The 288,358-nt window shown below is 37.4% G+C and overlaps 1 protein-coding gene across 6 annotated transcripts; it reads right to left on the reverse strand.

The window, feature by feature from the left end:
- Positions 1-6,638: 6,638 nt before the first annotated feature.
- Positions 6,639-221,282, reverse strand: LOC149940789 (latrophilin Cirl-like). Of its 6 annotated transcripts, none has more exons than XM_090180120.1 (20): positions 220,690-221,279; positions 159,097-159,204; positions 90,095-90,190; positions 25,088-25,126; positions 23,708-23,900; positions 22,095-22,201; positions 21,293-21,784; positions 20,695-20,798; positions 19,218-19,409; positions 18,964-19,147; positions 18,734-18,889; positions 18,443-18,657; positions 17,142-17,191; positions 16,947-17,058; positions 16,744-16,856; positions 16,281-16,671; positions 13,562-13,834; positions 11,089-11,208; positions 10,465-10,531; positions 6,639-10,343 (listed from the first exon to the last, which is right to left on the reverse strand). In XM_090180120.1, the coding sequence occupies exons 2-20, from the start codon at positions 159,179-159,181 to the stop codon at positions 9,316-9,318; spliced, it is 4,017 nt and encodes a 1,338-aa protein (XP_090036246.1). In that variant the 5' UTR covers positions 159,182-159,204; positions 220,690-221,279; the 3' UTR covers positions 6,639-9,315. The 6 variants fall into 6 exon arrangements, with proteins under 6 accessions (XP_090036246.1, XP_090036245.1, XP_090036244.1 ...); XM_090180119.1 differs by having other exon boundaries at positions 16,744-16,844; positions 220,686-221,279; XM_090180118.1 differs by having other exon boundaries at positions 220,686-221,279.
- Positions 221,283-288,358: the final 67,076 nt, after the last annotated feature.

Below are 288,358 nucleotides of genomic sequence, written 5' to 3' on the forward strand. Positions count from 1 at the left end.
CGTCAAGAACGCGTAAAAGTAACTAAGAAATATGCACTCTATTATTGTACCTCACTGCCATCTAGGAGTAACAACCACCACGAGAACGCGGTGTTGTGTACAGATTTCATTGGACGAGCCTTTACGCTGAACGTTTTACGGGCGGGGGGAAGACAATTTCCGAATTTTCCCCTTCCGACGGCAGCAGGCGCTAAAGCGTCTAACCAATGAAAACTGTACGTAAGAAAATGCACGCCTTTTGACGGGTGGCGTTCTCCTTGTGTGGGGTGCTGTGTTTGTTGCTCCTAGCTGCCATGATCTTATACTTTTCAGAATGGAAACGCCCTAAAAATCTGTCTGTAGCGCCATCTGGAAATTGCTTAAGTGGGATATATTTTCCTCACTGATTGAAGATTCCAAAATGGGAAAATAATTTTTATAATTTTCTTTTGCTAAGTATTATAATTTATAATTATAATAATAAATAATACCAATAATAAGTAATAATACCAATAATAAGTAATAATACCAATAATAAGTAATAATACCAATAATAAGTAATAATACCAATAATAAGTAATAATACCAATAATAAGTAATAATACCAATAATAAGTAATAATACCAATGATAAGTAATAATACCAATAATAAGTAATAATACCAATAATAAGTAATAATACCAATAATAAGTAATAATACCAATAATAAGTAATAATAAATTATAATTTAAAGACTAGCGTAACTATATGAAATTGCAGTCTTAAGAGGGCGCTAATCAATTTCCTCGGGTTAAAAGTATAACTTCATGGTGCCAGCAGTTAAAAACGCAGGTTAATTTTATTTTCGTGGAGAAATAGCATTAACCAACGTGTAACTTTTCTAGTATCTCGATCCATTTTACGAACACTTCACCAAAAATCTAATAAACATCGATGAAACTCAACGACCACACCAATAAGATAAAGCGCTTAAGGAAGGGAGCTGGTGTACTTAACGTACCTAGTCTCCTAGTCAAAGTGGAACTTTTTGTTTATGAATTACTCCCACCAGTGGCGTACAGGTAGCTCGTGCCCCGCCCGAAAAGTTTCAATGGCTGTTCATTTTCTGACTCCTAAAAAATATTTTTTTTTTTTTTTTTAAAGTTCTATTACTTAATTTTGCAACAAAGTTGGATACTAACAATTTTTGCATAAGGGCTTTTGAATCGTTTAAAGGGAGTATAACCTTCCCCGCTAAGTGATATCAGAATACGATTTTCTTGGTGATTTCTGTTTTTACACGATTTCTAACAATTTTTTCTTTAAAGTGTACGTTATTTTTACGATAGTCGGACCCATCGGCTTAACTACTATACTAATACGCGTAGAAACAGTGTTTCCAAGTGGTAAATGACGGGTGTCAAATAATGCTGAGTACCGACATGACCAATAATATCTTTACTGGCTAATATGGCAAATAGTGGCATTTTTTTCTTTAAATTCCAAAGTATTGTCAAAAAATAAATTTCAGACTTGGGCTTTTTAAACATATAATAAGTATATATTCCTCAAGCTTTGAGTGATAACACTGATAAATCACGTAAACCTAATTTCCTAAGTGAGAATAAAGATGACTTGGTAAGATATTTTTAAGAAAAAACCTTTTAGTGAAAATTTCTTAGTTTAGCTTATTTATATCATTTTAATGCAATTATTTATTATTAGCGCCTTTTTTTCCATATTTGCCACTTTTTACACTTAACTATAAAAAATTTACATTTTGGTAACACTGCATCGAATATGTCCAGATTGATATTGTAAGCAGAGCTTTGAAACTTTGGCAGAGTGAAACGAAATCATGGATAAACCGGTTGTATATTCAGTTGCGTAAATTCTAATAGAGTCCGGGCTTTGAATAAACTTTGACGGAAAGTTTAATGAAGCGGCTATTTACTAAGACAGGGATAAGGCATTCTTCAAGTCAACATCGAAAGGCACTATGAACTCCGGTACAAGAACTTCTAGAACAGTCAAATCTATAAAGTCAAACGTCTTAATCTAAAGAAATAAAACGTTTAGTCAAAATAAGAAAACATACTTTGTGAATTAAGCCCCTGACAGTCCAGGTCACGTTGTCAATCGGAATAGTTTAGGGTTGCGAAGTATTCGGATCATCCTCTATATTCATAAACTTACACTTTTCCATCCACCCTGTCAAACATCTATAAATGCACATTGCAATGGAATAAATCGTTTATACGCGGTTTCAACCTGGATAAATAATGCCGCAAAAAATATTTGTAGAGAAATAACCACGTAGTATGGGAAACAAAAATTGATCCCTTCTAAATGTAGTTCCTCTGAGTCGATGATCGGGGACATTTTTCTAAGAGGGGAAAATCTTCATACATAGTCTTACCTTTGTATTAATACAGTCATAGCGCGTGAAAGGTGGGCATTTACCCCCTTTAGCACCTTAAGGGCGAACATTGCTAGTATACCATTCCACTAAAACAATAGAAACTGAAAAATGAAAACTCTAAGTCTCTCACAAGATTTGTCATTTTTGAAGGATGGAAAACAAACTTGATCAATTGATTCACACTCTACAACTCCGAAACTAAAAAGCACCATTAATATTTTAACACGATCCGAATTGGGGATTGGCGTGGATTAGTTTCACGTATAGTATACATTGCCGTTATATAGCGCAATATAGATTCCGTTATGGTTTAAATTGGTAAATGATACATCAATATATAGGAAATTCCATGGCCTCAATATCGCAATGTTAATTTCGGCGATCGAGAGCCCGCTACTTGCCCAGTGCCCTATTGTGCGTAGCTCACTAACCGATTGACATAGAAATGAGAATGATACATCAATGGGGCAGGTCACGATCATTATTACTAGGATGCCCTCAAAAGATTAAATTGTGATTGAACCGATAAACTCGGAAGAGATCTACCAAAACCCGCCCTCGGCTTATTTTCAAAAAGTAAAGTTCGTTAAGTAGGAATACATTTTTGCTAAAATTCTTTAGAATTAAGCTACGTTTGTTGTTATTTTTCAGAATTAACTAACACATTTTTATTATTTCAATGGTTCAAAGTTTTTGATAAATCAACATTTTTGGTTCAATAATATCTCCATCTTCGCCCATGCAAATCTGCAATAAATTATCTTACGAAAAGAGCTCTCTACCATATTAGGAGTTACAAGACGGAAAACTTCAATTATTATCTCGCGTAAAGCATCCTGGTCACGATGTTGATGTGTTGGCGCGCCGTCATGTTAAAACGAAAGGCGTCTGTAATCGACCAAACGAGTGTCGTCTCATCCACTACTTCGTTTTGAAGGAAGTTAAAGTAATTCTGCCCATCAACACGATTTGGAAGAAAAATAAATACACCAACAAGACGATCCCCGACCAGCCCAGCCCAACGCTTAATCTAAATTGTACTTGGTGGTGATCAGGGCCGTCTTAAGGCATGGGCTAAATGGGCTACAGTCCAGGGCCCCCGCCAGTTTTGGGGCCCAGGAAAGGCCAGCCATACAGCCTCTACTCTAGGGATAAGGGTTTAGTTCGTTAAATATTATTTATGCTTATTTAATATTTGGTATTTGTCTAAAGTAATTTGACTCATCGCCACTACGCGTATCAAACGGTACCTACAATTTCTAAAACCTAACAGCGAGTCACTGTCAGTAAAAATCTTATTTTCAGTAGGCCTATGTTACAGTAGGCCGACCGCTGTAGATCGCAAAGGTCTTAAGAAATAATTTAGCCCAGGGTCTTAAGACGGGCCTGGTGGTGATGAGGGAATCCAGTGTGGATTGGCGTCATCCTTCGAGAAGGAATAATCGTCTGAAGCAAAATAGGCGAGGACATTTTCTTCTGGTCCACTTTGTCTCGACGTTTCCAATATTTTTTAAGTAGCGAACGATTTGAAAAACGGTGGTGTAATGCAGTTCGTATAGCGCCTTGTAAGCATCTGAATAACTCTAGTTGCATTCAGATTACAATCACCCCAATATAGTTCTGGCATAAAAGCATAAGGCATAATTAATTACAATAGTTGCTAAGGAGTTCAGTGTGGCGTTAAAACCAAATGAATCACTGCCCTTCGAAAATGACGGATAATTTAATAACCTTAGAGGTTGTCTAATTTTTTAAGTTTAAAGTCTATTACATATCTATTATGTGAATGTTTTTAAGTTTTAAGTTAAATTATTTTATGTCGATTACATACCTATAATGTTAATGTTTTTAAGTTAAAAGTGTAATTCTTTTATGTCTTTTACATATCTATTATGTGAATATGCGAATTGCATTGCAGAAGTGAAATTAGGATTAAATGAAAACCTTTAACCATTGAATTAAAAAAATGTTTCAGTGTATGCTGAAAAATAAGCACAGACTTACATTTTAAACCTTTTCTCAGCGTCTCATAACTTTGTGGAAATTGAAAAATTCAATAAACTTGAAACTTGAAATAATAATAATAATAATAATAATCAGCTAGGCTAATACCCAAGGCAACACCTTAGGTCTAAGTCATCAAGCGACCTTTGAAGCCATTAATTCAGGTGGCCGGGTTACAATATGTAGTTGGGTGGTGGCCAGCCCTTCAAGCCAACAGCTCCCTACGCCAACTATTACCGCTAACCCCAACCACTTTTTATACAAGGGGAAACCGAAGAGCTCGGGGGAAAACTCCATTTAACAAGCATTGGATTTTCTCGGTTACCGAAATTTTGTTAAAATTTAACCAAAATTGATCAATTTTACCCAAAATAGGTCAAATTCATTTTATTGAGTAAGTGAAACCGAGAAAATCCCATGCTTTTTTAAATGGAGATTTTTTGGTTTTGAGAGATCAAAAACATTTTCGGTTGCCATGGGAAAACTAAAGCCCATTGCAACTTCTCCCTTTGGCCATTTTCGTACTACCATAAGGTCTAAGTAACCCCAGAGTTTTAACAAAATCGGTGATAACCACCTCGGGTGGTCTCCTTGTCAGTATGCCGTACAAATTCATCATTAAAACGGTTTGTTTAAATAAATTTTCCAAAACGGTGAAATATTTCTAAAATTCTCTGAAATTTCCGAAACAGTTCAGTTAAAGCTAAGACCATTTACACCTGGACTACAATGCCAACGTTATAACTCCGACTTCAGAGTGTCCGCTACAAAACACCACCCAGTGGAGAAAATCCGCCAAAGTAATCCACAAACATGCAGCAACCCCCCTATTTGATCCCCCTTCTTTAAGAGGCGAACGGTTCGCACTCTCTTCCGCTGTTTTTCTCGGTCTCGGGGCTCCTCTTCATTTCTAGCGGGTGGACGAGTATCTAACACCATGATAAAAATGATTAAAAACATTTCCTTAAAAAATTAGAAAATTCATAATTAAACATACCTTCAGCAAGTTCCCAAAACGTTTAAGGTGGAATTTCAATAAACTTTGCCATGTGGTTTCCACTTAAGCCTTAACGCCGTAAATAACGGGCGAAAATTGGTCACGACTCGCGGGGTGACCGAGTAAAATGTCGGGAGAGTAGGGTGACGCTATGAAGTGAACGCGTTTTTTCAGCCCGAATTCCGTTGTGGACGAAAGTTGCCTCTAAATAACGATGGTGGCGTTGGGGTAGCGGCGACACTAGCCTAACAACAACGCCTACCTTCATTGCAGTCCAGGTGTAAATGGTCTTAGGTTAAAGGCTACGGATGAATTCATAGGCTCCTTAGGGGGAGAGCGGATGGAAACAGTCGAAGGTAGCCTTTCGCATTAAAACAAGAAAGCCACGTTACGTTATTTTTAATTCTAACAACGGATTCGAAGCCTACGCGTCGGAATATCATATTTCCGACAACGAAGCCCGACGTTAACACTTGTTGGAAACTTGAATAATTAACTTTAAAATATTTTTAAATAAATTATACCACTTTCTCAGTAAAACATTATACGAAACTCGCACAGTTGCAACAATACCCATTGAAGTCAAATTTCTAGGAAATGCTCGAGTTGATGCCGGTAATTCCATTTACCCTCGATGCACTTCAAAGTCTGCCGTTCTGTTGACACTGAACTTTAACGTTATAAAATAGGATATTCAGCCTTTCATTATTAAGTTCTAAGTTATTGACTTTTTTGGTCATTGCATGGTTCGTAATAAACAAAATTAATAAGGGCCTAAATATAATGAACTCAACGTCAGTTATTCAGCCTTTCATTATTAAGTTCTAAGTTATTGACTTTTTTGGTCATTGCATGGTTCGTAATAAACAAAATTAATAAGGGCCTAAATATAATGAACTCAACGTCAGTTATTTACTGGTAATAATAATAATAATCAGCTAGGCTAATACCTTAGGCCTAAGTCATCGAGCGACCTTTAAAGCCATTAATTCAGGTGCATTAGATTCTAAAGTATTTAAGCCTAATGCATAAAATTCTATTGAAATTATACTGTATTACTTCATTTTCCCATTAATATGAACTCAATTATTATCTAATATATAATATCCTCTAATTCCATAATCTAACTCTAGGCTATTAACTAATTTAACTCAAAATATTATAACCAAAATGACTGAAAATTAAAAATCCGTAAGTGGAATACCTAATTCGAATAATGTTTTAAAGCTACACCTGTAACAGTGCAAAAACAATTGATTTCGATTAAGAAAAAACACCATTATTTATTTTAATTCATTTGGTCTGTCTGTACAAAAAGTGTTGTGATGTCGTCAATATTATTTTGAAGCACTGTTTATATTTTGTTTAAAGACGAAAATCAAAATGACACCTGCGCAGGCTTTGGCACGGCTAGTATCCAGATGTCATCGCGTTACAGAACGAAAAACACTTTCATTTCTTTATTATTTCTATATATAATATCGTAAATTACGCATTCAAAATGTTAAGAAAAATGATAGTAACACGTCGCCTTCGCAAAGGAATCGGATTGTATTGTAATTTTGTTTTTTTTTTCTTTCTGTTGTAAGGCCATTTTTTTATTTACGATTTTATTTTGAAAAATATACGAAACGGCGTCACCAGAAATAGTTTTCTTTTCGAAAGAAAAACAATAGCAAAAAAAAAGAAATTACGTTTAAAATTTCTATAAGGCTTGAATTTCCGCTTTTTTTCGTCATTTTATTGTTATTTTTGTAATAGAAGCGGAGAATAAAGTCAAGGAGTGGAAACCCTCCGAAAAAAGTGGACGAGTTCCTAAGACCTCGACCCGTTACGTTACATCAAACGGGGGGTACTACCATTCCTTAGCTTGACTACGATGGCGAAATTAAAAAAATTAGATCGCCTTTCCTAATTTGTTTCTTTAAAATCGCCATCTGTTGACAATTTCTATCAAAATATGGAAATAAAAATTTCTTTCAATATTCGCTGGCTGAGCGAATTTATTATTTTCATCTTTTACATACTTTTCGAGAAAGAAATAAAATCGAGCGGTTGGGGGGAAAAACGTCTAGTAACACCAACAGGACGGTTTTTATATATTTTTTTCTTGATACAAAAAACGAGTTTCTTGAATATATAGAATGGACTATTTTTTAAGTTACGAAATTTAATTAACTAGATTTATAGGCCTACAGTTTTTTAATTATTTTTTAGTTCGTGTTTATAATAATTTTGAGTTTACGTTCAGCGTGTGACCTCGAGCTTCGAGGCACTTTAATAATTATAATTATAGGACTGTTTTTTTTACGTACGCGACAACACTGAAAAATGTTCCGACGACGACAAACCGAAACTTTTTTTTTGCGAAGCGGAGTTTTTTTTATTTAAGATTAATTTATTTATAATTAGAATAACAAAGACTACGATGTTACCGCCGAGTAAAATGTCATATTTTTCTTTTCATATTTTATATATACTATATATATATTTTTTCTTAAATGACCGCAGGCACTGAAATCTACAAATATATTTAAGTAGTTAAGATTCTTTTTATCGTGTTTAATATAATAGTAGGAATGGTTCAACGTAAAATTACAAGATAACTTCTGGCAAAATTAAAGGAAATTTAGTTAATTTTTTTATACCGAATTTGCGGTATTTCATTTCGGATAGCTGCCACCAGGGGCGCGCGATCTTCGCCTAAAACTAATTAAATCCCAACTGTTGGGATTCATCTCGTATGAAAAATATCTGAAGTGCGGATCAAGCTGACGGTTGGGTTTTGAGAAATTAAAATTTTCGTTTAAATTAAAATAGTGTGGAAAAATTATCATATATAATTAAAACACTTCTGGAAGAGAAAAAAATAAATAACGTATTTACAGGAGTAGTCTATTAAAAAAGTAAGCTGTCGCGATGAAAGTGTGCCTCTTAAATTTCAAAGAATTGACTTTCATTTTTCTATTTAAAAAAAATGCGGTTCAACTTATAATTTACAAAAAAAAATAACCATTTTGCGGTGGTATATCGCGTTAAAAATCCCGTTAATTTTGAGAACGAAACATTCTTGGGAGGAACAATAAATGTCATATATGCGGGAGACTTATATCTACATCGAAAAAACTACACTTATACACATTAGGATTTTTTTCCGCATTCTCAACTTGACTATATAATATAAAAATGTCATCTGGTTTTTTTTTTCTCAACTCTTTTCAATTAATTAATTGGTCATTAATTTATCACACGAAGCGCGCCTTAGAATAAGTGTCCAGAGTCTTACGCAGCGTAGCTTACGGCGCCATCTTCAAGGAAGTAACAAAAACCAAATCGAAGAATATATCTACAAAACGAAGTAGTAGTTTCACTTGGCAATTTTTTTTCATCTTTCATACATGATTTCGTTTTAGTTCCGAAATCCGCGCGCGAAAGAATTGTTTTCAAAGAAATCCGGGGTTTCTTAGTTTTTTTTTTCCTTTTCGAAAAATAAAAGCCGGCTTCCCCTCCTTATCTCTCTTCGCGGGAGATAAGGACCCCCCGAGATTTCTTAGTGTTTTTTATTCTTTCAATAATTAATTAAGACTAGGAGTATATATATAATATATATTTTCTTATCGAAGTTTGAATTAGACTAGCCAAAAAGTAAAGGAGGGACTCTCTTTTATCGATTTTTTTTTCCTTTTTCGCGTGTTCAGAAAAATAGGCGAGCGCGGGCGGGAGCGGCAGTTGTTCTTCGCGGCGCCATCTTGTCAAAGCGAGAAAGATCGGAAAGGCTCGAACCACAATGGCGGCCGACGAGCGAGTGTTTTTTTTCCAACAGCGCACGCGCACTTCTTTATATTATTACATATCGCACCATTTTAATTTCAGACGAGAGTTTGAACTTCTCGACTAACGCGCCAGACTAGTTTCAGAAACTAGTGTCCCGAAGTCAACAGTAAGTACTTAGTTTGTAGTGAGGAGGGGTGGACTGAATATTGGCGGAGTTCGACGTCGGGGCGGGTTGCGGAAGTGACGTTTGATGCGGAGAGCGGGAAAGGGCGTTCCCCGTTTCCGGTCTGAGACGGCTCACGACGCGTTCACCGTCCAGGATGGCCATGACGACGGCGTTGTCGTTGGGGCATCGGAGCAAGTCCGGGAGGGTCGCTTCCTCCCACTGCTCCAAGTCGCCCTCGCGATCCGAGCTCAGGATGTCGCCGGAATTGTCCTCGAACATTTGTCTCTGTTTGGCGAGCAACGCGGCTCTGTGCGCCAACTGACTGGCTTCCTCGGCGACTCTGGCTTGCCTCTGACTGCCGTAGAGGAACCTCTCTGGTCGGTACTTGATCTCGGGACTCTCCGGCATGTAGTAGTTGGCGCGCTGCAGAGTTTCCAGGTCGTAAACGGGAGTGACCGTTCGGTTGGGTAAGGCGCCGTTGCCGGTGACCAACAACGGCCTTTGATCGTAACCGTAACTGGAGGAGGAATGCTGACTCATGTCGGAATGGTCGCCGTAGTAGTTCTCCATCGGAGGACCCCGAATGCCGTCCTCTCGATCGGCCCCCGACAAAGTGTTGCCTTGACTTTCTCCCGACGGCGACAAGGAGTCTTCGTCGATGCTCTCGTAAATGTGGTCGCTGAACGGCCCGTTGGCGCCTTCCGAATTGAGAGAGGAACGACTGCGCGTGGCGTTCTTGTTGCCGTGATTGTGGCGGTGTTCCTTCTGGCGTTTCGACTCCGGTTTCCCGCTGGCTCCGTTGATGGTTCGCCACGTACCGTTGACGTTGACGGTGCCGTTGGTTCCTTTCTGCAAGGTGCTCGAGAAAGAAGCCAGCGTGTTTTCGGCGCTCCTCCCGCTGGACCTCCACACCTGGTTCACCCTGGGGCCCTCGACCAGGATCCCTCCGGAAGTGGGAATGATTCTAGCGACGGGAACTTGATCAGCTTGACCTAGAGTTGGCGGTGCAGTAGATTGGGGACCTGAATACACGAAGAAAACCAGAACAAATTGATTGTAGTAAATATAACGTCTAAGGTGATGTCAAAACTCTAAAACGTGGGTAAAAGGGTTAGTGGACTACGGGAATATTTGGTGATTTACCTTGTGTTGTGAATGAAAGGGAGTTGAAGCTTTTCTCGGTGGGTAAGTTCCAAGATTGTTGTTGGAGCTAAAAGGACGAAAACTAATATTCGAGCAAAAACAATCTATTGCATTTTTAAAGTATGTTAAACGTATCGGGATTCCAAATGAAACAATCAAGAATGAAAAAAAAAATAGCGTGAACGTAATCAAACCGCGAAGAAGCAACGAACAAAAACCGCAAACTTTGAAGAACAACCAACGTGCGAGGAAAGATAAAAATTGAACTGGTAGAGAACCAAAAACCAAAACATGCTACTTGGGAAAGACGCCCGAAAATGAAGAATCGGTCAATGAGAATAAAGAAGAGCGTGCGAAGCCAATGACGGTCAAGCGGTTTTCCCTTTGCCCACCCAGATATCAGCCCAGCACCAAAATTTGATCGTTCGTTTTGTGTTAATAAAAGCCACTACTACGAAAGGTCATCAGGGCCGAATAGTTAATTTCAAACGCCGAAGAGAGAGGGGTGGAACTTCGTTAATATTAGTTATCGAGAGTGGTGGTGTGTGTGCCGGTGCCAATACCTGTGGACACAGAGCAAACCGGGGAAATATGTCTGCACGTGTGAGGAGTGGTTCTACCCACACTGAGTTGTCCAGGACTGGCAACCGTCGGGCCCGTCGTCGTCGGGGCGTCTTGCTGCGAGCGGGACTGCCTCAACCTCGACATCAGGCTGCTGACCAGGTTTTCGCAGCCTTCGGACAGCTGCGGACGGGACAAATTCGCATTGCGAGAATCAGCAAACAATTCACCATACATTTCGCATAATTATAACTTTTACTATAGGCCAACCGTAACGCGTCTAAAATAACCGTTTAAATTGTATTTATTTTCGCTACGGAAAGCGCTGCGCGATTGTTTCAGATACCAAAAATTAAAAATGCACTCAAATTCGCGAAAAATTGTTAACACTATACAACAAGTAACAAAATATTACTAACAAGGAGAGTACCCGATTTGTTTATTGCCGATTTAGTTCAAAGTCGGCCGTAATGTAGACCTATATGAGATATGAAATTTCCCAAAAGGAGACGTTGCACTACCCATTCGATTTGCCATGGAAATCGATAATGTTTTTGACCACTTACAACCAAAATAAGATTTTTTCCTTATTTTACCCAAAAGTTGTTACAAATTTCCCCTAAAAATGTTTCAATTTACCCAAACTTGATGAAATTTCCCTAAATGTGGTCGAAATTACACATTTCGTGATTTTCAAAATTTTTCAAAATTTTCGTAGAAACCGAGAAAATCCCATTCTTTTTTAAATGGAGATTTTATTGTTTTAAGTGATCAAAAACATTTTCGGTTGCCATAGCAAATCGAATGGTTATTGCAACGTCTCCTTTTGGGAAATTTCATATTTCATACAGGTCTACATTACGCCCGACTTTGAACAAAATCGGCAATAAACACCTCGGGTACTCTGCTTGTAAGTATGACACTTCATATTGTTTTAATTCTAATTTGTTGACTGAACCCCTTTTCGACATTGCCCTTCTCTCCCAACTACGGACTTGGACTCGCAACGTCCTTGGTAGTAGTATATACCACCTTGAACATATTTAGGCACTAGGGGGCTTTGTGCTGAACTAAACCTTGATCGCGTAATAACTGTGAAAATTAGTATGGTAATAGCTTTTACTAATTGACATAATTTATTGCTATTATATTAAATTAAGAGAATTAAGAGTTTGTTTACATAACAACAAACTGTAAATCTTAATAAGAGCATATTTAAATTTAATGTTTGAATCGTCCTTAATTCGTTATGGCTATTGACATTTTAAAACGTGACCTACGGTCAACCTTTCAACTTTGTAAAGAGAGCTAAGCGCAGCCCATTTACACCCAAATTTGCGCGCCTTTGTAAAAATAGCTTGACCTTACGCGTACTTGGCCATCAAAAGCTTAGCTGCTGGGCAAAATCGCGGGGCCAAGTATCATATCCGAGAAAAGAGGGCGCACTCAAAATATGAAATTTTAAACGACGGAGTAGCGAAACTATAAGAGGAACTCTCTACAAGTCAGGAAAGCGAGAACGCCAGGCGTAATTCCGGAGAATATACGACATAAAGTCTTCCCTTATTCAGTTTACGGAAGACGTATTTGCATTTTGAATAAACGCCAAGATATAAGATGTTAAGTGAAGCAAATAGGCCAAGCTATATTCTCTCTCGGAAAAGCGTCCGGTGGCGGCTATAAAATTCTCCGGGGCTCGTTATCCTAAGAGCTACATGAATCTTTAACGAGGGAAGCCTCTCCGCGAATTTGCAAACCCGATTTTCAAAGTTCATCCTCGTCCTCTCGACTAAGGACTAACTAGATCTCTCTCCGTTGGATACGCCGAAGGATGGAATGGAGCTAAGAAACGGAGCTTGCGCGTAGGAGAACTAGGATCGGAACGAGAATAATAAAAAAGGGTACAGTTTGTTTTAGGTATTTCTAAGCGGAGGAAGGGATTCGTACCTGAATATTTAACCGTTTGGTTTGCGCCCGCCTCTTTGATATAAACTCTAAGCCATTAATTATTTCCGAAGACACGGCGGAGGAAAAAACCTTAAGAAGATTGTAAATTTTCTAGGAAACGCGGGTAGCGTATACGCTTTTCAATTACAAATATTAAACGTTAACGTATACGCCGAAATTTACCGCGTTTCGCCTTCTGAAAATACGGCATCGCGAGGCTGGGAATAATGGATGGAGGAATTTTCAATTCCTACTAGAATACCAAAATAAATCTTCAAAGGAAAATGCTTAAAATAATAAAGATGGTGCTAAAAGAAAAGTCAATTAATAAGTAGTTAATTTCCCGATAGCGAACTTGGAAAGACCCCGGTAGTTTACTTCACCCTGAGCATTTGTGCGTGGCGTGTTAGACACTTTTGCAGGCGTTTCGGCTTGTTTAGAAATATCGCGTGCTTTGCTTTAGCGCCTTCTACCCCAACAGTACACTCGTAGCAACGAATAAAACGCACGATCGCAACGAGATATCTAATTTGCAACGCTTGAGGAGCGGTGATTTCCGAGAGTAAATGAAAATCGAATGGGTTTTTACCTTTCCGTTGCCGAAGACGCAGAAAGTGAGGAAGTAAAGTCCTTGCAGCGTGTTGAGGATGGTGAAGCAGTAGGCGACGAAGGGCGTTTCGTCCGTGATGTAGACCAGCCCCGTCGACCACGTCAGCGCGAACAGCACCAGGAGGAAGAATATCCACCTGACCGCCAGGCGCAGGGCGACCAGACGGGCCTCTTCCTTGCCCTTGATGGAAGTGACCAGCCCGTTGTGATGGCACAAGATGCAAGTGGCGATGCACAAGAACACGGCGGCTCCCTGAAAACGACCAATACGGGTTACGGTTAGTTTGTCTCGGATTTTAACAGTCAATATTTAAAGTACGATTAATTTTTAAGTCTGAAACATTCCGAAATTAAAATAATAGTCGCGAATATTTTAAATAACGTAAATATTAAGGTTGGGCGAATAGCATTTTTAGCCTATCCAGACGAATATCGAATACCCAATAAATTTCTAATCGAATACCGAGACGAATAGTAGTTTTTGAACCAAATACCGAATAGTTAGGCTTAGTACAAATATTACCTTATCGAATAATAGGCCCGAATATTCGTCGAATACTATACAGAATATTCGACGAATACTATACCGAATATTGACCCAAATATTTATCGAATAACAGATCTAATAGTCTAAATATTAAAAAAATATATATATATCTAAATGGTAGAATTGTATCAGTTTAAAGTACCATTGAGCATCCCAAAATAAAAAAATATATTTTATTTTAAAATATCACTAGAGTACAAACCTTTGGTACTACAATATTGAAGTATATATCGGTATTAAATAAGAAAATCACATTTTAACTTTTTAGGGCAATTTGTTTTCGCCGAATATCTTCCCGAATATTCGCCGAATATTTAACGAATAATAATTACCGAATAATACAAATGCTATTCGATATTCGATCAAATACCAAAAAAGGCGTGCAGCGAATATCGAGACGGTTATTCGTCTCGATATTCGATCGAATTATTCGGTTAATTCGGTTATTCGCCCAGCCTTAGTAAATATAGAAGTAGGTTAAAAAAAACGTCGGTTGCTTTTCGACATTACACCAAAAAGACCCCGTAATGTGTCGCCCCTATCGCGAAATATTTTAATTAACATAACTCTAGAAGTATATTAATTAAAAAAAAACCTGGGTTGCTTTTCCGCATTACACCAAAAAGACCCGGTAAAGTGTCGCCCCCTATCGGGGAATATTTAAATTTTATCATTTGGCGAGAAACTCCGACGATTTCACCTTTTAATATAATACTTAATATTTTTATGAACATTTACGATTAAAATTTGACGCTAAGCCTCGGAAACAAGACGATGAACTTGTAAAATTAGAGAGACTAGGAAATTGCGTGCCACGTTGCAAATATACGCCAGTTAATTTGACACGTTCGTAAGCTTTGGAAATCTTAACCCATCTGACCTAATCCACTAGGTTGGACGCGCTGCCGAAAATGACATCTAACGTACATTAAAGTTACCATTAATTAATACACGTTTCGAGAGCGTTAAATGTAATTTTAAATTTCAGACTTAGATTTTTGCTGCTTATGTTTTAGAGCTAGATTTAAATAAGCATTTCAGTGAACACAGAGCCACATAGCGGCTAACGCGAGAGGTTTTAGAAATTTCTGGATTGGCTGTTATAAAACACAAAACGCTATTTGACTATATTTACCGAAATTGTTTGGCATAGTTAAACGATTTCAGCCGTCTAAAGTTTCAAGGAATATATTTAGGCCTAAAATTCTGACACGTTTCTTTGTTAGTATATCGCGTTTACCGCGCCCAATTAAGCAACGGGAAAAAAATGGGGAAAAACGAAATGAAATACTCCGAATGGTTTCCGTTGGAATTCACGTCGAATCGACGAACAATTAGTTTCGGGTTCCTTCTTTTGAGGAAAAGGAATAAAACTTCTCCGTTTTCGAGGGAACAAATTAACGTAAACCCACTTTTAATAAGTTCGCCGTTTAGGGAAAAAAGATTTGTCAAGAAGAAATAGCTTAAAAAATGGTTCTCTGCAAATGACTCCGCAAAATTTAGGATCTGGGCAAGAGCGTAGCGGTCGGGGAAGGAAGGAAAGGGGCTGGAAACCCAATCGCGTCCCGGAGTTCATTAATGAGGCCCGCATTTCAAAGGGCCGCTTAATGAACGAGCAATTTCTGTAGAGCAGCGAGCCCAAGAAATCCGCTAGGCTAAAACGCTCTCTCCTCGGTAATTGATTGCAGAAACACAGTTTGGGAGAATTCCGCCCCTGGAATCACGCTGCCGCCGTTTCTTTAAACCTCGCGACTAGAAAGACAGCCCGATTTGGCCAGCAGCTGCAAATTAACGACGACTTTCCGCTTTTTGATATTTCCACCAATATATAGAGGCCGATTCCGTTCGTTCTCTCTCTCGTTCCTCCGATGGAATTGCGGAAAAGCCAGCCGGAAGTAACTAGGTATTTAGCATCCTACCTCGTTCGCGCTTCGCCGAGGACCCGAGAGGGTTCCCCGTAAACTGTCGTCTTCAAAGAGAGCGAAAGTACTTACTAATTGCGACCAGCGGGATAAATACGACATTCGCTCGATTAAAGAACCAATTATCGCGTACTCGAAACAACTTTTAGAGATACACTTTGAAGCCCCGAGTTTAAACCGCAATACGATTGGACAGTTTCTAGCGAAATGTATAAGGAAAATGTACTTACGAAGAGAATGCCAACCGCGGGTCCCACGAAACTGAAGATGAAGTAATTGTCCGCTTGCAACCAGCAGTAATGCTGAGTACCGTAGCTGGTGCGATCGACCAAAGCGGCGATAACTACGATGACGGCTGGGGTTCCGTAAGCTAGCCCGTAGTACCAGATACTCTTGGATTTGTCGCCGTCGAAGACTTCCACCAGTCGCACGTAAATGTGGAAACTCTCCAAGAAGACCCAGATGAACGCCACCAGGAAGAAGTAATGCAGCAATCCCGCGACGACGCCGCAGAGAACGGGCAAATGAGTCTGGTCCAGTCCGGCGGCGAACAAAATCTCGGCCACAGTCAAACAGAGCGCCAGGTTCTTGTGGATAGTGATGTGATCGCCCGCCAAGTGTCTGCCGAGATTGCCACGGTAAACCATTTATTAACAAACGGACGACGAACCGAAAACCAGCGTAGGTACGTACCTTTGAATCTGCAATACCAGGAAGGACAACAGGAAGCAGAAAGCGGAGATGTAGCAGCCGATGGAGGAAACCAGGCGGAGTACTTTCTGGGACGGGATGGCCTGCAAGAATGTCTGGTTTTAAGCGTAAGAAGACGATTTAGAGTCTATTCTAAGAAAGCTTCAGTGGACAAACGCAGCGGCGTGATAAGCGAATCGACTTACTGGAGTCGGTTGCACGTCCATCACGACCGCGAAATTGGTCAAGTGATTGCAAGAACAAACGGTGTGGCTGCGGTTGAAGGACAAAACCCAACAACCTTCCTCCGACCATTTCCTGTATCGTTAATGAGAAGTAAAACGATTAAGTCGGTGATACGCGACGTCAAATAGCTAATCGAGAGCCGTTAGCGGACATACCTTAGATTGAAATCCCAAAAGACGCACTTTGGGTTGGTCACATTGTCCTCCTAGACAAAAACAAAGTAATACTCGAATAAATGAACTATTCCCGGCCAAATGAACGGAAGAGAACCCAACCCCTCCTATCGGCTAGACGGATACTAATCTTATTCAAAAGTCGTTTCAACAGTAGACCAAAGGTCCGCCGAAACCATTAGGTTATTACCGCTAATGCAACAGCCATAGAGAGCGAGAGCCAGGGTTCATTTTGGACGAGAAAATTTAACTAATTTCCAAAGAAAGCATTAGAATGACGTTTCGTCGACTGATGAAAAATGGCTCTTTCCTTTCTGCAGGTTCCGACTTCCCCTCCGCAAAAATGATAGTCGTTATTTTCAACTTAATGAAGGGTTAAAAAAATGAAGCCGATGTCAAACGATTTGGTGAAAATGGAGGAGCATGGGGCGGCGAAATGGAACTTGGCTCTTCTATAGAACGCGGATTTTGAGTCGGAGGACCAAAGGGGGACGCGAAAATCGAAAAATCTCTAATGAAAATTCCGATCTCGTAGCGACGGCGCGATAATGGTTCGGGTTTTATCAGGCAGAGACGCGTCGTAACTAGGCCCGCTATTTGCCGAGTCTTCGTATTGTCCGGGTTGGGGTTTCGCCACAAGATTTATACTATTTCAACAAAGATCAGGATGGCAAGTTTCTTCCCCCACTTTTTTCACAGTGGAAGCGGCGATCATGTATCAAAAGGGGCAGTACCAAAAAAAAACACACACACACAAACGACAAAACGTGCGAGTAGCCCGATTACGAGACAAAAATAAACTGGACAAGGCCTAAAATACGCGCTAGCCAGGGTTGGTTGGGTCGCGGTTCTCGAGTCGAGCGCGTGTCTAATTTCCTTGATGATTTTTACGAGAGCGGACTTTGGAGAATATTAACTCGAGCGCGGCTCCACTAAAAACGCGTTACGAACGGGTATATTTGGCCTTTTGTGTTGGAAACAAACGATGGGAGGAGAAGTCGGAACCGTTCCTGGAGAACACGCGCGCTATCCCGGAACACGGTAATAAACATTTAAAATTTGACGCACGGACAAAAAAACGAACGGGAGTGGGGGGGGGGACTAGTATGGCCCGCGGTTTCGAGCGGTATCAACGAACTCGCGATTACGGAGTCTCCACCCCGAGGCGAATTCCCAAATAATGTGCCGCAGAAATGAAAAACAAAATATAACGACGTTGACTTTGATTTCAGTGAAATTTAAAAGCTTTCATCGCGAACGAAAAAGAGTCGAAATGAGCGTACCTGTAAGTGTTTCAGCGTCACTACGACCGGCTGCGAAAGTCCGGCGACTCGTTGTCGTCCGATGGAAGCGGACACGACTCGCGAGTTGACGATCTGAGAAATGTTGCGAGAGTCTTCTTCTCCCGGGGCGTGAAAACGGAACTGATTCTCTCCAGTTTCCGGTGCCAGCAATTGACTCATGCCGTTGTAGGCTACGAAAACGACTTTCGTCAAACCTAAAATGAAAAAATTATCCCGATTAATATTGAAGTCAGTCGTGAATTATCGTCAATCGCATTTGGTGGTACGTACCGTTTTTGGAATAGTCCACGAGGGCGTCCGCCGGTAAAACTAAAGAATCTTCCATTCGAACCCAGGCGGAATCGGAACCTTCGTTAGGTTGATCACTCTTCAAAGGAAATCTGACAATGTCCATGTTGCGCGCGTCGAAAACTTGCACCGAAAGCCCTGAACCGAGAATATTCTCGTTAAAACCTATTTCGGCCTAACCGTAAAGTTGATAGGAAGGCGAAGATACTCACAAACATTGTCTTTCATCAGTCTATAAGTTCCCTCTTGGATGGATGCCTCCGCCAAGAGCAGGGCGCTTTCATCCAGTCCGTCTAAGAGGGCGGACGCGATTTCCTTCCGTTCTAGCAGAGTTAAGTCCAACCAAGCGTCTTGTTGGGTCTTATCCAAGAGCTTGCTGACGGTTTCGACAATAGACTAAACGAAACGTCGAAAAGATCGTTGTAGACCGAATTGAGTAGCTATGTTTATCCCGTCCGGAACAAACCTGTAGCAATTCGCGGAGTACTTGGTATCGCCTCCACATATCTAGAAACTCTTCCATCCCGTTGACAGCGCGAGATAGCGTCTGCTCGATCAAATCGGTCACGTGGTACAGGTCTTTACTGAACAAGGACTTTGTCAACGTCATCAAAGACAGCTCGGAGGCGATGCTAATCACGGAGTCACCAGCGTGCATCTACGATATATAGGAACGGTAGCCCGATGAAAAAACTTGTTTTTTTCCGAAAGTCCCCCCTCTCGGATATATAAGTTAATTCCGCGAGAAAAACGATTTCCAAAGCTTGACAAGCAATGCCACCCAAATTCCGATCACTCGGGACGTTAATACGACATTGATTAACGCGTTATTTTCCACCGAGAGAGGATTAATACGAGAAACTTAAATCGCTTCTCGTTCCAGACACTCTCTTCGACAGTGATAGATACCGAGGATTTATCTTTAACGCGCGCAAAAAAATAGCCAGACCCGGATCAATATTCGCGTTATAATCGAATATTAGAGAATAATATCGGAATATATGAAAGAAAAATTAGTCGACAAGCGGGGCGAGTTACAGTTACCGCGTCATTTTTACCTCTCCGAGGGGACTTTGTACCCTAGGAGGGGTTATACAACCACCGTGTCTGTCTGTCTGTGGGTCTGTCTGTCAGGCCTGCGAACGCGTTCGCATTTTCGGGGCAAAGGGTAATCACTGCGTACGCAGTTTCTTAGAATTAGGGAAAAGGTTTTTCCAAAAGGGCCCGTTTTTTGTTGTCATTGGGTGTAGTATAAACATTTTTCAATTTGCGTTAGTACCGGGCGGGATTCGAACCCGAGCCCTCCTGCACGTCAGGTGAGCATTCTACCACATTGTACACTTCACTGAAAATTAGAAACTCTTCCGAGGAGAGGTATATTTTGGCTTGCCAACTTGTTTTCCTCTCGGTATAAGAGGAATCTAATAAATGACTATCGACGCGAAAAACAATTTGTCAAAAATCCACGTTGAGTGGAGAGACGTGCGAGTGAGAGACGTCACGCGTCTACGAGGACCAACGGGCGAAGGGTCAAACGGATATAAAAAAAATACATTCGTTGGAGATGGATATATTTGGCTAACGCTCTCGGGTATTAGAATCACGTTGGCCAATCATCGGGAAACTCGTCTCTCAGATCCGCGCTATCCGAAATAACGAGAGGATTAAGCGTCCCTTCAATACAAATTCGATCCCGCGGACGTCGAGAGGGTTGAAGAGGGAAAAATCAATGGTCCTAATTACCAAAGAGCAATCGAGCGTGAAGAAGGGGGCGTTTAGTAACGTATGAATAACCAATTTCTCGCTAGCGCCAATATCGACGGAATAGCGAAGAAGCGAAACGCGACAAAAACTCAATGGAGAAACGTAGAATGAAATTGGACGCGAAAGGAGGAGGGACAGTGGCGTCATTTCTATGGATGGTGTCAAATGAGGAAACTTACCCGATCTCGCAGGTTTTCCACCCACACCGATTTGCAGTCTCGTAAATCGGGGCTGGAAGGCGTCCACGAAACTGGATTATCGCCGCATTCCCAACGGGCCAAACCTGCAAACACAGTTGCCATTAGTCTCGGCGGACTTACGAACCAACTTGATGGGATAAAGAGAAGTTAAGCTGGCTTAAAGGACGCGTTTCAAAATGAAGCTGTAGAGCGGATAAAAACGGTGGTAGGCCAGTAATGGGAATAAACACACTCGGTAGGCGAATAGCTAGTTCGTTTAAGCTAGGAGCAACAAACACAGCATCCCACACAAGGAGAACGCAACCCGTCAGAAGTCGTGTATTTTCTCGCGCACATTTTTCATTGATTAGATTCTTTAGCACCTGCTGCCGGCGGAAGGGGGAAATTCGGAAATTGTCTTCCCCATTTCCGTAAAACGTTCAGCGTAAAGGCTCGTCCAATGAAATTTGTACGCAACACTGCGTTAGCCTGTTTAGAGGTTAGCTGTGTTCTCCTGGTGTTTGTTGCTCCTAGGTTTAACCGTCTAGCCTACATCGACAACTTTGGCGATTAAGAAACGAAGTATCAATCAACTTACCGGTAGAACCTCCGGGACACTTTTGTACGAACACCTCCCCGCTTCTGGTCCAATTCCAAACCAGTCCTCTGGCGATAATGGGCCGACAGAAGAAGTCTTCTATCGTCACCGACGTTTCTCGACTCGGATCCCCCGAATTGTCGTCGTTGGTGTTGACCAACGGGGCCACCGTGTTGGAGCCCATCTCGGGTTTGGCTTCCGGGTTGGAATCCGGGTTCAGATATTGTCCGGAAGGCTCGGTGGTCGGTGGGTTCAAGGCGCCTATCGAGGAGCGAGGGGTGTTGGCCGGTTTCTTGCGTCCGGGAGAGGCGGGGGAGGACGTGGCCACCACGGTGGACAAAGACACTCCGGACTCGTTTTTCGACACGGACACCACCGCCGACGATGGTTTGGGAGTCGATTCTTTGGTCGCGTTGCCGGACGCGGCGGCGGCGCCGGTCGAGTTTGTGGTTGCGTTGAGACGTTTCTTATTGGATCCAAACGAAGAATGATCTGCAAAGTCGGGGTTCATTTCGTTCTTAGTTTGTACAACAATTACAACATCTACTAATCAACTGGCTTCGCTAAAGGATGTACCCCCAAACACAAATCTATGTTCTTCTTCCATCCACATGGCAACGTTGGACCTAACCGGAAGAAGATTTCAAGCGATATCTTGATTGGTAACCATGGAGATGGTTTTTTTGGGTTCAGAAAACCACCTTTTCCGCTAGGTGGCGTTCGTAACACAAATCAAACAGTTTTTCGTGTTGAGGTACATCCTTAATCTACGATTTCCAACTATAATTTATAGCGATCTTACCGGAAACGCAATGGTACTGAACTTCTAAATACTTCAGCGTGCCGGGACACGGATCACCAAATATACTGCTGGAAACTACTACGCTGCAATTTTGCTTTTGACTACACCTATAACGAAAGAATAACCCTTATATTAAAACCACGATAAATTCTCGGGTTTTCAATTAAGGTAATAAACACGCGCGAAATAAATTACGTTTAAAATCAAAACGTCGATTTCTGGAGATATTTAATGATCAGAAAATCGTGTAGCTACCGTAAAAGCGACACTTATCCCGATTGTAAGAAACGTATAAAACGGGTAAAACGGGTAAAAAAGGCTTAGTAGAGGTCGAAGGGTTATTTCGGTTAAGGTATGGCTTCGGACGTTAAAAGTGTCCCCCAACCATTAATATTTTTTTTGTACTTTTAGTAAGTCACTCGCGTAAAAGAATAAAAACCAGGTCCTTCCTTATACTTTTAGTCAGTAAAAATCTAACCAGGTTTAATACTATAGCAACGCCGAAGATATAAAAAACCCACGGATGGAGTACCTAATTCAGTATACTGTCGAAGGTAAACTTTAGGGTCTTCCCTATTAAAAAGGACACCCCGCGGTTGCCTCTAAAAACATTTAGTCCTGGTTTATGAGGGTCGTAAAAGTAAAAGTTACCATCCCCCCACTTCGGTATCGAAGCTTTATTCAGCCGTTTTAAAAGGAACGCGATAGGGTCCCGTAATAAAGCCATACATCCCGCAACCGTACTTTCCCGCGTTCACTCCCCGAAGCAAGAATATTTCCCAAATTAAAAACGCCGTATATAGGTAACTAAATGTTTTAGTGTCTTTTGACAGAGCGAAATGTCCATTATATAAGTTAGAGAAATCTATAGGATTTAAATCCAATAAAAACGTTATAAAGGTCTACGCGAAAGTAAAGTGGCTTAGAAAGATTCCGATCGCTTTCGAGAAATAAAAAAAGCGTTCGTCCATCCAGCGGGGGGCGCCACTAAGAGGAAATTCCAATAAGAACGATCGCGACCGATCGCCGCGCCACCCAACAAAAAATAAACTGGTCGAAAAACAAAATCGAAAAAGAGGGGACTTTTCTAAAAAAAAAACCTATTTATCAAAGAGAGTAAAAGAAAAAAAAAAGAAAAGCCATAAATCAATTAGTTTTACAGACATCCGGTAGAGGGTGCTACGAGCCCGTGAGACGAGAAAACACGGCGAAGAGATAAGGCCTCCACCGTCAACCTACTCGCGAGGTGGTCGCCGTACGGAGGAAAAAACGACGGATGACCGAAAAAAGCGATGTTTTTCTTGCTCGATTTTAATTCGACCTTTGAGGGTAAAAAGAGCGGAACTAAATAGTGCAGAGACCATTAGAGTCTCGTTAGTAGCCATTAGTAGAGCTTGGCCGGCGCGGTGTTGTACCGATGACCGTTTCCCAAACCGCGCGAACAACGTAATGGGAAACACGTGGGGCTTCTTCGTGGGAAGGATCTTATCTGGCTCTTGTTAGTTACGGATCATAAACGCTCGTCTTGGACGCGCTCTCGAGGGGAAGGGGTGAAAGAGCGCGATGTCCATCCCGAAGGGATATGTAATAAGAAAAAGTTCCGCTACGCTTACTTGTCCTGCATGATGAGAAAGGAGCGATAGGACATGCAGTTGACGCTCCAGTCGAGGTTGCCGTGGTCGTTACAAAGACTGATGCTGAAACGCCCGTAGTTGGCCCGAATCAGCCGGATGACCCCGCCCGTGTCGCATGACACTTTCAGCTCGCGACCTTCGCACGCCGACTTCGTTTCGTAGTTTAAACGATCTGCAAAAAATCACAAATTTCGTCTTTGAGCCAAAATATTTTAGGGTTGATATTAATAACAGTTTCCACCACCAAACAACAAATTTATGAAAGATGTAAATTTGTTAGTCTCTTAATACGTATGCGAGTCAAAATACGCGACGGAATTTTGCAAGTTAACTAATTATTTTCAAATAAACACGAAAAATTGTTATTTCACAAATAACAACGGCGTTCATTTCATTTCAATATTAAATTTACTCTAAATTCGAACAAACTTATCGTAGTATACTCTGAAGTCCTTTAAACCAAAATGAAGAGTCCGAAAATATTAAATTGTATGCAAATAAGGTAGTTTGACGTATACCTCTAAATAAACTTTTAAAATTGTAATATAAAATTAATGTTTTCGATTAAAATCTACCAAACTAAAAATAAAAACAGCGGAATAAATTAGCTATACGGAAAACGCCATCTCGGCATTAGCGTGAAAATTTATTTCCCAACTAGCTCAAATCTTTCCGCCAGAAAAGATTTAAATCTGCGGCGTAAAGTTGTAAATCATTCCGGAGCAACGCGAAACTAAATGAACGAATTTTTAATTCGACCAAACTATATTGAGAATCCTTTGAAGAAAATTCTTTTATTATTGCCATAAATTAAAAATAGCCATACGTTATAAAAGAATATAATTTTTTTGGCTCTCTTATAATTTAGCGGCGCTAAACAAAGAAGCGCGTGTTAAGAAAGAAAATAATGAGTACGCTTAGGTTATATATTACAGGCCTGACCAGCGATAAATCATTACATTTCAAACAAACCAAGCAGCTGTCTCAAGAGTCCGGACCAAACTTATTTTTTCTAAGAAGTCCAGAAAAAAAAATCAGGTTTTTCAAGGTACACTTTCCAAATTACACCGGGAATTTAAAAAATAAAATGATAATAACAATGAGAAGTGGGGAACCTTTTTAAACGTCGGCCAATTTAGACGTTTGTTAAAAGGGTCCCAATCACCCTTAAGTAACTCCTTTGCCGCCACCTTGGCGGCCGTTGCAAACTCTCATTACCGCGGAAAATGAAGAATCATATTTAATATTACATTTCCTAAGGTTTAATCTTGTTAGACGTTGCTTGGTTTATTTTATTGTAAATCTTAAAATAAAAATAAAACGAAAATAATAAAAAAAAACGTTTGTTTTTGTGGTTACCTAGTAACGGGGGTCGCAGTGAGAAATTAGGAATTGGTGCTGAAAATAAAACGTGAAAAATAAGAAAACAAAACAAAACAAAATCATAAAAATAATAATAATAATAATAATAATATTAATAATAGGGCGATAAAAATAAACAAACAACCTATTTTGAAGAAAAAAGATTAATCTTTGGAGAAATGAAAATTGGGTTAAAGTCACACAAGGTCACCAAAAATGTTTCATTAATTTGAAACAGCTGATCGGATGGAAGTAAGAGTTTTAACCCAAAAAATAGTAACAATTAGTGAAATTGAAACTACCTTTTTTTTTAGATTTTCTATTTCAAAAACGCTTATACCCAAAAACACACCAATATAAAAAATTTCAAAACCACAAAAATAATAAAAATAAATATAGCTTTTTTGGTATATTTCCATAGCAACGGTAACTTATATTTATAAACACTAAAAATACATATTTTAGACACATTTAGTTAAGTTCAACTTAATTAAATAATTTGAATTTTATAATTTGACCAAATTTATAAATCGATCAAAAATGGGTGAAATTGACTACATAAAGATTTGCAATAAAAAACCCCACAAAGAAATACTATTCGATTTTTGTGTACGAAATAAACAATTGAAAATCGCGACTGCGGGAGTAAAAAAAGTAACTTGCGTCGTGTAGGAACATTTTGAACCCTATTGGGTCAAAAAGCAACAAAGTTAGGCGCGAAGGGTCACCTTAAGAAAACGACCACCATAAAACGAATAAACGCTATAAAACGTTCAGAAATTTGAGAGACACAGAGCACGATTCGACCATTATTTCCTTTATTTTCGGGGAAGTCTCGAGGATGGTTAAAACTTCCTTTCTCAGTTCGCTCTTTGTGTAGGAGTTCGTCTATATTCTTCGAACTATATCACCAATAATATCCGAGGTTTTTCCAACATCGCGTGATATATATCCATATTTAAGAAAATTTACAATCTTATAAAAAAATCGAGTCGGGAAACGCGAAGGGTAAAAAAGAAATACTAAAAATAATGCGTAAGCAAAGGGATGTATAAGGCGGGTTTTTTAGAGAAATAAAAAAGTCGGAAATACAGTCGAAGGCAGCACGAGGTTTGACAATTTATGAAAGGGACAACTCGGGCTCCCCCTAACGACGGAGAGTAGAAATAGCCGCCGATAAAAATGGAACGTGATTAGAAAACACTAGACTTCCCCGCTCGACGGAGGACTGTTAGGATAATACCCAGAGCGGCCTTTCGGCGCGTCCCAAAATGGGAATGTCTCTATAGTATTTTATAATACCCGGTAATAAATAATACCAATATTTACTCTCGCCCCCTGACGGCTTACTTCCAAGTTATAATTCCATAACTCCTTTCTTACAAGTATTTCAAGAGTCGAACAGGATGGAATTAAAGAAGTTATCGAGACATTTTTTTTTGTGAAATGACTATCTGCGTTTCAAACAAATCGAAAGTCGTTACTTTAATAAATATTATCATTTCTTAGATAATTATAAATTTCCTATATTGCTCATAATATTCGTTTTGAAACAAACTTGCGCAGGTTACCGCTAATTTTTCAAAACAAACCGTTACGGAAGAAAAATAGTGCGGCCCGAAATACATTATATTACTTTCAAAAACAATTACTATTAGTAATAGATACTTTTCCAGTAAGATATATATTTCACACTTCTGATAATAGCACAATAATGGTCAGTACTAGGGTTTAAAATACTGTATCGTTCACCAATTTGAACCAGTCAAGTACCCAATTGCTAAAATATTAATTTGGTTTAAATTTTAGCGTTTTTGAACATCGGTCTTTTAAATTTTTAAGATTTTGTACATCGGTCTTGTTAATTTGAGAATTTTCGTGCATGGGTCTTGTTAAATTTTCGAGTTTTTGTACACCGATGAGTTCTATTTTTTACCTCATTTTTACGTTAAGGGATACTTCTATCGCACCCCTCAAAACCTATTTCTTCCCTTCCATCTTAATATTTCCCGTTCTTTAAGCATAGAAAGAATCGACACTCTCTCTTCTACTCTACTGAGGGAGTAGAATAAAATAGCGTGAAACGGGAATTCGGATGATTAATATTAAACCATGTCCCGGGGAAAAAGGAGAGGAATAAGATATATAAATGTATATACGTTGTGTAATATCAAGTCCACTTCAGCCCCAATAAACGAGCGAGAAGAGGGGAAAGGAAAAAAAAAGAAATATCGGATTTAAAAGAAATGAAATTCGAGGAGTACATAGTCCAAAATGATCCGGGGATTTATCTCGGAACTCGCGTCAGGTCAAAAAGAAGAAAAGGCTAAAAAATAATACGCTTATTTCCGCCGCTGTTGGAAGAAAGAAGACTGAGCGGAAACGCATTTTCAATGGAATAAACTATAATTCAGGAATTTTTATATTTCTTATGGAAAAAACTCGGAGCAGAAACGTAAGTGATACGAAATTTATAAGTTGATCGTGTGAATCTTTAAATATTACAGCAGGCATACCTATGGAATACGCTAGCTTTACACGACTACGTAAGGTGGAAAAAAACAATCCTGATTTCATAGGATTTAGGTCTACAATGGCAATAAGCTAGTTTCAATAACAGCACCGCCATCTACTGGCTTTGAAAATAACTATGACGATGATATTTGTCACAATGGGAAGCCTAAGCTGACGTATGTTATTGAAATTTGCTTATTTATACTATTAAAGATTAATCTAATCATCTTTTTAAGGTTTATAGGCGTCAATATAATTAATATTAATTCCGGGTTCGAATAAAATTTCGGGATTGAGTTTCTCTCGACTTTTCTAGGTTGTTCCTGACCAATTTAACAAATTTTCCATGACCATTTTTGTAGAATAAATGAATGACGTAAAATCTTGCAATATTTCATACGTATTTTTAATACATCTTTCTAAATTTTATTTACATAATTTTTTAGGGGTCATTTTAAAATTTCCGGACATATCCCCGATATTTTGGAACCTTTTAAAAAGTCCCTGATTTTCCAGGTCTTGTACGAACCCTGTTAATAACTAATATTAACTAATCGAATTAATTAAAGACGTACTATTGAAATGACCCAAAAAGTGAACGCAATTTTAGCCAAAAACTGCCGCAAAGTAGAAAAGAAATACCTCTTTAAATTACGTAAAAAAAGTGCGTTTTAAACAAATTATGATTCAAATTACCAGGCGTTCTTTAACATATTAACGTTCCAAACAGAATGACTAAAATTAAGGTTAGAAGTTTAAAACCGGTTCGAATTACAATAATTACGCGATATTCTCTTTTAACTTTCTAATTAACAAAACACGACTAACCACGGGTAAAATAAAAACTAATGATAAACAAACAGAGACCATTATAGAGTTAAACCCAAAAAAAAACAACCAAATTACGGAACATCTGAAATAAATGAATCCAATTACGTCTGTAAAAAGTTAAAGGATAAATAATATCAAAGGTTTATTTATACCTATAAATTATTCCCATACACGTCTGCTTCCGTACCTTAACCGAAGGCATTTTGGTCGTCCAAGAAAGTAGGTAAGGATACGAGTTTAACAGCCGAGACATACCAAAATGCCTCTTTAGTTTCAAGTTCCAAATAAGAAGAAAACGATACGAGAATATTTACGTTTCAAGAGCCCAAACGAGGGGAAAAATAAAAGTTCAAAAAGAGTGGAAAAATAAAAACGCGATCGTGTTCTAGCGAAGAAAACCATTCTTTCCCATTCTAACCCGTTCTTTTATTTACAACGGATGACCTAAAAGTCAAGTTCGCTTGGCAATAGACCGAAAGGCGATCCGAAAAGGACACGGTCGCGACAAGAGTCCCTGGAACCTAAATTATGTAAAGGATTTTCCATTCCCAAGCAACAAGCTCTTACTTTAACGAGACACGTATACGCGAAAAAATAAACGACATGGGAATATATGGTTTTCCTTCGATATTATCCAGTCGACGACACTATATACCGCGCGACAACCGAAACCGAAACTACATCGGAATGAAATAGGGAAAAGAAGGAGGTATAATAGAAGAAGAGGCCTGACATTCGCAGATTTACGATCGCGGCCGGGACAAAGGAACGTCGTTAGTCCTCTTCGCCATTTGGATTGTCAGAGAAGCCATAGACAGTCATTATAGGGACTACCGCGCGCGTTTAGGAGCTTTGCGGGGAAAGTGGATGGACGGGGGGCGCTTCAACCCTCGGGGTGGGTATCCCCGCGTTAAATTTCCACTCTTTCTGGGGCTTATAAAACATTTCAGTCTGAACTTTAAAGTTCTATATCTTGTCCTGGTAGACGAAAAAGAAGGGCCCCGACGGGACCCCGTCGACTTTCGGGCCCGGACCTAAAAAACGCCACCATCCGAAGCTATCCCTGCGGTAATAAACACGCTCTTTTTACCACCACCAGGTGGATAAACTAGACGCGTTTTGGTAAAAGCCATCTACTTTTTTTTTACCCCCTACCATTCTTTTTCCCGGCGTCCATTTCGCGTTTGGTTCCCTTTTTACATAAAAGATGGCGCACTAAATCAAAGTCTTAAAAGGTTAAGGCGGTCGTTCTTTAAGTTTAAACAGGATTTGGTCAATTAATAAAGATTATCGTTGACGCTAGCGGCGATAGAAGGAATCCGCTTCAATGCCGAGTAGATCAAAATCAAGCAACGATTCTTCTAAGAGGATTACGCGAAGTCCCGACGGTTGTTGTAACCTTGTTGCTTTTGATCAAATTAATGTGGCCGAGATTGGCGTACAGGACTTTTAGAATGTTTTCAAACCGCGGTTTTTCTGGACAATTGGGAGGTTAAGTACGAGTCGTAAAACGATTTTTACGATGATTATATCGTTGTTTCACTTTCAATGAAAATTAATTAACGTTATTAGACATTTCACCATAAGTAACTTAATAGAAATAAGGATGACACCTATTGTTTTGACAGACACCCTCGGCCAGCTCCTACTTCAGGGTTCGTACAAAATTTCCGGAATAAAATTCCCTGACATTTCCAGGTTTTCCCTGACCATTTTTGTAGAATAAATGAATGGTTTGAGATAAAAATCTTGAAAAATATATTATTTTTAAAATTTATTTGCCTAATTTTTTTAAGGTCATTTTAAAATTCCCTGTCATTTTTTTAATAATTTTGAAATTATTTGACTTTTCCCTGACATTTTGGAATAATTTTCAAATTCCTTGACTTTTCCCTGACATTTTGGAATAATTGTCAAATTCCTTGACTTTTCCCTGACATTTTGGAATAATTTTCAAATGCCCTGACCTTTTCGAAAAAATTTAAAATTCCCTGATCTTTTGGAAACATTTTCCAAATCCCCGACTTTTCCAGGTAGTGTACGAACCCTGTACTTGGACTTGCAACCAAACCAAGTGGTATATTCCAGTCTTTGGTAGTACTATATATTTTGCTTTGGACCTATTTAGACACTAGGGGCCCCTGTTGCTAGGAACTAACCTTTATCGCGCAATAACGTCGAAAATAAGTTGCTAATTGTAATATCGTTACGTGAAATCATAAGTAACAAAGTTTCGAGAATTTTTTTCAAGTTTCATAGTCCGGTTGTCTAATAGAAAGACAATCTATTTAAAATATTCAATTTATATATTAGTAAATTGAGCTGTTTCGATATGCGTGGTTGATCACGCGACTAAGACGAAAAGGTTTTCGGAAACCTCCACAAAGAGAAGGGTGAAAGGAATACATCATCGATAGGGGAACTGTTTGTATAGAACAATTTTAACACCTTCATTACCGAGGGTTTGCGTATCTCCCCTCCTCCGGCTTAAAAAAAAACTTTCCCTTCTCAGGGGTGTTATCACCCTAAAAACAAATTACGAGTGACTAAGTTCTTAAAATTAAATCGCTGAGCTGGTGCGCAGGAATGAAAATTACCATATCATCCCTTACAGCTCGGTTCATATTACAATATATAGGTTTAAACAATTTATTTCCTCCCCGAACTAATATAATGGGCAAAAAGAAATAACTATACACCAACCCCTTTAAAAAAAAAGAGAACAGGAGGATGTGACGTCGTGTTGGTACCGGTATATTAGAAAAACTATATATAAACTAAGGGGCGGGGGGGGGGGTTTCCCCGTTTTTTAATCCTTATACAACATTTTTCATCCGAAAAGTTTCAGTTCGCACTGGCGACGCTAGATGGCGACTGCGTTCGTGGGAAGAATATTTTGACCAACTTTTAAATCGCTGATTTAGAGAATGTACGTAATTTTAATCGGGGATTTTACCGTTTTAAGTGTCATTATAGAAAATGCGGATTAATATTAAATAAGAGAGTTAAATTGGAAGCTTACGTTTCATTTTGAGATGATGAGTATCGACAATAATCCAATGCGAGAGAATAATCCAAAACGCGACCTTCAACATTTTATCTGGGTCTGTATTCCTTCGACGGGCTATAATAACAATACGCGTCGGCGAGGGGAAAAGATGGAATGGCGTTTCGAAACGGCCATCACGGAGCACACGCGTGGAGGAGCTAAGGTTCGCGAACCGTCTTCGGCAGTGTTCGGGGAGCGACTGTTCCGAAAACCGGCCAGAAAGAGACGCCAGCTACGTATAGCCCCCTAACCCTCCCTCCCCCGGCCACCGTTCTTCTCCACGAGTTTGAAAAAGTATTCGAGTAGAACTGGTAAATGCGAACAACTTGCAGCCGCTTCTTCAGAGCCGCGTAATTATTATGGCCGGGGCTTTAGACATTTTAAGAAAAAACCACGTAAAAGAACGCCTTATAATTAAAGCATTTTTTTGCGGGGTATATATCGACGGGAGGGTAACCAGTGGGCCAACGGGGGGGCATTTTTAATGGTAGGGGATTTTCTTCGATACTATAAAACCACGGACGCCCCTCAAAACTCTCTCTCTCTCTCAGCGGATTTCTAGCGGAGGGGTCGGGGCCAACGTGCGTCGCGTGACAAATTCGTTCCTTTTGCAGGTTTTCTCGGCCGTTCGTGAAAGCGAGCGGGAAAACAGCGGGGCCCCAGATCCCGTCCGCATCAACAATCCGCTTGAATATATTTCCAGCCCCAAATAATGGCGAGGCGACGACTCGAATATTTATAACTAAGAAAGCGTAATTAAGAGAAAGTTTCCCCCCGTCCTCGGAAGAAAGATTCATTCTAGTTGAGCGCCTTATTAGGAGACTAGCGCCGCGCGGCCCTTTGACTGATGGCCCGCTGGTAGGGTTATTCCCATTTAGGAACCACGTGACACCCCTCCGCGCGCCAAGAGAGAGAACGGTTCTTTTGGGAGGGGGTTATTAATGACTTATTCTCTTCTCTATTATTTAAAACGGTGTTAATTCCTCTCCCCTAACTGCCCCTGACGCGCCGCTTTTTGAGCAGTCGCCGGGGGTGCTCTATGGACCCACTAAGAAGAGCTATTCAGTCGCGTAGGATCATTACCGTATTTAACGGCTTCCCCGACTGTTTTATTACCATCGTCGCCTGATTGTATGTAATTTTCGATTTATAATTAAATTTTAGTTATAATTAGATTCCCTTAATTACCCGTCTTGTTTGTTTACACTTGTTGACGTTTAAAACGGGATTATGGTGAATATTTAAATTTACAAACATCTAAAATAGTTAGACCGCAACACAATGTATTGAGGTTAACGGATAATGTGAAGCCGCAACTATAGCCTCTGGATTTTGTAACATTTTCCTAGTCGAGGTACTAACGCGACCAGCGTAATCAATAACGTTGACATTAAGTTAACTTAAGGTCGTCTCTCCGACTTGGCCTACCCAGAAACCAATTTATTGTATCCAAAGATTCTATAAAACTAAACTATTATTATTACTTAATACTAAAAGTTTTAAAATAAAATGCAATTACGTAAGTAGGCCTTAATGAATCATGAAAATTCCCAAAAGGAAAAGTTTCAAGGGGCATTAGTTTTGCCATGGCAACCGAAAAGGTTTTTGACAACACAAAATGGAAAATTCCTTACCGAAAAAACCATGGGATTTAAAAATTTAAAATTAAAAAACTAGAAAAAATTATCAAAATTGACGAAAAAAAATTAAATTGATAAAATTTTCCAAAGGGGGCACCCTTAGAAGTTTTCAAAATCCCATGTTTTTTTCGGTAAGGAATTTTCCATTGTGTGTTGTCAAAAACCTTTTCGGTTGCCATGGCAAAACTAATGCCCGTTGAAACTTTTCCTTTTGGGAATTTTCATGATTCATTAAGGCCTACTTAGCCCCCGAGTTTGAACAAAATCGGTGTGTTACACCTCGGGTAGTCTCCTTGTAAGTTAATGAACACTAAATTATTAAACAGTAATTGCAACGAATTAAATATAACTGATTGGGTTGGTTGTGGGATTAATGATAACCTAAAATGTATAGTTATCCCAAATAGTTACGACTCTATTGGGGACCGAAATTAATATTTTTCCAGGGCCCGGGCCCGCTCTGGGCGGCCCAGGAAATCGAGAGACTAACACGAATACTTTCTAGATTGTACTAATATATAGATAACATAAATTATCTTCGTAAGCTTCAAGTGAAACATTCGCTCAAATGTTGGTTGAATTAAAATAGATATATCAAGATGTTCTTATCAACTTTTGGGCGCGTATATCTCGAGATTGTTTCCGAGTATCGGCCCTCGGGTCATTACGCGAAGGAATGCGGTAACAATGTAATTTCGTAAGTTACAAGGCGGGTTGCGAATGAGAAAATTTCATCATTAGGATATCATAACGGAACCATCAAATCCGGAGAAGCGGGGTCTCCGCGCTGGGATGCTAAGCAATATCGAAATTCCAGTCGTATCTTTTCGAAGATATTTCAACAAACCGCCGTCGACGTAGGGGGACATCCACGTATCCGCCAACCGCGATGCGAAACGGACGATTAATACAAATTACAACCAGTCGAGAACAGACTGCATCCGACATTACTCTTATTCCGTTCTCAACTTTTGGCTACCAAGAGCCTCTCCATTGATATCGCCCTAAATCTCCCCCGATGTCAAAAATATTTTCGTCCTTCATGCATTAAATTTCGTTTTTTTCAGCCCCTCTTTAAGTAAGAAAAAAAATTGAAAAGTTAAAAATCGATGCTCTAAGTGTCTTCGCCAGAGTTAAGACGGCAAAGACGGCCGAAGAATTTATTTATTTTTATATCAGATTAACTCTTTTTTTTACGGCAAAAAGCTGTTGCGCTAGGCCCCCCTTCTTTTAACGGGATTTTGGGGAGAAGATGGTAAGGATGCTCCTCGGAACCGTGTGCCGCTTAAAGGCTTAAAAATCTTTATCTAAAAGGCGGGTGGGGGGGGGGGGACTCTAAACGCCGCCATTATATCTCTCATCTTCATCTTCTCTTCTTATTTTAGATGGGGGAGCGGAAAAAGATGGGAATTGAGGGGGCCACCCTAATAGGTCTTTATTCCGCCGCCTACGAAAGACTTTAGATGAAGAATCCCGAGATAGAAAGCGTACAAAATATGAAGAGGTTCGAAGGTTAAAGGATTTTTATTCGGGCTTTTAAGGGACGTTAAAAAACAACTTTTATACTATAAAAATTTAGGCGGCGGAGATGTTAAGACGCCATTTTTCCACCTATGCTATTTAGTTTAAGAGAGTTATAACCTGAAAATATTCCCTTTCTATATAAGCCGATTAATTATTTCGACGAATTTTAATGGAAGTTTATTTCGAAAATAGTGAGCGGATTATACGGCGACAATTTTACTCCTTAAAAGGTTACTTCGTTCATATTTTAAAGCGATGGGGGCGAAAGGGCAATGACTCCTCATTTTTAGAATTTTTATGAATATTAAAATGCTTTTAAGTATTTTAAATATTTAATATTTTGTTTCGAATCTAAAATTTCGTCATTATGAATAACGTACATTTATGAAATAATATATTTATTATAATATTTTTCTTCTCAAAATTATTTAAGCTTAACGAGTAATAATAACTAATTGATAAAATAATATTTGATTTTAAAAATAAATAAGTAGTATTGCACAAAAAAAGTATAAGTTGTGTATTTACAAATAAATTTTGCGCAATTTTTGATGAAATATAAATATAAAAAAAATCCGATCTTTGCATATCAAAAATAAGACGACCTTCGACTCAGTCAACCACCTGATTATAATTTGCGCCCCGCCCAGCTCGTCCTGTACGCAAAATGCGGTGAATATCGTTAATTTTTTTGTCCGACTATTAATAAATAGTTTACATACAATAATACCGGTAGCCTATGCAGCTGTTAATTCGAAAAAATCCCCGTTAAATTCCGAGCACGTAAAACAGTTAAATTTCATTTCGTTTCAATTAATATAACGACAAAAAAAAACCTAGAAAAAGATCGAGACATCAGCCACCCGTTGAAAGCGAGAGCTAACAAAAACATTTTTAAAAAGTCAAAATTTACGTTAGTTAGCCGGTCCCGAAATAAAAACCCCGAGTTTAGGCGACGCAAAGGGAAGCAATTAACATAATTACAGCGTATACTGATATAATATACCTTTAAAGAATTCGTCGATGGGAGAATACAGAAAGACGACCTTGGAATGGCTCATGGGAAGGCCAGGTAGACAGTATTCCTACTCTTCGGCGTACGTCTATCAATCCGCGGATGGCTCTTTGGCGGGGGATATCGGAACCACCGAGAGAGAAGGTTTAAGAGAGAGGGGGGTTTTACACGGACCACCCATCGTGCATGGCCGCTAGTTATATACCCAAAAATGTATTATATAATACGGGGGGTAGAAATATTATAACAAAAACGCGTCTACCCTACTTCTGGACAAAAAAATGCCAGTTGAAAATAACCCGCGTGACGGGACCCGGCGATAGTTTCGCATCTGGTGGACTCGAGAATTCCAAAGCAGATTGCCATTTAGGGCATACGGACTTAATACGTTTATTTGGACTGCCGCGAGGGACGGTCAGAAGGGTCTGTTTTATAATATCCAGGGTTGCGGGGAATAAAGAAGAGCTTTGACTCGGGCCCGTCTCGGTTTCGCTGACAGGGGTGTCTCGCCGAAAACAGAAGTACCCATCCGTAAAAACTGAACGCCCGGAAAAGAGAATATATAGGTTACGTCTTCTATACTAATAATCAATTTATTCACCATTTCCGAGTGCGGTTTTTTTCGGTCCGACTAAACGAGATGCCTTTAGCATAAGGCCCACCGTTTGTTTTTGATTTGCTCGAGGTTTACTGGAAATTAAATTTAATCAAATCTACCAATAAATTTAGGGCGTAAGAAGTTTTGTTTGCCTTTGATTGAAAAGATATATTTAGAAAATTATATTCCATAAAGATTTTTTTGGAAATTTATATAAAAAAAACATCCAACGTGAGTTATTTACCGTATCATTTAAAAATCTTAATTTAATGTATTTATTAATCGTGTTTTTCATTTAACGAATTTATTAATCTTGGTTTTTTAGTATATCTATTTTGATTTATTAATTATATTTTCGGAAAAAGTAGCGCGTCTTAAAATATATAATTTTAACATCGCAAAAATGTAAATTAAATTAAATTAAATAATTTGAATAAATACTTTTCTGTTATAACGTATCCAGCGCAATTTGACACATTGTTATCAAGCGTAATATTTACTCAAAGGTACGAGACACGTACGAAAAAAAAACCTTTTATCTTTTCAGCGGTTGTGGAGGCGTCAAACGTTAATGACAGCGTATTAGCGACCAAATAAGTCTGTTTACGCTATAAAAACCGTCTGAATATGAAAAACAACGTTGTGTTTTTTCGATTTGGCCGTATATAACCGTCAAAAAAGCGAGGATAAAGGCGTTCAGACGAAGGCGAAGTACAAATAGTTTTTTTCGGAGGCGGCGGCAATGTGGCCTTCATCATTCCACGTCGACTGTTTACATAATACACACACAAAGAGAGAGACTTTTAGCGCCAGGGTTAGGATTGTTTATGGAGCGACGTTAAGAGGCGAAATTGGATAGGGTAATTTATTAAATTACATTGTAAGGAGACGCAATCGTACAAAGAGCCAAAAGCGAGTGGAAACGAAAACATCCGACAGGCTCGCTCCAAAAGTGAGAGAGAAATGTAAATTGTAGAGGATCTTCTAATGAATAGGGCCCGATGCGTTTTGAGAAACGGGTAAAAGGGTCGTGACCCCCCTGAATGGAGAAGAAAATAAAATGGCAGCCGAGATGAGAAGACCCCACGCATCTCGAGAAAGAGAGAGAGCATCATGGCTGGCAGGCGGCCGCCTCGCATCAGGATCTGGCGGGAAAATCTTGATGTAAGCGAAGGGATAATAGTCAAGACTCGAGACACCTATTTCGGCCGAAACACACGAAATCTTTCAAACATCGAAATTCGAAGAGAAAAAAAAATACAGTACGCTCCCCCCTCCCCCCGCGTTGGTTCTATTTCGTACAACATGGAACCCCGGATGTCTTAGAAATGTATCCTCCACCATCGGCGAGTGAAATCCCCGCGCGCGTCGGTATTTTAGCATCATCCCTCTCATGATGTTCCAACCTCTCCTCTTCTCAAAACTGTTCTGACAATCACGAATAGTCTCCCCCCCTCTCTCCCCGTGTTAGATTGAGTGAAATTTCTTATTTTGATATTTCGAGGGATAATATATTCTACGGAATTAGGTTTTATTCGCATTCTGAGACGAGTCGAAATACCAATTTTAAAGTTCATAATTTGATTTTCGCGTTAATTTCAAAATGCAATTGAAGTTTTAAAATCTGGGTTTACTGAAGGTCAAACTCAACTCTATTTAAAAAGACTGATTTTGGAAGGATTTGATTTGTAGACGAATTAATATCTAAGGCGATAAAATTTCGACGGCAGACAACTACGAAACTTAAATTGCCGAAATTTCTACCATTAATAACCTTCTTTACAGACTACAAATTTATAGCAACGATATACGAGAATATAAATTTCCCAACCATCTTAAAGAAAGGATTCGTATACTGGCGGAGTTTAAGCAATTATTTCCTAAAGAGGGGGGAGGGATAGGGGATTCTGTCCCCCTCCCCGTCATTCTCGGAATAAATTAAAAGGGTGCTATGTTAGCTGGAATCCCGACTATAATAACAAACGAGACTAGTCGAAGAGAGAAAAGAGTTCAGACAGGAGGAATCCTATTACGGGCGAACGTGCCTTCACTCTCCTAATCACGACGGCACACTTTGGCCGGCCGAAACCCGCCACTCTCTGGCGCGCGGGGGCCAAATATTAGGGGCTCCGTTCTCCTTCGAGACGGGGCAGTTTCCTTTAAAGACGTCCGCGCTTTACCGTCGTGAAAAAGGAGAAAAAACGAGAGGAAGTCCTATCAAGTTCTGGGATGCGAGGGAGCAATTTGGAGCAGGGTTGGCAAGTTTTAAACAAAATGTTTAAAATAAGGGTTTAAAACACGTTTAAAACAAATATTTTAAACAAACACCAATTTGTTTTAAACGTTTTAAACTATCTATTTCAAACATGTTTTTTATAAGGTAAATTTTCATTGTTTTTTTTGTAAGATTTTGGTTATTCAATAGAAAAAACCATTCCAAGGCTCCAAGAAAGGTAAATTGTATTGATAACGGGTAGTTTGATTTTAAGATTCTCTGAAAAGAGCGACTGAAAGGGCTTGATATGATTTCATAAATTTCCTACCAGTGCAAAAATCCTACGAACACATTGAATTTTGTCTTTTTGTTTCAATAGAATGTATATAGCTGCCAATATACATTTATTTGGGACCGTTCCTAAAAGTAGGGTTGCTGTTTAGTCGGGCTGTGCCGGTACAAGAAACACGGCCGGTCTGGACAGATCGGGTTAAAACCGACTAGACGGCACTCCTAGATAATAATTAAGGGATTTCGGTCGATTTTTTTGAAATTTTATTATGTGATGGAAGTTTTAAGATTATAGAGGTATCTAAGTTCTTATTTTTTATAACATTGTTTATTTGTGATGATTTATGACTGCAGACGTGCACATTTCAATAAACCAAAACTAAAAACAAAGTGTGGATAACTAGCTATTTTCCCTTTTCTTAGTACTATGCGACCGAAAATTCCAGGATGATAGCTATTAAAAACCCTACTATAGGTTAGGTAGTATTTGCATGGGGCACCAAAAACCCTAAGGCCGTCAATGGTTGGTCAACAACGCTTAGCGAAATTCGTGGCTCGTTTAAATAAGCGTGTACTCTTTGGTTCTTCTCCCTGTGTAGAAAATATAGATTATTTATAAGATTTAAGTGTATGATTTAAGATAAGTTAAAATTAAAATTTAGTATAAATAAAATTAAGTGTAACCAAAAAAATATATAAAAGGATAAAATGTAAACCAAATTTCGGACGGAATTCCCACTCTGTATTGTATATATTTCTTGTTATTTTTGTGTAAAAACCCCACTCCTCGAGATTCGAGGAAACTAATGGATGTATTGTGTAGAAGGGAAGCTTCGGAAAACACAGCGGGAGTAAAGAGTCGTGGTGCCACTTCGACGCTGCTGCCTTTCAAGGTACTTCGAAACGACGGTTGGGATTATGGGTCACCTGACCACTAATTCCCTCCCGTTCAAATTTTTGCGTATAAAGGCTAGATTTCTAGCGAAATAAATGAGATAGCTTGCAAAACTTGTAGAGGACACACAAAAAGTCCCAACCTTAAAATAGGGCTGAAAGAAACCAGCCATCGTATTTTTCTTGAAATAAAGTAATATCATTTTTTAATATAGAAAATCGTAATCATTTTAGTATAGTACGAAAGCGTAGCGTAATTATAGTATGGTGTGTGAGAGCTTTAGAGTTCCCAATAAACTTTAAAACTATATAGTCAGTCTATAGCGAGCTAGAAAGAAAAGCTCTCCGCGGTCTGGTAGGATCCCGCTAATTAAAATTCTACACCCTGTGAGTTTATTTATAATACCATAAGTGGCATAATTACCCTAAGTGTGCCAATATGAGCCTTTCCCACAGAAAATCTTCAATTACAGCTTGTTCTAAACAGACGAAAGAAACGTAGGACTCGCGAATTCCGTTCAATACCCTATATGGTATTTTTAATGCTCGCGCCGCAGACGCCGCTTCGCAAACACATTACGTAAATTTCGTCACTGGAAAAAATGACGTCATTTACGTCACTTTCGTTAAACAAGGTATCATTGAAAAATTCATCTTATTGACACACTTAGGTTAATTATGCCACTTATGATAATGATACGTAATATTTCTTTAAATGAGTTTACTCGTGAATCTGATTCATAAGTATAATGAAGAGTTTAAAACGTGTTTTAAACATAGTTTTTTATTGTTCATTATGTGTTTTTTATTGTTTGATTTAAAAACAGTTAAAAACAATGAATCTTGTTTAAAACAATAAAAAACATTGTTTTTGTTCTTTTTGAAAAAAACAAGGATTTTGCCAACCCTGATTTGGAGACTCCCCTACGTTCCATCCGTCAACGTTTTATAAAAGATAGCCACCCACGAACGGATAAGGCCGAGCCACTATATTATAGCCAGTGAAAAAAGGGAGAGAGAAGACCCCCCTCCAGTTCCTTTTACTTCCATTTTGGTAATTAATTTCCGACCGCAGCGCACCCTATACGCGACGAATGAAAAGAGACGGCTTTTCTTGCCTACGCTACCGCGCGCGTTTTTAAAATAAATCGCGTATCAAATGACTGTTCGTCCCTAACTATAACAGAGTGGTAAAGTCTGCGGGAAATTAATCGTACCCTTCACACCGTCAACCGACGCGCCATTGAAAAATATATATACAGGGTGTTTCAAAAGGTGAAGCGAAAATTTTAAGGAGTTGTAGGGGCTTCCCATTTTCCTACGATGAGTTTAAAAGAGCACCAGAGAGCTTCAAAGTGTGGCCTACTAGCCCCTGGAAGTAGGCTGCAACAAGCGCAAAACCAAGCAGCGGGGACTTAAACAGGGTTGCCACAATGTTTTCACAATCAAATTCCCTGACTTTTCCATGTTTGCCCTGACCATCTCCTGGGATTTCCCCTGACTTATTTTGGGCCAAGGTTTTGTATTTTTTTAACCTATATTTTAGTTTAAGTTTCCTATTTGAAACTGATTCCCTGACATTTCCCTGATTTTCAGACTAATTTTTAAAATTCCCCGACTTTTCCCTGATTTTCAGACTAATTTTTAAAATTCCCCGACTTTTCCCTGATTTTTATACCCATATTCAAATTCCCCGACTTTTCCAGGAATTCCAGGTTTAAATACCGTTTAAGTTTACCTTTTTACACTCGTTACCTCGATTTGTATACAAAGTCCTTTTTTACCTATCAAACGAACCCAAACCTTAATATTCGCATTTCCCGGCTGCTTGGTTTTGCGCTTGTTGCAGCCTACTTCCAGGGGCTAGTAGGCCACACTTTGAAACTCTCTGGCGCTCTTTTAACTCATCGTAGGAAAATGGAAAACAAAACCGGCATACTTTTCAACTCACCCCCTACAACTCCTTCAAATTTTTGCATAACCTTTTGAAACACCCTGTATATAGGTTTAAACAGACAGTATATACCGCGCAGTTTCTTTATTTTTAGAGCAATGTTTCGTTTAGATTTAGAGGCCTTGACAAAGGGTGAGCTAGTATAAAAATCGAGTCTAGAGGGGGGGGGGGGGTGTTTTTCGCTGGCTAGAAAAGATAATTAAAAAGTAGTCCCCCCCCCCTTTTAGTAAAGGCGGCTTGGGAGGTGCGAGTCCCACGCGTCAGGAGATTCGGAATAAATTAAAAAAAGGAAAACTTAGGCAGGGGTGAAATGGGGAAGCTCATCGGGAGGTTGTAGCTTTCGATTCATTCCATTTGCTCCCGAAACAAGGCTCTACAACATCGTCCCGGGAATAAACATTTATCTTTTCTCATTGAACCGTCCGGAATATAGATAAAAAAAACAATGTATGGATTTTTTTAGAATTCCTATCGAAAAATGAATAATGAACTCCGATATACAATATATCTATACAAGTGTGTAGAGCAGTGGGATTATTTTCTCTTTGACGCCATTCTTATGAAAATGAACTTACGATAAAAGAATGGAAATATTTTTCTTTCCCGTTTCAAAGAAGTAAATATTGCTTTTATCAAGTAGGAGCTGTAAAAAAATAAATAAAACAAACTTTTGAAGTTATGGGGGATATGAAATTTTAATATATAAAATATATTTTAGATGATGAATAAATATTTAAACGAACTGACAACTTTCGTATTTTCGATACGGTACGCGTGACTATCACACGAAAGGGCAATAAAATGTTTACAGGGACTGAATACTTCAGTATTTTTGATACGGTACGAGTGACTACTACACGAAAGGACAAAGAAATGTTTACAGGGACTGAATATTTCCGTATTTTTGATACGGTACGCGTGACCACTACACGAAAGGACAAAAATGTTTACAGGGACTGAATACTTCCGTATTTTTGATACGGTACGCGTGACCACTACACGAAAGGACAATGAAATGACAGGGTTCGTACAAAATTTCCGGAATTAAATACCATGACATTTCCAGGTTATCCCTGACCAAATTTCCAAATTTTCTCCGAACACTTTTGTAGAATAAATGAATGTTTTAAGGTAAAATCTTGAAAAATATTGAGTATGTATTTTTAGTACATCTTTAAAAAAATTAATTTGACTGATTTTTTTGGGGATCATTTTGAAATTTCCTTACTTTTTTGGACCATTTTAAAATTCCCTGACTATTCCCTGACCTTTTGGACAATGAAATGTTTACAGGGACTGACAACTTCAATATTTTCGATACGGTACGCCTAACTTTAAACCTAATCCAACAACAATAAAATATAATAAAGACATAAAACCATATGGCGTTTTCATGCCCAATATTAATCAAACTTAATTCAATAAAAAAATATATAAAAAGGGGTCTAACAAATAAAAATTTAATATAGTTATATAAAATAATCCGTCTATAAAATAAGAGTGAGTAATCGGGAAAAAGGCAATCGCGGGGGGACCAGAGAGAGCTATACGGGGATAAATCCTCAATTTGTTACGAAAATGCCCCGACAAAGTACCGTTTGCAGGGGGAGGGGGTTGGAAAATTTTATACCTAATCCCAAAGCGGGGTAATCCAGCCAAGGCCTAAACGAGGGAAAAAGGAAGCGAAGGGACTCGATTGACAGGAACTAAGTCAGTCGTATTATTACCGTTTCGACTAAAAAAAGGAACCAAGTCCTTCTATTTCATCCCTTATTTCTCAGGGCGCCGGAATCCATCCGCGCGCGCGACACCTAAACGGAACAAATGTTTTCCGCTGGAAATAATACAGAAGCGAAGGCCGCCAAAGTGGAATATTGGGCCTATTACATAGCCGCGTGCGGAACTTCCAGCGCGATACGGTCCAAACGGAATTGAGGATAATCCCCGGCGTGATGCACTTTTCTCTCTCTGTGCGGGTGTGTATCTCCGTTGCATCCCCCCTTTTCCGGCCAGTGAAAGGACTTAACAATTTATACGATAGATACAAACAACGAAACGCCGCCAGTTCCCGAAAAAAGGGATAGATGGCGCGGGTTAAAACGCGAGGATAGGCTTAGCTAAGATGGTTTTTTTATTTTTTTTTCCTTTAAAGCGAGAAAAAAACCGATATCTAAGTAAAGAAAAAGAAGGAAGAGGAAAAGTGGAATAGATACTCCGGTAAAGGAGATATCAAGGGCCCCTCTCTCTCTGGCCCTGATATAAAAATAGATGGCTAGGAAGAAAGTTCGGGCCCGAATCATTCCGAAATAAGAAACCCGCAACGGGTGAGTCGCGGACTCTACACTTTTGGGATGGAATGAAAAATGGTAATGCAAAACTACGTTCTTCTTTCTAGCGGGGCTCTCACTATCGCGGGGATTACGGGGAGTCACCATGGTGATAGGGGTGTTCGTCTAAGATGACAAATAGAGAGAGGAAGAGACCATTTACACGGCGGAGGAAGATATACCGCGGGGATAAAAGGCGTAAGCCTCCGCTAGAGGGCGTCCCCGCAACTTCGTTACAACCATCCGCGTCCGTCTCGCCTCCGCCAAGGAAGGAGACGAGCGAAAGGTGGGAAAGGAAAGATAGTTTGGATGTTGCCTTAGTTTCGGGCGTCGCTTATTGAAAGAGAGCCCCTCCGAGAGGAAACTGGATCCTGAAGGATGCCACGGATATCCTTCGGATTTTATTCGTCAATTCTCGGCTTCGTCATCAATAAAGCGCGACGGACGAGTGACAACGGCCAGAACGATATAGAAAGAAGTAAATTATCGGACCTATCTTTCGACGACACGCGGAGGGATACGGCGGAAAGCCGGAGCGCGCGCCCCCTCGTGGATATCGAGGAAATTAACATTGAAAGGTGACTGCTACTAGGTTCCTTCTCTTTCTAGCTCCAACGAGAGACGCTGTACGTCGAATATCAGGCGTCAAAAGCATCCCTTTCAGCGAGATTGCAATTTGCCTAACAGGCGTTCGGCCGGCCATACACGCCAAAAATAATATTACGGACGGAATTGAATTATTTGGTTATGACACCGAGAGGGACTACGCGGAATATTCCTGCCAATGACGGCCTGGCCTCATTTCCGGATATTAAGCTAAAATAACGGTACGGCGGAATAGACTTTTACCGCCTCAAAGGAACCGACCACTTCCGCAATTTCAATTACATCCGCCGCGAAAGAAATAATCCCGATAAAAACGTCATCGCGCCAACATTCAACGTCCGAAAGGAATTTCTCCCTTAGTCCTTACATCCAATAAAATTACTCTATACCCGCTTTCGGCGATTGACATTCAATTTGCGTTCCCACCCTACAAACAAAAGCCCGCGATATTAAGAACGAGCGCGCGAATCGTGCACGCCTACGCCTACGCCCGGAGTAAGTTTCCAAAAGCCACGATCTAAAATCGTCAATTACAATAGCAAATATACCAAACCATTTCGTACAATATAACGCGAATAAATTAATATTGAAATACCAAAGTAAATACCATATATAAATACGTACATTCCGCCTTAATAACGTCGAAGAAAGGAAAAAGATCGGATTCGTATCAAAACAGCGCGCAAATATGAGGATTATCCGATTCTATTCAATGATTCAATATCCCGGCTAATTTAAATTTTCAGCTATACGTACCCTCGTGCATAATTTATCTCGAACCCCGTTGACGGGGGGAAACATACACGCTGCATACGGAATATTTCCACAAGCGTTATAAGCTGACGTTTTGCATATTAAAACGAGCCAATCGAAATAGAGCAGCAACAATACCGTATTCGTACGGAAAAGGACACATTTTTAAAAAAAGCTAGCTATATACATACCGCGTAACGAATATCGCGCGGGGGTTTGGACAACCCCGAAAACGTCGAATGTTTATTTAGCGGGGATGAGATCGTATAGGCACGGCCGGACTAATGTGGCTGGTGAATTTATAATATAATTAGAATCTTTCGCGGCGGCTACAAATACGACGGAAAGCTCGGCAGTGAAGCCGGGGATCGGGAAACGCGCTAATGTTATTGAATCGAAGTTAGCCGTCTTTACTTTTCCTACGGCTAATTCAATTAAATCTCGGCTTCGGAACGAGAATGGCCTACAAGCCTATCGATTAATGGCCGCTATAATGTTAATGCACCGGAGATTCCTGCCTCCCACACGTATAAACTAGGCATTAAAGGCCTACGGTTTAATCTATTATGGAAAAGCAGATGTAGGGGCTAATGCGTTTATAGCCCCTACCGCCCCTACGACCCCCCCCCCCCCACGCGGCAATCCGCCTTATTCGTTGTCAATCCGGGCGTGAGTGGACTATGTACTTCGCAGGTGTAGTCCGCGTATCTTACCGTTCCGAACTAGGCGTATATGCAAATGCCTAGTGGGTGCTGTCGCGCGCGCGGGCGAGCGAGCCTTGACCCTTCAACCCTGAAATCGCCATTATTAAAACAAACACGACGGGGAAGCCGGCGTGTGCCGTATAAATATTGTTTCCCCGCCTTCCTCCGCGCGCCAGAGATGGATCCGCGGCCAGTTGGATTACGTCGAGTTCAAACCGTAAGGATTCTCTATTCCTCTCAACTTTATAATGCAAATCTTGCCGAAAGACTCGACGAAACCGTAGCTTCTCTCTATAGAAGATTAAGTGGGATTAAAGAGTTACGGAAATAAACGAAATTTTAAGCGGAACTTCCTCCTCTTAATACCCTTATAGTTAACACTTCGTTAAAATTTTAGTTATATTTTGAACTGCTATTTTCTTAAATATTGTTCGAAAAGTAACCTCTTTTTACCTCTCCAAGGGGACTTTGTACCCTAGGAGGGGTTATACAACCACCGTGTCTGTCTGTCTGTGGGTGGGTGGGTCTGTCTGTCTGTCAGGCCTGCGAACGCGTTCGCATTTTCGAGGCAAAGGGTAATCACTGCGTACGCAGTTTCTTAGAATCAGGGAAAAGGTTTTTACAAAAGCGCCCTCTTTTTGTCATTGGGTGTAGTATAATTTTTTAATCGGCCGGGATTCGAACCCGAGCCCTCTTGAACGACAGGTGAGCGTTCTACCGCAGAACCACGGATACAGTTACGCTTGTTAAATCTGATATTTCTCAGTCACTCGGGTATGGAAACTTGAAACAGAATTATTCCTTGGTTAAAAAAACTGATTTTTTTAAATATTAGATTTACTTGTCTAAATATTCTTTATCAATGTATTTCTACTTGAGACGAGTTTTAGCATTGTTCCCAATTTCTCTCATGCTAGAAAAGTAAGTTTTTAGAAAAATCAAATCAGCATTGATTGGTTCCCTAAAATTGACGTTTCCCACGCTATTTTTCATTCCCCTCTCTCTTGCCGTGTCCTCAACAAAGTCATACTTCCGCGCAAGTTTCCATACCAGAGTGACTGAGAAAAATCATACCACCTCGGGCAGGAATCGAACCTAAAACCTTTGGGTTACTACCATTGGATAGTTGACTTTGAATGTTCAATGTAACCCCGCCAAACAAACGAACCCAATCGACTCATTCATAAATTGTATGTCCGAGGTCTGTTCACTCGTGGCCTCGCTAGTCCAATGGTAGTGGCGTTAGACGGTAACGCTAAGGTTGTAGGTTCGATTCCTGCCCGAGGTGGTATTGAAACTTGCGCAGAATTATTCCTTGGTTAAAGAAACTTCTATAATTGTATTAATTCCTGCGCTATAAATATATACGTATATAATATATAATAATATCATTTGTATAAACAACTACAGTCTTGTTTAAATTAAATTACATAGGATACTGATAATAAAAAAAATAATAATTTACAACGAAATTATTAACTGGGGAAATTTTTCGTTGCTGTAGGTCCAACGGAAACCGCAGATTCTATTAGAAAAAAAAATATCCTCTATTAATTAATATATCCATAACCAATTTCGAGAAACTAAATCCCAAATACTTGTAATTAAGTACACGGTAATTAAAAATAATTGTTTATTAAGGGTGTTATATAATTATCAATAACATACCCCGAAGCGGAGTATAAGAACCCTTTTTTTCCACGCGAGAAAACAAAGACATAAATATGATCTCCAACACCAGGCGTGGATCCCACCAAGGGACATTTCACGGCGACCGTGGTATCGGAAACTTAAGAACTATTCCTTCAAAGGCGGGTTGAACGGGTAGGGGGGGGGGGGGGTAGGGAAGTACAAAACACGTTCTCTTTTAACACCGAGTATAGAGAGTCACTAATCGGGTGGTCCTCGGCTTCCACAACGCTCTTCGTCGACTTCGATGGTGGGCCAACGCGAAAATTGCGTCTCCCAAAAGCTATTACCAGAACATCTCAACGTCTAAGCTTAAGTCTAATTTATAATTTGCCAAATTTCTGTCCCCTTTTTTGCATCCCTAAGAGAAAGCGATCAGGGAAGGATGAGGGAGATACCAAAAAAAAAAAACTAGACTTAGCTGGACTGGGGTGCTGCCACGAGAAGCAGAAAGTCTGCAGACGGGTAATTCTTTTTTTTTGGCGAAAATGCCCCTCCGAGGTATATAAGGTTATCGTTTATGTTAATCGCGATGAAATTAATGATATACCTATATTACCGAGGGGATCAGGTGAGACTGGAAGAAAGTGGGGGATGGGGATGGGGGCAGAGGCCCCAAAACATTGCCGAAGACGCTGATAGATACTGAGCGGGTAATCGCTCAAAATCAGGGTGAAACAAGCTCGACAGGCAAGGCGGAGGAGCGGATCAAGCGTCGAGCACGCGCCCGGATTGCGGAGAGAGCACCTTTCCCTTTCTTTTAAGCTTTTTATTACCTAAAACGTTGGCGAGCTCGCGGCTGATGTGACATCTCACTGACAATAAGACGCCCACGTTATCAGCGCCCGTTGCGGGAAACTCGGTAAATTGGATGCCATCTTCGAAGAAGGGCCGTTCCCTAAAGGTTCACCGCCAGATTGCGCCCCCACCACTATACCAGGCGATAGCGATGAGCGATGGCCGCGCATTGGAATGAATCGACTCTCTTTATCTCCCCAGAGTGATATATCGTGCGTTATAACGTTCACTTTGATTAGACGCGCGCCGACCAGCGACCATCAGCCCAGATTTTCAATACGAGATTGTCTTTATTCCCTCTTAAATGATTGACACATTCGACGGTTTCGCGTTCGGAACGGATATTAATAGAGAATTATATCAACAACGCTGTCATAACAACCTTATCTAACGTTAGTTCTATCGTAAGAAACAAGTTCGATTGAATTCGTAAAAAAAAAACTCGCGACAATTAAGATTTCAATCGCCTCTGGGGCGTGCGCCTTTCAAATCAAAGAAAATAAATTGAAGAAAAAAACGGGTTATACAAATTTGACGTTTATACTTTAACCCCGTCTAAGTTTGAATTTGGCGTATACCACGAGGGAAGCGGAGACTTTAGGAACAGCCCTGTATATCGCAAACTAATTATTCTTGGCGGCAGAGGGGATGGTCCGCCAATGAAACCCGACCGACGGAACCTGCCTACGAATGACAGATTGCGAAGTCGAACCGTAACTGCACCCACTCGCTCTTAAAATGTATATTTATTTTCTCCCTTTGAACGTAATAGAATTACGCCAAGGAAAATAATATAGAAGCCAGAGTCTATAAGGAAAAGCCAGCACCCGTCCTACGCGATCTCGACGGGGATAAATCTTATTTTCCAAGTCGCTCAAAATCGATTTCGCGTAAAGAGTGAAACGTAATATAATAAGGAATGCGAATTATTTAGTTAAACACAGTCAGACACCAAGGACACTAAACCAGTAATTTCTCAATTTTGTCACACACGCGATGTTTAAATAAAACGTACCGCGTGCCAATCGATTTAAAAAAATGTTAAATAATATTTTATCGCTACATTCGAATATAAATAACTGAAATGGGCGTGCGCTTTCTACGGGTTGAATAACGTTCGCGGTCTTTTTAGTTTCATTGTCTGGCGGGAGAAGATTCCACCACCAGAATGATTAATGCGACTCCGAGGTTTTCGGTTTAAGATTCGCGGATTAATAAAAAAAATGAGCCTATTTTCGTTCTCTTTCCAGGCCTATTGTTTCCGAAAGAAGAAGAACGAAGAGATAAGGAGATTGGCTTTGTTTTACGTCACGTTCGCCACAAAAATAACAGCGGAAACATTCCAGCTATTTTTGGCCGTTTGCTTTTATTACATTTTTATGACTACATTAAAGAGCTTTGAAAAGCCTAGATGATATCGCGTTGCCACGAACCGTTCGAAATTCGAGTAGTGGGGCCAAGAGCGTATTCAGGCCACTGAGAACCGACAAACAAATTTACCTGAGCCAGACTATAGTCTCGATCTGGATTGAGATTATCAAAGTATTGTTTTAATTTTTTTTCTTGACTCAATGATTAATAATTTAGTAACTATTTTGATATATGATTAAATTTTTGGTTAAAATTGCACGTACTAAATTTCGAGTTAAATCAAATCTTTCCGTAACTACACGATCTCAGTTTTCTCGAAATGTAAAAGAAATCGTTGCTATTTGAGTGAGCAGGCCTGACAGGTAGACTCATTGGCAAAATCTAAATTTAAATCAATGATTTTTTCTAAAAAATCATTGATTCAAATTATACTATGTATTTTAAAGTAGGACTAAAAAAATTACTAAAAATAGTTTAAAAAATTCAAATACATAGAAAATCTGATCACACTAAAATATTAAATAGAAATTAATCAATGATTTTTTGGAAAACATCAATGATTTAAATTATACTACGTATTTTAAAGTAGGACTAAAAATAGTTTAAAAAATTCAAATACATAGAAAATCTGATCACACTAAAATATTAAATAGTAATTAAATCAGATTAAGATTTTATTTAATACAAGATTAGCTAACTCATAAAAGTAAAATATCCATTAATTACACAGGCCATTAATTGCATAAAAATCAAATTCAATAAAATCCGATTTAAATAAAAAAATCGATTGATTTGATATTTATAAAAAAAAATCAAAAACGTTTTAACTGAATATTAAATGGCGTTAAAACTGATTTTTAGATCACTAATCTTATAAGGCGCTACGCACTGACGAACTGTTGACGTTGTTTGGACGGCCATGGACAAGCATCGTCGTTATATATACATCTTGATAGAAGTCACTATAAGCAATGTTGACCTTTTCGACAAAGTTTAAGTTATTAAGAAGTTGTCTTTAGTAAACACGTCACGCTCGGTGTATCAACTTTAAATATGTGACCATCCAACGAGTCTATCTCTCTTTCGGCACACTGCTAGAGCACGTGTCCAAAAGAAATGCGAAGTGCTCCGTAAGGTTCTAAGCGCGTCAAAGGATTTCCCAACTGGGATCGAAAATAGCGAGGCAAAAAATGTTTGAAACCAACAAAGATGGAGCTGCTAGCGAGAGAGAGGATTCGGAGGAAGAGCGGAAAAAAGAGTCACGAGAAACATCATCCATCAGAGGGCGAAAGTAAAGAACTGGCGTCTCCCAGCTATAATATCATTCATAGCGCGGAGTCCGGGGCTCCGAACGAACGGAGGGAGTTGAAAACGAGCGGGCTTAGCGAGAACGGCGGAATATAAGCCGGGGAAAGAAGTTGATTGGAATGAGCGAGATTGGTCCGAATGATTAATTCGAGTCGTCCCCCTTCGCAGCCATCCCGGGTTGATGGACAATGAGAAAGGTTAGCCTTTACGTAATAAGGTCCGAAGACAAACGAGGGTTTCACGTTGGCAAGAAAACTGGCGCAATTAAGTGATTAGCCCGACCAAAGAGGACGTGGGAGGACCCGCGAAGGAGGTGGCGCCACCTTTTTTCCAACGCGGGCTTCGGGTAATAAGAAAGTGTAGCTCTCTTTCTCCGCCGACTTCTCGAGTCAAGGTATCTACAAAGAGAGCGCGATTCTCGGACGGAGAACCACACCCTACTCATCACGGCACGCACGCCGACGAATAAATCCTCCAGGGGTCACCACACCAAAAAAGATAGGACTTTGAGGGAACGCCATAGAGCCAGCGTTCGCTCTTCTCTTACGTAATATTCCTTCGGGAGATTTAAAAGGGGGTTGCAAAATAAGATCTTTAACTTTTCCACGTTCGAAATCGCCCGCTAGACCGAGCCACAAGGCGCGACCATCTTCCCTAAAAGTATCGACTTCTTCCGATACGAACGGCGTCTTAACAACGGCGTTTCAACCTAAGAGCGTACAATGGCGGAGACGGAGCCACTATCGAGTAGCGTTAAGAAAACGTCCGATTATCTTTATCGCGCCGAGCCAGAGTTTTCTCGAAAGGAAAAAAAGGGTGACAACGTATTCACGCACGAACGGATTCTTTTAGGGAAATTTCACTTTAAAGCCGACCGCCGTCTATCGGCTTTATCTAGAACTAATAAGCCTAACTTTTCGGGGGTTTTCGGTGATACGCCTAGCGGGGATATCTTTAAGTTCAACATCTTCATAAGGAGTAGTTTTTTCCCCGCTTTCTTCGTACGCGCGGTCCCCTTTATTATTCTATATCTATCCAAGGCGATTACGCACTCTCCTTAAATAGATAGATAAGGGGAGGGTTTCGGAACCAAGCGTCGAAAATTGAGAATTTGTTTTAGCTTCGTTTCTTCCGTCAGAAAGCGAGCGCCCCCCGGAGTACACGTCTTTACTCTCGCTTCGGACAAAAATGAATAAATTAATGAGGAAGATAAAGCGGAAAAGAATACAGAATAATCATAATATCAAAGGGAAAGAAATGGCCCTTTTTTCCCGTTTGAAGTTTAAAATGAAATTCAAAAATTGCAATTACGAAAAGAGATGTCGACGGAGACTATAAGCTGGCCTTAGAGCACCCGAATGCGAACCGAGATAAAAGATATGATGCTTAGAGAGAGAGATTGTAGCGCAAATTCATTTGATTTATGTGTCTCTGCGGAGTGTAGAATAATATTTTTGAACCGTACGTACTCTATCTAAACACGAAGAGTCGAAGGCTCAAAGAGCGAATAGGGTCCCCGCGTCATCCGATATCCAAACACGGACGGAGGAATAAAAAGTAGCCAAATAAACAAGGCTGATAAAAAAATAGCGAATATATACAAATGGCAGAAACTAAAAATATATCACTCAACTTCTAAATTCGCTTTTTTGGCCCCGCGCGAGAGCGGCCCGCCTTGACCTTAACTCGCGTTACAGTTGTCCACGCCATCATCAACGTGTCCTTGAAATCTCCAGATCCAAACATTCCCAGATTAGCGAAGCCTCCATTTTGACAAGTGCCGTACTGCCAGACTACTGACGTTCGACGCGAGTGTCATTTACGCTTAGTCTCAAATATACGTTCTAGACAGTGGAAATATTTGACGAAACTGGCGTAGGATAGACAACACGACGTTAGGATAGTTCCGAGCAACTCTCCCGATAGCGGCGTTACCTCGCGGAATAGTCTGGCACCATTTCGCTCGGGTAAAAAAACCGAAGCAAACATTAGCAACGCCAAAAGCGGGGAAGAGCGTGTTTGCCGAAAGGAGGAGCCACTGGGTAACCCGATTTTTGGCGGCGCGGCGTAGTAGCTAGCTAGTTGGCCGTCCGCGGCGCGTGTAACCGAATCTGGGTTCGCCTCATTTGGAGCTTTGATTTTTCAAACAAAAACACGCCGCTATCCGACCGAAATAATTCGAAGCCGGCTCTAACTAAATAGAAAGTACGCGCACCACCACGCCAACCCTATACGTAGCCGCTTCTAGATAAGGCTAGCTTTTTTAGCCTCTTCCTCTAGTACTGAGGAAAGAAGCTGTTATTTTCGCTCCTGATGTACGCGGTGGTGGTGAAGGTGAATAATGTAGTGGAAGCTATAGCTCCGTATAGGTCCCCGGGAATCGACGAATTATCTTCAACGGCACTCGATATAATTTTAATTCAGGCGCTATTTGATTGGTATTAGCTCTCTCTATCTACCTATGCCAGTGTTGAGATGTGGTTTTTAATCAAAGGGGGATATTTCGCCCCCCGATTGGAAATTACGGCGTATAGAGTAGTATAACCTCGTAGCTTTGGCCATGGCCGCCATTTTTGGCGCGTTTTTTTCTCTATAGGAAAAAGCAGGGGTGACGTTGCGTGATGTAGCACTGACACTACTCTATAGGTCCCCGGGAATCGACGAATTCTCTTCAACGGCACTCTATATAATTTTAATTTAGGCAACATTCGATTGGTATTAGTTACCTCTATCTACCTTTGCCACTGTTGAGCCGTGGTTTTTAATCAAAGGGGGATATCCCCCCCCCAATTGGAAATTACGGAAATCGACGAATTATCTTCAACGGCACTCGATATAAATTTAATTCAGGCATCATTCTATTGGTAAATTAGTTCTCTCTATCTACCTATGCCAGTTTTTGGCCGCGGTTTTTAATCAAGGGGTGAAACTCAAGAGTGGTAGGAGGAAGAGTCAACTATTGTGGCTGTGCCATCTTGTTTATATATATATAATAGGGAATTCCGATGGCGGATCGCTCCGTTTGGGCCGTGTTTACGCGGTTTCTCTCTCCGCTTATACTGCAGAGTCTCGCACGTTTTCTCTTTTTACGAAGGGGAAGTCGGTCGCGGAACTCCAACAATGGCCGGCCAAGGAAGGAAGCCGATTTTCGGAGCTCTTCTTTTACAAAAGCGGGCGCGGGTCAAATAAAGCGGTGTGTGTGACGATACGGGGCAAATAGGCTTATCTCGATAAATAAATCCTAACTGGCCTGGAATGATATTGTTAGCGGGTTTTTTGACGTCTCTTTCCGATCCCCTTTCCAGGCCCGCGCGTTCGACAGATACGCTGATCCCGGTTAAACTAAACCAAACAGCCCACTACCAACGCGTCAATTCCAGACACTGAAAATGGATGAAATAGACCCGTTGTACCAGATGTTTTCGAACCATAGTTTACACGATTCCCAAAACCAGAACTAACCACCAACTATTTTACTTTTTTTTACTTTTCGTAATACCATAAGTGTATAATATTCTTACATAAGTGTGAAACACATGCAAAAGTTTTACTGAGAGCTATTCGCAAGACTGCATTTCGGGCTTCGTCACACGTAGCCATTGACAGCGCCTCGCTAGGGGATATTTTCTTCTGGTGATGACGTCACTACGTTACTAGCTCTCAGTAAAAAATTCCCAAAAGTGACAAACTTATAGAACAATATTATAGACATATGGTAATACTAATAATCCGAAATTATTTATCTTGAGTAGAAATTTCAATTTGGTGTATTAGTACAGAAGTACTATTGGATATTAACTTAACTACACCTAAAGGTAAACCGTGCTGGTTAAGTGTATCAAAAAACCAAATGTCTTATTAATATTGTCTAAATATTCTTTCTTTCTTCGTCTATGCTAAAAAAACTAAAAACCAAAATAAATTTTCGATATTGTCCAATCAGTTACTCCGTTTCAGACCTCGTGTATCCCACTTCACCACACAAACTCAAGATATATTATTTTTTCATGATTTTCGTGGTTCCTTCTTTACCGAATATTTTCTATAATTGGAAAATTATAGACCGAAATGTGATTTATGAAATATTTGAGAGGGCAAAGCAACGGAAAAAGCAATGTAATAAAATCATTCGATAGAATAACCTTTCTAAACAGCAATTAGTTGGTCGTTTCTGGGTGATCCGATTCTCGGAAGCGATCGATGTATAGGGCTATCAGGCAGAGGTCGCGAATGAATGGCGAGTCAGTCAAGCCAAACTAATAAACAGATCGGAATGTAAAACGTAATCCCAATTAGAACGCGTAAACGACCGTTTCGAGTTAATGACCCTCGGCGACTGTCTCTTCAGTTTTTGAAGAAGGGGGATCCGCTCGTTCCTAATGGTAATGAAGAAAAATAACATAATCAAGATCAGCGAATTTCGATAATTGAATTCGAGGGAATCGAAGATAAAAACAGCCCCCATCCCATTAGCCCAAAGGTATCGCGACGCGTGAATTCCTTGACCTTCGGGTCAAAATGATACGCTTTCTTAGAGTGCGAGAGAGAGACACACGAACGTTTTCTATACATTATCCTGACAAATCCAGATTATATATTTTTTTCCTCCTTACTAGCAATCCGTGGTTTTCTCATTTATAAGCTATTAACCTCTAGCCATTCGCAAATCGAATCAGCCAAACTACCCCCGACGAGAAAAAAAACCCATTAACATTAATGCCGAAACTGACTACGAGAGGGCGGTAAAGGGGCCGCACGCTTTGCCACCGATCGCCGACAGAACTCCGCGCCACTCACGTAAAATGTATATAGTAATTCCGAATTATTTTCCTCGACCAAACTACGCCAAAAAAAAGCTATACTATACATAGCTCTCCCATACCTTGTTCACCCGTATTTTTTATTCCAGCGCGGATAAATAACACGCCAACATGGCCGCGGTTTTGGCGGTTAAGGCCACCTTGGCGCAACAGGGGGTTGTTCATTAAGCGACGCTCGGCTGCGACTAACGCGAAACAAAAGTGGACGACTCTTCCTTTAAATAATCGTTTTGAGATGAAATACGAGGAGTACACACAATAGAGAAATAGAGATCATTAGGAACTAAATATTTGCTAATGACTTTGGCATATTTCTTACACAATAGTAGCGTACCGCGAGTCCGCGATCAATATTTTAAAAACAGTCCTGGATCATTATTGCGGCGACGTCCTTGGATCGTAGTACTGGTTTCCGTAAATAACATCCTCGAAATAACCCTAAATTCGTAGAAGGCGGTTTTATCTACTACTTACAATAGAACGTTTGATACGATAATGGCGAATAGGAGGGATCCTGGGAGATATGGATGGTAGGCTACAAAATTAAGGGGACTCGACTCGCCGCTAGTGGAAATATGACTATTTAATTACGGCAATGGCGAAGGGAACAGGTAGGACGCCCCCTCTGGCGGGCCAAACACGCAACCCCCATTAGGCGCTTCACGCCCCGACGACCAACAAATTGCGGCAGTCGGAGAAGTAGCCGCTAGCCACGAGTTCCTCTAATAAACACGACACGCATTTTATTCTCCGACCGATAAAAAAATATTGTTTAAAAAATACAGATAAAGATAGAATTTAACAGATAGATTTCTCTCGAAAGAGAGAAAAACGCTGTACTATCTACGCGTCTATAATACAATTAACAATTTACGCAACCGTAAACGATTAGAAACCCACGTTAGCAAAAAAGTTCTTCCAGTAGTCATTCTCTTTAAGTATAAATACATTATTCCTTTTAACTTTGTTTTATAAATAGCGCAATAAGAATTTAATAACCTAATCATATATAAATTAATATATAATAAAATTATAGTATATAAAATGATTTGGGTATGTTTTATAGAAAATCCGGTGATCGAACAGCGTTTCAAATGATCGAAAATACCGTTTGGGGAAACTACTAAACCTGCAGTAGAACTAATGAAAATTATTTTTAATTGATTAGACAGTACTACGTGTAACTACACATTTCAAAATTATAATACAATTAAAACTTACAAAATAAAACCTAACCTATCCTTAATTTACCTAAAATAATAGGTGTCAAAAATATAATTTTAGTATAATCCAAACATTTCCTTTTAGCAGACTCTTCAGTTTAATTACACTTATTTCCTCCTAAAACAGTACTTTAACAACTATTCGATCAACTGAAAATTCTATCAAATGACACTACCGCTGAATGAACCTTCGATCAAAACTTTTTTTCGTTCAATCGTACCTAAGCCATATAAAATAGTGAATCAGTCTAATACAGAATCTTTATAATTATTAGTTCTTTTTTTCAATTCACATTGGTAACGATATAGAAATAGCGAAACAATTTTCCAAACATTTTAGATATCTATCCAAGCTATGTCAAGTCAACGGTATAAAATTAGCGTCACATTTCGAGTGGAATAATTTGGTCGAAAAGAGTAACAAGAGTACATACGTATAGAGCGGAATTTGTAACGCGACGATGTACAGAGGGGGGTTGTTCCCCGCTTGTATCGAGAGGTTGGTTTGATCTAGAAAAGGTCGATCTATACGAGGAAGAAGGGCTACGGCTGGAAAGCCGGCTCTCAGGGGTTCGTCCTCTTTCTTGTTCCTGCCGCTTTTACACGATTAACTCCGACGGATAAATTGTCATTAAGCGTCCCCCCGCTTTATCCGGAGGCACCGGGAGGATAAAACTATAAGAGGGAGGGAGGGCACGCGAATAAAGAGAGGTAGCCCACCCTAGAGGAGCCATAATCCAAAACAAAAGAATTCCGACGAGGAAATGCCGAGAACCAAAATTTACACACGCTCCTTTCGCGTGTCCGACGCGATCAAAAAGAAAAAGAAACTTAAATTCAAATAAAATCGATTTTTATTTTCTCTTTTATTTTTTTAAGAGAAAACATTCACGTGCTTATAATTAAGATTGTCAGATCTATAAAAGATCGTCATTCCGTATAGTTTGAATTAACAGGGGTTTTTTTTTCAAACAATTGGTAGGATTCTTAAAATATTAATTTAAATCTGGATTTCCCAAAACTTGGTTTTTTTAAGTATTGTTATTTAAAATACAGTTTTCAGTTAATTCTGATTGATTTAAATTATTTAGATTTGGATTATCCTAAACTAATTAGTTAATTAATAATAGTTAAAAAATCGACTGAAAAATGTATTTAAATCTAATAAAAATTGCATTATACAGAAATAAATATTAATTTTTTTATTATTATTGTCAATAACTGAAAAATGTATTTAAAATATGATTGATTTAAATCCAATTAAAGTTGGATTATAAAGAAATAATTAGTCGATATTTCAATTTACATTTCCGGAAATATTACGTCTAATTAAGTAATTAACTCGCAATTATGTCAATAATAAATGGACTTAAGCCTGGTTTATTGAAATATATATTAAACACAAAAGTTATATTTTCTAAGCTGTTACCACAACTAAATCCTGGCACCTAGGAGCCACAAACACAAGGAGAACGCAACTAGCCTTTAAAAACGCTAACGCAGTGTTGCGTACAAATTTCATTGGACGAGCCTTTTCTCTGAACGTTTTACGGAAAAGGGGAAGACAATTTCCGAATTTTCCCCTTCCGACGGCAACAGGCGCTAAAGCGTCTAACCAATGAAAACTGTACACAAGAAAATGCACGACTTTTGACGGGTTGCTTTCTCAAAGCTATAGTCTTATTCGGTGTAATTAAATCTGTTACCTCAAATAAATGTGGTCACAAGTCATATTTTAAAATATGGGAAAATTGGGACTAGCCATAACCTAACACTTAGATACTAACTGAATATACAATTTCTAAATGTAACGATTCTGTAACAAAACTTTTCTTATTAGCTAGAAAAACTTCACCCAAACCAAAACCCCATTCCTTTAATTAAAAAAATTCACACAAAAATTACGTTTAAAACACCCAACGCAACCTTTAGCCCAAAAAAACTAAGATGAAATAAAATGTCTTCGTAGGAAGGGGGGGGGGCTGCCAGAAATGAGAGGGGAGGAGGTAAAAAAAAGATAAAAAAAGGAAAAACTTAGTCGGAACAAAGCGCTTTGAAGCCGCATTTTGGCGTAAAGAAAATAGCACGGTGATTTTCTCGGAGGTTCTAATAGGGAGATTTGTCGACTTGATTGTGTCATTCGGCGCGAATTCAATTAAGGGACTCCAAAATATAACAGCGGATAGAGACAGAAATGAAACGCACCGCGGGTAAGAGTGAGCGGGTGGGGGCAGCCAAATTCCCTTTTAATTTCGCGTCCGAGCCAGATTTTCCCATCCCCGTTGTCAAGCCCCCTTTCTCGCGAGATTGCTATTCCGCTCTCGAACGACGAAGACATTTTCATCTTCATCCGCTAGGCGTCTCTCTCTTCCATTAGAATTCATTCAACTTTTTTCCCCGGCAACCAGCCCCTGAGATAAGAAGGACCGAGAGAGAAGCGAAAAATATTTAACCAAAGAGTGCCGAGAACGTTTTTTCGATTAATGGTAAAACGTATTTACCTTAGGACGATTGGAATTTGACATACGCGCGTCTATGCCGAGTTCTCTACTTCGCTTTCAGCGGAGAAAAAAACACGCTTCTATTCAAAGCCCCAATTTATCTTAAAAATAAATAAACGATACAACTGGTTTTTGTGTTTGCTTAATTTTCTGCATCATTTCGATAAAAATGGGAATTTGACGAAAATAGATATTATAATAAATATTTTTTTTGTATTGAAGGTATGATCTAGTACAGTTATACACATATTCCGTGTTTCAATATAAAAAAGATTCGTACAAAGAAACCGCACTGTGACGTCACAATACGCGAAATCCATGCTTTCCTATAGATAATAAATTACTATTTCTTATTAACTAATATGAATACACTTTGAAGTATAAAATTTTACCTATAGGTAAAAAATAGTCTTGTCTGAAAATTTTCCGCGGAAAATGACCGAGGCCTTTTTTCCGGAAAATATAATAAAAGGTTTTCTCCATGATTAGTCTATTATAATTTGCAAATTTTATATAAAGCGGCATTTTCGCCTCATTTTTTCGAATCTAAAAGTAAAACCAAACCTATAGACTAGTTTAAACTGATTAACAATGTAATACTATTAATGTTTTGTAGTATGTTTACAGTTATTAGACATTTTATATCGATAAAAACAGTTAAAAAGTTATTTGTTTCAATTTTTCCTTTTTCCGATTTGCGTAAAATTTGCCGCATTTCGGAAAATTTTCTGGAAATCTTTTCCGCATTTTATTTTTCCAGAGAATTAACAGCTCTGGTAAAAAATAGTTAAAGAACTAAAATGAATACAGTCACTTAGAATTATGAAATAGTATCACGAGACAGATTTTATAATGCTTTTATCGCGTGACTTTTGCACGTGCTCTTAAAACTCTCGACTTTGCTCGTAAAATTAGCTCGCGCTTGTAGACTTGTTGGGAAGTTAATCTATGACGTAGAGGACGACACGGATAAAGCTACTTCGACTTGGAAACAAATGCGAACGGAACCGAGAGACGAGAAAACGATAAAGAAATTGTCGTCGAATGATAGCGCGGCGAAGTAACCACTGTCTGGAAATAAAACTCTTTAAGGGTAGGTTATAAATGAGGACCCGTAAAGTGTGTCTCCTTGTTTTTGGGACGCTCTTATTCGGGGAAGACGGCGAAATGGTCAGCTGACAGTCGGAATTAACTCGACGAAAGTGTCCCCCGCCAACTTCCGCCGACGCCCGCAGAATCGCTATTTCTTTATTTCTTACCCGAAAAGTGGCCGGAGGAAAAATAAGTAAGGAAAACAAGTTCCCATCGCAACTACGAAACGTGGCGAATTAAACTGAAAAAGAGAAGTTAGGGAATCGCGATAAACGGCTTTTATATAAGCATAAGTAACATAATAACAATAAGTATGACAATTAACGAGATTTACAACCAAACTGATTTTCATAGTTAATGCACAAAGCCCTCTAGTGTCTAAAATACGCGACACTTCCGCTAAGCCGAAATATCTGGTGTCCGATAGATAGGCGGAATACTAGGCTAAAATTATAAAAATGTTTTTCTCGGCGCCACGAGCTCAGTACCGTGCAGAGGTATCCCGGGGTCAAACTTACTCGCGGGCCCCTTCGATTTGCACCCCCCCCCCCTTGAGCTTCTTCGATGGGCCCCCTCATGGGCCCTTTTCATCCGGGCCCCGGGGATTTTGCCCCCCCCTGCCCGCCCCCCTATGCACGAGCTCATGTGATTAGCACGCGGGCTTCAAAACAAAGCCAAAGCCCCTCGCGACTCCAGAACGTGCTCTCCGATATTAGGCTTAAATTTTTATCAAAACGTAGTCATCCAAAACGGTAAGTCGCGAGTCCAAGTCACAGCTTGAAGAGAGTATCAGTGCCGAAGAAAGGTTCTGTTAGAAAATTAGCATTAAAGCAATAGGAAGTGTCATACTTACTCTTAATATTTTACTTATGATATAAAAAAAATAAGACGGGGATAAGGAGTCCGCGGAATGGCCGAAGATAAATACAACAACGTTATAAACATCGGAGCTCGAAATCGTCGGAGCGAGACGGGAAAAGGCGAAGGGCAAACGAAGGTGGACGCCGTAATAAATGAACGGAGACTCCACCGCAAATATATATCTGGAAGACGAAATTACGCCCAATGATGTATATTCTCGAGACCACCATCCCTTTTTTGCCGTCATCCTTACTCTCGCCCGAGAAGAACGGTCCCCCGAAAGAAAAACGAGAATCTTCGCCGTCGCTAGATGGCAGCGATGACTGGCGAGAGAAAGATGGTGCGCGGAAAAGCGAGCGGAGAAGCGTCTTCCCAGCCGTGATTAATGGGGCCCCTTTATAGGCAATTAGCGACTAATATTGGAGACAATATTGCTTTTGCTAAAAACATCTCTTTTCCGGACCAGCACCCTCACCCAGCCCACCCACTCCAACAACCTTTTTCGGGCGACAAAACGAGGAGAAAATTAATAGACCAATACGGCGCGGCTTCCAGAAATGGGACGGTAATATTTCTGGATCCCAATTGCAGCGGGTCTGCAACGGACCACTTTTATTCTAGCGATGGTTTCGAGCTGGTTGCGGTCGAGTGGGACGTGATCGAATGACTCCTTTCGTCGTGTTTTTAGGTTTTCTTTTAGAACGCGATCTTCTCGTTGACATCGTGAACGGGTTGAAGGATACGCGACGGAAACGTTGTTTCGTTTATGACACGGATGGGTAAAATGTCGCACTGCGGATCTTTCGCTGGCCGCTCGTTAGACCCGACAGTTCCAACATCGAGATAATGAAGCCCCGGACTCATCTCTATAATTTCGCGGATTCGCGTCAAATTACGAAACCGGGAGGGATTCGTGTCACGTAAATGCGTAATTTTTGCCATCATTTCAAACACGACTAACGCGTTTGCGTATTACGAATAGACCACGTTCGTTGGAAGTTGTCTTCTTCGGCGCCACAACCGTCATCCTAGAGAGATGTTGACGTAATCTGTTAACTTCTTTGACAATTTGTACGGTACATCGGAGATAACGCGAATGACACGGGTGAAGAACGGTCATATCTTTGTATTGACATTTCAATCGCAAAATGTCCCGTCTATTCGCTTTCGAATTAGTTCGAATAAAGTTGTTGGTATAGTCGAAATTCTCGCGTTGGACAAGTTAAAATCAGACCAAGGGGCTGCATCACTATCAGTAATCGGTGTACAAGCCTGCAGCTTTGACTGTACTAAAATAATTACGTAATCGACTACAGATTTAGCAACCCAAAAGCCGTGATCGATGTAATCGGTGTACATAATTCAAAGTGGTTAGCCCCTCGAATCAGACAAAACCAGTCCATTTATATTCATATTTTAGAGTAAAACAAACTACAGAATAAGACAAATGGCCAATCTGAAGTTCTGGGAAAAACGTAGTTTTAATTCGTAATTGAAAACTACTTTTTCGTATATTACTTTCCAAACGAATCCAGCTAGAATATTACAAACGAGACAACGCTAATTGGATCTCAACCACAAAAAGGCTTTTGGACTTATTTCTTACAGAAAGCTATTTGTTTCAACTTTCTCCAATGTTGGTCTAGTTTGTTTGGTTTTTTTTTTCTTTCAAAAACTTTCTAAAAGATTTCTCGATGACGGAATTTTAAATGAGGATGAAAACAAGAAATGTTGGACAGCGCGGATGAAGAAGATCCAGGGGGGAAGAAGAGGGGGAGGAAGTTAATCCGTTTTCTTCCGGCAAATAGGCAAGAGGTGTAATTGGCGCATTAGCGAGTCGACTAATAAGGCTTACCTCCCCGGGACTGCTTAGAGATCTTCAGTCATTCCCCGCACGAAAATACAGGTACTTCCCCGCCTCGCGCACCGGCGCGTCAACTTAGAAATTTAAATGAACCCTCGCCGGCGCACTTGGACAGTCTGCCACTTCGAAGACCCCCACCTGGTACTTGGACGAAATCTAGCGACTGCTAGGGGTTTCGCCTTTTCGGAGTTTCGGGTGGTAGCGGCTAGAGAATTAGAAGTAAAAAAGCAGCGGGGAGAGGCTTAAGCGACTCCTCCGCTCCGTTTCAAGAACATCTTGTCCGCAAAGCCGGCCAAACGCCAGGCCAGAAGAGCGGCTTAAAGCTGCAAATGGAAAGAGCGCCAGTTTTCGGAAAAGAGCGAGGATGGTTTTAATGGGCGTCGCTTTAATGAATTTAAAGAGAGGGAAAGCTTAAGCCAGCGCGCGCCTTTGTTGGTACCAGGACCCGTCCTTTGTGATAGAGAGTGAAGAGGAGCCCGCAAAACTAAGAGAAGGTCAATATTTGTGACTACGCAGTGCGAATGGAAAGCGAGGATTTAGTTAGTTAGGAGACACTCGATTTTAAAAGAAAAGGTTGTTACTAATGGCGACGCTTAACTTAAAAATGGTTTCAACTATTTTTTTAAATAACATTCGAGACAAGAGGTTAAAGTGGCGTCGAAAGGACGGGTAGGCGAAATTTGTTTCTAGACGATGTATGGAGAGCACTTTGTAGATGATTATCTCGAAAGAGAATATCCCCCGGTAGAATTTGACCTAGAATAGCGACTATTTCCCGTAGCAAAGGTGGAGTACTCTGTCTATAGGCGAGTGGAAACTTCCGCGCGATAAGACGAATATTTGTTCGGAGAAAATTTTCCAAGAGAAGAAAATGTTGTTGGGCCCCTCTATCTTTTGGCTAACGTTATAAAAAGGACTAATTGGCGACGTGACAACTGGCGACGTATTTCAAAACAAACGAAACCTCGCTCGAACGCCGGAGATTGAAGTTATATCTTTCGAGAGGGCGACGCACCAAAACAAACAACGGGCGGAAGAAATAAAAACAGGCTGGCCTATCGTCGCGCCGAATCTCAATTACTAGTCTTATCATCGAGGGTCAAAATGCCACGAAAGCCTGACAAAACAACGAGCGATCCACCGACGAAAAAGACAGTCCAAAACACACACGAGCATCGACCGTGGCAACGACGGTGAACCTGGCTAGACACAAGTCGCGGGCCAGCTCGAAGCGAATTTTAGTCAGGGTATCACGTTCCGCGCTTTTTTCCCCGTTCGCGCCTACTAACGCCAAGACAAACAAAACCGAGCTCCCGGGGAGAAGAGAAAGGCCGCTCTTTGGCCAATAATCCCCGCCATTAAGGATGGACGTTTAACCCTTTAGGAGAGCACCCCCCCCCCCTTATCTCTCAGCGCCGGCGTCCGGGGCTATTTCTTAACGCGACCGACCTCCCTTCCTCCGGCCAAAGATTTTCCCTTCATGGCGCGTTGAAATGGAAGACGGATGAGGTAGGCTTCGTTCGGGAATGGATTTTTATACGCGCGCGGGTCCAGGAGGGTTTTCGATACAGTCGTCTAAGGTTACGGCGTACATAAATTGGACGCCGGCGCGAGACTATATTTAGCGCGGGAAAGGGAGGCGCTGCGGGGATCGAGAAAGAGTTGACAGAACGAGGTCGAGAGCTCCCGATGCTTGATTGCAATTTAATCCTCGGCCCGCGCCCGAACCCCCCGCCGGAATAATGGACCCCTCTCAGCCTCCCTCTCTCCGCAGCCCAGAAAGTCAAGACGAATCATTTCCGGCGGACGAGCTTCCCTGCAAATCTTTCTTACTGTCTTAGTCCCCGACCCTTTTTTGGGGGGTTCGCTTCTCGACTGCAGCTTCCGAGGAGGATAAAACCCCAGACTGCGCCTCTACCTGGAAGCTTTTAAAGCCAACGTCACTTCCGTTACCTCGCCTCGGGGCCACTCTTACAAAACCGAGCGATGTTGGCTCGCCGATATAGCTTTTTCTTGTTTACCTTTACTCTCTCTCTCAAGCTCACTCGTAGATCCCGCAGGAATCACGAACTCCTTGATCCCCGCGAGAAACGCGGACTAACAACAAAATATAACCGAGCGGCTATAGCTTCTAGATAGCGATGGTTAAGCTCCGATACTCTACCACTTTTAACATCCTATAGTAAAGCTACTAAAAGCATCGCAAATTTTTTATTAGGCCTTATGGAAGCTTCAAAAACCGTAATTCTTTTAGCCTATAGGGCACGAGGCTGATAAAGCCTACTTCCTTCCCTTAAAATTAAAGATTAAACTCTACGTTCTTGTACGAATTATTTTGTAGCTTTTACAAAATTGATTAATTTTAATCAAAGGTAACGAGGTAGAAAATCCAATTAGAAACATACCATTAGTCACTCGATTCATTTTTAAAAACAATTGGAAATCATTAGCAAAGAACAAATTAGACTTCGCCTAATAAAAACCAATTTATTTAAGTAACGCGGAATGCATAAAATGTACCTTAATTTTGCATTAAAATTTTGTTTTCTTTCTGAAGGTCACTTTACTTTCAGCATATTTTATTACTTCAAACTATATATATTTTATTTAATATTTATATATATTTTTAGTGTTGTTAATTTTCCGGTAAAATAATATGCGGAAAAATTGAGAAAATTTTACGCAAATCGGAAAAATAAAAAATCGAAACAAATTACTTTTCAAGGATTTTTAATTTTAAAACTTTTTATCGATATAAAATGTATAATAACAGTAAACATACTACAAAACATCAATAGTGATACATTGTTAATCAGTTTAAACTAGTCTAGAGCTTTAGTTTTACTTTTAGATTCGAAAAAATGAGGGGAAAACGCCGCTTTATTTAAATTTGGAAACAATATTAGACTAATCATGGAATGAAAACTTTATATTTTTCTGAAAACAAAAACGAAAATTTTCCGGAAAAAAAGCCCCCCGGTCATTTTCAGAGCGGTTTAAAACATTAAGAAGACCCCCCATATACCACAGCTTCACTTATCGTTTCTACGTTAATATAAATCAAATTTGATGAACTAATTCGGTGTCAACTAAATTGATGTTATTTATCACGTTAAAACATCTAAAATTACTTAGACAAGACATTTAAGTTTATCTAATCACGAGTTAAGCCGAGTAGGTTGGCCTCGATAATTTTATAGAGACTATACAGCTAGCAACTATCCCGCGGGAAGTGTTTAAGGCGCTCACGGTTTAGTCGGAAATCCCGAAAGAAATCAAAATGTATTTATGTGAAAGCCAAACTGTATAAAGATGGAGAGAGAGCACGCGGAAGATAGGCTCCGAAATTCACTCAAGAAAGATTCAATTTGGCGGGGTGGAGCGAGTTGGAGCAGCCCGACCAACACCTATAACACCCGTTCTCGATATGATAAAGGCGGGGGGGGGGATTCGGATCCCCCGCACGCGCGAAGTGGTGAGCGGAGCCAAATCGATTGCTGGGTCAACACACTAGTCCCTTCGGGTTGCTGACCATCATGAAATTAAATCAGATCTCTGGTCCATCGTTCCGATTTCGACGGGGGAAGAGAGCGAGGGTCAAGCGGCGCTACGTGGGGGAGGGAACGGATGCCCCCGCAAAAAAACTTACACAATATAAGCGAATTCACCCGCACTTTCGTGTCGAAGATTTTTACTCGTTGCGAAAAAAGGGCACCCGGAGAATAAGAGGCTGGCGAATAAAAGCCATTTTCTACAGCTTTTTCTCCGCAGCGGGTCCTTCTTGGGAGAGATTGGGGGGGAAGTTATCGATTCGACGAAGGTCGGTAAGCTCGTATTTAATACGGTAAAGTTAACCGGCGATACCATCGGCCAACGCCGACTGCACCCTCGCGTTTAGTTCGATACCCGCAGTGGGTTATCCATCGTAGCGACTATAGATCTTTCTCTTTGGATATTTTTCGAAAAAGCGGCAAGCCATAGCCCGAAGGAACGTAGTCACCCACCGGCTATAGAAGTGTATATAAAAAATAGAGCTCTCCGTTCGACCCCCAAATCTAGTCCAGAAGAGTGGAGGTAACAGGACGGGGGGCTGTTTTTCGAAATGAAGGGGGGGGGGGGTGACAGCCCGAGGGCAGCGTGGGGCGCGCGAGTTCTATTTGGATCTCCCTTTCCACTGGAGCTTTTGTTTTGGCCCTCTTTATTCTATCTCGCAGCATCTGTTGGTTTGCCTTCTTCAACAGAGAGTGGCGCGCTCGCGTATATATATACACCAGAGCATGTTCCGAGTGAGGGTGAGAAAAGTAAAGGAGAAATCCGACTGCAAATAGTTTGAGTAAAGAAGGGGCCAAAGAAATACGTTTACTTTAGAAGAAGAGAGAGGGCTTCTTTGGCAGCCTCTAAAACTCCTCTCTATACCTTCCAGAGACTGAAACTGATGGCGAGAGATGAGCGTGTTGAGAGAAGGATACGGATGGAGTAGATAAAAGGGAGCCTGTACGTCTTTAAAACTGCATTTCGTTCTCATTTAAAAAATACTTTCGACTCGATGGATTTATCGATATTAGCGTTTCGCGAGCAACGTGATGGAGAAAGCCCGAATTGAGTGCCGCGATAATGTTTTTACGCTCGAAATGATTATATAAAATCGTACTTTCGCTTAACCTAGATACAAGCGTGGATGTAGATACCGTTGCTTGGAAATTCGGGGGATTTTATCATCATTGGATAATGGTGGAAAATATTTTAAAGACGCTTTACAGAAAGATCAGACTGTAGAAATTCCTGTAATAGTAATAAATAATATTCCTTATTGGAATTTATTTAAAAAAATGTCCATCTTGTATTGTGTCATCATTATTTATGTGTTTGAAAATTATTTTTAAGAAAGTAATTTTTTTTTCGAAATGTTGTACTACTGATCTATATACCTGTATTAATAATTCGGAAGGTTCTAGCGTAGGTTATCAAAGCCAAATAAAAGATGTTTATTTGCGCGAATGGTGCTTTTATGTATTACCGATAGAAGGTCACCCTCCCGGGTAGGCATCCCCCCCATCGTCTCACGAGGGCATCGGAGTGAATATCGGGAAAAAAGGGCGCATAACGCGCAACATTGGAAATAGACGTTAACGCTGCAGGTATTCTTCCTCCATCAAAGACTCTTCTCTTCCTCTCCGAATCGAAGGCGAGAGTGAGAGCGCCCCCAGGCCGTGACCCCATCCATATTTAAAGGGGGTTTCTGACCCCCTCCGCGCCCCCGACGATCCGTATTATGCCCGATCCTCGCCCCCTCCTTTGCCAGCCGAACCTCGGTCGATATATTCCTTTTTACGCGTCATCGAAGATTTTTGCTCCTTCGTTACCGGGGGGCGTGCGTAAAGACAACGATGAGACGGTGTCAAAGGGTCTCTTCGCCCAAACCCCACCCTAACCCCTCTAATCGGCCGTCGAGGGTCAAACCCCGACAAATCGAGATTCTTCACCCCCCCCCTCACCCTCCCGGAAAAACTAATTCTTAAAATGGTGTCGCGGGGTTTGCCGTCGTAAATTCGCGAAGGGCCTTTCGCTGTTTCTAACAAACAAAACCCGGCGAATACGCGGATTAAACTGTCCCAGGGGTACGTGCCCCAGAATTGGATTTCGGGCTATAGCGGCAACTAGCCAAATAAAGTCGCTGTACTTGCATAATATATTCTAGCTTACCCTAGTTTGTATGTTATCCGTGATTAATGCCCTAAGAGTGCTGTGCGGATAAAAATACGACCCCTTTGGGTAGAGCAACCTCCACCTTTTCCCGCGACGAACTAGGGCTAAACAAAGGGGCTAACCACCGATTACGGTCGTAAGAAACCGATTACAACCTTTGGTCATGTTAAATCTCTAATCAGTTACGTAATCGATTTAGTACATGGTGTGATCACCTTTACATGCTGAACAAACTAGTTCCAAATTGAAGCGAATTCAAAGTCCAAAATAACCGTAAACATTTTACCAAAATTGCCTTCACACTTCCTACGTAAAAAAATCCGCGTTAATATCTTTCAAAACTTAACTAAATATGAATTTAAAATCGTATTTTGAAAGCTAATTGAAAGCAACCACAATAAAATCGTAAGCTCATTAGATAGATTAGCGGCCCTAAAATTGGACGGGTTTGTTAGCGTACCTAAAAACGTGCGTAAAACGGGCGCCAATCAATGGAACCACGCGCGCGGATCCGGCGAATAGACCACTTTGTCCAATCGATTTTTAGACGTAAACCTCCCATCCTGATCGTATTAACGCTCCTCGATTCCGGAATAGCGACGCTAACATTAGACACATCCGATTCGCGCGTAGTTACAGCGGCCAAACGATTCTAATTCGGCGGGTACATTTCCTTTTCTCATTTTTAAATAAAACCTCTATTACCATTCCCCGATAGTCTTCCCTAGGCGAGTCGATAGTCGAGTTAAATAAACCACGTAACCATCAAGGCAGGTATGTTGGTGATGTTTATCAATAATATTTGTACCGGCAAAGGAGGGAATGCGCGCCGGGAAACGGGATCGCCCTATTACCCGTATAGGCGAACAGAAACGAAAGGAGTTTTCCCCAGCCCGAGATATACCATATAACAATGAGACTTTCGGCAGCTTCCAGACAGATCTCGGCATCATCATTAGGAGCGGCCTACTGACAGAGATAAATGATCGAGGATGATAGATAAAATATTCCAGATTACGAGGCACGCGTTAAGTCGAAACTGGATACCCAAAAGAGCCCGTATCCGTTCGAACGGAAGTATCGATGTATCAGAAATGCCCGCTTTTTATACTTTTATATTCGGAAAACGGGAGAATTTTTCTTCGTGTTTTTTCTCCGTAATCGAATCGCGAATTTTTGGAATCCGAATCAAATATTCACAAGCATCCTTCGCCGTTATCTAAAGGGCGGACCGACCATTCCATCGCGCTCATAAATTTTATTCGAGTACGTATACTATATAAAAAAGGGGAAATGCCTATATTTTTTTCTTGGGAATATTTTTATTAGGCTGTATCATAGACCTAATGCATTTATGCATGATGTCTGTTTTCTATGGTAAAGAGGTGATAAATTAAGTCGAATGGCTCTAACGTACACTTTGTTATTAAATATTTGTTTTATTAATAGTAGACCAAAATAGACCTAAACGACGGTAAAAGTGGTCCAGTAGCTACGCATACGTGAGAGGCGCGTGAAACAACATTTAGGGGTTTATTTATAGGGTTTTTTTACGTTCGTTGACAGACCAATTTACGCATTTAGAATTTCGGTAAATTAAATAAGGATGCACGCGGTAATACACGTTATAAAGATTCAAGGTTGGCAATATTGTGTTTATTATTAAAAAAGGCAATCGATTTATATTTGATTTAAATCGGATTTTTGGATTTTATTGAATTTATTGATTTTTATATCATTTATGGCTATTTTACTGTATAATTAACGGATATTTAACTTTTATCAGTTAGCTAAACTTTAAATCTTAATGAAATTGAATAAGTATTTTAATTTAAGACTTTTTTATTCATCCATTGAAATACATTGTGCGATTTAAACCAATCATCACAAAAATCACTTGTTTCTCAGCTAAGCCTTTAAAGATCCAAAATTTACGATTTAATTATCTCTATTTTTGTCAGTCTGTTTTAAAAATAATCTCTTAACACTACATTAAAAAACAGCAAAAAATAAATTAAAACAAAATTACATTTAAATAAAAACACTTCGAGCTAATTTTATCAAAAAAAAACCCATTAACCGAAACAAATTCTATAATTCGTTACTTCTTTACGAACGGACCCCCAAACGTTAAAAAAAAAACGAAAAGTGGGGTAAAAGAACAAAAATGGGGAAAGAAAAGATAAAAAAATAGAAAGGGAAGAGACAGTGGTGTAGGAGACGGGGGAGCGGGAAGCGGAGGGGGCAAACACCGAGTTACGTGAAACTTGGGAGGGGTATAGGTATTACATAGAGGTGAAATAAAATTGTGAAACATATAATCAAGGGAAACGACTCAAACCCCGTGGAAGAATCGCAAAGAGAGAAAGAAGAAGGTTGAAATGTCTCGGATTCAATTCTCCGGAGAGCTTCCTCCCCCTCCTAAGAATCCCCCCCCTTCTGGAGCATTTATAAGAGAACGAACAAAAATAGAAGACGATCCGAACGAAGGCATACAGGCGAGGGAGGGGGCAGCCTTCAATCAGATCGCATTGAATTCCGTCGCGCCGGCATATGCAAGATATACCCATCTCACAAAACCTTCCACCCCCCTTTTCGCGAAGTCTCTTATAACAGAATCTTCCGCATTTCGACACATTTTATCGTAAGGCCACTGATATAGGGGCTAGTTTTAGAGTGGGGCTGGGAGTTGGTAAGGACGGAAAAGGAGGGGAGGACCTTAGCGCATCGCTCAGGGACGCGACAGGGACGAGACAGACAGGTTCAGGCCCGTTTTCAACCTTACACTCTCCCTTCTCAACCCCCCCCCCCCCCAGTTTCTTTTGAAATCGGAGAAATATGCGTCGATTCGAAAAAGGAGAACGGATGGAGCGGCTATAAGTTTAATCTTACCGGATACTTTACGAGCAAATGGGGAACCGGCGTGTTTAAACGAGCGTACCAATACGACCAGCTTCGTTTAAACTACAGTGTCAGATTACGTTTAGATTTTCCAATTCTTTTTTTTTGTTAACAAAAGGGGAAGGCGAGACGGATCGAGACGCATTAACAGTTGTATGGCAGTCGCTCGGCGTGGAATCGAACCGAGCTGACGAAAAAGAACGTCAAACGCGTACGATTGATATTAAAATGAAAGCGAGTCCGCGCGCGCGTGCTGTAATGAAAAATACTGCCGGGTGCGCGCGCCTGGCCGGAAGCGACGCCCGAGTTGGGATTTTCAATTATTTGGAAACGCGGAAAGTGTCACTATTTTTTTTCTCTCTCTCTCCTTTCGAAGTTAAATAAAAAATACGTTTCTGAATTTTTTATTTCCTTTCGTACAAAAATGACAGAGAAATGAAAGGTGGTGCCATATTAAAAAGCACCGACTTACGATATTTTCTTTCAAGGATGTATAGCGTGTATAGCCCAGAATATAAATGTTCCCTTCGATTTCCGGAAGATTTATTAGGTGTCGGACCCAAACGGATGACGTTTACTTAAAAACAATGGCCAGACGGAAAACGTCGCGTAAATCACCGAAATGTGTTTATAATGCAAAAAAATAAGATATTACTCGATTTTTTTTTAGCTTAGTCAGCGAAAATAAGTCGTAATGAAGTTCGTAAGAGATAATTGGTAAATCAGTTTGTAAGAAAAAAACAATTATGGTAATGCCCAACTTTTTTTGGGGGGGGGGGGGCAGCCTTTTCTATTACGGATGTACTACGAAATGTACAATTAAGAACCACTGGAATTTATGGAATTAAATTGTGTTCCAAACTTTCATACAATATAAAACGTGCAAAATTAAAACATTATATTAAATAACATTAAATAATTAATTTTTCATAATTCAAGAACTCGAATATTTTAAAGATGCTTATTATTAATCTATACAGCTGAGCTGATAAATAAACTGAACTTAAATAATTATTACTCATAAGTATAATATAGATAGGGGCTGCAAGGTTACTATATATTTAGCATTACCCCTTGGGATTTAAAAAAAAAAACTTCTTTACACTTTAGAATTTACATAAAAGCTTTTCCATTCTCACGTCGCCCGCATATTGGAAAGAGGGTGTCCCCAAAATTTCATCGATTTTAAAACTGTCTTTAAAAATCCGAATACACAAAAGCGGACGTGTTGACAAAAATCAAGAACTTAGTTTCAGAAACAGATGTCGAAGAGGAAAACGGCGAAGCTAATCCGCTCGTCAAAAGTCTCTTCCATTCGTATTATAAAAGCAAAATGCGGCGCGGTTCTGTAAAACGCAAACAAAATATCGCCGTAAAAGGCTCTTTCCCCCCGTTCATTTTGTAAAACCGCCATCGGCGCTTGAAACAACGGACGAAAAAGACTGCTCAAAAAGAGAACTTTAAATCCCGATAGATCAAGAAAGGCGGCCGCCAGAGTGACAGCTCCTCGATAATCTATCGCGCGAGAAAACAATAAGAATACTCTAAACGTGGAAGCGGCGAAAATACAAACAGCGCCATCTTTTAGGCGTAAACATAAACGCCAATGGAAAATACCATGATTGATTGGAGCGCGAAAGCTTGGAAGAAACTACGTGTATAGAGGCGCTATCGGGTCGGTCCCGTTGACTATAGTACAGTACGTATACTCAATCCTTGGTAATTCCTAAAGAGCGTTTCGCGAAAGCGTTAGAAAAGCAAGGAGTCGAGGGAAGCGGGACTAGCAAACTCGGTGGATCGATACAGGTATATATAGAGGCAGCGGCGGCGGTAGGAGAAGAGCGTGTTTGGAAATGATTGCGAATCGCTTTTGCGCGAGCGCCGATGTCGTGAACAGATGGAAGAAAAAGGCGAAAAACAGAGAGAAGTATCTTGAGTGCGGCTCGCGCGATCGAAGCGACCACTAGCGCTTCAAAAATTCGGATTCCGGAGACCTAAGCCTATTTTCTTAAAAATGTTTAAAAGCAAAGCCGCTCGCTTCCAGCCAAAAACGAGCCGAGCATATCGTATAAAAGTGTCAATATAGACCCTTTTCATACGTTCGAGATAGATAGGAAAATAGTTTCCTTTTTCAGGGGTGTTTCTTGATATAACGATGGCCAAACAAACAATGTTTTGGACGGCCCTCTGCTAATCGACTCTGTCATTAACAGATACAATCCACGAAAACAGATAATCTTATTGGAAAATGGAAATTGTATTTCGATAAAATTTGTTAATTAGTTTATTTTTTTAGGAATAAAATTAAAATTTAACCCGTCACTTTAAATACTTCGATACCGTGAACGGAAACCTTAACTAACAAGCTGTGCTTAGTAGGCGGACACGAAGAATTGTTATCTAACCCATAAATCTTAAATAAATTATTATTATTATTGCCCCTTTTGAAATATAAATCCTTTTTACATCACGGAGGAAGCCATTATCAGGAAATTATCACGAGCATCTTTTGTAGCCTGGAAGTATTTAACTACGAGAAACTTCGAACAAGACCGCTCAAAGTAAACCGAGGAGTACAACATAAAAGTACCCCACTAAAGAATAAAATGAAGCCATACTTCCCAAAAACTTGAACGTAAACAAACCTGTATCGTACGCCTGTTAAATAACGCGATATTTTTACTTTATACATAACGCCTTTACAGTTTGAAGAAAGGGTTTCTTTAGCGAAGAACGCTTCAAAAAATGGGTGAAAAGCGCGCACGGAAATTTCTCTTCTCTTCCGCCTCGGGAACAAAAAAAAAGGTAAGGAGAAGAAAATCGATGAAAAGGTGATTCTGACAGCAAATAAAATTACTCTGAAAGCTTCCTCCTTCGCTCCCCCCGCGCGCGCGTTTTCGAAAAAAGGAATTGGCCAACCGACGCTACAAGGGAGGGCCATCGTCGGTTCCATTTCCTCGGTCATCTCCGATACACAAACTAGCTACTTATTACCGAAAGTCCGTTTTTAACCCTTGGTCATCGATCGTTAGCCGAGGCCGGGGAGGGGGCACCTTGGGGGGACGGAGAAAATGTATTTTTAATAATCGGAAATAAAAGAGGCGAGGAGAAATCGCGTGCCAGACCATTGTCCGAGAGCTCTGTGTACAATTTCTTTGGAGGGCACACGCGCGCGGAATGAACGGAACAAGGGCTTAGAGGGAGTACTTTCCAAACAACCGTCCATTATTTAAAAGGTGTCGGCGCGGGAAAGGTTAAACTAGAGAGCGCGGAGTTTAGAATTAAAACATTCATTAGATTCGAGAGGAGGGTAAACAAGCCCCCCCTTCGATCTCGGAGAGGGACAAAAACTATCATTAAAATGCAGAGGCTAATTTAGCTTTACAACCCTGTTGCCATAAACTATTTACGGCATAAACAAGCCGACCGAGGCCATAATCGCCTCTCATTAGAGACAAGGGGTCGTCCAATCATCGCGTCGTGTTTTTCACGCACGATTCTCATTTATGGCATGTAGGAAAACATTTGACATACACTATGTAGAACTTAACATTGACGTTTTCAAAGGTAATTAGGTACAACTTGGCACTGGAGTTTTCAAAGGTAATTTGGTACAACTTGGCACTGGAGTTTTCAAAGGTAATTTGGTACCACTGGGCACTGAATCATTCAAAGGTAATTTGGTACAACTTAGCACTGGAGTTTTCAAAGGTAATTAGGTACAACTTGGCACTGGAGTTTTCAAAGGTAATTAGGTACAACTTGGCACTGGAGTTTTCAAAGGTAATTAGGTACAACTTGGCACTGGAGTTTTCAAAGGTAATTAGGTACCACTGGGCACTGAATCATTCAAAGGTAATTAGGTACAACTTGGCACTGGAGTTTTCAAAGGTAATTAGGTACCACTGGGCACTGGAGTTTTCAAAGGTAATTTGGTACCACTGGGCACTGGAGTTTTCAAAGGTAATTTGGTACCACTGGGCACTGAATCAGGTAATTAGGTACAACTTGGCACTGGAGTTTTCAAAGGTAATTTGGTACCACTGGGCACTGAATCACTGGAGAACAACTTTGCACTGGAGTTTTAAAAATTTTAATATTTTCCAATAACAGTTAAACGTTAACTAGATATTCATTTTGCATAATATGAACAGCAAAATTTTCGGCAACTGATAAAAAAAACATTTTGGACTTTTTAAATGTATTTAAGGCTTTAAAAAACCTAAATTTAATTTTAAGAGAATTATTTATAAATTAAATTAATTAGCAGCCCGATATTAAAATGAGAACAGTACTCTATCGTAAGTGCATATCGTTCTACACGAATGACCCCTTCAAACAAATAAACGAAAAAGAGGTTAAAAATTACAAGAAAGATTTTGATTGTAACAAGAATAAGACAAGACTCGAAGGTATTTCGATAAGAAAGGACGATACAGTGATAAAAGTCCACGACACTGTCTCGACAAAAGGAGGATTTGAACATAAAAAATAGGTACAATATTCGTACAAAATAGCCTTCAAATGGATCCGAACCCGAAAAAAAGAGATGAAGAGTGCGGAGTGGGGGGTAGATAATAAAGAGCCCGCCGAAAGTAGCCAAGACTACTTTTTATTTTTCCCAACGGAGTCTGGTGATTCGAATACCGGGAACTCTCGAATCAGTTTATAAACACGAGCTCACGATATAAACATTAGGAGCGCGAGCGGGGTAAAACCCAAAGGCTGCCCCCCCCCCTCCCCCTCGTTCTAGGGCTCCTTTACGGCCCAAGCTATCATATTTAGTTCTCTCCGGGGAGATCTGATGGTATAGGCAAATATAGGAGGCATGCCCAGCGACTTTTAGATACGGACCATACTATATACATATAGACGAAGCCGGCGTTTCGCTTCAAATCCAGAGAAAACGCGAGCGAGAAAACGGTCGATAAATGGTCGCCTAAGAGTGGGACGCTTTCCCAACACGCGCTAGGCGTTTGAAATGGCGCATTCTCCCCCAGGAACCGCGCCGAAGGAGAAACTACGTTACGGGATTAACGACTCTAGCCCCGGGTTCACGCCCGCGGCGATTCCCCAACTTCCCCGCGTCGTTAGGCTAAGACTTCCCGAGGAATGCGCCACGGAAAGCGGGATGGCGAAGTTAAAGAGCGGCGTATAGACTTGGAGGGGCGAAGGATCGGACGTTAAAAGTATATCCGAGTTCTCGCTAAAGATGGCGGAGAAAATACGCAGTCAACGCTATAATGCTCGAATCGCCTTTTGGGCAGGGAAGGGAGAAGGGCGGGGGACTTTTATCCGCTAGGAGGACTATTCTCCAACGTGACAAGTGGGCATAATTTCGGGTACGGTAGGGTGTGGAGAAATCCCGACACTCTCCGACGTCGCATCCTCACTCGGTTTGCGAAAGGTCTAATTCCGATAGATTGCGTTTTCGAAGGAAAGGTCGTAGTGGGATGGTATGGTCTCCGTCGCTGATTCCTGGTCGGCTCCTCCTGGCGCAGTTTGAAGATCTCCGCCCCCCAATATGGCGGGTAAACCCCGCCACCCGAGCGCCACTTGCCAGCCGTCCGTGAATAATGACATCAGAAAGTCTTTGCAGCGATAAAAATCGCAGTCTTTGGTTATGGTTGGTGTTCACCGACGGCATGGGTGGAGGAGGACGGAGCGAGGGGTCGAGTGGATGCCCAAAGACAATCCCCGCTTCCTGTAGTGGAACTGATAGGGTTACCGCGCTACTTATAACATTCTTGATGGTGTAACGAGAGTACTTAGAGACGCGGTATGTACACTTCATTGTAACAAAACCAACACGATTTCGTTTATCAGACTTAGTAACATTAAATTCTCAATTTCTAACACTTGAAGAGAGTATATCCTTAGTCTAGCTTCCTCTAATAATAACTCGTGGCTTCTCTGTAAAGTCTCGCATTAAATTTATTAAAAAAATTGGATTTCTAACCCTTCTAAATTTTGACTCGATTTTATATCTATAACTCTTAGTATTCGCATTAAATTAATTAAAGTTAAAAGAAACCACATATGGACTGCATTGTAAAGAGATAAAATTGGCGAAAAAGTAGATAAGTACATAATGAAAAGGGATAATAAAGCTAAACCCTAAACAAATTTGAAGAAATTTAAAAACTTACTTAATTTTTTTTTAATTTAATTATTCACTCGAAGATCTATTTGGTCCGAGTTTCGCCTTTTTGTCTGCTCGAAGAACTATCGGTACGAGCTAATAGTAAGTTTTTAAATTTCTTCAAATTTGTTTAGGGTTTAGCTTTATTATCCCTTTTCATTATGGACTTATCTACTTATTCGCCAATTTTATCATCCTTTAAATTAATTAAAAATGGTTCGATTTTTTAACCCTTTAAATTTAGATTTAACACTCGACCTTTAGATATAAGATTTTATATTTATAGCTATAATCACCCGAAGGGTGTATTACGAACCACCGAATTTTATAGTCTATATTAACAATACTCGTCGAACCCTTTGACAAGTCAACGACCATTAAATTCTGATTAAAGAAAAATAGGTAAAGGGCAGCTATATTCCGAAATTTCTAACATACTTCGAAGTTTTTTTCCAATCGTTTGCGGCGACGCCGGACATATATTTTTATTTCTTGACAGTTCGGAAAAGTGGCGTCGAAAAAAGGCAAAAGGGGTCCTATAGAGAATTTGGAATCTCAAGTTTAAATAAGGCGTCGTGAGAGAGAGAATGACCGAATTCAAATAATTTCAACATCGGGCCCCCCGCATTCGTTTTCCCGTCGTCGACCAAAACTAGTCGGTCGCATTCCAGCCTGGATTCAGATTTTTTCTTCCTCTTTTGGAGGATTTCCCATCGACTTTTCGAGCTTTTAGTGGCGGGGAAATTTCAAGGAATATAATGGGTTCCGAATTCCAAAGCCAATAAGTATACCGCGACCAATACGCCGATATACGATCTAAAACTTTCCGAGAGCGAGTTTTCGGATTAAAAGTGTTCCCAGTCGTCAGTAAATCGCCTCCCGAACCCAAAACTACGTCGAAAATTTCGTTTCAAAACTTTAAAATGAAGGAAGGATGGATCGCCGAGGAAAACGGGGTTTTCTCTTTCAAATAACATTCGCCGCTCCCATAAAAAGCCCGACTTCGGACGAAAAAAAGAGAAACTTAAACCGGGTTACGAGTTTAAAAGGAAATATAGCTCGAACGGGCGGGTTGTCGGGGAATTTTTACGGCAACTGCCGTTCGGATAAGACGCCCCTGGAATCGAGTTTCGTTTTACACGGGAGTTGAATTTACAGGGGCACGCTTTAAACGTAGACGGAGAAAGGAGAAACAGCCTTTAAAAATTTCTTCGCCTATATGTAGGCCTACCAGCGAGGCCGGCTTAATTCCGCGCGCTGAAAGACGAGAAAGGGGCATAAACTAAGATATCAAAACGCTCCTCTTTCACTTTCCCGATGGAAAGGCTCTAATTCCAATCGATTCCGAGGCAAGCTAAACACCGTAAACCTCATTCTATTATTCAAGCTACTTCAGTCCTTGAAAAAACAAGATCAGATTTCTTTTATTTTTTTGGGAAGAGGGAGAGATTAAACTTCTAAATATTTGATTAGACGAGAAAACGATACTGTGAATTGGGCGTAGAAAAAAGTATAAACCAAAACTTGGAGTTGTTAATTTTACGGAAAAATAAAATGCGGAAACATTTCCAGAAAATTTAAACAAATAAGGGTTTTTAACTTTTTCACGTTTATATCGTTATACAAAACGTCTAATAACAGTAAAAATACTACAAAACATTAACAGTGTTACATTGTTAATCAGTTTAAACTAGTCTAGAGATTTAGTTTTTTTAGATTCGAAAAAATGAGGCTAAAATGCCGCTTTATTTAAATTTGCAAACAATATTAGACTAATCATGGAATGGAAAAACTTTTTTTCCGAAAAAATACGGATAATTTTTTTTTCTCCGGAAAAAAGGCTTCGGTCATTTTCCGACTTACAACTCTACCAAAAAATTAATATTTATATCACCAAAAGTGGTTTTTTATTTTAAAAATAGATGGCAATTTTCGGGTAGAAAATGGCGAACAATCCTATTTGGGACATCGAATTGCGATTTGCCAGGGTTCGTCCTGGCAAGACAAAACAAAATACATTTGTTCGGTGGCCGAAAAAGAGATACCCCCCTCCCCTCCAGCAACTAAAATCTAATAGCCTACCGCAGCGGCCGGTGAAAATGATAAAAGAAACAGAAAAATATGTCAGACCTGGTACGTGAACCCAATAACAAGAATTTTGAACTATCCGCCGAACCGACACGGAGAAAGTTTCGCTCGAAATGGGAAAATTGGTTTTTAGTCGAAGCCCGGCCGCGGAAAAACGCGAAACAAAAACACCAAAAGAACCAATTCTAGATTTGCGAGGGGCTTTCGGCGGCGGCGGGTTCCTAACATATATTCCTAAAAACAAAATACAAAATGAGAGAGAGCGAATTTCAAATTTATTCGACCGCATACAGTTTTAAAAAGAAAATCCAATATAACGTGAAAAATAAGGGTGACATCCGCGCGCAGACTCTGGCCCGTTATCTAAGCATTCTTTTATACGATTGCAGCGGAAAAATGTTACGAATCCGCAAAAGTTATCGCGAAACCATTTCCAAGGATCATTAGATACGAGACGCGAATGCAAAAACTTCGTTAAAGGATAAGGATCAGTCCCCGATCAGAAATAGCCGAGGAATATTGGCGCCCTTTTTCCGACAGCAATACGAACAATATTCCTCTGTGATCAGGAAAATGGACATGTAGCCAAAAAGTCAACTTTTAAGCGCGTAAATGGAGATAGTAAGTTTTCTCGTAAGTCGGTGATGCGGCTGTAGGGGGGGGGGGGGGGTTAGTGAACGGTGGAATGAAGCGTAAAAATGAGTCGTCGGCGGGCATCCATTGATTTTTCGTAGTCGCGGCGTGTTTTCATCCAAATTGAGCGCGTTCGGAGACGCCCGATATTTCAATGGAAGGACCCTTAATGGCCGCGTATTCATGCCCTCGTCATCGTCTGTCTCGTTCGACTCCCATCCTATCTCCCCCCAAAAACCCGCCCGCGTCTTAGCGAAATTTGTTAGATAGGAGGAGAGGAGGGGGCATTCCTCTTTTCTGGAAAGAAGAGGGAAGGTGCCTCGTTTGGCTGAAGATATAGTCGCGTCGAGGCGTAAGTCAATGGCTCCGTCGAAGGCGCTCTTCTCTCTATTTCTCTCCGGCGTCATATTCTCGCGGAGTTAGCTCATCTTGGACTATGGCGTCTAGTAAAGCGTGTATTTCGGGGTGAATGGGTGGTGTACATCTAGTAAAACCCCCGGCTGCAAATACTCGTCGTCTCTCTTCGGCAGGAACCCGCGAGCATCCATCCCGCACCCCGCGAAATCAGCCGAGCGTAGTCGCCCCGCGTGGTTCGAACCGGGGTGTGTTGGGAAGAGGACCTTCCATTCGGGTGGCGAATATACATACGCGGCCTTTCTTTCGTTGGATTCCCTCGTTTTTTCTCCACCGCAACTATCACCGTCTTGGAAGGCGACACGGCCAGCCAAGGAACCCGAAAAGAATCTAGCCTTAGTGGATTTCGCCGCGGGTGGGGAAGGGGCAGAATGAACGCTGGGACGCCGCTGGTGCAAAAAAGAGAAGTCGTACCGCGAGAGCCATCAACAACATCAACAACGGAAGAAAAGTCTCGGCACGGGCAGCGTCGTCTCAACGAGGAACTGGCTTACTCCATTAGTCGGACCAGAGGGTGGTCTCGCCTCGACGGGGAAGGCCAAAACTCCGCTTGTAAATGTTCTCCTTCGCTTCCCCTCGCATCCTTCTTCGGGCCCGCTATACTTCCTATTTCTTCTCCGCGAGTCTCTTCCCTCGCTAATGACCCTGGAGTTTTCCGACGCCGACGAGACGCCGCAGCCTCGTAACCGGAGCGGAACAAACTATCCGTCTAACAATTCTACGTTCTCTATACATCCTTCCAAACAATGAGGAACCTCTTTTCCACTACCACCAATACTAACAACACCGATTCTCAAAGAAAACAGTAGACTAGCGTAACTTCAAAACGACTTTGACTATCGTTAACGCGTCCAAGTTTCACGCTCAAACCGAGGTTTTCGAAAGCTCGATAGTAGAAGGAAGTTGATTTCGAATTAATTCGCGACACACGGAGAACAGAAACGTAATGAATCCCTTCTTAGTACGAGAGGGCGCGTTGGGAGCTAAATGGCAAAATCAAGGAGAAATTGGTAATGGAAAATTGGGCTTTTTCGTACAAGCGCGCGTGGAAAAATTAAGACTACGGGCTGCAAGACGGATGACCCGGGCGGTGTCTTTGTTTAAAACCTAAGAGACCAATAAGAATAAAGAGAAAATGAGAGACCTTGTCGACGAGAGAGTTAGAAGGGAAATACTGGTCGAACAAAACGAAAGAGCCGCGGCGAGGATATTTGACTTATCTCGGCTCGGGTCCCCGAGAGAGACGAAGATGGCGACGTTGAAGAAAACGGAAGAGCGGAGGGAGGAGAGAAGGAATCGCCCGTTCTCGGAAGGAAGTTTTCTCCGCGCGCCTCGCCGAACCCGGGACCCAGAGAGAGGCCTCGGCTAAGGCCAGTGGCGACCGAGGAAAGCTAGGGAGCCGCTGGTCTGGTAGGCATTACTAACTACAAGCCGGGTGCCCTCTCTAATGGGATGTCTAGTTTAGCCACCGCGGATCGTAACGGACTACAGACCTAAAGGAATAGGAGTCTCGAGGGGAAATTCCGCGATGGAAGCCTATAGAGGGATGTAGAAGCCGGGGCTCGTCCTTGATGAATCAAACGCAGCCGTCCGAGCCGCGGCAGACCGTTTTCAGCCCGATGACTCGTCCATATCTTTACGCTCGGAATGTTCCAGTTACGGCGCGCCGCCACCGATAGTTTTCGTTTCGCTGGACCCGTCGGTTTTTAGGACTCGGGTCAACCGGGGGGAGAGAAGGCGGGGAGAACGGTCAGTAGTTCCGACTTACCAGATCGGTAGACGCGTTCCGGGTGAGGCCTACTACAACCCCTCTCCTCGCTGCCACGCCGTCCCTCGCAGCGGCCACGAACGAAGGAGAAGGGAAAACGAAACCAACAAAGCAAAACAAACGAGGATTACTTTTGGTCCCCCCGCCCCCTCCGTCCCTTACGGCCGGTCAGTGCCGCCAAGTCCCCCTCCCCCGTTCCATTCCATAAGGCCCTTCGATTTAGATACGCTCGAGTCATTCGCGACGTGACCTTTTGCAAAAATCGTCAACAAAGGCGTGATGGCCCTCGCTTCGAATCCTAACGGTTAAAGCGACCTGATGATGACGTCACGGATCGCGACGCCGATCATTTCCCGTGACTAAGGAGGCTAATGAATGACGCGTTGGATGATTAGTGCAGAATCATTACGAGGCGACAAATTGCACCACGGACAAATAAAGCGGACGGATCACTGTCAGCGCTCATTGACCATAAGCGTCGACGTCAATTTGTAATAGGAAGTCCTAAGGCGTTTGCCAAAGAATCGTTCCCAAACAAATATTTACTTATTAATTTGAAGGATGGTTCATCGTTATAGTATGATTGGATTTACGCTAGGGATGCACCGATATATCTGCTCATTTTTCTAATATCGGTATCGGCCAATATCGGCTTAAGCGAAGATGATATTGGCCGATACCGGTATTAGAAAAATATTTTCAGAATGAATCTTTTAAAAATAAGAAAATATTTTATTTGATTATCTAGATCATAACTTTTTTAGACAAAAAAATAAATTTTTTATCACAAAACAAATATCGTATCACGTAAAATGAAAAGAAAAATTAGAATAAAATGGTATGACAATGTGCTGAACCTGGTCAATACCCGAGAGTACGTAGTGTGGTAGAGGGGGAGGGGCGACCCGAGAGTCAGCTGAATCGTCTTTTACACTACTGTTATGATGGATAACTTTGTTAATATCGGACGATAATATCGGCCACGTATAGCCGGTACCCATATCGGTGCATCCCTAATTTACGCGTTGTGAAATGCATTTCTAGACCTTGGTAGTAGGCTTCTCCCTGAACATCGGTGCTGCGCGTGACGAGCACTTCTACAGGCGTTTTTAGGCCAAATCGTTTCAGCAATTAACGGGTAAAACTAACTACAAAAACAGAATAAATAAACCTATACTTAAAATATAACAATTCAAATTTAATACGATGTTTTGGTTAGAGCATCCGTATAAATATTCCGTCGTTGAAACGAGATATTAAATACAGTAAATAGAGACGTTTAGTAATTGGAAAACGCCGTGTTCGAGTCGAGATTGCGAAAAGCGCTTACAAAAGAGTGTACGGGTATACATTTCGGCTCGCGACAATTTGAAAAGTATCTATTGAGAGATATTTGAAGGAATGCCCCGAGATAACTTCAAGAATGCGCGCGAGGAAAACAATTAAAGTCGCGGTAATCGCCAATTAGGGAAATGTTTAATTAAAGGGGAATTCCGTAAAATAACGAGTTATATTAAAGTACCGGGAGTGACAAAAAGGGAAGGAGACTGTATATCATTTACCCGGAGAAGATGAGAGGCTGCCATTTCATTGTTTGCGAGAGAAAGTCGAGGCTGGGATACGGAAGATAAAACGAAGACTCAGTCCTAAGAAGGCCTACTTCAGCCTAAACCCTCGGAATCACTCGCTAAATACCTAGAAAACGAGAAAAACAAAACAGAAAGCTCCGAAGAGAAAACTCTAATTAAAGACCGAGAATGAAAAAAGAGAAGAAAGAGAGGAAGAGATATAATGAGTTTCCCTGGAAAATTAATAAACAGGACGAGAACTCCGGACCGAAAGTCCTACACACACGCAACGAGATATGTCGAAAATCACGACTTTGCGCCGAGCCACCGCTGAGTTTCCCTTCCTTAATTCCAACGCGGAAGAATAGAAGAACGCCAAGAAGGGGGGTTAAAGGTGACGTGTTTCGGACGCAAAGTACTAGCGGAGTCCACCCTCTCTTCTCTGACGCTTATCCCGGGGCAAATGAAGAGGAGGAGAGGAGAGGTTCGGAGGAGGAGGATTTGGGGAAGCCGCGCGCGTGATTCTTTTGGAGACGAGGGTGACAACGGAAACGGATACGAAGCAATTGGAGACGAGCGTCCTCGGAGTGAAGGCCTCTCCCTGCAGCCGACGCGAGGGATGATGATGAGGAGGATCGGATGGAAGACGCTGGGACTGATGTCGGAGAGAGAAAGCCCCGGGAAGCGGAAAAAAAAGCTAAATGAGGGTAGAATTACGATTGCTGAGAACGCTTTTTAGCGCTTTCTCTAAAACAACGGCTGAGATAGCGGAGAGGGGATGGTGGTTTTAAGGGGCGAGGCTGGGCGGTACGGGTGGTTGGTCGGGACTGAATAATCATTGCAGCTAGCCAGGGAGGACGGATAAATTCTGCTAATGAAATTGTTGGCGTTTTTCGATGGCCCACAATGATCTATTCCGGTCAACCAAAACTAAAAACCCCCCAAATCTGATTTACTCCAAGAGGAATAAAAGCTTACATGACGGAATCTCGAAACTATAGCACCCTGATTTAGAAATAGTATTCTTAGTTTTTTACAGTATATTCTCATTTCAGATTTCATCTGACATATAAACAGATATGCGTTATTGTTTATACAGAGTTCGTACAAAATTTCCGGAATTGAATTCCCTGACATTTCCTGGTTTTCCCTAACCAAATTGCCAATTTTTACCTGACCATTTTTGTAGTATAAAAGAATTGTTTGAGGTAAAAATCTTGAAAAAATATTTTCTTTCAAAAATATATTTGCCTGAGTTTTCGGGGTCATTTTAAAATTCCCTTACTTTTTGGGACTTTTCAAATTATTTGACTTTTCCCTGACATTTTGGAATCATTTTCAAATTCCGACTTTTCCAGGTTTTCCAGGTACGATCCCCATTAAAACCCGAGACATCAAAATTGACGGATTTTTAGATTTTGAAGTACGGCTTTTCTTATTTTAAACCCAATCCAGTTAGTGACAATTCAGTTGATATCAATATTTTAAAAATATCTTATACTACACGATTATTTTTGCTTATCACATTTTATAAATTAGTTTTATTCCCTTTAAACTTACTTAATTCTTAAAAAGGTATGGCATTTAAACAAATATTTAAAAAAAATCCTAAATTGGTAATATAGAAACAAAACCAGGATCAGTCCGAAAACGTACAAATTCAATCGCGATAAACCCTGCCAAAAAAAACTACTGGCGATAAATCGATTATATAACGATAAAACCTAGAAATAGGATATACGAAGGTGTAATCCACTTATATACACTCTAAAATTGCCAGCAGCCTAAAAAAAAGAAAGATGCATCGATAGAAAGAGAGAACAATTTTTCCCGTTTTATTTTCTTTCTCGAACTGTATTAAAACCCGCGTAGTAAGAAAAAACCCGACAAAAGGAGAATGGGAAAAAAAGCGATCAAAATAACTTGATTCTCCGAATATACACGAGGATAACACTATATGCTAACTCCCGTGGAAAAAAAAATACGCAATATAAGCGCCTCGAGAAATATTGTTCTATCGTCGGAACAAGCGAAAAAAAGAGAATAGGCGAAAATAACGCCCGGTAGTTTTAAACGTAATAATACGAAAGAGTGCGCGCGCGTGGAGCCAACAGCGCCCGTCCGCGGACGAATAAGGAACGAAAAACGGAGTGAAGGTAAATCTATAATAACTCACGAAGCCCCGAAGCGAAGCCGAAAGAGAATAACACCGAGAAAAGAATGAAAAAAAAAACACATTAAATTTCCTTTACATTTTCTCCCTCCAGGGGGAGTGGAAAGCGCTAAAGAAACAAAACGAAAATCGCGTACGCCGTGAGCCTAAAGGTTGTACCTAACGCCACTGACAACTTAACGCGCCCGGGAAATATAACTGGCCAATCATAACCGAGAAGTCTTTTCGCGCGTAGACTTGCTCGGAATATTCCAAGAAATATTACCGACTGGGCCTAGATGGCATATTTCGTGGGCTTCCCCAACTCCATCTAACGTCAAAAACCCGTCTCAAACGCTTCCTAGCGCCCGGGAAAAAAGCGAAAGAATGGTTTAGCCTATGTATAGGAGGAGGCTTTGCTAGCGTTTGTTTACGGCTAACGTTATTGAGTCATTTATCACGGGAACATCAAGCCAGTTGTTTTATAGTGGCGGCCTCTAGTGAAAGTTTCCTCTCAGCCGTACCCCCCCCCTCTCCATCCCCGCCATCATAATACAAATGACGCCAGCTCCAACGAAGAAAAGCGTCTTCTCTTCCGACAGCAACCGATGACTTTCAAACTGATTACAAAAATATTCATTCTTAAATATAAAGAATGGTACCATAATTGTAGATATGTATTGGCAAATATAGCTCTGGTCGATATTTCATCTAATATAATATTCTACGCTATAGTCGATATACTTAAACAGGGTTCGTACAAAATTTCCGGAATTAAATTCCCTGACATTTCCAGGTTTTCCCTGACCAAATTTCCAATTTTTCCCTGACCATTTTTGTTGAATAAATGAATTGTTTGAGGTAAAAATCTTGAAAAAGATTCTTTCAAAAATATATTTGCCTGATTTTTTTTAGGGGTCATTTTAAAATTTCTTGAATTTTCCCTGGCATTTTGGAATCATTTTCAAATTCCCTGACCTTTAAGGAAACATATTCAAATTCCCCGACTTTTCCCTGACCTTTTGGAAACATTTTCAAATTCCCTGACTTTACCCTGGCCTTTTGGAAACATTTTCAAATTCCCTGACTTTTGCAGGTTTCCCAGGTCGTGTACGACCCCTGTTAAACTAAAAATGAATCCAGTTTAACAGATAATATACGTGATAATTTACGATCGTGATGGAGTGTCCAACCCCTTACCCAGAAAAAAAAAGGTTACAGATTATTCATAAAAGACGGAGGGCGTGGCTTTTTTTCCGGAAATCACGGGGCGAATAGGGTGCTGCCTACACATTTTCTAGCATCCTGAATACATACATACATCAAAGTGAAATTTTATTATTTTAAAACAGATTTGTAAAACGAACAGCAAATACGCTGTGATTGCTTCAATATTTTCGCAGGTGTTTTATCAATAAAATTCCATAATGGATAAATTTAAATGGATTTTTTATTTTGAAATGGATTTGTAATATTTTATAACAAATAAATATTCAATGATTGGTTCAATATTCGCCCTATCCAATTCGAGTAATGTATCAGAAACATACGCGAGTCCGAATAAAACCCAATGAATAAATCAATACCGTATACGCGCTTTCGCAAAGAAAACGAAACGCCAAACAATATAAAATCTACCCGGAATGTTACAATCCATACATATAGATTCCTTACTAGAGAAGCGGAGATATATCCGATGGATAAGAAACGTCTAAGACCCTTGGATAGGCCTCGGATGTCGGCGGACTGCTGTAAGAAAGACGCGGCAGCAGTTCCAAGATGGATTTCACATCCATTTTTTCTTTGCCGGTTAAGTGCGCGATATTGAAGATCGAGTGGATTCCCCTATATTGCGGACGGCACGAGACCTCGGAGATGACCACTCGGACCTGCCCCCTCCCCCCCCCCCCGTTTGATGAAAGACGCGTCGTGATAGAGCCGCTAGGACAATAAGGGTCGCGGCCGGGGTCGCACCCCCCCGTAAAAACTAGAGGCGGGGTGGGGTTTCCTACCCGCGTGGGTGGAAGGTCCCAAACCCAGCCGGGAGCTGTGCGGAGAAAGAATTGAGTCATCAAAGCCGGACCAAGATTGGTTTGCGCCACAGCTACACTATACTATGGACGAGCGTCGACTGACGGAATAAAATGTGGATTTTTTTTCTTTCAAAAGCTTATGTCTAAATTTCTTTTTCGTCCGAATTGTATACAGTTATAAGCTAAAGTGGACGCTTTCTTTTACAAATGGCCCTTACGAATGACCGCTATTTTATCTGGAACAGCTTTCTGTACGCGATTACGGTGTACTTACACTTAATATTACGAAAGGCTTTTTGGCGAAGGTGAAAACGTTTGTTGTTTATTAAGGTACTTTCGTATGATCGGATTTATAAGTTATTAAAATACTCTTCATATAAATTGGGATAGTAGGATAATTGAAGGTACATTAAATTTATGCTCTCTTTAGATATGGTACCTAGATATAAATTAAAATGAAAGCGGATATTTAATTAGCATAATCAATCACCTTTTTCGAATAATCAAATTATTAAAACATTTTCTTTCAATAAAAAACTTCTGTAAAAACTATTTAGTTAACAGTAGCCAGGGTTGCCACATTTTTTTCACAATTAAATTACCTGACTTTTCCAGGTTATCCCAGACCATCTCTGGAGATTTTCCCTTACTTTTTTGTGCCAAGATTTTATATTTTTTAACATATATTTTAGTAAAATTAAATTCCCGGACATTTCCCTGATTTTTAGACGAATTTTTTAAATTATCTGACTTTTCCCCGATTTTTTATAGCCAAATTCAAATTCCCCGACTTTTCCAGGAATTCCAGGTTTACCAGGTACCGTGGCAACCCTGAGTAGCTTTAGGGAAAATAGTCTTCAGCATAAGAAAATTAAATTTTCGTTAGGCTTAAGAAAGCTACAGTATAAATTAACAATTTAACACATTTTCGTTGACAATTAAATGATATCAACTCAAGACAATAATACCATAAACAGAAAAATGTAAAAACCAGTATTTCGCTTAAATATTTAACGTGCTCTGTGTCTGTGCAAAGGTCGACCTAATACCACAAAACCGAACATATAAATTCACCATACAAACAACAAATATCAACAAATTATAACACCTAATTCGTCAAATCAATTGACAAATATGGACGTAAAAAAAGTACTCACCCCCCATACGAGCAGCGGTGGCGCACGTTGCGAAGATCAGCAAAAGAAGCGGCCAAATCCACCTGAATCTGTTCATCTTCGAGCCAGATCGGGAACCTGACAAGGACAAAAAAATATGGTTCAAAACTTTTTGTTTACGTAAAATATTCTCGCAACAAATAAACGGTAATAAAATCAACTTCAATCTTAAAATAGGTACACGTTTAAAGCAAATAAAATAACGGCATATGAATAGGAATATTATTATAAAAATTATACAGGGCGTTTCAAAAGTAGAGGTCGGGGACGGTTAATCATTATCCATGTTTAAATTGATTTTTTCCGGGGAAAAAATGTAAACACAGATACTTACCGGTTAATATTTCGGAAAATGATTAAAAAACATGTATTATTCGTACAATTTGAGCTTTTTATCGAAAAAAACGTCGTTTTTCTGATTAATTTTACAAATTTATCAAAATATTAATCGGATAATACATAAATATAAATTACTTGATCAAAATGTTTTACGAATAATTTTGAGAGCTTTATCTATTGAATAAAAGTTAACCATCCCCGACCTCTATTCAAAAGGTTATGCAAAAAATTAAATTAGTTGTAGGGTTTGAGTTGAAAAGTATGCCTGTTTTGGTCCCATTTTCCTACGATGAGTTAAAAGAGCGCCATAGATCTTCAAATTGTGACCTACTAGCCCCTGGAAGTAGGCTTCCTCCAGCACAAAACTAAGCAGCAGGGACTTTAAATACGGTTTAAGTCACCTTTTTACGCTGCTTACCTCGATTTGTTTACAAAGTCGTTTTTTACCTATCACACGAACCCAAACCTTAACGTTCGCATTTCCCTGCTGCTTGGTTTTGCGCTTATTGCAGCCTACTTCCAGGGGCTAGTAGGCCACAATTTGAAGCTCATCGTAGGGAAATGGGAAAAAACAGGCATACTTCTCAACTCACCCCCTACAACTCCTTCAAATTTTTGCATAACCTTTTGAAACACCCTGTATATTACATCTAATTTCATGTAAAATTTAAAATACACAAACTTTTGAAAATGATCGAATACCATTCACACCCATTCTCTCTTAAAATAACATTTATTTTCGCTAAATAATTGAACACGAATCACTTAAATAATTTCTTGTTATTAATATTCCATATAGTTTTCTTCTTTCTACATATAGTAACGCGAAATGTAATTGCAAAAATATGAAATTTTGCCCAACAGTACGTAAGGCGACGGTTTGATCCATTACATCCGAAAACTATTTGAATACGTGGGGGCGAATAAAGGAAGAATAAAAACAAATTTCGTGGGGGAATTCCAAGAAGAGGACAAATCGAGAAAGAAAGTTGTAAAAGCCGTCAGTGGCGTAGAACAGGCGCGAGGACGGAGTGAAGATTGGTCTCTTTTCTCTTCGAATTTGGTCGGTCGGTGTGTGTCAGGAGTGGCAGAAAGACGGATTATTTCCCCTTAAAACCATTAACTTTTCCGAGTCGAAAAATCTCGTTGCTTAATGGCCGGGAATATTATTATAGTAAGTCTCCTTCGTTGACTTTGTAAAAGCCGAGATAAATTTCAGCGGCGGCGCTGAAGGTTAAGGCGGCCGGGTCGCCTGTACTTCACCCTTGCGCGCGCGCGGAGAAAGCCCGTTATAAAGTGGACGCTCAATCCTAGTTACGAGAGAGACAGGGTATAATATGTGGAGGGGTGGGAGCGCCATAATAGCCGCTCGGCTTGCCTTTTCATTTTACGCCAAGCGCCGCTAAATGTCTGAACGCTTGGCCGGCTCCCCTACACGCATTTCGAGTAATACGTGCGGAACATTTCGTCGGCGCCCGACAGACTTGGCCAGCAACGACAGCGCTCGCGAAGCCAGCGTCGCCGATTCTCTACTACTAAGCGGAAGATAAGTCTTAAGCCTGAACGCCTTGACGCAATTAGGCGAACCAGAGCCAGGATAGAAGCGTACAGCGCCCAGAAGAAGCAGTTTCGCCAGTTAAGCCCTCTTTTTAGTTCTATACGCCGCAGTTGACTCGACTTCCCAGACACGCCGTATACTTAGTTCTAAGTTACGCTGGCGGTACTGGTCGCAGTCCGCCATCAGTTAAGTTCTCTTCCCTCTCCAACGACCGCTTTCGAGATTGTGTTTTTTTCCTTCCGAAACCCGACCAGCATCTTCAATACCGAATTAAAGGCATCGATACAAACCGAGCCAGTCCAAAGATTTCTAGATACCTAGAAACGTCCCATCAGGGACAACCTAAAGGAGAGCCCACCCGGCATAACAAAATGTCTCTTTTCCTTGGAGACTACCTTTCTAACAGAAAACAACTTAGAATCTCAAGTTCTTAGAGATACTGTTTGCGGACCACCCAGAGGACGCGTCCAATATTAATACCGACACGAAAAATTAAGTTTCATATTTTATTTCTTTTAAAAAATGTGAGATTTCAATGGATAATTAATATTTTTTTGTGAACTTTAGCGATTGATCAATGAATTTGGATCAAATAAGAATATTGAGATGTCCACTGATAGGATAGGTTTATAGAAAGATCAATGAGAATTTGTACTCATCGTTAAGTTTTTACTACAATGCTGCAAGATTCAAATCGGAAAAGAGAATAAATATCTTTAGATCATAAACACCGATTTCCATTTAGGCGGGATTACAATTATCTTCAGTTATGTTTTTGAACAATTTACTGAATCAGAGTTTGAATTTTTCATTAACGAAATGTTAAAAACATGTTTAATATTTTTTTATTTTTAATAAATTCATTTATAAATTATTTTTAATTTTATTTATATTAAGAGATTTTATTTCTAAATTTTTTTAATTTTATTTATATTAAGAGATTTTATTTCTAAATTTTTTTAATTTTATTAAGATATTTCTTTTATAAATTATTTTTCATTTTATTAAGATATTTCTTTATAAATTATTTTTAATTTTATTAAGAGATTTCATTTATAAATTATTTTTAATTTTATTAAGAGATTTCATTTATAAATTAATTTTAATTTTATTAAGAGATTTCATTTATAAATTATTTTTAATTTTATTAAGATATTTCATTTATAAATTATTTTTAATTTTATTAAGATATTTCATTTATAAATTATTTTTAATTTTATTTTTATTAAGAGATTTCATTTTCTAAATAATTTTTAATTTTATTTTTATTAAGAGATTTCATTTTCTAAATTATTTTTAATTTTATTTTTATTAAGAGATTTCATTTATAAATTATTTTTAATTTTATTTTTATTAAGAGATTTCATTTATAAATTATTTTTAATTTTATTTTTATTAAGAGATTTCATTTAGAAGCTAAACCGCAATTTGCATGGGAAGTTACAAGAAGTGCACTAATTATCTCGGTGACAAAATATTACTTATGTATATTATTTCGAATCTCTATTTTTATTATCTGACCATTTCGCGGGCGGTTAGTCAAAATACGTCGTCAACGAGTGAATGCAGCTTGAAGGTGAAGCGCGTTAAACTACGTCCATCAATCGGCCAATGTAAAGATACGGGGGTCTCGTTGATTATCAGCTTGAGCGTAACTGCCAGCCCGAGAGAAGCAAAATGAGGCCAACGCGGAGGCCCAGAAGCGATCATGATGAATTCTACCGTGAGGAAAATTTACATATCCGCTACCTCCCCCCCTCCACGAGCGCGGGCATAAATAAAACTTTTAACACACACACACACACCACTCTTCGCGATTAGAATTTTTGAATTTTAAAACGACAGCGCGAGAAGGATAGCCCTACGTATAGAGTACGAGCGGAGTCGAGTGGCGCTAGCGCGCAGCCCCGGAGGGCGGTTTCCGCGAAATTAAAACGCAATTATAAATGCAAACGTGTTCGTCGAGCGAGACGCGAGTTAAAATAAAGCGTCAGTCCGAAATCGCCAACGCAAAAGGGGCAAACTCGACACACGGAGGATACTCGCTGGAGCAGAATTTTAATTCATTCCGACTCCTGACCGCGCCACGAATTTGCTCCAACGGGTTATCGCGATTTCGCTCGCTACAAATTAATTAATCCCTAAAAGTATATAAATTAAGTCGCGTCGCGGCCAACCTTTCCGGCGACGTTGTCCCTAGAAACGCGGATTAAGTGAGATTAAAGGCGGGGTTTAAAGTTGCGAGTCGAAGACGGTGAACCGAAAACTGCGATCCGCTGACAACTGGCGTATATAGTCGCTATCACGCTAGACCCAATCAATAGCGATAGATCGGCGACGAGCGACCAAGCAGATACGTTCGATGATCCCCGTATTACGGAAATTCCAACGCGATACAATTGGCATAATTAGGCGTATTTAATGAGGAAAGCAGGGGCCACCCAACCCGGCCCCGACGCCTAGTCTCGCCTTCGTCGATAAGCGATAGCCACCCCCCCCCCCCTAATCGCCATATTAGGGACACGGAACTATCTGGTTGACGAACAAACGCTTCATTGAAAGCGGCTGTGTTAATCACTGGGCTTGATAAGGCCAGTCGACAGATTAACGACATTATGACGTAAAATACAGCTAACTCGTTCATACTCCCGAGCAAAAACCCTCCCTGTATATACGCAAATTCCATTTGATTTATACACTTATTAGATTACCAATGATTTACGACTTTCGAAACATCTATCCTTAGGAATATTGGAAAATGCTATCAAATAATAAATTTAAATACGAAACTTTTCGGTAAAATATTAATTTGGTGTAAGGTGGGCGAATAAAACGTACATTTTGTAGCGAAAATATCGAATAACTTCCGATGGGCGATGGCGAAAGGCATAGCGCATAAATGGAGAAACGTATAAATGATTTAGAGATGCAACTAAAATATTTTTCGAATATTGGAATAAAGTAAAAGTGGAACTGAATTTTAACTTTAATCGTAAAATTTAGAGCAAATAAGAGCACCCTATTCAGCGCAAATGGTAAATGGGTTAGTCACTGGTAGTAATTACTATAAACATTACGGTACTATTAATATTAAGTCTCATTAGTATTCCAAAATTAACACGTTGTCACGACATTTGAAAAGTGCAAAAATTTATCTATTAACGCAAAATGCGGCACCACTTAAGACACGTATTAAACGAATTTAAGCGTGTTTCCCGCTGAAAAACTCTCGCTACAAGGAAGCCGAAACACGTTTCGAGTCATAGTTGGACGATAATGACGAAAAAGTCGACGTCCGGTATACAGCAGCGCGCAATTTAAGAGCCCTCGTATGTACGTAACGAGCTAGAATCCCAATAAAACCCAAAAGTATCTGGAAACTTCAGGAAGAAGCCAGGCCGGAGAGAAGTACCGTACAGTAGCTCTCTCTCTCTGAAAGCGGGGAAAGAGGGACCCGAAGGTAATTTGGGAAAAATTTCACCGGAAGCTAGGACCTCAAACGGGGGCTAGCCACCATGAATATTAAGTTTCTTCCCTCATTATTCCGAAGGCAGAAAGAACGCGGCGGAATGAGAGCTAATCTGGAGAAGCCGAGAGCTTTTAAAACGCGGGAAATCTGGCGAGCGAAAAATAGTACGGCTCTTTCATCTTCGTCTCAGTCTCCAACGAGACATCTGACACGGCCGAAAATCCCGAACAACAAGCGCGCGAGCGGGGAAGCGGCTACAACCGGAGGAAAAAACCTAGTAATTAATCCTATTTCGAGGAACCACGGAAGAATCGGCCAGATGAGAGAGCCGCTGGACTCGTAGAAGCGGGAGTGTGATCTCTGGGAACCTTCTCCTCCGCCGAAGAGAAGCAACACGCCTCTATCCGGACCCGATGGAAAAAGCTTACCGTAAATATGCAAATGTAATTTGGCTCATCTCAGAAGTTAATTATCTCGGATATTTGACTGGTGGAAAGAACCTATTGGAAAGCGGGTTTGGGATGTTGCGGTTTTTGTTTGCCAAAAGTGAAGAGATAAGAGAGTTGGCGAACAAGGGTGGGCGTGTGCCCCCTTTCCCCTCTGTCCTTCCTCATTCCCGTTTGCGGACGAGATGAGTTTTCAACAACTGGTTTTCCAAAATTAGCGGCTTGTCAACGACTGAATTTCACGTCGCTACTTGCAAATTTTAAAAAATAGTTTTTCATTTACGCGAAATTTCAAATTGAGCAAATTGAAGTAACTGATATGGAACAAATTGAAACATCTCTAGATTAAAATTATTTATCTACAATATTGAATTTTTTTAAAGTTTATCAAATTGAACAAATTGAAACATAATAAACATTCAGAGTGCCCTATATGTTTATTAAACACAGTACTGATGAGCCCCAAAAGGGCGAAACCGGTCTACTGTTAGAATCTCTGGCCTAAATTTGGACTTTTGAAAATTGAAACATTTTGATATCATTTCGCGACTTATTTAATAGTTTCTAAATTAGTTTTGTTTGGGCTAAGAATATTTAATATAAATAATTCTTGAGCGAATTATTTTACAAACTTTTCAGACAAAATCAAATTTTATTTTGAAAAGGGGATTCGACGGTAAATATAATTTCAAATTAAATGATCTTTGGAATAGGCGAAACTATAAAGTAAATTTGGTCTTAACCAGCTTGTGAAAATGGGAAAACAAAATCACGTGACTACCTTTTCCCAGCCAACTTCGATTCGGCAACTCGTGCGACGTTAAAGAAAAAAAATATTCCTTCCAGATACTGCAGACAGCTAATTAACTTACACTTTTATATTACAAAATGATTTAAATAATAATAAATAGATAATTTAGACGAATCGATCAAAATTTAAACGAGCATTAGCAAAATAAAATGAATAATAATTCGTATTTCTAAGGATAGATGGCGCTGCAGTTCTCCACAAAGTCACGTGACCACCATCTTTTCACCCCCCCTTTATTTTATAGCTTCGCCTATTGATAGTGCCATAATGGAGTCGCGAATGTAAGATTATTCCGATTTCGGTTAATAAAACGTGGATTTAACGTGAAAATAATGGATAATATTGATCACATACATTTTTTTTTTTTATATAAATCAGCTAGGCTAATACCCAAGGCACCACCTTTGGCCTAAGTCATCAAGCGACTTTTGAAACCTTTTAATTCAGGTGGCCGGGTTACAATGCGTAGGAGGGTGGTGGCAAGCCCTGCATGCCACGCGACCGAGCCAACAGCTCCCTACACTAACTATTAGCGTTAACCTTAACAAGTTTTTATGGAAGGGGAAACCGAAGAGCTCGAGGGAAAACCCCTTAAACCAGTGAGGAGAGAACTTGCAAACTCAACGCGGAAGGAGTTGTTCCGAGTTTTCACCCAGTGCCACAAGCTGGGATCGAACCCGGCTCCTCTTGCTGCGAGGCGAAAGTGCTAACCACTCCGCCACCCCATTTATATTGTACGCAATTAGGGAAAAAGGACTTCAATGGAAAATATGTTGCAGTTGTTCAACGTTCAACGTTAAAGTATCAAATAGCAGCAGGCACTTTCAAGAACCCCAACGACGAGTATAACAATAGAGATCCCCCTTTAAGGAGGTTTTGGACAACCATTTTCGCAAAAGCATTCTTAGAAACGGTTCTTAGACGAAGTATAATAACGATCCATCCTTAAAAATTAAGCCGCGGAAGTAGAGGATGGAGGGTAAACCATGTTTCTCGCTCGTATATCTTCCTCCGAGACTTTCACGTCATTTCTCCTTAAAGTAATGGCTACGAGGTCTTAAAGGTAAACGCAGCGCGAAATATTTCAATGCACGGTACAAATTAATATCCGAGACTTACCTAGACGAAGCGAGCGAGGATATTCCAGGAGCGATTTCACTGGTCCGCGTGCGCCATAGAGGGAGGATTTAAAACGCCAGCTTCAATTTAATAAAAGGGCAGAGAGAGATAGAGGAGCCAGAGAAGGTAAAACCCTATTTGCTGGCCCAGTTCTCCTTTGATAAAATTAAGCGTCCTTAATTTTAAAGATAGCGCTCGCCGCGGTGGCCACTCGCTAAATGGGTCCACTATACTCAATTAGGGCAAATTTTAGTCGAATTTTTACGACCTCGTTTGATAAAGGAAGGAGTACCGCGAAAGACCTTCTAAAGCAATATCGCTAAAGACTGCTAAAGAGGGATGTTCCGAGCTAGGGAAGCCATAGCCTGATAATCGAGAATTATTGACGATGTATTACAGGCGCCTGCGAAACGTCTTCCCGGCCCGCGCTTTCCACCCCCTTTTCGGGCCTTGTCACCCCCCACCCGCGGTAGGAATAATAATTAAGGCGAAGGCAGTGGGGGATCGGTAGAATCTGTGCCGATGATGCGCGCTTATATTCGTAGTTTGCGAAACAAAGGTTGTTTCTCCCGGATAACCTTTGACCCGTGAAGACCGAGACGAGGGCGGGAGACATCCCCGGCGTCTGCGAATCGTCAAAACTCAATTCATACGCGGTCTCTTCTACCATCTCTCCTTTTGGATTTTTCAAAAATTTTCATTCCGAAGTTTCCAAAGAATTGTATTTCGGAGTTAATTTGCTTTGGATAGTCTAGAGAACAAGATCGCCGGACTGATTGTCTGACCTATTTCAACTCTAGGATAGCAACTGAAGGAATGATAGCAATTTAAAATAAACAAAGCTTTTAAACTAATTACGGCAGGCTTATAATATTATATATGTAAATTGATAAATAATTATTGGGGTGTTATTCACGAAATAAATTTGGGTAAATAACCATTTCCATGAGAGTTGCCACAATATTTTCAATTTAAAATTACTTTCCCCTAACCTTAGCTAAAAGTGTTTTACTTTTATCAGAAGTTTATTACTTATATTTTAGTTTTGTTTAACAGTAAAAAATTAAAACGTTTAAAATTACCAGAAAATTTTACTAAAACTAAAATTATAGTTCTCATACATTCAAGGTAAATTTAACTTCCCTGACCTTCCTCCCTATTTCCTTGACCTGAGGCCACTGTTCAATAAAATATCCGAAAACTACAGCGGGAATAACACGAAATTATAGCGGAAATAACACTGAGCTAGAGGCAAAAACCCTACGAATAAAAACCTTTTTATTTCTTCCTACGAGAGAACAGGCCTGAAGAGACAGCCATTTCTCCAAGTGGTAATATGAAAGGCATACACTTAATAGCGCCACTTGGCGGCGAAAAGGGATGACAAACAACACCGGTGCGCGTGCGGTACTGGCGACAAAGCATCCCGAGACCGAACAAAAATATTTACAGCGAGGGGAAAAAATGGTCCTTTCCCGCGGTGTTACCATCAAGGTAGAATCTCGACGGCCTCAGCAGGAAGAAGGCGGCCGGTGACATGTTTGTCTTCTTGGAGCCGGGCCAAACTCGCGGGAGGACAAATTCCCTCGAAACGCGGCGGCTCTTCTTTGGAAGTACACGCCATAGAGACACACTCGACGAAAAGTCTCCCCTTTCGTTGACTCCATCGCGGAACGGACATTTTGACGGTTTGTCGCGAAAACGGCGACCGTGCGCGCCTCAAAAAGAAAATTCTGTCCCCCACCGACGAAGAAAAAGGAACCCGCGCGACTTTTTTTTCAGCCAAAATCCGGCAAATAGAACGAAACTCAAAACCGTCGGAATTTTCTCTGAATAGAGCGAGATATTTCGCGTGGTTGGAGTCGCGGACAGTTCAAGATGGCAGTTCCGTGGCTTAAAACCGTAAATCAGCCTCCAGATTAAGCGACTTTCGACGTAACTGCGCTGTAAAAATGACAACTTATATCGTACGTGTATAGCGGGGAAGACGACGCGTGATTCAAATTTCCAAGCAGTGACAAATACTCGCTTCTTACGCGACGGAGCGATTGTCGCCTGTCCCTATTTTCATTCGGATTTTCGGCGATACGCCTGGCCCGGTTAATAGTGACAGGCGACGAGGGAATACAGAAATGACAACCTTCCATATCGCGAGATCACTTTTCTCCGGGGGTACGAAAACGAGGCAGACGGTTTCGCCTTAAGAGTCTCGTTTTGGTCAATAGCGGGAAGACTCGGTTAAGCCTAACTTGTCCTTTTTCGCGTGATTGGAGCGAAAAAGAAGATTTTTTTCTAACCCCCGTACTACCTTTTCCCAGTTTCCCCTCAAAATAGCACACTGAAGTATTTTACAAAATAGGGGCTATAAGCTGGAATTAGAACCGACACCGTCGCGTTGGGTAAAGTCCGCGCATACTTCCTTCCTCTCCTAAAAATCAACCGTCGACTTCACTCCGGCTTAGCTATAGAGCGTAGGGATTTTTATTTTTCCCCACCGAAAACTTTTTCGTGTTTTTTGGGAGGTTCCAAAGCAGGCAAGCAGACGCATTATGTCACTACACTTTACGTCCTAAAACCAACCCCTCCCTGCCCCCACCTTCGGGGGGGACACACCAAAAGGGGGGGGGGGTAACCAATGGTGGAATACCGACAAATTCTTCGGGCGACTTAACGACAGCGTCGAAAATAAGAAAAATAACACTTTCATTTAAAATAAATGGCGTATTTTTTTCTTCCGCCATATCCCACCGTTGGCGATGTTCTCGTCGAGCTAGAAATAGGTTTTCCAACTCCTAAATATTTCGCGCGTAAACAACACGCCTGAGAAATATTCGAAGACTCTTCGAGGGAAAGTACGAAAATGCGAAGAAGAAAAAAATAAAATTAGCTAGAGCCGAGAAGAAAATCGCGCTGACTTTTCAACACTTCATAGGGCAGGCGTCTCTTTCCGTTGCCAACACATTTTTAAGAACCTCAACTAGGCCTAACTCGGCGACACTCACTACCACTATTACCGGGAGAACATGTTTAATAGACTATACCCCGAAAGTTATTTACGGCATTGCCGCCGAGAGCGATAGCTCCTACTAAGGTGAAAATAAGTAACTTTCGCCGAAGAGTGTATAAATATTGCGGAGGAATGTGTCACTTTCTAAGAAGATTGTCGGAAGCTCAACATTTAAATCTTTGACTACCGCGACTATACTTAAAAATATTGATTGATGTCAGTAGAGGTTAAGCCGGCACCGTCTTAAGGAATGGGCTAAATGGGCTACAGACCAGGGCCCCCAGCCAGTTTTGGGGCCCCGGAAAGGCCAGCCATACCGCCTCTACTCTGGGGATAAGGTTTTAGTTGGTTAAATATTATTTACGCTCATTTAATATTATTTCTAAAACCTAACAATGAGTCGCTGTCAGTAAAAATCTTATTTTCAGTAGGCCTATGTTATACTTTAGAAATTAAACGTTTTGGTTGTATTATTGCGTAGTTGAATTTAGACAACGGACATACAAAGGCTGACCGTCGGGGCCCGCAAAGGTCTTAAGAAATAATTTAGCCCAGGGCCCCAAAAGGTCTTAAGACGGGCCTGGCCGGCTCTCGGAAACGTGTAAACGCAATAAAGCTACGGCTAATACCCGTACACGTTTTAGTACGAGCTTAACTCTAAACTAATATGAATCAGTATATTTGGAATGTGGCGGTTTCAAAACTAAAAGAATATTATTGGATTAAGTAAATATACAAATGTTTCAAGAAATTTCAAGTAAACATCAAAAATATCAATCGATGATAATAAGCACCAAATTTTATACTAACAGGGATATTTTAAGTAGCTTATTAGTTGGTAATTCCAATTTACCAGTACCGTCAACGTTTCGACGAAAACAAATTTAAATAAAAGTTAATTAGGCTATAAATAATCACTCGAAAAAAACCTTATTAACTTACGATAGTCAAATCGAAATTGTTTTTAAATTCCTCGAGAAGCACGACCACCCGAGATCATTGGCAAAATAAATGTTTTTCGACGGAAAAAGGAAAAGTTCTTTTCAAAGTTTTCTTCTTTGATTTTCAAGAAGGACTTTTATAACGCTTTATTAAGCGAGATACGAGACAAGAGCCATTGATGAATGACAGAGGCGTAGGAAGATATACTCGCTTAGCCCCCCCCCCCCCCCCCACCCCCTCGTAGTCCCACGGCGGGGTCGATCTAAAAAATTACGAGAAAACTTAATTATTGGTTCTCTTGAACGCCCTATAAAAACATGTTTAATTTAAGAAGAGGAGAGAGAGAGTAAGAAATAATAATTTGAAAAATGGCCTCCACGTTATAGCCCCTCCCAGCCCCAACCCCCCCCCCCCTAGCGGAAAGTGCCGCTGCTCCAAGGTCGAGACGCGTAGCGGAGAGCCACGGCTTCCATTAATTCCCAAAGTCAGAGTACCAATAATTAAGTCTCCCCGCTTTCAACGTCGTAAATAAACTACATTTTTCATTCCATAGATGGCTCCACATTCGACCCTATTAAAGACGCGAAGATCGCGGGATAAAGGATCGAGGAAATAAACCCGATAAATCATAAGAGTCCCTCAGAAGAGGATAATAAATTGGGAGAAAACTTGTCACATTTCATCCAAAAACGGACGCAAAGTTAGCGGGCCTTAAGAAACATCTCCGCCTCCCGAGCGCCTCCCTCCCCACCCTTAGTTATAATCCATATAAAATGTCACGCGTTTTTCCGAGACCAAAACATAAAAATGATTAGTCGATCTCATTCGCTTTTTATCCCCTTCATTGGCTTCTAAATATAAACAAAGATGGTAAGGACCGTACATCAACCAAAAATATATATTTCACCGTATACAATCGTTTTTACATAAAGTTCGAAACGCAACTTCTTCAATAAATACCCAACGACGAATATCTGGAATAACCTACAACGAAAATGCAGAGATCAATTTTAAAAGGGAGGAACACGGGGGCGCTATCGTTCAAAAGGCAGCAAAGACCATTTGTTTTAGAAAGTGAACGAACTTATGTCTGGCCAATATCGATAACAAATACGATTTGGGTTTTGGAAAATGAAAAGATAGACACACGGCCAAAAGCTATAAATAAAATTTGCCCCGATAGATATATTTTAAAGGGGATTGAGAAAAATAGAGAAATATTGTCGGTTGCAGCTTTCGTAAGCGAAGGACTCGCCGAAGAAGAAAGAAGAGACTTACAGTCTCTCTCCAATTGGGACGCACGCAAATCTCTCGTTCTTGCATGATTTATTCCCTCAATCGGCGAATCGGCTACCCGAAATAAATTTACCACTTTCTTCCGCGTCTCATTTTTTTTCGGTTCTGCTATTCTGTATATGAAGTTGCGAAGTCGTGAGCGAATCACGAGCGAAATATAGCGAAGCTGTTAAATTAAAGCGCTTCTGCCGTATGTCTCTCGCACGAAAATTGCCACTAGGATTTTTTTCATTTAATATTCTTTCCCAATTGCCCTTTCCCTAAAGAGTTCTTTTCAACTTCGAACGAGGGATGAAATTGGCTAGTCGAATGAATTTATTACGATTACGTGATAATATTATTGGTAAACCACGTGAAGAAAATTTTAATTTTAGACGAGTTTATATTTGAGCTACTATAATTAAATTTATTTACTTTGATGTTAGAGACCACATTTTTAACTGTTTTAACCCTTAACTTCGTCAAGAATGTACTTATTTCTACTTATGGAGAAAGACGATACGCCGGAGTAGTGCTCGGCATTCGATTAATTTTTATTCATGAATAATATAAGCTCGGTGATATTTAAATAATATTTATTTAAATAACCAATAGTTGAATAAAAATTGTAAAATGTTTAAATAATCGAAAGTGAATAAGCCTATTATTTAAATAAATACCACTTTTATTCAAATAAATGCTTGGTTGCGTAAAAAATATGATTACATAAGTTAAAATGATATTCTTTTTACCAACGTTTTTTAAATAAATCGGAAACTTTGTGGATAATGAATAAACAATTCCGAGCACTACGCCGGAATCACAGCTTAAGATTCCCCAGCCACTAGAAGGAAAACGATGTCACGGACATTTAAGTACACACAATCCCGCCGATTCATTAAATATAGTTTAAATATTAAAATTTTCAATTATCTTGTACATTAACTTAATAAAACCAAAACTAACTTATTTTTCGAGTTATCTGGTTTTGGAAATAAGGTAGCGAAAAGCCAACATTTTAATTTAAATTAATTTTTAGACAAAACGAATTTTTCGAGATACATAGTTTGGGAAATAGGGCAGCGAAACGCTAACGAGTTAGATGGCGCCTGTATCAAATGGTACGAAATTCAAATATCACAATAGTGCGTACACGAAGTATGGGGTCCCGCGAACTGGCCAGAAATCTCACTTCAAATTAAAATTTCTTAATGCAACCGAAAACGTATTTCAGAAATTATGAGTACTTACTAAAAATATAATTTTCAACCAAGTCGGTCTTATTAAAAAAAATCATTTAGATTTAAGGTCGAATATCGGCATTTAGCACTAAAATGGGCTAATGATCAACTTGTGGGCCACCGATCTTCAAAATTCATAGCGGGCTACCGAGGGCATGATATTTCCTTTCGATTAAGATATAATACAAAGATTTTGGTACATTTGTTCGAATTTCATTCGTCCGAACGGTGGTACAAATGTCCGAATGCCGGAAAACAGGATCGTATGTCCGAAAACGTATTTCATTTGCCCGAAACATTTATCACAACTTTTGTTGGTGATTTAGTCGTTCAATTTATGTTAACTTTACTGGCGAATTTCATTTGTTAGAATAATCGTTTGTCCGTTTTTTCGAACATTAGTAATTGGTTGTTTTTTTTTAAATATTGTTAATATAAGAAAATAGTAACATTAACGTGAACCTAACCTAACCTACAATATCCACAACATTCAACGCAATTCCCACTTACTAACAAACAACGATATTTACAATGTAGTTTTTTATTTTTTATTCTTGCACTAAAAAAAATCCGGACCAAAAAAAAACCGCAATAAGAAATACTAATTTAGCGACAGAATTCGGACAAGTGATGCTACCGATTCGGACGAATGAAACAAACAAGTTGTCCAATTCGAACAATTGAAACATTTGTTATTTCGGCGGTTCGATCAAATGAAATTCGAACATTTGTTCCACCGTTCGGACGATTGAAATTCGAACAAATGTACCTACCCCAATACAAAACACATTAATGCATTTTCGATAATTGTGAAGATAACAAAGACTCTTAAGACATTAGATCGAGTAAGAGCCGCCGTTGTCCGTGGTCTTGGGCGAGGGTGATTACCAAAAGAAAATCTTCTTGAAAAAGACTGGCGATTTCATTAAAACCAGGGGAAATTTTCATTAAGTGCAAGGATTTTTTTATTTATCATGATAGCCCATCATTATAAAAATAGAGACGCTTTGAGCTGGGAAAAGGTTGAAAGAAAAAATATTATTTTTTTGAAGAATGTTCTATCGCTCATATTTGGGCGAGGGGGGAGAGCGAAATTATTAATGACTACGCGAGGCAGCGTTAATCGAGAAGCCTAATTTGTTAAAACCGGAGAGAACAATGAATCTTGGAGTTATAAAGGCGTTCGGAATTTCGGGCTGGAGCACGGTTTCGTTTCTTACATAGACGCGCAAACCGTGATGCTACTTCAACACTAGTCGCTTCGCTTGAAAAAATTTAAAATATGAAAAAAGAAATTATTTGCAAGGGAGGCGCTTGAAGGATAAAAAGATAAGATAGCTTATACGGAAACAAGGCCACCCGCTGATAATGGTTTCACGTTGACTAAATTTATCGTAAATTAATATTGTGAATTTATGTGGAAAAATGGCAATCCTAAGAAATGGATAATTTACTTTTATATCGCCAAAACCTGGCTTTTCGATGGCATCTTACTTGGGATAAAGTTTATCAATAAATTTGTAAATGATGACCATTATAAACGGTTCAAGTACGTATTTAACCCAAACACAACTTAAACCAATTAACCAGATGTAAAAGCCTAGTTATTTATTACAATATAATAATCAGCTAAGCTAATACCCAAGGAACCACACAGGCCCTTTCAAGCCAACAGCTCCCTACACTTACTATTACCGTTAACCTCAGCCAGATTTTATTGAAAGAGGAACCCCCTTAAACCAGTGATGAGATAACGTGAAAGCTCTACGTAGAAGGAGTTGTTGCTAGTTTTCACCCAGTGCCACAAGCTGGGATCGAACCCGGCTCTTCTTGCAGCGAGGTGATAGCGCTAACCACTCCGCCACCTAAAATATCTATCACTCACGTTTTTAAACAACGCGCGGCTACACGAACAACAGTACCGACTAAAGTAGCTTCGCCAGAGATAAAAGCGAAGGCGAAACTGAAAAATATTTTCAATCTGGGAGAGAATCTGCTCATCTAATAACGAAAAATCCCTAGCATCCTGAAAGCGGCTCTCTCATTTCTGATCCATGATCCAGCGCAGCTCGTGTCTTCGATAAAAGAAAATATAACAAAAACTTTCTCTTTTCTTTTCCCATCCTTCTTTCGTAGATGGCTTCTGGTTCAGCCATTAATCAAGAGTTGACTCCCACATAGCCTACACAGCTAGCTCACTCTTTTTCATTTTGACCGAAGGCTATGGTTTCCCAATTCCCTTCTCTTTGCCAATCCTTCCGATCTCGGGGCGTCCCCGACTCTACAACTTCCAACAGGAGTCCATGTGACGAAGATAATGTCCCAAGATCCGCAGATCGAATTTCTTTCGAGATCCCCCCCCCTCCTTTACTTTTTCTTATTTTTGTTTCGAAAAATTGATCCGACTTGTTACCAAGACCAAATGTAACGCGAGAGGATAGTATGTAGCTTCCAGAATCCAAACCAACTTTATGGGTCAGAGTGGACATTTTCGAAATTTCGATCGATAAGTCTTTTAAAATTAAAAATTAATGCTCGATTTTTCGGTTCGTGTTGGTATGCTTTTGAAATATAAATAATGGTCTACTACTTATAAAGGCTTTGCTTAACCCGCTACAACTTCATACGATTCATTAATGCGAGTGTCGGCTCTATCATTGCCACCTGTATTGTGATGAGGCCCTTGTTATTAGAGATGGCCATGAATCTATCCGATTCTTCGAAAAAAAAATACTTTACTGAATAGCGTGGTGCCATCTATTAATGGCAAAGGAAGCTAAAATTCTAAAGAGTGAATCGATAACGTTATCCGAAACCCATTTATAATTATTATAATTATACAACTTATACTCTACTTAATGGACTTTAAACTAAATTGTATATCCCATATAAAATATATTGTAAAAAATTAATATAATTTAAGTTACTGTCAAATTTACAAACGAGCCAAACAACGCGAAGCATACTTATGTCCCGCCTTTTGCGTCAAAATGTAGCTTAAGCATCTTGTTTGGATTTCGACGCTAGCGACATCTGTTGAATAAAGAGCTACTTCATGTCGAGCCGACACTTGCTTTACAACATTCATTTTCAATTGCCAAGTTTTCCAAGTAACCCAACGATTTCATCAACCGCCAATGTTAGTAACAATATATTTCGCCATTGTTAAACATCGAAATATAACCATAATCACCCTTTAAAATATATTTTAAGAACAGCTAGTCTAGGCAAACAAAATACGTAAAAAAGACAAATTGTACAATTACTGTATGAAGTGAAGGTATAATTTTGATTGATAAGTCACAACCAACAATTTCAAGTTACATTAAAAATAACATTTCATTTTAATGGGTCACGATGAGGTCGAGTTAAAAAAATGGGCAAAGTTACAACGTTTGAACCATATTGGGTCACCTCCAAAAATACTAACACCGCCAATTTAAAACTTTTTTTCACACAACACGAAAGAAGAAAAAATATATAATTTAAAAACTTTCAAACACATCTCCGCGAAACTCTTCCCTTTGGCTCCATTCTTTTAACACCTTGGCATTCCCGCCGCCCCCTCCCGCCTTGTATGACCCCGATATCGTTTTCCAACAAAACTTTAATATTTCACTCCTTTCCCCCTCCGCGACTTGTAACAAAAGCCGCGGGAATCCGGCACCAACTCTCGCGGAAATTGGGCCAGCAAATAGGAGGAACACCCTTCTCTCGAAAGTCAAATTAATAATCACGAGCTGCCAAGTGCCCGGAAAAAAAATTCTACTTATTATTTTCCTCCTCCACAGCTTCGAGAAAGCGAAAGGTTTTCGCGAGGGCAGAAAATGCAAACGTTTAAAAATTTGGAAGAACCTCCGAAAGGTTGTCCTCGTTTAAAAATCATGTAAAACGTCCTTTTCCGTTTGCGTTTTCACTCAAGGATATATTTTGCAGCTTAACAAGATTGCCATGAACTATAACACCTCGGTTTTACGACGATTTCGAAAGGTTCTCCCCAACGTGAATTCCGCCCAATCGCGAATTTATACGACTTTGGCCAGAAAAAGGTTGGTCCGCTAAAAATGAAATATATTTCCAGCCGGGTATCGATAAATCCGTACAATAGCTAGATAGAATATTTGAGGACCCCTAAAGGGGCAGTGTCAGGAGTAAGAACCTTGTTTACATAAAATCGATACTAGCGAAAGGGCGCTGCCTAAGAGCGATAACGTAAATGTTAGAATTTACGTAGTTTTGTTCCACTAAATGTTAGAAATATCGCGAGTTGTTCCGAAACCAATATATTGATATGAAGTTTGCGAAACTTTCGCGGACTATCGATCGCTACCATCCGTATCAATAAAATTACGCCGATACGACGAGGTTATATAATTTCCAAACATCCCTCTCGTTACTCGCGGTAATTACTGGGAATTTTAGAGATATAGATTATACAGGAAACTGTTGTAGATAATGAAGAAGTGCCTATTTCTAATTAGTTTCTGAATTAGATGAGTAAGTTCCAGAAACCACTAATGTTGCGAGTCAGAAAATGTTCCGCGGAAACGACCGAGACCTTTTTTCCGGAAAATGTTTCGAATTTTTCCGAAAAATAAATTTTTTCATTCCATGATTAGTCTAATATTGTTTTCAAATTTAAATAAAGCAGCTTTTTCGCCTCATTTCTTCGAATCTAAAAGTAAAACTAAACCTCTAGACTAGTTTAAACTGATTAACATTGTAACGCTATTTATGTTTTGTAGTACGTTTACTGTTATTGGACATTTTATATCGATAAAAAGTTAAAATCTATTTTTCCGGAAAATTTACAACACTAACATATATTAATATTTGTTAATTTAAGCAGAAATAAAACATTGAATTGAAATAACAAAATGATAAATTTCAAACCGACAAAGAGTATGTAGTCTAACAATGTAAGTCATATTTAATTTTTAACCATTCAAACGGTGCCTCCGAAATTAATAATTAATTTCGGAGTCACCGATTTACTGTTATTGGATATTTTATATCGATAAAAAGTTAATATCTATTTTTCCGGAAAATTAACAACACTAACATAGATTAGTATTTGTTAATTTAAGCAGAAATAAAATATTGAATTGAAATAACAAAATGATAAATTTCAAACCGATAAAGAATATGTCGTCTAACAATGTAAATCATATTTAATTTTTAACCCTTCAAACGGTGACTCCGAAATTAATTATTAATTTCGGAGTCACCGATTCAAAAGACACGACGACATACCGACAGGGACGACTACAGAAACGAGTTCAAAAGCATCCACATAAAATTTATTCAAAGCGAAAACGACGAAAAACAAAGACGTTTATTTTGATGGTAAAAAAAACTAGGGAACGTTTCTCCGTTTTGTTATTTTTTACGGATAAACTAATTAATTCACGTAAAGATGTTAATGGCAATTTCTCCCCTTTCCCATTTATTGTACGAAGAATCGTGAGGCTCGATTTGTCCCACTTTCCCGCGGAGTTAAGCGCGCCTGTATTGATTATCCAAATTAGGCTTATTATCGGGCACGGCAGAACGCATTCGTCGAACGGCGCAGTTCCGAATGAAAGAATCGACGGCTAAAGGTCGTCTTCGTGATCTATCGCTTTTTTATTATTTTTCCGGCCGATTTCTTTCCCTTTCTGCCTTTGACGAGGAAGACTTTTATATTTTGCCTTCTTCTTGAAAGAGTTGATTTAATTGACTTATAGGAGAGGAGGCTGCCAAGTTAAACTTTCAATTAATTTCCCGATCACGATCTCATTTAAATGCCGCGGACAAAATCCTACAAATTTTAAGTAGGAAGCAAAGTTCGGAAAAAAGGATGAGCGTAACTAACGCACGCGAATGGCCAAGTTTTATTAAAGCACGAAGATTTGAGTTATTTAGGTTCAATATAATAAAATAAATTAAAAATAAGTATTGAGAATTTTCAAAGTTCGGACGATAACTAAGCAGCTAAATGAATTAACTTTGAAAAACTTTCGTTAACTTTGATATTGAATAATTACAACTTTTGCAATCAAACTTTGATTCCTTTTAAATCAATTATGAATCGTTAAGGCGAGGGGTCGGTCATTTGGCCAAATACCGTACAAAATTTGGAGAAAAATCCACAAATCCAAAATCCAAGAATTTCGCTCCTATAGACTTTGTAAGACAAATCCACAATAAAAAATCCAAAATCCCGTACATAAAACAGGCAAATGTCCGACCCCTTGCGTGAAGGATAACTTGCAAGCACTCTCGTATCGTTTGATCATTTGATTTAACTCGAGTTTCGCAGAAATATTACTGTATTAGATATGTTTATTACTATATTAGAGAGATGAAGTAGGCGCTAGAACACTGGTTGACGACCCGTGTAGGGTTAACAGTCTGCGCGCAATAAAGCTACGTCAATACGTTTCACCGACGCGTTTTATACTAGCGCGGCGTTAGCCCCTGTTTATGATATAAATCGGCTTCATATTCTCAATGTATCACTGGGTTTAAGAGACCAAGTAAGCGTAACATACTGGAGCTCTAAATGTTGACGTGATTCTATCTCCATAATAGAAATATTAGTGTTGGTTTTGGTTAGTGGCGGCCGAGTGGAAACGCTCGAGTAGGACTCCAAAAACTTGGTCCATAACGTCCCCTTTTTAATACCGAAAAAGAGAGAGTTCCCAAAAGGGGCAAAGCCATCTTTCAGGGCGAATAATATTACTAAACGCGGGACCATATCTACAAAAGGCCGAATAGAATATTGGTTTTCATCCTCTCCTTCTCATCCGCGTGTGTAGAAAGAAAAGGGGGACTCTCAGCGTGGCCAGAGACGCGGAGAAAGGTTTATAGAAAGATTTGGCGGCGTTCTGGGCCACCGCTGCTGGAAGAGGATATCGCGTCCTCGACATATTGTATTTTGGGGAAAAACCCTCCCGAAGATAGGCGTTTTCTCAATCGAGGACGCCGTTTTATAGTCCGAATTCGTCACATTCAGCCGTCAGCCGAGGTCAGTGACGAGCGCCCGTTCGACCAATAAAACCTATCATCCGGTTCGGCACTCGGCGTCGAGCGTGCCAGCTGAAAGTGACGAGGGCTCGCCAAACATCTTCGCGAGATCGATACTCGCCGGGGACTATATAGGGATGATATTGAACGCCACTCCGCCGACGTTCGTCGCCACTCCGTCCCTACCTCCGCAACGCGTTCCGAAGCAATTCTAGCCGTTAGGAGGCGTCCAAACTGTAACCAATTGATCGATGCTATTAGAAAATATATATCCGCGAACCCAGCCTTTTCCGCACTCCCCCTTTTATAACAAACGCCGAGAGGACCGTGTAAGCTTGTCAAAGGAACTGCGCCAACGCTAGCGAGCCCGGGTTGACAGCAACCCCATTTTTCCAATTCCGCCGCCGCTCAACGTATATAGATATCCCTACCAACGGGGAAAGGCACCAGGGTTACCTAATAGTCGGGTTTCAGTAGCCCGCCCGAGAGAGACGCGCTTCTAACTACGCTAACAAGTAAACCTGGTATAAGAGCTCTTTCTCTTCTATCGGCGCTAACCCTTTCGGATCCCGCCAATTCCCACTTTACTTCTTTCCCGGCTCCCTTTTCTCTCTCCGTCTGATCTGCCCTTGGAGAGAACCGCGCTTTTATTCCGTGTCGGTAAAGTTACCTAATTTCTCCGCCGTTCCCTTACCCCGAATTGCCAGTTAGAAAAGACTAAATATACATTATATTTTTCGGATAGTTGCGCGAAAATGCTCCATTGCCTGACAAAAATGAATATTGATATTTTATAAAGAATATTTCTTTCTTCTTCGCGTTGTTTTTTGTTCGGGGCAATTTTATTGTCGAGATAAAAGCGGATATTTTGTAACGAAAAACAAACACCTTATCCGTTAAGAGATCGCCCCTGGGGAAATTAACTTAAGCGCGAAGATTGAATATATTTATAAGGATCGTGCCGGTATACGAAAGCGCGTTGATTAGGATATATTTTAGAGGGGTTGGGGAATTTTAGATATGCTATATAGGGGAAAATTTTGGGTGATATTTTTCGCCGCTAGATAGCGTTATTGAGTCTATAGCGCGCACGATTTTAACTTATTTCGTTTTCATTCGTGTTGAAACGTATAATCGCTTTACCAATATTTACAAATCTTCAATTACATTACTCCAACCTAGAATGTATATGGGGGTTAACGATGAATATGTGGCCTAAACTATAGCCTCTGTTTTAATGATTCCCTAAAAATGTTCTCCGCCTACATGGAAAGAGGCTGCGATTGTATCGGGGTTTCTCCCCCCCCCCCTTAGCTAGGAAAAGAGGGGGAGATTACGAGAAGAAAGGTTCGTGGGGCGTGGTTTATCTCCCGGGAATCACAAGGCGAACAGGTTACTGCAGACTCCAATAAATTTTTGACCGACATAAAAAGGTCCATGTAAAAAGTAGAAATATCAATTTAAATACAGGGTCTTTTTTTTTGCTCGGAAAAGTGTTTTTTTTCAAAAACTATTTATAGTACCGATTTCAAATTTGGAAGGTCAATTCTCTATACCGGGGGACATCAGTTTGAGAAATTTGAGCGTTTTCGGTAATGTTTTTCACCAATTTTGAAAAATTATTTTTCGACCACTAGGTGCGAGATAAAATATTTCTATTATAAAGTTGTAGGCCGTCATCGAAAACCCTTAAAAATTGTTCACTCGACGAAAAACAATTTATTTATCAGTGAAAATTCGAGCTTGAAAAATTTACAAGTTGGTGAAGCCAAATTACGATTGTTTGAAACGATAATTGAAACCGAATTACCTAATCCAGTTGAAACTTTGGTTAAAAAACGACCGGATTTAAAAAACACGAGGCTATAGGTCAATCCTAAACATGCATTGGGTATTTAAAGGAAAACTTTGGGAGATTATTATCAGTGTTTGATAATATTTCGAACAATGCCTCGTTATTCAGTAGCTGAGCGTACTGAGATAGTTGCCATTTACTATGGAGAAGCAGCGCAAAACCTTAGAAGAGTGACTGAAATCTTCGCAGAAAGACATCCAAATGGAGCACCATCTGTAAATACAGTAAGACGAGCAATTCACGATTTCAATCAATTTGGTAACTTGCAACCTAGGTTTCGCGGATTGGGTCAACCGGATTTAGACTTCGAGAACAATGTACTCGCGTACTTTGTGGCATATCCTCGTCACAGTTGCGCTAACGCCGCTGCTGATTTGGGTTGTTCTGCAAATCGTGTGTGGAAAATTCTTCGTAAGAATCGCTATCACCCATACAGAGCTACGCTCCACCAAGGACTAATTGACGGAGACCATCAAAGACGTTATGAATTTAGCAACTGGTTACTAAATGCTGTCCAAGAAGATAGACAATTTTTGCGCCATGTTTTGTTCTCCGACGAAGCGTCATTTTCTAGAGATGGGCCCTTTAATCATCAAAACAGCCATCTTTGGTCTGACATCAACCCACATTGGGGTTTTGAATATCATCACCAGGTTCAATTTGAACGGGTCAATGTTTGGGTTGGACTTGTTGGAAACCGTTTGATTGGTCCCTTTTTCCTGCCGACGAACCTCAACGGCCAAAGGTATTTACATTTTCTACAGAACGAACTGAGTGACGCAATCGACGACCTTCCATTGGCTGAAAGACGTCAGTTGTGGTTTCAGCAAGATGGCGCCCCTCCGCATTTTTCCCGGCAAGTAACTGAGCACCTCAACAACGAGTTTCGTGAAAGGTGGATAGGGAGAAATGGTCCAGTGCATTGGCCAGCAAGGTCACCTGACCTAACACCGCTGGATTATTTTCTCTGGGGATTCGTTAAAGCAAAGGTATACGTCACGCCCATTGAAACTAGGGAGGAACTCATTAGACGAATAATCAGTGCTTGCCGAGACGTCACACCAGAAATGGTAGAGAAAGCGTTTGAGAACTTTTGTCCGCGCACAAACCTGTGTTGCAGCCAATGGTGATATTATTGAAAATGTTTTGTAAAAATTTATGTGAATAAAATATCTGCATTTAAAAACCAAACGTGTACATTTTTTCAAGTGTGAAAACTCTACTACGTTTGTATTAGACTTGTTCCCTTTTCAATTATCGTTTCAAACAATCGTAATTTGGCTTCACCAACTTGTAAATTTTTCAAGCTCGAATTTTCACTGATAAATAAGTTGTTTTTCGTCGAGTGAACAATTTTTAAGGGTTTTCGATGACTGCCTACAACTTTATAATAGAAATATTTTTCAAAATTGGTGAAAAACATTACCGAAAACGCTCAAATTTCTCAAACTGATGTCCCCCGGTATAGAGAATTGACCTTCCAAATTTGAAATCGGTACTATAAATAGTTTTTGAAAAAAAACACTTTTCCGAGCAAAAAAAAAAGACCCTGTATAACAATTGCGTAACACGCATTATGCACGCAATTTATAATTCTATAGAATAGCCAGGGTTGGAGATTTTCTGATTTAAAAAAAGAACGTTTTTTATTTAAATCGGATGTTTATTGACTTTTTGATTTTTATGGATTTTTTTTATTTTAATTAAAGATTTATATACGCGATTTACGAGGTAACCGCCCCCTTTTTGGAGGATAGTGCTGTGGAAGCTACCGGCTTCGATGCACCGACAAGGAATGTCAGCCAATGAAAATGGCGTGCCGACATCTTATGACGGCGCCCACAGAAATGCTCTCGTAAATCCCGTATAATTTAGTATCATAATTTTACCTACAACAAATATGTTTTCATTTTTAAAGACTTAATCTATATATGCATAATGAATTGATTAAATTTAATCATACAGAAGTTTTTATTTTTAAAACCTATTTTGGTACTTTACAAAAAAAATCGATTGAATCCCCACCCACAGGTAGAATCCAATGCAACATTAGGGGAGAACTACACGAAAGATTATATTTAAACCTTAATTATAGCAATTGGCAAGATTTTTCCTTTTCAAAAATACTATATAAAAATTGATTTAAATCCGCCAACACTGAGAATAGCGTACCAGAGTTCAAATAAATTTCTTATTCAGGGTTGCCACAAAATTTTCAGATTCAAATTCTCTGACTATTCCCTGACCATTTCAACAGATTTTCCATGACTTATTAAGGCCAAAATTTTTCTTTTATATTTTACTTTTATCAGAAGTTAATAAATTTAGATGGACTTATATTTCAGTAAAAAGGTTATTGCAATGTTGAATAAATTAGCCAGCCAAACATTCAAGGAAATAAATGATAATCGTGGAATTTGTCATACATCTAGAGTTAAATTACCTTCAAAAAGTGCCAAGATAAAATTGAATTACCTGACTTTTCCCTGAATTTTTACCAATTCTTAAAATTTCCTGACATTTCATGACTTTTTAGGCCCATTTTTAATTTCCCTCACTTTTCCCTGACGTGTGGCAACCCTGTTAGTCAATGAGAAAGAAGCGACAAAACCGGCTAGCCCCGTTAAATATAAAGAGCGATGTTTCGGCGAGGCGGGTCAGGGTCGTTTTTAAAAGGCATCGTCTAAAGACGATTTCGTCACCACACGCGAAAAACCACCTTTTTACTTAATATGAAATTATCCCCGGGATCAAGCGCTTTTCCACACTCTATCCGTCGCGTACAATGAAAGACAGGGCTAATTCCCGGACACAATAGTTGCGCGAGCCCTCGTATTAAGCGAGGAGGCCCATTATCCGTTAAAGGAGAAGTACACACTGGGAAAAATATAAAGTATAATTTTGATGGAGCGATTGTCAAGTAGAAAGCTCCAAAGTGTGCCGTAATCGATAAGCAAACAAAAGCCGGAGGCTTGTTTTCCTCTCCAAAACCCTTAATCCGCGGCCATTGTATCACCTATTAAAGACAGCCTTTATCGGCGCAACGGTTGACGAAGAGGACACCCCGCTCTCCCATCGCTCGCTACAGGTATACCCCAGCCTGCAGCGTGGCGCGGGGGTCAAAGAGCCGGAAGAGATTGGACGTGGTCCTACGGCGGATACTGGCTGGCTACCTTCCTCCGGTTACTACCCAACAATGATAAAAGAGGAAAACTGTGTCCCGTCGTTCTATACTATAATGCCGGCTTCCCCGCCAAACACTAAGCCGCCTTAGAAACGATGTCGCAAAAATTCTAACAGATAATGGCACTAAAATGAACGCAACTTTTCTTCATTTTAGGCTTTACTTAAATAAAGGGGAGCTTATTCAAACTTTTAGCTGTATCTCTTCAATTATTTAATCGTTTCCTTGAATCACTTTCTTCAAAATGTTCGGACATTTAAATTTAGCTTAAATACAGTTGACTATTTCAGTAATAATTCCATTTCCAAAAGTTGAAATTAAACGAATTTTCGAAATTTATGTAGTTGACCATCATGACCATAATACGAAACTATCATGACTATTTTAACATGAATTGAATTAAAATTATTATTTCGGCAAATTAAATCATAGGACTAAACTGGCCTTACTATCAATACATTTTCCACCTCGACCTTTACTCTCTTTTTCGAAGTCGGCCATTTCATTACAGGCCTAATTTAAAATAGTACAGGCAAGGGCGCCTGCACGTGCTCATCAGCTCGAGACGTCGCGTGCACTATTTGAAATAGTAATAAAATGGCAGCTCTCACAAATAAGGACATAAAAGTGTGTACACTTCTCCGATTTTTTTGATTATTTAATAGTTGTTTTATAAGACAAAAAGTGGTCTTGCCCAACTTGTTAAAATGTTGCTCTTACGTCACAAGACACGGCTTTATTAGTATATTCTTCGCATGAGCGAATTGCACGCGCGGTAAAAAACCTATATTCCTCTGGCGACTGTAGCGCGCGCTCGTAGCCTTGTAAAAGCTAGATTCTGTGACATCAGAGCAACATTAAAACAAAAAGGCCATTACTTAATAAAAATAACTATTTTAACATTAATTACATTTAATATTATCGCGTCAAATTAGTATTATAGAACTGAGCTGACGTTACTAACAATACAAACAGGGTTTCATTTCCCGCCTCAACGGCCACCCCACTATGTCATACGGAAAATACGTCGGTAAGCAACGCCACCTAACAAATCGATGCGGTAGGAAAATGGCGGAAAGTGAAAGGTATAAAGCGCACGAAGATAATCTAACAGTTCTGTCGCGGGCCGTTCGCGGCGAAACCCACTTTCAGAAATCTGGCGATGCGAGTCTAGATTGGTGTCAGAAGGGGTTAGCTCGGTGATTGACAGGGGGAAAAGCCGGACCCCAGCAGCAACCCTTCCCCTTTAAAGGTTTAAAAGCTCTCCCTCTTTCGCGTACGGATCATTAAATGTCGGCCCTATATCAAAAAATCTGCGGAGAGAAACTGATCAAAGATAGATGGGATTAAAGCTAAGAGAAATAAACCTTCGTATAAATAAAAGAGGGATTTAAAAACCCGCGCGCTCAGACAATCAATCGCGCGAGCGCCAACACCGCCGGAGTGGCTTTATTTAAAATATTATCGGAGGCTTTCGAATCTATTAAGAGCGGTCACGCTAATAACGCCATCGTTCGAGAATAATAATAAAAAACATCGTAATCGCCGCGGATTAAATTTAGAAAAGTTAGCCAGCAAGATTGATTACTTTTGAAAATCATGACGAAAGAGATGCCTAGAAATTGTTTACGCTTCTATAGTTTTATTTTATAAATGATGGGTGGTACCATTGCCTTAAGGTAGTTTTTACAGGCGCCATCTGTCGCGTGAATTATTAACTATTTTACTGAATTTTATCGCCATCTACTTTTTAAAATAAAAATATTACAACTCTTTAGCAAAAACGTTTCGTCACCTGAGAGCAAAATCCACGTAACTATATACACAAATCTTAAGAAGATACGTGGAGTTTGCTCTCAGGCGACGGTTTGAAATCAAATGTCCGCGTTGACCGCGATTGTTGTTGTTTTAAAGTATATTTAAACAACAGTGCATACCCGGGCTTTACCAGCCATACACGTACAAGATGCTGTTATTGTGGTCCTGTCAGGTTTTGAAATGAACCAGTCATGTTGGTCTTTCAATTTTAACTTTTTAGAGGAAGTCACTTCTCCTTTTAAAACTACTAAATTGTCAGCAACTTCCACCAGCATCAATTTTCCAACCCACCCACTTTCCAAGTAGTTACTATCTTGCAGGCTGTATGATTTTCACAAGCTGCACTATTTATTACAAAATCTGAGATGTTTTTTGATGATATTTGGCCAGTTTTACATGGTATCAATCTTAAAGTAGGCGGTAACCTTGTAAACCGCAATTTTAGTTACTCCAAAGGGATCCTTAAAACAAAGCTAAATCGGGGAGAAAAATTGGTAAAAATAACATCTAGAATAAATATTTCTAACAAAATAAAAACGCGAAAGCTATAAATTTCTTAACTTAACATTTCGTATTACATAAGAATATACTAGACGCGTTTCCGACATAACTCAACTTCATTCTTGACCTACATTTATTCGCAAGACTTTCCAGAAATACTTTCAAAAAAGAAACTTTATACAAAGTGACCCCTAGGTGCCTTTATTTATCCGTATGCATATTCGAATGAAACTGGATATGCCAGTTTCTTTTAGTTTTGAATCATACTTTGTATTATTTTCGAGCTATTAAAATTCTTCGAGAGATTAAATGTTTTGGCACGATCACGTCTATAGTCCAAGTACGTAATTTAATATTCGAGAAAAATTAAGATTACGTCAAATTTCGGAATTTATAGTAAGACGTATAAAATAGTAAGAGGTTAAAGTTTCAATAGAAAATTCTGAAACCTATTTGACCCGATTATAAAACTGAAATCACTTCGACATATTTCACAGAAAAATGGGAGACATTAAACTTAAACATTAGAGGGTATGCATTAGAGAGAAAAGGGTTTTACCATTTACCATAGTAATCGTGGTACTACCTTTCGAATGGGCGGGGATCAGATTGATAACTTATTTTGAGTTAGGGAATGGTTAAAAAAAGGTAATTTTGAGTTCGAGAAAGTGTCGGGAATGGGAATTTTGGGAATGGTCAGGAATTAGGAAATGTATGTCAATTGGAATGAGAATGGGAATGGGAATTTCGGAAATTTAATTTGGAATGAGAATGGGAATGGAAATTTCGGGAATGTAATTTGGAATGAGAATGGGAATGAAAATGGGGATTTCGGGAATGAGGAAATCTTATGTCAATTGGAATGGGAATGGGAATGGGAATTGGAATTTCGGGAATGAGAATGTATGCCAATTGGAATGGAAATTTCCAGAATGTCAATGGTAATGGGAATTTCGGGAATGTCAAACGGAATGGGAATGCCAATTGGAATGGGAATGGGCAGGAATGAGAAAATGTATGTCAAACGGAATGGGAATTTCGGGAATGGGAAAATGTAAGTCAAATTGGAATGGGAATGGAAATTTCAGGAATTTACATTAATGAGAAAACGTATAACAAATGGAACGGAAATAGTTGTACGTGCAATATTTAAGCGGAAATGGTATAGAAACGGCTAGTCTTTAACCCGGAATGGGTGGTTATGTCAATATTTCCACTTCAAATGCGGATCTCGAGTACGTAATACAATGAAAAAAATTAGAGGTTACAAGACATTTTAAAAGTGAATTTCCCCGATACGGCGAATTGAGATTTTTATTTTAAAATCGGCGGTTCGAGGAATGTCAGCCGAGGTTAAAACTTTTCTCTCTCGTCAGCGAAATAAAATATAAAGGGTTACAGAGGGCGTTGCTGCTCCATTCTCTTCCTTTAACTTTTATTTTTTCAGTATAGGCACCAGGGCAGTGGTATAGGAATGATTCCTTCGCTCACCGGCGTGGAAGGAGCAGCCAGGTTTTAATCGAGTTACAGACGCTCCTCTCTATCGATCAACGACCGACCAGAAAAAAAAAATAACCATGGAAAAAAAAAGAGTGAAAAAAAAAGAAGCTGAGGGACTTTGATGGAAACTTTGGATTGTCGGTTAATAATCTAATATCGGCCCACTTTTCTTCATATGCTCGCGCGGAGGTTCGAAGAGAGCCCATTGTTTCGACCATAAGAAGAAAAACGAGAGAAGAAAAAAATATTAAATAAAAAATGGTTTCACCATCGAAACAAACTTTCCGGCTCGTTCCAGTAAAGAAACTATACAATGCAGCCATTGAACGAAAGTGAAAAAGTTTCCAGAAAGTGTGAGAAAAGAATTTCCCAGCTTGGGTTTTTTTTTATTACGTTCATTGTTGGAATGTCGGTGGCTGTTGTACGTGATCAAAAGTGCCTGATGGATTAATTTCAAGAGAAAAATGTTATTTATACGGGAATACGTAAACATTAACATTGTAGCGATTAAATTTTTATATTAAACAAGAAAATTATTACAGTATTTAAATTATTTATGAATAAATTTTATCGTAAAAAAATTAAAATGTACTTAACTATTTTAGGCTTACCTTTATTTTTTAGTTTTAACAATTTATATTTAAGAAAAGCGATTTTTCATTGTGGGGTGGCGGAGTGGTTACTGGTTAGCACTTTCGCCTCGCAGCAAGAGGAGCCGGGTTCGATCCCAGATTGTGGCACTGGGTGAAAACTCGGAACAACTCCTTCTGCGTTGAGTTTGCAAGTTATCTCCCCGCTGGTTTAAGGGGTTTTCCCCCGAGCTCTTCGGTACGGTAATAGTTTAAGTGTAGGGAGCTGTTGGCTCGATCTCGTGGCATGCAGGGCTTGCCACCACCCTCCTACGCATTGTAACCCGGCCACCTGAATTAAGGGCTTCAAAAGTCACGTGATGACTTAGGCCTAAGGTGGTGCCTTGGGTATTAGCCTAGCTGATTATTATTATTATGGAAAGTTTAATTACAAGAACACGTTTCAACATTAATTTCTTATTAATTAATCATTTTGTTCTCAGGTTATTATATTAAAATTACCAAAAAGGAATAAATACAGTTGCTATTGAAGAGGACGATAATTTGGTAAAAACGATTATAATATAGTAAAATTCACGTTTAAACAATATTCTTTAGAAAGGCACTTAAAACATGCGTTTGGGCCAAAATTTTTTTTTACTATTTCACATAAAATATATCCCCCCGTCCTCCCTTAAATAAAAAAAAAATAAAAAAAATCCGGCAAAGTCGCGCGTATCCGTAAATTCGTCACGTTCTTAGTTTTATTCGGCGAAACATTTTGTAAAAACGGCTAATTTTTCCGACTACTAAAATTATTTTCAATTACGATAAAAACCGAAAGAGAAAATTGCCCGCCAGTCTAGATAACGCCCGCTAGTTTATGGCCAATATATTATGTAATATTATAAAACCATCCCATCACTATGGCCAAAAAAACGTGCCCACGTTCGGCTATCCCAAACTATTTTCCATCCCCCGAACTGCGAATATTATAAATATTAAATGGAACGCGTAATTGAAGGTTACGAGTCAGAGAGAAAAATGAGCCGCATATTTTCTCAAAAGCAAAACTAAACAGCGCGGAGAAAATATATTTCGTTTTTGGTTATAAAAACTTAAAAGATGGGGAAATAAAAATCGAAAAGAGGCGAATTTAATCAATAAAACGAGAAAGATTTATTGGGCCGCCTGCGAAGTTTTCTTCCGTTGAAACTTCTCGCGCAATTATTGAAACGCGCTGGATCCCACGAAAGCGAGCGTGCGGGAGGGGGGATTCCTTATTATTAATTATCAATTTTTTCCATCTTCCTACTAAAGTTCCATTTCGGATGGAATATTAACGAAGGCAAAAATGCATAAAACATTAAAAATTACTCGAAAGCGCGCGCTCTTTGCTTCCCCTCGATTTGCCCCTCTTGCTGATATCTTGGCAAGCGTTGAAAAGCGCTCCTTAAACCGAAATTAATTTGCGCTTTCTAACCCCCTTTTACTTCGAAGGGGTTTTCCGTCATAACGAACGGTTATTCACAAATTGATTGATTAAGTAAATCATTGTTTTCCCCGAAAAAAAAAAATTTCTAATAATATTAATTTTCCTCAAAAGTTTCGGTATTGCAGGATGTTGCCCGGGTATTTACCAAAACAATATTTCTTTTCCAGTACTAGAAAATAACTATTATACCGAATTGATTACGGTGATTTATTAGAGAAGTTGAAATCCGGCAAACATCAGTAAATGTTACGCCTAAGGAAACGGAATTTAGAAAATAATAAATGAAATTATAAATAACGGGTGTAAACGCATTGTTTCGGTACCTGCCACTATACCATTACTTCTAAAACCACCCATTTGCATAAACAAAAACGACCTCCATTTAAAACTACGAACGCAACTCTTCTTAAGAAACGAGATTTAGGAAAATCGCAATTTGCTGAAAATAAAACATCCGGAAACATCATTACCGCGGATAAGTAGCCTCTCCAAATAAAAACGAAAAGAAACATTTGAATGGAACTTTATAGGCTGAAAACATTACATAGACAAAAGCCGGTTTTATCATTTTTTATTGCCAAAACCTAAACCTGAAAACTGCATGGGCAAGTCTCGGTAAGAGAAAAATCTTGACCCTTCGTGTGTAGCCTTGCACTTTAACGAGTAATTTCAGCTAAAACTTTTACTCTGAGAAGAAAGAGACTTTGAAAGAGCCGGGATAAAGAAGGGGTCCCAGGTACAGAAACTATAGGAAAAGGCAACCTAGTCATTAAAAGCGAGAAAACTAATGTTTGACGGTTTCTAGCCGAAAGCAGTTCTTTTTTTACAAGCCATCATCTCAAATGTAGAAAGGGGGGGTCGTCTTCAACTGGACGACGTGCCTTAAAGTCGAGAAACCCGAAAAAATATTTCATGGCGCCAAATGAAATCACGCCTCATTTTTCTTAAGCACTTCAAAAATACGCTAAAGTGCTCGAGATACAGAAAATAACGCGAAAGGCAGCGAGAGAGGTAAAGTCTAAAACGTAACCTCCTCTTAATTCTCGCTAAGAAGAAATTCGGGTTTTCGAAAGAAAAAGTTTAAAATAAAAAAGTTCTGGGTTTATGGAGGATTAAGCTCGGTGAAACTTTATTCCCCGAAAAATACGGTCTAATAAACTTCCCCATCTCGGACACCTCCCCCCCCCCCTTGGTTTTTTTTTAATTAGTCCTAAAGTTTAAACTAAATGACCCTTTGTTTTAATTAGACGCTCCGGGCGTAGCTAATTAGCGCAAACCGCCGCCGACTGTAACGAAACGACGAAAAGTTTTATGGTTAGTCCTTTTTCTAATTACGCTTGACAGTAATATTTATTTTAAAATTCCCATTTCTCTCTCTCTCTCTCCGGGTGCGACTTTAAAGGAAGTTAAATACAAAATGACTCAATTAGAAGGATCCTTATTTGAAGAACCCCGTTATTTAACTCCGGAAAATATACACTCGCGAATCGGTCAAGCTGAAATAAAGCTAGTTTATAGCAATTACCATGTTGAAGTTGAGAGCGCTTCAAATTAATTTTAGCTTCAAAACATTTCGTTTGGACAATAATTTCACCCGCTGTCAAGTAGACTAAATTTCGTATCTCCATTGCATTGGCATATTAAGAAATTAAACCAAACCGAAATTTAACATTCTTTAAACGTAAAAAGTAATTTACTGGGAAGTCCGAAACTGTGTTATTAACATAAAATCAAAGGTTGAAAGTTAAATTATTTTTTAATTACAGGGTGATACTTTATCTTATAAAATCATAGTTAGGTTCTAATTAAAACCAGAAGTATATAACATCCCTTTCTAGGAAGTAAAAAAGATAAATGTATAATTTTTTTCAAAATATCACGGTTCAAAATTATTATTTATTTTATTCGACGATATTAAATGTGACCATTACACAGCCTAGGAATATTTAAAGATGAAACAGTTAAAAATCAATAAATTATATATTTCAGTACCAAAAAGCATTTTTCCTAGTATATATTCAATTCAATTTATTGCTTAGATATTGTGAGAATAATTACAACGTTTGAGGTAACTGGGGCTAAGTCATCTATTTCGGTTAAACCTAATTTGAAGCTTTAGGTCAACAGGCTTTCCCACGACTATAAAATAGCGCCACACTATATTTGAGATTAACTTTGAAGGACAAACTTGAATACTTCGTTCGAAATCATACATTCTTAATTAAACAGAGGCGTAAAATTTCGTCATAAATAGCTCTCACGCTAAGAAACCTCAAAGTGGAGAGAAACCCGATATATCCATTACCCACTTCGCCACCAATTAATTACAGGGCGGATTTGAAGAGAGAGAGAGTTCAAAAAAATAGACCTATTAAGCCTCGCTCGGCCCGAGAGATGGAGCAGAGAAAAAAAAGGGTGTCGAAAATCCTCCAGTAATGAGTTAGGGCTCAGGGCTACATTTTAACGAGAGGAACCCTCGGCTCGACATTAAAAGATGCAAAGGGCGCCACTGAATGGACCCTTGAAAATAAAAAAACGACGACTCTTTATTTCGGCAGCCGGAAGCCCTTCTTATCAACGACAGTAAAGAAATATTTTAATAATGATTCGGGTAGTAAAGGAAAAAAAAATTCCCCACAAATGCTAGTTGACCTTTATATAGTCGGAGAATACTCATCGTTGTAGAGGCGAGCCGGAATCAGCCGCGAGGCAGGAAATACCTGGCCGATCTCGTATTACCGTACAGCCATCCATAGCCACAACTCATTTTTCCGCGAATTATTCCGAAGAGAGTGATTACGCGAAACGATGCCGCTGCAAGTTCTGGATACCACTCCCTTCGCGCTCTTATTTTCTCCCACACAACTCGTCCTCGATATCGCGTTTTGCTAAGATCAGCCTCGCCGATCTGTAAGCGAAAATCTACCCAGAGAAAGTCAGAGATAACACCATCATTCTCATTCTTATTGGTTCAAGTGTTGCCACGCGTAAAAGAAAATCGCCCAATCGCGCGGTTTGTTTAGTTATGGACTTTCAAAACGAGTAAAAAAGAAACTAAATGGAAATTCAAACTCCCATTAACGGAGCATAGTTATTTATATAATTTAATTAGAGTTAGATTTACTGCGCCTTCTAGAAAGTTATTTTGTGTTAATACGGACACTTAAAATTGCATTATCATTAATAACGCGTTATTATACGTTTGAAATTTTAAATAATAGAAACACGTTATTAATAATAATAATGCAACGTTAAGTATCCGTATTAACATAAGTCTATAATATTGTTCTATAAGTTTATCACTTTGGGGAATGTTTTACTGAGAGCTAGTAGTAGCGCTGTCAAAGGCTACATGTGACACGTTAGCAAGCGGACGCAAAACACCGACGTAGCCCATAAAACAGTCGGTCTTGTGTATAGCTCTCAGTAAAACTTTTGCATGTGTAGAATAGGAAGTGTCACACTTGTTACAATATTATACACTTATGGTATTAACTATCAAAATACCCTTGTAGAATAGGTAGGTCTAATGAATGTGCAGTATATTATTTAGCTCAAACACATCGAACCATGGTAACCTTTCCAAATAAACAAAAGAAACCAGCTATTTTGGGGAGAATGTATCACGGGGAACTAAGAAAGAGTGGTTGGTAGTCTTAATCTTCTGGGAACCCGTTATATCTATACGCGAATATCGAGGTTCGTATCGGATTGTGGGTCAGGTCCGATGAGAAAATCTCCAAAGGCAAGCGGCTTCGGGAGGAGGGGGGGAGGGGGTCGAATAGGGTCAAGAAGACGACGCGGGCGATTAAAAATAATAGCCGCTGCGGACCAGAAGAAAGAAGCAGAAAATATCGGATTCCCACTTTGATGGAACAATAAGGGAAAGGAAGGAAGGAAATGGGTCGTTTGTCAGATGGTCACATCTGCATTTGCCGGACAATCGTTCCCACGATGCGCCTTTGTTTTTTTCGTGCACGGTTCTCCACCCACAACGAGCGACGTCTTTTCCCCTTTCGCGTACAATATTTACTTCTTTTCTTTCGTTTTTTTTAAGAATGGATATTAAGAACGGAATGGTTCCGAATGTGGAAATAAAAACCCCCATTCGTGATATATTCCCAATAAAAACCGCTACCACCTACAATAAAGTTCAGTATCGACTCGGATCGATTTATGTGACAGATGATAAATATTACGGGAAACACCACTACGCGAAATATTATAAATTGAACCACGTCGAACGTGATTGGAGACTCGACAGTGACTGCGGGGAGACCCATAATTTACGGGAAGTATTTACGTAAAAAAAGGTCTGAGCTAGGAATATAACCCGCGTAAGAAATATAGGACCATAATTTATAAAATTAATGGTCGCTGATTTTTGAGGACTTAAAATACGATTTATAGTTTAATAGGGTACGAGTTTTTAAATGATACATTTAAAAGGAGTTGTATTTAAAACAGACCAGATAATAGAATATTCAGTGGCGGACTGGGTATAATATTTTGGGCTGCCAGAAGACAAAGGGCCCCAGCTTTAACAACTATAAGGCTATCATGTTTGATGGGCCCACTTCATGAACGGTCCGTGGGGCCCACCTGCCATCGGGCAGGTTCACTCTATGGCCAGTCCGCCACTGAGAATATTATGTCCTTTGAGATAAATTTACACAGGCACGGTCTCAATTTTCACTTTTTGAGAAAAATGCGAAAAAATTCGGTAATCTTTATACAAGGTTGCCGAAGTTTTTTCTGATTCAAATTCCCTAAATTTTCCCCGTTTTTCCAGACCATATTGAAAGATTTTACCCGACTTTGTGTCAAAATATTTTTGAACTATATTTTAGTAAGATATCCTATTTGCAACCGAAATTAAATTCCCTGACATTTCCCTGATTTTTAGACTCATGTTCCGATTCCCTGACATTTCCAGATACCGTGGCAGCCCTGTTTTAAAGCTTTACTAGTTTTATTTAAAAAAATATGATAAAATATAGGGAATATACAACGATAAAAGGAATTATGATAAATATAAAAATTATAGGATTTTATAGGACCATTTCATAATTATAGGAAAATATAGGAATTATAAGTTCTCTGAAAGAACAGAGACAAATTTAAGAGTCGTTTGAATAGAAAAATTAATAAGAAATTAAAATTTTATTTTTAATTATAATATATATCTATTAACCGTGAGAAAGTAAAACAATTTTTAAATTTCTGGGGCAATTTCAAATTAGCAAGCGCCAGAAATTAGCAGTTTTTATTAAATAATATTGAGAAAACCAACGCCTGAAATACTATAATGAAATTAGCTAAGTAATTTTATTTTAAAAATCAAAATCAAAAACATGCAGTACTGGTTTGGTTCGCACCTCGTTTTTCACTTAAGGTACTAATCTGGTTTCGATTACCCCGATATTTTCCAAAATAAAGACAAGCCGTAAACGAAATCGTGTACTTTCACTTTTTGTAGAACACGCGCGTCTCTAACAACCAAAAATAAAAAAAATCTGAATATAAAGCGAATGGAGCGATATTGTACGCTTCAATTTTGCGGGCACGCGCGGCCTAGAGGTATCTGTATACATTCTAGCAGCCACGTTGATGACCTACATATTCCCGAAAGATTGAAAAGGGTGTGAGTGAGAAAGTTCTACAATGTTAAAAAAAAAGTTTAATGCCAGCATAAATCCCATAGAGAAATCTCGATAATGGAAAATATAAAAAAATTACGTAAATAAAATACGAAAACTGTAATCCTAAAAAAGGAGTAGGATTTATTCGTACTGGATCTTTTCTCGAGGGTTATACACAATACGCGTAATTGTGCTTGCGTCGTGGGAAATGACCTACATTTTCCGCTACGCTTCGTAATACGAGAAAATCATTGCCGTAATTTTCGCTAGTCATTATACAGTTACCATCGTCGTCAAATAGAGAAAGTAGACAGGGTTACACAATATTTTTAGGTTCAATTCCCTGAATATTCCTCGTTTTCCCCGACTTTTTGATCCAAAATTAGACAATTTAGTATTACATTTTACTTTTATCAGAATTCAATAAAATTTAAACATAAAGTTTAAAAAATTATTGAAACGTTAAAAAAAATCAGAAAAACTTTCAAGGAGCTAAATAATAATCAAAATTTATCATTAGAACTACAGTAAATTTACCTTAGAAAAAATGAAATCCCTGACTTTTACAAATTCTTAAAATTCCCAATTTTTCCCTGAAATTTTAAGCCACTTTAAATTCCCTGAATTTTCCCTGACATTTTGTGCCTAATTTTATTTCCCTGACGTGTGGACACCCTGGTAGAGGAAATACGTTATTTAGTTATACGTAACGTTTATTTTCACAGTATTACAGAGTTAGAGATCAATCTTATTAATTAATTAGTAAACGTACATCGTATTATTAGTTGAAATACTATGAAGCAACCCGCTAAAAGAGGCTAAATGGCATTCTTCCAAATCGTGACGCCACCATAATCGCGAAAACCGCATTTCTGGTAAACTTAAAACATTTATAAATATATAAAATTACCAAAATAAAAATATTTCACGGTAGATCTAAAACCAGTTTACGTTAAAAAGAAAAACAAAAACAAATCGAATGATTTAATTACATTTTATCACGCAACGTGTCGTGCGCGTGCTTTATTTTGAAATATAATTTAATTCACGACGCCCTTTTAAATTAAAACGACCCGTCGCAAACTTACAAAATATATTTACATTTTTTTTTACCGGTTACCGAAGAAAAATTCACGAGCACACAAATTTCGGTATAGTGTTCGAGGAAAAGGAATGCGAGCGAAAGGCGAATAAGTCCAAAAATCCCGGAGTCGAGCGGCGCTAACTCTTTAAATTGCAATCTTCGGAAAGGGAAAAACTGGGACGAGAAAGTATTCGCCTACTTTTCTCTTTTTCCCCCGTCCGAGATATTTTCTTTCCGAGTCAGGCCAATATTGGAAACTGGTATTCTACTTTTTTCTTTTTCTTTTTAACTCTTCCTTAAAGTTCGAAAGCGGTTTTCGAGGGAACGCGAGAAAAAATAGGGGGGGAATCGAAGGAACATTTCGAAAGAGATTCATCCAAAAAACAAAGAAAGGTCCAACGAGAAATAACTTCATCTGTATTCTTCGCGCAATCTCCGTACGAACCCCGAAAATATTTCAGATGCCGAAATTTTCTTCAATATATAGGAAAAATACTTTCCCAGCGTCCGATTCGGAAAGAAAATATCAGACCTACGTGGGAGTTTATTGACCGCTAATTGTATTTGGAACATCGATGGGAACCGAAAATATTAGCCACCGATTTTCGTTATCTTATTGCGGCTAAAAGTAGAAGACTAATGGACGCGAGCGAGCGCGCGCGCGGGACGTACGTAAATATTGACCCGAGAGCGAGAGTAATAACAATAAACTGTATGGAACTGAAAATCAATATTCCAACATATAGGAGAGATCCGCGGTTAGATAACGCCAGATAGCGGGATATAAATAGATCGGCAAGCCAAAAGAGCTCCATTAAGTTGGCCCCCCCTCTCTACAATTTTAAAAACTTTCATTTGCGATCGAATGCGACCTCGATGCGACGTTATGCGAAACTAAAAAAAAAAGATGCGACATAATTGTTAAGTTGGAATAATTAAAACAAAAGGGGGGGCTAACTTAATGACAGCCCCCCCACTTTCAACTATCAACCCGGAAACACAACCAATAGAATGCGACCTCAATGCGAGGTTATGCGACACCCTTACTTTCGAATGCGACATCTTAGTTAACGAGATAATCGCTTTCGTAAGTGGGGGGGCTAACTTAACGCGAGCCCCCCCTATAACAGTTGAGGCCTCCAAACACCTTTATTCGATTGCGACCTCAATGCGACGTTATGCGACACCCTTACTTTCGAATGCGACAGCTTATTTAACGAGATAATCGCTATCGTAAGTGGGGGGCTAACTTAACGCGAGCCCCCCCTATAACAGTTGAGGCCTCCAAACACCTTTATTCGATTGCGACCTCAATGCGACGTTATGCGACACCCTTACTTTCGAATGCGACATCTTAGTTAACGAGATAATCGCTTTCGTAAGTGGGGGGCTAACTTAACGTGAGCCCCCCCTATAACAGTTGAGGCCTCCAAACACCTTTATTCGATTGCGACCTCAATGCGACGTTATGCGACACCCTTACTTTCGAATGCGACATCTTATTTAACGAGATAATCGCTTTCGTAAGTGGGGGGGGGGGGGGGGCTAACTTAACGTGAGCCCCCCCTATAACAGTTGAGGCCTCCAAACACCTTTATTCGATTGCGACCTCAATGCGACGTTATGCGACACCCTTACTTTCGAATGCGACATCTTAGTTAACGAGATAATCGCTTTCGTAAGTGGGGGGGCTAACTTAACGTGAGCCCCCCCTATAACAGTTGAGGCCTCCAAACACCTTTATTCGATTGCGACCTCAATGCGACGTTATGCGACACCCTTACTTTCGAATGCGACATCTTAGTTAACGAGATAATCACTATCGTAAGTGGGCAGGGCTAACTTAACGCAAATGAATGGGCCGCCATGTTAAATGAATGCAAATGAATGCGACCTCATTTTAAATGAATGCAAATGAATGCGACCTCATGTTAAATGAATGCAAATGAATGCGACCTCATTTTAAATGAATGCAAATGAATGCGACCTCATTTTAAATGAATGCAAATGAATGCGACGCCATTTTAAATGAATGCAAATGAATGCGACGTCATTTTAAATGAATGCAAATGAATGCGACGTCAATGCTAAGCAATGCGACACCATAATTATCGAAATAATCACCGCTATTCGAATGCGACAGCCATGTTAACGAGATAATCGATTGAACCAGATCGAGAATCATCAAATATAAATACGGAAACACAGGTCGATTAAGTTGGCCCCCCCTTTTTTGATTTCCCAGAAAATTTCTCTATCAATTTTATGCACCCACAATGCGACAGCAAGTGAAAGAGATGTGACTTAACCATTATCGAGATATAATTAAAATTAAAAGGGGGCTAAATTAACGTCAGCCCCCATAATTTCGTTATTCAACCAGAACAGAATATCATAGCCACTACATGGCAATGCGAAGAAATGCGACAGATATAATTTTGATTGCGAAAAATAGTTTATGAGAAAATTAATAGAGAAAGTGGGGGGGGGGTTGGCTAACTTAACAGTAACCCCCATATTAATTCATAATTTTAATTAACCTTAATATAAAGAGACGTCAATGCGAATTAATGCGACACTATTTTTAACGAATGCGACAAATTAGGTTATGAGATAATAGACAAATGAAAAAAGGGGGCTAATTTAATGGCAGCCCCCCCCCCGAAATATAAAAAATAAGTTCTATAAAAAAAATGAAGTCGTCAACGCGGACCAAAGCGACAACCATTTATCCAAATGCGACATCAATAAAAATAGTTCTTCCTAACCAGATTGGAATATGACCAATAATAGATAAAAAAAGGGGGCTAGTTAAACGGCAGCCCCCAAAATATAATGAAAAATTAAAAAAAAAATAATTTGCGAGTGTAACGCTAATTAACACGACAATCGTTTTTTCAAATGCGACATCCATAGAAAGAGTATTTCCTAACCAGATTTTTTTTATCAGATTTAGAAAAAAAAAACAATCTAAGGAGACGGCGATCAATTTAATGCAACACTGTTTTACACGAATTCAACAAATTAGGTAAAGTAAAAAGCTAATTTATTGGTAGCCTCAGAATATTAAAAATTTAAAAAAAAATTATGTTTTTAACGTGGACTAATGCGACAACACCTTTATTAATTGTGACAATATTTCATACCTGCGAAACTGACTACTAAATGCACTCCATTTATGTTTTAAAAGCGATAGTTTTATTCAAGAAAACTGATAGTAGCGACTGCGTATGATTACGAATCATCTCTTTTTGATAGCGACATCTGGGTGACTGCTTGAGACATAATTTTAATGAATGGGACATCATTTTAAGTGAATGCGACATCAATATAAATGAATGCGACATCAATATAAATGAATGCGACATCAATATAAATGAATGCGACATCAATATTAATGAATGTGACATCAATATTAATGAATGCGACATCAATATATATGAATGCGACCTCATTTTAAATGAATGCGACCTCATTTTAAATGAATGTGACCCTATTTTAAATGAATGCGACCTCATTTTAAATGAATGTGAATGAGTTTTTCATTTAAGCCTGGTTCATTTTTTAAATAGCGATTTAATTAAAGGCATTGTAAAGTTACAACATTATTGTGGCTAACGGAATAAATTTGTTTGTCACAAAAAACGGGCAACCAGAGGTGGTGCTAGTATTTTAAAATGTTTCAAGTATTTTTATATACAAATTTGGCCCAACTTCCAGGGGGGTTGGGGCTTCACCATATCAACTTTCTGGGCCTTCTAACAGTTAATAACTGGGCCCCAATTTAAATTTAAAGTAATATCCACTATTTTATTTTAGATCGTTCTTTATAATCTCGTAATATTGCAGGGGAATCGTCAAGCGAAAACCACGCTAAAAACATAAAGCGGTCGTTTTTTAATTATTTTTTATAGTTTTCTTATTTTCACTTCTGAGCGACTGCAGCGTCTTAGTTTGATTTTGTGATGAACAACCATTTGATCTTTGAGAGGGTCTCTGCAAGGAGTAGAGGTCGGCGTTTGAATAAGAAATTATACGATTGTTAATATTTATCCATAACCGAGAATTATTCAGAAATATTCGAAAAAAATTATAAATTGTGCATGTTAAATCGTTGTTTATTCGTATAAAACAGATAATACTAATTTTAATGATTAATTGAAATTGTTGCGGTTAATTTATTTGTTCCGCCGACCTCTAGCAAGGAGGCGGTACAAAATGACTTGAGGGATTACAAAATGGCGGTGATTTTATAGCCATTCAAATTGACATCGAAACGGAAATAACTATTTTGGAGCGTTTAATTTTAAAAAACATGAATCCCTCTTCAGAATTACATTACTTCTAAAGGTACAATAATGATTTTTTGCCACATATTAAAGTATTTCATTTCACTGATAAAAAATATCTAATCACTTTATGAAATCAAAATTGGTTTAAGGAAGAATACCGATTATCAGTATTAAGGCTGTGTTGGGTTTTCCAAGTAATTTTTTAGGAACCCAAATCTCTGAAACAAAGCACTTTACAACTCATGTTCATTAGACAAGTTCAACTCATTAGGATCCATAGAAAACAGCTCCTTATCTGTGACGTAGCCGGAAATACGTCAAAGGTGTCGACGAGTGTCAATGTTAAGAAGGAGTTGATATATAAAACAGAAAAAGGTTGGCTGAAAAGGGGTGGGGCGTTGGACACAGAAACCCCTTGTCTACGCCACTCCTCTTAATATTTGACAAACTTATCTTTAACACCCTCAATAGAATTTATTTACGTCGTACAATTGCGGTTTGATGACATAAATATGGTCCCGCGTTCAATTAAATTAAAGTCACATTATTTAAAAATTATATCGCATTCAATTCAAATTATATCGCATTCAATGCTAATTATATTGCAATTATTTCAATAATGTCGCATTCATTTGAAATGAGGTCGCATTCATTTAAAATGAGGTAGCATTCATTTAAAATGAGGTCGCAATCATTTAAAATAAGGTCACATTAATTTAAAATGAGGTCTAATTCATTTATATTGATGTCGGAATCATTTATATTGATGTCGCATTAATTTTAAGGTTTCACATTAAAATTGTCGCATTAATTTAAAATAAGGTCGCAGTCCATTTAAATGAGGTCGCATTCATATATATTGATGTCGCATTCATTTATATTGATGTCGCATTCATTTATATTGATGTCGCATTCATTTATATTGATGTCGCATTCACTTAAAATGATGTCCCATTCATTAAAATTATGTCTCAAGCAGTCACCCAGATGTCGCTATCAAAAAGAGATGATTCGTAATCATACGCAGTCGCTACTATCAGTTTTCTTGAATAAAACTATCGCTTTTAAAACATAAATGGAGTGCATTTAGTAGTCAGTTTCGCAGGTATGAAATATTGTCACAATTAATAAAGGTGTTGTCGCATTAGTCCACGTTAAAAACATAATTAATTTTTTTTTTAATTTTTAATATTCTGAGGCTACCAATAAATTAGCTTTTTACTTTACCTAATTTGTTGAATTCGTGTAAAACAGTGTTGCATTAAATTGATCGCCGTCTCCTTAGATTGTTTTTTTTTCTAAATCTGATAAAAAAAATTCTGGATAGGAAATACTCTTTCTATGGATGTCGCATTTGAAAAAACGATTGTCGTGTTAATTAGCGTTACACTCGCAAATTATTTTTTTTTAAATTTTTCATTATATTTTGGGGGCTGCCGTTTAACTAGCCCCCTTTTTTATCTATTATTGGTCATATTCCAATCTGGTTAGGAAGAACTATTTCTATTGATGTCGCATTTGGAAAAATGATTGTCGCATTGGTTGGCGTTAACGACGTAATTTATTTTTAATTACAAATTATAAATATAAAATTTGGGGGCTGCCATTAAATTAGCCCCCTTTTTTATCTATTATTGGTCACATAACAATCTGGTTAGGAAGAACTATTTTTATTGATGTCGCATTTGGATAAATGGTTGTCGCTTTGGTCCGCGTTGACGACTTCATTTTTTTATAGAACTTATTTTTTATATTTCGGTGGGGGGCTGCCATTAAATTAGCCCCCTTTTTTCATTTGTCTATTATCTCATAACCTAATTTGTCGCATTCGTTAAAAATAGTGTCGCATTAATTCGCATTGACGTCTCTTTATATTAAGGTTAATTAAAATTATGAATTAATATGGGGGTTACTGTTAAGTTAGCCCCCCCCCCACTTTCTCTATTAATTTTCTCATAAACTATTTTTCGCAATCAAAATTATATCGGTCGCATTTCTTCGCATTGCCATGTAGTGGCTATGATATTCTGTTCTGGTTGAATAACGAAATTATGGGGGCTGACGTTAATTTAGCCCCCTTTTAATTTTAATTATATCTCGATAATGGTTAAGTCACATCTCTTTCACTTGCTGTCGCATTGTGGGTGCATAAAATTGATAGAGAAATTTTCTGGGAAATCAAAAAAGGGGGGGGCCAACTTAATCGACCTGTGTTTCCGTATTTATATTTGATGATTCTCGATCTGGTTCAATCGATTATCTCGTTAACACGGCTGTCGCATTCGAATAGCGGTGATTATTTCGATAATTATGGTGTCGCATTGCTTCGCATTGACGTCGCATTCATTTGCATTCATTTAAAATGGCGTCGCATTCATTTGCATTCATTTAAAATGGCGTCGCATTCATTTGCATTCATTTAAAATGGCGTCGCATTCATTTGCATTCATTTAAAATGGCGTCGCATTCATTTGCATTCATTTAAAATGAGGTCGCATTCATTTGCATTCATTTAAAATGAGGTCGCATTCATTTGCATTCATTTAACATGAGGTCGCATTCATTTAAAATGAGGTCGCATTCATTTGCATTCATTTAACATGGCGGCCCATTCATTTGCGTTAAGTTAGCCCTGCCCACTTACGATAGTGATTATCTCGTTAACTAAGATGTCGCATTCGAAAGTAAGGATGTCGCATTCGAAAGTAAGGGTGTCGCATAACGTCGCATTGAGGTCGCAATCGAATAAAGGTGTTTGGAGGCCTCAACTGTTATAGGGGGGGCTCACGTTAAGTTAGCCCCCCCCACTTACGAAAGCGATTATCTCGTTAACTAAGATGTCGCATTCGAAAGTAAGGGTGTCGCATAACGTCGCATTGAGGTCGCAATCGAATAAAGGTGTTTGGAGGCCTCAACTGTTATAGGGGGGCTCACGTTAAGTTAGCCCCCCACTTACGAAAGCGATTATCTCGTTAACTAAGATGTCGCATTCGAAAGTAAGGGTGTCGCATAACGTCGCATTGAGGTCGCAATCGAATAAAGGTGTTTGGAGGCCTCAACTGTTATAGGGGGGGCTCGCGTTAAGTTAGCCCCCCACTTACGATAGCGATTATCTCGTTAAATAAGCTGTCGCATTCGAAAGTAAGGGTGTCGCATAACGTCGCATTGAGGTCGCAATCGAATAAAGGTGTTTGGAGGCCTCAACTGTTATAGGGGGGGCTCGCGTTAAGTTAGCCCCCCCACTTACGAAAGCGATTATCTCGTTAACTAAGATGTCGCATTCGAAAGTAAGGGTGTCGCATAACGTCGCATTGAGGTCGCATTCTATTGGTTGTGTTTCCGGGTTGATAGTTGAAAGTGGGGGGGCTGTCATTAAGTTAGCCCCCCCTTTTGTTTTAATTATTCCAACTTAACAATTATGTCGCATCTTTTTTTTTTAGTTTCGCATAACGTCGCATCGAGGTCGCATTCGATCGCAAATGAAAGTTTTTAAAATTGTAGAGAGGGGGGGCCAACTTAATGGAGCCAGCCAAAAGGCTTACAGAAAAATGTCGTTCAAGTATATTCAGGCAGTCTATAAATCTATACTCGGGTTAGTTTTCGAAGTAAAATGAAATACCATGTACCGACATTTCCCACCCACCCAAAAAGTCAGTGGCCGCGGAATATTTCGAAATGGCTTCGGGCTGAAATCTTCCCAGCTTTTGATACGAAATTATACCAAACTGACAAAATCAGATTTAGGTTGAACTGAGTCAACTGACTAAATGTAACGGCAAATTGTATCTAGAGGTCGGTAATGGTTAATCATTATCCATGTTTAAATTGATTTTTTTCGGGGAAAAAATGTAAAAGAAATTTACCGGCTAATATTTCGGAAAATGATTAAAAAGCATGTATTATTCGTAAAATTTGAGCTTTTTATCCGATTAATTTTACAAATTTATCAAAAAATTAATTGGATAATACAGAAATATAAATTACTTGATCAAAACGTTTGACGAATAATTTTGAGAGCTTTATCTATTGAATAAAAGTTAACCATCCCCGACCTCTATTTGTATCCCACATAAAAATCAAACATAACAGATTTTATCATCTTAAGCATTGGTTATACTCATAATTCCACCCTAAGTTCGAACCATTTCTTAAAGGGCCACTAAATCGTTTGTATGTAGAGAGTAGAGCTACATAATCACGTGACCGAAAGGGAGTAGCAACCCATTTTTTTTGCTATGGAACCCTAAATTATTGACCTAATTCTGGTGGAGCCCCAACTAATTTTTTTTTGCTTATCTTAAAAGACTCTTGACACAAACAAAGATGGCCGCGCTGCGAATTATCGGAACCCCTGTGACCCTAACCTCTTTAAGGAACCGCTGGGTTAAGGGCCCAGGAATTCAGAGGCGTACCGAAGGGGGTCGAAAATCTGGGTTATTTTTTTCCAGGGTCATTTTCTTTTTAAAAATTTAATTTGGCCAAATGGACCTCATTTAGCCAGCTGTTCAAAATTATTGCGTAAGGCTCCTAGTATCCCCATCCAAAGAACCGTCCCTGGCGAAATACCTTTCACAAAGACAGTAACACGACAATTTATAATAAACACGTTTGAAAATAACCAGCAAAATATACACCCATTTGGGAAAACTAAAATACAACGTTATTTCGAATACACGATTATCAGCGACGAAATGCCAATAAACACAGTATCGGTAACCGTATCCATTGTCTAGGGTACGAAAATCACCCATTCATCGCGCCATTATTTCCATACAAAATAATCCTTCGAAAAGCGTATTAGAGTTAATGTTCCGCCGTTGGTATACGCGTAATCAGAATCCGTGAAATTCAATTTGGCAGAAACGCCTCGTACGGCGAACTCGGAAACAAAAATCACCGTACACCGGTAATGATATCGCGTTAAATGTCGCCATAAAGAACTAGCCCGTATACACGCTAAAAACAGTAACAGCAAAGCGCTACGGGTGAAAGAAGCAATATTAGAACCATTACCTTTTTTAAATCTCGCGTATTCCAAGCCCGCTTCGTGCTACGCGCTATAAAAAAAAGTAAGCGTGATTTTTAGCCTTTTTTCGGATCTAGCAAAAGCGAAAAAATCTGTAGATGGAAAGCGCCTAGCAAAAAAAACACGAGTTACAACGATCCCGCCACAAACGGAATAATAAGAATCGAGAGCGAAACCAAAAAAGAAGCGAGGGCGAGGGGAAAAAAGTTTAATGTTATTCCGGAAAAAGTGCGGTTTTTCTCTGGCTATAATCATATACATCTGCCTAAGATAAAACTGAAGCTTCGAGCCGAGAAAAAACAATAAAATAAGCGTATAAGAGACTACCAGAAAATATTCTACGCCTTTTTCCAACCTCCTTTTTCTCTTCTTTAAGTTGTTTTTTACTAAGGAATGGAAAGAAAGAAAAAGTGGATTGCATTCGTAATACCGGAAAAAAATTCCCTGATGCGAAAAGATGGGAATTGATCCAAGAAATATATATTTACTTTTGTATATAAGAATCGCGAAGTGTCTTGTCAGTACTCGTTTAAGCGGTAGAAGGGTCGATTGAAGGCGATAAATTGGTCTACCGACGACGGAATTCGATTTGACCTTTTTTAATATATACTTTAATTCAGTTCCATCAAAAAAGATTTTATGTAGGTGTAGAATAGAAATTGAATAGGCTATTGACGTCATCACCTTGCCTTACGCAATTGTCATATCTAGGAAAATTGACGACCGAAAAGTCAGAGTGAGGTGGCGGAGTGGCTAGCACTTTCGCCTCGCAGCAAGAGGAGCCGGGTTCGATTCAGCTTGTGGCACAGGGTAAAAACCTGTGTAGGGAGCTGTTGGATCGCGTTGCATAAAGGGCTTGCCACCACCCTCCTACGAATTGTAACTCGGCTAAATTAGGCCTAAGGTGGTGCCTTGGGTATTAGCCTAGCGGATTATTGTTATTAAAACGTGACAAAACCACAAAACTTTAGCGAATAATCTTTGGTCCCTGTTTGAGAATATGGTAAGTTGTAGTTCCATTTACATAACGCGCCAATATTTGGATGATCCCTACTACCGCCTTCGTGTTTAGTCACAACCATGGTGCCTTGGGTATTAGCCTAGCAGATTATTATTAAAAATTAGCCACGTGACAAAACCACAAAACTTTAGCGAATTATCTTTGGTCCCTGTTTGAGAGTACGGTAAATTGTAGTTCCATTTACATAACGCGCCAATATTTGGATGAGCCCTACTACCGCCTTCGTGTTTAGTCACAACCATGATGCCTTGGGTATTAGCCTAGCGGACTATTATTATTAAAAATTAGCCACGTGACAAAACCACAAAACTTTAGCGAATTATCTTTGGTCCTTTTTTGAGAGTATGGTAAATTGTAGTTCCATTTACATAACGCGCCAATATTTGGATGAGCCCGAGCCCCCTAGTACCGCCTTCGTGTTGAGTCACAATCATCTCCAAACATAAGTACCAGAACCCCACAAAAAAACTCTTAGATACTCGATTCCAGCCCCAGACAACCGAAGATATTTTCAATGAAAAGAAATGGATTTATTCCCTTACACTACATAGAAAAGGAATCTCGTTGATTTTGTTAGTCGGAACCGCAAACTGAGATTCCCAACGTAAGGTCCGCGAACCACCAACTGCTCTATTTCATGCTCTATAAAACAAGATACCCGAAATACGGTCGGCTCCCGGATCCTAAAAACATGGAAACCACCGAATATACCGAAAAGTTACTTTATTTCTCTTCCGAGAAATAAGTCCGAAATGGCAAAAAATAGGAGAAAAATCGAGCTTGAAAATAAGATGGTCCGAAGAAAAAGAAATCGATAGACGCGACTGGTCGGGTCCCTGTCCGTAAATGTAATCTATAAAACATACAGAGGATAATGTCCCGACTTTCTCCTTTTCGCCGGCTTTTCCGGGTTTATTCTATATACAGCTGACCTTCTTTGCCTTACGCAATAATCCTTACTGAGACTTTTATACCATCTCCGCGTCGAAAGAAACGGGAAAAACGAATCTAAAGGGGTGGAACGCCGGCTGTCTTCCATCCGGCGAATGGTCAATACGAGGCGCTACAGTCAGATAAATGATTATGATTTCCAGAATTTGTTTATTTTATTTTTATTCCGAAATATTTCTTCCTTTTGTTACGTCCCATCTCAAGCATTCTCTTCCTGATATTATTCGTCGCGCGCCATTTCTCAATACTCTCTCTCTCTCTCTCTCTCTCTCTCTCTCTCGTTCTATTGTTGGTTTTCTCTTCACTCTCTCTAAATCACCGTTCGCCTATTCCAAACCGGAAATTCAAATGGCGCCAGGCTATTCTCCCACCACGGCTTCAAATTGATGGAATTTCCCAGAGTCCTAGTCTCCGCACCCTTTCATACGATTTTATATAGTATCTTTTAGCGAAGTTGTTCGTTTTTGATACTTTAGCGTTTCTAAGGTGTTTATATAAAGTGTTTCAGACATTTTATCGGATCGAATTTTATACCTTAATGCTAGTGATTGTTCCCTGGTGGATAAAAAAAACAAATCTTGTCCTATTTTTGATCTAAGCTATCGAAGAAGTTTAAGCCTATAGTCGTAATATATCGAAAAAAATTACTATAAAAGGAAGGTCTTTCGTTTATGAAAGCCTTACTTTATCTCCGTGGAAAATGGGAGTCTTTAGACGTAATACGTTGTTCGACATATAGCCAACAGTGGAAACACACTGTCACTGTGGTAAATAATTGAACAAGTTCAACGCCGAAAATAGTAGAACAAAAGCATCATAATTAAAACAGAGCGGTAGTTTCTGAAATATTCGAAAGAGGAAAGAATATATATTTTCTAAGTATACTAATTTTACGCCAAGACACTACAGTGTTGCCACAGTTTTTTTCAGACTCAAATTCACCAAATTTTCCAGGTTTTCCATGACCATCTCCAGAAATTTTACACGACTCATTTTGACCGAAACGTTTGCATTTTTAAACCCATATTTTAGTAAGGCTTTCTAATTTGCAACATAAATTAATTTTTAAAATTCCCCCACTATTAGACAAATTTTAGTACCCAAACTTTAAGACTTTTTTAAATACCCCGACTTTAAGGACAACATTTTAAAAATATCCTGACTAAGGACAACATTTTAAAAATATCCTGACTAAGGACAACATTTTAAAAATATCCTGACTAAGGACATTTTTTTTAAATATCCCCACTTTTAGACTAATTCCTTAAATATCCTCACTTTTAGAATAACTCTTTAAATATCCCCACTTTTAGCCCAATTCTCTAAAAAATCCCCACTTTTAGCCCAATTCTCTAAAAAATCCCCACTTTTAGCCCAATTCTCTAAAAAATCCACTTTTAGCCCAATTCTCTAAAAAATCCCCACTTTTAGCCCAATTCTCTAAAAAATCCCCACTTTTAGCCCAATTCTCTAAAAAATCCCCACTTTTAGCCCAATTCTCTAAAAAATCCCCACTTTTAGCCCAATTCTCTAAAAAATCCCCACTTTTAGCCCAATTCTCTAAAAAATCCCCACTTTTAGCCCAATTCTCTAAAAAATCCCCACTTTTAGCCCAATTCTCTAAAATATCCCCACTTTTAGCCCAATTCTCTAAAAAATCCCCACTTTTAGCCCAATTCTCTAAAAAATCCCCACTTTTAGACCAATTCTCTAAAATATCCCCACTTTTAGCCCAATTCTCTAAAAAATCCCCACTTTTAGCCCAATTCTCTAAAAAATCCCCACTTTTAGCCCAATTCTCTAAAAAATCCCCACGTTTAGCCCAATTCTCTAAAAAATCCCCACTTTTAGCCCAATTCTCTAAAAAATCCCCACTTTTAGCCCAATTCTCTAAAAAATCCCCACTTTTAGCCCAATTCTCTAAAAAATCCCCACTTTTAGCCCAATTCTCTAAAAAATCCCCACTTTTAGCCCAATTCTCTAAAAAATCTCCACTTTTAGCCCAATTCTCTAAAAAATCCCCACTTTTAGCCAAATTCTCTAAAATATCCCCACTTTTAGCCCAATTCTCTAAATATCCCCACTTTTAGCCCAATTCTCTAAATATCCCCACTTTTAGACTAATTACAAGTTTTCCAGGTACGCTATCCAATCTAAGAACCGGGTCTATAGGTTTGCAATTGTTTACTTTTCCAAGAACGAAGATGATCTTCCATATTAGAGAAAGTGCCGTAAAGGAAGAGTTACTTAGAAGAGGGAGCTCGTTCTAATGAACAAATATTTCAAGACTCGTGACATTACCGGAGGGCGAGAAACGAGATGAGAAAAATAACATTGTCAGCTTTTGAAATTGAAAGAAAAGGAACAGGCGGGATGATACTAGGAATACATTACCGGGGTTCAAAGGGTTTTAGCGATCGCGTGAATCACTATATTTCGATTTTATCTCGTGCCTTATATACCCGGGCCCTCTCTCTTTAGTAGCTGTCACTGCGAGAGAAATGCCCATCTTTTCTTTCGCTGCCTTGAAAAAGAAAACTGGTGCTCCCAGAGGTCAAGTCCCGAAAAAAATGCATTTTCTCTGATTCGTATTCGATTCCTTCCCCCGTCATCCGTTCGATGGCGCTGCGGTCCTTCCACGCCGTATTACGATATGTACAGGGTTGCCGACGTTTTCTTTTAAGTCGTCTTCGGGGTTTTTTAGGAAGCATATATACACGTCGCGCACGCGATAGTTTCATTTCCTTTTCACTTCGGTATTTTCACGTAAGCGACGACTCTCTCCTTCGCGGTTCAAAGGGAACTTAATTTATGGTCAGCTCTATTTACGAAATCGATCACCAGACGCCGCCACTAACACTTCTATCCCACAGACTAAGCTCTAATGACTTCGTGGTTTTCTTATTTCGCGAGGCCAGCGTCCTGACCGGGGGAGGGGTATTATTTTTCTTTCAGTGTCCGCTATCATTACAGCTTCCTACTGAATTAATGCCCCCCCCCCTTACAGCGCACCCTTTGATTTCAAATAAAATGGAGATTTTGCCCAGGTAATTTCGTATCAGTTTCGCTGACTTTTTTTCTCTACATTTTAATGAATAAATTTAGAACTAGGACTATATTTATGGAAATAGTTTTATTGCTATGAGAAAAGAGTCACGGTACCAAATTCTACTAAAAAACAGGTATAATATTCCTAATTTGCAAAGGTGACCAAAATAGAACGGTGGAACTTCAAAACCAATTTACTCTACTTTCTGTGATTGCGAAGATTTTTAATACTAATAATTCAAGTCTAATAAATAATCGTATTTCTAAAAAAGAATGTCAAAAAAATTTAGAGAATGACGTAAATAGAGTATAATATAATCGATAAAGAAGCCAAAAGTAAATATGTAATTAGCGCAAGTTTCAAAAAAAGTATAGAAATAAATTGGAAAATTGAAGGATTTTTATTTTTGGGGGAAAAGTAAAAATATTATAAATAAAAGTTACACAAAAATATAGGTTTCAAGTAATAATCAGGTATTTTCAAACGTTATTTGATTTAGTAAGTGGCTGATTTCTAATTGGAAAGAAAATATTTGGTCTTGATCTGCGTGAAGCGAACACTATTTTTTTTTTTTTAGATATTTCTCAATTTCGTAGTTTTTGATTGCCATCTATATCAAATCACAAAATCCCCAAAAATAGTAAAATAGTAAGTTATAGAAATAAATTGAAAATATAGGAGAAGTTATAAAAATATAGGATTTGTGGTCGCCGTGTTGGCGTTTATCTTGACCTTCGAAAAGCATTTCATCTCCTAAGCCATGAAAACTCAAAAAGAAAACCTATAATCCTAGAATCCGCAATCGCGCGCTTGACTGGCTAAGTTGCTGTTTACATTTGTGAAGCAATAAAACTAACGACCTCTAGATAAACTGTGGCGTCCCTGTGGGATCGATATTGTCACCCTCATTGTTTAATCTTTATGTTAACGACATCTTTAATATGGATGATACCAACTCGCTCGCACTATATGCAGATGATTCTCTTCAAGATAAGAACGTTTATTTGAATATTTCAGATAAATAAATCAATGTAAATAAAATAACAAAAGCGACTCTATAACATCTTGGATAACAAGACAATAAAAATCGAAACATACTCTGGACAATGGAACGATGGTCGTTTCGAAACTAGTCGAGAAATATTCTGTACTCAATATTTTAATTAAAATGAAATTTATTCATACAAATAATGAAAGTTTCTATTTTTAGTTTAATATTATGCCATAATATACCATAGTAATATTTTCTGTATTTCCTCTAAGGAAAACACTACAGAAACAAAATTAGGATTGCCGCACGAAAGAAAATAATTGGTAAAACTGTCGAAAAACTAGATTATAGCTCTTTGATTACCAAATGTACGTGAGCTCTTTAAATATAATTGTCTACTTTGTATTCATAAATCATTGGTACGATCAGATAATATTTTTAAATCCTCATCTAATAACATACATAAACATAACCAAATAATTTATTATCTGTAACATGTGTATAAACCAAAAACATGATTCATTAATCCGAAAAACAATAGCTCGCTTACAAACCATATTAAAAATTCTACAATTATCAATAAATAAAAATAAATACGCTAAATTTGTTTCGCTACTAAATCTAAAATTATACTATATAATGATTATATTTGTTTATATTACAATAATGATATAGGTTATAAATTTAGGTCGAACCAATAAAGCATTATACTTAACAAATCCGAGTAAAAGACTAAAAATGCATCATTCCAAAAATTACCGCTATATCGAAAAATAACACACCATTTTACTAAAAAAAACATTTGCTAAAATATTACCTCATAAAACAAATTCCCCAAACAGCGGATAACTTTATTTTACCTCAAACATACGGCACACACTAATAATAACAACAGAACACAACCCGAACAAAAAAAACCAGCTAAGGAATTTGGAAAATGAAAAGCGATAGATATAGCCAGACGGTGTTTTTGGAATAAAACAAATTTTTCCCGCAATGATAGAAAAAAACAACAATCCTAAAAGCACGTGAGCTACATAATGATAGAGACTCCGGTACAAAAGTGGATCATTTTCCCGATAAATAAAACAATCTCAACTATATGTTAAGAGAGATATATCGGCATGGCTCGCGAAACAAGAGATAAAGCAAAAACAACAAAACGTTTTATTCGCCAAAGACACGCCCCCTCTGAAAAATTGCAGCGAGGGGATTAGATTTAATAGCTTAAAATTCGTTTTATCTTGATTAGGGGGTTATTTTATTGTTAAATCGTAAGGAGAAACAACAGGTCGAGAAACGTTTATAAAAATAAGTTATTGGTGCTAGAGAATATTCCTTACTAACTTACTGAAGGTACCAACGTTGGTACCCCCCCCCCCCCCTAGAAATTCCGAATCTACTCACTAGGCGGCGGACAGGTCGGGCTACCACGCCTACTTTCTGAAAATCACGAGAGATCTACCGTTTCGGGGCTGGAGACGCGGCCAAAAGATTTTCCTTTTTAACTGATACCAATTTTAAGTGAACAAATGACTGAGAGAGAAGAAGCCCTACCATTAGAATTAGCACTCGCGATTTCCCCTCAGGGGCTTATGCCCCTCTCCTAGAATGGCACCGACTACACTCGGGGTAACATTTTAAACAAAAACGGAGTAAAAACGTATCCTTAATATAAACCATTTAGAATTTCCGGGAGGGGTCCTCTTTCACCCATATGCCGTTCTCTTTCATACTTAAAAGAACGTTTGCCACCTGTTACGAGTAACCTTGCAAAAAATGGAGGGCTTCGGACTTAATTTTAGCCCTACGAAAACAAAGGCCCCGCAATTTCTTCTAAAAAAATATGGGGTGCAAACTCTCAAAGATAAGTTTCTTTCTAACGCGGGAGAGAAATAAATTTCCTTAGGTTCGAAATTCTTTTTTTACCGAAAGGTTGACAATTTGTCAAACACGTGTTCTTTTGGCTTGTTCGCGGGGCCCTGTTCTACGAATTGCCAAAAAGAAACAGATGGTAACTGGTTACTGGAATCGTATCTCCCGGAGAATTATACATAGCCCCGCTACGGATAATAAAATATAAAGTTTCTTAATTTAATTCCCGTCCGTCGTTCTTTCGAAGGAAAAACAGATGCGAGTCGAGCTCCCCAAAAAAAAAGAAGAAAAATTTTAATTTGGCAAAAAGAAAACAAAGTTATTATATATATCAGGTTCTGGTTTTTGGTATAATTGAAAACTGAGCACTGGCATTCGAGGCGCAATTACGTAATTTATCTCTAGAGTGAGTGAGGCTGGTTGGCACGGCGCATTATTCCTTTGGAAAACTGGTTTTCCACTTTCTATAACGTCGCCCTTAGTCGTCGTTTGGGGTTGAGCGCGCTCGCTTCTCCGACGACCGAATTTTGCCAGCGGGGTCACAATCAATAACTCCGAAACAAAACACGACGAAACTCGCTCGGTCCGCGTAAGTGAATACCACCTCATTTGGACCAACGTACGTAACGCGGAGAGCTAAAATGTACTTTTTCCTTCTTATCAAAAACATCTGCGGGAGTTATTACCGCGCCCGTGTCCGAAGCAAACGACATTCTGGATCTTTATTGAATTGAATTTATACGAGAGTGTAATGCCCTTTAATCATATACTCTAATAAATGATACGATCAGTAATAATTCGATTTGACAATTCAAATTCAATGTATAATTTGGTTACTAAGACATATACAACATGGAATTTAAAGGCCTAGGATTTCTTCTGCCAGTTTTCCTTTAAGTTTTCTTCCCGCCGTGCAAATATCCTGGTGGTAGGCCAACCGCAGTACACGTTGGCCTACCACCAGGATACTTGCGCGGTGGAAAGAAAACTAAGGGAAAACTGGCAGAAGAAGTTCTAGGCCTTTAAATAAATATATACTTTATTATTCAAATATTATTTTAATGCCGTGTTGTATTGTGTTTTAGTAGACAATTAAAATTTCAATTTATGATCAATGGTAATATAATTGCAAAGAGGGGAAGTAGACAAACGCCACGATAAGCCCAACTACGTTCGTTATAACGTAAGAGTAAACTTACGGTTAGTCTTTGCGATTTTCGTAAGTTAAAATAGGTCTTCTTACCGGTCTGTCGTTATTTCAGTACCTCGCGAATATCGAATTTTTTACGGTAATGACATTATAAAAAAATATTTGGTTAACTATTAAAATGTAAATCCTAAATCAATATCTAATATGGTACGGCTAAAATGTCTACCAATCCAACACGAAAGGAATTCCAAAACCTGGTGCGTAGGGTGGGGGGGGGGTCAAAAAGGGAGACAGGAGTGGCGCAAAAAGAGATGGATGGTCAGACGAACGAACAAGACTATTTAGAAGAGAAGAGAAGGCCGTGGACCAGAGGGGGGAGTAAATAATTCCATGTTCTTACAGAAATCGAGGAGGAGGTGGGGGGGGGGGCAGGCAGCGGAGACTTTCCTCATTACGTGCTTTCTAATTGGATACGGCGACCAGTAATAAGCCGGGAGTATCTCTTAAAGGTCGTTGGACCAGTCAGACCTGTTTCTATCTATTATCCAACTCTCAGTGCGTTTTGAATACCACGAACTTCTCGTTTCTCTCCCTCTTTACATTTTTGGTTTCGTTTATTTTTTCATTTTGCGCGTAGTCGACTCTCGCGTTGCGAATAATCAAAGACTACGAATATAGCGTGAAGGGACAGTGAGAGAGAATCCTTGGCGGCCCAGAACAATGATAAAAGCCTTTCTGAAACAATACCTCATGGGGTGATCAAAATTGAAGCGAGTGGAAATTTTTAAAGACGCTCAGTACGGGGTCTCGGTAAATAAGAAAAATATATACGCGGTTCTCAAGAGGGTCTCTCCGTAATTCTCTTCGCGAGAGGGTCAAAATAAAGGCGAGCCTCTATCAAAGATGCTCGTGAGATCGTACGCCAGTGACTAGAATACACTACAAACCCGGGTCTATACCTTCACCTATAGCCGTTGCGTATTGAAGGAGAGAAAAAAGTGGATGTATAGAATGCAGGTATATTTTAGTGGTTTCAATTGTTTCTCGCCTCCTTTGTGGGTGGGATACGCGAAAAACCGAAGAAAGCGCGGTGTTCCATAAAATAGATTTCTTCAATAGTATATATATATATATATATATATAGTATAGTATCCGCCTCTCTCGAAAGACCAAAATTGCGTTTTTGACAATAGAAACAAAGAAATTCCCGTAAAAAAGGTCCTTTGGAAAGAAGGTAAAAAACGCCGCCGTCGCCAAATAAAAGAATCGTATTGAATGGTGTATGACCACTTATGCGAAAATTACCGATAATCGTTTCCTATTCATACAAATAACGACATGATAAATCGTTCGACGTTTATTCCTTCCGCAATATTTCCCGCAAATAGAAGAAAGCAGATACCAATTTGGCACTATTGTTTACAACGCACGAGTTACGATATATTCTCGTCGTTAGCGTTGCTTCGTGTATTCTCAAAATGATCAAATAATATTTTTTATATTTCAAAGAAACTTGAATGATAAATGTAATAGACGCATCGTCTAACCCTTACAAAAAGAATTTTAATATAAGCCAATTAAAATTATCATTATGTTTAGTCGTTAGTCTTAACCATAATATTCGTTTAAATCCTAGAAATAACTATCAATATCTTTCGCGATTATCAAGAAAATTTCAAAGCGTTGGACTACTTTTATGACAGTAACTTGATGCGAATGAATTCCTAGCAGTAACTTCATGACAGTGTTCGACTAAATTCCTAGCTTTAACTTCATGACAGTGTTCGACTAAATTCCTAGCTTTAACTTCATGACAGTGTTCGACTAAATTCCTAGCTTTAACTTCATGACAGTGTTCGACTAAATTCCTAGCTTTAACTTCATGACAGTGTTCGACTAAATTCCTAGCTTTAACTTCATGACAGTGTTCGACTAAATTCCTAGCTTTAACTTCATGACAGTGTTCGACTAAATTCCTAGCTTTAACTTCATGACAGTGTTCGACTAAATTCCTAGCTGTAACTTCATGACAGTGTTCGACTAAATTCCTAGCTTTAACTTCATGACAGTGTTCGACTAAATTAATAATAATAATCAGCTAGGCTAATACCCAAGGCACCACCCTAAGCCTAAGTCATCGAGCGACTTTTAAAGCCTTTAATTCAGGTGGTAGAGTTAACTTGGTGACAGTGTTCGACTAAATTCCTAATAATAACTTGGTGACAGTGTTCGACTAAATTCCTAGCTGTAACTTCATGACAGTGTTCGACTAAATTCCTAGCTGTAACTTGGTGAGTGTCTAACTAACTCTTTACACTACACCTATGTAAATGTTCGATTAATTCAGAGCAGTGATTAACATTTAGACTAGTCGAATAAATTAAAATCTTTCGTTTAAATCCTAATCGCATACTGAGCAGAAATGTCGTCCAAAATTGCTAGTGCTTCGAGCTTAATTACTGTGTATGAAAATTGAAAAATAACGCAACATAATAACAGCTTAAGACAATAAACAAATGACATCGTGGTTTGGTATACAGTAACAGCTCTCTCGCGGAAAAAAATCAAAAATGGAATAAATATTTATATAAGTAGAAGTAATTAGCGTACGTTCAAATCATAGTTAGCGGGCCCCATCAAAAGAGTTTCTATCAAAATTAAAAAAGACAACGCTAAATCGAGCGTCCTCGCAAGGGAGATAGTACGGCGGAGAGAAATCATACGGCGAGGAGATCTTGATCAACGACTGTATCGCGTGATCTATTTTAGAATCTTAATTCGGACCACACTGGGCGAGAGACGCTGGAGGGGATGACCGCGTAACGAATATCAGTTTGCAGCAAACTTCCCCGACACGAGTATAGGGCGGAAACGTATTAGTCACGCTGTAAACAGACTCGGGGAACGGTCGCGAGAAGGAAGGAAACATAGCCGACTGCGTAAGAGTCGGGATTTGATTTCAAACGATTGTAAAATGGAATCAAATTACCAGCCTTTGTGTTGGTCGTTCCCGGGCGTACTGCCTCTTCGCGATCTTTGTTACCTAAGACGCTCGTCGAAATGAGTAATTAAATATTTTAGTCGGGGGGGGGGGGGGGGGCCTCTTGTTCTCGCCAGAAGTGAATATCAAAGGGAATAAAATCGCCGCGGGCCGTCCTCGACTCAAAACAATATAACCGTCGCGAATTGGCCAAGAAAATAAGACTATCTACTCGTATAATGTACACCGGCGAAAATTTAACAATTATCTCCTTCGTAATAGTATAAAGGTTCTGGCAAAATGTTTGCCGGTAATTATAAAAGGATGGGCCGTGCGCCGCTCTACGGAGATAGCGCGAAGACATCTGGATTTGTTTATCGACATCTCCAGCAACGTCTCATTATACTCCGAGCGTGTGTAGCCGCGCTACGGGCTAGCGTACAATTTCTCATTACCAAAACCAACCTGGCCACTGCCTATTTTAAATCCACGCTTGATTGAGTTTGTTATACGTATCGGAATTGGCCGTATATATACGGATGGAGTTCTCCGAGATAGAGAATTGAGCCGAATTTACGGCTGCCATCGAACGGACGGGTTTAAATTAAGCCTCTATATATTGATTTGACTGAAAAAATAAATTAAACCAATCTCCGAGATCCGTATACCAAGCGCTAGTTTCGCTTAAAGTTGTACCGAAGTTTCGGGATATTGTTAATTATATACAAGCTGGTTTACTAATTATACGAGTCATAGAGCGTGAAAATTGCGTTTCTAATTTAGCCAGAATAGTCGAGTTTGTTCAAAACGCAAAATACGTCTAGAAAACCAGCTTTTTCTAAGGCATTTTTTAAGCCTAACACGTGTAGAGATAAAAAGTCGTTAGGCTTCGTAATTGGCTCGCCTGGTACGTTTGAAGTTTTCCTTAACCTCTATTGTTTGCTATGAAAAAGCCCTCAACCATAACCTCTCGAATAAGTAAGCCGTTAAAGCGACCCACCAAAATGGCGATCACGTCGTCCATATTTAATAACGAGCAAAATGAACCCCATTGTGGACATAATTCATAAATCGATTCCCAGCGCCGCCGAAGGCTTTGGCAAACTTATAAAACACCAGTATCGACAATGTAAGAACACCGGTTCTCGGCGGTAAGAAGACAAAGAAGAAAAAAATCAATTAAATAAAGAGTTAACCAAATTTAAATCCACCCAAAGTTTTCCCCCTAAAAAAGAACGGTAAGTAGAAGGAAAAACTAACGAACAGTGTCAGATTTCCAATTCGAGAAGATCCCCGGCTCCAAATGGAAGAGGCGAGCGAGGGAAGACATCAAAATCGAGTTTCCATTAAAAGTAGAAAAAAAAGCCCTAACCCTCTCGTTCGGTGTTTTACGGTATAAAGAGTAGCCACTTCACAATGAAAATCAAATTTACTTGTCGGATGACGTCAGTGGCCGAGTTAAAACGTAAAAGGCGTGGATTTCCCTTCCCCCTCTTCTCCCCGCGTTTAAAACTAAGGAGGAGGGGCTAGGAATGATTGACATCCCCCCGGATTTCGATTTGTCGGCTAAAATTAAAAGGGAAAGTCTGGAGGGGTATTTTTTTTACACGTTCCAAGTTCGTGGATTTTTACTTTTTTCAATGGCGGGGACAGAGGGGGGGGGGGGTAAGGGGTCGCGAAAGCGCCAACGAAGGCTTCCCGAGCGAGTAAAAGGGTATTTACGAAGAGATTTTATTCCCTGCAAATGAAGCGGGAAATTTCCTAGCCGGTTCAAGTGGAAGATGGAGAAAGAAAAGATCCTGGAGAGAGAGCACCAAGAGCAGAGGGATGGGGATGGGAAGAGGAAACGGGTGGAGGAGGAGGGGAAAAACGATACGGGAGGGATGAGGAGAGCCGGCAGTTCGGAGGGGAAGGCGAAATCGAGGGTGACGCGCCCGGGCTAGAAGGTGAAAGCCGACTATGGAAATAACCAAAATAAGAGAGAGGATAAAAAAAAATCCATTTGTGAAACGACGCGAAAAGGGTTAAAGAGGAGAGCTGGCTTCTTTGGCCCAGAAGCCCGGGTGACACGTCACCCTACTTCAACCTCCACCCCAACCCATCATCCCGCCAAATAAAAAAAGGGTGGATAAAAAACAAAAAATGCAATTGGTTTTCGGCAAACCATGCGATCGTCTGACTTGAGTGGAACAAGTTGTCCCGACCACACGAAAGGAAAACATATTACAAAATTTTAAGATTAAACTTATCTGATACTTATTTGAACCTTTGAATTATAATACGATTAAAATTATAATCAGCTAGGCTAATACCCAAGGCACCATCTAGCGACTCTTAATGCCTTTAATTCAGGTGGCCGGGTAAAATTGTCACCGTACCACTATATTTACATTTTGTTGAGGTAAGGGTATACTTTCGTAGAAATTGAATTTCATGACCATGGTTAAGCAGATAATTTGAGAATAACACGATTGATACTTCATTGTTTTAAAACATTTAAATGCTCTAATTTAAAACATAAAATTGAAAATTATAACATTGTAATGAAGTATCAGTCAAATTATTAAGGGTATATTTATCCATTATACATTATATCCATTTAAAATATTAAATTTAAGCTAATCTTTAATACCTATTATTTAGTACGTCCAGGGTTGGCACAATTTCGCCAAGGGTGGAAAAAACTAGATTTTTCCGCGGTTTTTCCACCTATTGTTTTCCTGTTAAAAACCTTGTGGAAAATCGTACTTCCATGGTTTTTCCACCTCTAGTGGCAAAATTCCACAAAAAATAAATAATAAAAGCAGCATATTCTTCTATTCTATTCACTCTTCTTCTGGCTTTTTTTTCCATCTCTCCTATTTGCAATGACCAAATTAGTCACTTAATATATATATCAATGATAAATTTAGCATGAAAAGAGTTTTTTCCATTTTACCCGGTTTTTACCAGTTTTTCCCACATGCCAACCCTGAATACGTCCTTGTTTAAACGTAACAGAGATAATTTCTACCAAGCATCTTGTAAATCTCGCGCCAAAGATTTATAAGAGCCAACCTTGGACTGGAAATTATCCGAAATAGTGAAGTTCAAATAAGAAATAAAAATTTTGTAGTTCAGCCACGAAAGCCGGACAGCCATGGAAAACAACGCCAAACTGGCCTCCCAGAAAAAGCGATTTCAATGAAAACGCATACCGTGAAATGTCGAGATTGGAGTCTACGAATTTTCACCGGCGCGGAAATATTCATTACATTCATGACCCAAATACTCTTCCTGTCCCCTGTCCTGTCCCGAGCAATAAATCCTATTATAAATTTTCTTTTAATTTTAATGTCTCGCCGAATACCCACCTTTTTTGGGGAGGGGGCGAGGATGTGGAGGACCGTCCGATTTCCGGAAGGGAAGAATTGAAATCTCTTCAGCAGATGCGATCGACTTCCGAGGCAAAAAGATAGAATGAAGAGCGATGCGGGAGACCGAAACAGAAAACGAGCGCGAGTGCGAAAAACGTTTTGGGCCAAAAATTCAATTAAAGCTCGAAACGAAACGAGAGAAAGTCGGCGAGGGAAAAAGGCGAAGAGGCTTTTAATACTAATTCCCTCTGGATGGCGCTAAAAAGGTGACGAAACTAATGGAGGTGGCGATGCGGCAAAAAGATTGCCCTCCGCAAAAACTCGGCCCAAAACTTTTCCAGACTTTTCGATTACGCCGCAGACTAATTTAATTGAAAGCGTAATAATAAAAGGCCACGGAGAAAGGGAAAAAATAACGGCGAGGAATAATATTATCATTCTTTATTACCTTCCATATTTCAAGGTATTCTACTAAGAAAAATAACGGTTCAGACGCGCCGCCTGCCATCTAAGTGGATGAAGATTAAAACCAAGCTATTCATTATATACACGGCGGCGAAGTTGGCCGCCAATAAACTCCGTAGGGACGCGCTGGCTTGACGGGGCGGAGGGGGACACCAAATTCGATTGCACTCATTTAGCTTCTCATCAAAATTGACAGGGAGGGGACACCTCTATAAAGAGTGGGGAGCCACTGATCCAGTCCTTAAAAGCGAACACCCCCGGGCCCGGAGATTACGGCAACTTCATAATCGTATCAACCCTGTCTTCCCACCTGCCAGGACATACATACGCTACGAAGCGACGGCGAACGCCGAGTTTGAAAACTTTATATCTCCAAATCGCATCCTCAAGCGTTACCATCGCGGGGTACGTCGAAGGAGAGATCTATACGAAGCTCGGGAAACGCTAGAGTGTAGAATATGGTGAGTAAAGGGGAGGAAAAGCAAGATCTTTACAAAAAGGAGCGGGATTATTCCGTTTTATTTTTCCCAGAGGGGGCGGCGGCGGGGGGCGACGGCGAATCGGAAGCTAGTCGTACAAGAAAAGCAATTTATTCTTATTTTCGTCACCGATTTCCCCGCGCAGGGTCCTCCTTTTCTCGCTCGTCTACGGACGGAGTTAATCAGAATTTTGTCGGACGGAAGGAAGAGAGAGTGCGGCGCGCGAAGAGCAAAGAAGACCGAAAGTATTTTTGCTCTTGGTTGAGGAACCGAGATTATTAAGGACACTTAGCCGTATACCGCGAGGCCAGGATCGAGATTAAGGGGGAAATTGAGCGAGCCGGAAATAAATGTCCTCCGTTTCTTCATCCTCTTTCTCTCGCCAGATCACCCTCTCATCTCGCGACACTTTTTTTACTATCTACTTATTGCGCGCTTTAGAGTCTAGGAACTTTCTACAAAATTTATCTTTGAAAAATGTAGGCATGGAGATAGCGAGTAAAGAGGGCTTTGCTGGACCGATTTCAAAGAACTAGGCGAGGAAAAACTAAAAATGCTTCAAGATTTTATCATATAACTCTCATATATAATGAATAAAAATGTTCTTCCCCGTGATTAATGTTTATCACTTCTAGAATTCTATCTTATCATTTTGGTCTATCTTTCTTCCTAAACCGTCTAGCAAACAGCTAAGTTTGGAAAATATAAAATTAACAATTTGCAATGTTTTAAGTAGCGTGGCCCTGCGAACTCAACTAGATCGAAAAAATTTCAACGTAGCTAGCGCCAGAAGAATATAGAGTCTCTTACAAGTGAAGTGTTTATCTACATATCTTGCTAATGTTTCTACGCATTTCAAAAAGGTTTGGGCAGCAAAAATAGCAGGGTGAAGATCGTCATAATTTGATACTGATAACCGATATCTAATACTGATAAACAATATTTTACTTATGAAATAGTATGTAAATTAGGCTTTTCGCCGTGTCACATAGCAAAATTGTGATTTAAGTTACAATTTTTTAAAGGAGACTAAAAAATGACAAAAAACAAAGCTTTTATTAGGCTTTGCCGCTCGAAAACATACAAGCAGACTAATAGAGTAGTATCACCTCGTAGCTTTGGCCATGGCCGCCATTTTAGGCACGTTTTTTTCTCTATAGGAAAAAGCATGGGTGACGTTGCGGTATGTAGCACTGACACTACTCTATTCAGGTGCTCGGGCTCCTTCCAAGCGCAGCTGCAGCGCCAAAATGAACAAGCTACAGAATTAGTAACTGGGGGGATTTTTTAAAAATATAATTTTTTTCGCTAAATCTACGGTTCATTTCAGTTAATTTTGAAAATAGTTTAGAAAATTTTTTTAAAGACAAGTTGGTAAACGCAATAATTTGAGAATGTGATAAATAGTGAACAATTTTTTAAAAAGTGACTTTCAATGACAATTTAAAAAAAGTTATTTTAAGCGATATCGGTGGCTTAGTAACGGGTCCCGTATAATTTGTATATTTTACATCTTTAACAGTAGTAATAGACTTCGTAAATTTGCCAACCTCGCAAATTCGGAATACGCTTCGAACCTGCAAAGGACACTTCTCTCGTTAAAGATATTATAAGCTTCTGGTAGCACCTATTTAGTAATAAGTCTCGCGGTTTTTTTTAGCCTACGTTTTAATTATCCCACAGGGTAATAGCCACTATAGACAAAATAGCCGACGTCAAACTAAAAAGCAAATGGTACTTGGAAAAGCATTCGAATAACAAAGAGCGGACCGCAAAAGTGCCGCGATAAAACAACGAGATTACGGAAAACTAGAAAAACAACGAAACCGCAATCGGAATTAATCGTAAGAGACAAGGCGGCAGCGAGTGTCTGGGCAAAAGAAGCGTGAAAACTTCGCCGGGTGCCAAAAAAGAGCGAAGCTCCGAAGAAATAGAGAAAAGTATTAAGCCAATAGAGCATAATCCCGCAAACTAACATCCCTTCGCTTCTTAAGGACAGAATAATGGGTCGTGTTTTCTTCCGCGAGAAAAACAATACAGAACGAAGCGAGATTTCGTTCTACGACCGGAAAGAGAGCGAGAAAGAGATTGTAAGGCTTAGCCAAAAATTACGAAGGATTTTTACTTCTCGGCTGGTGGCGTTCGCCGATGAAGTTATTAGGGCAAAATGGGGCTATTTTTATTAAGCACCGGGGAATAAAGCTATTATCTTCGCGTCTATACTTTCGGCGACGGCAAAACGCTCGGCCGCTCGGGACTGGCCGCGTTGATTGAGTTAGCAAATTGGGCTTTGAATTTCTTCTCTTTAGATATAACCCTCTCCTCTCTAAGCCTTTTTTCCGCTACTAGTTTTTCTCGTTTAATTCGCTATCGTTTAAGCCTTCTCGAGGGTACCGTGATATTTAAGAGAGCGCTCTCTCTCTCTCTCTCTCGTATCTAACGCTTTTTTTTCTATCTCCTCGCAGCCATTTTTTGTAGCCGTTTTCTTTTTCATTCTAGCAGCCATTTTTTGCTCTTTTTTTTCCGGTGGTACTTCCGGGAGCTCATCCAATCTTAAAATAAAGGGGGCGCCAGCTGCGTTGGATATATAACCATGGAGCCCAGAGTTTTTCAAACAAAGTTATTTATTCCTTAAGAAATTTCATACAACGTATATATGTTTCAAAGGGAAAAAACAGAACTGTTTCATATATTGATACATTCTTATATGGTTTTATATTTATATACTGAATTTTCAAAATGGGTCGATAGCGTTTCTTTTATTCATACGAGATGTACTTGTAACGTTGTTGCTGAATTTAAGGGCGTTGAAGAATATGGTGTCAGTAATAGCTTAATTGAAATTTCTACATTAGATAAAACCAATGCCATTTTTACTTGCTTTAGATGATTATAATTTAAATAGTGAGATTTATTGTATGATAATATAAGAACATATTCAGGATAAAAGATAATGTTACCCTTGTGATTCCTGGAAGAAAAACCACGCCCCTCTGCCTTTCCTCGTGTAATCTTTCCCCCTTTAGCCGTGTAAAAGAGATGGTATTAGCAAAAGTAAATAAACCGAAGTTATCAGACTGCTATACTCCCCATGTTGGAGTCGTTTTCCTTATGAAGTTACATTTTTACCTCGAATTAGAAATTTTGCGAAAAAACGTTATTTTTATGAAACCATTTTTTATACACAGAAATAGTTATATCAACAATTCTCAAGTGAAATTTATCACGTCAAAAGACGGGGATGGAAATTAGCTTTAATTTGACTCGATTTTCTCATCATTTCCATAAGGAAAACGCCCTCTGATTCTGACCGCTATTTCGGTAACTTCGGTTCATTTACTTCTGGTATTAGTTGATACATTCTCGAAAAGTATTAACTCGATACTATTACTTTTTAATAACAGGTATGTGCAAACTAACAGATGCCGCGTTTCTCAAGAAAGGGATCAAAGTACTAAACATATTAAATAAAATTAAATATACAAGCGCTTAATCGTTTGACCCCGACGTAAATTGTTATTTGATCGACGGAAAAAGAATTTGTAATGCCACTTCAAGTTCGATGGCCGGGTTTTACGGTTTTGTAAGGTATAGGCGTGGCTAATGGTCCCGAGGACCGAGTTAAGTGTGAAAAACGTATAAAGCGAAAGTAAGGACATTTACATTAAAAAGACATCGCCGTAATTAACGAGAATTGAAAAACTGCCGCGGCAATTACACGACAGAGCTTGTCGGGCTACTAAGTGTCGAAATCGACAGATGGTACCGAGGCTATTTTTAAATTCACTGAAACAGCGCTACGAAATAATATATCACTAATATATCATTCATATTACAAATAGAAACATGGGTAATTTTTAGAAAAATATTTTCTTTACAATACTATTAATATATTTGATTAATAAAATAATATTACATTTTTAAAATATAATAGTATAATATAAAATTATACCAACTAATTTTGGTCATGAAGAGTAAATTTACGAATTTACTATTGAAGTTACGGAAACCTCATGACTTTCAGAAATAATTTAATAAAATTTGACATTATACTAATTAATAAATCCCGTGATGTTGGAACTATAGGTTTCGAGTCTATAGCTAGATTCTTTGTCAACTGTGTATTTAGTAAAATTACAAATTTTATAAACAATTGTGTACTTAAATTGGCCAGTTTTCCGTAACTTCAATAATAAATTTCAGTTAATTACGTAACAGAACCCAGTGTATAATTAAATTTTAAATAAACAGGAGCCAAGAAAAACTGCGAGAATAGTGAAATGACCCTAACAATCTTAAATATTATCAACAATTACCATCAAAATAACGACACGCCTTTGACTTAACACATCCTGTTTTCAATAATTCCCCTCACGAAATATGGATCAAATACAAACAACAAACAACGGTTACGTTGAACCAGTAAACCCTTTCAAAAATAGTACCTAATCCATACTCTTACAAAAAAGAAAGATCGGGTACTCACCGGAGATGGGAGCAACGGAGTTGGGCGTCCCGCAGAAGACCATCAGAAGAGCCCAGAGCGGCCTAATCCATCTGAATCTGTTCATATCGTGAAACCAGAGCGTGAGCACTACCAAAATAACAAAACAGAACAAAACAATCGTTAAAACAATAAATAGTATAGCCGGGTTATTTCCACGCACGGTATAAAGCGAGATAATTCTAAAATAAGCTCTCGCGGTTCGCCGATTAGAATCGGCCCGTTGAAAATCGTGAACGATATAAAGAAAGGGGTCAAAATTGTGAGCGGCGATTTTCAGCGCCGAGAACAACCGCCAGGGTGAGCTACTATTCGCGAAGAGTCCCCCTCGAGGGTTCGGATATTATATTCCGTCGTAGTCCACTCGACGAGTCCCAAAATGAAATGACCCGAGAAGGGGCCTCTCCTAGTCCTTAGACGAGCCCCGGTCGTTTCTATCAGGATTTTTCTCCCGTTGATGATTTAAGGTCCGTTTAGCCATTGCAAAAAATCGATGCCCGTTTTTCGACGGAAGCCATTAGCGGGCATTTAGGAGAGCGCGTGAGGCCAAGGGGAAAGCCAATAGATCCAAACGATAGAGCCGCTGCAACAAATGAACTGCAAAAAGGACTTTCTCATTTGTCTCGCGCCACGCGCCCACCCCCTCCCCTCCAAAAGGTAGAAACAAAAGACCCTTCTCGCTCTTTTGGAGTGTCTACCGATCTTGGAAAATGCTTTCCGGGGATAATAGAGGAAATGGACTTCATTGGCTGACCCGGCCTGTCCCCCTCTCGTCTCGTCCAGTCTCGATTATGAAAGGTGGTTTCTCAAATTACAATCGGTATTGTATAGTCTGCCTATTCGAATGTCCGCTTCATTTACTTAAATGGTTAATTAACTCTTCCAAGTTGGATACTAATTAATTCAAGTTGGAATTTATATTCCACAGGGTTGCCTCAAATTTTGAGATTCAAATTCCCTGACCATTATAAGAGATTTTCCCCGAATTTTTAAGATATCAGAAGTTTATAAATTTAAATGGACTTATATTTCAGTAAAAAGGTTATTGCAATGTTGAAAATATTAGTTAAACTTTCAAGGAAATAAATGATAATCATATAATTTGTCATAGATATAGAGTAAAATTACCTTCAAAAAGTGCCAAGATAAAATGGAATTCCCTGACTTTTCCCTAAATTTTAACACATTCTTTAAAATACTTGACATTTCCCTGACTTTCTAGGCCCGTTTTTAAATTCCCTGACTATTCCCTGACGTGTGGCAACCCTGTTCCAGTATTGCACTTCACACCGGAGAATTGTTTTCGTTTTCTTAACATAACTGTCACACTCGGAAGAAATTCTATCCGTGTTTAACATTACACTTATATTTTCATCTACACGTCAGGTATTTAAGAATACGCATAGCGTTAGACTCTGTTAGCATCCTCGCGTGCGTCGTATCAAAAGTTATTTTGAATTTTAATCACAAAACGTAAACCTGGATGGCGTGCCACGAAAATTTTAAAACGGACTAAATTTCGCTGGGATGGGGTTTACAGTCAACATCTTCCCATATTATTGGTAACAAAATTTATTCTTAGTAGCACCTATAAGAGCAACACACACAAGGAGAACGCAGCTAGCCTTTAAACACGCTAACGCAGAGTTGTGTACAAATTTCATTGGACGAGTCTTTAAGCTGAACGTTTTACGGAAAAGGGGAAGACAATTTCTGAATTTTCCCCTTCCGACGCCAGCAGGCGTTAATGCGTCTAACCAATGAAAAATGTACGCAAGAAAATTCACGACTTTGGAAGGGTTGAATTCTTGTGTGGGGTGCTGTGTTTGTTGCTCCAAGTTGGCACTAATTATTATAGTCCAACAAATCCAAAGATCTAAACCAACTTCCAAATTACAATTTAAAACCTTCTTAACATATCGTTAATTTCATTTAAAAATAAAAAAGGCACGACATCTCGAAAATAAATTTCCAACACAACCTTGGTCTCTTTAAAATTTTTCCATTGGCGAAAGTGAGAGAATATTTCCCTAATGCCCCTTCCGCCATTGTATCAATATAAAAGCCATCGACGCGCGTAACAATAAAACGAGACTTTTGTCGGAGAAAGAACGGCTGAGAAGAAGAAGAGAGAACGGCGGAAATAGAGGGCGGAAGAAAAATCATTCTGGAGCTGATCCTTCGCCAGGGGGCTCCCGGATCGAACAACTTTGGAATATTAAAACCGCTTCCACCTCCTTCCTCTCTTCGACATTCTACTGACGGAAGCTGCACCTTATATATATACGAGAATCGTCAGTATCGATCGCCGATACTAGAGGGCTGTAGTGGCGTATCGAACGCAGTCGAGGGGTGGGGGAGCCAAAAAAGAGGGCTAGAAAGATTCAACAAGCGTACTCTTTTTCTGCCTCTTAAATATAAATATCGCCGTTGAAAAAATGTGACCTCAAACTCGGAGTGAACGCATCGATGATTTCTCATCCGACTCCTTCCAGCGGATAATATGATACGCAGGGGGGAGATATAGATGGGGAAACGCGAGGAAATATATGGGAAGAAAAAATGGTCGAACACAGAGGGGCCGGAGAAAGGGTGAAAAATGTTGTTGCTTTCGTTCGATGAAAAAAATTAGATTCCATCTCTACGGTTCTCCAGTTGTCAGCCGAAATGTTTTACGAAATAAATAGAAAAGTTACGGATTTAACTCAAAATGTGAGCCAGTAATTTGGAAAAAGACAAGGTAATTTGGCAATGGACGAAGTACTTACGTATACGTAATAAGTGTCAAATATTATTACATAAGTTTGACACTTCCTATTATTCACATGCAAAAGTTTTACTGAGAGCTATTCACAAGACAGAGTGCATTGTGGGCTTCGTAGCAGTTTTGCGTTAGCTTGCTAACGCGTCACACGTAGCCTTTGACGGCGCCTCGCTAGAGGCATATTTTCTTCTTGTGATGACCCGAGGTGTTACACACCGATTTTGTTCAAACTCGGGGAATTGGTAGACCTTCATGTAACTTGAAAAATCCTAAAGGGAATTTATTCAATGGGTAAGGGTTTTGCCATGGCAACGAAAAATGTTTTTGACAACATAAAATTGAAATTTTTCCTATTTAGGCCATATCGGTTCATTTTCACCCATTTGGTTCAAATTGATCAAAATGTGATCAATTTTGATTTCTTTCGACAATTTTTAATTTTTTTTATAATTTTGGTATTTTAAAACTTTTCAATTTTTTAAAATCTTTCACTTGGAATCGGTCCAAATCCCATGTTATTTTCAATAGGAAAATTTCCATTTTATGTTGTCAAAACATTTTTCGTTGCCATAGTAATACCGTTGCCCATTGAATAAATTCCCTTTAGGATTTTTCAAGTTACACGAAGGTCTACCAATCCCCCGAGTTTGAACAAAATCGGTGTGTAACACCTCGGGTCGTCTCCTTGTCAGTTTCTAGTTCTCAGTAAAATATTCCCCAAATTGACAAACTTGTAGAATAATATTATAGACTTTTGGTAATAATCAGTCAAATCATTTTAAAATCACGTTAATAAAGCAATTAATATTCAGGTGTTGACAATAACAGCGCGTGCTCTTATCTAGATTTGCGAACAGTTTCGGAATTAATCGCGAACAACGTAAAATGAAAAACAAATTTGACTTCCTGTTTACTTTAAGTAAACACCTAGGAAAACCACGCGCGAAAAAGGGCTGCAGCATAATGCCTGGTACCGCGAAAGGGTATTTAACTTCTCGCGTCCTGTTCTTATCTACACGGCGCGAATATTAATGTTCTTCGCCTCACAAAACTCGTGAATATTCGGCGTTCAAAGTAATGAAACCGGAAGCCTAAAGCCCATCCCCAGATATTTCCCATAACACTATACACCCTACTCCCATGATTGGAATTACGCGTTAAAAAATCTGTTTACTCTAGGGACTCCTCTCCATTACCCGGTAGCAATTAAAACCACGACCGAAATGGATTTTTTTGTTCTTCGCTACACGCGATAATGAAAGGCCTTTTTTAAAAAAAAAGTATTTTCATAATAGAATCGTTTATCACAAAATCCAATATTTTAATGGCAATTTCGTGAACGCTTATATCAGCCGGCGAAGCTCGGTACCAAAACGCGAGGCGTTAAAGTTAAAGAATGTTTCGCACACGATTTCCAGTCGGCCAGATATAGATTTTTTTATATACGTAAACTAAATCGAAAAATAAACGCGTGCAAAAAATACGAGATATCGAAAAGGATGCGGGTATTTTTTTTTACTTACTTCATTGTTTCGCGGGTCTAACGTGTTCTCGCGAGGGTGTGTTGCGCAACACGAAATTTTCAACCCTTATTGCTTTCCAGTCATTTTTTTTTCTTAAGCCTCGGTCGGGCCTCGGCCACTGACCGCCCCATCTAGCGGTATACATGACCGAACGAAAAAAAGTCGTGAGATAATCGTTTAAAATTTAAAGGGAATGAAGTTTGGAGGCAGGGCGATAATTTTTAGGAAACGGCCCGTTACGATTTAAATTAAAATAGTTTCGTTTCTGAAAAACGACTTCGAGCGATAATAAAACTAAATTCTGGAATACTTTTCGAATTACAAAAGATACGGCGTAAATAAAAGGAAGCGTATACAAAACACGTACGTAAGAAAGAAAATCCGCCTACGATAGCCGCTAGAAAGACGATACATTACCCATTCTTAATAGAAATATAATACAAGTCGTCTACGCTTGATTATACGCTGCGGCAGTGAATGTAACGATTGAAGGGGTTTCGGAGAGAGAGGGAAATTCGCGTTATGTCATGCATAACAGAACGTACGGCAAAAAACGAGTTTGATAAATATAAGAAGAAATGCACGGACTCGCATTTACCGCCTCCCCTTTTTCTATTCCGCGTCGAAGTTCTCATACAGAGACATTTTTTCCCCAGCACACGATTCCCGCCACGCATGTAAGCCGAGTGAAACGACTAATTTAGAAAAGTTCTTTTCTTATCACGCATACAGGTACGGAAAAAAATACGCATACCGAAGAATCCACTCAGTCTCTCTCAGCGAGATATAAAAATGCTTCTTATTTTAACCGCGAGGGGCGCCAACGAAACTGGTTTGCCCGAGTAAGCGTTTACTATCTTCTTAAGTATAAGAATAAAGAGTAAAGGAATTGAGAGGGGGGGGGGGGTTATAAAAAATGAACGAAATAGCGTAGTGGACGGAGGGGGGCTGGAAATGATACCCGTATATATCTTTTAATACAGCGCTTGCCCATTCGCGCCGATGCAAAGTTAAAATGATTGTAAACATTGTAAATTATAGGGCTATTTCAATTTAAGAGCGGAGAAGGAACAACGGTATATACGCGGTCTTGATTCCGCCAGTCGACGTAATGATCTCGGAGGAGGCGATTCTCTCTATACCTTTATCGAGATGAATATGTGGCCTTTTAGTATTAAGAGCAACGATTCAAAATGGCAGATGAGGCAGGTAGGGGGAGGGGGTTGTACTTAAAAGGGCCCGGCTAAAATGGGGTTTAGAGGATTCAGAAGTTGCCTAGGAATGTTCTCAACAGGTTGAAGAGAGGAGAAAGTGGAAGGATTCCTAAAGGGAGGAAGAGTTGGTATCGCGATTAATTTGAGACAGCACGATCTGCTACAAATGACCCAGAAAACGCTGAGTCGACCCTCGTTTCAAATAGCCACAACGAAAATGCTTACGGTTGAAGATAGCGTCCCAATTTAACCCCATCTCTCTCGAGAGAGAGAATATAGGATAGTACGTACGGTCGAGACCTCTTTTCCGATTCAGAACCTTTAAATGAAGACGGCCCATGCAGAGAGGAGGAATTTGAAGATCACAAAATCCGCCGCGAATGGCCAGTATTTTAGCGCGGTCACGTACTTGGTGGCCTTTATGGACTTCTAGGTTTAATTTGAACCGCTTCTGGTGTTATTGAGGGAGGTTAAGCGCCACAAAACGCGTATCACCACATTTTCATGGTGACTACCGAAAAAGCCTCAAATTTTTATAGGAAAAATAGGAAATTTATAGTCATTTTATAGGAAATTATAGGAGTAATATTTAGGTAAATATAGGAAATTATAAGGATGTTCAACAAATTTAAATTATAGAAATAATTTTAATAAAGTGATATTACATTTAATATGTAAACATCACAAACTTTGTGACTAGATAAATGAGTTCTAGCAGCAAATTAGTAACCATCACGCGAAATTTGAATGCTACATAAAGATTGTATTTTCCCGTGAACCTGTGCTGTGGTTGGCAGCCATTTTGTTTTATTACATATCTAACATTTAGTTAGCGGCCATTTTGATTTTTTCTTACCTAGTCTAGGGTTGGTAGCCATTTTGTTTTCCGACTTTAGACTTGATGAAAATTTCTTTTCTGACGTGTCTAGCATTCGGTTGATGGCCAAGTAGAATTTTTTGAAACCTGGCAACCCTGCTACACTTTCTAGAGTTCTAATTTTTTTTACCCCCCATTCGCACAGTAGCTAATGCGCAATAGAAACAAGTTATAAACCTTTGAATGGATTTTATTCGAGAACTTTGTTTACAAGGTAATAAGTAATATTAGACATTCAATGAGTTGGGTAGCATACTACTCAATGGGAACAATTGATAAACGTAAAGAATTAAAGATTAAAATAAACGCCCGAAAAATTATTTATTAAATAACTAGAAAATGCCTTCAGTTAACAGAAAAATAAAACTAGCAGTAAAATAAATAGTAATAAATTATTATCAATATCATATATAGTAAAATTAAACTGAACAACAATTTACTTTTTACAAATTCGTTAAACCGGATTTGAAGTTTCTAAACACATGCAATTTTTTAAATTAATATATAAAATGTGTAAAAATATTTAAATTATCATAAATGGAAGACTAAATATGTTTCAAGGTTTTAAATAAAGACAAATATTCTTGTACTAACCTGAGAACAATACTAAGATTTCAAAGCAGACGTTAACTTAAAAAAAAAGTCTACTTATTTAGAGATTTTACCATAATTTGACAAGACTTGTCAAATTAATTCCATACATTTGGTATCGAAAGTGTTTTTAGGGATGATCTTTCGGAATTTAACAATAAAAAAACCCGTTTAAACTTTAAAAGTATTGAGAGCTCTTTCAATGTGCGTCATATATTCTCAAGTGTATTCTTATTTTTCGGTTGCGAGGTGTAGAAAGTGTATCCAAAGATGAAAGTAGCTAGATAGGGTATTATAATAGAAAGTTGACTTAGGGTCATAAATAAGCTCTTTCTGTTTATTGCTCTCTGTCGTGAAAGGTACTCTCTCGGAGCTCTCTCGAAGCTAATGTCTGCGTTGAAATCTTCGTATTGTTCTTAGGTTAGTACAAGAATATTTGTCTTTATTTAAACCCTTTAAAAATATTTCCTCTTCCATTTATGATGATTTAAATATTTATACATTTGTTGATAACAATTTATTACTATTATTTTTTTCTGTTAGTTTTATTTTTCGGTTAACTGAAGGCATTTTCTAGTTATTTATTAAATTAATTATTTTTCAGGCGATGATTTTAATAGAGTTAGTATAATTAAATGTTTAATATTTTTATTTAGTTTTTACAATGTTGCTAACTCAATTGATTTTTTATTGAAGTTATTTTAGTCACCGTTACATTGATTTTCGTCTAGCAAAGTTGCTCGTCTATGATTAAATATATTCATAATATTTGTAAGTAAAATATATTAATTAAAATTAATGCATCTTAATTAAGTTTGGAACTTTTGTAAGATTTACAGATTTATGTAATGTACCAGTATATTTCATGAAATTTTTATTTGTTTAATACTTTTTGTCTTAATATTTTAACTAGTAATATTTAACAAGCGTTAATATAAGTGTTGGTTTTCTATTTTGGGTTTCTTGATAATATAAATACAAAAAAAGACTTATGCATTATAAATAATATATTTATTTATTTTCAGGCGTTAGGTACCTGGATATTTTTATTGATCAAGAACCTAATGTAAGTAATTTATACTTGTTCCTTATACACAAAATAAAGTAACCTAATTAATAGTTAATTATTATCCCATATACATTTTTCGGATTTCCATATTTCAACTAATGCTTTTTTCATATATTATTTCGAATACCTTAATTGATTCTCAAGTACACACCATAAATGTAATGAAATAATTATAATTTCCATAACGCTATATATTTTTAGCATTAATGTTATTTTTCCATTGCTACCGATAAATGGCATTTAGTCTAAAGTCAGAAATCAAAATGGCCGCCAGCCCTAGACTAGGTAAGAAAGAAAAAAACGAAATGGCCGCCAACTAAATGTTAGATACGTAATAACACAAAATGGCTGCCAACCACACGGCAGGTTCACGGGAAAATTCTAGCTTTATGTACATAGCATTCAAATTTCGCGCGATCATTGTTACCAGCCATATGCCAGAACCAACAATATAACACTACTAAATGTATTTAAGTATGCATAATATTCTACTCTCATTTTAAAACACAAGTCAGAAGTAAAAGACAATGAAATTAGTGCTTTAATAAAACGTTGGCTGTTTTAGAGCGCCTTCTATCGAAATTTTAAAACTATATTGAAAGAAAAGTGCGTAGTACGAAAAATATATTGAAATATAGTAAAAATTGACAAATTATAGGAAGTGTGGTCACCCTGCATTTTTTAATCCTAATCGTAAGGAATTGATTTTAGATAAACTTTACACGTTTTCTGACCCTTAGTTTAGTTGCAAGATTTAAGTGTTAATTCGCTTTCTGTTAATATTATCAATAAATCTTATCAATTAGAGTAATAATGTGATAAACCCCTCCTAGAGACAAGCAATGCTTATTTAGGAGGGATCAAACTGTGTAATTTTATAAACTAAAAAATAATCATTTGTTACCTTAAAGTGTGTGATACAAATTAAATAAAAAATAAATAAATAAATAAATAAAATAAATAAATATTGGCATTTGAAAATAATTGATTTTACTTCAACAATGAATATTTAAGGGGAAACGCTAAGGTCGTGGTTCTCATTGACAATTTTAAGCGTTTAAAATTTCGCCAAGTTAATCGTTAACGTATTTTAAAAGAACTAACTATAGTAAGTATGCCACAGTAAGTAAGTTTGTTTTCTTAAGAAAGCACGTCAATCGTGTGTAGCTCCTCCTTTAAAGAGCGGGACCATAGGAAAATGATAGTTGAATATTGAATGGGTTAAATAAGTTCATGGTGTAGCGTACGGTGTTTCTGGGCCAAATAAAACATTCATACAACTTCGTCACCTGGAATTTCGACACAACTGTCGAAATTTTATTAGTCGCAACCGAAACGCTCCTCTGGTAGATTCTCAGACTGAACTTAAACACAACCGTCAAGCTAAATTAATTTCTTTTGTGGCGGAATAATATTTTAATTGGATTATTTGGTGTCTCTTTCCGCATGCAAAACGAAACTTAAATGATTTGGTCGTAAACAGAGAGCAAGGAACAAAAGCGGCATTATGACGGTCCAGATAGAGATGAGACGATGGGGATTTGAATCAACGCAATACGTGTATACACATTAATATTCTATTCAAAAAGGGGACCGCCTAACAAAAGTCTATTCATTTTGCATAACTAAACAATTCCCGAATAAAGCTAAATGTCTCCCTTACGAAAATAGTTGGAATTCTACGGGTACGAATTTTTGCTGAAAATTGAAAATTTCTCGAGCAGGGCATTTAAGAGCGTATTTAATAAATGCTTCGGGAGAAATAATAAATCAAATAATCAGCTAGGCTAATACCCAAGGCACCACCTTAGGCCTAAGTCGTCAAGCGACTTTTGAAGCCTTTTATGACTACGTTGAGACATGCTCGGTCGAATATTCACGAGGAGGGAGAAAACCAGTCACCAGGGTCAGTTTCTGGTAACCAATCAGATGCCGGACTGATTTGTTTTTTTTTTATGGCAAAGGGACCACGAGGGGGATTGGGAGTTCCGTTAAAAATTGTCTCAACACCGTCATTCTCCTAAAAATAGAGTTGTTAATTTTCCGCAAATCAGTGGATTCAGTGACAGACAATTAAAATTACGTATTTCACGTAGTTAATAAGCATTTTTTTTTGTACTTTTCAAAAGTATTGCCCTATTTAATATTTGAATAGCGACTTGAACAAATTTACTATTTAAATAAGGACTAAAAGACAAACGATATTTAAAAAGTGCACAAGAACAGATTTTATTTGAAAAGATAAAAATGTTACAACCCGACTATTTTCGGCATCATTATCGCACCGAAACTAGTCGGGATATAAAATTTATCTTTTTAAATAAAATCTGTTCTTGTGCACTTTATAAATATCGTTGTCTTTTAGTCCTTATTTAAATTAGTATATGTTCCTAATTTTGAATGGGCCCCTAGCTATGCCACCGACTTAGGGAGAGCCCTCAGGTTGGGAAAATGTTTCGTAAAGAAGTTTATCAAGAAAAAAAACGAAATATTTAGAGTTAACAAATTTAAAGCTTCCCCCCTCTAATTCGACTCCTTCGGTACTCCCCTGTCTCTCCATGGAAGGGATAAAACTAAATCGTGGTACCCACGGATCCTTACAACTGTCATTCTCCCTAAATATAAATGTTGGAACCAAGAATATATTAAACAATGTTATACCACCCTAATTTTTTGTTAAACTTGGCCTCCTCTCTGCTCAAAAGTGAAGCCGAAAAGAAACACTCAATATAAAAGCTAGTATAAAATAGAGCTACAAATCCTATAAAGTCGAATTTCGGAATAACGTTTTCCTCTTTTTAGTGAGGCAGAGCTCGCATAAACTTTAGCACACAGAGCATCTGTTATAAAAACTTTTATTCGCAGTATCGAAGGATGCTACTATACCGAAGTGGGCGAAATCTGCAAGAAACCGGGAGATGGGTGGTCATTTTAACTTTCTTTTTAGCTTGGCTGGTGAAGAAAGGGATCTAGCTTCGGCAAAGCTCCATCCATCCTGTGGATAAAATGCAAAAGAGCTTTCGATAATAACCAAGCCAAAAAGAGGGAGCCACGAGAGGAAAGAAACATTTGAATAAAGGGGGGGGGGGGGCAGACCGAGCAAAAAGGAACAGCGCCGCCTCGCGGGGGAGAGACTCTTTCGAAACTTTCCCATTTTATCCCGATGTACCCTTGTTTTTTTGGTTTATGTGCAAATTTATTTTTAATTTTTAGAAGGAAATCAGAAAGCGATTTTTCGTTGAGTTCTGCGGATGGGTCGAATGTAGGGAGCTCGGAAAGTTTCCCTCTATTTTCTGAAACTAACAAAGTATAGGTAATAAAAAAAATCATAATTTTCAAGTACCAAAATCGAATTTTGTTTAAATATCGTACATAACGTTAAAACCGAAAGAAATGAAACTAAAAATAAAACTTTGTTTTACAGAGGCATATGCAGCTGAATTTTTGTGAGCTTCTCGTGTTTGCGTTAATTTCAAATTTAATTTTCAAGCATGAAACGATTAAGGACACAGCTTCTACAATGTCCCATTGTATCATACCTTTTCAAACGATATTTTTTTTGAAAACAGTACCAACATGATAAGAACCACCTAAATGTTAATAAATATTCTTAAATCTATCGACTTTTATTGCCTATAATTCAGGTAACCGGGTTTAATGCCACACGAGCCAACAGCTCCCTACACTTACTATTACCGTTAACCTCTACAAACCATGTTGATTTCGAGTATAAAAATATAAAAATTGGGGGGAAAAATGAATCTTTCCTAAAATTTAAGGTTTTCAATTCCGTAAAATACTCGATGTCGGAAGACGGACTTTGATGTCTGATACAGGATTACAGGTAAAAAGAAGAGGCGCGATTTTGAAGAGCTTGGAAGAAGAAGAAGAGAGATGTCAAACAAGGGCGCTTTTCCGCGGGTCGCACTCTGTCGGCGTGGCAGCCAACCGCCGAGTACAATTTCCGGAGTCCCCAAATGTCGCGACCCCTAGAGCCTTTCACCCGCCACCTCAATCTGAAGAGGCCAAATCTAGGTGGACCCCAGAAAGAAAGGCGGGGGGGGGGGAGGCACCGCCCGAGGCTATAGGTGGCTCTCCTCTACGCGACAAAAAGAAAGCGAGCGAGCCCGTATAAACGGTTTACCGTATAGCCAGGATAGCTTTATTTTCTTTTATCCCTATAATGTCTTATTTTTGCCAGAGACCCTGTCCGCCGTGTAAGTCGCGATTCTAGTTACATTTATCGAAAGCTTCTGGCTCCCCAGCACTCCGTCTAGGATACATCGGGGACTGAGCCGGGACGATGGTCTTAAAAAGAGATTAATCCAGCTACTTTGCCAAAGACACACAAACACGCGACGACGCCGGGTGCCTTTTATATAAAAAGCCATTAGGAAGAACAGCAAAATTCACTCAAACAAAACGTTACCTAACAAGAGCAAATACCGTCCCCATTCCCACATAGAGAAAACTTGCCAAAAAGTACGTTTCCTACTTGTTTTCTTATGTTTGGACGAATCTTTTCGTAATCGAAAATCTAATCGAAGATAAAACTTTTTATATCTAAGACTTTAAGTGTCAAGTGTCTTCTCTAAGTTGCCTTTATTTAAAGAACTTCTATACAGGGTGGGTTGTCGCGAAATTTTCGAATTCCCCGACTTTTCCCTTAAGGAATTAAATAATAATAATGGAATTTGTCACAGAACTACAGCAAGATTATCTTAAAAAAATTTTGAAGATAGAATTGTATTTGGAAACTTTTAAAGCCAATTTTCAAATACCCCGACTTTTCCCTTTATTTCCCTGACCCGTGGCAATCCTGCTCTATAGTTAGTGCGTGGATTAGCTTAAAACCGATCTATTAACATCAATTAAAACTAAAAGTTCTTGTAACCACGAAAAAAAACCACCTACATTTGGAACATAATCCCAATTAAACTACGGCCACCTTGCTCCGGTAAATAGCAATCAGTTCCATTCGTAGCGAAGCTTTGAAAATAATAAAACCAAAACGGAATTTAAATCCAATTAATTATTCAGGAGCGTGTCTAAATTTAATTAATCGTTAATGCCGCGCGTATTTGGGAAAAGGGAGGAGGGGACGGAAACATTGGAGCGCCCTAAATACGACATGCTTTTTATTGTTACCGAAACAGAGCGGTCAGTGACTAACACGTCTGTCGGCGCAGACTGTACCCACATTCTGGCGTCGAACCCAACCGTCAATTCGCCTGGCGTACGAAACGAGGGGTATTAAGCCCCCACGTCAGTCTCCTTTCTCAGTCACCCCCACCCCACCCCACCGAAATTATACTTAATTAGCATAAGAGATTAGCCTAAACCTCCGTTAATTCCGCCCAAATGTTTTTGCTGCCATCCTCCCCACTTTTCGCGCGAAAATAAAAAAAATAAAAAGAGCTCAAAACATTTCCGAAGCTTTGCATGGTAATTTCTATTAACTCCTCGCTCGACGCTGGAAAAATTCGTTCTTGCTAAAACAAAGAGGGGGGGAGGTGGAAGTTGAAAGGGGGGGGGGGAGCAGATAAAAATTGAAGATGGAGAAGGAAAAAAGTCTGTCTGCTGCCGGGACTTGATAGTGGAGTCGACAAGTTTTTGCTCCCCGACACGAAAAAGATTTTGCCAGAATAATATTTGCATAAATAAACTTGCAAATTTTCTCTTCTTGGGCAAAAAAGTTCTTACAGTATAGATGCGTTACGTCTCTATCAGCCCTTACATCGACGGCGCTAAGGGTCTAATCTCTCAGGCGAATCTACTTTTGAGAAGGCTGGCTTATGAAAGTACACTCTATGGTTTCAAAATTCGCATTTTCGTGGGTATTTAGAGACTGTCGTATGAAATTATAAAAATTACAAGGTTCCATTCTTAATAAATTTAGAAATTATGACCCGAGTGTAATAGTTAATTTTTAATTAACTTTTAGGTAATTAGCCTATTTTGGTATTAAACGCATTTCAAAATATTGAATTTGAGTGAAATTTTTAAGTGAAGTAAATAGCATAAATAAACCAAATATTATTAATAGTAGCCATGACTATATTCGTAAATGGATTTCTAAGCGACGCTGAAAGTCGCCTCAACAGTGTAAATTCTATTTAAATTAAATTAGTAACATAATAACAATAAGTATGGCACTTCCTATTGCTTAAATGCTAATTTTCTAACCGAACTTTTTGCGGCACTGATACTCTCTTCAAGCTGTGACTTGGACTCGCGACGTACCGTTTTGATAAAAATTAAAGCCTAATATCGGAGAGCACGTTCTGGAGTCGCGAGGCGCTTTGGCTTTGCCTGCGAATCATGCGTTATAAATAAAACATGAGCTCGTGGCGCGTAGAAACCAGATATTTCGGCTTAGCGAAAGTCTCGCATATTTTAGACACTAGAGGGCTCTGTGCTGAGAAAAAATCTTGATTACGCAATAACTATGAAAATCAGTTTGGTTGTAAATCTCGTTAATTGTCATACTTATTGTTATTATGTCACTTATGTTATTACTAATACTAAAATCAGAAGTTAAATGTATTTTTCCTATAATACAAAATAGTTCCCAATTGATCGATTATCACATATTGGAAGTAAAAGAGCATAATTAAAATTAATGGTTAAATAAAACTTTCCAAGCCTTAATACCAACCTACACCATCACACACTATATCCAACGTACACACGCACAAAACTCTCGATACAAACGCCAGTAAAAGTGGTTCCAATTCAGATACGCGGTATATAACGCGACTTCTCATTTCTGAGGGAATCGAACCAATCAATAACGTAAATATATGGAAGATGGTTGGAGGGTGGAAGGGAGGGAGGTACAAGGTATAAAAGGCACGCGCGCGGGCTTCGAGTCGGTTGACTTTGCAAGCTCGTTTTGGGAAGATGAAGGGCCGAGATAGAAAAGGCAAAATGAAATTATCACGGCGCAGAAAAAAAGGGTCCCAAGTTTATTGCTAATGACTCTGACCCTGTTAGAGCCCGTTTTGGCCGCTCCGAGCGCTCTTGTCGGTCTCTCCTCTCCCTAATTCCTTCGCCAAACAGAGCCATTCCGTCTTACAAGCTTTCAATTATATGGATATCGACGAGGAGTCTCTCGGAATGAGAAATGGGGAGACTGCAGCCAGCCACGGCAGGGCAGAGCGGGCCAGGCAGGCAGGCAGTTGGAAGAGCCAGCGAGGAAAGCCCCCCGGAGTCTATAAAATATGTAAAAAGCTTTCGGATGAGGTAATTAAGGGTGCTAAAAAAGCCAATGGGAATAAATGGGGAGAAAATGGACTCGGCGTCGGCTGCGCCTTCCCCGGAAATCGAACCGTCGGAATTTTATTAAAATCTCATTATGACTGCTGGATGGATCGACGGACGTGGAAGCTGACGCTGATGGAGCCAGTCGGCACCAAAAAAAGGCGAAGGGAAATCCAATTGCAAAGAGTTCTATCAATTGAAATAGTTTTCGAATAAAGCGTTTGTAATGAATGTTAAGCGTTTTATGAATACCAAAATCACGGCCAAGTGAAATGATAGATATTACCGTGACCAATTGAAACGAGGAACGTACTCGGGTTTATACAATCAACATTTAATTTTATGTGGTAGGGAATGGATCCAAAATGGCCGAAAACAGCAGTCAGAAACTCATTTTGCCCCGAGTGCTAAATATAATTTTGCACTTTGCGAAAACAGATTTTGTTTACATTTTTGGCTCGAATTAATAATAAATTAATTCAAAATCTTAATATCCTAAATTTCGTTTGTTGATTTTATTCCGAAACTCTCGTTAAAATTGCGAAGTAATAAAGGACAATATAAATCAAGTAAATGAAATTTTAAGTTTTCGTTTCGTATTCGAGGAAGTGAAACTGAAATTAATAATAAGCTTTAGGCGAAGCTACGTACACTCCAAACCTGGATATTAAGTCTCGTAAGTGTCTTTCAACATGCGATAACCTTCGGAACGCGTTAAATTCCTTATCTCTAGGCACCAAAGTGCACATGGATGCCCAAATCCGCTTTGAAACACGCGAGACTAAAGGGCGCTGGCACCAGGTTAGTCCGAAGAGTTCATACTTTAAAACCAATCAAAACGGAATACAAGGGCGCGTAGCTTCGGAAGGGGGGATGGGGGGGAATGATGGGGCAAAGAGCGCGCTAACGCCCCCTAGCGAACAAATATTTATCATTCATTTCGTCATTAACGAAGGGATTCCGAGAGAGTTCGCCTTATTATAATTAATAATCTACCATTCCGTCGCTATCCCGTCGGCGTCCGTCGCGGCATTGTGTAAAGGGTGCATCAGACGCATCAAGTCCGCTTGTTAGGCGCTGCAAATCCCCCGTTCCTGAGGTTTCGCGATTCGCGACTCGCAAAGCCATTAAAAGACGCGCTCGAGCGCTCACTGCCGCCGCCACTTCATTCCGCGGAGGCTTTCAAGTTCGCTATTCGTTACATGACGAGGGGGGGTTCATGGGAATAGTCGACGACACAACGTTAACGCGCTCTCCCCGTATTACCCCCCCCCCTCCCCGCGACAACGCTGTTTAAAGGTAAGCTCGAGTCCCTTACTCCCCCATCACCTATACGCCCTTTCTATAACATTCTCACTCGAGAAAATTCCTAAAGGGCAACAAACATCAGCGATATTCCGAACGAGGGGAGCTTAACATGCCCGCCTAATACCGCTTTAAACACGTACAGCCTCCGAGAATATATCTTTCCTAGCAACGGTTGCTAAGGATCTCTCTCCATCCACCCTGCCGCTGTACTTCTTCATCCTCCGCTATAATCCCAGAGTCATCCTCTCCGTCCACTTTTCCTTTCATACTCGTGGGCGTCGCTTTTTGGCAGCGCGACTTCTCGAAAGAGCGTCCGTTACATTCCTGACTTCTCGATGCGAGAAGTTAAGAGCGAGGATCAGCGGAGGAAAAATGTGTTGCCAGGGATGAAGGAACGAGCCTTAAGAATGATAAAGGAGTATACGCGCGGATTTTTACGACTGCTATGAATATAAAACCAAATTATTCCAATAAAAATAAAAAAAACACGGGCCCGTTGCTGGCCCGCCGCGATATCTCGCCAATACATACATCAAGAGACCGTTTTCTCATCCGCGTACAACCGGAGAGAACGAGAGAAGGAAGAAAGAATGATATCACCAGCTTTTCCGAACGAGCTTTTCGCCTCCTTTTATTAGGCACAAAAGAGCGTTATTTCCAATACTTATGGTAAAATCCTCTTTGGTAGCTCGATAAGTAAGACGGGCTAAAAATTTCCCAAAAAGAAATAACAGAAATCCAAAATAATTTCCTTTTTCACTAACAAGGATACTACCCGAGGTGTTTATCTCCGATTTGGTTCAAACTCGGGTGGTAAGTAGACCTTCGTGTAACTTGAAAATCCCTAAAAGGGTGGACAAGAATGGGCTTTCGTTTTGCCATGGCAACCAAAAATGTTTTTCACAACTTAAAAACTGATTACTCGTATTTACCCATTATATGTATATTTACTCATATTTACCAAAATTGACGTATATTGGTCCAATCGTACCAGATTTAGCCATGATCTGAATTACGTATCTATTTGATGAACCTTTTTCATTTTTTTGAAAAATATTGTTAATATGTTAATTTTCATAGATAAAATCAGTTTTTAAGTTGTGAAAAACATTTTTGGTTGCCATGGCAAAACGAAAGCCCATTCTTGTCCATCCTTTCAGGGATTTTCAAGTTAGATGAAGGTCTACTTACCACCCGAGTTTGAATGAAATCGGAGATAACCACCTCGGGTAGTCTCCTTTGTAAGTGATTTTATACGGAGAATCCACCTTGAAAATAATCAATACGAAGATAAAGGGAACTTAAATGTTTCCAAGTTTCGCGCGCTTGTAAGTAATTTTTATAGGTTGTAAACTCCTCAACGCCGTAAAACGATAGAGCCGTTCCGAATTTGCGAGCTGTAGCGTATAGCTTTTCTCGGTCGATAACGAAACGGTTGGCGCAAACTAATAGCGGAAGAGAATGGCCGAGCAGCATCGTCAAAAAGCAACTCGAGTAAATCATAGTTTATTTGCGCTGAGATTTATGCCACTAATTTCGGAATGACCAATAAATTGACCGTAACGGCCGGCGCTTCGGATATAAAGGCGCTAAAGGTATACGGCCCTCCGTGTTTACGCCGTAAAATATTAGGTCAAGCGCTTACCAAATTAATCCCCTTTACCACCTTAAAACTGCGCCCAAAAATAGCTTGTCTAACTTGTCATAAACTTTCTCTTTAATCTAAGCCTCGTTTGGTATAAGAATCTAGAAAATGGCTTCGGCTTGTAGCCAAAAGGGCCGCCTTATATATATTCTCCCTTATTGTTCCACCGAAAGAACAAATTCCCGACCAAAGCAAAGTTTATTTCTTAACGGCCGACTCGCTTCCCGTTACCGGTAATGTCTTTATGTTAGGCGTAAATGTTTACACGTGATAAAAATCGAGAACGTGTTTTTTCTAATAATGAGACTATTTAAATTCGAATTTCCGCGAAAATGGTGTTTTGATAGGCCAAATTGGCGAACCGTTAACGACAATGAGAATGTCATGAATACGAAAATTTCTCAGAATCTAGATTGAACTCTTTAAAAGAGAACTTGAAAAAGAACCGTATTGAAATTCAATATAAACTAGGCAGAAACGTGTAACACGGCGTTGTAAACATTTTCCTTTTACGTGAAAGTACTTTCCGAGTATTAGAAGGGCATTGTAGCGTGAAATTAAACCGAATAGCAACGCGTTGTACCTCGATATACTTTTCGGAAGAAAACAAACAAACTTGACGAAACTTCGAGAGCGCAGGCAGCCAACAGAAATGATCAAATAGCGTCGGATCAAACTGGGAGGAGACGCTGTCTTATAAACCGAGAGATATTTCTCCGCTTTCGTACAAGGGCAAAAATGATGAAAAGAGGCACGAAGGGGGAGGGGGGAAGGTTTCTAGAAGCAGCGTGTCGTTGCGTTCGTCGATGGCGTGCTGGGGCCAAGAGGCTTAGCGAGATCGCCCACCGAAATCTTAACGGTAGGAAGGAAGACGCGGTTCTATTTTTTTGATGGTTCTTTTCTTCCTGGTCCCTAAATCCTCAGAGGCCAAATCCCAAAAATTAGGAGTTGTCTATGGCCGACTCGAGCCACGGATACTACCGTTGCCTGAAATTGAGCGAAGGAAGACCCCAAAAAAATAAGGTATCGACGTTTCGACGACCCGGGTGCGCGGTTGAAGGTCAGACCTTATCGTCATGGATGCGATTAAAGGATTTACCGGAGTTACCCGCCCGCCACCACGGCTTTCAAAATGCGCTCTGGAAGGCCAACTTGCGTACGAGACACTGAGAACCAATCACGTTACGGAATTTTTCTTTATATATAGTAACGTAGTCTTCGCGAAAGAAAGACTAACGGGATAAAAATAAAAATTTAGTTTTCACATTTGTGATTTTGATCTTCAAAAAATAGAAATTTTTAACAACTATAGTGGATCTTCCAGGTTGCGTTCGATGGGGGAGCTTTGATTAGAGACGGAATCGTGTAAGGTTAATCTTCATCTCTGTAGTTGTCAATTTAATTCTGATCGTCACAAAAAACGTGGGTTGCTAAATTGTCTTGCTAGGTAAATATATGATATTTCCTTTTTATGTACTAAACAGGGCTGATACTCAAATTCATAACTAATATTAGTGGAAATAGTAACTAGCCTCTTCCAAAATAGTAACCAAAAAGTAACTAAGAAATAACTTAAAAACAGGAATTTACAGTAAAAATCACAGATTATTGCTTAAACAAATTGCAATACTTTAAGTATTTGCTAATTAGGAACTTTACTATTTTACGTAAATTTTTACTTTTATTTTATATCCCGCTAGTTTTGTAACTAAAAAAGCCTACCTTCGTTACGAATAAAAGATATTGTTATAAGACGGCGTTTCTGATTTCTATGGGCAGTACTAAAATTAAATATGGTAAAATATTTTTTCGTAGAGATAACCTAACAAATTTCAAAATAGAAACTTTAAGTAACCAAATTAGACTAAATATTAACTTTTAGTAACTGATTTAAAAAAAGTAACTTTTAGTTAAAAAAGTAACCCAGTATCAGCCCTGCTACTAAATGACAATAAAAAAATTTCTTTATATTTAGATAATATTATTACGTTGAGACGATTTTTAGCGTTGTCATGCTGAAAAAACTGCTTCCGCTAAATAAATACATTCTTTCCGCAAATTAAATTAATTTGTTTGAACTACAGTCACGCGAGGTAGTACAACAATACATGTACAATTGATCACGATCCGATGAAATACCAAGAATGAATTAGCTATATTTTACTTAACAAAAAGCCTCTAAACATATACTAAAAAAAATCCCATCGTGATGTATAAAGAAACGTTGATAAAATAAACAACCACCACCACAAATCAGGATTTTCTGGTAATAGCTTGGCGAGCGGGTTTTACATAATTTCCCGGCCGCAAAGCCGTCACGCGACACCACAGTCATTAATAGAGCTTCCGCAAATGCAAGAAGGGAAAAAGAGCGGCGACAACATTACGAGAAAAAATATAAAACAGTAGCGAGGCCTTCCAAAAAAAAGAGTTGATCTATAAATAAACATCCCGATAGAAATATTGATCGGAACGCGAGGGGTAAGTGAAGGTAATAGGCAACGCGAGCCGAGGAAGAGTTTCTGAGCGCCCACACGGAGCGACGCCACCAATTTTCAGCTTTCCGAACTTTATCCCCAACCCCTACACCCGTCCAGCGTAGCAGCGACACACTCCTAACGAGTCCAAGCACGCGTTCTCTTCCCTGCAAAGCCCGGAAATGTCGACCGAGGCAAAGGGGGTGCGGCCGTGGAAGTAATATAGGCCTTAGTATAACCTAGTCGCTGCCCTCCCCCCTCCTTTTTCCTGTCGACGAACGCGACCTCTATTAGAGAACGCGTGAAATGGAAAAGGCCCGAAATATTATAAGGGGGCGTACGGCCCCGGCGCTCTAATGGCATTCGATAAAAACTAATTTGGGGAGAGCTCTATGGAAGATTTAACAGTCAATAGATTTTCGTATGTTTATAGTTTCCCCGGGTTCCGAGGTAATTCGCATTGTGAGAGCTCGTCCGAAAGTATGAAGGGCAATTTTGGGCGCGAGAATTTTTAACCCTTTATCGCCGGGGAAACCACTCTCCGCGGAGGCACGAGAGCCCGGCTGAGTCACGAATGGCGCGCGAATACCGGCGGCCATCTCGAGTGGCCAAGGATTATCTCCTTTCCAGATTTGCCTCTCTCGAATATTAATAGCGCGAGTGCTACAAAACGGGGGCGCTTAGACCCCGGCGGGGTTACGACGTGCTGGAATTGTTTATAGACCAATTTGGCGGCCTATTACCAGTTCATATTTTCTCCGATTAAACGCAATACGCAATGAAGTAAACTAAATTACAGTTCAAATATTAATGCGATATTTTAGTAGTACCAATAACAAATTAATTTGTGGTAACTATTGGCTACACTAGTGCAACACTTTCAGCTAGTGTTGAACGAAAACGAACAATTTAAGCGCAGTGTACCGCGATAATATCTACACTAAAAAAAATCTTCGGAAAAGATTTTTGACACGAAACAGCGGTTTACGAAATTATTTCACCACGAGGGGCTGATCACTCCCCGTAATCGGTGTACAAGCCTGTAGCTTTGACTGCACTAAAATGATTACGTAAGTGAGTACAGATTTAGCACTACCAAAGGCTGTACTCATTTTCATATTTATGTAATCGGTGTACAGATTATCAGAGAGTGGTTAGCCCCTCGTTTCACCACTACAAAAGGGTTTTGTATTTTTAATCTAATCTATAAATTTTATTAATTAATGAAACGCGAAAGTGTTTAGCTTGAAATTACACCGATTTTGCTTACTTACAATATTCCTAACAGACGTTAGACCAAAATAAAAATTAAGAATTGATTATAATTACACTGAAATTTAGAAAGGAAAAAACCACAATTTGTGCTAGTAGCGCGTAGTACACCAGAAAAACACTAGGAATTGAACTTATCGATACACAATATCATGAGTCATGTACAAGGTTTGTACCGAGACCGCATAACAGACCATGTTGTTAAAAAATACATTTAAACAAAAATATGTAGGACACGACGAAATAGACACGTTCTACGTAATAATTTATGGTTTTTGGTAGGATTAACTTTGTCAGAGTTGCCATAAAATTTCAGATTCAAATCCTTCACTATTCCGTTTTCTTTTACCATTTTAAGAGATCTTTCCCAGACTTTTTAAAGCCAAAATTTTTATTTTATATTTTGCTTTAATTAGAAGTTAATTTAAACGGACTTGTATTTCAGTAAAAAAGTTATTGTAAATTTTAAAAAAATTAGCCAAACTTTCAACGAAATAAATGATAATCATAGAATTTGTCATAGATCTAGAGTAAAACTACCTTCAATAAGTGTCAAAAGTAAATTGAATTCCCTGACTTTTTCCTGACGTTTTACAAATTCTTAAGATTCCGACCTTTTTAGGCCATTTTTAAATACCCTGGCATTTCCCTGACGTGTGGTAACCCTGGATAGTTTAAAATAAATCTACAAATATCTCTGTTGATATAACGAAAACACCCGTCACACGGCCAGTGAGAATCATTAAAGCAACATAACTTCGGAGAATACGTTAATTCCAAAAATAAAAAACGCTCAATGAGAAACAAAATGAGAGACAAAATCATCCAAGCAACGAGCGATTCTAGATAATTAACGAAAATGAAAAAAGGGCAGTTACAACGGAAAAGAAAAAACGTGTCTGAAATTGGATAAACTCCATCGAGGACACGCCGGAATTCCCCGGCATCTCAGAGCGGAGTCAGTTTATTTGCGCGCTTTATTCACTCTTTTTCGGACAGACGCGGGAGAACCTGAGCAAAAAAAGTGCCTGGAAAATAGCTCGCCAAGAAAGCATTTAACAAAAACAAACGAAAAAGTAATTTGTAATTCGCTATCTGCAGGAATTGTATTCCCGCATTTGAGCGGAAAGAGAGAGACAGATACACTAATTGACTTCCCATTTCGCCCCCTTCCCACCACCCCCCAGAGCCAGTTTGCTAGAGAGGCGCTTCTACGACTTCACAGCCTGTACCCCTACCTCCCCTTTCGCTTTCACCGTTCGGTAATTATGAACTCGCCGGCACTTCCATTCTCCGAGGAACCAACCCTTTTGGCCGCGCAATTTTCTCGGTATCGATACGCCGCCGACTAGTGCAGTCGAATTTCCTTCAATAATGGTAAGTCATTATACAAAACGAGTTAGAAAGGTCGCCGAGTTTATCTCGGCACTTCCAATCCTTTGTTTATAGACTGGATTTCGTTGCGAGATTCCGCTCTAAACACTTCCCTTAATGGAAAGAACAATAACGTTGTCGGAGCTTTACACTGTCCAAGTTATTAGAAAGGTTAAGACAACCCTCTTAGACGCGTAGGCGTAGCTAGATCGCGTTCAATCTACAAGACTCCATCGTCCTACAAGTTCTTTCTACGCGTTTTCGAAGGCTGGCTTAACCCGTACCACCATACGTCCATTAGTGAAAGTGTGGGTTTTAATGCGAAGGGTCAGACATTCGCGAAATTTGCTTCAGGATTTTGAATTCCAAAATTATTTCCCAAATCCGAAACAGATTAAGATGTTAGAGCATGATTTTCGTGTTTACAGTGTTACCTAAATGTAACTTTTTTAGAGTGAAGTCCATGTCAGTGGCAAAAAGTGGCAAATAGTGACTAATAATCAGTAAATGCATTTAAATGATGTAAATAATATCTTTCATATATGTATCATCACTTACATGTGAGATAATGTTTCAGTTTTACACAAAAGAACCATTAAAAACACCTTAAAGATATAGATGATTTAAAACTCGGGAAAAATCGTTGCAAAATAGCCAAAAGAAATAACTATAATTCAGTTATTGCTCCAAACCTCGCAACTAATTCAGTATATCTCAGGAGGACCACAGAATATTTTTAATTCCTTTGAAGAAATTATAGGAAATTTATCAGTGAAATATAGGAAAATATTTAGGAAGAAAATTGGGGGAAAAAAGGAAGAAATGGGAGAAAATTAATAATACAATAAGAGAAAACGGTTGTCAAAATTATTTAAAGAGGGAATAACATTCAAAATAAAGTTGATAAGCAATAGAAATAGTCGAAAACTATCGGTAAACCGTAATCGAAATAAGCATCTTTAAAAACTAGGACACAATGAAGACTTCTAAGGGTATAATATCCACTATTTAAATTTCTTCAGACGTTTGAGTTAAAATATAGGGTATTATAGGAAATTTAATGAAATTATAAGAGAAAATGAAAATACGTTAAATTATAGGGAAAATTAGGAAATATAGGAACTTTGGTCACCATTTTGTCTAAAATAGCACAAATATATTTTTTCTTTATGTTTTTTATATTAAAATTCATTATTTGCCACTATTTGGCATATTAGCCAGTAAAAGTATTATTCGCCATGTTGGTATTTACAACTTTTCACCACATTGACACCTGAAATTTCCCACTTAGAAACATTGCGTGTTTATTACCGAAATAGGCTGGTTTTTGAGATTTAGATATTTTTAATAAATTAAAATATTTTTTTTTACTAAGCGTACGGGGTTAAAAGCAAGTTACTCTAGTAATGGAATTCTGTTTTCACCTACCGCTGATAATAACCTTTGGCTAGAAATAGACCCTTCCAAACGAGAGATGAGAGGGGAAAATGTTCACGCTTGGTGTTTATAATTTACTACCGCGTTGAATGTAACGCAATATCCTTCCCGCGAGCAAAAATATGTTGGTGGAAAACCTAATAAAAAAACCTTGAAAAAACAGCCTGGCGGTTTTGAAGAAAAAATCAAGACGAGACTGAGTGAAGGGGGAAGGGGGAAGGGGTTTGGTGGGACGCGCGGCGGATTGATGTTGGAGGAGAGGGTGTCCTTTCCGGAGGGCGTTATTTTGACAAAGGGCCCTAGTGCAGCGCGCCCGCTCAGAAGAGAACGGCAGCCAGCCAGCTCTAATCATATCAAGCTCAACGTCGGACAAAAGAATGAGAAAAATGTAACCGAATATCCTCGAGCAGCAGCCACAGAGAAGACTCTTCCTCTTCCCTTATAAACTACCGTCTTCAGAAAAGACACTGTAAGAGCGATAGATAAAAACAAGACAGGGTTGCCAAAAAACCGGCTTTTTTAAAAATTGAAAAATCCAGTATGGTTAAAACCGGTTGTAACCGGTGGTTTAAACTGGATAAAACCATTAATAAAAAAAATTATCAAATTGCTTATATCAAGCCCTCATTGCTCAAATTGCCCGATTTCAAAAATAAGTTTTTGCGCGTGACAGTACCTTTACATTGTGAGGTATAGGAGACTTATTTACCCGCTTTTATACCCTAACATGGCAGCGTATTTTCACGCGCAAAATTAATTTTAAGATACCCTAATTGCTTATATGTTAGCTCTCATTACTCGCGACAAAAAGTGAAGGTTAAATTTTGTCAATGTTTCTAATTAATTTCTCAATTTTTTTTTTATAAAAAAAGTTGTTTTAACCATGGATTTTATTTGGTGGTTAAATCCGGCTTAAACCAGGGTGGTTTAATCCAGTCTGGCTGGCTCTTGCCAACCCTGAAACAAGACGTTCAAAACCATCGCGTCTTGCAGAAATTTTCAAATACACATTTTAAATAGTATTTTACTAAGGTTTCAACACATTGAAATTTCAAAATGATTTGCTCGTATACATTGGGGCTCATATCATCACAAATGTTTCGTTGTACAATGACCTAATCATATTAAGAACAATTTGATCGTACAATGGCATAGTCATAGCAAAATTGTATCGTACAAAGACGTAACCATATCAACAAAAAATTATGATAGTGCAATGGCGTAACCATAGCAAAATTGTAACAAACAATGACGTAATCAAAGCCAAGTTTCAACAAAGACGTAATCATAGCAAAATATTATCTTACCATGACGTAATCATACCCAAATTTCATCTTACCATGACGTAATCATACCCAAATTTCATCTTACCATGACGTAATCATACCCAAATTTCATCTTACACTGACGTAATCATACCCAAATTTCATCGTACTTTGACGTAATCATAGCCAATTTTCATCGTACTTTGACGTAATCATAGCCAATTTTCATCGTACTTTGACGTAATCATAGCCAATTTTCATCGTACTTTGACGTAATCATAGCCAATTTTCATCGTACTTTGACGTAATCATAGCCAATTTTCATCGTACTTTGACGTAATCATAGCCAATTTTCATCGTACTTTGACGTAATCATAGCCAATTTTCATCGTACTTTGACGTAATCATAGCCAATTTTCATCGTACTTTGACGTAATCATAGCCAATTTTCATCGTACTTTGACTAAACTATTTCAACAAAACATTTTGTTCGAACAATGACGTAATATCAATTAAAATTATCATATTACAATCGCATGTGTAACAACAGAAGTTCAAAATAAAACTACGTCAGAGAAAATACCCAATTACGTTTATAGCATAGTCGTAGTAGCAAGGTTAAATACTTTCTCCGAAGAGGTTAATTATAAACTTTGGGTAACACCTGATTTGCACGAAACTTTCAGATGAAAGTTACTGAAAATATTCACTCGGGTACGCGGGAGATTAAAACGGAGTAGTCTTACAAGCTAAGAAAAACATTTGAGGAAAAAAAACTGGGGAAAAAAAACTTGGGGATCTACCAAAAAAAATGGATATTTTATAGTGAAACAAAAAAAAAAGCGGATTTCAGCTTTTCCGCGCTCTCTCCCTGGACACAAAAAAAAACGTCGTCTCACACCGCCCCGCGGAAATTGGAGACTTTGGCCACTAGGCGGCGCTCGCCCAGCGTCTACGTGTATTGTCGCGCCGATTTTTTAATGGGCTAGAATCGTGAGCATTACATCCTCGGTCAGCTTATAGCAGAAAGGACCCGCTCGCGCGCATACCGGTCTTGATATATAACGCTAAAAAAATAAGGTTTTTTTATCAGCTACGTTTCCCCCACTCACCGGGAGAGGTCGCGTTTATAATACTTGACGTCCTTTTGTAAAAATCGAGTTTCGGATTTCTGGAAGGAGGAGAAGGGGGAAGATGGACGGGGGCTCCCATCTCGAGAACACATTTTTAAGGCACCGCCTGGAGTGGAACGTATAGTCAAATAGGAAAATTCATACTCCTATTTTTTCACAAGTATACTTACATTTTTTCTTTCCTTTCTTCTACGTTATTTTTCCATCTCGAGCTATAGACACGATAATTTTTTAAAGCGTAAAAATTTAAGGTACGAAGTACATCCGGGTAACTTTAGACGAATCGAGTCTACGCCGCGGCGTTTCGAATTTCTTGACTCCGACGACTAAATCTGTCTCGATGAAATGTATCAAAGGTCACGAGCAAAAATATCGGAGTCGGTTAGTTTAACCTGACTCGTCTTTGTTCACGGTTGCCACAAAATTATTAGATTCAAATTCCCTGACTATTCCCTGTTTTCCCTGACCATTTTAAGAGATTTTCCCTGACTTTTTAAGGCCAAATTTTTAATTCATATTTGACTTTTATCAGAAGTTAATAAATTTAAATTGACTTATATTTAAGTAAAAAGGTTATTCCAATGTTGAAAAAAATTAGCCAAACTTTCAAGGAAATAAATTATTATCATAGAATTTGTCATAGATCTGGTCTAAAAAAATAACCTTAAAAAAGTGCCAAGATACAATTTAATTCCCTGACTTTTTACAAATTCTAAAAATTCCCTGACATTTCCCCGACTTTTTAGGTCCATTCTTAAATTCCCTGGCTTTTCCCTGTCTTGTGGCAACCCTGTTGTTTAAGTTATAACGCCGTCATTTTTATTCATCTCTGTAACCGGAATATCTTACGTTTTAAGTATACAATAAACCAACGGAATAAACATTGGGTAATTGAATATAACGTCGTTACGTTTCTTCGAGGAAATAAAGGATATCACGTTGCACTATTCCTAGTCCACGTCAATAAAACGAGGTATTTTATGAACAAATTAAATTCTTTCCATTTACCAATAGGTTACGTTGTTGACTCTGCTGAAGTAATTTATACATTAATTTGTTAAATGGTTCTCGTTTAATTTCACTTTATACGATACAATGTTAAGGTTCCTTAGTGAAATTTGGAATACGCTGTGAAAAATGATGAAATACTACTTTTAATCTAGTCCAGGAATAGAAATAAAAATAGCTGAAATTTTTAATTATTGGAAAGGTTTCCCAACGACTTATCACAGCTATCGGGGTTGGCAAGAGCCAGCCAGACTGGTTTAAACCATCCTGGATTAAGCCGTTTTAAACACCGAACAAAATCCATGGTTAATACCAATTTTTTTTATTAAAAAAATGAGAAATTAGAAATATTAAAAAACTAAAACTTAACCTTCACTTTTTGTCGCAAGTAATGAGAGCTAGATATAAGCAATTAGGGGATCTTAAAATCAATTTTGCGCGTGAAAATACCTGGCATGTTAGGGTGTAAAAGCGGGTAAATAAGTCTGCTATACCTCACGATGTAAAGGTACTGTCACTCGCAAAAACGTAATTTTGAAATCTGGCAATTTGAGCATTGAGGGATATAAGCAATTTGAGCATTTTTTTTGTTAATAGATTTAACCGGTTTAAGCCAACGGTTACAACTGGTTTTAACCAATCTGGATTTTTAAATCTTTAAAAAAAGCCTGTTTTTTTGCCAACCAGCAACCCTGACAGCTATCTTTGAAAATGGCCGCCATATCCGATTAAAAAGAATGTTTAAAAATGTTTTAATGTCAGGGTAATTTTGTATAAATAGAAAAATAATTTTAGTAAATAGATCTGTTTTCATATGTTTACTTTTATTGTCTGCACACGTTAAATGTATATAATTACGATGATATCTATCTACAAAGAAAATTGAAATAAAGGATGCAGTTATGAATATAATTATGTTTTAAGCATAACGATAAGTTAAACTTCTGGTATAATAACAATATAATTAAAATAGAATCATTAACAAGTTGCTTAAGGGTCAAATAAGCTCTCCACCTTAAATGTGTTTCAAATATTTTTTTAAGAACATAATATCGACCGTAATTCTAAAAATTAAAGTACTAAAATTTTACTTCTATTTATTAAAATTGGTAAATTATCGTTTAAAAAGTATTTATAGTAACATATCTTGCTTTGAGATGAAACTTTTCTTACCGGTATTTCAAGTGGTAGTTTCTATTAATCATTAATTCATATATATTTAAGCCGAGTACAAATAGATCTTTATCATAAGAACTTTATAAATAAAAAAACAAGAATTTAGTTTTAATGTTTGGTAAAATACAAATTGAACACAAACAATCATAAAACTTAACATTAACAGTTTAGCTAAAATTCATACAGGGTCTTTTTTTTTGCTCGGAAGTGTTTTTTTTTCAAAAACTATTTATAGTACCGATTACAAATTTGGAAGGTCAATTCTCTATACCGGGGGACATCAGTTTGAGAAATTTGAGCGTTTTCGGTAATGTTTTTCACCAATTTTGAAAAATTATTTTTCGACCACTAGGTGCGAGATAAAAAATTTCTATTATAAAGTTGTAGGCCGTCATCGAAAACCCTTAAAAATTGTTCACTCGACGAAAAACAATTTATTTATCAGTGAAAATTCGAGCTTGAAAAATTTACAAGTTGGTGAAGCCAAATTACGATTGTTTGAAACGATAATTGAAACCGAATTACCTAATCCAGTTGAAACTTTGGTTAAAAAAACGACCGGATTTAAAAAACACGAGGCTATAGGTCAATCCTAAACATGCATTGGGTATTTAAAGGAAACCTTTGGGAGATTATTATCAGTGTTTGATAATATTTCGAACAATGCCTCGTTATTCAGTAGCTGAGCGTACCGAGATAGTTGCCATTTACTATGGAGAAGCAGCGCAAAACCTTAGAAGAGTGACTGAAATCTTCGCAGAAAGACATCCAAATGGAGCACCATCTGTAAATACAGTAAGACGAGCAATTCACGATTTCAATCAATTTGGTAACTTGCAACCTAGGTTTCGCGGATTGGGTCAACCGGATTTAGACTTCGAGAACAATGTACTCGCGTACTTTGTGGCATATCCTCGTCACAGTTGCGCTAACGCCGCTGCTGATTTGGGTTGTTCTGCAAATCGTGTGTGGAAAATTCTTCGTAAGAATCGCTATCACCCATACAGAGCTACGCTCCACCAAGGACTAATTGACGGAGACCATCAAAGACGTTATGAATTTAGCAACTGGTTACTAAATGCTGTCCAAGAAGATAGACAATTTTTGCGCCATGTTTTGTTCTCCGACGAAGCGTCATTTTCTAGAGATGGGCCCTTTAATCATCAAAACAGCCATCTTTGATCTGACATCAACCCACATTGGGGTTTTGAATATCATCACCAGGTTCAATTTGAACGGGTCAATGTTTGGGTTGGACTTGTTGGAAACCGTTTGATTGGTCCCTTTTTCCTGCCGACGAACCTCAACGGCCAAAGGTATTTACATTTTCTACAGAACGAACTGAGTGACGCAATCGACGACCTTCCATTGGCTGAAAGACGTCAGTTGTGGTTTCAGCAAGATGGCGCCCCTCCGCATTTTTCCCGGCAAGTAACTGAGCACCTCAACAACGAGTTTCCTGAAAGGTGGATAGGGAGAAATGGTCCAGTGCATTGGCCAGCAAGGTCACCTGACCTAACACCGCTGGATTATTTTCTCTGGGGATTCGTTAAAGCAAAGGTATACGCCACGCCCATTGAAACTAGGGAGGAACTCATTAGACGAATAATCAGTGCTTGCCGAGACGTTACACCAGAAATGGTAGAGAAAGCGTTTGAGAACTTAATTGTCCGCGCACAAACCTGTGTTGCAGCCAATGGTGATATTATTGAAAATGTTTTGTAAAAATTTATGTGAATAAAATATCTGCATTTAAAAACCAAACGTGTACATTTTTTCAAGTGTGAAAACTCTACTACGTTTGTATTAGACTTGTTCCCTTTTCAATTATCGTTTCAAACAATCGTAATTTGGCTTCACCAACTTGTAAATTTTTCAAGCTCGAATTTTCACTGATAAATAAGTTGTTTTTCGTCGAGTGAACAATTTTTAAGGGTTTTCGATGACGGCCTACAACTTTATAATAGAAATTTTTTTTATCTCGCACCTAGTGGTCGAAAAATAATTTTTCAAAATTGGTGAAAAACATTACCGAAAACGCTCAAATTTCTCAAACTGATGTCCCCCGGTATAGAGAATTGACCTTCCAAATTTGAAATCGGTACTATAAATAGTTTTTGAAAAAAAACACTTTTCCGAGCAAAAAAAATTATGTGTAGTAATATTCAAGACCATAGCGCGTGTTTTGACACCGCTTTCATTGAAATTAAACAATTCCAGATATATATATATATATATATATATACACACGCTTCCGTTAGGACAGCCATTTTTAAAGATGGCGTCCGGAGGCTTACAAACGTTTAGAAGTTATATAGAACACTAATACCTTTCAATTATGAAATTTCCAGCTGTAGCATTATTTCATTAGAAATTCTTACTCCTAACGACCACTTAACGCTTGTTTGTTAGGCATTTAGGCATTTAATAAACGTATGCGTGTAATATTTTCAACGTTTATCTCGTTGTATTTTGGGCCGTTTAAACCTTTTTCTAGCCTCGCATATAATGACGCGAAATTATAAATAATAAGCGGTTAGAAGTAACACTGAGGCTCCCGTTAAATATATCGTGCAATATCATTGTGGCAAAACGGTCTTTTTTTGAGAAGCAAATGAAAGAGACGAGACGAGAAGAGAAGCGTCCAAACCTTTTTCGTAATTAAAATAGAGTGCCTCTCGGAGTAACCCTCGAAAATGGAGCCCCCCATCACACCATCAAAATGAGAAATGAAATAAAATGGTCTTTCTCTCTGCTATATTTTAAGTTCATAGCAGCGGGGCGCATTGCATTGGAGAGGCCAAAGCAGAGAGAGACGAAAGAAGAGCGAGAGCTTGGAAAAACATCACTCTATCAATCAAAAAAACCTTTGGCGGTTCGGGCCATAAGGAGAAGAAAAGCATAAACACAATGTATACTTTCTTATCCCGGAGTAACTTCGCATCATCGCCAGCCAAAGGGGAGAAAGTGAGAGAAAAAATACTTTAAGGACAAAAATACACGAAATGAAAAATGTCCCGGGATACAGAAATATGGCTCTGTCGTAAAGCTTTACTGAGAGGCTTTCGAAAAAGGCGAAAATTTAATACTCTTTCTATTTCACTAAACCTTGTTGAGTGAGGAAAGGACGATAGTTCTTAGAATGATACTCTTTAAGGTTATCGATTTAATAATATTAATTCGTTAAAAAGTGAGGTTACGTTATTTTAAATTTATTCCAATACATAAAAAAATTTCAAAATTGGTCTAATAATGTATTTTGAAATGCACAATTTTCCTTTTTTTTAATTTAGGTTTGGTTTTCAAGGTGAAAACAAAACACCTCAAAAAATGAGTTACGTTATAAATTAATTTCAATATGAAAAGGTTTAAATTTGTATAATAACGGATTTTGAAATGTTTTCCTAATTTTGGTTCCGTTTTCAGTTTCAGTGTGACCACAGAACAGCTCACGGTTTATTAAAGTACAAAATTCTTAACAAATACGAAATAGTGTAATTGTACTACCTAGCCAGTTATATAAAGACATTGACACCCTACGAATTTAGTACCAACTAATATCAACGTAAAGAGTAAGGGTTGGCACTTTGAATTTTTTTTTTTATAAAAATCCAACCAATCTATTTAAATCGATTTTATTTATTTTATTTTACACAATGGCTCAATTCCTATATTATTAACGGATATTTTACTATTATCAGCTAACTAATCTTAAATTATATCTTAAATTTAATTACCATTTAGTTTGCGCAAGTTTTATATTTATTTCAATTTTTTAAAACCTATTTTTGGCATATTTTATTTCTCCATTGAAATACGTTGTTTGATTTAAATCCATGATTTAAAAAAAATTGGTAAAACATATCACCGTCATCCGACCGAATTTTAAAATCTGGTGTGTGCAAGCCGACTGTTAATTCAAATCATACAACAGCTGAAGAAACATTTAGATCCAAAGGTCATCCGCTATTCCCAAACGCATTTATATGACAAGTATCAAAGCAGATGGCGCTCTAAACGAGTACTATTTTTGAAAAGTTCCAACTCTAAACTTCACGTGGATTAAAAAAATCCCTGAAAGTTCAACAACATGACCATTTTGTACTCCATAGTCATTTAAACCAATTTTGTACCGGCGGAAGAAAGTAATACCCAATGATACATCTAGAACCGTATCCAGCATGCAACCAAGCTAATTAGAAACTATACGGATACGCGCTATCACGACCTCAACGTAAGCTCCAAGCAAGAGGAAACCGTATAAGGTCTTACCATAGGCGGCAGTTATACAATATTATGGTATACCCGGTAAAAAAAAGAGAACCGCTCGTAATTATATGGTCGTAATGCAGAAGGTAGACCATGCGAAACCAGATTCTAGCTCTCCGCGTTTCTATTAACCACAACTTAGACTGAGCCCTACTTATTTAAATCAAGTTCATTCTTCGGGTGGGGACGAATGATATAATGTCGACGGGGGGATAAAGGGGAGGCGAAGGGGGCGACATAGACGGACCACCCACAGATCTTCATCCAGAATTAAAATTTAGCAGGCATTCGACCCCCCTCCCAAATACGCTCGTCTCGTGGTCGAATATAGAAATGGATAACGAAGCTGCGGGCTGTTTTCCACATTATGGAAATATTCTTCGGCGTATCTTTCTCCGGTCTACGCCGAGGAACGAAGTCTTAATCGAGACAACGATGTCGGGTCGTATACTCTGTTCGCGTCGTGTCGAGAGACGAGCGATAACGTTGTGTAGCCCTTAAAACGTCCTACGACAGCTTTTAGCCGTATTAATGACGAAAGCCTCGATGAAGTATAGAAGAGCCGAGTCTTTTCCCAAGCAATAAATGCTCAATTGAGCTCGCTGGCTCGTTTTAATTGCCTCCGCTGATAACGATTATTAGCGGGGAGGCTCATTTTAATTTTAAAAAGGATGTTTAAAAACTATACGCACGACGGACAGTTACTTCTTAATTACTCTTAAGTCGAGGGAATATTTTCATTATTTAAATTACGCGAATATGAACCCGTGATTATACGAGGAAATCATAACGTTACGTATATATTAGAGATGGAAATATTCACGGATTATTGTTAAAACTTGTCTTTTGTGTATATTATTAAGTCTTGGTAGAAAATAATTTTAAGCTATACCGGGGTCATATGACATCTTATCGCGAAGACGGACAATTTTAATGAATGCATATGATGTTAATGTCTATTAAATTAAATTGTACATTATTGATGTTAATTATAGATTAGAAGCCGCTGTATACCTTCATTGATAAGTTAATTAAGAGGCGTTACCAAGAATGTATTTATTTATAAATACATAATTTCCTGACCTTTCCCTGACTATTGTAAGAAATTTTCCTTGACCTTTTTAAGACCAAAATTTAAAAATTTCTTATCATTATATTTCACTTAATCAGAAGTTAATAAAAGTTATTCGTCATAAGTATAAACAAAATATTTTAATGCATATGTTTTTAAAAAATGACCAGAACATTAGAGGAACTACATTTAATTTAACATTTTCTACATAAATTTAAATTTCCTGACTTTTCCTTAGCTTTTCCCTGATCTTTTACTGCCATTTTAAAATTCCCTGGCTTGCCTTTGACCTGTGGTAGCCCTGTAGATATTCAAAATCTGGTCGTAATGTTTCTCCCAGTTTAGTGGTATTTTCAATATTTTTATCCCGAACATGATCAACAAATTATAACCGCGTTACAAAAATAATATAATAATAATATTAACAGAAAGTTTCAGAGAAATTAAAGTTAGTTAACGTTAACAGCGTTACATTTCGCGCGGCGCAATTTCCTACTGTCAGTTTTACACCGCGAAGTATAAATTAGGTTTCAATCCGCGACGTTCATATACGGGTCTCTCTGCCGTAGCCAACGACCCGAGAAACACGGCACTGGGTCAATTACCGAATCCCCAGACACATACATCGAAATAATTGCGAGCTATCCCGAATAGGAAGGAAACATTTATGGCATTCCAGCGCCAAAGCCAGGCCGCAAACCATTATTAGACCCAAACTAGAGAGGGAGAGATGTGGCCGACTCATCGAGGCAAACCCCCCACGGAGTACGGCGCCCTAAGTATCCCACGGAAAAATTAACAATTATATTAATTAGTCTTTTTCGTCGAGCTACTCCGAAACCGAGGCGAACGGTATTCTCATTGGCGATTCTTCGCGAGATTAGGGTCGCCGAGAACTATCCAAATGCCAGCTTCAACTGGAAAGTCTCGAAAAAAAAAACAATCTCCATGATTTACGGCATCACCTCTACTCGGTGAATTATAGTGTTACGGGTTAACGGCACCGCTTTGGGAGAAATCAAAATGACCGTTTGGTTTGGAAACTTTTAATAAATGTCCGACGCCACGTATATGGAAACTGTGCTTGTTGATTTTGGTATGCTAAACTCGCGTCACGCGGGGTTTCCTATAAGGTTTTGCCTCGGCAGGGCGAGAGATTAAACGCGTATTAACCGCCATTAAAAGGGTAATAAGCTCAGGCTTAGGGCTGTCCACTGTTTACCTCGGATAGGAAACATTCCGGGGGGTTTTCGCCCTGGTCAATGGGGGAAAACGACAATCCGGCAATTAAGGCGGCCACCCTGCAGTCGTATATATCATATAATGGATTGAAGCGAGCCAAGACTATGGTGGCGGCGCACGCTGGGGGCTTCGGAATTAGAGGCCGAGAGGCGGTAATGACATTTTAATACGCGTCTAGCACGCTTCGAGCGGCAAAACGTAACGTACCTCCCTCAACGTTGGCGCGTCGGGGTGGTTTAAGTTCGCTTCCGAGCTACTTTCAAAGGGTCGCGGCTCTCGGCACACGGGCCGAATTCGTAAAACGGGCCCGCAAACACCCGCAATCCGGGTCAACTCGAGGAGGCGTGTTACAAACGGTTTGAAATTTGCACACGTTTTTAGGCGACAAAGCTTCGAGCGACTGTCTATTTTTCAGCGGGGTTATTCTCAAACCGGCACCTCTGTCCACTCGGCTCGACTGTTGTGTCGAATGAAAACGGTGGCCATTTATTATTAGAGCGAAAACTATTTGGCAACGCTAATGACGCATTAAGTCGCGAGATTATTAAACGAGCCAAGAACGCTTTCCCGCACGGGGCAAAAACAATGCCAGCGACTTTTAAAAAGGACTTAATTGAAATTTTAGCGGGGTTGTTATTAATAAAAATGGCCGTAATTAAAACGGATGCCCCATTTAGCCCTTACCCCTCTCGCCCCCCTTGGAATTAAATCGAGGCTTTAATCGAGCGAAGGTTACGAGCGACTCGAGTCCTTACGAGCCCCTGACGAACCGTCAAGATACTACGCCAAGAATTAATAACAAACTCTACGGGAGGTTTTAAGAAGTTGAAACAAAGTCGGGCGAGTCACCATGTATCCGTACGCGCCTAAAGATCCATGTCCGCGGTAGCCGCTAGGAGGCTTGCTTTTGGCGGTTATTAAATTTCGTAACACTAATGGTTTTCATGACGCCTGTGCCAAGATTGTATTTACTTATACTTAGGGTGAATTATTACGCCGCTACCAATCCCGCTCGTGCTCTAACCATAAACTACTGCCCTCTCAAATTAATCAAACCAGCCTGATATCTCATATGTAAGCACCCTCTCATGGTTGAAAACTAGAGTGTGATGCCCTAGAATCCTACCAACATTTTCTCTATAAAAAAATATAAACATTGTCTGTACATGTCAGAAACTGAAGAATAAATAATATCATATAGTCAAATACTACAAATAGGCTTTGCATTATTTGTGTTAGGGCTGTTTCAGCGACGACAAGGACTTCCAACTTCATAGAAAAAATGTAGTAAACTGCCTACATTAATCTAGTTCCTAGCAGAAAGTACCATAAGAGAAAAGAGAGGGGGAACGGGAGAGATTTGGAGAAAAAAAATCCGCACTCTGTCCTCACCAGAGGGGGCTAGACGCGCATGCATCTTCTTCCGCTGTCGCCATGATGGGGGAAATAAACAAAATAGGGGTCCCCTCTTTTCGAGGTTGCCTGCCAAAGTTATCTGTCAGAGCTGGACATTGTCGGCTTCAGCTTTCAATCGCGAGGGGGAGGAAGGGGGGAGGCGTTAGGTGCTGCCAGATGAGGATGATAACGACAATATCTGACGGACATTACGGGGGCCATCTCGCGCGCGCTTCGACTTTAGAGAGACTGGTTGTCCGGGGGGTGGGGGCGTCTGTGGGGTCGGCGAAAGTTGTTAATAGGCCAGCTTCTAAACTATCCATCTTTCGCGCCCCAAAATAGATGGGCCCTCGCTCTCGCCTTTTTCTCCCCAAAAACCTGGCCCGGAATTTATATCCTCCCAGACCTCTTCGCTTATATTAGCGGCAAAGAATCCCCAACGACATCACCATCTCGAGGGGAGAGGGGAGAGACGGTAGTGAGAGCCGGGTGGATAAATTTCCCGAGAAGAGAGTTGAATAGCGGGGGACCCCCTCCTTTCGCAAATTCGCAACGCACGGAAAGTCCATCTTCCAAAAAGAATAAAGAAAACAAGTTCGGCGAGACGCTATTTCGGAGACCCCGCGACTTATTTTTCGTTGTTCGAAATTCAAAAAGATTTGGTGTTTAAACATTTTTTAACAAAATGTAAAGTACATCGATAAATCTCTCGGCATTCTTCAACCATTCCATTCGTGTCTTGGACGAATTAATATTCGTACAACGACGACGACTACGGCGAACCGATTGTTTAACTTTCATAGTTTCCTATTAGAGGTAGAATAAAACATTAGGTTCTCTTCGGACGTGTCTTAAAAACGGTTCGGTCAATCTGTCAGCTCCTTCAAGATGGAGCAAAAAATTTTATTCTTTCGGGTATTTTCTTTTTACTTTTTATACTTTTAGGGGGGGGGGGCGAAAATGAGGCTCATTTACGGGGATGTTCAACTTTATGGGCATTTGACCTCTAACACGGAAAATTAGAGGAACACGCGGGTGCGAGACGAACGATTGATTTCTGCGGCTGTGGAAATCTTCCCAATGTTTTTATCTATCGCTATAAAAAGAAATATTCATAGGGAACGTTATATTTGCTCCATCTTTCCCTTATCGGTCTCGCAGCGAGGCTAAGTCCCAGACTGCCGACTGACTTGACGCTGAATGACGGAAAAAGGATGAGAAAGTGACGTTTACAATGAATCCGTCCGAGCTACGAGGCCACTGCCGCTAAAGCAATTTGCAAGAGCGCAGTGGATCGACCTCTTACGAATCTGGCCTCTTCGAATGACTGACAACGAACGCGCTTAAGTCCGGATAATTGTCGATTACGAGAATACGCCGCGAGATGGGCAATTAATAATTAGCGGGGATCTTATAAATATTGGAGCTCGGGTTTGAATTTACGAACGTCTCGAGCGCGCCTCTTTGATTTGCAAATCCCTTTTATATCAGGGACGAATCCAATTTCAACGGCTAGCTGCCGCATTGATGTTCGAGACGAAATGAATTTAAAAGGCATTTGAATATAATAATAATGTTATTACTACAAAGCCGCGGTACGTCGTTTACGTATAGTAGAAATACAATAACCGCGAAGTTTCCAAAATCCCCGATTATCTACAATCAGTGGCAACAAGATAAAACTTTTCTTAACTCGAGAACAGAGAATAATGTAAATCAGAGCAATTCTCACGCAAATTACGAGACGCGAAACCGCTGAAAGTCTCCGAAGTTCGGAATTGTCCGCGCTCGTAGGACCAAATACTTAGTATAGGATTGGAATTGGAAATTGACCAAAGTGGCGAATTAAGGTCAAATCGAGACGGCCGCAATGTTATTTCCTCGAAAGAGGGCAGTCGTTGTCTCTTTCGCCGCTAACGAGTGACGGCGTCAGCTCCCGGGAGCGCCCAAAATGTCGGGGACCCGAAGGGAAAACAACAAAATTAGGGGCCTAGTGGCCGCGGACAATTTCCAGCGAGCGACTCGAGCGCCACCTATTAGAAGCGAGTCGCCGTCAAGATTACCCAGAAAGCAATTAGGGGCCCTCTCTTTCTTCGCCTTACGAATAACGACGTTCCGATCTAAACCTCTTTAAGCTAAAGATCAACCATGATTTCCGAACACTTTCAACAACTTTGAAAACTTTGCAACTGATAAACCAAAAACTTTAAACAATTTCTATTTTGATCAATACATACGAGAGGCCCCAGGGTTTTTTTTCGGATGTCAACGAGGCGAAAGAGACAGGCGTGCGACGAAAACAAAATTAAAACTTTATTCTCGTCACCAAGTAACGAAATGACTATTAGGAGAGAAAGAAAATATTAGAAGGCGACTGAAACTCTTCCGCACGATAGATGGGGTAAAAGTGTGCGGCGAAAGGAGCGAGAGAACGGTTAAAGAAATAACCGGCGCCATCTATATATAGGCGAGAGAGACAATGACGGGAAAAGCTATCGGTTAGACGATGTTGGGCCGGAAAACAAAAGCCTCTCGACTCTGAATAACATCCACTAAAGCAATAAGAAACCAAGGGCCCACGCAGTCCCACTAAAGAAACTACAAAAATAAGGGTGCCGTTATAAATGACGCAGTCATTATATTCCCCCCTCTTAGTAAAAGGGTAGGATGAAATATCGTTGGAAAAGCCGTGATGGGCCAATAACTTAGAAGCAACTACAGACGAAAAATCATTTCGAAGAATCCGAGCAAATGGAACGGAAAATGTCCCAGTGATTTCAGATCATTCTTTTTTTAAACTCTTATTCGTTCTTTCAACCCTTACGTATCTACGAGTATTCAAATAATGATTCAGAAGTTATTTGAGCGTAATAGACAGACAAGTTAATTACATGTTTTTTTTTTCATTTCTCATTTTTACGTGCCAGAGCATTTAGCTACGTTTAAATTGATTGTTCCAACTTGCCAAAAAGGGAATGAATAGTTTATGAATTGACGACTGAATGCGAACATAGCGTATGTAAATAGTCGGGGTTATTGGAAAACCAAACATCAAATAGGTTTACGTATTCATCGTCGAGTCGACAGATAAACCGGATATGTCAGTATTGACATATCCAATGATAAAAACTAGTAAATCGAGTTACAACATTTTCGCTTATGGAGCGAATGAAATAAGAGATAGTTCCGTGAATAGCATTTAACTTTGTTCGAACCATCATTAATCTCAGAGAGACGCCCCCCCACCCCCCTCCGTCAGTCAGTCAGTTAGCTGCGTAAAGCGTTTGCCATTTATTTGACTTGTATTATTTGCTAGTATGTAAAAGAAATTAAAACGCTCAGTAGTCAATATTAATCGTGCATCTAGTTAACAAGCTTGTTATTTCACAGTTTAATAACGTCAAATATAAAGGGGAGAACTTCAACAAAGGAGACGACTGTCGTCGTAAAAGTTGCATTGTACGAGTTTAAAATTAATCGAACGGGAGGGGGAGGGGACATTTAGTGTTCTTACGTTTCGTAAGATCATTTACCCCCGTTAACGAAAATAAAGAAGCCAGTGAGGAAGAATGATTATACCCAGGCCGGAACAATTGCATGAACCCGAGCTTCAGCGTCGTCCCACACTATACCACCAGAGGGAGTAGCTCAATTGTAGTAAGAGAGAGAGAGAGTACTCTGTTGAGAAAACAGGGGAGAGAAGGAGGGGGTGTAAATAGAAATACAGATAAAAAAAATGAGAATTTTGGTTTGAATCAAACGATCCGTGCAAATGCTCCATCGCTCGTTATACAATATATTTTTTAAGGCGCTTTAAGAACTTTGGCGTTTTTGCCAACAAACCACGAAGTAGGTAATGGCGCGTATCCGCCTCCGCGAGGAGCCGCGGCCATCATCGGCGACGGGAGAAATAAGGGAAAGCGGTTTAACCTCCGCTTCCAGATTATACGCTCTTTTATCGGATCCTCTCCTCCCAATTTCTGGCGCTGCACTTCTGGCGGAATGGACGCGTTCGTTAGAGACTGGATTTGAGCGAGCGGGGAAAAACAAGAAGCTACGGTTACCAACTGGGAATGTGATCCGTTGAGCAAATAAAGCACGTCCTCGGGACATTCATCACGGATGTCGGAATAAATAAGCTCGCGACTACACCGAGAGAGCCGGGGAAGGGGATGCTCTCCAGGCTGATTTATATCGTCGTCTCTAGCGGCAGCGGCGGATCAGCACGTTTTTGCAGAGACGGAGACAAATTGGAGAAGCTCCGATCAAACCACGCGAATTAATGAGGCAAATTACTCCCTCTTATTAAAGGTCAAAGTCGATGCGGCGGGGGAGAGATGACTAGTTAATTTGCTTAAAGACGTACGATTACTCCCAATCACTCGTATATACCCTCCAATTTGCAACCAATTAAAAGTAACCCCCAGTTACGTCTATTTTGAAAACTGACGTGACCAAAGTCGTCAATGTTAATTCCCAAGGTTGTCTTTTTAAAGAGGGTTGAATAGCTTAATTAAGATTAGTAATACAAGAAATATTCGGTAGTTCATGAATTATTTACAAGAAGGTTCGGGCCTAAATTTCGGTATTTTTTTCGTCACTTACTCTAGATCGCCTTTATAAGCGTTCGACCCGCAGCCCACAGCCGTTCAAGGTGAAGCCAACTACCAGGATTAACCTTACGAGCAATTCAACTAAATGTTAATTAGAATTGATAGTTGAAACTGTATTTTAAAATCATTACGTTATCACGAAATAATACGTAGGCGTACCAATTTTGCGATAAAAAAGACATAACTGTCTCCCGATTTGAAGTTTAACTTTTTAAGATGAAAAGATTGCATTTCAACCCCCTCACGCAATTTTCGAGATAGTTTTAATGTATAAAAGGTAATATTGGTGCCGATAAAAAGAGCGCCATCTATCTAAATCAAAACGCCAGTATAGCTTTCCCGTATAAAAATACGAGCGAAAGAAATCAGATAAACGCAATCTCTTTCCGTCGAGTTGTTATTTTTTTCCAGGGCTTCAAAGAAGCGAAAGAGCTCTATAAATCAAAGATAGCGAGGCGGCGGCTCAGGGAGGGGTCCCGCGGATAACAGCGCCAACACTTAGAAGAAAAAATAAAATACAAATTCGGATACAAAAACGAGCGAGTTCTTCTTCTTAACACAATTGAGCGGGACCCCTCGCGCTGTATAACCATGCAGGGACTTCCGACGATACGGCAAGAAATAAAAGGGGATAAAAATTTGTAACGGCGAGATATTGTTATTTCAGTGACATCTGCAACTATGCCCCCCAACTTCGTCTACCATCACCTCATCGCGCGGGGGTGGTCGTAGGAAGAGAACGGGGGGTTCCTCGACGCGTCTCAAGACCGTTCTTCGACGGACTCCATCCCCAGAGAAGCGAAGAAGAGAAAAGAAAAACTGATCCAAGGGACCAAGGATGAGACGGTCCTCTTTCCCCCGATCCGCGGAAACGCCGCATCCCGCGGTACCGTTCAATCATTGAAACTCCCGTCAGGCGGTACCGACCAGGGGCCCCTTGGGGTTTTTGGCGGCCAAGAACGTACGGGGGGAGGGGGGCGCGGAAAAAAAGGAACATTAAACAAAAGAAATCGCCAAAGCCCCTATAGAGACGGTTGATGGGGTAGAGGATGAAAGACGAAGAGCGAGAGAGGGGGATGGGGAGGGGGTGGGGGTAAGGAAAGCGGAAAACGAGAGCGCGGGGAAAAATGAAGCCAGCGCGGTATATACAGAAATCGTCACCAAACAGGGCTGCTAAACCGAGCGGAGGACGGGTGTTTTGGGGTTGAAGACGCGGGGAAAGACGACCGTGCGAGACACGGGGATGGAAAAATCCATACTAAGAGCGAAGATAGAGCCCGACCAGGCCTCGTGTTTTTCAAGAAAACAGCCGTCTCAGTTTCTCACTCCGTCCCTCCCTCCCTCTTCTACATAAAGTCAGCCGCAATTTGCAAGGGTGGCGACGCTACCGCTACGGTATAGTCGCCCTTCCTGCCGTTGGTAAACAAAAACTGTCCGCGGTTTCATTTCTTCAGACATTTGACCGTCGCGGGGGGGAAGCCCCCTCTGCCCCTCCTTCGCTGCAACTGCTATAGTCATTATTACGGTCTTTGCTCCAAGCTATCCGATCCGAAACCATTTTATGGCAACGCGTAGTATAAATGCATTGTCCACCTCGGTCTCGCTTTTCTCCCGGTTTGGCCTTCTCGCAGCCTGTATAAGAGCGACGAGTACGGTGGGGGGGGGGGGGCTATGGTAGTTTGGGTCTAAAGAGAGGACATACCAGGATGGACACCTCCCAAAAACGCGAAAGAGGGGTGCTGGAACGGTTCGTATTGACAGGAGAGAGCTTTGGCGCGGTCGACATGTAAAAGATGGGTTTTAGGTGTTGGTTCTGGCTGAACACAGATTGTTGCGAGTGAAAGGGGGTCGAATGAGCCTACAAGGACCCTAGGGGTAACGGGTGAAGCCCATAGACTGCCGAAGGGGATGAAGAGATTTAGGACCCGAGGCAACGTTCCGTATTAGTGGACCAGTCTGCCACGAGCCCATGGGATAAGTCTTACGCGTTCGACTACCGTAGTAACTAGTAATTACTTTTAGTTTCTTGTCGGACACCATCTTAGAAAGTAAAATCGCGAATCTATATCGAGTTCCGTTCCCACGAGCCAAATCCCCGTTTCGCCGCGCCGACTAACGAGTAATATCTTCATTGACGAAATACGAATTGAAGAATATTAGCACCGTTAAAAAGCTTTTAATTTAACGTAATAAAAGTCACCGAATCTAATACAAACAATGACACGTCGCCTCTGGCCGGTAATAAAAGTTTGGAAAATAAAAAAAGTTCCTATTAAAAACACTCCCAACGTAATCACAATCTTTCCGAACAGGAAGCGGAGAGAGAGGCGCGTGTTTTTACTAGAAAGTAAACCATTAATCTTCGTAAAACTATACATTACGCGATAGGAGACTGTACACGTAAGAAGGTAAAGCCTAGAATATGGCAACCGCACCTCGTCAGCGGAATTTATTAGCCTCCTTTTCTTGGGCTGTTTAATTATGATTGATTGAGCAGTTCGTAATAACGGCAATTATCATCGAAGGTAATTTGACTGTTTAGATGCGCGCGCGCCAAGAAAAAGGTGGACGCGTAGGATGGCCGAGACGAAAAGACCAACAAATGAGACTTAAATTAATTTTCCGTATGACCAGAAACGCGATAGTCCAATCAACTTTGAATATTGTCCGTCGGGAAACGAGTCGGTGGGGATGAATTACCGACGAATGCTTTGTCTAGGATGTGACGTACCATACTTCCAAGACAAACGCTAGTCAACCTCGGGTTTCGGGATCGACCACCTTCGCCGACAAGGATGCCGACCGTAGCGAGTGCCTTTCTAGAATGACTATCTTCGCGGGTAGGCCAGCGAAAACACCGGGCGAGTCTGGTACTGACGATGGTACCACGAGCTATCACCGTGGGGAACCTTGTCACGGATGAAGAATGGTCGGCAAAACGTGAAACGCTCTTATTTCCAAGTAGCGGCCGAGAGTAACGCGTGGTTGCTGGTTAGAAAATTCCGGCTAAACCCAGATGGGTTACGCCTTACCAGGGTAGAGAGAAATTATTGCGGTAAGAATGTCCATAAGAATAGCCAGTATTTCATTTCCTTGAGAGGCTTAGGTCCTCCTTCGCCTCGCCGTATTTGCGCCATAACTCGCGCTAGAAATAGCGGGAGACGACGGCCCCAAAAATGGATATGAAACGTGGCTTACCGAAATTCCCCTTCCCCTCCGAGGTTGCCACCAAATTTCTAGATTCAAATTCCCTGACTATTCCCTGTTTTCCCTGACTTATTAAGGTCAAAATTTTTCTTTTATATTTTACTTTTATCAGAAGATAATAAAATTAGATGAACTTATATTTCAATAAAAAGGTTATTGCAATGTTGAAAAAATTAGCCAAACATTCAAGGAAATAAATGATAATCGTGGAATTTGTCATAGATCTAGAGTTAAATTACCTTCAAAAGTGCCATGATAAAATTGAATTCCCTGACTTTTCCCTGAATTTTTACCAATTCTTAAAATTCCCTAACATTTCCCTGACTTTAGGCTTATTTTAAAAATAACCTGAAAAAACGTTTCTCTCTTTAGAACTATTAGTCAACTTTCTTTCAAAAACAACAGTCGACGCGATACCCGCGTTATCGCGATATAAACGACTTTGACAAGTTCCATCGACGAAAAAAGACCAAGAGGGGAGGCATTCGGGTAAGGGGGACGCAAATTTTATGAATATTTAAACGGCGTGTCGAATAACTCTGAATATAACGCGCGCGGGGGCATCAGGAAACGCGCCAACAATGTGGCAGGCGAAAAGGATCAGAAATCAATTTTTGACGGACCCCCATTCATAAACGCTGTTTTTTAAACCAATAAAGATTGCCATCGGAAATCTGAGCGAAGCCGCGAACTTGTCGATTGGAAAAGCATCTGAGGGGGGGTGGTTAATCTAAAGCAACCCCCCTTCTTTTCCTTCACACACTCCTTTCATCGTTGACGATATATATAAATCGGTGACAATGTCCACGGAGTTCCCCTTGAAAAGAGCAAGGGTGCAAAAATGGGTTCATTGTAAGATATACGTCGAGATAGGGCGGAAGCAAACCGTAACCAAAGAGGCATATGGTCACAATGGAGCTTTAATGTCGCCGAGGCAACGTCAAAAGTAACGCGGTTCCGATTCAAATTTCCAAAAGACTACGAAACCGGGAAAAATTTGTTGGCATTTAGTATACGAGGAAGAGCCAGCTCAACCGGCAGAATCGGCTTCGGACCAGAGTGAGAATAGCCAGAGGGACTATTATTACTTGGACCCGCCAAGAGAACAGCGTAAAAGGGCGTTGAGAAGTCACGAGTGACATCCGTGACATTTCTGCCCCCCCCCCTTCCCGGTTAGCCCCTACTCACGAACGAGGACTGGCAGGTACGCGGGGTCCATTTTTATTCTTATTATTCAAAAACATTATTTCATCCCGAATGGGTCATAAAGCGCGTTCTCGCTGATCTACAAGTACATAATGGCCAGCCTGGGTTCGCCAAACGTTTTACGACGCGGTTCTTCTTCGGCGTTGGTCTCTGGAGTGCGAGGAACTGGGTGTAACGCCCGCCAACTGCAACTCCTTCCCTAAATCATAAAAGCCGCTAAAACGAGCGGCTAGGAAAAACAGTGACGCGTTCTCAGAGTTTTAGCATAAATCAATACGAGGCAACTGGTCCATACGCGATAGGTCTAATATAGACATTTATTATTTAGCGAGAAAAACCGGAGCGGTACTTTTGTTAATAATTTATACGGAATGTTGCTATACGTAACGCGCCTCTGTTGAGCTATATACTATCTCGAGAATCCTGACATTATCGGAAACAACCCCGAACTTTTTCAAAGAATACAACAACAACGTTAATAATTCATCAGAGACAAATTGTAAGGTTCAAATAGTTAAGAAACAAACTGGCAATTCCTATTCTTAATATCAAGAATACAAAAAATAAGAAGCCGCTACTATAGCTTCTATTTTCGTATAGACGGAGAGTGTTTTGACCCCCACCCCCGGGTCAAGGATAAAAATTACACTAAGAAAAATTGCGGGGCGTGGTTATTCTTCCGGGGATCACGAGGCGATCAGCCGTCATATTGTGAATACAATTTTCGTAATATTTATATTATTTATATTAATTAAAAATGCCATCTAAGACGTCAGGACGTCATAGGTACGTCATTTTCAGGTAAGTAATTTAAAATTTTCATTCGCATACGAAAGATGGCGCTGCCGGTAGGTGATACTCCTATTGATTTTAATAAACAACCAATTTCTAAAATGAAACACTGAAAAGATTTAAATTTGGAATAAATACGAAAAATCCTCAAGGAAAAGGAAAGTTTAACGTGAATATTAATTAACATTAATTTGTTTGGTGTTTTGTATATGGGAGCCGGTAGAATTTCAAATACCAGAAACGTACGAGGGACGATAAGTTCCAAGGTTAAATAGCGAACAGCCCAAATAACCTTTAACCAAAAGTATTTTAGGGTTTGTGTCGGAGATAGGACTTTTCTAAGTTATAGGTTAGGGGTACACAATGGACCTAAGGTCGAAGTGCATGGTTGGGCCCCCTTTCAATAATAATAATAACCTTTAACACCCCATTTGGTAAATTTACGCTTACAGTAATATTTACGTAGAGAAAAGCGGCCCCAACGGAGTTCCCAAAATATAACTAACAAAACACCAAATAGCGAAGCTACACAATAATTGAATAATTCCGTACACTCCGGTAGATTTGAGCATATACTAGCTAACATTAACTAGCGACTACAAACTAGGCGCGCTGCGGAAACCAGAAAACCTTATTTTTTGCTCATCTCGTCTCATAATGAAAGATAATGGAGCCCTCAAAACGGAATGGATTATGAAAGAGCGTAGAGAGGATGGAAACGCGCCTCTTCCCCCCCCCCCTTCTCTAGCGCATCGTATCTTTGGCCTCGCAACCCGAGCATCGAGTTCGTAATAAAACGGGGGGATATAATAATCCCCCCTTTAAAGCCTCGGCTAATTACGTAAAGTCCTAACATTACCGGTCACAAATTTTGGGCGAGAACTCTCCGAGAAACGGAAACGGAAAGTTAGTCAAAAGAGCGCGGCGGCGGCTTTTGGGGAGAAAAAGCAGGATTTGGAAATTAACTTAATGACTGGACCCCGAATGTGTTTTTATTTTTCTGGCGGGTGCGGGGGCGTCCAAAGGAAAAATTATCCTTCCATCGTTGTGTGTATATAATACGTTCTTCTTTACGAGCGCGCGCGGGCGTTTTTTATTAGTTTTTATTGTGGTCGGAATTTTCTTTCTTCACTCGTTTCTCTCGTCCAAAAAATATAATTCGCCTCTGATTATTTGTGGCAGGGTTTTGCCCAGGTCTCATTCTTACTTTGTTTCGACCGTAATCGAGTCTCGGATTTTAGTCTGAGTGTCTCTCTCTCTTTTCCTGTTTTGGTTTTGAGTTTGGATAACAATGGTGCTGTGGTTCTCTATAGTGTGTACACAGAGTAAACAGGGTTATTAACTGCTCGACAAGGAAATTATGGTATTTTGGGTTACGAGGACGTAGAGAGGAATTTTGTTGACGGATGTCGAGGTTACCTAGTAGCGCTAGTCTAAGTGGGAATTTCGATATATCAGTCTTTGTCAAAACTGTCAAGTCACTCGTGACCAGACTACGGTGGTTGTTCTTAAAACGTAATTGAGAATTTAGAAAAAATTATAAGATAGAAATTAATTTAAACTTTGGTAATTTCACGAATTCTTTTGATAGGATTTAAACAAAGAGTATAGCCATAATGTAGACAATACTTAGCTTTGCTAGAAATATAACTTACTGTCTACCAGTATTATCCCCTTGAAGATCAATCAAATCGCCACACTATGATAAGGTTAAGACACCATTGAAACACTAGGATAAGGTTTTTCCTCAACCCCTTTTGTGAGCGGGGGGGGGGGGGGGAACCTAGACAACAGTGCCCAGTTTTCATCGCGAGTTCTTCCCAAAACTGACCACAAAAACCGATTTGAACTCGGATTTAAGCTCTAGCGTGACCGAGGCTTACGTTAAAACATTACCGTTACAAGTGTTTCGTTTTTACATTAAAACTGTTTCGACAAAACAAAGCATTTCTTTTCAAACTTAATTAACAAGAAGCCGGACTCAAACGACACTCGTAAAAAGTAAAACCTCTTCTCTCTGCCGAAAACTTCGGCATTTTAAGTTTGGAAAGCGTGTATTCGGGAATAGCGGAAAAGTGAAGCAACTTCGGAGAAGCCGTTCGGAATAATCCCACGAGGAAATATCCACCCGAAAGAGAAGAGAGCGAGGAAGAATAAAGAGAGAAAGAGAGCTTAAGTGAATCAAATGAATTTAAATTTATTTTTCTTCTCATTCAACTTACACCGCCCACTCGCCGCCAAGACAGCGCCACCTACCGCCGACTCTTCTCTTCGTTAGCGGAGTCTTCCTAATAAATATGGATGAGCAGCCAGGCCTAATACAGTGTCTTTCTCTTATCGAGAGAGCATTGAGATCCGCCCGCAATCTCTTTAGTTATAGGTAACAAGTAACGAAACTTGGAAAGCATAGGCCGATCTCCTAATACCCTAGACCTTCGTAGTCGGCTCCGAACTAACAACGCGCACCGCTCACCTAACGGATAAGGGAAATTTTAGACTAGCTTCCGTTTAGTTTAACGCACGCTACCAGGTGAGCTTTTAGAATAAGCCACGGATGGAATAAAAAGAGCGAGACGAGTGGATAAAAGAGGAGATCGCGAGGAGGCCATGAAAAATGACACAAAGCATAGGGCAAAAACAATTAGGGTTGGGCTCTTTTTGGTCGGTAAGACCAAAAAGGAACGCGAAGAATATATATATCTCTCTCCGCCACCCACACACGCTAGAATACCAACTATGTTCGGTCTATGGCGGGCAGCTGAAGAAAAGATGCTATAGCGCGTGCGTCGCAGTCCCCCCCCCCCCCCCCCTACGTCTTCCTTTCCTTCCCTGGTCTGGTCAGGACCGCAACAAGACTACTCGAAGCAAAGTCGAGGCCAAGTACTCGGTACTACTACGTGCCCAGCTTGCCAAAACGATAAAAAAAAATTCGGAGACTGATATTACCACGTGACTAGGTAAACTGAAAGAAATCCGATTATGAACCATAAATTCTCCTAGAGAACCTATAAGACTAAAAGCTTACATTTAAATTCATGAAAAACCCAACTTTTTCCCCCTTTGAAAATTATTAAGTTAAAATTAAAATATTTTGGAGTTACGTAGACCAATAACGACCAACTTCAAAAATTAAATCAGTCTTAATCCTAAATAATTTTACGCGTTTCGTAATTCTAGTAGGCTTCGTGACTTGATGATAATACCGAACATTTAAAACATGATTAACAGAGGCTTTGAACTCCTAGTTTAGATATCTCTCTGGCTAATATTATATAAACCGCGTTGGTGGAAAGGGAAACGACAAACCCCACTCTTAGACGGCGATGCCAAAGAGCCAAAGTGAAACGGCTAAACTGTCCAATTTCGTTGGGACTAAATCTCGACATCTCGGATGGAAGGTCAACTTGGCAAGATTGGGAAGATAACCCTTTTACATAAACTTCAATTTAGCTTAATTTGGAGGTACAAGGTACGGGGCAGAGGCTATAGGGAAGCTCCGAGCCATCAGCTTGTCGCGAAACGGCGATGGACGTCGACAAATAGCCGCTAAAACAAGGATTAATAATAATTGAACGCTTTCCGAATCGAAAGGCCCAGTTCGTAATTAGCCACCGGCGGAATTAAATTACGCGCCCAAAAGCGTGCTACGTCTCCCTTCTTGTAGTTGACGTTCCTCGGGGGCATTCTCCGAAGATAGCTCGACATCGAGAATGGCTTAAGCAGATGGCCCGCTCGCGATTTTTAACCCGCTCACCGGCCGAATTAAGCTGGCAGCGGGACCAACTGTACATCGAGCCAATGTTCCTCGATCAGATTAGCATTGAATGCGAAGACAGAGATTATCCTAACTATTGGCGCAGCCAGCCAGGGGAAACTGTTGCGGAGAAGTCTCCGGGCCCGGAATAAATCATTAGGCCTAAAATTTATAGGCAATAACATGCTAATGCGGTCCTGACGACACGACAATATCTCCGCCGTCATTACCGAGCCTCGTTGCTGCCTGCTCCGCTTAATGATTTATTAATTACCGCTCGCAATTAAGGTTAAATGTAATTTGATCACCCCCTCTTTCCCGAATGGTTTTCTTCTGTATCTCCCGGCGCGCGAAGGATTTCGATAAAGCCGAAACTATCATTTTCCATACCATTGTAACGAGAAATAAAAGCCATACATATTTATTAGAAGATGAAGATTAAGTGTTTATAGATATAATTTGGCGAAACAGTCGAGTTCAATATTTAATTCAAATATCTATAAAGGCAATTACGGTTTTAATAATGTATTCTCTAAAGACGGTTAATTTCGTAAATGGAAACCACCTTCTTCATTAGCTTTTAACGTAAATTAAAAACCATAAGTTCGGATTTTGGGTTAATTTTTACCACATACTTTCTTCAAAGTAATTCTTAATACATTTCAAAATAGCGCCACCCGGTAGCGACTTCTTGAACTATACTTTACTGAATAAAAATCGCTTCCACTGACCCGATGGACTAAAAGAATCTATAATGGGACTTACTGATATTACAACATTAAATTATTTCGAATATTAAATCTAACAAAAATATTATCGAATTGGCTGAATTTCAAAACAAACATACAAAGACTAGAAAAATATACGGAGAAGGGATTAGCGATTTAAGACGGTAGTAAGAAAAAAATTTTATGAAAAGTATTCTTGTGACGTTATCATAACTGTAGGGAGGAGATGACACTAGCTTTCCACTAACTTTTTACTTAAACATCAAGATCACCATCTTAACTTACCATTAACTACGTTAATAACAGTTTTTTGACATTTAATTTCATCGATAAACAAAACACCGACTGCCGGAAAATCATTTGGTCGTCACCAGACCATCCCGCGGTAAACATAGAACCGAAACTTAATAATAACCGTAAACGTCAGACTAGAGCCGTTTGTAATCATCAAGAAATTTGACCAGCGGAAAGACAATCTAATATCGAGTCGCGCGCAGATACCGAGAAGAAAAAGCGAAGATTTATCCAGCATCTTTACTCTTTCGGAGGCCCCCCAGGGAGGGGGTAGGAAGGCCGAGATGAGGGTCCTTCACTAGTCATAAAAAGAGACCGAACAATAAAAGCGAAGAATCCCGCCCTGTCGCTGAGCCAAGGAGGAGGGGGGGGGGGTAAAACGCTAAAGGGGGGATAAAACGCTAAAGGGGGGAATCATACGTAAATATTTCCGCAAAGAGCGAAAGCACCCAAAAAAAATATTTTTATATTCTTTGTGGAAAAAGGGATAAGAAGAATGAAGATGAGGGGGTGGGATGTAAGGGGGGCGAAAAAGGACTACATCCGTCTCGCGCGGCGTCGGCTTCCCGGGATGATGACGACAACACCCTCGCCGACCAAAGTAAAAAAAAAGACAACTCGAAAAATATGCCCGACTTATTTTTATGGAAAGAAATGTTAACTCACTGGAAAGCGGAGAGAAAAAAACGGCAGAGGGGGAGGAAAGATTCGGCACTCGTTTTGTTTCTCTGGCCGGCAGCTATTTGGCGTCGCGAAGGGATGGTCCGCCGAGTCGTGCATTATTCACAAGCATCGGCTTAAGCAAAGCCCCCACCCCCTAGCTCCTGATCGTCCGTCGCGTAAAAAGTTATCTTTGGATGAGACTCCTTTCGCGATGCCTGCCTTGCCCCCTTTTCTTCGTATTTTAATTATTTCTTAATGTACGTCTCTCTTTCGGCTCTATTTATCTTTAAAGATATTGTTTCCAACAAAAACATTCGTCGAAAGATACAATTCGCTTTCACAGATTTGCATATCCAATATTAAACAATGATGCTATTTATTTTCTTTATAAATAAACTGTTATAAAATGTTTTGTATGTTAATATTTCAAATAGTTTTTCTTAAAAACCCCCTGGAGTTAAATGTTTTTTTATTGTAATGATAATATTTATAAAAGGATATATTATTTTAATATTATTTTGAAAATTTCCGAAAAGTCTCTTCGTTCCGAACTTTATGTAAAACCGGTATTTAAAGACGAGTCACGAATAAAACAAGCCGATTCATACTTCGTCGCGTCGTCTAATGGTTTGTTTATGTTTTGCTCGGCTCCAATCACTGAGATTGAGACTTCAAAAATAGTAAATGTGTATAATTTGACATTTCGGAGAAAATCTATTCAAACTTTAGCCAGCGAAGCGACAAAAATTGGAAAATATTCGTCCATACGAGTCGCGGAAAAACCATGTCTGTTTTAACATATTTAACGTATAACAACAACAAATTGGAATGTCACGGTTCAAAGTTCGCCGATCGCGAGTACACACACTAGGCATCAAAAGCCGCTCAAAGGGGTCCCATGATGAGGTGAAGCCTATTTTTAGCTGACATGAATAGCGGAGTCCCCCCACCTGCCACTCAGCGGAAGCGGCAACATGGACCAAGTAGAAGAAAATCGTTTCCACCCCGTTGTAGGAACTAATCCCTGGAAGCCATTAAGATCTTTAACAGCGTGGAAAAATAGAAACCGAAAAAGGCTGGTAGCCCATTCTTCTGGCCTTTCCGCAACTGGGCCCGATGAGAGCGAGAAGGAAGTTTCTTCTTACGAGCAAAACTGAGAATAATCGAACCCCTGACGGATGCCCCGGGGCTAATTTCCCAACTAAAAAGTGACCCGGGGTATCTTTTTTTTTGTAAAGCAGCGTAAAAACGAGAACCCAGCAAACAGCGCGACACAGAAAAGAGCCCTAATGGTCCTCGTTAAAATCTTTTCGGCCAATTTGGGGTCCCCTCGTTTTAGGTTACGCTCCACGCCAAAATGATGGGCGTATACCTCGTTTTTAAAGTCGCGAAAATAACGCGTCGCTCTTTGTAGTACCGAGGGCATGGACGCTCTTGGGTGGTCCCATTCTATGGGTCTCCAAGATGGACACTGTTTCCGAAACAGACGAGGTGGTGATCAGTAGTGGAGGACGGAACGTTTGTTACCAGCTGGGCCCCCAAACGGGCCCGCAGGTGATTCCCTTTACTGACAGATATAGATCGCGAGTCAGAATTAATGGCGCGGGAGTTTCCAACAAAAGAAATGTTTTCACGAGCAAAATGACGATCGTTTCCAACGTTTAGCGATTCGTCTCGCCACGATAAATTTTGGCCGCGGCTTCGTATTAGGGGTGTTCCATAGATCACGTGTTTTCGAGGGTTTTTGTCTTGTTGACCCAGGTGAGCTCTGAAGTTATATCGATGTGTAACAAGTGGAGATATCTTATTCAGGGTTGCCACAAAATTCCCTGTTTCCCTGACCATTTTAAGAGATTTTCCCTGACTTATATAAGAAAAATTTTGGCCTTAATATTTTACTTTTATCAGAAGTAAAAAGGAAATAAATGATAATCGTAGAATTTGTCATAGATCTAGAGTTAAATTACCTTCAAAAAGTGCCAAGATAAAATTAATTCCCTGACTTTTTAGGCTTATTTTTAAATTCCCTGACTTTTCCCTGATTTCCCTGTTTTCCCTGACGCGTGGCAACCCTGTTATTCGTCAAGTTCCTAGAGTTTAGTCAAATATATCGAAAATAGCGCGCAGTTTTAAAAACTATTTGTTCGGTGTCTTGGAAAAATGATTACGCAAATTTAAACCGCGATACAGTAATACATGACAAGGCTCCCAGCGAAATGAGGTTATTCTTTGGCCAAATAAAATTTGCAGTTGTATAGTGAAGTAATTCAAAATATCACGTTATGGATTGGGAAATTTTTGCGAGTGAAACTTAATGGTAGAAACAAGTTTTGATAGATGTAATTAAAATTAGTCGTTATAAAGACGACACAGAAAACAATTTAATTAATATTAATATTACAGGAAAATATAGGAAAATAGTTTTTAAATACTTTAAGGTGGAATTTGGTTTAATAATGGGTTGAGCGAGTGAAAATGTGTAATGTTTCTTTTCTAACTTTGTAGATTTTGATATCAAAAAAAATTAATTGGAACAGTTGAAATAAGAAAAAATAAAATATAGAAAAATAGTGCAATTATATGAAGTTATCGGTACACAATGAAAATATAGAAATAATATTCAATCTCACTATTTCCAAAAGTAAACAAATCAAAATACTAAAGTATATTAACCAATAACCCTGTTTACGCCGTTATAGTGGCTAAAACGCAATGCATAACCAAGCTTAACGACCCCCTAGCAAACTATTTGAACTTGGCCACAAAAAAAAACACGCGAATATTAAGCCTCTAAGCCCGCAAAAGAGCGGCGCGGAGATAGGGAAAAAATGAAATACGGGTCGAATCTATATCTCTCACTTTTCTCTCCCTCGTTCTTGCCGATATTACTCTGTCGTATATAGAGAGAGCTTTCCGTAATAAAATCCCGATAGGAAACTTAACGAGAAGAATAGCGGGGCAAGACTCGTAATTTATCCGATTTTACAGAGAACTGCATCGAGCCGAGGCGTAGATTCACTCTCGCGGGGAGAGATGGCGGAGGATGGAGAGTAACTGGAAGAGGGAGGAGGCTCTCTCTCCGCGCGCATTAAAACAGTGAAAACGAAATGAATCTCGAGGGATCGAAGGGGAGGGCCGCGGCTATATGGGATGCTTAGCCTGGAAATAATACCTTCTGACGTTGCCGTCTTTATGCAGCCCGTTCCCCGCGATCTGTAGTCGTTTTTTTTAACGTATTTCGTTTGGGTGGGAAGGGATTTTCCCGGATTTTCTTTTATCGAATTCGTCGCAGCCAACTAAAAAATATGGAGCGATAAAACCTTAACGCCCAATTTATAAAGCCCTTTTTGTATAAAAGAAACGATCCGCGGGGAAAAATATGACAAGGGTTTTAACGCTGTGTATGGATAATATGGGGATATTTACCCTTAGTTTCCGACCGTTTCAAAATAACTTTATTTTTTCGATTTATCAAATTTAGAGATATCAAGACAATTTGATATAAGTTTTCAACTAAAGGATGTAGACGCCTTAGAAATCTATCAAATCTTCAATTTTTTTATAGGAAAAATAGGATTAGATTTCTAAAAATATAGGACTTTATAGGACTATTTTTACAAAATTATAGGATTTTATAGGACTATATATGCTATTTAATTTACTAACTTTATGCATTTAAAAACTAAATCTATATTTAGTGAAATAAATCTCTGATTTTCACTTAAAAAATAGAAACTATTAACCATTTTATAAAAAATATATACTAGTAGCTAACCATGCTAACAATAACAAAAGTATAGACTAGAATGACTTGGTATATTAATTTATCCTATAGCTAAAATAGCAATTTAACTACTTAGTGGTTGGATTTGAAATGGGCAAAATATGAAAATTATAGGATTTTATAGGACTTTTGGGGGATTTAACTAAAAATATAGGATGTTATAGGACATTTTTGAAAATATAGGATTTTATAGGAATTTTAGGACCTCTGGGGGCCCTGATCTATACATAAACAAGACTAAAATTGTCAGCAAATCAAATGTTTATAAAATACACAAAATGCTAAATTCACACCTTCAAAATTGCGCTGTACGTGCATTTTTGTCCGAACTAAATTGTCGAACGTTGGCCTTTGAAAGCAATACGGGGCTAAACCTGTCTAATAACAACGCGGGTTACACGGCAAATATCCAAAAGTTCACAGAACCGTGTAAGAATAATAAACACGATATCGGTGCGAAACCGAACACTATAAAATCCCCTTATTCAGACATCTGGCCGGGCGCGGGGCAGAAGCCCCTGTTAAAATAACATTGGCTTCTTTTCACACTTTAGACCGGCGTGGAATCGCCCTCCCGAAGAGTTACGAACCATCAATAGGCGCGAAACGCGTAATGTCAAGCTATAATACCTTTTGTTCGAGGTCTCCCCGCCACACGCAAATTTACAACTCGTATTACAAGGTTTCATCGAATGGAGAAGACTGCGGAAAATAAAAGTCGTTCGACCTATTTGTCGCGGATATTTGAGAATCGCCGCGAACCGACGGAAGGAAGAAAACAAAAACACGAGGCCAAATCGAATAAAAGATTCGCCTATATCGTATTACAACCGCGAAAAAGTATGAAAAGAGGTTCTCGTTCCCAGCCCGGGATATATAGAAATCCTTTTTCGCGATAGACTCTCAGACTTCTTGGGGTGGTGGTGGCCGATGGCGGGCCGCGAACAAGGAAGCGCGCGCCAATCGCAATTAGTTTTTCCAACGCGGGAAAAAAGCGTCCCTTTCCAACGGAAGGTGGAAAAAGAAAGTAGGGTGGGGAACACGAAATGCAAGCTATTTGTTTAGTGTTATTGGATTCGCGGCTGGTGGAGGGACTGGGTACCAAGTCCATAGCCGGCCTATTAAAAAGGCCAGCGCCTACGTATAGTCGCGTTATTATCGGGGAAGAGTAAGTCCTAAGAAAGAAGAAGCCGTGTGCGTTGGTCTAATGAAAAGGTTTCGCGGAAAAGCTAACAAAAAGGCTCGTCGTTAGGGCCATTGTTTTGAGCTTTGCCAAGGACTCACCCCCCAACAACACGCGCCCACCGATTCCCGAAAGGGTAATATTCGCCCTAAATGTCATCTGGAGGAGGTGGAACCGAGGAATCATTTCCAAAATTATGTCTATAAAGGCAATAACAATAACAAATGCTAATCTATATATTGAAAATTAAGCTTGCTTAAAAACGTCGGCGAAACAAGAAAACCCGGTAGGGAAAACACACAGACTGATTGCCGTACACGTTTTCCCTACACGATTTTCTAGCGCGGGCTGAACCCGTCTATTACGCAAGATTATTAGAGATTACAAGCTAATCCTTGCAATTTTAATGGGCACTTCAGAATTATATATTAACAATGGCCAGTTAGGTTGAGGAAAAGGAAGGAACGCGCAGTAGAGACCTATATAGCCCCGTTGAATGATATCAAAAGTACATAAGAAAGCACGATAGAAGTGTCCAACTACGCTATAATAATGAAAACGTACTTCAGGCGATTTTGGAAAATTAACGAAAGCCTATATTTCAAGTGAACTTACAAGGAGACTACCCGAGGTGTAACCCACCGATTTTGATGAAACTCGGATGTTTGGTAGACCTTCATGTAACTTGAAAATCCCGGAAGGGAAATGTCTCCATAGGCAACCGTTTTGCCATGGCAACCAAAAATGTTTTTAACAACACAAAATGGAAATTTTCCTACTGAATATAACATGGGAATCAGACCAATTTTAAGGGTACCCCCCTGTAAAAATTTTAATCAATTTCGAACTTATTCATTATTTTTATATTTTCTATTTTTAGCATTTTCAAAAACATTATTTTTTTACAATTGATCAGATTCCCATGTTATTTTCAATGGGAAAATTTCCATTTTGTGATGTCAAAAACATTTTTGGTTGCCATGGCAAAACGGTTGCCTATGGAGACATTTCCCTTCAGGGTTTTTCAAGTTACACGAAGGTCTACCAAACCCCCGAGTTTGATCAAAATCGGTGTGTTACACCTCGGGTAGTCTCCTTGTTAGTGAAGTGACTAACATTAGCAGTATTAGTATAGTTGAAAAGTTATTTATAAAATATATCCTATATACTTCTGGCATTAACGGGGAAATTCAGCCGCAGACTTCCTACAATGGCGGAAATATTGATTGATATATACCTAGTTGATACGCGGTATTACGGGTAAAGCCATTAGTCAAGCGGCGAACAAAATCTAGCTACTTAAAAGACGAGATAGCGAGACAGCTAGGCCAAATAATGAAAAAATAACATTGTTTGTCAAGGGAGTGTTCTCGGTATACAAAATATGATAAAAAGAATGCGTTGAAAAAATATGTCGGAAAATAAATGACTAACTGCCGCCGTCGCAACTAGAGGCGCTGCTGTCGCGAGTATCCGCGGCTATACATCTAAGAGAGAGCGCGCGTGCATTAAAAGAGAGAAACAATGCGGGTCCGTTCGTGGGAAAGGCGGCAGCCGTCTTCCTTCGTGTCAACAAGAATAACAGTAATCCGGACCGAGACCTCTCCGCTTGTACGCGAGTGTCACATGCATATTCCATTACCACCAACAGCTATAGCCGCGCTCGTACCAAATGAGGGGAACATCCGACAAACAGAGGGACGCCGGGTTAAGGGGGGGGGGGGGGCTGGAACTGATTTTTTACCACCTTTAAATGTCTTATCGACACGGAGGCGGGGACTCAAACAAGATATTCCCTATTTAAAAATCACTAAGCATTATTTAATAGCTCAGGGTTGATACAATATTTTCCGATTCAATTATCTGACTTTTACCGAGACCTTTAAAGCCCAAATTCAGGGTTTCCAGTCTTTCCTTATTCAAATTCCCCGACTTTTCCAGGATTTCCCTGGCTATCTCCGGAGATTTTCCCTGACTTATTTTGTGGCAAAATTTTGTATTTGTTTACCCTAAATTTTAGTAAAGGTTCCTATTGGCAACAGAAATTAATTTCCCGGACATTTTCCTGATTTTTAGCCTTATTCTTAAAGTTCCCCGACTTTCCCTTATTATTAGACCCATATTAATATTCCTTGACTTTTCCAGGTACCGTGGCAAACCTGAAATTAGACCGACCTAAATTTATTTACTTTTGATAGAAGAAAAACACTTTAGTTTTTCTAGCTTTATAAATTTATTTTGATCAAAAGTAAATAACCTTTTACTAAAATATAAGTTAATCTTTTAACTATTTAAAAATTACAGAACTACAGTAAAATTATCTTATATGAATTCAAGATAAAACTTAATTCCCGTGACTTTCTTCAATTTTTTTAAAGTTCCGACTTCTTAGGCCTATTTCCTAATTCCCGGACTGGAAGCAGCCACAATCCACTAAAGCCGTGTTCACACTAGACACTTTGGAACCGTTTTAAAACGGTCTCGAAAGCTGAAATTGAACATTTTCAGTGTCAACTGTATTAACAGCCATATGATAAATACATTCGACAGCAAAATTTTACAATTTGTACTTTCGAAACCGTTTTAAAACGGTTCCAAAGTGTCTAGTGTGAACGCGGCTTACGAGAAAGATTGAAACCTAAACTTTGCTCTTCGCGTTTCAGAATTTGGGTTTAACTTCAAGAACGCGGGTCTAATAAACGCTTCTTCGCTCTCAAAGGAAGTTAATTATCACTTCTTACGTCGTACCGTTACGCGTACCAAACAATTCACAGCTATTTTTATCTTTAATCTATTTTTAATGAACATCTGAGGTAATACAGGTATATTTATAATTTTTACACCATTAAAATCCAGCGTTAAATAACGTAGCCTGTAGATAAACCCTAACGATTTCAAAATTTAACGCTCCATAATAGCGCTATAAAATTAACAGAGAACTGGATTTTAGAAGACGCAGCGAAAATGTCGCCGGAGGAATTAACCACGCAAAAAATAAGTCGCATTTTTCTGAAAATAAACCTACGCTAGCGCCGTTAAAAAAATTAATAAACAAAAATCCCAAACTCTTCGTCATTTAATGTCAATGGCCCGTGAATGACAGTGTTGTAGACTTGTCATTCGAGTGCAGATATAGAAAAATAAAAGTAGATAAAAAATTTTCTTTACTGATGGGAATTTTGGGGGGATTTCGGTAAACGGGCTAGAATTCGAAGCTCCTTATCTGGTAAACCCCCTCGTATATAAAATTGGAAGACAGCGCCTGGTACTCCGGACGATAGGGCCTAAATGGGCTTCTCTCTCTCGTTTCTAGATTTGCATGAGCTCAATGAGATTAGACGCTAGCGCGCTGCTATAAGGAGAATGATAGGCGATTGGGCAAGCGAGGGAGAGTGTTAATTCCGCGCTAAACCACGCGGGAACCCGGTATTAGAGTATTGAAAACGCATTAGCAATCGTAATGTCTATGCACGCCGCCGACGCCGACACTTCGTCCTCCCGCCGCCTTCCGATAGAACCGAACCTCGGCTCACTCGTCGAAAATGGCGAGGAATCTGCCCCAAAAAGGATAAAAGATATCGCGTAGAAAAGACAGGGAAGGGTGGAGGCTATTCGACCAGCCTCCCCTTACCAAGTTCATAATGCGTTTTTGATAGGCCTAATAGGTATGTTGAAAATACCACCCCCTCTCGTTGCAATTGTTATCAGATAAGCTGCAGACACAAGAATGAGTCATACAAAGTTGTTTACTTGTCGTGTGCACATTTTTACCGAAAAGTGGGGGTTAAATTAACATCTAAATATCTATATCCGGGACACGGGTTGTTTCCGGTCAATTTTTTTTTTGACAGAATCCTTTTTCACATAAACTCAAACCAGAAAACGTTACATCCTAAAGACACTAGCGCAAAATTATTAAATCAACTTACAAAATGAGCTAACAGTAGCGGGATTTGATTAAAATTTAAGAAACTTACAAGGATCCAGAGAGAAGAGGGCTAATCAGCCAGCGCGTCTTCAAAGTCCTCGTAGAAGCCGGTTTGGGTTTGAGAAAAACGCGTTCATTAAAACCGTTTATGGAGAAGAAATCGAAACAAAGGGGTATCCGTGCAATAATATCTCTTTATAGAAATGCGTCCGAAATCGTATTCAAAACCAAAAAGCAAAACAAAACAAAAATATACGATAATCTGTATGAAAAAAACGCACTTCCTTACGCGAGTCCAATGGTCAAAAATCACAATCACGAGAGATTAGTCACGAAATGCTAGGGAATAACCGTCAAAATTTTTGCGTCAAATCACGAATGTCAAATATCTACGAGAACTACGCGCTTAAGCGCAACGACGAAGGCCTGACAAGGTTTATATAAAACCCTGAGATAGGGCCAGTTTTGAATTTTTAAAGGGAATAAATCGAAAAATCCAAACAACACTAGTTTAGCGCGGTATTCTGTCGCACGACGACTGAGTTCACGAGCGATGTTCACCGGGCAACGCGCGGCTCTGAAATGAGAAAACGCGTCGACCGGGGGAGGCCCGTTGCCGCTGTGAAGGCGGCGGCGAGAGGGGGCAAAGATTTTCGCGTTCCTCCGCTCGGAGCGTGATGAGCGCTTCTTCGCCAAAACGCGGCTGCGGGGCACGAGAGGAAGCCAATGACTCTCATTGGTCGATAGCGGCGCTTCTCGGGAAGTTTAAGAACGAGGGGGGAGGGGGGAAAGTATTACATTCGGGGGAAGAAACGTAAAATATTTAAATATTAAAAACCTGTTGGAGAAAAGCGGAGCTCTCGAGTTCACGAACGGAGCTAGAAGATAAATAATCAAAGTTTAATTAGGCCCATATTATTAACGTGATTTCTTACGATCTGATTTATTTAAATAGCTGGGAATGACTCTTTCGTTAATGCCTTTGTTAATATTTGCGATGATCTTAAATTAACCGGGTAGTATCGCAACGACCCAAAGGTCAACTGAAAAGGTAGCGTCTCGATCGACATTCAAGATAAATGAGAAATCACTAAATTAGTTACAATCTAGCAGTAATATTCGCTTTTCGATTTCCGTAGACTTTACTCCTTGTGGTATTAAAAAGAAGCGATCTACTAGATCTAATATAAATATTACGGTTTATTATATATTTTTTTTGATGGACGTGCCCTCTGGTGCCGTATTCCTTAGAGAAAACCGAAAGGAGGTTGAGAGAGCGAGAGCGCCATGCTCGTAAAAGTTTCGTTTCAGCCCGCTGCTGCCCTCTAGCGACAGAAAGTAGAAAATCTCTCTCCGAGTTTCCACCCCCTTTCCCTTGTCATAAACCAGTCTTTTCTGACCGTAGGCTCTGGTTTAGAACCAACCAAAACAAGAATGCCACGTAGGTAAAGCGACATATACTACTTTGGGAACGACCAAAAATTTTAATTCCGTAAATGCCGTAGCTCATGGTTAATCAAAACCTGTTAAATGTTTAATTTTTATTTAGACATTGATAAAACGATTTTGAAATTACTATTTTGAAGAAAAACTATCTAAAATTTGGTTTAATATTAAATTTTCTTATTTAAATTTATTTTTAAATTTCCGGATTTCAAAATTACGTTATACCTTTACATTATGAGGTATAGCAGGCTTATTTACCTGCTTTTATACCCTAACATGGTGGCGTATTTTCACGCGCAAAATGAATTTTAAGATCCCCCAATTGGTATAAAATTATGGTGTAAAATAAAATTTAATTATAGTTCATTTAAAATTAAGTTGTTTTTTTTTTGTAAATAATGGCTAAGATATTTGTTGTTTAGCATATCATGAACTATAAGATATTTTCAAAAAATGTTTCCAAGTAAATACCCCCTTATCTGTTGGGGTTGAAACCTTCACCTTTATCCGATTTTTCGGACGCTGTACGCCACTGATGCAGAAGCCTATATTTAAGCTAAAAGCGTTTCGAATCGACTACGCTATACGCGATAATTTCCGATATCAGACAATGATCTTTACGGTCGATTTTATATTATCGAATTGAAATGAATGATATCGAATAGTAGGCAACGCAATTTCGAAGCTGGTTCGCGGCGACCGAAAAGACCGTTGCTCACGATCGATCGTGATTACAGCTTGTTCCCGACAAGATTTCTTCGGTCACGACTTGCCAATAATTAGGAGAGGACGATAAAATAAAATGGAAAGCACCGCTTGTCTCTCTCTCTCTCTCTCTCTCTCTCTCTCTCTTGGCGTATGTTATTGGTTGTAAAATTTACTAGTCATGTTATGATTGCTGGCTAATATAGTGGCCCGCAGCGTCGCAACGTGTTCCGAGAGAAAACTAAAAGATGAACCGATCAATTGTTTTGTCAAAAATGCCTTTTCGAGCGGTGATTAATTATATCCGCGTCGTTTAAGTGATGTTGCGTAATTAACCTCGAACGATAGCTATTTATGAATATCTAATTTAGAAAGTATTATTTTTCTTGTTTGATGCTAAATAGAGTTAAAGTTTTTTTTTTGGTGTGTTTCCCGCGTTACGGAGCCATGACTGCTTTTCTGTCGTTTGTTTCGGCTACGATTGGACAGATGGCGCTCTGATGTTTATTTTTGATAATTCTACGGAACTCTGTAGAAAGTATGGTCTGCTAGATTGGGATGTTCAATTCTTTGAATTTAGAGATTAAAGAATTTAACCTTTCTATTGAGTTCAGCATTATGAATGTTGAAGTTCATAAAGATTAATAATAAATGACCTTAATTTACTATTTAGTAAACGGCGTGCTTATAAAGATGCAACCAAAGGTTATCGATTCCACATTAGAAAATAAATTTTTGTAAAATGTTATGTTACGTATAATTAAAATGAAATTTATATGTTGAATTTTTGAACCAAAACAAAATATTGTCAATAACGCTACAAATAGTACCAATAATATAATCAAGTTAATAAATAGTATGTGGACAGTACCATGGGTACCCACAGGGGGGACGAGGCAAATGCACCCCTTTTGCCATGCTATGAATGCACTACTATAGCTGTTAATCCTCCCCCCCCCCCTTAAAGGCTGACTACATAGTTAGTCGGTTTACTCTGTCTTTCACTGGAAGCTGGCTCGCTGCAAGATACATATGCTATGCAAGCAGCCAACTACCAGTAAGAAACAGAGTAAACCGATTAAATATGTAGTCGGCCTTTAAGACTATGCATGAATAATATTAATCAGCTAGGCTGATACCCTATAGACCCAAGTCATCTAGCGAGTTTTGAAACCTCTAAATCAGGTGGCCGGGTTAAAATTCGTAACAGAGTGGTGACAAGCCCTTTATTCCACAGGAGCAAACAGCTCCCTACACTTACCATTACGGTTAGCCTCAAAAATATTTCTTTGAAAAAGGGAAAACCCCTTAACCAGTAGGGAGAGAGCTTGAAAACTCAATGCAGAAGTTGTTCCGAGTTTTTACCCAGTTTCACAAGCTAGGATTGAACCCGGCTCCTATTGCGAGGTGGAAGTTCTAACCACACCGCCACCCCTTATTGCAGCACCTTGTTTGCTTTTGTGATTTCCGGAAGAAAAACCACACCCTTCAGCCTTTCCGCGTGTAATCTTCCACAATCTGTCTCTATCTGTGAAGGAGGAGAATATATTCCGGGGATCATGTGAAAACAGAAGCTTAATAGTTAGTTAAGAGCTTGCCACCACCCTCCTACGCATTGTAACCCGGCCACCTGAATTAATGGCTTTAAAAGTCGCTTGATGACTTAGGCCTAAGGTGGTGCCTTGGGTGTTAGCCTAGCTGATTATTATTATTATTATTATTTTATTATTATTATTCCCAGTTAACCCTCATACATTCTTGGTAATAAGTAGTGACATATAAGGTAACAGTTGTATATTCGTCCAGACCATCAAGGCAAATGATGAAACTCACCTTTTTTTCTATACGTTTGTTTTCCCTTCGGAAATAATAAATCACGCGGAAGGATAGCTTATGTTACACAATAGCAAAATTACAAGGCGCTGGGCGTCTCTAGAATTTCGTTCATCAAAAATACTTTTTCCGTCATATAATATACCACTCGTATTGACATTTCTATTGTACTACAGTTTTTTGGTCCGAGATATATTTGCGAGCCGCGCGAGATGCCTATATAATCGAATTCTGATTGGCGGAGCAGCTGCACGCTCTGGCAATCCACTAACCATTTTTCCCACGCCTAAAAATAATGACACGCTCGCGGAAGACAAACGCAAATAGGTACCGCGCGCGTCTCAAAGCCTCCTCGCGGAGGATTTACCATTCATCTAGATGGAACGAGAATATAACTAGATTATCCACGAGACACTGTCTCCGATTCATAAGGAAACTCATCATCTCCCAACAATAAGATTTTGTCAAAGGGTTTCTCATAAATTTTAAATAACTATTTTCTACAATTTTTACGGAAAAATCCTTTTGTTTCTTCGGCGACTATGAAAAGGTGTCTATGCCTTTAATTTTAACGAGATAGAAAAAGCCAGCTAATTTTGATTCTCGAGCAGTTTGCGAAAATAATTTGCAATGCAAATCGCTTCAGTGAAAGCTACTAAGCTAAGAAGACTACGAGAGGGGTGCAGTGGACGCGTTCATTTTCAGCGCGATTATTCTTGCTCGTTGACCAAAGAATTTCGTTAAATTCCCCCTCGTCGTTCACGTAACTCCAAGTTTGAAAGAGTTTTGAGACAATTTCTATTCTTGTGTCAATTCGTAAAGTAATAAGTTTTGTTCCGAGATTATTTAGGTTACCCAATTTATTAAGACGTTTCTCGTATAATTTTACGATAATTTCTCCAGAGAAACGAATTGTGATTAAATAAATATTGAAATGAGTTTCAAACTACTAATTATTTTTAAAATTTCAACGTTTTCTAATCTTTAAAAAATAACTTTTTACGTACCAGTTTCGAGCTATTTTCATACGACGAAACTTCAATATAATCCTTCAAGTATATTTCCCAATATTTTTAATTGAATAGATAATATCAGGAATCCATACCTCTACTTGGAATGCTTATCCTGATGTATCGCGTATGGTAAGATCACTCTGTTTGTTAAGTTAACATAGTAACGTCAGAAAAACCGTCAGCCACATCGAGACGAAAATCTGCCACGATAAGCGTTCCAAGTAGAGGTATGGATTCCTGATAACATTAAAGGAAATATAACCTGCAAAGCAATCTTTATGGAAGATCCCTTCGATTTTTTAAATTCCCCTGTACACTCTGTTTAAAAAGTCTTCGACAGGTGAAATTTTTGCCCTCTTTTTAATTCTGCTAGAAAACTATAATAGATAGATCGATGAAACCAATTGCAACTATTATTTATTTTCCAATATCTTTCGTTATTTATCGGTTTCGTCCGCCAAAAATTAATAGTTTTGGCGGGTACCGCCAAAACTAATTTTTGACAACTTTTTAAATATTGGTTCTACGGCACTGACTCGCGCGTTTTTGAATTCACAATGGTCGATTCATATTTAGAAAGTGGAAAAATTTTCCCTCTACAACCAACGGTTGAGAAGTTATCGCGTTTACAAACTTTCGTCGAAATTGGGAAACACCTAAAATGCATCAAGCGATTATTAATAATAGGAGCTTTTAAGGTACCAGAAGGTCTACTTAACCCCCGAGTTTGAAAAAAAACCGGGGAGAAACCCTACGGGATGTCAGCTTGTAAGTTCTAATTAATTATTGGATTTTAAATAAAAAAAACTATTTTAAGTACAGGATAAAACATTTTTTTCAATTTTTTTTAGTTTCGTTCACCGATTCAAAAATTGTAACGAAATCTATGAATAATTCGTCATGAATAAATTTGATGGATTTCATCAAAAATTATAATCATATTGTTCAACAAACCTTTGGAATAAATTTCGAATGTTTCTTAAAGAACCGAGCTATTCTATAACTAAAGTAAATTTAAATACGCGATAATACTAGAAATAGCTATTTGGAATATACGCAAAATTATTTAAATAAAAAAAATGTGCTATTAGAATTTTTGGGTTATTTCGGAAAATGTAAAATAATGTAAGAGTTTGTACGAATTTCGGGTTGGCCAAATATTAGAACGAAGGGCGACTGGGGAAATTAATGGCGCAAATCCTCCTTCGAAATTGTCGAAACCTCAACGGATAGGTGGGAAAGTCATCCTAAAGTAAATATGGTAAAGTTGCCTCGTTGCAATACGCGATTAAAACCCGCGAGAGAGTGGTTAAATAGAACGGCGCAGCCCGCTGTCAAACTAAACGCCTTGAACGAAACAACTTGGCGAGAACGACCTTTTCACCACCATCACCACCGAAAGTGACAGTAGACCAAAAGCGCGTAAACATTTTAGACTCGACGTAAATAAGGGAACGCTCCCGGCCGAAAGATGTTCTAAATATAGCTGCCCGGCTGGAAGGTCGCCTACGGGGAGCTCTTCTCCGGCGAACTCGCGCAAAGCCACGCGGTAAATACCGCCAACATTTTTCGCTAAAACGAGTTTACTTCGCTCAATAAGTCTCGTCTTCCGCCCTAGCGCTCCAACACTTTAAGTCCTTTTCACCAGTACCCGCGACGCAATATCCCCAGCGTATTCCAATTTTCTCCATCGGACAAATATTAATTCCTCGCCGTGTAATATTAAAATTAAAAGAAAAAGATAAAATGTATACCTCGAATATGGGAAGGCGAACTACGCCAGTTACGAAAAGTCTCAAAAATGCAAAGAAGATGGGTGGGTAGCGCCACCTGGAAGGAAACGGAGAGTTGACTTTCGGAACTTAACTGATGGGAAATATAAACTTTTAACGTTTCGGTAAAATAGCGCGAGAGTGGGTGAGTGCCCCATCTCGGTTTCTCGAATATATATACGCTAAATACGGGAAATTAATAACGGGGAAGGGGGGGGGGGGGTGCAAGGCCTAAACGAGTCCGATTATGGATTTTTGGCGGCGCGAAAGGAAAATCGACGATAAGGGAGTACAAATTCGCCACTGTATTCATTATAAGGCCAGCCTTAATTTATAAAATGCGCTGCCGGTGGCTTTTAATTAGCCGCCTATGCCGGGGAGAGAGAAAAGTCTTCCACACATAAATTAACGGTGCCCTCCCTGTAACCCTGGCTTCTAGGACCCTTCTAGGGAAGCTACCCCCCGCGGCATCAACCACGACATCAAACCCCGTTAATTTTCGTGAGGAATTTTTATTTCCGAGGACGTTTTACTACGCAGGCAGACGCGCGCGCGGGAGTCTATTTTACTAGACTATCCTGGCTTTGGTAAATCGTAATTTAGGGTAACCGCGCAACCGGATGTTTGTGACCACTGTTTACCAAAAAAGAAAGCCGGGTTTACTCTCAAATACTAAATTTAAAGTTCTTAACAACTATGTTGGTGAATTGTTTACGAGAACGCGCTGATTTAACTGTCTTGTTGGCATAATATTTTACGAAATATTTGCATATTTGTATAACGAGGTCGTGCGCAGTAGCCATCAGCCAGTATTTATACCAAATTATTTTGGGTCTTTTTAAATAAAAGTTAAAATAAATTAGTTAAATATTTTTTAATTTAGAATAAATAAAGTTCATAAACAGGTTGGACGTTACATTTAGCCCATGAAATACGTTTCACGTACTAGCATAAGTTACATAAGAAATATAAGTATGACAATTATTTAAAGTTAACCCCGAACTGAATTATAGCGCAAAATCCCCCAGGGTTTATATATGCAAACGACAAAATGTGCTACGACAAAGGACGAGCGTGTCAGTAAAACATTAGGAATTTTCATACTTATGATGATTATTATGTTACTTATAATGAACTGTTCACTAATCATTGGGTCTCTAAAAATATCTTTCCCGTACGAACTCAATATCTCTATTGCAATGATATATTTAAATGCATAGAAGGTCACGGAACAATTTTCCTCTAAAAGAAATCTCGAAGAAACGTTATTAGAAAAATCTGAGATTTTCCAAAGTGGTCCCATCTATCGGAGAAAAAAGACAAACTTCACGGAGAGGGGGTATGGAATTGGGCTTATTGACGGGGTGTGGCTTAGATATTAATTGACACGCACGAATAAGCTTCTATCCGAAGGAAGGAGAGAGAGAGAGACTTGTTCTAAATGTCAAGTTCAAGAGAACTGGTTTCTTCGTAATCGCCATCTTTTAATCTTAAAATTGCGTAAGCATTTCGTGATTTCTTTACTGTAACACAGTCAGTCTAGAGTTAGCTTCGTTTAAAAAAATAAACGCTATTGTATTTCCATCACGGCATAAGAGAGTATTTTTGAAACTGGATTCTCTTTAGTTTTTACTAATGGGCGTCAATTTTATTCTTCCCAATTAAAAAACGCGTTTTAATGTTTTATTTTAATCATGCCTCAAAACCAAAATCTGCTGATTATGCAAATTTTATCATTTCAAAATTTCAAACAAGGTACTCCTGAATAAACATTAAAGAAATTAACTCCATGAAAACAGAAAATAGTCAGGAACAGTGTTTGAAAAGATTGTTCTATTGAATTGTTTGTGGTATTGTGTCTTGAATCTCAAGGTGATTTCGAATACCCGAAACTGATGATTAAATGATGACTTGGTGATTTTTGATTTGTAATCTGGATTTCGTGTTAGTTTTTCGTTCAAATTATAGGGTTTTTGAGTTGATTTTTGATTTTTAATATGGATTTCGGGGTAGTTTTTCGTTCAAATTGTAACATTTTCGAGGTGATTTCCGATATTTAATCCTGATTTCGTGTTAGTTTTTCGTTCAAATTATAGGATTTTTAAGTTGATTTCTGATTTGTAATCTGGATTTCGTGTTAGTTTTTCGTTCAAATTATAGGATTTTTGAGTTGATTTCTGATTTGTAATCTTGATTTCGTGTTAGTTTTTCGTTCAAATTATAGGATTTTTAAGTTGATTTCTGATTTGTAATCTTGATTTCGTGTTAGGTTTTCGTTCAAATTGTAGGATTTTCGAGCTGATTTTCTGATTTGTAATCTTGATTTCGTGTTAGTTTTTCGTTCAAATTATAGGATTTTTGAGTTGATTTCTGATTTGTAATCGGGATTTCGTGTTAGTTTTTCGTTCAAATTATAGGATTTTTAAGTTGATTTCTGATTTGTAATCTTGATTTCGTGTTAGGTTTTCGTTCAAATTGTAGGATTTTCGAGCTGATTTTCTGATTTGTAATCTTGATTTCGTGTTAGTTTTTCGTTCAAATTATAGGATTTTTGAGTTGATTTCTGATTTGTAATCGGGATTTCGTGTTAGTTTTTCGTTCAAATTATAGGATTTTTAAGTTGATTTCTGATTTGTAATCGGGATTTCGTGTTAGTTTTTCGTTCAAATTATAGGATTTTTAAGTTGATTTCTGATTTGTAATCTTGATTTCGTGTTAGGTTTTCGTTCAAATTGTAGGATTTTCGAGCTGATTTTCTGATTTGTAATCTTGATTTCGTGTTAGTTTTTCGTTCAAATTATAGGATTTTTGAGTTGATTTCTGATTTGTAATCGGGATTTCGTGTTAGTTTTTCGTTCAAATTATAGGATTTTTGAGTTGATTTCTGATTTGTAATCTTGATTTCGTGTTAGTTTTTCGTTCAAATTATAGGATTTTTAAGTTGATTTCTGATTTGTAATCTTGATTTCGTGTTAGGTTTTCGTTCAAATTGTAGGATTTTCGAGCTGATTTTCTGATTTGTAATCTTGATTTCGTGTTAGTTTTTCGTTCAAATTATAGGATTTTTGAGTTGATTTCTGATTTGTAATCGGGATTTCGTGTTAATTTTTCGTTCAAATTATAGGATTTTTGAGTTGATTTCTGATTTGTAATCGGGATTTCGTGTTAGTTTTTCGTTCAAATTATAGGATTTTTGAGTTGATTTCTGATTTGTAATCGGGATTTCGTGTTAGTTTTTCGTTCAAATTATAGGATTTTTGAGTTGATTTCTGATTTGTAATCGGGATTTCGTGTTAGTTTTTCGTTCAAATTATAGGATTTTTGAGTTGATTTCTGATTTGTAATCTGGATTTCGTGTTAGTTTTTCGTTCAAATTATAGGATTTTTGAGTTGATTTCTGATTTGTAATCTTGATTTCGTGTTAGTTTTTCGTTCAAATTATAGGATTTTTAAGTTGATTTCTGATTTGTAATCTTGATTTCGTGTTAGGTTTTCGTTCAAATTGTAGGATTTTCGAGCTGATTTTCTGATTTGTAATCTTGATTTCGTGTTAGTTTTTCGTTCAAATTATAGGATTTTTGAGTTGATTTCTGATTTGTAATCGGGATTTCGTGTTAGTTTTTCGTTCAAATTATAGGATTTTTAAGTTGATTTCTGATTTGTAATCTTGATTTCGTGTTAGGTTTTCGTTCAAATTGTAGGACTTTCGAGCTGATTTTCTGATTTGTAATCTTGATTTCGTGTTAGTTTTTCGTTCAAATTATAGGATTTTTGAGTTGATTTCTGATTTGTAATCGGGATTTCGTGTTAGTTTTTCGTTCAAATTATAGGATTTTTAAGTTGATTTCTGATTTGTAATCTTGATTTCGTGTTAGGTTTTCGTTCAAATTGTAGGATTTTCGAGCTGATTTTCTGATTTGTAATCTTGATTTCGTGTTAGTTTTTCGTTCAAATTATAGGATTTTTGAGTTGATTTCTGATTTGTAATCGGGATTTCGTGTTAGTTTTTCGTTCAAATTATAGGATTTTTAAGTTGATTTCTGATTTGTAATCTTGATTTCGTGTTAGGTTTTCGTTCAAATTGTAGGATTTTCGAGCTGATTTTCTGATTTGTAATCTTGATTTCGTGTTAGTTTTTCGTTCAAATTGTAGGATTTTCGAGCTGATTTTCTGATTTGTAATCTTGATTTCGTGTTAGTTTTTCGTTCAAATTATAGGATTTTTGAGTTGATTTCTGATTTGTAATCGGGATTTCGTGTTAGTTTTTCGTTCAAATTATAGGATTTTTAAGTTGATTTCTGATTTGTAATCTTGATTTCTTGTTAGGTTTTCGTTCAAATTGTAGGATTTTCGAGCTGATTTTCTGATTTGTAATCGGGATTTCGTGTTAGTTTTTCGTTCAAATTATAGGATTTTTAAGTTGATTTCTGATTTGTAATCTTGATTTCGTGTTAGGTTTTCGTTCAAATTATAGGATTTTCGAGTTGATTTCTGATTTGCAATCTTGATTTCGTGTTAGTTTTTCGTTCAAATTATAGGATTTTTAAGTTGATTTCTGATTTGTAATCTTGATTTCGTGTTAGTGTTTCGTTCAAATTATAGGATTTTTGAGTTGATTTCTGATTTGTAATCTTGATTTCGTGTTAGTTTTTCGTTCAAATTATAGGATTTTTAAGTTGATTTCTGATTTGTAATCTTGATTTCGTGTTAGTGTTTCGTTCAAATTATAGGATTTTTGAGTTGATTTCTGATTTGTAATCGGGATTTCGTGTTAGTTTTTCGTTCAAATTATAGGATTTTTGAGTTGATTTCTGATTTGTAATCGGGATTTCGTGTTAGTTTTTCGTTCAAATTATAGGATTTTTAAGTTGATTTCTGATTTGTAATCTTGATTTCGTGTTAGGTTTTCGTTCAAATTGTAGGATTTTCGAGCTGATTTTCTGATTTGTAATCTTGATTTCGTGTTAGTTTTTCGTTCAAATTATAGGATTTTTAAGTTGATTTCTGATTTGTAATCTTGATTTCGTGTTAGGTTTTCGTTCAAATTGTAGGATTTTCGAGCTTATTTTCTGATTTGTAATCTTGATTTCGTGTTAGTTTTTCGTTCAAATTATAGGATTTTTGAGTTGATTTCTGATTTGTAATCGGGATTTCGTGTTAGTTTTTCGTTCAAATTATAGGATTTTTGAGTTGATTTCTGATTTGTAATCGGGATTTCGTGTTAGTTTTTCGTTCAAATTATAGGATTTTTAAGTTGATTTCTGATTTGTAATCTTGATTTCGTGTTAGGTTTTCGTTCAAATTGTTGGATTTTCGAGCTGGTTTTCTGATTTGTAATCTTGATTTCGTGTTAGTTTTTCGTTCAAATTATAGGATTTTTGAGTTGATTTCTGATTTGTAATCGGGATTTCGTGTTAGTTTTTCGTTCAAATTATAGGATTTTTAAGTTGATTTCTGATTTGTAATCTTGATTTCGTGTTAGGTTTTCGTTCAAATTGTAGGATTTTCGAGCTGATTTTTTGATTTGTAATCTTGATTTCGTGTTAGTTTTTCGTTCAAATTATAGGATTTTTAAGTTGATTTCTGATTTGTAATCTTGATTTCGTGTTAGGTTTTCGTTCAAATTGTAGGATTTTCGAGCTGATTTTCTGATTTGTAATCTTGATTTCGTGTTAGTTTTTCGTTCAAATTATAGGATTTTTGAGTTGATTTCTGATTTGTAATCTTGATTTCGTGTTAGTTTTTCGTTCAAATTATAGAATTTTTTAGTTGATTTCTGATTTGTAATCGGGATTTCGTGTTAGTTTTTCGTTCAAATTATAGGATTTTTGAGTTGATTTCTGATTTTTAATCTTGATTTCGTGTTAGTTTTTCGTTCAAATTATAGAATTTTTTAGTTGATTTCAGATTTGTAATCTTGATTTCGTGTTAGTTTTTCGTTCAAATTGTAAGATTTTCGAGTTGATTTCTCATTTGTAATCTGGATTTCGTGATTTTGGGATAGATTTTCGCTCATCTTTTCGATTTGATTTCTGATTTTTAATCTTGATTTCGTGGTTGGGACATTTTTTCGCTCAAATGGTAAGATTTTCGAGGTGATTTCTGATTTCTAATCTGATTTCGTGATTCTGGTACATGAATGATCCAAACATACTGACGAAATGAGTGACATTTTCGTACCAGAAGCGAGATAATTATTCTCGCGTTTGCTAAGACTACATCGTTTTACGACTTTGGCTTAGAATCCTTTTTTTACGAGCACTTTCGTCGGCTACGATCCTTGGCCTGTCCCAAAATATGGTCATTTTTAATAGAGATGTTTTAGAGGCTTTTTCGGTTAATGAAACATCTTTTACGAGTGATGTCGAGAATGGCAACGTCCTTCAAAGCTTTCGTTTTTACGCCCTGCCAGGAGTACCGGCCATTAAAGAACGCTCTACCATCAAACCTTCGCGACTCGGGGGAGATCGAAATGGCGCTCGAGCCTTTTCGAATGCGTTAAACAATGTAATGTTTCGAGGCGATTTATTTTTCCAGAAGCTCCCGGCCGATTTATAGGATTTGAATGTTTTAGTTGAGATTTAGTTAGTGCGCGTGATTCATAAACTAATTTGCATAGCTGGATCCTAAAAGGATTTAATAAAAAAATTATCGGATTCGAGGTTAGTTTTGCATTTGAATTCCAGATAAAATAAGAGCGAGGTTACATTGTTCGTAACAGTCTAGCAGTTTTGGCGTTACAGTCCATAGGTGGTTCTTATTAACACTTACATTATTCGTGGTCGATTTAGAAAATGCTAAAATTCAATTGTATTAGCACGTCCCTCCCAGAAGGAACAAAATTCCCATTCTCATAGCATGGTGACCTTGAAATTTGTAAAATTATTGCTTAGGAATAGTATAATTATTATAATATAATACAATCCGTTACTCATACGCAACTTGTAATTGCGGAAAGCCTATGGATGATAATGCTACTGCTATTCAATTGGAATTTTCATTCATGCTACTGCTATTCAATTGGAAATTTCATTAACAATACTGCTATTCTATTGATATTTCTTACTTAATGCTACTACTATTCCATTAATATTCTTTACTTAATGCTACTGCTACTCCATTGATATTTTTACTTAATGCTATTGCTACTCTATTAATATTTTTACTTAATGCTACTGCTATTCCATTGAAATTTCCCATAATGCTACCTTATTTTGGTTAGTACTAGAGTTGTAACTCGGAAAATTTTCCGAAAAATTACCTAGGCCCTTTTCCGGAAAATTTTCCATATTTTCCCGAAAAAAGAAAAAAGGTTGTCATTCCATGATTATAGTCTAATATTGTTCGACAATTAAACCAATTTTTTTTGAATCCAAAAGTAAAACTAAACCTCTAGACTAGTCTAGAGTCTAGAGTCTAGACACTTCAAGGTCGAGTCTTTCCCACGGTACGTAAATAAATTTTTCCGAATTGCTCAAATTTTTCCTCATTTAATTTTTCCGGAAAATTAACCACCAACTTGTTTTTTTTCCATAACTTCATAGCTTATATATAAGTTGGCCATTTTTGATCGAATCAACTTAATTTATACGTTTTTGTCGCATAGTTAAAATGCACCCCCTTGTCGGAACGTTTGTCCTGGCCTATATAATAACGTAGGCAACGGTTTAATTCAGACGGAATCCGCAAGACACTAGAGAACAAGTTGAAACATAAGAAACAAAGGTTTTATCGAACGTTGACTATACGTTATCATACAGGCCAGCTAGGGCGCGCCTTCCGACCAAGGGGTACATTTTCATCAACGCGAAAACTAGTTTATTTGCTTCTGATTGACGCGAACAGCGCGTCATCAAAGCTGGCCGTGGTAGGACAATGACAGCGCCCTATGGAGGCCGATTTTTCGGAGCTCAGGTGCCGGAAGGGGGTAAACGCTTCTTCACAAAACCGTAAATCCGAAAGCTTTCTGATTTCTAGTCTAGGGTACGAGGTTTATATTATCTTTGGTTAGACTTAAACTTTTCCATTAAGACAAAAAACATCGATTCATATTAAAACCATTTAAATTAATGAAGTATGATTCTTCAAATTTCTTTTTCTTAAATTGTTGGCATTAAACTTCTATAAAGCAAAAAAAAGATTTACTACAATAAAAAATTTGTTATTATGAATCATATTGTTGTGGGTCTTGACTCTTGAAAATTGAAACATTTCTGTTGTCTAGGCTATAGAATGCAGATACGAGATAATCTAGTTTACGATATTTACAAACTTAAGTCAGAAATTAATTTAATAAATTTCCCGTGCAAGGCCTTTATAATAACGTGGACATAGCCCACTTTGCTTACTTCGTACATTGAAAATAATTGTGCAAGCTTTAAATCGAAACGCGTGGACACCTATAGCGAGACAGACAGACGGACGGACAGACAGACAGACAAACACAAGCAATCGGAAATATATAGAATATGTTCATTTTGAAAGTGGTGTTGGCGACAAATCACTTCGCTTTAATGATTTGAGATCGCGAAAATGAGTGACTCCCTCGCAAATAGAATTTTGGCTCGTGGTAATGATGTTATGTATCTCTAATGTCTGAAGTCTCAGACGTAAACATAAACTATAATTTAAATTTTGGGCTTCGTCACGATAAAGGCGCTAATTTAGGTGCTTGTCAAAATTTCCTCCAAATCTTACAATGGTGCCAGGTTTCAGTCCACTTTTAATTTTACTCGAGGGTTCATAAATTGACTTCAGGGGTTTCAAAAATCAATTTGAACGCGCAAAAACCATCTTGATACTTGGGGGAAAATATTTTATATCAGCTCATGAATAATATTTCTGACATTTGCCAAAGGAAATATTTATTTCAAGATCTTATTGTGCCAAGTCAATATTTTGCATAAACGACTGGTGGGTCATTCCACGACAGAGTGACCCACCTTGTCCACCCTACTTTCTCCAATTATCGTGAAAACTTGTACATAGGGTTATTTTGGCCGTAGAACCCAGATTTGAAGGTTTCGTTGAGATCCGACGAGCGGTTTTTTAGATACGGCATAGGGGCATTTCGCGAAAGTGACCTTGACCCCTAAAACAACTCTTGGGTTTTCTCAGCTTCTGGTTGATCTAAAAAGGCATACAATGTATCATTTTAAAGGTAACGGGCAGCCGAATACGAAAAAATACTCGGTTTGACACCATAAGTAATTTAACCTACAACAAAACAGGGTTTCAATAATTGACCCTTGACCCAGACAATAGCTATTTTTTATTTTTTTTTATAATCTTTTTTTCGGAATTCTCCACACACAATACAGTTGAAAACAAAAAAAATCGAGGGTAATATTTTTTGTTTTTGAGAAAAAAATTATTTATCTAACCCCTCCCGTGTTAAAACGATTAGATTCTTAACCATGAAAATAACATTGGTCATATTTATTTAAATTTCACGATATTATTTATTTACTAGACAAATACACTAAGTAGCATTTTTATACGTGTAATTCATCTTCGTCTTTTATGATATATTTATTTCTGCATTGTTTGATTTGTGTAGGGCATTGCACTTTGCATAACACATTTTCGGTGGGAACCCAACATTTATCATTTTTCTTTGGCCAATATAAACTACTTGTCACCCCTGCAGGATACATAAATAAAACGAGAATATCGTCAAATTCCGCAGAACTGTCTAATACTTTCCCAATGTAATACTTTCCGTCGTAGACAGAGGCCAAGAACTCCCCTTTTGTAAAATCTAATTTTTAAGATTCGTTTTCGATTTCACAATAATCCAAACTTCGAGAAATTTTAATTAATTCCTTCTCTTTAATTTCCGAAAGAAAGGCCGCTTCAAGGTAGTTTTTGTTAACTGGTATAAACGTATGATATCTTTGCGTGCCTTTGATAGTTTTAGCAGAGTCGAATCGCTTTTTTAGTGCAACTGAAGTTTCATTTATTTCATTGTCAGATACGTAGATAAAATAGTGGCATTTCTTCGCAACATCACATGGTAAAGGTCCGTGCGATGGTATAGGCGGTACAGTAAAACGAAAAACAGCCTCCAAAGACCGATTTCGGGTCAAATACTAACCCCAATAGACAAGTTTGAATTTTGAAAAAATTCGTTCTCTAACATTGAATTTATCTACGTATCTGACAATGAAATAAATGAAACTTCAGTTGCACTAAAAAAGCGATTCGACTCTGCTAAAACTATCTAAGGCACGCAAAGATATTATACGTTTATACCAGTTAACAAAAACTACCTTGAAGCGGCCTTTCTTTCGGAAATTGAAGAGAAGGAACTAATTAAAATTTATCGAAGTTTGGATTATTGTGAAATCGAAAACGAATCTGAAAAATTAGATTTTACAAAAGGGGAGTTCTTGGCCTCTGTCTACGACGGAAAGTATTACATTGGGAAAGTATTAGACATTTCTGCGGAATTTGACGATATTCTCGTTTTATTTATGTATCCTGCAGGGGTGACAAGTAGTTTATATTGGCCAAAGAAAAATGATAAATGTTGGGTTCCCACCGAAAATGTGTTATGCAAAGTGCAATGCCCTACACAAATCAAACAATGCAGAAATAAATATATCATAAAAGACGAAGATAAACTACACGTAGAAAAATGCTACTTAGTGTATTTGTCTAGTAAATAAATAATATCGTGAAATTTAAATAAATATGACCAATGTTATTTTCATGGTTAAGAATCTAATCGTTTTAACACGGGAGGGGTTAGATAAATAATTTTTTTCTCAAAAACAAAAAATATTACCCTCGATTTTTTTTGTTTTCAACTGTATTGTGTGTGGAGAATTCCGAAAAAAATATTATAAAAAAAAATAAAAAATAGCTATTTTCTGGGTCAAGGGTCAATTATTGAAACCCTGTTTTGTTGTAGATTAACTTACTTATGGTGTCAAACCGAGTATTTTTTCGTATTCGGCTGCCCATTACCTTTAAAATGATACCTTGTATGCCTTTTTACAACAACCAGAAGCTGAGAAAACCCAAGAGTTGTTTTAGGGGTCAAGGTCACTTTCGCGAAATGCCCCTATGCCGTATCTAAAAAACCGCTCGTCGGATCTCAACGAAACCTTCAAATCTGGGTTCTACGGCCAAAATAACCCTATGTACAAGTTTTCACGATAATTGGAGAAAATAGGGTGGACAAGGTGGGTCACTCTGTCGTGGAATGAGCCTTGTTGGGTCGGTAAACCGTGGATGGTTAAATATATTAAAAGGTGAATGTGGCAAAAATTACCTTAACATTATATCAGTGAATTTACGGGACGTTTTAGGTTTCAATAAATATGTTTTAATCAATTTACACTTTGAAAATTCAATAACCTCTTTCTATTTTGGTGTAAATATGAAAATTCCCACAAGGTACAAAATATGAAATAAGTAAACCTCGGCTTCTGTTCGGTTTCCTCCTCCAACTAGTTCTCAACTAGTTGATTTGCTTCTGGTATAAATCATATACAGGGTGTTTCTAAAGGTTATGCAAAATTTTTAAGGAGTTATAGTTAAGTTGAGAAGTATGCCTGTTTTTTCCCATTTATCGACGATGAGTTAAAAAAGCGCCAGAGAGATTCAAAGTGTGACCTACTAGCCCCTGGAAGTAGGCTGCAACAAGCGCAAAACCAACTGAACATTGCGGGTAACCCGTGGTCGACCTACTTCGTTCCTGTTCTGTAAAACGAAAACTACGTTTGTAACGAGCCAGTCGCAGAGAAGTTCAAGTAAAAAATTAAGTAACGTACCCAGAATGTGTCTGTATCACGTAATCGACAATGGACATTGGTAAAAGTCCGTAAGGCGAGGATGAGCCAGTTCGGGTACCTTTCCTGGTAGAGACGTTGAGCAGCCACATTTCCATATGCTAGTTCATACACGAAATGAACATTCACCAGTTTTTCCAAAGTGAACTCCATTGTTGCAGTTTGAAAGTGATGAAAAATACTGTTTAAGTTTACTTTTTTACGCTGGTTACTTCGATTTGTTTACAAAGTCCTTTTTTAACTAACACAAGAACCCAAACCATAATGTTCGCGTTTCCCTGCTGCTTGGTTTTGCGCTTGTTGCAGCCTACTTCCAGGGGCTAGTAGGCCACACTTTGAAGCTCTCTGGCACTCTTTTAACTCATCGTAGGAAAATGGGGAAAAAAACAGGCATGCTTTTCAACTCACCCCCTACAACTCTTTCAAATTTTTCCATAATCTTTTGAAACACCCTGTATAACAGAGTCATTAAAGAATGAAGGCAAAATAATTGAGAAATCTAACTAATAATTTTAACCTTACTATAATTTGCAGAAAGTGTTTCATTATTTCCGTGGGGTATTTAGATGAAAAAACATTTTCAACGAAACCACATATTAAGTTTCCAAATTCCTTTCCAAAAATTTTATTTTCAATCATGATGTAAACCAAACATTGAAATCCGGTCTTAATCATCCTTATCAGAAAATATTTACGAAAATTTAAAATTTATAGCCTCTGCTTTCGTGATTAACGGACCCTATTCTCAGCCTACAGAGCGAGAGAGAGAGAGAGAGAACCTGCGACTGCGAGGCGGAAAAGATAAGAGGCGTGGCTTTTCTTCGGTAAATCAAGAGTTAAACAGTCTCCTGCTTCATATTCCCAGTTAACGTCGATAAATTCTTGCCTGTATTTAAAAATAATTTGAAATATCGTACTAAAATTTAAATATTAAAAGCAATTCCCAATAGCGTTTTAGAATTAGGATCAGCTCGGCGCTGTTCGATAATGTATCGATTCCCCGAAGACCTTAATAAGCCTAGTACAAATAAAAAGTAAGCAGGTGAATCCATTCCCGCTTTCTATAGATTTCGATCGAAATAAAAAACTGATAAAACACGTTCAGTGGTGCTTTTATGGGCCTACATCACGTAACTCCATGTATAAGGTTCGGAACAAGGGGGGGGGGTCTACACGACATCAGCGCCCCCTTTCCGAGGGTGAGGTGTCTCCCTCGTGTTTGCCAGTTCAATATTTCCTCCACGCGGGGCCCGAGTGTACTTGGTTATAAAGGCGCAGTTACTGAGACCCGTACGGGGCCCCGGGAAGACGTGTCTCCGAAGAGCACCCAGAGAGAGAAACACGTCCCCGTTTATTTACATAACAAAGAGGATTTAAAACACGCGCCCGAAAATTTAAACACTTTGAGATTCTCTTTGGCGTCGCGGCCAACCTGATAAAGATACAAATGCGGTCGCGCAACGAGGAGTGTTCGGGCGTGAAAATTGGCCGCGCGTTCCGAGGATAAGCCTTCGAGAGTCAGTCCGAGCACCATCTTTTTGGTCGGGTTTATTAGGATCGCGAACAATAGGGAAAGAAGGGAATGATGGGTGTCGGCGGGGAGGCCGCCGTGGAAGGGGCAGCCAGCTTAGCATTGATTGAGTCGTCGTCGTCTGTCGCGGAAAACCGGGATAAAATCTTATACTCGGCGCCGACGGGAGGGGAAAAAAATGCCAGACGTCATCCGCGCGCGACATTATTGCAAAATCGGCTCTTTGCATGCCCCCCTTCCTTCTGCTTTTCCCTTTCTTCTTTTACGTCGTTGTTTTATACGTGTCATTTCTCTACTTTCAATATTTTGTAGCGCGTCTTGCATTGTCTGCTAGTTCGAGGTAATGACAGCTGTTACTACCCAATATTGTATTTCACAATCGCCTATAGAATGGGTTGAAAATAATAATAAAAAAAATGATTGACCAGGGCTTTCCAGCCCAAGGGGTTGGTCTTTCCGCGAACTCGGTGTACACTGTCGTACCTCTGACTGTGCTAATAACAGTTCGTGAACTCTTAACAGTACTAAGTACTTGAACTCGGTGTACAGGTCATCCGAGAGTGACTTACCCCTCGTTCCAGCCTTCGTGGGCAAATCGACCCGGGAATCTCTTACGTGAAGCGAGGAATTTACCCGCAAGAGGTCCAACATTCGTAAAATTAATACGGAGGAAGTTGAAACCGAAGATTTGATACAATGGGTTGTTCCGAAAATATTCTTGTCCGCGTCATTGCTATTTAGCTAGAGTACTTCTAAAATGCAGGATATAACTGACACCATCTTATTCACGATCAAATCCAGTGGTCCAATGGTTTCCTGGAAACCCCTATCTCTATTAACCCGGAAGATTTTTCAATCGAACATCCGAAATTTCCCTTTATAGAATTCTTCGAAATCGTTCTTAACGAAATCCAAATACAACCTTCGAGACAAATTTTGCCTATTCAACGTCCAATATTCCTTAATAATGAATTTCGCCGAAAAACTGGTAACAAGATCTCGCCAGATCCGCCTTCCCAAATTCGCGAATCTAACAATCAAGTCGGGGAAAGAGGGTTGGTGAGAAAGGGAGGGATTGGTTGCTAGGTTATGTAACGTCACCGACAGATTTCGGGGAATAAAACCGTTCGAGTGAGACCCCGTTTCCGGCGAAAAACGGACGAAGCAAATAACGCTTACTCGCCTAAAAAAATGTTGGAATAAAAGTACAACAAAAGCGAATAAAACGCGCCGCGCGAGACGAATTCTCCCCCGCACTCTTAACTGGCAGTAAATGCTCCGAGACAAACCAAGAACGGCCGCTAGTATCTTAAGGAAGCGACTGCGGTGCCCAGTGAGGTTGCGCTCGATGGAGAGGGTGCTAGGGTGGTAATGTAAAAATTTGCGGGAATTCGCGCGAGCCCGCGCGTTGTATATCTTTCGTTACCCCCTCACCCCCCTCCTGGGTTATTTTTTCTTTTAAATCGAAACTACGCGGTGGTCGCTGGCGGTTATAACGGGGTGAAGTTGCTAGTGGGAGTATTCGTAGGAGGCGGGCGCCTTCCAAGACGAATGGAAGAGGCGGACTTAACTTTCCTTGGCTGCCTTACTTAAAAAAATGGATGATCGATTCCGAGTCCAGTAAATTACATTGTCAAAACTCGCTTTCGTCAAACAAGACGCCTAGCTCGTAATTCAATTTGACGACATTCCGAAAAGTCGACTGTTTTGAGGGGCGCTCGCCTAGCCACGAACCATTCGGAGAAGGAAAAAACGCGGGAGGCACCGCGACAAAAAACGAAAGAAATTTCGAAGGAGGGAATTCACTTCTTTTTACTGTACGCTGCACCGATTTACATTTCAACTTCTTTATCTTTCACTGTCTCCGGAGGCGGAGAGGGAGGAGCGCACGCGGACATCGGGGCAGATCGCCCCGAAAGAACTTTCTCTCTTTCTCCATTCTTCCCGGGGTTTCTTTTCTTTCTCGCCGTTCGTCGAAATTAAATCGAAATTGCCGATTTGCAGTATTGTTTGTCCGAGTCCATTCTCGCGGGTCGCACGCACGCCGAATGATCCATTTAGCTTTGACCATTACTCCGGACCAGAACTCCATTAAGAGACCAACTTGAAAAGTTGGAAATATCTTCAGTTAACCGAGTTCTTACTCAATATTAGAAATTAATGTGAATGTTCCCAATCAAAGCGTATAGACGGAAGAATATACCCTTAACTGTGGAATCAGTGTTTAACGCGTCTTGTTCAGGAGGGAGCCGATTAGAAGGGTTCGGTCTGTAGAGCGCTCTGAAAATGGAATCATAGAGAGTCTGAAAAAGTATACGGGATAAATTAATTATCATGGGAGCATAGTCACTTGGATAAACATTGTACAACTGATTACTGAATTTCGAAAACATTTTCGTGAAGTCCAGTGTTTTCGTACAATTCTTCTTCGATTGCCAGGGTTTTCTAACAGTTTTTCTGTGATTATCATTGATATATCGCAGGAATCCGTACCTCTACATGGAATGCTTATCGCGGCAGATTTTCGTCTCGATGTGGCTGACGGTTTTCTTGACGTCACTATACGTTTACTTAACAAACAACAACATGAGACGGGAGCGTGCGCAAAGGGGATTTTTTTCTCTCGTATGCAGGGCCACAGCCTTCAGAGTGATCTTACCATACGCGATACGCCAGGATAAGTATTCCAAGTAGAAGTATGAATTCCTGTATAGCACAATGTTTCTGTGATCTCAAGGGCTTTCTTACATATTTTCTATGATTATCATTGATTTATCGCAATGTTTTTATGACTTCCACTTATTTTACAGACGAATTTCGTTAGTTCATGATTGATTGAGTCATGATTCCATATAGTTACGGGATTAGCACAACGTAAACTTTAAAATTAAAAACTAAAAAGTGTATATTGAAAGTTTCGCTGAAACTGTCAAAAACCAATGTCACGATGGAAGCGCCCTTAAACGTGGAATAACTAAAAACGCCGAACGAAAATGTTTTCGTCGAAAAGAGGCATATAGGACATTGTTCATTCCAGGAAATGAATCTTTGGAAAGTTATACAAAAACAGCGCGAAAGGAATCGGCAAACGACGTTGGATCGTGTCGAAAAGAGAAGACAGAGCGAAAGCGTATAAAAATGAGGAACGAAGGCAGCCTACAATCAGGAAACAAGTAGAAACGGCGCCTATAGGCCAAGTGGAGCGGAGAAAGGGGGTGCAGGGGCGCACGTGGCGCGCGCAATATCAACGAAGGCCAAAGGGTGCTCGCTAGAAACCGTAGAAGGGGAGAGAATAAAAATGGAAGTGAGTGGAAGGCATCGTCGTTGGCGGCACATGCTGTAGCGCAGTCTCTCTCGCCTTACGCATTCAAGCCGTGAAATATCTTCCGTTCAGGCGTAAACTCGCTGACGAGAAGAATATAAAACGAATTTTTAAGTTTTCCTCTCCCGGCGAATACAAGTCGTCGAAGCTGCCAGCAGAGTCAGTTACGGCGCGCCACTGCCGTCAGGTTCTTCCCTTTTTCCTTCGACGCCTCGACTCTCTTTTTTACACTTTCGCAGTCTTGGGGTCTACATTATTGCTCTATTGAACTATTTCGATCCTTAGGGGTATATATACGGTACGTAGCTTGTTCGAACTGTACCCTTTTTGCCAAAGTCTTCGAGGTCGTACAAGGGCGAGACCATTGGATGGATACCATGTTCGAAAAATTCTACCCTTTTTCCTGACGTCTTCGAGGTCGTACAAGGGCGAGACCATTGGATGGACACCATGTTCGAAAAATTCTACCATTTTTTTCGACGCCTTCGAGGTCGTACAAGGGCGAGACCATTGGATGGACAACGTGTTCGAAAAATTCAAATCGGTAGCGGCCCTAAGTAGACGTCATGTCCGCGGGAATTCGACGACAATTGATTTCCACGAAATTACGTGTTGAACTGAACAGGAAGTTTTAATCCAAAATCGCTCCGGGATTATCTAACTGCCGGATTATCACCCCGTTCATCCGCTTATGTATATTCCGTAACTTCGATTGGTAACGAAGTTCTCACGCGTCCCTTTCGTAGCGGCGTTTGCGGAGTAATAACGGGGAAAGGGATAACTGATTAATTTATGGAAAGAGTATTAATAATTAGAAAGGGCCGGGACAACAATGAGTGGAATTTCGGCTATTGCCGAAGACGACATCCAACTAAACCGTAATTAATTTCGGAAACACAGCCGGCTGTTGCAGTTGCTTATTATTAAACGCTGATATGCAAATTCTCCCTAATCGAAAATTATCCATGTGTTCTATTTTTAATATTCTTACGACTAAATTCTGATTGGTTAGTTTCGATTCATTTGACCCAGCTTGCTACTAGAAAGTCTCGACTTTTTGAACGTTTACCCGTAAATGCAATCAATCTATATTTACTTTCGTATTTATTTTTCTTTATTTTAATTTTTTTAAATATTTGTGTTAACTTCATACGCGTTATATTCTAATTATAATTATATAATTATAATATTTTTGGTAATAATATAATTATAATCCAAATTATATAATTATAATATTTTTGGTAATAATATAATTATAATCCAAATTATATAATTATAATATTTTTGGTAATAATATAATTATAATCCAAATTATATAATTATAATATTTTTGGTAATAATATAATTATAATCCAAATTATATAATTATAATATTTTTGGCAATAATATAATTATAATCCAAATTATATAATTATAATATTTTTGGTAATAATATAATTATAATCCAAATTATATAATTATAATATTTTTGGTAATAATATAATTATAATCCAAATTATATAATTATAATATTTTTGGTAATAATATAATTATAATCCAAATTATATAATTATAATATTTTTGGTAATAATATAATTATAATCCAAATTATATAATTATAATATTTTTGGTAATAATATAATTATAATCCAAATTATATAATTATAATATTTTTGGTAATAATATAATTATAATCCAAATTATATAATTATAATATTTTTGGTAATAATATAATTATAATCCAAATTATATAATTATAATATTTTTGGTAATAATATAATTATAATCCAAATTATATAATTATAATATTTTTGGTAATAATATAATTATAATCCAAATTATATAATTATAATATTTTTGGTAATAATATAATTATAATCCAAATTATATAATTATAATATTTTTGGTAATAATATAATTATAATCCAAATTATATAATTATAATATTTTTGGTAATAATATAATTATAATCCAAATTATATAATTATAATATTTTTGGTAATAATATAATTATAATCCAAATTATATAATTATAATATTTTTGGTAATAATATAATTATAATCCAAATTATATAATTATAATATTTTTGGTAATAATATAATTATAATCCAAATTATATAATTATAATATTTTTGGTAATAATATAATTATAATCCAAATTATATAATTATAATATTTTTGGTAATAATATAATTATAATCCAAATTATATAATTATAATATTTTTGGTAATAATATAATTATAATCCAAATTATATAATTATAATATTTTTGGTAATAATATAATTATAATCCAAATTATATAATTATAATATTTTTGGTAATAATATAATTATAATCCAAATTATATAATTATAATATTTTTGGTAATAATATAATTATAATCCAAATTATATAATTATAATATTTTTGGTAATAATATAATTATAATCCAAATTATATAATTATAATATTTTTGGTAATAATATAATTATAATCCAAATTATATAATTATAATATTTTTGGTAATAATATAATTATAATCCAAATTATATAATTATAATATTTTTGGTAATAATATAATTATAATCCAAATTATATAATTATAATATTTTTGGTAATAATATAATTATAATCCAAATTATATAATTATAATATTTTTGGTAATAATATAATTATAATCCAAATTATATAATTATAATATTTTTGGTAATAATATAATTATAATCCAAATTATATAATTATAATATTTTTGGTAATAATATAATTATAATCCAAATTATATAATTATAATATTTTTGGTAATAATATAATTATAATCCAAATTATATAATTATAATATTTTTGGTAATAATATAATTATAATCCAAATTATATAATTATAATATTTTTGGTAATAATATAATTATAATCCAAATTATATAATTATAATATTTTTGGTAATAATATAATTATAATCCAAATTATATAATTATAATATTTTTGGTAATAATATAATTATAATCCAAATTATATAATTATAATATTTTTGGTAATAATATAATTATAATCCAAATTATATAATTATAATATTTTTGGTAATAATATAATTATAATCCAAATTATATAATTATAATATTTTTGGTAATAATATAATTATAATCCAAATTATATAATTATAATATTTTTGGTAATAATATAATTATAATCCAAATTATATAATTATAATATTTTTGGTAATAATATAATTATAATCCAAATTATATAATTATAATATTTTTGGTAATAATATAATTATAATCCAAATTATATAATTATAATATTTTTGGTAATAATATAATTATAATCCAAATTATATAATTATAATATTTTTGGTAATAATATAATTATAATCCAAATTATATAATTATAATATTTTTGGTAATAATATAATTATAATCCAAATTATATAATTATAATATTTTTGGTAATAATATAATTATAATCCAAATTATATAATTATAATATTTTTGGTAATAATATAATTATAATCCAAATTATATAATTATAATATTTTTGGTAATAATATAATTATAATCCAAATTATATAATTATAATATTTTTGGTAATAATATAATTATAATCCAAATTATATAATTATAATATTTTTGGTAATAATATAATTATAATCCAAATTATATAATTATAATATTTTTGGTAATAATATAATTATAATCCAAATTATATAATTATAATATTTTTGGTAATAATATAATTATAATCCAAATTATATAATTATAATATTTTTGGTAATAATATAATTATAATCCAAATTATATAATTATAATATTTTTGGTAATAATATAATTATAATCCAAATTATATAATTATAATATTTTTGGTAATAATATAATTATAATCCAAATTATATAATTATAATATTTTTGATAATAATATAATTATAATCCAAATTATATAATTATAATATTTTTGGTAATAATATAATTATAATCCAAATTATATAATTATAATATTTTTGGTAATAATATAATTATAATCCAAATTATATAATTATAATATTTTTGGTAATAATATAATTATAATCCAAATTATATAATTATAATATTTTTGGTAATAATATAATTATAATCCAAATTATATAATTATAATATTTTTGGTAATAATATAATTATAATCCAAATTATATAATTATAATATTTTTGGTAATAATATAATTATAATCCAAATTATATAATTATAATATTTTTGGTAATAATATAATTATAATCCAAATTATATAATTATAATATTTTTGGTAATAATATAATTATAATCCAAATTATATAATTATAATATTTTTGGTAATAATATAATTATAATCCAAATTATATAATTATAATATTTTTGGTAATAATATAATTATAATCCAAATTATATAATTATAATATTTTTGGTAATAATATAATTATTATCCAAATTATATAATTATTATATTTTTGGTAATAATATAATTATAATCCAAATTATATAATTATAATATTTTTGGTAATAATATAATTATAATCCAAATTATATAATTATAATATTTTTGGTAATAATATAATTATAATCCAAATTATATAATTATAATATTTTTGGTAATAATATAATTATAATCCAAATTATATAATTATAATATTTTTGGTAATAATATAATTATAATCCAAATTATATAATTATAATATTTTTGGTAATAATATAATTATAATCCAAATTATATAATTATAATATTTTTGGTAATAATATAATTATTATCCAAATTATATAATTATTATATTTTTGGTAATAATATAATTATAATCCAAATTATATAATTATAATATTTTTGGTAATAATATAATTATAATCCAAATTATATAATTATAATATTTTTGGTAATAATATAATTATTATCCAAATTATATAATTATAATATTTTGGTAATAATATAATTATAATCCAAATTATATAATTATAATATTTTTGGTAATAATATAATTATAATCCAAATTATATAATTATAATATTTTTGGTAATAATATAATTATTATCCAAATTATATAATTATAATATTTTTGGTAATAATATAATTATAATCCAAATTATATAATTATAATATTTTTGGTAATAATATAATTATAATCCAAATTATATAATTATAATATTTTTGGTAATAATATAATTATAATCCAAATTATATAATTATAATATTTTTGGTAATAATATAATTATAATCCAAATTATATAATTATAATATTTTTGGTAATAATATAATTATAATCCAAATTATATAATTATAATATTTTTGGTAATAATATAATTATTATCCAAATTATATAATTATAATATTTTTAGTAATAATATAATTATAATCCAAATTATATAATTATAATATTTTTGGTAATAATATAATTATTATCCAAATTATATAATTATAATATTTTTGGTAATAATATCATTATAATCCAAATTATATAATTATAATATTTTTGGTAATAATATCAATATAATCCAAATTATATAATTATAATATTTTTGGTAATAATATAATTATAATCCAAATTATATAATTATAATATTTTTGGTAATAATATAATTATTATCCAAATTATAAAATTATAATATTTTTGGTAATAATATCATTATAATCCAAATTATATAATTATAATATTTTTGGTAATAATATAATTATAATCCAAATTATATAATTATAATATTTTTGGTAATAATATAATTACAATCCAAATTATATAATTATAATATTTTTGGTAATAATATAATTATAATCCAAATTATATAATTATAATATTTTTGGTAATAATATAATTATAATCCAAATTATATAATTATAATATTTTTGGTAATAATATAATTATAATCCAAATTATATAATTATAATATTTTTGGTAATAATATAATTATAATCCAAATTATAAAATTATAATATTTTTGGTAATAATATAATTATAATCCAAATTATATAATTATAATATTTTTGGTAATAATATAATTATAATCCAAATTATATAATTATAATATTTTTGGTAATAATATAATTATTATCCAAATTATATAATTATTATATTTTTGGTAATAATATAATTATAATCCAAATTATATAATTATAATATTTTTGGTAATAATATAATTATAATCCAAATTATATAATTATAATATTTTTGGTAATAATATAATTATAATCCAAATTATATAATTATAATATTTTTGGTAATAATATAATTATAATCCAAATTATATAATTATAATATTTTTGGTAATAATATAATTATTATCCAAATTAAATAATTATAATATTTTTGGTAATAATATAATTATAATCCAAATTATATAATTATAATATTTTTGGTAATAATATAATTATTATCCAAATTATATAATTATAATATTTTTGGTAATAATATCATTATAATCCAAATTATATAATTATAATATTTTTGGTAATAATATCAATATAATCCAAATTATATAATTATAATATTTTTGGTAATAATATAATTATAATCCAAATTATATAATTATAATATTTTTGGTAATAATATAATTATTATCCAAATTATAAAATTATAATATTTTTGGTAATAATATCATTATAATCCAAATTATATAATTATAATATTTTTGGTAATAATATAATTATAATCCAAATTATATAATTATAATATTTTTGGTAATAATATAATTATTATCCAAATTATATAATTATAATATTTTTGGTAATAATATAATTATAATCCAAATTATATAATTATAATATTTTTGGTAATAATATAATTATAATCCAAATTATATAATTATAATATTTTTGGTAATAATATAATTATAATCCAAATTATATAATTATAATATTTTTGGTAATAATATAATTATAATCCAAATTATATAATTATAATATTTTTGGTAATAATATAATTATAATCCAAATTATATAATTATAATATTTTTGGTAATAATATAATTATAATCCAAATTATATAATTATAATATTTTTGGTAATAATATAATTATAATCCAAATTATATAATTATAATATTTTTGGTAATAATATAATTATAATCCAAATTATATAATTATAATATTTTTGGTAATAATATAATTATAATCCAAATTATATAATTATAATATTTTTGGTAATAATATAATTATAATCCAAATTATATAATTATAATATTTTTGGTAATAATATAATTATAATCCAAATTATATAATTATAATATTTTTGGTAATAATATAATTATAATCCAAATTATATAATTATAATATTTTTGGTAATAATATAATTATAATCCAAATTATATAATTATAATATTTTTGGTAATAATATAATTATAATCCAAATTATATAATTATAATATTTTTGGTAATAATATAATTATAATCCAAATTATATAATTATAATATTTTTGGTAATAATATAATTATAATCCAAATTATATAATTATAATATTTTTGGTAATAATATAATTATAATCCAAATTATATAATTATAATATTTTTGGTAATAATATAATTATAATCCAAATTATATAATTATAATATTTTTGGTAATAATATAATTATAATCCAAATTATATAATTATAATATTTTTGGTAATAATATAATTATAATCCAAATTATATAATTATAATATTTTTGGTAATAATATAATTATAATCCAAATTATATAATTATAATATTTTTGGTAATAATATAATTATTATCCAAATTATATAATTATAATATTTTTGGTAATAATATAATTATAATCCAAATTATATAATTATAATATTTTTGGTAATAATATAATTATTATCCAAATTATATAATTATAATATTTTTGGTAATAATATCATTATAATCCAAATTATATAATTATAATATTTTTGGTAATAATATCAATATAATCCAAATTATATAATTATAATATTTTTGGTAATAATATAATTATAATCCAAATTATATAATTATAATATTTTTGGTAATAATATAATTATTATCCAAATTATAAAATTATAATATTTTTGGTAATAATATCATTATAATCCAAATTATATAATTATAATATTTTTGGTAATAATATAATTATAATCCAAATTATATAATTATAATATTTTTGGTAATAATATAATTATTATCCAAATTATATAATTATAATATTTTTGGTAATAATATAATTATAATCCAAATTATATAATTATAATATTTTTGGTAATAATATAATTATTATCCAAATTATAAAATTATAATATTTTTGGTAATAATATCATTATAATCCAAATTATATAATTATAATATTTTTGGTAATAATATAATTATAATCCAAATTATATAATTATAATATTTTTGGTAATAATATAATTATAATCCAAATTATATAATTATAATATTTTTGGTAATAATATAATTATAATCCAAATTATATAATTATAATATTTTTGGTAATAATATAATTATAATCCAAATTATATAATTATAATATTTTTGGTAATAATATAATTATAATCCAAATTATATAATTATAATATTTTTGGTAATAATATAATTATAATCCAAATTATATAATTATAATATTTTTGGTAATAATATAATTATTATCCAAATTATATAATTATAATATTTTTGGTAATAATATCATTATAATCCAAATTATATAATTATAATATTTTTGGTAATAATATCAATATAATCCAAATTATATAATTATAATATTTTTGGTAATAATATAATTATAATCCAAATTATATAATTATAATATTTTTGGTAATAATATAATTATTATCCAAATTATAAAATTATAATATTTTTGGTAATAATATCATTATAATCCAAATTATATAATTATAATATTTTTGGTAATAATATAATTATAATCCAAATTATATAATTATAATATTTTTGGTAATAATATAATTATTATCCAAATTATATAATTATAATATTTTTGGTAATAATATAATTATAATCCAAATTATATAATTATAATATTTTTGGTAATAATATAATTATAATCCAAATTATATAATTATAATATTTTTGGTAATAATATAATTATAATCCAAATTATATAATTATAATATTTTTGGTAATAATATAATTATAATCCAAATTATATAATTATAATATTTTTGGTAATAATATAATTATAATCCAAATTATATAATTATAATATTTTTGGTAATAATATAATTATAATCCAAATTATATAATTATAATATTTTTGGTAATAATATAATTATAATCCAAATTATATAATTATAATATTTTTGGTAATAATATAATTATAATCCAAATTATATAATTGTAATATTTTTGGTAATAATATAATTATAATCCAAATTATATAATTATAATATTTTTGGTAATAATATAATTATAATCCAAATTATATAATTATAATATTTTTGGTAATAATATAATTATAATCCAAATTATATAATTATAATATTTTTGGTAATAATATAATTATAATCCAAATTATATAATTATAATATTTTTGGTAATAATATAATTATAATCCAAATTATATAATTATAATATTTTTGGTAATAATATAATTATAATCCAAATTATATAATTATAATATTTTTGGTAATAATATAATTATAATCCAAATTATATAATTATAATATTTTTGGTAATAATATAATTATAATCCAAATTATATAATTATAATATTTTTGGTAATAATATAATTATAATCCAAATTATATAATTATAATATTTTTGGTAAATGAAATGAAATGAAATGAAATCTTTATTATCGTGTTGAACAACAGTACCGAAGTACCTACAAGGTTAAACACGGGGGGGGGGGGGAGGGACAAAAGGAAATGGAATACAAGCAGTTAAAACACGGCAAAATGTAGGAATCGAGATAAAAGAACTAATTAATTATATTGTACATTGAAGATTAAGGATATTACTGGTCTTACAGGCGAAAATGTCAATTTGATCACTAAATATATTGCAAGTTGTTTGCATCTTGAGCAAAGGCGAAACAGACCTCTTGGACACGAATGGCTTTTGGTAGCGAGTTCGTCTATCAGGCACTAAAATGTTTATAGCATTAGTGAGCTCAGGAATGTGGTAAGAATTAATCGCTTTCCAGAGGAACATTAATTCACGTTTGCATTGTAAGTGTTGAATTTGGTCGAGATTAAGTTTTTTTAATAGAAAGGTGTAAACATACGGTTGTTTATATAAAAAGTAAGTGTGGGCAAGTTCGACAAATTTTTTTTGCACGCCTTCAACTCTATCCATCAAATAGCCTGCACAACCCCCCCAGGAAAGCATGCCATAGGTAAGTTTCGAACGAACAAGACTAACGTAGAGCTGTTTAAAACATTTGACATTACGTAGCTCCTTCGCGAGACGCAAGATGCCGTATAAGGTACGCCGACAACGCCCAACGACAGAGGAGACCTGTTCCCTAAAAAGCAGTTTATCATCAAAAAGTACGCCTAGGTCTTTTAGGAGATTAGTCCTAGGTATAAAGGTGCCATTGGAAGAGTAATTGTACATAACAGAGTTTGTTTTTCGCGTGAGCGATATAAGTAGGCTCTTGGCTTCGTTCAACAATAATATAATTATAATCCAAATTATATAATTATAATATTTTTGGTAATAATATAATTATAATCCAAATTATATAATTATAATATTTTTGGTAATAATATAATTATAATCCAAATTATATAATTATAATATTTTTGGTAATAATATAATTATAATCCAAATTATATAATTATAATATTTTTGGTAATAATATAATTATAATCCAAATTATATAATTATAATATTTTTGGTAATAATATAATTATAATCCAAATTATATAATTATAATATTTTTGGTAATAATATAATTATAATCCAAATTATATAATTATAATATTTTTGGTAATAATATAATTATAATCCAAATTATATAATTATAATATTTTTGGTAATAATATAATTATAATCCAAATTATATAATTATAATATTTTTGGTAATAATATAATTATAATCCAAATTATATAATTATAATATTTTTGGTAATAATATAATTATAATCCAAATTATATAATTATAATATTTTTGGTAATAATATAATTATAATCCAAATTATATAATTATAATATTTTTGGTAATAATATAATTATTATCCAAATTATATAATTATTATATTTTTGGTAATAATATAATTATAATCCAAATTATATAATTATAATATTTTTGGTAATAATATAATTATAATCCAAATTATATAATTATAATATTTTTGGTAATAATATAATTATAATCCAAATTATATAATTATAATATTTTTGGTAATAATATAATTATAATCCAAATTATATAATTATAATATTTTTGGTAATAATATAATTATAATCCAAATTATATAATTATAATATTTTTGGTAATAATATAATTATAATCCAAATTATATAATTATAATATTTTTGGTAATAATATAATTATTATCCAAATTATATAATTATTATATTTTTGGTAATAATATAATTATAATCCAAATTAAATAATTATAATATTTTTGGTAATAATATAATTATAATCCAAATTATATAATTATAATATTTTTGGTAATAATATAATTATTATCCAAATTATATAATTATAATATTTTGGTAATAATATAATTATAATCCAAATTATATAATTATAATATTTTTGGTAATAATATAATTATAATCCAAATTATATAATTATAATATTTTTGGTAATAATATAATTATTATCCAAATTATATAATTATAATATTTTTGGTAATAATATAATTATAATCCAAATTATATAATTATAATATTTTTGGTAATAATATAATTATAATCCAAATTATATAATTATAATATTTTTGGTAATAATATAATTATAATCCAAATTATATAATTATAATATTTTTGGTAATAATATAATTATAATCCAAATTATATAATTATAATATTTTTGGTAATAATATAATTATAATCCAAATTATATAATTATAATATTTTTGGTAATAATATAATTATTATCCAAATTATATAATTATAATATTTTTGGTAATAATATAATTATAATCCAAATTATATAATTATAATATTTTTGGTAATAATATAATTATTATCCAAATTATATAATTATAATATTTTTGGTAATAATATCATTATAATCCAAATTATATAATTATAATATTTTTGGTAATAATATCAATATAATCCAAATTATATAATTATAATATTTTTGGTAATAATATAATTATAATCCAAATTATATAATTATAATATTTTTGGTAATAATATAATTATTATCCAAATTATAAAATTATAATATTTTTGGTAATAATATCATTATAATCCAAATTATATAATTATAATATTTTTGGTAATAATATAATTATAATCCAAATTATATAATTATAATATTTTTGGTAATAATATAATTATTATCCAAATTATATAATTATAATATTTTTGGTAATAATATAATTATAATCCAAATTATATAATTATAATATTTTTGGTAATAATATAATTATAATCCAAATTATATAATTATAATATTTTTGGTAATAATATAATTATAATCCAAATTATATAATTATAATATTTTTGGTAATAATATAATTATAATCCAAATTATAAAATTATAATATTTTTGGTAATAATATAATTATAATCCAAATTATATAATTATAATATTTTTGGTAATAATATAATTATAATCCAAATTATATAATTATAATATTTTTGGTAATAATATAATTATTATCCAAATTATATAATTATTATATTTTTGGTAATAATATAATTATAATCCAAATTATATAATTATAATATTTTTGGTAATAATATAATTATAATCCAAATTATATAATTATAATATTTTTGGTAATAATATAATTATAATCCAAATTATATAATTATAATATTTTTGGTAATAATATAATTATAATCCAAATTATATAATTATAATATTTTTGGTAATAATATAATTATAATCCAAATTATATAATTATAATATTTTTGGTAATAATATAATTATAATCCAAATTATATAATTATAATATTTTTGGTAATAATATAATTATAATCCAAATTATATAATTATAATATTTTTGGTAATAATATAATTATAATCCAAATTATATAATTATAATATTTTTGGTAATAATATAATTATAATCCAAATTATATAATTATAATATTTTTGGTAATAATATAATTATAATCCAAATTATATAATTATAATATTTTTGGTAATAATATAATTATAATCCAAATTATATAATTATAATATTTTTGGTAATAATATAATTATTATCCAAATTATATAATTATAATATTTTTGGTAATAATATAATTATTATCCAAATTATATAATTATTATATTTTTGGTAATAATATAATTATAATCCAAATTATATAATTATAATATTTTTGGTAATAATATAATTATAATCCAAATTATATAATTATAATATTTTTGGTAATAATATAATTATAATCCAAATTATATAATTATAATATTTTTGGTAATAATATAATTATAATCCAAATTATATAATTATAATATTTTTGGTAATAATATAATTATAATCCAAATTATATAATTATAATATTTTTGGTAATAATATAATTATAATCCAAATTATATAATTATAATATTTTTGGTAATAATATAATTATTATCCAAATTATATAATTATAATATTTTTGGTAATAATATAATTATAATCCAAATTATATAATTATAATATTTTTGGTAATAATATAATTATAATCTTAATTATATAATTATAATATTTTTGGTAATAATATAATTATTATCCAAATTATATAATTATAATATTTTTGGTAATAATATAATTATTATCCAAATTATATAATTATAATATTTTTGGTAATAATATAATTATAATCCAAATTATATAATTATAATATTTTTGGTAATAATATAATTATAATCCAAATTATATAATTATAATATTTTTGGTAATAATATAATTATAATCCAAATTATATAATTATAATATTTTTGGTAATAATATAATTATAATCCAAATTATATAATTATAATATTTTTGGTAATAATATAATTATAATCCAAATTATATAATTATAATATTTTTGGTAATAATATAATTATTATCCAAATTATATAATTATAATATTTTTGGTAATAATATAATTATAATCCAAATTATATAATTATAATATTTTTGGTAATAATATAATTATAATATTTTTGGTAATAATATAATTATTATCCAAATTATATAATTATAATATTTTTGGTAATAATATCATTATAATCCAAATTATATAATTATAATATTTTTGGTAATAATATCAATATAATCCAAATTATATAATTATAATATTTTTGGTAATAATATAATTATAATCCAAATTATATAATTATAATATTTTTGGTAATAATATAATTATTATCCAAATTATATAATTATAATATTTTTGGTAATAATATCATTATAATCCAAATTATATAATTATAATATTTTTGGTAATAATATAATTATAATCCAAATTATATAATTATAATATTTTTGGTAATAATATAATTATTATCCAAATTATATAATTATAATATTTTTGGTAATAATATAATTATAATCCAAATTATATAATTATAATATTTTTGGTAATAATATAATTATAATCCAAATTATATAATTATAATATTTTTGGTAATAATATAATTATAATCCAAATTATATAATTATAATATTTTTGGTAATAATATAATTATAATCCAAATTATATAATTATAATATTTTTGGTAATAATATAATTATAATCCAAATTATATAATTATAATTATAATATTTTTGGTAATAATATAATTATAATCCAAATTATACAATTATAATTTTTTTTTTGTTTAAGCCAACTCAAACAAGGAGCTGACGTTTATTTAATGCTTTAAAAAATACACAAAAAAAACCAACAACAAACAAAAATATATATATATTTTACAACAGTTTTTTTAAAACTACTTTGCCGCACTCTAGTGAACATATTTTGGTGTCTAAAAATTGTTTGAAAACGAACTTTTCTTTTCTGTTAAAGAACTCGAATTCGACAAGAATACATAACAATAATTTCTTATTAAAAAAGGACTTTAACATATACATTGGGTCGCCGTCTCGGAAATTCATTTTAGCGTGGTACGTTAAATAAATTGACAATTTGGCTATATTAATTAGAATTGTTATTAGTTTAAAGTTCAAAATTTTTACTCCAGCATAAACCCAGTAAAGTTTATTCTCTAATTTAAAATTGGTATTAAAATCTCTTATAAAATTTTCAATATCGTTTAAAAACATTTTTGTTATTTCGCACTTGAAAAATATATGTTTGATGTCGCCTCTATGTTTTTCGCATAGTGGGCAGATCGAACTAACATCGTAAAGTCTTTCTGCTAAAATCGGAGTAGTAATATTTGCCGTTGCAATTCGCCATAGAAAAATAAATTTTCTTTGGGGAAGAAAGTTGAAAGCCATACAGTGTTTAGTTTTGGATTCACACCTTGTTTATCGTCGACTATTTTAAGGACTCTATCTTTAAGGTTTTCGGATACGGGTAGAATTAATCTTTTAATTTGATGTTTTGATGTTTTTTCAAGGGGGATTAATTCATTATCTAAAATTATTTGGAGGTTCAATTGGTAATTTGAGTATTGATTTTGGTTATTTGATTCGTATATAAAATCAAAGGTTTCTTCGCATAGTTTAACAATTTTTTTCCACTGATTCGATAGAGCGCGTTCAGTTTGTGGTCTTAGATTCCCATTTATGAAGGGATTTTTTAAACACATTTCTTCTTTGTTAAAGATGTCACTGTAAAACGAATATCCAGGGGTCTTCCATTTCGGGTGGTAAAAATCCAATACCAAAAATGGGTTGTAAAGTATTGGGAGCTTTAGGATTTCAATGATGTTGGTTGGCTTTTTCAAGCGCACCGGACAAGTACGCCAGAAATCAAACATATCGGCATAGTACCTCGGTAGGTAGTTATAATTAAAATCAATGTTAGGCATTCCTAGAACTTCGTAACCAAGTTTAAAGACGTTCGTATTTTGAAGATAATGATTAGCAAAAGCTCCTTCTACCGGATGACATTTCCCAGCTATTAAATTTTTTAATTTGGTGATAGCAAAGTTTTTCCACTGGAGAGCTAACGTTTGTACGCCAAAACCACCTGAGATTGTACTTTGTTTAATGTCTTCGCGGTTGAGCCAGTGCTTTTCATTTGACCAGATGACATCGATGCCAGTACGAAAAAGCCTCTCTGATAGGGTTGTTGGTGCGATAAGAATAGGTAGAATATAATAAAATTTGCTTAGGAAAATGTTGCATAATTGGGCACGTATTTTAAATGACAATTTTTCCGAAGTTCGAGAGAAGTTCGTCAGATCTTCGATAATTTCATTTCCGAGCGTCTCGGCGTGATCTTTTAAACTATCTTCCTTGGTAGTGAAAGTAGCACCCAAAATTTTAATTTGTTCGCTACTCCACGTTACGTTAATTGGGCTGTCTGTCCTGCCCCTCCAACTTCCTAACCAGAGGCCGTTGCTTTTGTTTAGATTAAATTTGGAATTACTGACGGCGCTATAAAGTTGACATTCCTCGTTTAAAATGTGGAAACCAATATTTGTAGTTACGAATGAATTTAAATCGTCAGTGAAAGACATTACGGTTAAGGGTCTTGGTAGAAAAGGCAGGTTTATTGAATGATTTGCTAGCTGCTTTCTGAGATGGCAGAGTAAAGGTTCGATGGACGGGTTAAATAAAAAACTTGAAAGTGGGTCACCTTGTCGGATGCCCTTTGCAACTTGAATTTTTGACGATAAAGTGTTATTCACTTTAATACGAGCTTCGGCTGATGTATATACAGCTTGAATAAAATTTACAATAATGTCTCCGAAACCAATATGTTTTAAAATCTCAAATAAATAAGAATGTTTGACACGATCAAAGGCTTTTGCCTGATCGAGGGAAATGATCGCGAGATTGTCACTTGAACTAAAATTATAGTGGTGTATGACGTCTCTCAAAACGTTTAGATTTGATGAGATGTTTCTTCCTGGGATGCTCGATGTTTGGTCGACGTCTATTATTTTCCCAATTTTTTTCCGAATTCTGTTTGCGATACATTTCGATAAAATTTTAAAATCAGCGTTTAAAAGTGAAATTGGTCTCCAGTTGGATAACAGCTTTGGGTCACCGTTTTTAAATAGAAGTGTGATGATGGAGATGCTAAAAGAACTTGGTATATTCTCGAGGTTTAAAATAGTTTGAAAAATTTTAAAAATTGTGTTTCCTATTAGAGGCCAGAAATGCGAGAAGAATTCGTTTGTGAGCCCGTCTTTTCCGGGTGATTTGTTTGTAGATAAGTTTTTAATAACGTTGTCTATTTCCGCCTTAATTAGAGTGCTATTGCATTCACTAGTGTCTTCGTGATCTAATTGCGGTAAAATTTTTATGTATTCGTGGCAGTCTTCAGTGGACTCATCGGCGAAAAATGTTTTGTAATATTTTACAACCTCGGTGAACAATTCACCCTGTGTTTTAGTTACTTGTCCATTTTCCGTTCTTATATTGGTGATTTTATTAACCGTTTTATATTTTTCTTGTTTTAGCAATTCTTTCGAAGGATATTTCATCGCGACTGTGGATTCAATTTTGGTTCTGGTAAGTATCCCCTCCGTTTTTATTTTTTCAATTTCTAGTAATCTTTTTAATAATTGAATTTTTTCATCTTCAGATATATGTGGTTCACGAAGAAGTTTCTGCGTTATCAGTTTCGCTTCATCGTTTTTGTTTACTCTGGATTTGTAAGTGTATTCCTTAGTGATACATTTTATTAAGTGCTTTGTTTTTTCCCACCAAGGTAAAAATTGTTCTTCTTCTATCGGAAATTCATTCAGACGCTTTTTCCAGAAATTTTTGAAAATATTTTCATAGTGTACGTCATTTAGAAGTGAGTTGTTTAAACACCAGGTGTCGCTGATATTTCTTCGGACGCTTACGTCTTCGAAGTTTAGATTTAACATGATCGGTTGATGGTCGGACTTACATCCACCGAAAACTACTTGAATGTCTTGGACCAATGGCCAAATAGTTGGCGAGACATAGTATCGATCTAGTCGGGCTCTTTGGTTCGGATACGAGTAACTTTTCCAGGTCATTTGTTTTCCATCTGGGTGGAGCGTGCGATATACATCCATCAATCTATATTTCTTTATTACTTGTTTTAGTTTTCTTTGTACCGATATCCTAGTTTCTACCGTATTACTTCTGTCTAAATTAAAATCGTCAGTGCAGTTAAAATCACCCAATAAAATTATATTTGTCGCGTTGTTGTTGTCGATGTGTTCTGAAATTTCGTTAAAAAGATTTATCGCGGCGGTGTTTGATTGCGGTACATAGCAGTTATAGATAAAATAAATAAAATCTGAATTTGGAGAGTTTAAAATGCAGCATTGCAGGAAACCTTGCATCAGTATTTGGGTTTCAATTTTTATATCGTTGTTCCGTATAAATTGTTTTTCGTATAACGTTGCGGTACCTGCTTGATGATTAGTTAATCCGTTAAAAGTATAGTTGTAATTGTTTGTAAAAAAATTTCCGGTAACCGGATTCTTGAATAAAAAAGTTTCTTGCCAAAAAGCCAATGTACAATCGGCGGACTCTAGCATACTACATTCTTGGATAAATTTGGTTTTGTCATTTAGTCCTTTTGTATTGTGCGTTATAATTTTAAGGCCTTTCATCATTTTTTTTTGGTATTTTGTTCAAATTTAGAAAATTAGGGTTTCCTCAGGTTTTCGATTACGGTTTTTAATCTGATAATTTCGTTTTTATCTTTTTCAGTGTTAAGGCGTTCTTTAATTATTTGGTTAGCTAGGTCTCTTAAATTGGTTGTATATTTGGCTGCGCACTGTTTTTGTTTTCTGTTTCCCCGGACATCTTCTAGAAAAAGTTTAAACGATTTTGGTGATAAAGCTGGCTTATAAGTGTTAGTATTTGTTATGGTGCTACTATCTGATAAGGTTCTTGGTCTTTTACTGGATTCGGAATTTGGCTTGACTGGTGTAGTTTTTGAGGCGGTTCGTTTCAAATTTACTGTATTTTCGGGTGACGAAGCATTTTTTTCATTCGGTATTTTACCGTATGGTGTGCTAAAAAGCTCATTGGAGCCAATATTAGAAATGTTTAAATTCATGATGCTTGTGTTTGATGTAGGTTTTTCCGGTGATTTGGCAATATCTGCCCAGCTGGGGATTTTTTTCCGGTGTGGATGTGGAGGCGCCTGCCGCCATATTTAAGTTTACTCGTTTGCTTATGGAGTTATTAAAAGCTTCCGAAGAATTTTCGTTTTCTTCTACAGCTTTATCGACATCAGACCTATTTTTTATTTGTTGATTTTCATTTAACTTATCTTGGGCGCGTTTTTTATAGCAATTTTCGGCGGTGTGACCTCTCCTTTCGCAGAAATCACAATTTTTTGAGTTGGCTTTTTCGAAAAAAATAACGTAGGTTTGGTTTTCGTATTTTAGATTTATACGCTCTGGGAGTTCTTTTTCAAGCAAAATATAGAATTGTCTCTTAAAAATAAATAGCGGGCTTTCTAATGATGTTTGTTCTTCGGTGGTAGGATTTACATATATTCTTGAAACTTCTGACGTAATTTTACCAAATTTTGAAATAAACTGATTTATATATTCGTCAGGGATTTCAGGCATCACATTTGAAATAATAATTTTTCAGACGATCTAGTAAGTCTTTCAACGTTTACTTGCTGGTTGTTAATTTCGAACCCTGACATTGCAAGGTCTTCAGCCATGGGGATGGTTCTGAGGTAGGCTAACACTCTACCTTTGGATATAATTATAATATTTTTGGTAATAATATAATTATAATCCAAATTATATAATTATAATATTTTTGGTAATAATATAATTATAATCCAAATTATATAATTATAATATTTTTGGTAATAATATAATTATAATCCAAATTATATAATTATAATATTTTTGGTAATAATATAATTATAATCCAAATTATATAATTATAATATTTTTGGTAATAATATAATTATATTCCAAATTATATAATTATAATATTTTTGGTAATAATATAATTATAATCCAAATTATATAATTATAATATTTTTGGTAATAATATAATTATAATCCAAATTATATAATTATAATATTTTTGGTAATAATATAATTATATTCCAAATTATATAATTATAATATTTTTGGTAATAATATAATTATAATCCAAATTATATAATTATAATATTTTTGGTAATAATATAATTATAATCCAAATTATATAATTATAATATTTTTGGTAATAATATAATAATAATCCAAATTATATAATTATAATATTTTTGGTAATAATATAATTATTATCCAAATTATATAATTATAATGAATGTATGAATGAATGAATCGGTTGTTTATTGTGCACTACAACAGTACATATAGCACCAACAAGGTAATACACAGCAAAAGAATTGAATTGAAAAATTGAAAAAGATAGTGAAATTAGTATAACATTGACATTTTAGAATGTGAAATGTACTATACAATTTTTATACAATGTTTAAAGTAGTACTATAATAATTCCATATTAAAATACTAATGGTATTATACAATTTTATAATTTTATACAATTTTCAAAATAGAAGAATATTTACATGAAAAGATATCAAGTTGGGGGTTGAAGGCGTTGTAGGTAAGCTGCATACGCAATAATGGTGAGACAGGTTTGGTTTTTGAAAAAGTTACATCCTGGCGCGTATAATGCAACGGCGCATGAAAATTTAAATGTGGAGTTAAGTCAGGTACTTGTGCCTTTTTTATTAACTTCCAGATAAATATAATTTCGCGTTTTTTTCATAAATAAGTTAATTGTATCAAGGCTCAAGCAGTCCAGGAGATATGGGTAATCATAGGCTTTGTTCCGTAGTAAAAGTGTGAGCGAGCTCAATGAATTTTCTTTGCACGCCCTCGATTTTTTCCAAAAGATAGTTAGCACAGCCTCCCCATGACAGAGCGTCATAGGTTAGCTTAGTTCGTACTAAACTTAGATATAGTGTCCGAAAACAGTTAATTGATTTTAATACTCGCGCTAGGCGAAGTATTGCATAGAGTATAGTCGTCTTGAACGACCTACTACCCAAGAGACATGCTCCCGGAAGTAGAGTCCCCTGTCCAAATACGAGCCAAGGTCTTTGAGTGTATAGGTCCGAGGAACAGTAACAGAGTTCACGCTGTAGTTAAAAAATAAGGCGTCGGACTTTCTGGTGAAGGAAATGGCTGAGCTTTTAGAGCCGTTTATTAACAAATTATTTTTAAACACCATTCATGTATAGAGTTAAGGTCACGCTGCATATCCTGGCAGTCCTCAATACGTTTTACGTTTTTATATATTTTATTATCGTCAGCGAATTGAATCACTTCGGATTGTTTTATTACGGATGGTAAGTCGTTTACGTATATATTATATAATAGGGGACCCAATGAACTGCCTTGGGGTACACCGCATGTAGTAGAGTAAGACACATTGGTCACTTGGCCGTTGCATTTGATCACGTTCAAGTAGTCCTCCAACCACAAGGAAAGAGGTCCTTCTAAGCTATAGTGTCTTAGTTTTTTCAAAAGTAAGGGGTGAGACACTCTGTCAAATGCCTTGGAGAGGTCGATGGAGACTACGTCAAACTGGCCTTGACCCAAGACCTGTGGCATTACGTCATTCAGAAACGAAACGTGATTCGTTTCAACAGATCTCCCCTGAATTAAACTATGTTTTTGGTAATAATATAATTATAATCCCAATTATATAATTATAATATTTTTGGTAATAATATAATTATAATCCCAATTATATAATTTTAATATTTTTGGTAATAATATAATTATAATCCAAAATATATAATTATAATATTTTTGGTAATAATATAATTATTATTATACAAATTATATAATTATAATATTTTTGTTAATAATATAATTCTAATCCAAATTATATAATTATAATATTTTTGGTAATAATATAATTATACTATTTTTGGTAATAATATTATTATAATTATATAATTATACTATTTTTGGTAATAATATTATTATAATTATATAATTATAATATTTTTGGTAATAATATTATTATGAAATGAAATGAAATGAAAAGAGTGTTTAATGTGTATTAAAACAATACATGGAGTATCAGCAAGTTAATACACGCTTGTTACAAATAGAACACATAGAAGGATTATATAAAAGGTTATCGTTCAATAGATTTAACAACATTTGAAAACAGTGAAAAATAACCAAAAATAAAACAATGAATATTCTGTTAAATCGAAGTAACATAAAAATGAAATAAAAGTTATGAAAAATTTAAGTTTTTAAGGTCGGAAATTTTGTAGGAAAATATATCAATCAGGGAAGCATATTTATTAGCTGTTTTTTTAATTCGGTTAACGGGGTCCAATGAACAAATTTTAGTTTTAAACAAACTTGTGTTTCGAATGCTTTAGTCCCATTCGACCGAAATCCCATTCGACCGAAGGCGGTTTTTATGTGTCCCATTCGACCGAACGCTGCTATATAAATTGGCTTTTGGAATGAGCATGAATTATATTTTTATCTTCACCTAGTCAAGAAAAGTAACTGAACCAAAACTGAAATAGTAAACTTAACCAACTCTAACCTAACCTAACCTAACCTAAACATGGATCTTCGATAGTACATATCTTATAAATAAAATACCAAATCACCCCGCCAATTGGGCTACATTTTAAAATTCTTTCGGTCGAATGGGATTTCGGTCGAATGGGAATAAACGTTTCGAATTGCGTAGTTTGGAACAGACAGATTTAAATGTGATAATAGGTTAGGATAATATTTTTGGTAATAATATTATTATAATTATATGATTATAATATTTTTGGTAATAATATTATTATAATTATATGATTATAATATTTTTGGTAATAATATTATTATAATTATATGATTATAATATTTTTGGTAATAATATTATTATAATTATATGATTATAATATTTTTGGTAATAATATTATTATAATTATATGATTATAATATTTTTGGTAATAATATTATTATAATTATTTAATTGTAATATTTTTGCGGTAACTTCATTACATTTCAATTCTTCGCGATCAACTTATGAATAAAAAGTATAGAAATCTACGTTCACATACAGGTCAGACATGGGTTTACTGGGCAGAACTTTGCAAAATACTAGAGTTAACACGATTCTAGGAGACCTCGCGCTGCTGGAGTGTTGACAATTTGGTGATTAGGATCCAGTGTAATCAAGAACACGTGGTGTGGTGGGCAAAATCCCAGTGATATGAATAGCGGTTTGATACCCAAAGGGTACTGCGTGTTCACCCGATTGAAAAGACCCCCGTAAAAATTACACAAGTATTTCGTTATATTTTTTTATTATAAGTTTTAATTGTAAGTTTAAAACTACAAAAACTCTTTTAAACTTAGATTTAACTTTGGGCTAGTATAGGTAGATAGGCGCGAGATAGAAAGTAAAGATGTAGATATCTACACGCGCGGAGTAGACTGCGAATTGAAGAAGACGAAAGGAATCCAAAGTGACTTATCTATAGCCAGTTACGATTGCTTCATGAATACGGTTTCTCTAAACGCCACTCTTAAGGAAAAGTCTGCGACTGCAGCCAGCGCCAAAAGAAAGACGGAGAATCCGAGAAGAAAGAGAGGAAATGGGAGGATTTTTTTGCAAGGATTCGAGGAAGAAGAAAAAAGAATAGGAGCGGAGAGAGAGAGAGAGCTGTAGCAGCGGGATGAGGGGTTAGGGAGGAAACTCCACTCCCAGAGAAAATTTCGTTCATTTGCATTTTTTAGTCGGATGAGTGGGAGGATCAGGATGAGGAGTCTGCTGCCATCCGAAAACTTTTCTTCGGATAGAATTGCCGAAGTGCGGCGAGGAGTTGGGAGAGTCTGCGCGGTTGAAGCCCGTATCCAATTCCTTCGGGGGGAAAGGCACGGGGGAGGTCAATTTATATACACACGCATACATTATGGCCCGGCAGAAAGGGTAGAAACAATACTCGAGCAATCGATCTATTTTTTCCCCTTCTTTCGTTTCCTCCATATCGGTAAAAAAATAATTAACGAAACGCAAATTTGGCTTGCTACACCATAATTTTCTAAGTATAGGTTTGAATGGTAAGATTACACACAGCGTGAGAATGTAAATAGATCGTATCGATATGATTTTGTTACGTTTGCGTCTAATGATTGATTAAGTTAGTTAGACGCTTGGAGTAACTCGCAAACCTTATAATTTGTATGCGGAACGTAATATAAATATAATCTAGATAAAGTTACCCAAAAAGGTAAAATCGAGTTAATTTTAAAATTAAGAAATAAAAATTGTAAAGAATAGTGGAGAAGGAAAGAAGTACAGAAACTGCTGAATTTTTGCTATCTAGAATCCAACAGTTGATGAGCTTTTTCGCTTCCCCCCTACAAGGCTCAGTGTAAATATATTTAAAACGATAATCCTAATAATTTGGATACAATCCCGAAATTTTGAACGCTAAACTAGAGTCTCAATTTTAGCTTTTCGGATAAAGAAAGCGTTTTGAAGGGATGTCTTGGAATCGATCTAATATTATTCTAAAAAAAGGGGTGGGAGAATTTTTGACTCCCTCACTCACTCCCTGAAATGAAAAAGAAATTCCACATTACCAATATAGAGAAAAGGGGGAAAGGATTACGAGACCCGTATCTAAAGAAACAAATTAGAAACGACATTGTTCACCAAATGATATCCATCCAGCGTCTATTTCAACTGCGCGAATAGACTGACGTATATCGATAATAACTTGACACTATTAGAAAGGGTAAAGATAGCTTTTTTCGGTCACATCGCGGCTTCGAATGCGCTATCAGTTAAGGGTCGGTTACGAAACGCAGCGACATCTCTAGTACGCGGTGTTGGTGATAAAAAAAGAGATGTTTTCGTAATAGGAAAATGGCGACAAATTTGAACGCGATCCCCGAGCGGGCTGATAGCGGAAACATGTCGAGGGAGTTCCCTCACGCGAGATCTAGTGGAATTCCTCATCATGAAAACATGTTAAGGCCAAGAATGTTTTTAATTTACGAAAACACTAAGACGCTCGTCTCGGCCGTCTTAATAGCTTAAGGAATGCGTAAGTAAATAAGCATGTTTCCAAGCGTCGCGTACGTACGCGTCATGATAGCCGAGGAGGGGTTTCTGACGAGAATTTCAAGATACAGGCGGGTTCGCGCACCGAGGCTCGCTTAGGTTGGGATGTATTGATTGCATAGGCATTTGCATTATTAATGCGGGGAGAGAACGTGGAGATGCGGCAAATATTTCGCTTATATACGCCTCGTACCAACTAGTATATAGCTTACTGCAAACGGGGTCTTTCGAGCATCCCAAATAGGCCAGCGCCAGTATAAATATGGAACGTACCGTCTGTGTACGCGATAGTGTTTGATGTAATCCTAAACTAACGGGGTTAGCTATAGTTTAGTTTGAAGGACCGAATCGCTAAAGGAAGATAATGGAAATGAGCTTTTAATATTGGATAAAATATTGCACCTGTGGCAATTTTAAACGGTCACGTCTTTGTCCACCTTTAAGGAGCACATTTGTTTTTTATTTTTGGATTTTTTTTGATGTTTTAAAAACCAAGACTTGCATACTCAGAAACATAAAATACAAAATATAGTCTATTTTTATTTCATACTAGAGCTTTGACTTGAGAGCTTTGTAGGTAATATGTGGAAAATTGAAGATGACATGATGAAAATTCGGAACAACTCCTTCCGCGTTGAGTTTGCAAGTTCTCTCCACACTAGTTTAAGGGGTTTCCCCCGAGATCTTCGGTTTCCCCTTCCATAAAAACTTGTTGAGGTTAACGGTAATAGTTAGTGTAGGGAGCTGTTGGCTCGCGTGGCTTGCAGGGCCTGCCACCACCCTCCTACGCATTGTAACCCGGCCACCTGAATTAAAGGCTTTAAAAGTCGCTCGATGACTTAGGCCTAGGGTGGTGCCTTGGGTATTAGCCGAGCTGATTATTACTTATTTATTTATTATAACCGAAAGAATCCGTAACTAGCTTACTTGTCAGAAAATTGCAATCCTTTTTTTGACAAAATTACATCACCTTCCATTTTCCTCTTGTACTTCAGTAATACTGTGATCAAGGGGACTCTTGGGTCAAAGTTCAGTACTATGAAATATAAAATAAATTGTAATTTCTTTTTATGGTTTGAGAATACGGGTGATCAAGTATTATCATTAAAACGAGAGCACAACACCGAGCTTGCTGGACCCAAAGGATTAAGTAAGTCATGTAACAGGGGTCACCTATTTTTATTGTTCCGACCCCCTTGAAATGATTTTGAATCCCATTCTTATTTCCTAAAGCCAAATATATATATGCTCTCTGTAATAAATTCCAGTAGAATATTAAAAGGTAATTTGTAAAAAAATTCCAGTAGAATATTAAAAGGTAATCTGTAATAAATTCCAGAAGAATATTAATAGGTAATCTGTACTAAATTCCAGTAGAATATTAATAGGTAATCCGTAATAAATTCTAGTAGAATATTAATAGGTAATCCGTAATAAATTCCAGTAGAATATTAAAAGGTAATTTGTAAAAAAATTCCAGTAGAATATTAAAAGGTAATCTGTAATAAATTCCAGTAGAATATTAATAGGTAATCTGTACTAAATTCCAGTAGAATATTAATAGGTAATCCGTAATAAATTCTAGTAGAATATTAATAGGTAATCCGTATTAAATTCCAGTACAATATTAATAGGTAATCTGTAATAAATTCCAGTAGAATATTAATAGGTAATCTGTAACAAATTCCAGTAGAATATTAATAGGTAATCTGTAACAAATTCCAGTAGAATATTAATAGGTAATCTGTAATAAATTCCAGTAGAATATTAATAGGTAATCTGTAATAAATTCCAGTAGAATATTAATAGGTAATCGGTAATAAATTCTAGTAGAATATTAATAGGTAATCTGTATTAAATTCCAGTAGAATATTAAAAGGTAATCTGTAATAAATTCCAGTAGAATTTTAATATGTAATCTGTATTAAATTCCAGTAGAATATTAATAGGTAATCTGTAACAAATTCCAGTAGAATATTAATAGGTAATCTGTAACAAATTCCAGTAGAATATTAATAGGTAATCTGTAACAAATTCCAGTAGAATATTAAAAGGTAATCTGTAATAAATTCCAGTAGAATATTAAAAGGTAATCTGTAATAAATTCTAGTAGAATATTAATAGGTAATCTGTAATAAATTCCAGTAGAATATTAAAAGGTAATCTGTAATAAATTCCAGTAGAATATTAAAAGGTAATCTGTAATAAATTCCAGTAGAATATTAAAAGGTAATCGGGTCATTCCACGTGAAATCGTCAAGCGTTGTTGCTCGATGGTTATGGATTTCGCCCAAGTTTTTTTCCCTGGTTAAAAATATGAAGCCACCTGGAGTTTAGCGTGCTAATTTAAAAAATTTGAAAAGTTGTGATTTTTTGAAATTTCATGAATTTTGGCTAGAGTTTCGTTACTTAATAAACATTTTTTTCAGTAACATGATTCGTAAAGCTCCTCAAAATATGGATATTGGTACTCTTGGTCAAAAAGACCTACAGAATCCGAATTTTGGCTTCCAATTTACTCTATGGGCTCTAGTTTTTGATATAAGAGCTGTTTGGGGGGGAGGGGGTAGCGAGCGCAAAACATCGTTTTTACAAAGGGGTCCATCTCAGAATTCAATAAAAATTTCAAATAAGCACCTCCTTGCACATAGGAAGGTCCTTCTTAAATTTGGTGTTGGCAACCAAATTATTTTCATCAAAACAAATTTTTTGAAATTGTCCATTTTTTGCGTTTGTCGAAAAACTGCGGTGTACGAGCTGAATAGAGGGGTGGCACATATCATTTATTTAACGAAATATGGCACATCCAAATTCAACGAAATTTCCAAATAAGCACCTTCTTACGTATTGAAAGGCCTCTGTCAAATTTGGTGTTGGCGACGAAACTATTTTAAATATTTCATCTCAAAAATATTTCATAAAAAATAAGAATAGAAAATTAAATATTAAGTTCTTTGAAACCTAGAAATAAAAAGTTGTCAAAATTTCTGGTAATTTTGGAGGGGATCTTTAAATATTAAGTGCCACCCCGCCTAATCTCACGCACTGAAGTTTTGCGAAAGATGCTAAAAATGGCCAATTTAAAGAAAAATCGTTTTGGTAGAAATAGTTTCGTCGCCAACACCAAATTTTACAAAGGATTTTCAATACGTAAGAAGGTGTTTATTTGGAAATTTCGTTGAATTTGGATGTGGCATATTTCGTTAAATAAATGATAAGTGCCACGAAAAACGGCCAATTTCAAAAAATTTGTTTTGATGAAAATAATTTGGTCGCCAACACCAAATTTAAGATAGACCTTTCTATGTGCAAGGAGGTGCTCTTTTGAAATTTTTATTAAATTCTGAGATGGACCCCTTTGTAAAAACGATGTTTTGCGCTACCCCCCCCCAAACAGCTCTTATATCCAAAACTAGAGCCCATAGAGTAAATTGGAAGCCAAATTCGGAATCTGTAGGTCGTGTTACCTAAGAGTACCAATTTCCATATTTTAAGGAGCTTTACGAATCATGTTACTGAAAAAAAAATTATTAAGTAACGAAACTCTAGCCAAAATGCATGAAATTTCAAAAAATCATAACTTTTAAAATTTTTGAAATTAGCCCGCTAAACTTCAGGAGGCTAAATATTTAGGGTAAATTTACCAGGGAAAATATTTTGGGCGAAATCCATCATTATCGAGCAACAACGCTTGACGATTTTACGTGGAATTAACCCAATCTGTAATAAATTCCAGTAGATTATTAAGGACTTTTAAAGTGAACGAGTTCCCTAATTAAATAAACAATTGAATCAGAATTTACCTAATCATTAAAATTCAGATTATGAATATCTAAATCTATGCACAGGGTTGTCACGGGTCAGGGAATTTGAAAATAGGCTTATAAGGTTACTTAATTTAAAAAATTGTTTGGGAATTTAAATACACCTTGATACTTTTATGAAAGTGATCTGAAAATTAAAGTTTGCATTAATTAACTTTTGACAAGATTGAACTATAAAATTAAATATGGTCGAGGAAATAATCGAATTCGAAATTATTGTGGCAGCCCAGATACAGCGACTTGTATAATGTTTCCAGGAATAACTAACAAAGGGAAAAGGTTTATTGAAAATGCGGGCTTATTTTCGAATTACATTACAAAAGCGACCGAAATATACAGAACACCCATCGGGCGCCTTTATAGTCCTGTAAATTAAAAACAGAGAAACGGGAATCTAGATGGATATCAGTTTCGAGCAAACTTTGAATAAAATCTTCGCTAGTATAAATTCAAATATATAGACGTCACGCGGCAATGCGAAGGGAATTTCGTCGAACGGGAACCCAAATAAAAACAATGAAATATCGAAGGAATTCGCTTCAAGTTGTCACGGTATACAAGAAGCATTTCCCGGAATTATACCTGCAGAAGACACGGCCCACGGATTGAGTAAATACGGGACCTGGCTTTTGGCAGCGTTCTATCGCGTAGAATTTGAAACAAACAACTGCATTATTGAAGCGAAGAAAGCGGGAATCTAGATTAATTTCGGGGCATTATTACATTCCGAGCGAATGTTTATTTGATAAGCTTCTTATAAGCGGGGAGAGAGAGGTCGCGACGGAATGTCCAATCGTCGCACGCCGCGCTTGATCCGGAGCGCCCTCTGCTTTCTAACTTTACATACGGGATATTCCGGGACTGGAATTTAGATATTTATAAAGAACTAAGAAGGTTTTCGTAGTGAAACTAATAAATAATAATTGATTTTGAAAAAGGATTTAATATTAACCAATAACTACGAACTTTCTTGTCTGGGAATAAAGGATTAAGAAGAAACATCCAACGCTGATGCAATTTTCCAAAATGGATAAGAAACTTGGACTGGATTACCTTTTTCTAATCTATTTTCTAAGATTAGGCGGAGGGGGGCTGGGGGACGAAATTACCGAGAAAATCAGTATATAACCCAAAACCAACTTACTATGTTTATGGAGGTTCACATAAGATAAGAATGAAACGGAAAGCAAAATATAAATAAATGAAAATGCAACATCTTATTTTGGATTTCGAGAGAAGCGAAAACTGGATGTACTTAACTTACTAGAAAGTTACAAATATAATGTAATGCATGATAAATTATTATATTACAAAGCTTCGACTGTATATAATTATGTATGTAAAAGCGTCTTATGTAATTAAATTGAACTCGAAAACAATTCATTTAGGCTATGAAAATTAAACCCGTGCTCTCGAGGCAGTTCCCAATGGTAACAAAATCACGTGTTTTTCATGAGTTCTGAAATAATTTATTTCACGTGTAACATCCACGAGTGTCCACGATGGATCATGTCCGCCTAAATTACGTGTGTACGCACTTATTATCCACGTAAGTTACACTAGTAAAACACCTATTCAACACCTTTCAAATACTGACTTTACACTATCTTAACACCTTTTAACCACCAATGTTACACTTGTTAACACTAGAATAACACCCTTCGAACACCAACCTTACACTTAAATAACACAACCCAAAAACTTATTATACACTTCTTCAACACCATTCTTAGACTTCCTCAACACCCCACTGAGACTTCCTAAACACCCTACTTTCACTTTATCAACACCCTACTTACACTTCCTCAACACCCTACTTACACTTCCTCGACATCATACAACACGAGTAAAAACACCTATTCAACACCTTTCAAATACTGACTTTACACTATCTCAACACCTTTTAACCACCAATGTTACACTTGTTAACACTAGAATAACACCCTTCGAACACCAACCTTACACTTAAATAACACCATCCCAAACACTTATTATACACTTTCTCAACACCCTACTTTCACTTCCTCAACACCCTACTTTCACTTCCTCAACACCCTACTTTCACTTCCTCAACACCCTACTTACACTTCCTCAACACGTAAAACAAACTCTTGCATAACACCAATCTAACACTAATATTTTGCGGTGATTATTTGACATCGAAAATAATCGATAAAATTAGGCCTTATTAATAATTTTTCTACTGTTTAAGAAACAACTTCAAACAACCAAATTCATAACGAAAAATCGTACAATAAAAAAATTTATTGTAGTGGGATAGTGGTACAATTAAGGACGAATCAGTTTTCCTTTTGATTAAAAATTAGCCAAATAAACCTTACAGGCGATTTGTCAAATGAAATTCCAAATTTTATCAAGACGATTACTTCGAGGGGTAAGACACTCTGAGAACTCGGTGTACACTGCCGTACCTTTGACAGTGCTAAATGGAACTCGCGAACTCTTGAAAATATGTACCTTTAACAGAGCTAAATCCACGAACTCGATGTACAGATTATCTGAGACTGTCTTACCCCTCGGATTACTTTTCGCAATCCTCATTGTTCTTGTTGTTTTCTACTTGTTGTTCAGCGTTTAAGGTTTTCTTTTGAAATTTACCTTCAACCATTCTTTAATGATATCTTCAATATCCGTCAGCAGACGATATTTAAAAAAATTACAACAATCGTAAAAAAGCGTTCAGCAAAAGTCTCAAGTGAATTAATGCAAAGGTAAAACCGTTAAGCTTCACTGAACGTAGCCCATATGGTGTAGTAGACAAGTTAAGATACTCGTCTATAATGATTGCCAGGGCACGGGTTCGAGTCTTGGCATTGAAGCTCAAGGAATGTAATTTTCATTTTTGGTGTTAATTTGTTGAGGTTACTGTATAAATGGTCAATAATTATTTATTTAAAGGATTACATTGCTCTCTGTATTTTTTTATTTTATAAGAGTAATTTTTAATTTTAATTTCTTTAATCAAATTAATTTTATACTCATTTTTAAATATATAAATTTTATACGTGATTTGTACCAAGAATGTATTTATTTATACTCAGGGAGAATGAATATGTCGAGACTATCGACGGACACGTTGAGGCCCTAACCCCCTCACGCTAATTGGGGGGGGGGGGAAAGGAGGCGGTCCTATTTTTTGCGTCCTCGCAGCAGCGTTAATCGCGTCGAAAAACGTAATTTTTAAGAACCAATGAGATTGCAGTATTATTTGATTTTATTAAAGCGGAGGAGCATACCGGGGGCCCCAACGGGTGGAATTGGAGAAACGCTAAAAATAATCTCGACATCTTCATTCTCCCTGAATATAAATAAATACATTCTTGTTTGTACTACTTATGTTTAGTAATTTATTTTGATGTCTCTTTTTTTAAAGCATTCTTCTATTAGACTCTATACAAAAAGACATATTTTCCTGGCAAATACCGGGTACCCCAGCTAGTGTACTATATTTACACAATGGAGTGATACATTACAAAACTTAAATGTCGTGGTATATCCTCCATTCACGCCTAGATCACGTGTAAATTTAATTAATTAATTTGATTTCGTGTTGTAACCCAAATCAACACGTGTAGCTCACGTGTCAATTTACACTAATTTCATTTCGTGTATGGTAACCCAAAGCAACACGTGTAGCTCACGTGTAAATTTACAATAATTTAATTTCGTGTGCGGTAACCCAAATCAACACGCGTAGATCACGTGTCAATTTACACTAATTAAATCTTCTGTGTGGTAACCCAAATCAACACGTGTAGCTCACGTGTCAATTTACACTAATTTCATTTTCGCCTATGATAATTTACCATGTACATAGATAATTAAGTGCCTTATTAATTATATTTTGTGCGGTACACTAACGTAAGCAAACACACCCTCCTGTAGAACATTTGGCAAACGTTAAATACTGTATGGCATTGGTGTTTTATTTTAAACCAGAAAAACCCGTGCAGACCACTTGTATTTGAATATCTTTACGTGTACGGTAACCGAAACCAACCCGTGTAGGCCACGAGTATTTCTGCACGAATTTCGTTACGTGGACGGTAACCGAAACCAACCCATGTAGGCCACGAGTATTTGTGCACGAATTTTGTTAGGTGGACGGTAACCGAAACCAACACGTGTAGACCACGAGTATTTGGGCATGAATTTTGTTACGTTTCCGGTAACCGAAACCAACACGTGTAAACCACGAGTATTTGTGCATTAACTTCAGTTGGTGTACAAAAAACCCCAGAAACACGTGTGGACCACGTGTAATATTTCTCCACACGTCTGTTCCACTATAAAAACCTAGTATCCACCAAATCTACACGTGCTATTGCTACCTGGGTAAGGATATCAAATAAAAAAAACACGTTGGGATATTTAAATACTTATATACCATATTTTACTGGCGTAACATTTTTAGTTACACCATAAATAACAGAATAACCATAAGTATGACACTTCTTTTCGTTTAAATGCTGATTTTCTAAGCTAACCCTTTTTCAACACTGACATTCTCGACAAGCTCCAACTTGGACTCGCAACCAACATCACCGGCTTGTATTTCAATCGCATCTTAAGACGTCCGTTTTAGGGAACCAATGAGATGCCGGATCAATTTTATTTAATTAGGGGAAAGGAGCTTACTATCCAATAATGGTCTTAACATTACGAATTAATTTATTCTTGGTAGTAGTATATTTAGCTATCGATATATTTAGCCACTAGGGGCTTTATGCTGAAATTGATTGAAAAATCAGCTGCAGCCTGCGAATAACATTGGCAGTATAAGAAGTTAGATAATCATATCTAAGAAATATATTACATTATTATAGAATTATTTATTCAGAAACGCCCAACATTATTGACCTAACTGAAGGCGTCATAATTACAACGCAAACAGTGACGGTGATCCCGTGGAGGCTCTGGGGCTCGAGTCCCCACATTGCAAAACAAACGGGGGCAGAGCCCCCACAGAAATAAAATTTAGGAAAATAGCAATCAGGGAAAAATTTATAATCTCACTGCCTTTATTTATTTATTTTTTTTTTTTTGAGAGACACACACATCGGTGTCGACCCGAGGCCTTAGACACCAGCACACACACAATAACTGATTAATCAGGGTGAGATACGTGTAACGGCCACGCCAACGGGGGGATACGTGGGGACAGGGGTGGGGACACCCGTGGCGGAAGTATCCCGACCACCCGTTGGGGGATTGGTAGTCGTCCTCACACGGCCTTCCACAAACTCTGCCTCCCGGACGCCTGGGATTACAGGAGTGAGCCAACTGCCTTTATTTAGGTTCGAATTCAGTCATTTTACAGAATTTATTTTGAGATTGCAAATGCGAGTAGCATTAAGATGACATAACCGTAAAATTGATTCGTCGAAACAAAAAATCGCCCCGTCGTGTGCCCTTTTTTACCTAAAATACCTTCGTATTTTATTTGTCCAAGAAAGGCTTAATTATCTATCCATGTACACAGAGATTTTTCTAAAGATATCGACTTAACTTTTATTATTATCAATGTATTCATTGACGGATGAGATATTAGAAAGAACACTTAAAAATATATATATATATATAGTATGAGCTGTACATTTTCTTGCTTAAGTTTTAAGTATATGGATTTTTGGAAATGTTTTCCGATCGCCGCCGCTGAACGCGAATAATTTTTACAAGACATTTCAAACGTATAAAATTTATCAACAAAATCCAGATGTCTTTTAAAAAGTTCTGATTTTTTCAATCCCATTCAATATTTTTCGAAGCCACTTTGGTGAAATCCTAAACAATATTTCATTAGTCTAATTGGTTTTTTTTCTCTTCTATAATGTATTTTGCATGGTTTATTATTGCGTAATTTAAGTTTTATAGCGGGAATTTGATATCTTAATAACAAATTTTATTTTATTTTTCATTGTTGTTATTTTTCTTTTGTTTGTTACTTTTTAATATTTCATTACTGTTCTTCCTGAACTGTTTCTTCTTTATTTGAGCATGTGTTGTAAGCAAGGGCTTACAAGTCAGACATAACTTAGCCCTACAGCAATTGTTATTTGAAATGAAATATTTAATAAAAAATTGAATTGAATCATTAAAAAAAGGTAGCAAAAACCCGATAAGCGCGACCCTGTGATAAAGCTACCCAAATGAGGAAACCCGTGGTTAAATATAACGTCAGGTAAAGGAGACCATGGGAATGCGAGGTACTTGTAAATAAAGATAGCGTGTCCTAACAAGACAAGCGGATATAGGAAAGGGACCCTTACAAAAAAAGCGTTCATTTGTCTTGATCTTCGGCTATATATCCATTCCCCGAGTCAGAAATTTAACTTAATCCCGTACCACGAAACAAAAACAAACAACGAAAGAGAAGGAGTCACTGCAGCTCAAACCGCAAAAGCAGCGAGCAACGACGCCGCCAAAAACAATGGCCCAATCGCGGGTGGGGAGGCGCGGGAGGCGAATGGGAATTAGAGCGCGCGTGAAACAATCCAAAGAGAAGGGAAGGAAGCCGACCAAGATATTTCTTCGAGATCCTTCCTTCCAGTCGCCAAATATATCGCTCTAAATAGATCAAAACAAATCCCGTCGAGCGTGAATGTTCGAGCCTGGAAAGCGATTAAGCCTTCTCCGGATAGAGTCCAACGAAAGCAACAAAAAAAAAGGCAACGCAGAGACAGAAAAGGAGTTAGAAAGCGACTGGGGGGTTCCCATTTTCTTGAACGGACATCACCGGAAAGAGAAACCCGCCACGAAGCCATCCAATACAGTAAAGTGTTTGATGATCACTTCTATATATATACGTCACATCGTATATAGGCCTTAACGGATTTGGCAATAGAAAAAATACAATCCTACAATCCTAGGCCACGCGGGGGGCGAGGAGGCGTAAGTGGTAGAAAGGAGGTGGGTGGTAAAGAGAGCCAATTTGAAGGATTAACGCTTGTGGTTAAATGGAACGAATCTCGGAAAACACGAAAAGTTCATTACGGCCAAAACCATTTTAACTCTTTCGTACTTTTTCCCTTTCTCTCTCTCTGCCCGATTCTTCCGATTGGCTTTTTTTTTCGCGTGGAAGTTGTTGGACAGCGTCTCTCTCGGGCGCCAGCGAGACCCTTCCCTCTTTTTCTTAGCCCTAGTCCTCTTCCGCCGAGGCTGACTAAACTAAGAGGCTAAAAAGTTTGGCTTTTTACCCCGCAGGTCCTGATTAGCCGGGGCTTTACCGCAAACATTTATTACTAAACAAGACACGTGTAGCGTCATTAATCCTGCGACGCCTTTAATTACGGATATATAGAGGGCGCCCAATGCCGCAACCCCACCACCAACGCCACCGCCACCGCCAAATTGGGATACTTAAACGGAGCCTCCCCGAAAAGAAGAATTTATATATACCGCCAAAGAATTAACTTCTACGACCCGAGGATTTTCTCCGTCGAAAGAAAAGAGTAACGAATTAAAAAATATACATTTTAAAGAGGATTAATTTACACGTATTCACGAGGGATTTGTTAAAAGTTTAGTTAAAAAGATTAAAAGTTTAATTAACGACACCGCGCCGATTTTAATTAATTAAGATTTCTATGACTTAATATTTATTAGCTTAAGTATTTAAGAAACTACGTATACTGAAAAGATTTTGATTTTCAATTTTGGGATTTGCAGCGCTTAAGGTACGTTTTCTTGAATTTATTGGTGGTAAATTGGGAATCTATAGAACATTGTACCCAAAAGTGAAAATGCTAGACATTCAATAATTTTATTTTTCTACCACCAAACCCCATGACATATAATGGATAATTTCTATATTACAATTTTATTGAATATTTTGAAATCGAAACGTTTTCTTCTATTGTTATGTGATTATTGATTTTGATTGAATATAATGATTTATTTCTGTATAATCTTTAAGTAACACACTGCCACGCTCTAGTGTTACACTTATGTAACACCATTATAGTACTTAACAATGTAAAACATTTTCGCATCAATAAATTAAATTATAAAAATTAATTTTGATATAATATCAAGAATGTGTTTATTTCTAGCTAAGGAGAATGACTGTATGTATCCGTTTTGGTCACCAATCACTTTCTACCTAAGCTGAGCTCAAGTTTTCCAAATAAACTCGCCTGGCTAGTGTGCGAGAAAGACCGTTTGCTCAAAATGAGTCATTCTAACCACTTTCACACTACGCCCTTTGGAAACGTTTTGAAACGGTTTCGAAAGATCAAATTCAACATTTTCTGAGTCAATTGTATTAATATCCATACGATAAATACATTCGTCACCAAAATTTTACAATTCGATATTTCGAAACCGTTTTAAAACGTTTCCAAAGTGTCTAGTGTGAACGCGGCTTCTGTTAGAGGCGATCGTTGCGTTCGAGATTTCGCCTTCTGCATTTACCCTGGACGTACGCGCACGTAACGCCTTCTTCGTATTCCACAGCAGAAAGAAGAAGCGCACCATAAACCAAACTAGTAGAGACTTAATTGGTACCGTAGAGAGACGCAAAACGTTACGTTGGTTGCCCCATAAAATATCGCTTTTCTGGCCTTTTCATTTTAAAGGCCTCTCAGACTCTTTCGCGGTGCCTTCCCCAAAAATGTGGCGCCTATAGGCGCTCGCCTACTTCGCCTAAATACGTCCTAGCCAGGGGAAAACGTAGACCATGGTGCCCGCGGATCTTTTTTCAAGTATAAATAAACACATAATTCATAAAATGCTTAAAATACCTGCTCAATCAAAAATAGTTAAACACCAAATCGAGAATTTTCGCAAACATATCAAATGTAATTGTACAAAAATAGCACCAGGGTCCAAATGCTACACTCGTAGCCCGGCAGCAACTCGAGATCGACATCAAATAGACGCTATATAAATTTGCGCAAAACATTTGCCACGTAAATGAAATTTGAACTATACCCGAATAGGTTGTTATAGGCGCTAATTAACTCCAAAGCTTGCGAGGATGTAAATTAGGCTTTTAAAATCGAAGTCGCGAACGTACGGCGCAGGTACGAGGAGAAACGGGTTTTCTAATAAGCGGTAAATATAGGCTAGTCGCAGTTGAATGGCTCGAGTAGGCCAAAGCACGCGCTCTCTCTAAATCTGTCGCGAAATTAGACTTTCCAGCGCCGAAACAGCCGAGTGACAGAGTGGCCGCCTGTCTCTATATACTCTCTGGCAATCGATTCCGCTAGAAGCGAGGCCGAGCTTCCTACAAGACCATCGCGAAGGAGACAAGAACGATCTCGGCTTTCACTGGCACCGAGGCAAGCAACGCTACACAGAATGATAGTCTCTCCTAATTGCGAGCCCACTACTGTCGTTAATGAGAGCTCGCTCTTAAGGAAAGCTAATTCCGCCCGTTTTACTTCAAGAGTTATAATACCACCAATATTTTCATAAATACCCGAGTACATCGCGTTTCGTTGAAAGAAAATTCAAAATTAACTTCAATTCTTTAACACGATAAGTAACTGGAGGAAAATACCCGGCCTAACAAAGAAAAACCAATTTATAGAGCTGGGTTAATTCCATAAAACGCTACTATTAGGCCAGTTAATAACATCCACCCACCTGCTGAAGAAACCTGAAACCCATGCCCCCGCAGAAGAGAAATCGAACGCCTTCCAAAACTCGAAAGAAGAATTGAGAAGTGCGGAGGAATCGAATAGCTTTTCGATTTGGAAATCTTTGTTTCAGGGGTTGAGGAAATACCTCTGCTATTTTAAGTTCACTATAACAAATGTCAAAGTTTAAAATTTAAAGGTTGCGCTAGCAAAGTCTATTACTTGGTTATTTATTCCTAATTTGAAAAATTACTCGATTTGAATGCTTTGATATCGAGTTATTGAATGAACTTTTGGCTACCGCTGACATAAACGCCAAAATTGAACGTCCAAAAATAAACACACTTTTAAACCCAATGACCCTAAATCATTAGTAGCCTTTCCATTCAACCACGTGTATTTCAAAAACAGGCTCAATTAAATTTTAAATTATTACGGGTATAAATCACTATCTGTGGTGGCCTTAGACTGGCCAAAATTTAATCACTGGTAGAGCAAATAACGTTTCCTCAATTATCAAATCAAGAAAATATTTATTTAAACGATCGGCGGCCATAATGGTCTAATTTACCCCTAGTCAATCGTCTCTATAAGATTGTATATAAGGATAAGGTTTTATCCACGTTAAAGGGTAAGTTATCCGCGGTAACGAAAGACATTTGATAAAGACAGGTTGACTTCCCTTCCGTCGGTGACTCGGTGGAGACGCGGCATGTTGTCAGAATTTATAGCCCGGTGTACCGGTAAAGAGAACCACACCACCGGAGGCCTATCATCAGAATGCCCTACGCCAGCGTCCACAAGCCCGGACAGGTGACAAAACCAGCATGGGTAGCAGAACCCCACTACTGATGGTCGCACCCTCGACGCAAGCCGCTCAACCCAGCAGAAGATGCAACAATGGGACGACCAGCCCGCCACTTCGCACACAGCAGTGGGATAGAGAACGGATGCTCTAGCAACTCCGGCCGACACCCCACCTACAAAGGCAGGGAGCCAAGCCCTTTTGAGAGAGCTCCTAAAGGGGAACGGCGGGCACACAGCAGCCCGCATAACCCGGCACAGCTGGCACCGGAGATCCCGGTGGGAGCCCAAAAGGCCGGGAGATGGGTCCGCCGTGCCCTCATACGGAGGCCCGCAGCCCCACAGCAGGCTACTCAATCCGCCGAGGCGGCCAGTGTGCCCGGCCCCTCTCCATTAGCCTGGGCCGAAGCCCAGTATCCAGCCCACACCTGACCGAAGTCGGAGGTTGGAGATAGGACCCTTTGGACGGAGCTAACATCTCCCAGTGCGCCACCGCCCTTACGGGTTACAAGAGCCGGACCCCGACTCCCCGGTAAAGCCACCAGTTATTGCACACTCCGACGAGGAAAGGAGTTCGGATCTCGCGAGAAACTAAAAGCCAAGAATCGTTTCTTTCAGAAGGGACAGCGCTCATACGCGTCCGAGGGTTTTCGGCTCGAGACAGCGGCTCTGCTCTAAGTAATGAATCACGGGTAAAAGCTAAAAGATGTTTCTCAAGAGACTCGACAGCGTACGCGTTTTATACTGTAGCGCGGCCGCGTGGATATCATATTTGGCCTATTGAGAGATATTTTGACGAGCTTCCCATAGCGGCCTACTTGAATAATATAAACGAAGTTGCTTCTATCTTACGCTTACTATTCCAAGTTTCTTGGAAATATTATATCTGGGGAATGGTTTCGAAATCGGCCAACAGTCATAAAAATTAATCTTATCGAAATAAAACTTAACGATTTGAAATTCGTCCAATGACCTTAGGTCAGTCTGCTATACTTCTTCGTAACGTTACTATGTTCGTTACCAAAAATTATCAAATTATCAAATATAAAAAATCGAATGTTTGTAAAATTTACAGATTTGTAAGTAAATTTATCAGACTCGAATTATTTTAAAATTTATCAAACCCCAAAATGACTTTCAAAATTTTTAAAATTCATCAGATTAGAAAATTTGTAAAATAATCAGATTCGAAGATTTGTAAAATAATCAGATTCGAAGATTTGTAAAATAATCAGATTCGAAGATTTGTAAAATAATCAGATTCGAAGATTTGTAATATAATCAAATTCGAAGATTTGTAAAATAATCAGATTCGAAGATTTGTAAAATAATCAGATTCGAAGATTTGTAAAATTATCAGATTCGAAAATCTGACCTTTCACCCAAATGGTAGCCAAGTCGCTCAACAAAGCTTTACTGTAAAGTATGCTTTAGGGGTTTGCGCAGCGAGTTATGATTTTGCGAATATAACCATCAAAACCAAAAGGTCAATTTTCTTGTTAATTTGGTGTCGAAGTAAAAGTGTGCTTATCAGTGACGAAAAATGTAATAATTGATCTAATCACCCATTATATTGAATAAATTTGAATGAAAATAGACCAGTAATTGTTCTTCAGTCGATATAATTAAGGCCAGCAGCGACGGCGTCGTTGTTAATTGTCCCGGGCAGCGCGACGGTCGATATCATTTTAATCCAAACATATCGTTCGTGTAGGTACACGACACACAATCAAAAGTCGCCGCGACAGGCAAAACCTCGACGTATCAAATGCGCGGGATAATATAAATTACGATCGTAAACATTTCGTGACGAAGAGCATTTTGCACGTCTAGAATAACATGACGTCACCGCGTATCAAGCGTCCAGTGGCGGAAAACCGCTCGATATTAGAGCGAGCTAATTTGCCACTAAGCGCTTTTTGTTATTTCTTCTTCCGAAGAGCCAAATGGCCTCGTAATAATAGCGACTCTCGTTTGATATTCGTATTAGGCGCTTGTTGAAAATCATTAGCCGTCTTAGCCCTCCCTTCCCAACCCACTCGAGTACCCCTACAGATAAAGTAAACAGCGGAGCGTGTTTTAATAAGTTTTTGGGGGCTCCCCGGTTACGGCTAATCAAGCTAAGCCCACAATCCCGCCGTGACTTCTGCCACTATATCGTCTACTAATACAACGTACGTTTCTGTAATAAGCGTATTGACGTTACAAAGTTGTAGACAGTTTTAGTAAAAATAAGTCAACGTTTAGAGTGCTTATGAAGTTTACCAGCCTTGATCAATAGTATATTACGAACGATGTGGCAGCTATGGTCAAATATTTAACGAGTAGAATAAATATTAAGTAACCGTACAATTATTCAAAATTAGAACTAGATGAGAGAACGTTTGCTAATGTTAAATAAAAAAGGGTTTTATATTTTTGACTTCCAATAATCGGGGTTTTATATTTTTGACTTCCAATAATCAGCTTAAACGTATTTTGACCGCAAAACACGTTCGTGTATTCTATTGAATTGACTCTGTATAAAGTTCCGAAATTGATTCGAGGAATTCTTAATGTTGGATCCGGTATTTTCAGTACATTTACGTTAATTACGACGTCTAATTGGGATATTTTTAGAATTAATGGAGACTTTCGTATCAACCGGCCCGTTATTAAGTTGCTACAAATTATTAAGCGTTGAAAGAAATTTAAATTCCACGATTCTTAATTTGTGAGGGCATTTTAAATTTTCGAAATATTTCCGAGAATTCTGGGAAATACCGCCATCAAAACATTTTATATCTTCAAATTAGTTTGTAACAACAAAGGCTTAACGAAATTATTCCCAAAATTTAAAATTACATCGAGTTTACTTTGTATTTACTTCGAATGGCAGATAAAGTTTAATATATTTTGGAATTCGACTATTTTCATCTAAACAATTCCACTATGAAAGACTATTTCTATTCGTAAGTTATTGAATAATACGAAACATTTATTAAACTCGCAAAGTATTCGAAAGGAATTTAAAGGAAAGGGGTCGAGCTAATCCCATTAAATAGATCAGATTGTTAAGGACACAGACCGGATGGATCATTTCATCAAAAATTCGAGACGTTACGGCCCTTTCGCTGAGGAATACGGTGAAGCTATAAAATTTATAAAAGAAAAAGGTCAAAGATACACCGGGTCTTCCCGGGTATGCGCCTGACGTCATCAACTCTACGATGGTAGGCTAGCGTCCTCCCCTTTTCGCTTCCCTTCGCTACCATAGATCAACCCCGAGTCGCCATATTGGCCAGCTTGTCGCGTATACGTATTACCGACAACATATAAAACGAGTATCTTAGAATTTTGTATCAAAAATCAATTCCGTCCTTTCGAGAGATTGTAACCCGTACGTATTCGAGCAAGGGCAGAGGGGGGGGGGGCGCAAGGAGAGGTCGTTCGACCCCCTACTTTCAATATCGCTAATAGAGAGTTGGCTATCGAAAGATTACAAGGAACATTTGGCCGAGATTAAGACGATTTATAGGCGAAGAGGGCGAATCTAAAGAGGCATTAAAATATGGGGCATATTACCCCCTTCCCGGAGCCCCTTCCCCGATCCGCGCTTAAATGACCCGGCCAATATCCATAAATGGACTCTCTAGTCCATTTTTACGATCGGAGGCAGCTCGCCCGCATTACACGCCGCTTCGAATAGAAGCCTACTTTACAGGAGGCGGAAAGAGAACGACTTCTCGTCGTATCGCGGTTTTTGCATGGATAAAACGGGGGTGAAGACCCCCTTCGAGTTGGCGGCTTTCCAGTAATGCAGATTCGCTTCAAAGTCCCCCCCCCCCCTTACGAGTCTCCTTCAAAAACTCTCCGCGCTATTTAATAGAGCGATTTTGATGAAGTGACTCTCCCCAGAAATGGTCGGGGGTCGGTACAGCAATCCGACTATGGCTCGTCAAACATTAAATTCCGCCCATAAAAGCGGACTCTCGGATGGACCGAGAGAAAAAAACTGCTGAATCAAAAGATATCACGGATACTTCCGCACGCGTAGTCCCAGTTTATATTTACGCCGTATTCACAGCATGTTATATATTTCTGGTAATGCATTCGTGAATAATGTTGCGCGATCTGTGATAAAGCATGGCCTTTTATAAGATAGTTGCAAATTCAAACCGCGTTCTTGAAGACGCTCTTAAGTTAAGATTTCGGGTTAGCGACGTAAGTAAAGATCGTAGAGTTGAGAAGTTGCTTCTCGGGTTAAAATTGCCTACGTAGTATTGGCTTGTAAATTTTATCTGGAAGAATGAACTAGCTGGGTGAGTGCAGTTTTAGCTGAACTCATACTTAAGATAGATCGAGAGATGTCGACCAAAACTCGCCGCTCCAAATTGCGCGTATCGTTGCTATGGCTTTAAATGTAGTCAACATAATTAATTTCCCCTTTTCTTTAGTTTGAAGTACGCGCTTTCAAACATTTTAAAATGTTTACAATGATCGATATTCTATAAATACGGATTTCCAAAGTAACGTTCCATACGCTTTTAAACCGAAAGTCCATAAACCTCTACGCAATAAACACACCCTAGTTTTGATTGATATTTTCGCTCTATTCATTAAATAAATATTAATAAAATAAAGAATTTGATAAAATGGGTCCCTTATAGCTTTCCGTGCCCAAATAGTACGCCGTAAAGGCCCTAACGTCCCAATAAATCCTCCACTGAATAAAATGTTTAAACTATAAATAAATAATGTACTTTTCATATCTGTGATAGCAATCAGCAAGCCTCTAATGTAGTTGAACTAAATAAAACGCGAAATAAAATATTTGTCAAATCTTATATATTAACACATTTTTCACTTTTCCGTGTGAAAAACAAATGTAA

Source organism: Leiobunum rupestre, chromosome 6 (genome assembly GCF_980474605.1).
Source record: "Leiobunum rupestre chromosome 6, qqLeiRupe1.1.hap1, whole genome shotgun sequence".
Classification (NCBI taxonomy): domain Eukaryota; kingdom Metazoa; phylum Arthropoda; class Arachnida; order Opiliones; family Sclerosomatidae; genus Leiobunum; species Leiobunum rupestre.

What these genes read in the sequence shown, in the direction of transcription:
- LOC149940789 (XM_090180118.1), bottom strand. An exon ending in GTGTCCCGGAGGTTCTACCG is followed by an intron (nt 20,799 to 21,292) that starts GTAAGTTGATTG and finishes CTGTGTTTGCAG; the next exon opens with GTTTGGCCCGTTGGGAATGC. An exon ending in TGGACGTGCAACCGACTCCA is followed by an intron (nt 16,857 to 16,946) that starts GTAAGTCGATTC and finishes GCTTAAAACCAG; the next exon opens with ACATTCTTGCAGGCCATCCC.